Source organism: Amia ocellicauda, chromosome 1 (assembly GCF_036373705.1).
Source record: "Amia ocellicauda isolate fAmiCal2 chromosome 1, fAmiCal2.hap1, whole genome shotgun sequence".
Classification (NCBI taxonomy): domain Eukaryota; kingdom Metazoa; phylum Chordata; class Actinopteri; order Amiiformes; family Amiidae; genus Amia; species Amia ocellicauda.
The window spans coordinates 14,740,117-15,028,474 of NC_089850.1; the positions used below are offsets into that span (position 1 = coordinate 14,740,117).

The 288,358-nt window shown below is 39.6% G+C and overlaps 7 protein-coding genes across 11 annotated transcripts; 3 read left to right on the top strand and 4 right to left on the bottom strand.

Moving 5' to 3' along the window:
• Positions 1-12,682: 12,682 nt before the first annotated feature.
• Positions 12,683-19,244, top strand: LOC136713995 (oocyte zinc finger protein XlCOF22). Its single transcript, XM_066691300.1, has 2 exons — positions 12,683-13,227; positions 17,113-19,244. The coding sequence occupies exons 1-2, from the start codon at positions 12,927-12,929 to the stop codon at positions 18,453-18,455; spliced, it is 1,644 nt and encodes a 547-aa protein (XP_066547397.1). The 5' UTR covers positions 12,683-12,926; the 3' UTR covers positions 18,456-19,244.
• A 16,155-nt stretch (positions 19,245-35,399) lies between these two features.
• On the bottom strand, positions 35,400-36,618 carry lyrm2 (LYR motif containing 2). The gene is made up of 3 exons (XM_066691406.1): positions 36,501-36,618; positions 35,927-36,067; positions 35,400-35,733 (listed from the first exon to the last, which is right to left on the bottom strand). Exons 1-3 carry the CDS (start codon positions 36,543-36,545, stop codon positions 35,653-35,655), a joined length of 267 nt encoding a protein of 88 aa, XP_066547503.1. The 5' UTR covers positions 36,546-36,618; the 3' UTR covers positions 35,400-35,652.
• A 1,454-nt stretch (positions 36,619-38,072) lies between these two features.
• On the bottom strand, positions 38,073-89,919 carry mdn1 (midasin AAA ATPase 1). 2 transcript variants are annotated; one of them, XM_066691595.1, is made up of 102 exons: positions 89,149-89,919; positions 88,406-88,632; positions 88,058-88,282; positions 87,621-87,728; positions 87,178-87,370; positions 86,384-86,593; positions 85,958-86,089; positions 85,662-85,765; positions 85,227-85,341; positions 84,514-84,713; positions 83,940-84,021; positions 83,261-83,356; positions 83,041-83,153; positions 82,252-82,400; positions 81,879-81,939; positions 81,539-81,750; positions 81,103-81,206; positions 80,589-80,733; positions 79,547-79,643; positions 79,247-79,360; positions 78,999-79,146; positions 78,383-78,490; positions 78,141-78,292; positions 76,170-76,348; positions 75,793-76,001; positions 75,429-75,575; positions 75,184-75,325; positions 74,941-75,075; positions 74,674-74,812; positions 74,268-74,406; positions 73,738-73,865; positions 73,141-73,279; positions 72,648-72,777; positions 71,957-72,196; positions 71,595-71,792; positions 71,269-71,477; positions 71,060-71,182; positions 70,456-70,653; positions 70,054-70,161; positions 69,236-69,424; positions 69,027-69,116; positions 68,035-68,298; positions 67,555-67,810; positions 66,933-67,092; positions 66,465-66,581; positions 66,109-66,317; positions 65,704-65,852; positions 65,179-65,381; positions 64,775-64,989; positions 64,175-64,288; positions 63,676-63,805; positions 63,242-63,363; positions 62,978-63,111; positions 62,248-62,408; positions 61,905-62,025; positions 61,493-61,706; positions 61,121-61,364; positions 60,748-60,871; positions 60,353-60,520; positions 59,906-60,120; positions 59,196-59,586; positions 58,625-58,737; positions 57,853-58,522; positions 57,505-57,663; positions 56,897-57,173; positions 56,484-56,719; positions 56,040-56,135; positions 55,860-55,954; positions 55,585-55,709; positions 55,210-55,365; positions 54,639-54,748; positions 54,470-54,543; positions 54,094-54,277; positions 53,559-53,712; positions 53,257-53,403; positions 53,010-53,136; positions 52,541-52,646; positions 52,033-52,148; positions 51,306-51,719; positions 50,723-50,955; positions 50,276-50,419; positions 49,816-49,991; positions 49,219-49,380; positions 48,516-48,653; positions 47,923-48,061; positions 47,351-47,526; positions 46,919-47,059; positions 46,304-46,445; positions 45,640-45,983; positions 45,218-45,373; positions 44,626-44,727; positions 43,998-44,196; positions 43,480-43,647; positions 43,210-43,367; positions 42,847-42,936; positions 42,438-42,553; positions 41,992-42,166; positions 41,497-41,570; positions 41,262-41,376; positions 41,026-41,092; positions 40,325-40,467; positions 38,073-39,838 (listed from the first exon to the last, which is right to left on the bottom strand). In XM_066691595.1, the coding sequence occupies exons 1-102, from the start codon at positions 89,242-89,244 to the stop codon at positions 39,653-39,655; spliced, it is 16,647 nt and encodes a 5,548-aa protein (XP_066547692.1). In that variant the 5' UTR covers positions 89,245-89,919; the 3' UTR covers positions 38,073-39,652. The 2 variants fall into 2 exon arrangements, with proteins under 2 accessions (XP_066547692.1, XP_066547607.1); XM_066691510.1 differs by having other exon boundaries at positions 45,640-45,986.
• Positions 89,920-90,088: 169 nt separating this feature from the next.
• On the top strand, positions 90,089-104,408 carry casp8ap2 (caspase 8 associated protein 2). Its single transcript, XM_066691707.1, has 10 exons — positions 90,089-90,261; positions 91,434-91,533; positions 91,724-91,810; positions 91,918-92,024; positions 93,859-93,933; positions 95,679-95,794; positions 96,193-98,804; positions 99,301-101,851; positions 102,269-102,368; positions 102,747-104,408. The coding sequence occupies exons 2-10, from the start codon at positions 91,479-91,481 to the stop codon at positions 102,807-102,809; spliced, it is 5,766 nt and encodes a 1,921-aa protein (XP_066547804.1). The 5' UTR covers positions 90,089-90,261; positions 91,434-91,478; the 3' UTR covers positions 102,810-104,408.
• A 940-nt stretch (positions 104,409-105,348) lies between these two features.
• On the top strand, positions 105,349-109,384 carry gja10b (gap junction protein alpha 10 b). The gene is made up of 3 exons (XM_066691951.1): positions 105,349-105,708; positions 105,972-107,485; positions 108,300-109,384. Exons 2-3 carry the CDS (start codon positions 105,995-105,997, stop codon positions 108,336-108,338), a joined length of 1,530 nt encoding a protein of 509 aa, XP_066548048.1. The 5' UTR covers positions 105,349-105,708; positions 105,972-105,994; the 3' UTR covers positions 108,339-109,384.
• Positions 109,385-109,848: 464 nt separating this feature from the next.
• Positions 109,849-204,682, bottom strand: bach2b (BACH transcriptional regulator 2b). The gene is made up of 5 exons (XM_066691831.1): positions 204,575-204,682; positions 136,394-136,648; positions 122,764-124,326; positions 116,564-116,770; positions 109,849-115,528 (listed from the first exon to the last, which is right to left on the bottom strand). Exons 2-5 carry the CDS (start codon positions 136,634-136,636, stop codon positions 114,998-115,000), a joined length of 2,544 nt encoding a protein of 847 aa, XP_066547928.1. The 5' UTR covers positions 136,637-136,648; positions 204,575-204,682; the 3' UTR covers positions 109,849-114,997.
• A 12,632-nt stretch (positions 204,683-217,314) lies between these two features.
• On the bottom strand, positions 217,315-244,908 carry map3k7 (mitogen-activated protein kinase kinase kinase 7). Of its 4 annotated transcripts, XM_066692067.1 has the most exons (17): positions 244,169-244,906; positions 242,592-242,702; positions 242,059-242,124; positions 241,653-241,698; positions 241,179-241,317; positions 238,184-238,312; positions 235,972-236,096; positions 232,378-232,508; positions 231,919-232,000; positions 231,559-231,689; positions 231,003-231,165; positions 229,314-229,394; positions 225,327-225,394; positions 224,024-224,126; positions 222,726-222,787; positions 222,095-222,210; positions 217,315-220,612 (listed from the first exon to the last, which is right to left on the bottom strand). In XM_066692067.1, the coding sequence occupies exons 1-17, from the start codon at positions 244,253-244,255 to the stop codon at positions 220,432-220,434; spliced, it is 1,821 nt and encodes a 606-aa protein (XP_066548164.1). In that variant the 5' UTR covers positions 244,256-244,906; the 3' UTR covers positions 217,315-220,431. The 4 variants fall into 4 exon arrangements, with proteins under 4 accessions (XP_066548164.1, XP_066548238.1, XP_066548320.1 ...); XM_066692141.1 differs by lacking the exon at positions 229,314-229,394 and having other exon boundaries at positions 244,169-244,905; XM_066692223.1 differs by lacking the exons at positions 217,315-220,612; positions 222,095-222,210; positions 222,726-222,787; positions 224,024-224,126 and adding an exon at positions 224,705-224,988 and having other exon boundaries at positions 244,169-244,908.
• Between the last annotated feature and the right edge of the window lie 43,450 nt (positions 244,909-288,358).

Here is a 288,358-nt window from a genome sequence, read left to right on the forward strand (position 1 = left end):
CACACAGCTCTGCTCTGGGGGTAGACACAGATCTGTTTTCAGAGCAGAGATATACATACATATGGTTATTCTTGGAGTAATGTAAATTAATACATACAAAGTTACTCGTGATGTTAGGGAGAAAGACAAGACAAGAATCAGGGTGTGTATGGAATGATTTTTTTGCCAGTATGAGGATATACACTCACCTAAAGGATTATTAGGAACACCTGTTCAATTTCTCATTAATGCAATTATCTAACCAACCAATCACATGGCAGTTGCTTCAATGCATTTAGGGGTGTGGTCCTGGTCAAGACAATCTCCTGAAGTCCAAACTGAATGTCTGAATGGGAAAGAAAGGTGATTTAAGCAATTTTGAGCGTGGCATGGTTGTTGGTGCCAGACGGGCCGGTCTGAGTATTTCACAATCTGCTCAGTTACTGGGATTTTCACGCACAACCATTTCTAGGGTTTACAAAGAATGGTGTGAAAAGGGAAAAACATCCAGTATGCGGCAGTCCTGTGGGCGAAAATGCCTTGTTGATGCTAGAGGTTAGAGGAGAATGGGCCGACTGATTCAAACTGATAGAAGAGCAACTTTGACTGAAATAACCACTCGTTACAACCGAGGTATGCAGCAAAGCATTTGTGAAGCCACAACACGTACAACCTTGAGGCGGATGGGCTACAACAGCAGAAGACCCCACCGGGTACCACTCATCTCCACTACAAATAGGAAAAAGAGGATACAATTTGCACAAGCTCACCAAAATTGGACAGTTGAAGACTGGAAAAATGTTGCCTGGTCTGATGAGTCTCGATTTCTGTTGAGACATTCAGATGGTAGAGTCAGAATTTGGCGTAAACGGAATGAGAACATGGATCCATCATGCCTTGTTACCACTGTGCAGGCTGGTGGTGGTGGTGTAATGGTGTGGGGGATGTTTTCTTGGCACACTTTAGGCCCCTTAGTGCCAATTGGGCATCGTTTAAATGCCACGGCCTACCTGAGCATTGTTTCTGACCATGTCCATCCCTTTATGACCACCATGTACTCATCCTCTGATGGCTACTTCCAGCAGGATAATGCACCATGTCACAAAGGTCGAATCATTTCAAATTGGTTTCTTGAACATGACAATGAGTTCACTGTACTAAACTGGCCCCCACAGTCACCAGATCTCAACCCAATAGAGCATCTTTGGGATGTGGTGGAACGGGAGCTTCGTGACCTGGATGTGCATTCCACAAATCTCCATCAACTGCAAGATGCTATCCTATCAATATGGGCCAACATTTCTAAAGAATGCTTTCAGCACCTTGTTGAATCAATGCCACGTAGAATTAAGGCAGTTCTGAAGGTGAAAGGGGGTCAAACACAGTATTAGTATGGTGTTCCTAATAATCCTTTAGGTGAGTGTATATATATATATATATATATAAATATATATACACACTCACCTAAAGGATTATTAGGAACACCATACTAATACTGTGTTTGACCCCCTTTCGCCTTCAGAACTGCCTTAATTCTACGTGGCATTGATTCAACAAGGTGCTGAAAGCATTCTTTAGAAATGTTGGCCCATATTGATAGGATAGCATCTTGCAGTTGATGGAGATTTGTGGGATGCACTTCCAGGGCACGAAGCTCCCGTTCCACCACATCCCAAAGATGCTCTATTGGGTTGAGATCTGGTGACTGTGGGGGCCAGTTTAGTACAGTGAACTCATTGTCATGTTCAAGAAACCAATTTGAAATGATTCGACCTTTGTGACATGGTGCATTATCCTGCTGGAAGTAGCCATCAGAGGATGGGTACATGGTGGTCATAAAGGGATGGACATGGTCAGAAACAATGCTCAGGTAGGCCGTGGCATTTAATCGATGCCCAGTTGGCACTAAGGGGCCTAAAGTGTGCCAAGAAAACATCCCCCACACCATTACACCACCACCACCAGCCTGCACAGTGGTAACAAGGCATGATGGATCCATGTTCTCATTCTGTTTACGCCAAATTCTGACTCTACCATCTGAATGTCTCAACAGAAATCGAGACTCATCAGACCAGGCAACATTTTTCCAGTCGGCCCATTCTCCTCTGACCTCTAGCATCAACAAGGCATTTTCGCCCACAGGACTGCCGCATACTGGATGTTTTTCCCTTTTCACACCATTCTTTGTAAACCCTAGAAATGGTTGTGCGTGAAAATCCCAGTAACTGAGCAGATTGTGAAATACTCAGAGCGGCCCGTCTGGCACCAACAACCATGCCACGCTCAAAATTGCTTAAATCACCTTTCTTTCCCATTCAGACATTCAGTTTGGAGTTCAGGAGATTGTCTTGACCAGGACCACACCCCTAAATGCATTGAAGCAACTGCCATGTGATTGGTTGGTTAGATAATTGCATTACTGAGAAATTGAACAGGTGTTCCTAATAATCCTTTAGATGAGTGTATATATATATATATATATATATATATATATATATATATATATATATATCCTCAAATAGCAATGTTAGCTACATATTGATATGCATTTCTAAAAATATATTTAACAAACTACATATATTAAAATACTTTATCCCATGTACCAGCAAAGGTGCCTGGTCCTATTTTATGTTATGTACAGTTCAGGCTTAAACATGTATGTTAAAGCTAGGGTCTGCAATCCTGAGAGGCCAGCAGTCAGCAGCTTGTTTAGAAAGCATAGAGCCGCCCTCGCTTCAGAGCGTCTCCAAAGCCACGCCCCCTCCATCACACATGCACACACAGAGCGGAGTCTCAGCGCCAGCAGGAGAGACGTGCGGGTGGAATCGATCGCAACAGTTTCAGAACCGCCTGTCTCATTCAAGGTCAGACATTACAATAATAACCAACGTAATGTTGCCTTTCTCACTTCTTCAGGGTCTGGCTCCTGTTTTTCCCGTTCCTCCGCAGGTTTGCCGTTCCTGTGCGGACGACCGCCCAGCGGATCCTTTATGGCCCTGCCAAAGGAATAACATCTCCCTCCCTGAGGTGCTGGTGGCGTGTCGTCTGCGCAGTGAAGCAGGCCCTGTGGGAGGGACGGAACATCTGCCTTTTTAATAAGCAGGAGCTGGACCCGATCGTCACCGCGCGGAGGGGCATGCTACTCATTCGTGAGTATGTCAATCTGGAGGTCCATCAGAGGGGCAAGGAGGAAGCCTACAAGATCTGGCACATAAGAGATCTGGGGGAGCTCAGGACCCCTTGATGGGACCCACCTCCGGGGACGACCATCCCCCCCTGCTGGAGCCCAAGCCAAGATTTTTTAATTCTTTTATGAAAGATTATATTTTAAAATGAATTTTAAAGTTTTTAAAGATTTAGTTGTTTTTAAAAACACTAGTTTGATTGTTTTTTTGGGTTGTTTTTGTTATATTTCTTTGTCAAATGCATTGGCCGTTTGGTTTTAATTTTAAATGAATTGGACTGTTTTGGTTTGTTTTTTATTTTTCTTGTTTTATTTTATTTTTTTGATTTGTCCGATTCATTTTCAGTTATTTTCAATGTATTTGACATTTTTTGTTGGTTAGCAGGTTTGCTTTTAGCACATTTGTTTTTCTTTTTATGCACATGTTCAGTTATTTTGAATTCAATCACTTTGAGATTTTAAATTTTTTTAAGTGATTTTAGTAATTGATTTAAAAAAAATTTAATCACAAGAATTAAAATTTTGAATGTTTTTATCAGTAAAATGTAAAATACGTTCACCTAATAAACAGTATTTCTCACTTCTGCTGCAATTAGAAAACCATAACTCAGATAGATAGTGGAATTTGTAGGCCTTCTCTTCAAAGAAGCCAAGGGCCAGAGAAGCTGAGTCCTACCCGGCTCGTCAGAATCCCTGGGGTAACACCTAAACATCAATTCAAACAATACAATTATGGCCAAAGAAAGGAGTATAAATCAGAAGTGGTATTTATTTAGTAACAATGTACAACTCAGTTGGGAGAAGAACATACAATGACATTGTGTACTGTTCCCGTTATTCCACAGTAAGAGGAGACATACATTTAAGTAAATAAAAACACCAAAAAAGGAAAATACTTTAATTGTGGCAAGAAACAAACAAAATAAAGAATGGAAGACCTATATTACGGGGATTACGGTAATTACTGTAGAGATTAAAAAAAGTGAAAAGTAGACCGTATCTTCGTGGGATTACGGTAGTGGTGGAACAAGAGGCGCCCCTGCTGCCAGGCTCCTGTCAATACACGTCACTGTCCTCTCGGCCCAGCAGGACGCGTGCATTACAGAAATATGCTAAACAGTTTTGGGGTTTCGATTAATAGAGAACTCAGACCTTCACGACGCAATATTCATCGACGCATCTACTAATGGGATAGATTAATTAGAAACAGCTCGTAATCACTTGTTTACAACGTGATAAATGAGAGAGAGCTCTCACCCCACCTGCACCCGAGCAGAGCCGGCAGCGCCCAGCGCGCGAACGAAAGCACGGACCAATCAGACTGCAGGACTGGGCGGGACCAGAGCAGCCCGACCCATCATTGGCAAACAACCTAGTCATTCTGTAGGTTAACAGAGGTAAAATAACACGTGACCATGTATAAAAATATATATATATCGATTTATACAACAGTAAACATCTTATTTACGGTTATTATGTTTTTAAAAATAGTAGCTGCGGCTCGCCTTCCATTCACGCGTTCGCTCTGCAGTCAAGGTTCCCGCGTTGATGACGTATTTTTGTCTGCGCGAACAAGTTGCGCGGCGGTATGCAAATATAGATTGACAGACAGGAAGGACATCCTATCATTACATTCGGACCGAATGCAATGATTGGTCGATCCGTTTTTTAGTCCTGTCCCTTCCACAGAAGATATATATATATATATTTACATTTATACCACTTACATTATTGATTGCTATCAGGATGTGAAGAGACTTTCAACCAGTATAACAAAATCTTGGACTCGGGTTTCCCTCCAATAGTGAGAGAAACCTTTGTCCAGCAGGGGGCATCGAACTGTATTTGACAGTCTTTTTCTTTTCCTTGCAGGGAGCTGATCCATCAGGCCAGACCAGACGAGACGGGGAGGTGCCGGTTGACAGAGCTGCAGAGTCCTGGGTCCTTGGAGCGGTCCGGAGGCCGAGGCGAGTGGAGATTGGGACGGACCGGGAGCGACAGGGGACCTAGCCAGAGGAGTCGGCGGACTCCTCACGGAGTGGGTCCCACCCAGAAGCCCGGCCGACCATCTACCCGGAGCCCGGCCTGACCAGGACTGCTCCCTGCTGACGTCACCAGCCAGGATCCAGGAGAGGCCTCGGATTCCAGGGACCGACCAGGCCGATCGGCAACGTCCCTGAGGGAGGCCTCCTGCAGCCAGGGCCCGGACTTCTCCCCGCAAGGCCCGCTCCCTGCAAGAGCCCCGGAGGTGGAAGCTGCTCCCCAGCCAGGTGGACTTGCCCCGACCTCCGGATTGAGAGCCTCTGGACCCTTCTCCCAGGTAGGAAAGCGCAGCATGGCCCAGCGAACCGCCGGTGTGAGACGCCATAATGCGGTGCGCTTCAGCCGTGAGGCTGGAGCCGAGACCGCGGCCCTCACCCGGCTGGAGTTCAGCAGGTCCGTGCTGCAGAGGGGCCTGGGCTTTGCCCCTTCTGAGCTGAACTGCGTGGTTAAACTGCCTGGACCTAGGGACGTGTTTGAGGTGAGTTTTAAGAACCCTCAAGTGCTGGAGAGTTTTTGGGATCTGTATAGAGAAAAAAAAGATAGTATGCCCCTGAGTGACTTTGTGGTCGATGCCCTGACAGATAGAGAGATAAAAATAGTAACTATTCAGTTCTATAATGAAGCAGTGGCAGAGTATGATGTAGAGGTGTGGCTGAGGAGACACTGCGAGATCCTGTCTGAAAGCAGGAGAGTTAATGATGAGGATGGGGTCTGGACCGGTGCTCGGCGGTGGCAGGTGCGCCTGCAGGTGGAAGTGGCCGCCATCGGCGGAGTACGCCATCTGCCGAGCACCGTGGTATTAGGAGCAAATAGGGGGCTTGTCTTCTACCATGGCATGCCCAAATTATGCAGGAACTGCGGGGCCCTGGGTCATTTAGCCGCAGCCTGCACTGTTGTTAAGTGCAAGGTCTGCGGCGGAGAACATCTGACCAGGGCCTGCAAGCAGGAGAGGGCCTGCAACCTGTGCGGTGGGGGAGGGCATCTCTTCAGGAATTGTCCCTCCTCCTATGCAAATAGGGCGCGGGCCCTCGGGGGTGGTGGAGAGAGAGAGAATCAAGTGGAGGCTCCTCCAAAGGTGATACCCCAAGATGGGGGTAGAGAGGAAACAGTCCTCAGGAGCCTCATAGGCTCCCTCTCTGACTCTGGGTCAGAAGTGGAGGCAGAGGGGGAGTGGACAGTGGTAGCGGGGAAGAGGAGGAGAGCAGAGAAGAGGAGCATGGGTAGGGGGGGTATGATGAATAAAAGGATCCACTCTGCAGATTCTCCCCCCCCTGCCAGCTCCTCCCCCGCTGCAGAGACCTCTCCCTCTAATTTCTACACACCCCACTCTGACTCCGGAGAGGAGAGTAGTGGGCCTTCTCCACTGCCCCGAGTGGGCAGCCTGGTGGATGAGAGGCCCCCTAGAAATAACATTCCTCCTGCCCCACAACTGAGACTCTCCCAGGGGAGGGGTCAGGTATGCCCTCCCGGCGGTAGTGGGAGAGCCGCAGGTCCTCAAGAGACGAGAGTCGGCGCCAGTGTCCTTTCCCATAAAGACCTTAGGGATGTAATGGCAAGGTCACTGGCGCTGGGGGAGGAGGCCTGCGGCGCCAGACAGCCGGGAAGGGAGAGACCACCCCCTCCCCCACCACTAGTTAAAAGAACAACTAGCGGGGTCTACACAGTTTTCTCCCCAGTTGTACACAAAGCCTCTGCCCTGCCATCTGCTCGTCGGGCCTCGGCCACAAAGGAACCAGGGAGAACCTCCAGCACCACGGGCCCTGAGCCCAGTGGAGTTTCGCCAGCCTTACCGGGTGGCGGGAGCCGAGCCCCCCCCATAGTCTTCCTAGAGGATCAAGTGGTGAGGCAAATGATTGAAATGATGGGTGCTAGCGCTAAGCTAGGTGAGGGAGAAGAGAGGAGTGGGGAAGAGAAAGGTTTCTTTACATGATTGTTACGGAGCGGGTAATTGCCCTCACAGCCATCATGGCATTAATTATTATTTCAATAAATGTGAGGAGCATTGCTGAGGTGAAAAAGAGGACCGATGTTTTAAACTCTCTGGCTGGAATGAAGGCGGACATTATTTGTTTGCAGGAGTGCGGCATCCCGTTCCAAAAAGAATATAAAGATCTCCGGGACACTTGGACCCTAGGAGAATCTTTCTGGTCGGGGTCCAATGTGTCCCGAGCGGACGGGATTGCCGTACTCCTGAAAAACCCCTTCATAGTGGTAAAAACATTTAAGGTTATAGAGGCGGGCAGACTGGCCAGCCTCAATTTTAAATACAAGGGGGCTGTATTGAGGCTGGTCAATGTCTATGCCCCCACCAGCCAGAGAGAGAGAGTCCTCTTTCTCCCTCAGCTATGCCCGCTCCTGATCGGCACCATTTCAGGTGATTTCAACTGTGCTCTGAGGGATGTAGACCGGAGTAAGCCCCGCAACGACGCAGGTCGGGACCTGGTCCCCTTGTTCACCTGGGTGAGTTCTTCTGGCTCCTCCTTCTCCAGGATAGATCTCGTCCTCCTCAGTAAGCCACTGGAGAGGACCGCCATGTCTTCGGAGGCGGTCTTCTTTTCAGACCACAGGCTCCTGACGACAGAGGTGCTCATCCCGAGCACACGGGAGTCGGGGCCTGGGGTCTGGAAGCTCAACACCTCCCTGGTCGATGACCCTCGTGTTATTAAGACCTTTAGCAGACGCCTCGAGGAGTGGAGGACCCTGAAGGACCTTTTTGATTCTCCCATAGAGTGGTGGGAGATGGTGAAGAAAAGAACCAAGGGCTACTTCATTCAGCTGGGGAAACGGAAAGCTCGTGAGAGGCGGGCGAGATATTCCCATCTAAACGCCCGCCTCCAGCGCCTGAGTCTTTTACAGCTCAGAGGCTTCGACCTAGCTGAGGAGGTGGCTCGGGTCAAACTGAGTCTCTCCGCCCTCTATCGGGAGGAGCAAGAGAAGATCAAGGTCCTTTCCAGGGTCCGCATCATGGAGGACGATGAGAAATGCAGCCGCTTCTTCTTCAAGAAAACGAAGGAGAGGCGGCCTGCAATGTCCTCCATGATCGACTCCTCGGGGCAAGAGGTGGAGGGCAGAGAGGCTGTTGAGACAGTGGTGCGGGATTTCTACAGGGAGTTGTACGATCAGAAGGTGGTGGATCAAAATCTGATCCATCACTTTCTGTCCCTGTTGGAGTCCCGCAATGAGGGGGACGAGGAGGAGGAGGAGGATCCAGAGATCACCACCACTGAACTCTCCCAGGTGATAAAGAGTCTTAACTCTGGAAGGACACCGGGTCCCGACGGGATCCCTGCTGAGTTCTATAAGATCTTTTGGGAGGTGCTTAAAGAAGATCTGGCCCAGGTCTTGGGGTCGATGTACAGAGAGGGCAGATTGGCCCCTTCTATGAAGAAGAGTATCCTCTCCCTTCTTCACAAGAAGGGAGACCAAAAAGATCTGAGGAACTGGCGGCCGGTCAGCCTCCTGTGCACCGACTACAAGATACTGGCCAAAGCACTGACGCTCCGGCTGCAGCGGCCACTCCCTCAAGTCGTGGGTCCCGACCAGGTCTGTGGTGCCCGGGGGAGATCGGCGGCCGACAACGCCATGCTGCTCAGGGATGTCGTGGCCTACTCGAACGAGAGAGAGCTTCCCCTGGTCCTAATCAGCTTGGACCAGGAGAAAGCCTTCGACAGAGTGGGCCACGAATACCTGCAGCTCGTCATGGAGAGGATGGGTCTCGCTCTTGGCCTGTGGAAGTGGGTTAAGATCATCTACAGCGGTCTAAGCAGCAGGGTCCTTGTGAACCGCCACCTGACCGAACCATTTCCGGTCAGGTCGGGGGTCCGGCAGGGTTGTCCCCTGTCGGCCCTGCTGTACGTCCTCTGCTTGGAGCTGTTCATGCAGGCGATCCGCCGGGACGTCCGGGTGACAGGTTTCCATCTCCCGGGTACCGGCGGAGAGCAACTGAAGGCCCTGGCCTATATGGATGACGTGGCCGTGGTTTGCACGGACGCTCCGTCCGTGGCCAGGGTCGAGGAACTGCTGGACGGCTTCTGCAGGGCGACGGGGGCCGCTGTCAACAAGGCCAAGAGCGAGGTCTACCTCTCCAGGGCATGGCCTGTCGGCCGGGGCCCGCCGACCGTGTTCCCTGTGAAGCCGTCTATCAAGGTTCTGGGGATCACGATCGACGGGACCAACACGGGCACCCGGAGCTGGGAGGAGGCCATATCGAAGGTCCAAAGGAAGATCCACGGCTGGAGCACAAGGACCTTGACGATGGCTGGTAAGGTGCTGGTCGTAAAGGCCATCCTCTTCCCGATACTCCTCTACGTAGGAATGATCTTCCCCCCAGACAAGGTCATCGCAAAACTAGTGACCCGAATTATATTTCGGTTTGTCTGGGGGAGCAAAATGGAGAGGCTGAAAAGAGTGCAGATGGTGAAGGGTACCCTGGATGGAGGCAGGGGGGTCCCGGACGTTGTGCGGCTGATAAAGGCGCAGGGGCTGGCCTATGTGGTCAAGAACATCCAGGCTGCCAGCAGCCTGAGACCATTCGGCCTCTGCGCCATGGATAACACCAGGCCGCACTCGTGGGATCCCCCGCCGTTCTACAGGGCGCTCCGAGCCTTTGCGCTCGAAGTAGGCCTCCATAAAGTCGTGCTGGCCTCCTTATAAGACCATCTGTAGCCAGATGAGATCTACCCAGGAGACCAGCCGGATAGAAGATTTCCCTCCCGAAACCTGCCGGTTTATCTGGGCTAACGCTACGCACGTTTGCCTCACGAATACGCAGAAAGATGTCTCCTGGATGGCTGTGAGTCGGTGTCTCCCCACCCGAGTGTTCATGCACAGAAGGGGCATAGCTCCTTATGACACCTGCCCCTATAAGGGTTGCCTGGAGAAGGAGACGGAGGCTCACATCTTTAGTGAGTGCCCCTCCGCCCACAGGGTCTGGCTCCTGTTTTCTCCGTTCCTCCACAGGTTTGCCGTTCCTGCGCGGGCAACCGCCCAGCAGATCCTGTACGGTCCGGCCAGGGGATTATCATCATCCACCCTGAGGTGCTGGTGGCGTGTCGTCTGCGCAGTGAAGCAGGCACTGTGAGAGGGACGGAACATCTGTCTATTCAACAAGCAGGAGCTGGACCCGATCGTCATCGCGCGGAGGGGCATGGTGTTCGTAAGGGACTACGTCAATCTGGAGGTCCATCAGAGGGGCAAGGAGGAAGCCTATAAGAACTGGCACATACAAGATCTGGGGGAGCTCAGGATCCCATGATGGGACCCACCTCCGGGGACGGTCAGTTCCCCCTGCTGGAGCCCGAGTCCAAGATCCTTTAATTATTTTATGGATGATTGTTTTTAAAACGATTTTAAAAATGAATCTTAATTGTTTTTAAAGATTTAATTGTTTTTAAACCACTAATTGTTTAGGGGTTTTTTTGGTTTAGTTTTGTTATATTCTTTTGTCAAATACATTGACCGTTTTGGATTTAATTTTAAATGCATTGGACCTTTTTTGTTTGTTTTTTATTTTTACCTTTTTAATTGTTTCTTTATTTTGTCCAATGCATTTTCAGTTATTTTCAATGTATTTGACTTTTATGTTGGTGAGCAGTTTTGCTTTAATCACATTTGTTTTGTTGTTTTGGGCACGTTTATTTGAAGTTAATTGTTTTGTTTTTCGTTAAAATCACAAAGATTTTAAATTTTTTTAAGTGATTTTAAGAATTGATTTTAAAAGTTTTTAATCACAAGTATTAAAAATTTGAATTGTTTTTTTTATGAAAATGTAAAATACTACACCAAATAAAACAATAAAACAGTATAACAAAATGCACGGCGGGGCATGGTACTTACAAGGGACTATGTCAATCTGGAGGTCCATCAGAGGGGCAAGGAGGAAGCCTTTAAGAAGTGGCAGATACAAGATCTGGGGGAGCTCAGGACCCCGTGATGGGACCCACCTCCGGGGACGGCCATCCCCCCTGCTGGAGCCCGAGTCCAAGATCTTTTAACCCTTTTATGAATGATTGTTTTTTAAAATGACTTTTAAAAATGAATTTTAACTGTTTTTAAAGATTTAGTTGTTTTTAAAGCACTAGTTGTTTGGGTTTTTTGGTTAGTTTTGTTCAATTTTTTTGTCAAATACATTGACCGTTTGGATTTAATTTTAAATGCATCGGACTGTTTTGGTTTGTTTTTTATTTTTATTATTTTAATTGTTTTTTTTTTGTATTTGTCCGGTGCATTTTCAGTTATGTTCAATGTATTTGACTCTTGTTGGTAGCATTTTTTGCTTTAATCACGTTTGTTTTGTGCACTTGTTTATTTGAGTTCAAGTAATTGTTTACGTTAATCACTAAGATTTGATATTGATTTTAACAAATTTTAAATCATAAGTATTTAAATTTGTTTTGATTGTTTTTATTATTGAAATGTAAAATAATTTCCCAATAAAACAGTATAACAAAATGATCACTTCAAAATTATTAATTATTATTCTTATTAATCCCCGTATTAATTCTATGCAAAATGTAAATAGATAAAACGGTATATACTGTACTTACATTTCACGAGTAAGAATGCAGCCTGTTAGTGTAAAGTTCGCTAATTCCACTAATCTTCTTCTCCCGGGTTTTTACTTCGGAATAATTCCACCCCAGAGCTAGTCCCGCCTCCAAGACGGGTTACTGTGACGCACGCCAATAGGCTTCAAGTTTTCACTTCGAGTTGTACATTTGCTGGACACATGTAAAGACTACCAAATATGGATATTTTGGATGGATTTTGTTTTGTGAAAGTTACATCACGCTGGCGAATTATTTAATGCAGGCTTTACATTGCATTATGGAAAGAACCGTATTTATAAGACAAGGTTTATGTAGACACAGGGGAGACATGATCCATAAAGTGCGCGGTTTCGTTTGTTGTTATGCTAATATAGGTAGGGTGGTAAATATATAAAATAAAGTTAAAAAAGAATGAAGGGTAATTAATGATCGTAAACCATAGTTGTAATTTCAAGTACACTAACTGCAACTATATTAACAAGCTGTAAATTCAGACGATTAGAAGATTTACACTGCTCTGGTCTATAGCAGATCAGCACCAGTCTGTCCCTATGCCTGCCCCCTTCCTGGAGGCAGAAGAACAAACTCTTCACACACGTTTACACCAGTGACTTGAACTGGGGTTACAGGTGCGAACGACATACTCTTTGTACGGATTTGTATAGGCACCAGCTAAGTTATTATTGTAGAAAATCACAAAGGAATCCGCAATCTTTCTATCAATCAACTCACACAAGTTGGCTTCGCTACGAATCTTGTTGTGACGTCGCCTTCGGTGGCTCTCGGCTGTCTCCGTGAGCAGTGAGGCAGTATGGGAAATGTTCACCACAAAAGACCAGCGCAATGTCGCCGACGTAAGTGCGGAACGACGTAGACGAGGTGACGTAGGTTGGGGGTGGCAGTGTAGGTAAAACAGGAAGTGGATGACAGGAAGTGGAGGAGATATGAGAAGGAAACCACAGCAGCGCACGTGTGCAGTTTGATAACAGTGAGGTACCGCGACTCGTCTCCACCCGGCACAGGGCTGCTGCGAGAAGCGCCTCCGATACACAGCTTTATATATTTTTTATATTCTCCCGCATCTCATTGATTTGGTTTACTTTGGGAATTTATATGATCGCGGTCTGAGTGGTCTATGTTTTAACGGTGTGGACTGAACTGAACGCCGAACAATGTCTCTCGCTGAGCGGTTCAGAGAGCGCCTGTCCTCGGCTCAGACCGAGCTGATGAAAGGCGCCCTGTGTGAGGTGTGGAGGGCGCTGGGAGAGACGATGTCGGAGTACCGACTGGAAATCACCCGCAGGCAGCGAGAGAACGAGGCGCTGAGACGGAGGCTGCAGGAGCTCCGGGCGGCGAGGCGGTGCGAGTGGAGCCGGGGCTCTGGAGCGGACGGGCCGCCTGAGAAGAGCCGAGGAGACGGGAGACCAGAGCGGAGCTGCGGGCAGGAGAGAGAGGCCGGAGGAGCTGCTGCTGGTAACACTTATTTAATATTGTGCGTGTGTTAGGGGGGTGAATTTTGATTTATTTTCTTGTCAATGGGTTTATGTTAGTTAAAATTAGTCTTTGACGCAATGCTTCATTTGTGCTTACTCCTCTCTGAGGGGCACTAATTTCATTTATAAACCGCTATTGTCTCACAAACGGTTTAAAGGTTGTATGTTGGGGCACAGGTATTTGAGCACTTATAACAATGGCTTTGATAACATCTGCCCGAAGAACATGGACCAGCAGTACTCAACACATCGAACACTACTGTAATCTCAGGCATCTGTTAATTATACAGTGTTATTATTATGTATTTCTTCGCAGATGCCCTTTTCCAGGGCTACTTACAAAATATAAGAGGAATACAAAGTGCAAGAATACATGTATAACTAGGGCTGTGCGATATGACCAAAATCTCATATCCTGATACAGGTCCTTTCATATTCCGATAACGATACATATCACGATATAGCACATTTTCTGTAAAATGATTGGAAGTGTTTTCGGCTTGGCATTGTGTACCTTGGGTCGAGTGTTGACACCAACTCACGAAACTCCCGTTTCTCGACCGTGTAAATTGGGGCCATGTCTTTGCAGATGTAAGCAGATGCAAAGGCAGCCGTTATCTCCTTCCATCTTCGTGATTGCTATATGCTGTGCCGCTGACAAAGGCCTCTTGCAGCGTCGGAGTCTGGGGTTTGTTCTGAGCACTCGGCTGTACTCTGTGGTTTCATCCGTAGACTCCCTCCATGCTGTTTAGCATGATTCTTGCATAGGTGGGAAAAGAGGTGTTTGAACCTGTTGTACGGACTGGTCTGCAGCATATTTTGCAAAGTACGTTTTTTTTGTTCCGTGTCACACTTTTCGTACCCAAACCACATCCATGCGACAGAAGAAGCCCCTCTTTTAGGTACCAGCTGCTTGTTTTGTCTTGGCTGGTCGGAGTCCTCCTATTCAGAATTACCCCGTTCTGTGTCAGGTCTCTCTTCTCCATGTTTCTGATGCTCATTTCTTGCTGCATCTGGCATGTGTGGATAATCCGGGAAGTCCAAATTACGAAAAATACTGCCGTAAAGAGTGGGATTTGCAACACCACGAAATAAATGATAGATCATAATATGAAAAGATAGATGTTTTTCTATGGTCAAAACGACATATATCGTCATATCGCACAGCCCTATGTATAACCCTATTTGCACAATCGGGTTTTAACGATGTAGTCACTTCTGATAGATAACACTGCAACCGTTTATCTATCGCCAAAGATTTGTAAAGACTTCTGCAATTCACATCTTTCACCTTAAAGGAGAGCACATGTGTCCTGCCCCCCTGGATATCGTGAAGTCTCTAGCAATATCCTCCATCCCGCAGTTACGCAGACCGCTCTAGATTGATTTGGATCATGCACACATTTAATGAACTTAATCGGAGATCCTGTTTACACACTGTGCACTTCTGTTACACTGAAGTATGTACTGTACGCACGAATTACGTAATGTTGAACGTTCCCTTCAGGGTTCAATGACGACTTCCTGTAAACAAAAGACAATGGCCGCGTTCACGACACGCATGCTTTGCCGAGTCTGCGCAGACTTTTCGCAGACTTTTCGCAGACTCTGCGACGAAACTGTCCAAGGTAAATTACATTGCTACAACGTTGTGGGTTTTAGAAGGGGCAGGCGTTTCTTAAATTTACCGATTGTAGAAATAAATCACGAACTTTAAAAATGTTGATGATTCCAACACTAACATTAACAATTTTGTCAAGACGAGGCTTCTTTTCTTTTTTTTTTCTTTTTTTTTTTTTTAAAAGGAATCCCATACAAAATAAGTTGCCGCACACGATGCTATAGATTTGATTAATTTATTTAGCAAACACTTATTGTAATTAAGCTTATGTTAGAGATCGCAATCGCTTTAAAAAAGATAATCATATTAACCTTCGGGGTTGTGTATTATAAAGATGTTTCTACATTAAACGTTTTTAAAAAAATGCGCCCGATCCTTGCAAAGATTTTCTGTCAAAACACATGGTTTGGTTTGTCCCGCACGGTGGGAAGAGGCGCCCCGAGGGGCGGGGCTGCGGGTCACGTCCGTAAAGGCTGCGCAGCTGGGCAGGTCCGTGTGCTGCTGATGTCCGCAGATCTGCGCTTTTCCACCAATGGGTGGGATTCTGACTGAATAATGATTTGACCCGGCAGCAGTACTGTGTGGGGGTGGGTTAAGCCATGTGATTTGTGTAGATCAAGGGCCAAATCGCACACTTGCTCCCTCGTCCCCTTCCCTTGCGGGGTGGCGGCGCTCCAGCGTCCATTAAGCCTGTCTGTCCCTCAGGAGCGAGAGGAGGAGCCCCATGGAGCTGTTTGTGCTTCAGTGCTGCTCGGCGCAGGGAACAGAAGAGCGCCTGAAGACCCACAACTCTGTGCGTTAAAGGCGGAGACGCGTCAATGTCTAATGTAAAACCCTTGAAGAATATGGGCTAGCATTGATTAGGCAAACATTGATTATGAATGCAGCTTATTTTGTGTATGTGTTGTGCAGCATAGGGCAAATCAATAATCCATCTCAGGTGCTGTTAATGCCATTATGGTTTGATGGAAAATTCTACTTATTGAAGGCTGTGATCATGGTCCCAAATCACCACTGATGTATTGTTGCATTTTCCCTGTGGCCAGAAACCACAACATTGTCACCACCTTTCTCTCTGCTGATAGTGCCGCATTTCTGACCATTGCGGAAGAAACTGCATTTCTGACCAATCTATATTGTCACAATAACTTCTCATCACACCACTGTAACGCATCTTTCTTGTCACCAAAGATGGACTCAGTCGTCTTCTTATTGCTGCCTTCTCCCAACTCCTAACTAGTTAGGGGACCTCGTGAGGTCCTAAATATTTGTCGAATTAGTAGTACTTTTAATTCTAAAGAATCTTTATGAATAGCTTTTACTCCTAAGCATAAAAGTAGGACCAAATTGACCTCACTCAGATATCTCGGGGACTTAGGACTGATTTATCACTCTCGGATGCTTTATGAATACGGGCACTGGTCATCAATTTCACAAAGTATTCAAAATATATGTTCAGGGAAACCAGTAGGTTTGGAAGAGAACATCCTCCGCTGTTAATATCATAAATCTGAAGAAAGTCAACTGTGGTGACAAGTGGCAAAATTACATCACAGAAATAAAATTTGAATTCTTTCAGCAGAATACATAAGTGTGTTTAAGGAACAGATTACAAACCATATCACACTCTAGAAGGGACTTTTAAATATTGCTGATAAATCAATATAGTAAGTTATGAAGTTTGTAAGTTCTAGAGGTCTGTTTGCAAGTTGACAAAGTTCCTAAGTTGGATGTGTCATATATTCTTTCATCCATAATGAGGATGGCACTGCATCAGTTTTTTATGACAGATGTGAAGCAGCAATCTGAACATTTGTGCAGCTCATTTAGTTTTATCCTATGACATAAGACAGCATCATGCACAGGTGCACAATAACCTTTCATTATTTGCATCCTTTGCCTCAAATCAAGCTAGTGCTTTTTTCTACAAAACCAAAGCCTTTTGCCAGTTGATTGGTGCCAAATCTCTTCGGTTACCTTCTACAGTCTGCAACAGTCTTGCAACATACAGCTAACACTCACTTATTTAAGTCCACACATATCAACTAGGTTTTCCCAGAACAGATTAAAAAACACTAGCAGTTTGTTTGTGTCTTCAAAAGTCAGGGACCTACTGTACATAAGTAATTTAATTTGAATTTATTTTCTTGATGACTTTAGGGTTTATGAAATTATAATGTTAAAGGTGTCTGTCTTCAGAGCTGCTGCTCTCAGTGCTCTTCTTGTGTCTTGTCTCTCCACCAGGATCTGTAGAGGCCAGCGCTCTCCCTGACTCTGAGGAAAGGACTCCCACTGAGCAGCAGCACTGTGAGCAGAAGTGGGGCTCCAGTCTGAGGCAGGACACAGAGCCCACAGCTACTGAAGATAAACAGAGGCTAACTGAGCAGCACAGGAGCAGACGCAGTGAAGAGGAGCTCAGTGGACTGGAGTCTGGCCACAGGGCAGAGCCACAGACTGAGGGTTTACCACAGGGACCCAGGGCACTGGGATCTGAGTGTGGACTACTGTGTACTACTGGTACACAGCCTGAATTCAGTGTGGAGTCTGGTCACATTAAAACAGAGTCCAATGAATCAGAGTTGGACACTCGTATTCTTCTGAAAGATGGACTCTGTAATCTTGGACTGCAGAATATTACAGGAGGCCTCAGTGACCTGGACCCTGAGTTCAGTGTTCAGTGTAAAACAGAATCTGTTTCCTTGAGGACAGGGCTCAGTGGAGAGAGTGACAGTGCAGGGAGGGGTGAGAGCCCATCGACACAGTGCAGACAGCTGCGTCCCAGACCCTCCAGGTCCCACACTCCTCCCTCACAACAAACTCCGAAACATCAGGGCTGCCATAGCTGTCCCCATTGTAAGAAGACTTTCAGTAACTTTGGAAGTCTTGCAGAACACGTATGCATTCATACAGGAAAAAGACGGTACTGCTGCACCCAATGTGGGAAGAGTTTCAGTAAGTTAGGAAGCCTTAAATCTCACAAGCCCATTCATACAGGAGTGAAACCATATTGCTGCTCTCAGTGTGGGAAAAGCTTCAGTTGGTTAGGAAACCTTAAATCACATCAGCGCACTCACACTGGCGAGAAACCATATTGCTGCTCTCAGTGTGGGAAGAGTTTCAGTCGATTAGAACATTTAAAAAGTCATCAGCGCGTTCACACTGGAGAGAAGCCGTATTGCTGCTCACAGTGTGGGGAGTGCTTTTCTCACTACGCAAGCCTTAAATATCACCAGCGAAGTCGCACAGGAGAGAAGCCACACCACTGCACCCTTGGTGGGAAGAGCCTCAGTGTGTTGTCAGTCCTTCAACATCATCAGACAGTTCACACAGAAGAGAAACCACATTGCTGCTCTCAGTGTGGGAAGTGCTTCAGTCGATCACAACACTTAAAAATTCATCAGCGCGTTCATACTGGAGAGAAGCCATATTGCTGCTCACAGTGTGGGAAGAGCTTTAGTCAATCGCAACACTTAAAAAATCATCAGCGCATTCACACTGGAGAGAAGCCATATTGCTGCTCACAGTGTGGGATGTGCTTCACTCACTCTGTAAGCCTTAAATATCACCAGGACAAGTCACACAGATGAGAGAGAGCAGGAAGCGAACCTAGGAACACCAGCCAGAGTGTCATGAGGTTTTGAATTAGGGCCTGCATCCAACTCTTCATCTGAAAAGTTATCAGGGCCAGACTATCCGCTGGATGTATATGCCCTGGTTTTCCCACGTTTATCCTTCCTCCCATATCCAATCACTACACTACAAAAAAAGCATAGGATAGGAAATTCCGGATGAGCCCCCAAATGTCAGGCAGTGGTCTGTATGCATTCAGCCTGCCTTCTGAATTTGGCTGAATTAACTTGAGTAAAGACTAGCCTTGTACTTATCGGGGTGTAATGGGTACAAAGTTCTGCAGTTTACTGAACAATTTCAAAAATAATCAAAAAGTTAGCCCCAAAACCAAACAAATAAGCAGCCATAAACGGGGGTAACCAGAAAGTAGTATACGTGTGTTTTACCTATTTAACACCTTCCTTCCAACACAGACATTGTTAAGAAGTATATTTGTGAATTTACACTGTTTTCACTGCCTGTGTAACAGTGACGGCCTATTTTGTCACACAGGTTCCCAACCCTGGCCCTATGGACCCACTGTCCTACTGTTTCCAACCATCGAAACCTTAACCCTTTCATGTGTACCACTGGTGTGTCCACTGTTGAATCCTTTTTTTTTTTTTTTTTTTATGTAGTTTTAATTTCTCTTCTCATAAAGTGTAACATGATGCATGTTATAAATATGGGATTTGTATTTATATTAAAAAATATGGAACCTTAGAAAAGACTGCGGTTTATTGTTATTCTAATGGTTATACTGTTTTATTTGGATAAGTATTTTACATTTCAATAAATAAAAACATTTGAAATTTTAATACTTATGATTAAATTTTTTTCTTAAAATCGCTTAAAATTTTTTAAATCTAACGGTGATTAACAAAATACATGAACTCAAATAAACGTGCAATAAATCAAAATAAACTTGTGAATAAGGGCAATACTGCCAAATTTAAACAAATAAACAATATGGTCAAATACATTGAAATTGAAAATGCACCGGACAAAGCAATAAACAAATAAAATGAAAAAATAAAAAACAAACCAAAACAGTCCGATGCATTTAAAATTATAACCAAATGGCCGATGTATTTGACAAAAGAAAAAAAACGGAACAAAACCAACCAAAATACCCAAACAACTAGTGCTTTTAAAATCAACTAAATCTTTAAAAACTATTAAAATTCATTTTTAAAAGTCTGTTTTTTTTTTTTTTTTAAACAATCTTTTCATGAAAATTGTTAAAAGATCTTGGACTCGGGCTCCAGCAGGGGGAGATGGCCGTCCCCGGAGGTGGGTCCCATCACGGGATCCTGAGCTCCCCCAGATCTTGTATTTGCCAATTCTTAAAGGCTTCCTCCTTGCCCCTCTGATGGACCTCCAGATTGACATAGTCCCTAATTAGTACCATGCCCCGCCGTGCGATGACGATTGGGTCCAGCTCCTGCTGGTTGAATAAGCAGATATTCCGTCCCTCCCACAGGGCCTGTTTCACTGTGCAGACGACACACCACCAGCACCTCAGGGTAGAAGATGTCAGTCCCCTGGCTGGTCCATACAGGATCTGTTGGGCGGTCGCCCGCACAGGAACGGCAAACCTGTGGAGGAACGGAGAAAACAGGAGCCAGACCCTGCAGGCGGAGGGGCAATCCCTAAAGATATGAGCCTCCGTCTCCTTCCCCAGGCAACCCTTGTAGGGGCAGATGTCATAAGGGGCTAGGCCCCTTCTGTGCATGAACACTCGGGTGGGGAGACACCGACTCGCAGCCATCCAGGAGACATCTTTCTGCGTATTTGTGAGGCAAACGTGCGTAGCGTTAGCCCAGATAAACCGGCAGGTTTGGGGAGGGAAATCTTCTATCCGGCTGGTCTCCTGGGTAGATCTCATCTGGCTACAGATGGTCTTGTAATCCCAGGAGGCCAGCATGACTTTATGGAGGCCTACTTTGAGCGCAAAGGCTCGGAGCGCCCTGTAGATTGGCGGGGGATCCCACGAGTGCGGCCTGGTGTTATCCATGGCGCAGAGGCCGAATGGTCTCGGGCTGCTGGCAAAATTAGAGCGGTTCATAAAACTCACAGCAGCAGCCTGGATGTTCTTGACCACGTAGGCCAGCCCCTGCGCCTTCATCAGCCGCACAACGTCCGGGACCCCCCTGCCTCCATCCAGGGTACCCTTCACCATCTGCACTCTTTTCAGCCTCTCCATTTTGCTCCCCCAGACAAACCGAAATATAATTCTTGTCACTAGTTTTGCGATGACTTTGTCTGGGGGGAAGATCATACCTACGTAGAGAAGTATCGGGAAGAGGATGGCCTTTACGACCAGCACCTTACCAGCCATCGTCAAGGTCCTTGATCTCCAGCCGTGGATCTTCCTTTGGACCTTGGATAAGGCCTCCTCCCAGCTCCGGGTGCCTGTGTTGGTCCCATCGATCGTGATCCCCAGAATCTTGATGGACGGCTTCACAGGGAACACGGTCGGTGGGCCCCGGCTGACAGGCCATGCCCTGGAGTGGTAGACCTCGCTCTTGGCTTTATTGACAGCGGCCCCTGTCGCCCTGCAGAAGCCGTCCAGCAGTTCCTCAACCCTGGCCACGGACAGCGCGTCCGTGCAGACCACGGCCACGTCGTCCATATAGGCCAGGGCCTTCAGTTGCTCTCCGCCGGAACCCGGGAGATGGAAACCTGTCACCCGGATGTACAGAGGACAGAGGACGTACAGCAGGGCCGACGGGGGACAACCCTGTCGGACGCCCGACCTGACCGGAAATGGTGGCGGTTCACAAGGACCCTGCTGCTTAGGCCGCTGTAGATGATCTTCACCCACTTCCTCAGGCCAAGAGCGAGACCCATCCTCTCCATGACGAGCTGCATGTATTCGTGGCCTACTCTGTCGAAGGCTTTCTCCTGGTCCAGGCTGATTAGGATCAGGGGAAGCCCTCTCGTTCGAGTAGGCCACGACATCCCTGAGCAGCATGGCGTTGTCGGCCGCCGATCTCCCTCGGGAACCACAGACCTGGTCGGGACCCACGACTTGAGGGAGTGGCCGCTGCAGAGTCATGCCTCCTGCACCTTGTTTGCCACTTTTGAGATCTGAAATACCAGACCCCTGGTGGGGGGGGGTTTGCAAAATGTCCACCTAGATGGGGTGCTGGCAATTAGATGACGATGGGGGGAGGTTACACTGATAACATTTTTAACGACATATCCATTAGATTACAGTACATCTTCTGAAAATACTGGACAGAGGGTCAAAGTACATACATTACATGGCCAAAAGTATGTGGACACCTGCTCGTCATTCCAAAATCATGGGCATTAATATGGAGCTGGTCCCCCCTTTGATGCAATAACAGCCTCCACTCTTCTGGGAAGGCTTTCCACTAGATGTTGGAACATTGTTGAGGGGATTTCAGCTACAAGAGCATTAATGAGGTCGGACTCTGATGTTGGGCGATCAGGCCTGGCTCACAGTCGGCTTTTCCATTTTTCCCAAAGGTGGGATGGGGTTGAGGTCAGGGCTCTGTGCAGGCCAGTCAAGTTCTTCCAGACTAATCTCGACAAACTATTTCTGTATGGACCTCACATTGTGCATGGGTTGTCATGCTGAAACAAGAAAGGGCGTTCCCCAAACTGTTGACACAAATTTGGAAGTGAAAAATCACCTAGAATATCATTGTAGGTTGTAGCATTAAGATTTCCCTTCAGTGGGACAAAGGGGCCGAGCCCTGAGACCATTATTCCTCCTCCAAACTTGTTGCTTCCAGAGGCAGTTTTGGCACACGGAAGTGATTGTTGCAACCAACAAAAGACTATTTTTATGTGCTACGTACTTCAGCACTCAACAGTCCCATTCTGTGAGGTTCTGTGGCCGACCACTTCACGGCTGAGCTGTTATTGCTCCTAGATGTTTCCTCTTAACAATAACAGCACTTACAGCTCACCAGGGCAGCTCTAGCAGGGCTGAAATTTGATTAACTGACTTGTTGGAAAGGTAGCATCCTATGATGGTGCCACGTTGAAAGTCACTGAGCTCTTCAGTAAAGTCCTTTCTACTACCAATGCTTGTTTAAGGAGATTGCTGTGTGGCTTGATTTTACAGTGGCTCTCAAAACTATTTACCCCTCTTGGACTTTTCCACATGTCATTGTGTTACAACATGAAATCAGAATGGATTAAATCAGGAGTTTTTCCCACTGATCATCACAGAAAATTTCCATAATGTCAAAGTGAAAAATATAATCTGCAAATTGTCTAAATTAATTACAGACACAAAACAGAAAATAAGTGAATGCATAAGTAATCACCCCCCTCAGTCAATATTTGGTAGAGGCACCTTTGGCAGCAATTACAGCCATGAGTCTATGTGGATAAGTCTCTACCAGCTTTGCACATCTGGACACGGCAATTTTTGCCCATTCTCCTTTGCACAATTGCTCAAGCTCCATCAAGTTGGATGGGGACCTTTGGTCAACAGCAATTTTCAACTCTTTCCACATATTCTTAATTGGATATAGGTCCGGGCTTTGACTGGGCCACTCCAGGACATTGACCTTGTTGTTTTTAAGTCACTACAGTGTGGCTTTGGCTGTATGTTTGGGGTCAGTGCCCTGCTGGAAGATTAATCTTCAGCAGGTTTTCTTCCAGGATTTCTCTGTACTTTGCTGCATCCATTTTACATAATGCTGCCACCTCCATGCTTCACGGCAGGGATGGTGTTCTCAGGATGATGTGCGGTGTTAGGCTTGAGGCCAAAAAGCTCTATTTGGGTCTCACCAGACCATAGAATCTTCCTCTACTTGGTCTCAGAGTCTCCCACATGCCTTCTGGCAAACTCTGGCCAAGATTTGATGCGAGTTTGTATAAACAATGGCTTTTGTTTCACAACTCTCCCCAAAAAGCCACTTTTGTGAAGCACCGGGCTATTGTTGCAGTATGCAGATTCACAGTGGTGCCATATTCTCTCCATTTCTTAATAATGGACTTTACTGTGCTCTGGAGGATATTCAATGCCTTGGAAATGTTCTTATATCCTACCCCTGATTGGTGCTTTTGAAGAACCTTACTCCAGATTTGATTTTAATTTTCCTTCATCTTCATTATGTAGTTTTTGTTAGGAATTGTACTAACCAACTGTGGGACCTCCCAGAGACAGGTGTATTTATTATTAATTATTAATAAATAATATTTTAATAATTATTAATATTTTGGTTTTGTTAAACAGTTATTTACATTAAAAAAAAAAACAAAAAAAAAACATTATAAATAAATAAATAAATAAATATAACTGCTTGTAACCAGGAACTCAACAGGCTCTAACCTGTGGTCCTAACCACATGCAGGGTCTCTGTATGACTTAAAGCTTTATAAAGCTGTACAAGGCTTCCACGGTGGGGGAACAAGGTTCCTCGTTGGCCCCTCAGAAGGGGCTATTGCTAGACTAAATTTGTCCTGGCACTGGTCATGCAATGCAGGACATCTCCAAATACAAAAAAAGATACTACAGGAATTGAGGAATTCAGCTGTGATTTAAAGACTCTTACTGAAGAACCTTTTAAAGAAGTGGAGGAAGCTTTGAGGTACAGAAAATAGAATATTTATCACAAGCTTGACAGAATCATGTCTGGGGGCAATCCCGCGGTGAGACGTAAAGTTTATAAAAATGTTTACACCTTTTATAGATCAAATGACGTAGGGTACTGCAACTAGTATCACAAGCTTCCGAAAGCACAAGCTTGTGGAAGTGTGAGCTGTACATCTGTGGGGGTCACAGATGACACCCAGGTTTTTGTAAGTGTATGATGAACATTTAGATTTGTCCCCTAAAATTAGGACTTCTGTTTTATTAGAATTAAGCATAAGAAAATTAATTGTCATCTAAATTTTAATCTCAGACAGACAGCAGATTAGGGTTTCTATACTCAGCAAAAAAAGAAATGTCCTCTCACTTTCAACTGCTTTTATTTTCAGCAACTTAACGTGTAAATATTTGTATGAACATAAAAAGATTCAACATCTAAGACATAAACTGAACAAGTTTCACAGACATGTGACTAAGACAAATGGAATAATGTGTCCCTGAACAAAGGGGGGGTCAAAATCAAAAGTAACAGTCAGTATCTGGTGTGGCCCCCAGCTGCATTAAGTCCTGCAGTGCATCTCCTCCTCATGGACTGACCCAGATCTGCCAGTTCTTGCTATGAGATGTTACCCCACTCTTCCACCAAGGCACTTGCAAGTTCCCGGACATTTCTGGGGGAATGGCCCTAGCCCTCACCCTCCGATCCAACAGGTCCCAGACGTGGTCAATGGGATTGAGATCCGGGCTCTTCGCTGGCCACGGCAGAGCACTGACAGTCCTGTCTTGCAGGAAATCACGTCCAGCGAAGGTGGGTTTGTGCCCACAAGCGACGTTGTTGCCGGTGATGTCTGGTAAGGACCTGCCTTACAACAGGCCTACAAGCCCTCAGTCCAGCCTCTCTCAGCCTATTGTGGACAGTCTGAGCACTGATGGAGGGATTGTGTGTTCCTGGTGTAACTCGGGCAGTTGTTGTTGCATCCTGTAACTGTCCCGCAGGTGTGATATTCAGATGTACCGATCCTGTGCAGGTGTTGTTACACGTGGTCTGCCACTGCGAGGATGATCAGCTGTCCTTCCTGTCTCCCTGTAGCGCTGTCTTGGGTGTCTCACAGTACGGACATTGCAAATTATTGCCCTGGCCATCTGCAGTCCTCATGCCTCCTTGCATTATGCCTAAGGCACGTTCACACAGATGAGCAGGGACCCTGGGCATCTTCCTTTTGGTGTTTTTCAGAGTCAGTAGAAAGGTCTCTTTAGTGTCCTAAGTTTTTATAACTTTGACCTTAATTGCCTACCGTTTGTAAGCTGTTAGTGTCTTAACGACCGTTCATCGGGTGCATGTTCATTAATTGTTTATAAGCATGGAAAACATTGTTTAAACCCTTTACAATAAAGATCTGTCAAGTTATTTGGATTTTTACAAAATTATCTTTTTAAATACAGTGTCCTGAAAAAGGGATGTTTCTTTTTTTGCTGAGTTTATGTCTATGGTATTGTTTGGATTTACTGTTAGGTCGCCTGTGTAACTGTGAAAGTTTATATCGTGGCACTGAATGATATCACATAGAGGGAGCATGTACAATGAAAAAGTTTAGGTCTGAGGACTGAGCCCTGTGGTACTCTGTATTTAATCTGTTACATTTGAGTGGTTTTCATTAATCTGTAAATTATTATTATTATAACAATTTCCCTGAAACACCATCAACCTTAGATATGAAAGGGTAATATTAAATGTTAAGACACTTAACCCAGTCAACTGCCAGACAAATAAGGAACACCTCTTTTATTAAAGTATAGAAAAGAAAGGGAGAATCAAGGTAGTAACCAGATAGAAAAAGAAAAAAGGTAGTCAGAAATAATGAATAGCGACGTATGGCACTGCAAACATTCGTCCAAAAGATGAACAACAAAAACAATCCAAATAGAAAGCGCACACAATAAAGATAAATCAACATAAAAGTCTCGAAACAAAAAGACTCATTGTAATCCAAGGAAAAAAAACAAATTAAAGTCAGATGAGCGTATTCCATATAAAAAATAATGCAAAAAATCCCCCCCAAAAAAACAATCCCAGCCTGCACATCCAGTATATACAAAAAAAATTAAACAAAGTATTCTCACCCACCAGGGCCCTGTTTCAGAAAGCAGGTTTAACAAACTCTGAGTTGAAACCTGAACTCTGGGTTGACTAACTCTGAGCTGTCAAACTCAAGAGTTTTCATTTTCAGAACAGATGATAACAAGTAGTTCAATCAACTCTGAGTTGAGTTGAGTAAAGCACGTGCATGAGGAGATTAAAAGCCTCATCAATGGAAGGCAGAGAACATGATTCACCATGGCAACAGGAGAAAAAGGGCTTGAACCTCCTACTTTTCCCCAGTGGCGATAGACATATTAATGACTGTGTATGCAGAATATGAGTATATATTTAAGAAAAAGCAATACAGTAGCAGCAGCAAAAGAACGTGAGCTGACGTGGCAGAAAATTGATGACTGAGTCAATGCGTGAATATTAATGGAAAAAAAGAAAAGTTTTATCTCGAGTGTTCCACTTATTCAACATTTATATGTATATTATATATACATGTACATATATATATATATATATATATATATATATATATATATATATATATATATATATACACTCACCTAAAGGATTATTAGGAACACCATACTAATACTGTGTTTGACCCCCTTTCGCCTTCAGAACTGCCTTAATTTTACGTGGCATTGATTCAACAAGGTGCTGAAAGCATTCTTTAGAAATGTTGGCCCATATTGATAGGATAGCATCTTGCAGTTGATGGAGATTTGTGGGATGCACATCCAGGGCACGAAGCTCCCGTTCCACCACATCCCAAAGATGTTCTATTGTGTTGAGATCTGGTGACTGTGGGGGCCAGTTTAGTACAGTGAACTCATTGTCATGTTCAAGAAACCAATTTGAAATGATTTGACCTTTGTGACATGGTGCATTATCCTGCTGGAAGTAGCCATCAGAGGATGGGTACATGGTGGTCATAAAGGGATGGACATGGTCAGAAACAATGCTCAGGTAGGCCGTGGCATTTAAACGATGCCCAATTGGCACTAAGGGGCCTAAAGTGTGCCAAGAAAACATCCCCCACACCATTACACCACCACCACCAGCCTGCACAGTGGTAACAAGGCATGATGGATCCATGTTCTCATTCTGTTTACGCCACATTCTGACTCTACCATCTGAATGTCTCAACAGAAATCGAGACTCATCAGACCAGGCAACATTTTTCCAGTCTTCAACTGTCCAATTTTGGTGAGCTTGTGCAAATTGTAGCCTCTTTTTCCTATTTGTAGTGGAGATGAGTGGTACCCGGTGGGGTCTTCTGCTGTTGTAGCCCATCTGCCTCAAGGTTGTACGTGTTGTGGCTTCACAAATGCTTTGCTGCATACCTCGGTTGTAACGAGTGGTTATTTCAGTCAAAGTTGCTCTTCTATCAGCTTGAATCAGTCGACCCATTCTCCTCTGACCTCTAGCATCAACAAGGCATTTTCGCCCACAGGACTGCCGCATACTGGATGTTTTTCCCTTTTCACACCATTCTTTGTAAACCCTAGAAATGGTTGTGCGTGAAAATCCCAGTAACTGAGCAGATTGTGAAAAACTCAGACCGGCCCGTCTGGCACCAACAACCATGCCATGCTCAAAATTGCTTAAATCACCTTTCTTTCCCATTCAGACATTCAGTTTGGAGTTCAGGAGATTGTCTTGACCAGGACCACACCCCTAAATGCATTGAAGCAACTCCCATGTGATTGGTTGATTAGAAAATTGCATTAATGAGAAATTGAACAGGTGTTCCTAATAATCCTTTAGGTGAGTGTATGTGTGTGTGTGTGTGTGTGTGTGTGTGTGTGTGAAATAGAAAAATAGAAATACAACTACTGGAACATCAGTTAAAGGTGGGTGAGGTGCACACAGGTGGATGATTTTACTAACATAATTTTTTTTTACTACTGTACTGCATTGGTACTTGCAGGAAATTAAGAAGACTTCATAAACAGAAAGGCATATTATCTTTATTTGACACTGGGGAGGTGATGGGTCAAGCAGAAATTATGGGAGCATATTGTGTCTCTGACTGCTCTTCCATCTTGTGCGTCAGGGGGGGGGGTCAGGATCGTTATCAGGATCGTTCACTGTGTAGCGTAAGGTACACTTATAAATTTCAATTTAAGAAGTGAATTTATAGTATCACCTTATCACGAATCCTGGAATCTTGTAGAACTCAATTTCTGTAATAATTGGACACAGACACCAATTCCAAAGATATAAATTGTCAAATTTATTCAAAAACAAAGACTAAATGTAGCACTACACTAATTATACAAAAGGGAAAAACTAATTAAAATTCAACTCTAGATCAACAAATCAAAGACAAATCACTTCCATGACCAAATCAAAGACCATGGGATCGCATATGATAACACAAATCGTTAAACAAAAAAAGGTAATAAACACATTGACTACAATACCGGTTAGTAAGACGAAGGGGAGTCTCTCGTTAGTATTGTTAGTCAGACATTAAATAACTACGCAGGTTAGTCTTTATGTCAGGTAACTTCTCGTTATATATATATCAGTCTCATTCACGTTTAGGTGCCGAGAAAGATCCTATCATTACTTGTTACCACAATTTCCCTTAACTGATTATTATTCAATGATTAAGGATAGGCAGGGCCACCAATAATCTAATGTCTATTAACTTGTGTCAATTTCAGACTAAACAGTTAAACAGGAATGAGAAGATATTTCTCGGCGTTGACAGATTTTATTTCTAAAATTATCAACAAAACAGTTTAATGCAACACACATTTATATTTAAGAAAACTAAATGATATTACACATTCTAGAGTTATGAATCACAGATTAACATTTCTAATTGATTTCTCAAATGTCATGAATGATGAACTCCAAACTGTTAAACTTATCTGAACTTTGTCGCAGAGAGGCCTCTCTGTCTTCGGGCTCAGATAACAGCACACGGCACGAGGTCCGTGTGGTTTGGAACAAAGACAGTCCGGTTCGGCTTTGTCCAAGAACTTCCACTCAGTCGATGCACCTGGAAGTTGGGGTTTCGCGAATGTAGAGTCGTTTCCAAACAGATTTTCCACTGGTTTGAAGGCTCCAAGGTTGTGCACAAAATCTTCTTTGTAAGCAGGGTTTCCACCGGAGTTACTTGAAGACAAAGTCTTTGAAGAAAGCAGGGCCCTGTTCGTTCCAAGGGTCAAGTTTCTTAAGACTCGAATAGCTATTTAAATGACTGACACTTTCATATACAGTCGACTTAGTCAATTGTCCAGCTGTAAAACTCCACTGATCAGGTGGGCACAGGCGGGCAGCACAGTCTGTAAAGTTCTTTATTTAATAAAGTCCTTTAAAAGAATTCTTCGTACGGCTCAATCTCCTTCTCCCAGTTTAACTCTTCTGTTGCCGGCAAAGACTTAGTTGGTTTCTGGTTCCGGTTCTGGCAACAGAACTACAGGTTGAGCTGTGGCAGCGAGTTACTGGTTCAGGTGAGAGAGAGAGAGAGAAAGAGACTGTGCGCTGTTCTTTATAGTCTGTCAGATCAATAGGTGATTGGTTCTTGAGTTCTTGAGATTGGATTTCGGTTTCAGCCCCCAGTGTCCTATTGGAGGGGGATTGATTTATGACGGATGTCAATCCATGCCATCTTTTGGAAATGTCGGTTGGCCCGGGTTCGTACCTCTATGTCGGGATTTCGGCTCTCGTCCACTTCAAAGAGTTTTTTATTACCTACAGGCCCCTTTCTCCAGACATCTCATAGCAGGATTCCAAACTATTTGGCCTATTCTCGGTGCCATCCTCCCCAAAACTGTCATTTTGATGTAAACCAGTTCCAAGCTGATGAGTTAAGGAAATCTGATAACTTTGGGGGGGGGAGAGGTCTTCTTTAGATCAGTGCTTCAGCTCAGAGCTAAAATGCTCTTATCAAAATACACCCAACATAACGCTACAACTGGTTGAGTAGGACTGTTCTCCTCTAATTGTGAAAATGTTGTGGAGAATCACACATGCCACAATCATGTCACATGCCCTTTCTGGGGTGACCCTGAGCCTATGAAGGCACTGGAACTGGGCCTTGAGCATCCCAATGTTCATCTCTACCCTGGCTCGTGTCCTGCAGTGAGCCAAGTTATAACATTGCTGTGGGCCGGGCTCAGGATCAGGGGAAGGGGAAGGGGTCAGCAAATAGCGCTGGCAGGGGTACCCTCTGTCACTGAGCAGGTAACCATCAAACTCTCCTATATAATACGAGGTTACAGTTTAAATTTTCAATTGCAATAGGAGGAAACTAAATACTGATTATAATAGGATATAGCTATATATATATATATATATATATATATAAACTCACCACGGGCAGATCTGGCGCTCAGTATACACTCACTGTCATGCACAGACCCAGGCCACTTTGCTTCCACGTTGCTGATGATGTGGGCTGCATCACATATGATCTTCACAGTGCAGAACAGTAATCTGCTGCAGTAGCTGTATGGTGGAGTATCTTTCATCTGGAAAGCTAAAGGCTACTATTTAGGCATACCTGCACATTAATGCTGTGGAAAGACTTCCTATTCACACAATCTCCTTCATTTACTGAAGGAGCTGTGATAGGAATATGATTTCCATCTATGCAGCCAATCACACCTGGAAACCATAAAATATATAAAATTAACTGAATAGTGCTTCAAGTCTCAAAGCTTCATATGTAATAAATTAATTATTGCTTAGACTGATACCTGCTATTCTGTGGAATTCTTCTTTGATGAGTCTTGTGGGTCTGTGACTTGGGAAAACCATAAAAGTGTACAGTACACGTTTCAGTGCCAGAGTCACATTTCTGACAGCCCGACAGACGGCTGCCTTGGAAATATGCTCAGCGTCGCCGATGTTATATAGAAACTCCCGCTGGCAAAAAAACAAAGTGCAACACAAAGAATGTGTTCTGAACTGAGAGCATGTCCACGATGTGTCATATGAACGACATGAGGGCTGAGGATATTGTTCAGATGAATGATCGAATGTGCAGAAAAACGGTAACGCTCAAACACATAATCATCAGGGCATCATAAAACATCCAGGCGGGGTCTGATCACCCTCTCCCGACAGAGGTTTCTGCAGAGTATTTGTGCTTCAATATCAACTGACTCTTCAAGAAAAGGACACGCCCGGTCTGACCCCTCCTTTAGTCTGAAGGATGCAGCTAGAGAGGAGAAACTCCAGGTTAGTTGAAGAAAACCTGCCAGCGAGCAGGTCAGCTTCAGGAGTATGTTACCATAGCAAGTGACTCAAGAGTTGAGCTGAACTGGCTGTGAAACCGAAAACCCAGAGTTTCCCTCAACTCCAAGTCAACGAACTCTGAGTTTTCACTAAACCCGCTTTCTGAAACAGGCCCCAGGACGCACTTCATGCTTGTTATCAGTTTGGTTTTTCCAGGTCCAGTGTTGCCGAGTTCCCTTGAACTTGAAGTAGTGGGAAAATAACCAGGGTCCCAGCGTTCCACTTTCAAAGGCAACTCCAAACAAATGACGACCATGAAACCACACACGGCCATCCCAAACACCCGGGGACAGGAAGTATATATAGCCAGATGTTAGGCCATGTGACACCTTGCCTCCTGTCATTTCCTGTGTAGACTGTATTCCCCCTTAAAGAGACAACATCCCTTTACTGCAGCTAAGGAAAGTTTGTGTCAAAGGAAAGGAAAGATGTAACAATTATAGTGAAATGAAAGAATGGACTCCTGGCTACTGCAGCTTATTAAGTCTGCAGATGGGGAATTTAAGCCCCCACTTTATGTGGTGTAGTCACATTATTATTATTTTTATTTCTTGGCAGATGCCCTTATCCAGGGCGACTTATAACATAAGTAAAATACAAAGTGCAAGAATACAGTTAAGTACAAGGCATCAAACATTACAAATTCAAATTTACATTAAACAAAGCAATTCAATATATAATACATTTTACAAATTCCAATTTATACAGTTATATACAGTAAGTGAGGTCATACATCCTGGAAAGTAAAGCTAAGTGCCGTCAAGATCACACAGGTAGTCAAGCATTACAGGAAAGGGAGCAAGGAGGAAATTAATCAATAACGCAAGAAGCACGATAAAATGCTATGAAGTGCTATCTAACGGGGATTAAAAGGACTAATATTACAAGTACTGTCTGAAAAGATATGTCTTGAGTAAGCGCCGGAAGGAGGTAAAGGACTCTGCTGTTTTGACTTCGGTGGGAAGGTCGTTCCACCATTTAGGAGTCAGGGATGAGAAGGAGCAGCTCTGGAGGAAGCAGAGTGGAGAGGAGGCAGAGTTAGTCTTCTGGCACTGGAGGAGCAAAGTGGTCTGGAGGGGATGTATGGAGAAACGAGTGCCTGAAGGTAGCTTGGTGCAGTGTGGTCAAGACAGCGGTAGGTGAGGGTCTCGAACTGAATGCGTGCCGCTATCGGGAGCCAGTGGAGGGAGTGGAGCAGTGGAGTAGCGTGTGTGAATCGGGGCAGAGAGAATACCAGACGAGCCGCAGAGTTCTGGATGAGCTGGAGCGGCGGGTAGTAGATGCAGGCAGGCCGGTCAGGAGGGAGTTGCAGTAGTCCAGGCGGGAGAGGACCAGTGACTGGACGAGCAGCTGAGCCGAGTAGTCGGTGAGGAAGGGGCGAATCCGGCGTATGTTGCTCAGGAAGAATCTACAGGTGCGTGTCAGCGTGGTGATGTGCTGGGTGTAGGAGAGAGCAGGATCAAGGGTGACTCCTAGATTTTTAGTGGAAGAAGAAGGAGAGAGTGTGGTGGATTCCAAGGGGATTGAGATGGAGAGATCAGCAGAAGGTGAGGAAGAGTGGGGGAAAAACAGGAGATCCAATTTGGAGAGGTTGAGCTTGAGGTGGTGTGAGTACATCCAGGCGGATATGGCAGACAAACGGGAAGAGATGCGAGAGGGGATGAGAGGGTCAGAAGAGGGAAAACACAGGAAGATCTGGGCATCATCAGCATAGAAGTGGTAGGAGAAACCATGGGATGCGATGAGGGGGCCCAGGGAGCGAGTGTAGAGAGAGAACAGGAGGGGGCCCAGGACAGAGCCTTGGGGTACGCCTGTACATATTGGAGTCTGTTTGGCAGATATGATTTAAACCAGGATAGAACATTGTGAGATAGGCCAACAAGGTTTTCTAAGCGGTGTATCAATATTATGTGTCAAAAGCCACAATTCAGTCTAGAAAAATAATAACAGTGGAATGCCCTACGTCTGAAGACTGAAACATGTAATTTAATACTTTCAACAGGGCCGTTTCAGTACTGTGGTCAGACCAGAAACCTGATTGAAACTTTTCATAAATTTGATTAGTTGAAAAAGCTTGCAATTGGTTTGCAACTACTTTCTCTCAAACCTTAGAAAGGAAGGGAAGGTTTGAAATAGGTCGGTAATGATTAAGTGAATTAGAGTCAGCACTAGATTTCTTAAGAAGTGGTTTAATTACAGCTATTTTAAAGGATTCGAAAACAGATCCTGAGGATGAAGAGCCGTAATATTATTGTGTATTATGTGAATAATTAATGGAAGAGAATTTTTTAGCATTTTAGTGGGTATAGGGTGGGTGTGCAGGTTGTAGTTTTCATTTTAGTAATTAAGGGGACTAATTCTTGATGATTTACTGCATTAAATTAGTCTAAGGTAGGCAGGGCCAGTGAAGGACTGCATGCATCAGCTATAGTATTTGTGTATTTTTCCAATTCTATCTGATTTCTAATACTGTCGACTTTGCTATTGAAATTATCCATTAAAATAACTGCAGGTGATATTGGGAGGGATAACCTCTGAAGGCTTTACTGTGGTGTGGGGTGTGTGGCTGGCGAAACGCCTACCAAAGGGGGTTGCTGGCAATTTGACCACGATGGGCAAATGGAGGGCAAACTTTACACTAATAACATTTTTAATTACATATCCCATAGACATATATTTCAATTGAAGAATAAATAAACACAATGCCAAAGCACGAGTCAGCATATGTGCGCTAGTACCGCACCAGTACACCTGCTACATTCACAGTACATAGTGCTTTACATAACCGGACATCTTCCAAACAACGACAAAATACCAGACAGTCCAGTAAAATACTGGCCAGATGGCAACTCTAATTGCCAGACATCTTTATTGTACGATTTTCTTCTTTTTCATGTTTGAATGGTTAAACAAACATTTATGTTACTAATATTTTGGTTTTGTTAAAAGTTATTTACACAAAAAAAGTAAAAAAGAGTAAATAAAACTTTTATCGTCTCAGAAAATGTAGAGCAAAGCAACTTAAAACATAAATAATGATCCCATCCAAGTTTGTAGTTTTTGGTGGCACTGGAGCTGTTTAAAAGCAGCAGGCGCTGGAGCTGTTTGGAGCTGCACCGGAGCCGCTCGGGAGCTGGAGAGGGGCTGCTGGAGCCGGCCCGCAGCTGGAGCTGAAGCTCTGGAGCCAGAGCTAGCAAACCTGGCGCATTACCATCCCTACAGTCAGTGACAGTTACTTGTTACTTGTCTGTTTCAGCAGTCAAGTCAAGTCAACCTTTATTTATAGAGCACATTTAAAAACAACAAAAGTTGAGCCAAAGTGCTTTACAGATGAAACGAACAAAAAAACAGAGTAAAAATGTGGAATACAGCATCATAAAATGTATCCATTTCGAAATATTCAATAATCTATTCAGTAAAAATATGTTTTTAAAGAAGATTTAAAAATGGCTAATGATGCTGACCTCACATGGAAAGGGAGATTAGGATCTATCACAGAAAATGCACGATCGCCCTTAGATCTATAGCAACAATGAAAGACCTAAGCACTCTGACAGGGGAATAAGGATGTAAAAGATCACTGATATATTGGGGCGCAAGACCAGATAGTGCCTTGTAGACATAAATTACATTTTTTAAATAGTGAGAATGACTCCGACACCAGGCAGGCTTTCCAGTCCTTACTATTTGTGTACACCATATAAAGGTAGGCAGGGTGACATTAGAAATAGGCAGACAAGACTGCAATAATATTTGCAGAGGAAACAACTGAACAAAGATGAGACGTAGGTATGAGAAGAGGCCACTACAAAGATGAGACGTAGGTATGAGAAGAGGCCACTATTTTGTTCAGTGTTTAGGCATTGTTATGTATGTGGTACATTACAAACCTGTACCACCAAACAAAAACAGACTACAGAGCATCATAATAAAATTCCTCACCCACCCATCCACACACTTGACATGAATTTTGAAATGTATCATTCCAGGGTGTAAAGTCCAGGTCAGAAAGGGCCAGGCAATGTTTATTATGTTAAGGAGTCATTTTAATGTATTTAATAACTTACTTGAATGTATTGTAGAACTAGATTTAAAAAGCTAGATGCCATAAAATCCGCCACTGATATCAACTGGAAGGTCCGGGTAACAATTCCCACAGGCTGAGCTGCTGTGACGGTCTTGGCCATGCCGTAGTGCATGAGTCTGTGTCTCAGGGAGCTGCTGTATCAGGCGGCATGCTGCAGTACTAGCTGTTTGCCAGGGCCAGGGTTTTCTGAAGATCCTGAAGGTGCATGTTCGCCTGTGTAACCATCATACGAATCACATCCTGAGGAAACAGTAAACCAACGCTGTAAAAGACAGTAGCTCAGAAAAAGAAAAGTGCAACAATTTATGTATATGTTGGATTCTGTGCCATCTCCCTGTGGTGTGTGTTTAAACAAAGATTACAATTATAGTTAACCTTCATAAAGCCACACACACACACACACACACACTCTTAAAAGGAAACTACTCCTCACCTGGTCGGTGGCATCTTTATTCCTCTTGAACTCCTCTCTGGCCCAGCGCCTCAGGTACTGCCGGTCCGCATCGTTGGGCACCCGGGCGATGGTCCTCAACATGCTCCTGTACAGACCGAGGACCTTCTGCCGCTGCAAGAACTGCACACCAAACCGCACACATTACACATGCGCTCCAGCAGCGCAGATTCCCGCAGTCCTGCGCAGATCTGTAGAATCCCACTGATCCCATTGGTGGAGCCGCGCAGAACTACGGGAATCTGCGCAACACGAATGCCACCATAATATTGATCTGCGCGTCAACCTAATCGAGGCGGCTAAAAATACTCTCACGTCCTTGCCATATACTAGCAATAATACAACATCTCCCAGGCGTGTATATTCACCTGAATCTGTGACGAGTCTTTTTTCTGATTACATTCAAGCAGTTCAGCCAGAACATGTTTGACGTTGAGCAGATTACTGCTAGTGTAACTTTACTGTCTGCACATGAAATCGTCCCAGTTAATAAAAAAAAATAATAATTATATATATATATATATATATATATAATAGGATCACTGTCATTATCTACCTGTTTCAGACTCAGTGCTGTTGGAGGTATCATTGAAGCTGCCATTCGGAACAACGTGTTTATGTTCAAGTGTTAATCACCCTTAAACTCCTCTACACAGACACCACAGAGATCAGTTTCCCCTTTAACACAGAGAAGACAAACATCGAGTAGAGCGCAGCGCCTCCATGCGGAGCGGGGTGAAATCGACAAGATATTGCGAATATTTGTTTTCTTTAAATAAACTTCTTTTTGCTTCATATATATATATATATATATATATATATATTTGGAATATATATTTATATATATACACTCACCTAAAGGATTATTAGGAACACCTGTTCAATTTCTCATTAATGCAATTATCTAACCAACCAATCACATGGCAGTTGCTTCAATGCATTTAGGGGTGTGGTCCTGGTCAAGACAATCTCCTGAACTCCAAACTGAATGTCTGAATGGGAAAGAAAGGTGATTTAAGCAATTTTGAGCGTGGCATGGTTGTTGGTGCCAGACGGGCCGGTCTGAGTATTTCACAATCTGCTCAGTTACTGGGATTTTCACGCACAACCATTTCTAGGGTTTACAAAGAATGGTGTGAAAAGGGAAAAACATCCAGTATGCGGCAGTCCTGTGGGCGAAAATGCCTTGTTGATGCTAGAGGTCAGAGGAGAATGGGCCGACTGATTCAAGCTGATAGAAGAGCAACTTTGACTGAAATAACCACTCGTTACAACCGAGGTATGCAGCAAAGCATTTGTGAAGCCACAACACATACAGCCTTGAGGCGGATGGGCTACAACAGCAGAAGACCCCACCCGGTACCACTCATCTCCACTACAAATAGGAAAAAGAGGCTACAATTTGCACGAGCTCACCAAAATTGGACAGTTGAAGACTGGAAAAATGTTGCCTGGTCTGATGAGTCTCGATTTCTGTTGAGACATTCAGATGGTAGAGTCAGAATTTGGCGTAAACAGAATGAGAACATGGATCCATCATGCCTTGTTACCACTGTGCAGGCTGGTGGTGGTGGTGTAATGGTGTGGGGGATGTTTTCTTGGCACACTTTAGGCCCCTTAGTGCCAATTGGGCATCGTTTAAATGCCACGGCCTACCTGAGCATTGTTTCTGACCATGTCCATCCCTTTATGACCACCATGTACCCATCCTCTGATGGCTACTTCCAGCAGGATAATGCACCATGTCACAAAGGTCGAATCATTTCAAATTGGTTTCTTGAACATGACAATGAGTTCACTGTACTAAACTGGCCCCCACAGTCACCAGATCTCAACCCAATAGAGCATTTTTGGGATGAGGTGGAAGGGGAGCTTCGTGCCCTGGATGTGCATCCCACAAATCTCCATCAACTGCAAGATGCTATCCTATCAATATGGGCCAACATTTCTAAAGAATGCTTTCAGCACCTTGTTGAATCAATGCCACGTAGAATTAAGGCAGTTCTGAAGGCGAAAGGGAGTCAAACACAGTATTAGTATGGTCTTCCTAATAATCCTTTAGGTGAGTGTATATTATATATATAAATGAACAAGTTCAGTAAGTGAAGGGGAGTAATGGATGCAATGGAACAGTATATGTATTTGTTTTATTCACTCCGGCAAGCATTTACATTTTGTTAAAGTCTTTATTATTATTATTATTATTATTATTGTCATTTCCTGGCACAAATGCTATGAACAAAGGTTTTCTAAGAGTACATTAAAATAAACATGCAGATTCTGTGCACTTCATCATTCTGCATCCCTGAACTGGGTAATTTATAGATCGACAGACAATCCTGTTTCCACCATGGCTGAAAAAAGGAAAGCTTGCGATTTCTATACATGAAACAATTAGTAGAGGTTGAGTAATTTTTGTAACTCATAAGAATAAATGACAGAAAAAGTTTTCATTGAAGGCACATTGATTAGGATCACAGCTTGAATGAATTATGTAAACAGTAACATGATAGTTTCATCTAAAATGGAAGAGCAGCTTTAACACAGAATTCATTGTATAAAAATAAGGACTTGCTTCAAATTGTGTTAAACCAACAACTTCTCAAATACTCAAGGCTTTTCCTTGTGAGCGGTGAGGCAAATTGCATTTTCAAACATTTCAAGATAAATAGAAACTGTATGGAGGTACTTTTTATATTTTCAACAATTACATTACAGAATTTTTAAAGCTGACATACTGTGAACACACTGCAGTGATCACGATTAACTCCTTCACTACAGACGCTCTGCTCATGCTAGATTGTGACAGTTTCACACTGTTTTAAGATATTCATGCAATACAGAGAGTAGACAAAGAATTATACATTTTTTTTAAATGCAAGATAGAGAATGTTCACTGCAAGTGGGGACAATATTCCCGATATTGATAGCATCCTTCCATTACAGTTTGATAAGAGTGAAACCGTTTGGTAGAAATATAAATATAAGCTCTGGTCCTGTAGTGACAAACCTCCAGAGAGCCTGGGCTGCCCAGCTATGGGATGCATGTAAACCCTTACTTGCGGAGCCCTTTCCCTAATAGAAGAATGTGCTGTATTTTGGTGACATTTTCCATCATGGAGAACAATGTAACAAATCAAACAAAGCAAACCACAGCAGGTGACAGGAGATGCTATTGGAGACCCTGCCGTAATTGACAAGTTACGTTTCTTCACATATACCAAGTTGAAAGCCATTTGTGTTTTACTGAACTGCACTTGTTTTGAAATTGCGGGAAATAAGACACTTGTATGGCAACAAGGCACTCTATAGAACTACCCCATTCATAAATATCTAAGTGTAGAAGGAAATGTCACATTTTATCAGTGCAGAAAAAAACATAGCATCTCTATTGTCCTACAATCTAATGTTTTATGTTTTTGTGTGAAACAACTTAGCAGGACTCAAATACAAATGAAGCAGACCCTCCCTTTAACTGCCTTGTCTGATGGCTAAGTGGGCAAGAAAAATACATATGACTGGTGTTGGTAACCCAACAAGAAAAAAAAAAAAAAAAAACTCTGCAAGAATATGGAATAAAGGAAAAAGAAAATGTCAAAAGGCACGTTTGAGCAGCAGGTCCAGTGGCTCCTTGTTTGTGAAGGTTAGCAGCAGTGTCGAGATGGGACAGTTTGTTAAGAACTGCAGAGTCCTCCGCCTGGCTGCACTTTATTGATCGGTGGCGGTAACCAGTTCAAACCACTGGCGCAGAGCATCGCTCAGGGTCTCTGGGAGTGCGTTCACATCACGCAGGATGATGTAGAAAGGAAAAGGGAACTCGTCCATGTAGGAACGGATCTCGGGCATTTCTCCTGGCCCTCCGAAGATTGGCACTTTAATATCCAGTATAGAGTCCTGCGGGACACAAAGAGCACAGCGTTAAAGAGATGCATTGTGGAGTGTCATTAACCCTGCATCTTTTCAGGAAAAGTTGGAAATAAACCATATGGCAACACAAAAGCCACTAGTATGCAAACTCATTTTGTGAAGGCAAAATTAGTGATGCACTACTTGTGGTGACCTGAAGCAAGCTAGATGCCTTGATTCACATTATAAAATGAGAGCTAAAGCTTTCTAGAAGCATTCTTAAGCAGTATCTAGAGTAAAATAGTTTTCAGATCACAACCAGAAATGGGATTCATCAGAAGTAGTAGTCCAGTTTTCACCCCCCTTTAAAAGCAGTAATTAACAAAGATAGAGTGTTTTATTGCAACATAAGTTCAAAAATAAATGGTGGTCAACATTCAATTAAGAAAATAAATTTAAAAACCTACATTATAGATTTTAACAGCATGAACTTCTGTAGAAATAAAACATTTCACATCTGAACTGCTCTCTTACCCTGGAGTTCGGGTTGTCGAGAACCACGAAGATCACAAAGACGTTGGCGCTGCGAGCCGCTTGCACTGCAGCCGTCACTCGCTCCTTCCCCTCCAGGAACAGGCCTCTGCCGTCAGACACAATGAGCAGCAGCTGGGCCGTTTCTGAGGACAAAGACTCGGTTTAGGGACCAAGAACCACAACAGCCCTTCACTACTAAACTCAGGCCTTTCCTTAGTCTGCCCCCTACACTGAAAGCAAACTGTTATGGAGAATAATGATTACGTAACGAAGAGAAACTGCACTGCATGAGTGGTGGAGGAGAGAGGTGATGAAAATCTTGAGCAGTGGATTGTGGTTTTGAATGCAGGTGCCATCTTCCCTCTGGGTCAGAAAGCCCAAGAGAAGAAGGGGTGACTGTAATATTTACACTGTGAAGGCTTACTTAGAGCTTATTAGCTTTGTTGACATTTAAGGCCCTGTAGCAATGAATACAATACAATAACATCATCCTAAATGCCACTTCACTATCTCTCACAATAGTGCCTGCTGTGTATCAATGGATTGGCTGGACTTCATCAAACTGGGAGTGAACACTCTCTTAATGTTATTCCTTATTTATAGAATATATTAAAAGAGTTGCTCCTTGTTTTTGCCATTTTGTTTGAAGGTGGAGCCCTCAGAAACCCGCCTTGAAGGCACTTTGTAAAACATCCTCTCACCCGTGTTACTGCTGCTGTGGGACTGCTGCCGCTCCGACACAAACATGCTGGCAGAGGTTTCCAGAAACTAAACAAGAAATGACAATGAAAGTAAATTATATGCTGAAAACAGAAGAAAATACAATACATAAATAAACCCTCAACATTCCCTTTAGAAATGGATGCCCAATTATTATTCCTGTGGTAAGAACAAAACTATCAAATCTCTCCTGAAGGCGGGAGTGAGTTGTACTCACTTGGGCTATTCTGGTCTTCTTCTGTTGGAATTTGCACAGTCTGAGGATCCTGGCTCCAGACTGGTCATTGAACTGCTCACGGAACGGGTGTAGCAGCTGCACCGTCTCTCCAAAACTATAAAATACATTAATTTAACAAAGTTAATTGTAGTCTTTTAAAAAGGAAATTTGACCTGTTATTTGTGACACTAAGTTCAAACGTGGATAAACATGTGACAGTCCGGCACTCACTCACCTGCACACAGAGACCTGCCCGACTTCCAGAAGAGTCAGAGCATTCCCAATCACAGACAGAGACTCGAACGCCAACTGGAGACACGGGAGACAGCAAAGTGAGGTTCTCTATCCAAGTTTCTCTTTAGAATCCTTACTGGCATGTTTATTTGCGAATCATAAGCAAACATTATTCTTATGATGAAAATACACACGAACTACAAGTCCGACCACTTTCAAATTCGATTCAAGCAGGGATTTTTAGTGCTTTGTAAGCAGCGCTAAGACAAATTTCACTATGACTTAGTTGTTAAATCAAAAACACCTTTTCACCATTATCATACTAAGTTTAGTTTAAAAAGTATCAAGAGAAAATTAAAAGTTTGATCAAGTTAACAACAGTTACTCTGAAGACTGTTTTTACAATACCCCATCATACAATTATCCTGATCACTTAGACCACAATTTAAAGCAATGTAATTGTGCCAGTATCATTTCCCCCACCTACAACTCGTACCTGTTTTGAATGGTTATCTATCATACTTGAGGAGTCATCCACAGCCAGGCAAATCTGGTATTCCCGCTTGCTGGGCTTGGTTCTCCTCAGCCAGATCTTATCCTTTCGGAACTGACTGGCAATGTAGGGAATGACCTTGCGCATGTTCAGTCGTTTTCCAGTTCGGAAGTCTCCTCTGTGTTGAGCAAGAAGAGCAACACAGATGTAGCAACTCACACATGACACCTAAAGACATTTCTCAATACATTCAAAAAGTGAGTTCCTTTTCACATTTTAAACATGGAAGAATTCACACTCAAAACAAGTGATTTCTTTCAGGAATTAAGCATCCCAATGGAACGCTCACAAAACCAAGAGTGCTATAAGATCCAGTTCCAATTTTTAAAAAGTCTCTTAATTGAATGAATTCGCCCATTAAGACTCTAGATTTCAGAATCAGAGCTCACCTGAGTTTGGCGGCCTGTGTGGGCTCCAGAATGAGGCGCAGCTGCTCACACAGTTGCTGGGACAGGGCGGAGGTCAATACTTGATACTGGTGCCACATCTCTGCTGCAGCCCTCTCCTAAAGAAGAAAGATAAGGTGTGTGAGAGCTTGTGAGATATGGTATTCATTTGTTGAACTACACAGAGTGATGAAAACACACTGCATAGATCGTTGCAATGTTGTTCTAGAAAATAGTGCACAAATGCATAGTTCAGGAATGTGAAAATACGGTGAGGAAAGAAGTCATGTAATTACAAAATCGCTGCATTAACGAGACTCATTTGCCTTAGATGCTAAAATTGGCACTAACTGCAGAAAGTAGTTATTCACATTCATGTAAACCCTGTTCTCAGAAGCAACAGACACTTTACCTCTTCCAGAGTTCCAGGGGGCTGTTTCTGCCAGGCGTCCAGCTGTAGCTCCAACTCTCTCCTCAGGTCCTCTGGGTCTGTTACCATGGTCTAGAACAGCCAAGGATGTTACAGTCAATACTGAGGTCAATCAATTATGTGCATAAGATAAATACACATTAAATCAAAAATTCTAACATTAGCTGGATTCTTATATGCTTACTTTCTTCTTCATCTTATTTCTTTGGAACCAACAGCTTAAAAATGGAATCTCATGAAGATCTTGCCGAACAAATCTTTAGGGACGTTCAGTCAATACAATGCACCCAATTGACTGAAGTGGTGTGTGTGTGTGTTACAAGCTGAGGTACAGTGCGTGAATACCTGCGCCGTGTCCATCAGGAGATCTGGGACAGTGTGCACAGTGGACTCTGAGCTCCTATCAGTGAGGTCCACAGCTCCGTCTCGCTGAAGGTCCTCGCTCTTTTTGGACTCTTCCTCATTCTGCACGGGCTTCATCTCCAGCTCCCCACTCTCCACACCTGAAACACGAGGATCAATCAGACTCTACATACACGGGGGAATGACACAATTGATATTTGAGAAGACAATAAAAAGATAAACTGCTGTGAAGGCAATTCTGTATTAACACACCCTGTGGCCTGCTGGATGTGGAGCTCTTCTTCTCTGGTTTGAGTTCCTGGGCATCCACAGCTTGCAGCTCCTCCTCATCCTCCTGAGTCTGTGTATCCATCGCAACTTCGTTCTCCTCCTGCTCCTGGTTGGCTCCTGTTGGTTTCTGTTGTTCAGCACTGGCTACATCTAAGGAAACACAAGGGGAGCAACACGAGTACTTGAGTACTGTAAGCCTTAGGTCAACAAATACAGCTGGGTTTTACTTATTTTACAAAAATGGTCCCTACTCTGTATTAGAATTACAGGTTACAATGCTATGATCTTTAACCTTATTTATTTTCAACTTTTTTCCTGGAAGGCCACATTGCTTTCTGAGCTATCATATGTACTGCAAAGCCCTATACTAGATTACTGTAGTTCTTAGGACTTTCGTACAGCTACACTAGCAAACACATCTAGTCCTAGCTCCATTTCACATGAAACTTAGAACAAGATACAGGCCGTATTAGCTAACAAAGTACCCAGAAAATGCTTACCGTAGGTTTGTGCATCATAGGACTGCTCTCCATCTTTGATGTGCTCGTACACGTCGGCCTCCTCCTTGCCCTCACGCTGCGCTCTGTCCTCCCGTTTCTCCCCGCTGGCCTCCACCGTGCGCAGCCTCTTGTGGATTCGCTCGTTCAAGTCCCCGGTCGACCTCTCGTTGTCCGCCTGGCCTGGCTTCCTCTTAAAACTCTGAAACGGCCCAGCCATACAATCAATTCCTCCATTCCAGCCAATACCACGGGTTTGTCCAGACGCATTAAAAACACAGTTTCAAATACCCAAAGTCTGAAGCCACAAATGACATGCATTCTGGAATAATATTTAAAAAGAATCCAATCATATTTTTTTTTTTTTACCCAGAACATCAAGTCTTTCTCAAAGTATCTCTCTCGGAGTTGTACTTGTACTGGTACACCAGGCTAGAAATAGCTCTTTAAATGTACTAGAGCAATTATCACAAAGTAAGCTCTTAAAACAGCAAATGAAGCATAATGATGGTTTCTAAAGAAAGATCAGACAGGATTGACCTTTACTCCCACACCCAAAGAAGAAACCTCTTAAGAAAATTCAGAGTGAATACAAATATCCTTTATTTGGCAACCAGATAATGACACCTACCTGAGTCCTGCTCTGGCTCTGCTTCAGTGAGGAAACTCTGGCCATCATCTTGGATTCATGACCCTCTGACTGGCTGGCATCCGCAGCCCCACTGCCATGCTCCTGATTGTCACAAAGACGATGTGGAAAATTAAATGCAAATTTCATTGAACACTGTAGTGTTAAAGAACCTCTTGAACAAGCTTGCAGATGTACAGAGTTTAAAATGTGTTGAATAATTATTTCCCAATTTAACACAAAAGGGCTACAAGATATTTGTCAGTGTTTACCAATTCTGTAGATGTTGAAAGAAGCCAAGTTTTTACAGAACATCATCAATCTCTGACAGAAGGCAGGGTTAAACAACTGACAAAGCTTACATGTAATAAGAAAATGTAATTTAATGCACAGGACATTTTATTTAATGAAATAAAGAGATTTTCCTGCTTCTAACCAAGTTAAAAACTAAAGCCACTGCAATGATTGCCAGATAACTCGTTAGATTTGGAAAATGCTGCACCAAAAGCACACAGTATAACAGTCCATTGAAGGACACAAATACAAGCACAAAACTGTAATGTCTTGAGACCCAGGAAGTCCTAGGAATACTTGCCTCCTTGGCCTGGTCTCTCTCAGAAGCAGCCCCGGCCAACTCCACAGCACTGTCACACTGCACATTCTCCTCTCCGGTCTGCCCGTCGGCCTCGTGCTCCTTCCTCTCTGTGGACTCGGGAAGCTCTTTCTCCTCATCCTCCTCTTCCTCCTCCGCCTGTGAGAACAGTGGTCAAGAAGGTTAATCACGGCCTTGAGTCTACATTGTCTGAAGTAAACCCACATGTTGCTTCCAAAAATACAATTTTATCAATATTAGATGTTTTATTTAGTTCAAGACAATAGACTTTCGATCAGTGGCATAGTAAGCGGTAAATAAAGACAAATTGACAGGAATACTTCCAGAATGGTGGCTTTTTTCTCGGACAACGCACGAAAGAGATCTGTGTCTCTGACAGGAAACTAGAGGGAATATGGACAGACCTTGGGCTGTTGGCCTTGATCTGATGGGATTCCCTTTTCTTCCTCCTCTCTGGTGTCTTTGTCTTTTTCCTGTTCCTCCTCTCCCGCATGCTCCTCCTCATTCTCAATGGCTGCATCTGCTTCCGGTTCCTGGTCTTCATTGTTCTGTTCACCTCCCTCCTGCTCCTCCTCGTTGTCCTGCTTGTCCTCCTCGGCCCCCTTGTTGTCCTGCTCCTCTCCCTGGCCCTCCTCACCCTCTTGGGCATCTTCGGTCATCCCCTCAGGCCCCTCTTCCCCACCTTCCTCGTCAGGCGCCTCCTTTTCCTCCACCTCCATGGGCTTCTCCTCTATATCAAATGGATTGTCTGCTAAAACGGCAAACAGAAATATAATTACAACGATTATCGGCAAGTATAAATAGTTCTTATCGTCTCTTTGGTAATGGTCTTTAGTGTGGCCCAGTAATAGAATAACAACTTGCACAAGACAAACACACACCATACAGTCACGGATGGATTTCTGTACATACCTTGTTGAAATTCTCCTTTACAGAAATGGTAAAACAATAACTCCTTTTGTACCCCCAATTTCGTCTTAACTCCTTCCTGTACTCTCATCCTATTCCCTCTCTCTCCTTTCTGTTTATTCTCCTGCCTTAACACCCTCCTCCTGCTCCTCATCTCACCTTCGCCCTCCTCCTGTTCCTCTCCAGCTTTCTCCTCCTCTTGGTCTAGATTGAGGTCCTCGGGCAGGTCCAGGCCCTCAGTTTCTGGCTTCTTCTCCTGCTTGCCATGATACGGGTCCACCTCGTTCTCATCAAACTCCCGCTGTGCAGGACAAACACACGAGGATGGATTTCATGTTTATATTAAGCTCAGTGTTAAAATACGGGTTACATTTTGGTCCAGGCCAGGGTTAGGGTTCGAGCCCCCAGTAAGCTTAGGATTTTGTTATTGATAGATTTGTTTTCTACTGTGTTAACTGAATTGGGTGATGATTTGAAAGCATAGCCTGACATTTTGTTGGTGGCTAGGGTTGGGATTCAGGCTGTTTTTTGGACGTAAAACGAGGCAGATAGCCTAATGATCCAATACAATGGGTTATGCAGAAAAGCATCTCCTTTCTGCTGTAGCAATGCACTATCACAGTAAGATCCTAAATAAGATCCTAAAATATCCTAAATAGGTAATGGGCTAATTAATGACCATATCTATATTAACTGACAATTTCAATGTCTAAAAAAGAAAATCACAATAAACATCAAATACAATGCAAATTCCAAATTAGAAAGGTGAAATACCTCGTCAAGTTGCTCATGGATTTTCTCTTTTCCTTCAGCGTCATCAGCTTGTTCCTCTTCTTTGTCCTGTTTTCTCTTGTCATCTTTATTTGAGTTTCCTGCATCCAAGTTGTCATCCTTTGCCACAAGCTCCGACTCCCCCTGCGACAAGTTCAGGGAACATTATAAGCATTGGCATTATGACTTTCTCCTCCTTAAAAGTAACATTTTTAAAGTACTAGCAATGGAGGTAAGGTGTTCACTCAACATATAGACAGAAGGTAATACTAAACCTGTTAAATATTTTAGGAAGATTATACAACTTCTAATTTTTCTAAGTATTATTTATCATGAATTGTTGGTTCTGGCAGCCTACGCTCTGTGAAATTGAGCACAGCCTCAGCACTGATGTAATGTATCTCTACATCTAAATCCATTTTTTTTTTTTTTAACCTCATCCATTCCTGGTCCAGACTCCTCCTCTTTGTCACTGCCATCTTGGTCTTCATCATCATCATCTCCCCACAGTCTTTCATCCAGCTTGTCGGTCTCCCCATCGCCGAGGTCGCCCATTTGCTTATCTAGCTCCTCTTCGTTCTCCTTCTCTGACTCCTCTCCATCCTCCTCCCCTGTGATCATAACAGCTTGCATAAACTTCATACCCCCAAAGCGAGGTTCCAGGTTTATTGGGAAAACTATAAACATTTATACACATCCAAGTGGGAATCATCTACTGGCCTCAAGCCCACCCAACTCCAGTGAGGCCTGGTTAATTGCATGCAACCTCACGGGGTATCCTCTCTATAAAGAAACGACAAAGCCCAGATTCAGACCAGGAACATTGGAGAACAGGACTCCACATACTTTTAACCGAGCCCCATAACTGTTAAACAACAAACTGTTAAAATAACTTAGACAGGAAGAAGATGGGGAAAGAAATAACAGTTTAAAGAATGTGTGATCACAGTGAGGGAGTCATCATCAAGATATTTAAATCTTAACTGCCTCAAAAAGTATTCACAAACCTGGCTCTTTGCGGTCTCCATCATGTATTTTGCCATCAAAGTCCTCAGACATTTCAATGGCGTTGTCCTCTTCTTTGATATTTTTGTTGTCCTGGTCTTCCTCCTTCTTTTCCTGTCCTTCCTGGAAAGTGTCCTCCACCTGCGAGAGAGAGATGAGATAACCAGGATGACCAACACTCCATTACTGCGAGACCGTACAAGGTATGTTTCTCTATACATGATGGCATTATTTTTGGTCTTCCATAGAAATTACTTGAAGCTTAGATTTCCCTGATGTCTTTGTGTTTGATGCATGTGTCACAACACCATTAGAGAATAGCAGGCCTTATAATGCGTTAACTTTTTAAGGTTTTAATTTATTTGTGCTGTAGATTTGATTTCATGTTTTCCTTTTTGTCCTTCCTACTTCAAATAATGAAAGTTGGATTGCTATAAGATGGAAAACAATCTTAAGGAGATTCACTGCAGAAAATGTATTCTAAGTTTGTGGTGTTTTACGATTGTATTTTGGTATTGTTTTACACATTGAAATGTCTGAACACAGTACAGTGTTCCAGGGATTCATAAAAGTAGAACTCAGAAAGTATCCTCACCTGCTCTTCATTCTCGATCTTATCACTGACGTCCTTCACGCCCTCTCCCTGACCAATCCCACCACCCTCGTAGTCATGGAACTGGGTGGCCCCCTCCCCTGACCCATCGTCCATCAGGTCCTGAGGAAGGCAGAAGCCCTAACAGGAAAGAAAAGCCTTAGTAAATATGCATATACATTTTGTTTTAAGTCCTCTTTTGCTGGTGTTACCTGGGGACCAAATGAGACCAAGTGAACACTTTATTGTTCAGCCAGAAAAGGAATATTTAAATCAGAATCAGCACTTTATGAACCTGCGCAGGAGCTGTCCACACAATCAAACTTTCTCTTCTAAAAAACAAATTGACAGAATGCTTAATTTTCAATGCACTGGAAGTGTCTCAGTGTATTATCATGCGTTAAAGACGAACAAAGGGCTATCGATTATCCTTTCAGGCCAAAGGTAAGGGTAAGAATTGACCTGCTAGTACTCATTCGCAGGTTAACATATTGCTTTAGTTGGCATAGAAAATTAAAAATGTACTTTTTAATTGCTGCAGTTTTAGATAAATTAATGTTCTTGCACATGGCTTATCCTAAAATATACATACAATTCTGGAAATAACATTTTTTGTTTATCAATTTAAGATCCAAAACAAAAACAAAATATGATAAACATGAAAGGATATATAGAAAAATACAGAAAAAGTACCCAGCCATCATACCTTGAGTGCCAGCTCTGTGAAGACACTGGCGAGGACAGAGAGCAGTTTCCCTGTGCTCCTGTGAGCTCCCAGCGAGACGCTCAGGTAGTAGCGCACCAGCTCCGAGTAGAGGCCAAGCAGGGGCTGCACGCGCACCAGCAACCAGCAGGCCCGGCTCAGCTCCTGCAGGGACAATGCGCATTCTCCATCTAGTTTACCTAGGTGATTATTTCTGAACACACAGTCTAGCAATGATAATGACAGAAACAGATTAAAAAAAATCGGCCTACTGGACATTTTGGGGTAGGCACGTCATATTAAAACATTTTATTTTTGGAATTTGGGTTTTTAAATTCAAAAAGGATGCTGTTTATCAAAATCAAATCACACCGAAAAATCTGACATATTCAGCATGTATGAAAACTGACAGCCTGGATTGCTCTAAGCTGAATTTATGGGCACTATGTAATTAGCTGAGCCAAAGTGCTTACAACGCAGCTCCCTCCAGCAGACAGCTTTCCCAGCCATGTCTCAGTTAAATGCACTCAGAACTAATGTAATGAAAGTAATGAAACACAGCCCAGTGTGCTGGTATCTAGAGCAAGTAGGAAATCTCACCTGGTACTGTTCTGGGGGACACTTCTCACGGTGCATCTTCAGCATCAGCAGAAGCTGCTCCAGTGAGCCAGTGATCTTCTGTGTGGACAGGGACGAGACGTCTGCCGACAGCTCCTCCTCCAGCAGCTTCGTCAGGTGTCCCGTCTTGATCAAGTCCTCCGGTTGCTCCTCTTTCCCTAAAAAAAACAAGGGAAATAAAGAATGAGTCAATCTGACGGTGTTTCAGGCCAATTACAGTTTGACTTCACATACAGTCTTCACAGGTGTGTCAATTCAGATTTATTTAATCACTTTTATTGAATCTGGGTGCTTGGAAATGTTTATTTATCAATAGCCAATGAAACAGAAATCATTAAACTAAAAAAGGGAGCTAAAAGCAGATATTAACTGATATTAGATTACCGAGAGAATAACTTATTACTGAGCAAGAGCAGGAATGGGTGTGTTCTGTATTCCTTACCCAGTGTGGTCTCTTCCTGTTTTTGCAGCTCTCCTTCATCTTCCTCTCTCCTTCTCTTCACCAGACTCTGAACGGCACACAGCACAGAGTTAATGGTGCCTTCCAACTGCTCAGAAAAGTCCGATGTGAAGGACTTGGGACAATCTGTCGAGCAGAAAAAGACAAAATAAATATTACTGATCACAATAAATGACATTACTAACCGCAAGTTCAAAAGTTAAGGAACCCACAGGCACGTATTGATTCAGACATATATTTTTAATACAGCAGTTTTACATTAAAATGTGGATGTACATGAATACAATTCACAAATAAATATTTCAAAGAATGACAAAGGTTTTGTGCACTTTTGTACTCGCAACACACTAAACTATTGTAAGGTTAAGAGTCCAGAGGTCACAAACAAACAGTCTTCCATAATCATATGAAAGCAGCCTCGGCCCTTACCACTGCCAGATTGGCCCAGGCTGAGCAGCTGTGTCTTCCAGGTGGTGAACTCGGTCAGGCTGCTCTCCACCTCCTGCCTGATGTACCGCAGGCTTTGCGACAGGGCGGGCCGGGCCTGGCTGTCTCCTTCTCCCTCAGGGACCATGGGGTTGAAGAGTTTCTCTGCATCTGCCAGCTGAGCAGCCACAGTGCCAAGCCGCCCAAGTCCCGAGCAGCACAGCGCAAAATGACTCCTGCAGGCAAAACAACCGGGAGGAATGGGTTCATGGAAGTGGAAGAGCTGTGCTTGAAGATCCGCAGCAAGGGCACAGATTTCAATCCAGCAACAGAATAAAAATACCATAAGAGCTGAATGGAAATGACCTTTTCATGTGACTTTTACTTCTTGTCCTGGAGAGCCACCATTAGGTAAGTCACAGTTATAAATAAATATACTTGAAAAGTGATCATTTAGGCCAAATAAAAATCAACAACTGATAAAATTATATCATTAACAGCCTACGTTTTAAAATAACAAAAAACAGTATCCCTGCAGGAAAATCCCAATTTTACTAGATTTGGCAGTGGCAATGTTCTCTCTTACCATGTCTGCAGTATTCCCTCGGTGGAATGGTGCATCAGCCCATTGAGCTCGGTCTGCACTGCCTTCGTTTCAGACAACATCTCTTGAACTCCTGCAGTGAGCTGTGCCCAGGCCGGGTCTCCTCTCCTCATCAGACATCCAGGAGGCAAACAGTCCTCGGCCAGGGGAGTGGGGTACCGCAGGGCAGGGTCCCCCCCACCCACAGGCAGCTCAGGTCCAGAAACCTCCGACACCGTCTCTGGACAGCACTGGAGGATCCAGGAGAGCTGCTGCAAGACCATCATGCACTGCATGGCAAGGGTGTGCATCCGCCGAGTCCACTGGACAAGAGCGTCTTGAGGGGGGAGGGCACAGTCTCTCTCTCTGGGTTCAGTCACATATGATTGTAGATCCTGGACCTGGCTCAATAGCTTTCTGGTTTTGACATGGAAAGGGTGGATTACCATCAAATGCATGCATTTTGTCATTCCTGACAACTGAGATTTAAGTTTTTTCCAAACACAATAAGTCTACATGTCAGAATGAGGTATAAAGTTATGAGTCGTCTAGACATCCACAGATATATTTAATGTTTTAAGGTGCTAGAAAGACATCAGAAGGAATGACAGTCTTCCAGAAAGTATATTTTTTAGAAAATTACTTCGAACACCTAGAAGCTTCCACCCAGAGTGTTATTTAGAAGTGAATATTGCTACGCTGGTAGAGGAGACACTGAATGCAGCTTTACCTGAGCTGGACCCAGTGCTGTGTGAGTTCTGCCAGCCTCCTCCTCTGCCCGACCAGCAGCTTCAGCAAGTGAGACGAGAATCCCTTACAGCGCTCCACATTGCCCAGGCCCACTTCCTGCAACACACAGCCAATACTGACACAGACACAGGACCCAGTGCCTCCAATGCTAGACCACAACAACAACGATGTTGAAAACACAAAGGTAACCTCCGTTTAAATCTTCAATCTCTAAATACTGCCTTATAAAAACAATGCTTATTAAGCACATGAGAAGGCCGATACTCCACCGCATGTACTCTTCAGTATAAATTAATTGTATAATTGTATAAATGTGTTTAATACTAACCAGGAAATAGTATTCAACTAACAGTTGTGCTATGCTAGATATTTCTTTGTTAACAATTTAGGAATACCAGGAAGAAACAAACAATTTTGCTATACAGTCCACTTTTTTCCCCTCACTTCAGTATTCAATGAAGGACACTCATCTCCTGCTCCGGTCTTACCTTGGCAGGAGTTTGGAGAGCTGTCTGTAGTGTGGTGCGCCGAGCCAGGGACCTGTAGAAATACTTCTGACAGCCATCCCAAGCTGCAGAGATTTCACCAAACAACCTGCAAATTCACAACAAAAAAACATGCATTGGTTACCCTTGCATTTCAGCAACATTTCCTTCAAAAAACATACAATAAAGGAGAGTGTGATTCCTTGCAGTTCATTCCCCAAAATATATTGCAGCAGGAATTTATATTAATATTTGAATTCTAAGGCATTAAAAAGAATGGTACTCTAAAAACTGTAACCGATGAACTGTCAACCACACAAACGGCAACAATTATGATTAAGCAACTTATAGTTTATACAAATCTGAGGAGTATTGGTTTGAAAATATTCACAAATAAGGTGGTGTATTTTAGGATGACACCAGTTTACCCTAAAACCTGTATGTAGCATCCTGTATATGCCCAATGTCTTACATGCTTTCCTGCTCATCTGCTCCGGTCACCACCAACAACGCGTTCTTGAGCTCCAGGGGCGGCAGGGACAGACTCTCCTCGGGATCTGCTGCCCGGTTCCACGTCAGGCCTTTACGGTACGATAATCCTGCAGAAACACACAATTGCCTTAAACTTAAATCGCTCACCGATTTAGATAAAAGCACATGAGATTATTTGGGGTTTCAATTAGAGGCTAAGGAATTTACAAAACAGTAAAAACTCTTACCAATCTGAGCAAGCATTTTGAACAGATCCGAGAGGGCTCTCTGTTTCTGCTGGAGGATCTGTTTGACCTCTGACTTCTGCTTCTCTTTGTCTGCTGATTGGTCCACATCGAGTCTCTGCAGTTCATGCAGTGATGTAATGATTTCAGCTGTAATGCAAATCGCAGGTTAAAATGCATCAGAACACAGGCATACAGGCCCCACATATTACCATCTTTCTGTTGTAAGTGGAAGCCTTATGGAGCATTAAATGGAAACCATGCTCTCTGGTCTCTGCCTACCATTGTATATAAGCTCATCTTACCAGTAAACTGGTCCAAGTCTTCCGTTAGCACTGGCAACGGGCTCTTCTTCACAAGCTTCACGCACATCTTCTTCATCCTCCCTGTGAAGAAGGACAGGCGGCCCTGCAGGGACAAGGAGTCCAGGGGGACCGGCCCTTCTTCTGGGATCTCAGCCTGTCAGAGTAAATATGAAGTCACTGCCACTAACCCAGGAGCACTGGAACTGGAACTGCACTCCATATTCTGTTCCTGATCTCAGAATGATGTTCACCAAACATTTAATTTATAGTTTTACAAGCTTTTTACATCGTTTTTGACACTATTTAGGACTGGGCCGACTTGCAAAGTATATACAGGCATCAGGAATGTAGATTTAAAATCCCGTATCAGTTTCAAAAGAAGTATAAGCAACAACCTAAAGAGAATATAGGAGTTTATATTGATGCATCATTATCCTTTTAAAGACAATGCAACTACAATGAAACCCAAACAAGACCAGCTCTTAAATTGGCCCTCTCTTGTTGGTAATCTTTCTTGTATTCTTACTCGGGTTACCTGTGAAACGGGCCCCCTCCCAGGGAGAGCTTTCTTCAGCACGCGGTGGAGCCGGTGTATTGGGGTCTCCTCAGGCTGGCTGTCCACGCTGTCCAGACGTGCACTGCTGCCCTGCTCGATGAGCGCCAGGCGACACGGACCACTCAGAGCCGCCTCGAACTTCTTCACAAACTTGAAAAGGGTCCTAAGCAGAAAAAAGAAACAATTAAGTTTCAGTGATAGTCAACATGAATTCCACACAATGCAAGGGAAAGAAAAAAGTAACATGCCACATAATCACATGTATGTTTTCATAGCAACACACATCTTTCAGTATAACTCAGGGAAGTATATAATCTGATGGGGTTTACAAGAAGACCACATGGGAGAAACTCACCGGTGGGTTTTCTCAACAGACTGTTTGATTGACCAGAAACTCACATCATTCCATTTGGAGATCTTCACAAAGTCCTGTAGGGAAAGAGAAATGGGAAATGTTAAAATGAAAAGAAAACAAAAAGTCACATTCTCCTGTGATTAAAAAAAATATATATCTGTTTTTTTACCTTGAGTTCTTTTTCAATGGGTTGACGTAGTTCACTGATTTTTGATTGCACACTCTCTGAAAACTGCATGTAGTAGTTGTACAGGTTCCATAAGAGGCTGCACAGAGATTCTGTGGAAAAAATAAGTGTTTGAAGATGGATATTTAATAAATAAGCTTAACTGAAATCAACTCAATACAATACAGCAGTCACAGGTCACACAACACTGTAGGTACGTTTGGTTATCAACCAAAAAATCAAAACCAATCAAAAAAAAGGGGGGAGAAGAGGAAAGCATGATTTTTTCTTTAAAAGCTCTTAAAAGCGAGTATTTTTTGCAAGAAGAGAGTGCTGTGGGTTTGTTGTATGAGAAGTGAATAGTCACAGAGTGCACATTTCACAGAATGCATCTGTCGTGTCTGTAATCTCTGCCCTCCTGGTCCTCGGGCTGCAGAGGCCTGGGGCTGCCCATTCCACAGTAGAGGATGGGTTTAAAAATAGAGATACTTTCAGATATGTTAATGTATATACTTTACATTCAGCCGAGTGCTGTGCAGAGCTCTATGACCGTGAGGCGGAGAGGAAGACCCACCTTTGCCCTGTGGTTGGGGCGCCAGCAGCACATGGCAGTGGAAGGCCAGCAGCATGGCCAGGCGCGTGTGGAACTCCCCCAGGGAGGCTCCCTCGATGAAGGCCTGCAGGGTGGAGGACATCGAGGACAGGGATGACACCCCCTCCACATGTCCGTCTGCGAGAGACAGAAAGCAGAACAGTCACGATTTGTACACAGAGAGCCCACAGCCGCAGCCACGATTGTCACGCATCTAGCACTGCTACTGCAAATCTTATTAAAACAAAAACTCAAAAGCAGAGAAAAAAAAAAATGGTTTGGTCATCAGTGCACTAATATTTGTTAAATTAAATGCAAAAAAAACGCCACAAAACTCAAACAGTAAAGATTCATTGCCTGTCATGCAGCCCTCTCTTTGTTCCTGCAGGTGATTCTCAACCAGCTGGTAAATGGAGAACCAGTGCTTTGATGACTTTTCGGTGTGGCGCTTCAATGCGATGTCTAGGCTGTTGGACCAGCAGCTGTTGAAAAAGATGCACATCTGCTGTTAAAATGGGTGACTGGAAAGGACATTTCTGAAACATTACAAAGACAGATGCAATGACATCTCACACACACGTTGTTTTAATAAATCAGTAAAAGGTATCAACCCCAGACATGGCTGTATTTACTTCAGTTCCAGTTTGCGCCACTGTATGATGAGCTGAGTCACGGCCTCCAGTTCCTTCCTCAAGGACACCGAACGGCTGGCATTGTTCTCCCAGTCCTGCGGAGACGAAGAGAGGTGAATGCTAACCCATCTAAGCGGTGCCCTACTGGATACTGTGCTCTTTGAGAAACGCTTGCCTCACCTGTGCTTTACTGAGCAGGATCTCCAGACCATTGAGAAACTTGGCCAGAGGGCTGGAGAGGCTGAACCCCAGAATTCGCTCAATCACCACCGAGAGCTGGAAATCAACAGAATGTGACCACAACTGGATTAAATACCACGTTTTAAAATCCCACTCATGGACTTTCTCCCTCCACAGCAGTAAACAAGCTTTTGTTTAGAAAAGAAGACATACAAGGCCTAACATTACAAATCACCAAACCCCCTTTTAATTGACCATCTTTTCATGGTCTAAACTCAAAGTTTAAATGAATCATTTTTCTAACATACACAAGGTTTCAGACAGTTAAAACAAAAAACAGCCGAGAAGACCTCAAAACTAATCTATGATTTCAAAATACCTCTTTAACCGGCGCATCTCCTCACGCTCTTAAAATACAATTTCCTTCCCGCTTTTAATCCTCACCTGCATCAGTGCTGGGTGCTCAGGCCAGTCCTCCAGCCGTCTCCTCACTGCCTGGCACATTTCCTCTAGGACCGGCTGGCACTGCCGCGCCTCGGCCGTGTTGGCATGCTGGTAGAAGTCGTAGGGCCCCTCGGGCAGCAGGCGGAGCTCGGCTTGCCCCCCACCCTGCACGGTGTTCTGAAGCAGAGTGCTGAGCAGGAGCTGGCTGCCCATTAGCTGCCTGTTCATCTCAGAGTCTATAAGAGGAACGCAGGTCAACAGGATATCAAACTCGTGAGACAATAACCAAGATTCCGCTAAACAATAACCCGTATTCATTTTTAACTTCATGGTACATTTATTACCCTTTTACAAAAGGAAAAACCCACCCTAACACAGATTACTTATTAACAGAGAGCAAGGCTTATATGTACCAATCAAATGGTAGAATCGAGCCATCAAGGGAGCTGTGATCTGATAGGACGACACCAGAGCGCAGAGATGATCTTTGTCCTGATTGGATGGTGGGTTGTTCTTATACCACAGGGAGTGCGAGAAGCCCAGGCAGAGGCGCTGGTGGACCTGCACCACTGTGTGCATGCAGCTCAGGGAGACCGTGCTGCTCTGGGTCAGCTCGCTCTCAGCGTCCTCCTCTTCCACAGTGTCCACGGTCTGCTCAAGGCTGGGCTCTGCCGTGATATCTGCAAAATCCTGTGGATTTAGGTAGAGCGGAGTTAGTCAAGCTCTAAAGTAAGACTAAATTTGGCTACCTTGTGGAAATAAAATAATTCGGTCTAAAATTAAGTTTTCAAACTGGATTCCTACGAGAGTCCTACTAGCTTTTTCACACTCCGTTATCAATTATTGTCTTTTCTAGAACTTTTCCATTTGACAAACTTTATCCTTAAGCTCCAACTCAGAACAAATACAAGAACATTCAAATCAGCTGAATTTCACAGAGTGGCTTTTCTTTGCATTACACACAGTAAAACACATTGCACAGAGACAATCCTCTGGGGACTCCACAGTGTCTGCTCGTTACCTTGTACAGGGGGAAGCAGCGCCTGAAGTCTCTCTCCTCCTCCTCCTCCTCGCTCAGTCCTGAGCCATGAGTCCGGCCACGGCTACGATACAGACTGGCCTCCTCCTGCTCCCGCTCTCGCGCTCGCCTCTCCTGCTCGTCCCACTCGTTGACTATCGCCTGGAAACAATAGTCACATAAAAGACATGCCTTTTCCCGTGGCTTTGGATTCCTGCACTTGCTTTAAGGAATGTAAATACATCCTTTCATTATCATTAGTATCCAGACAAGTGTGCCAATAATTAAATATCCCAAGCAGTCCATTTCCCCTAACAGGAATAAAATGAGGCAATAAACCAATACACCCACCTGGCAGATGTGTCTGAACAGGCTCAAGGCTTCTCCTTCTAGCTGGCCTTCAGACAGTGTGTGACACTGCAGGTAGAGAAGAGCATTCATCAGCAGAATGGATGGTTCGGGGACGATCTTCTTCGGATCTTTCTGGGGAAGCAGCCTCCCCAGGCCCCTGAGGACATCCAGACTGGGCCTGGAACACAAGTAGTCTGCACGGGCCAGGTAAGAGGGAAGACTGGGAGAAAGGGAGGGGAAAGCCAGGAGGCAGGAAACAAGCTTTGGTAGGCCGGGCACAGAGGCGAGAGAGACTGACAACTCGGACGCCACAAGCCTCATCCCGTGCTGCAGCTGCTGAATGGCTGCCCGCAGTGGACCCACCACATCAGGGTACAGCGGGTAGTCCTCCGCCAGCCTCTTGGCGAAATGGTGCTGCGAGGCCTGCCAAGCAGCCTCCTCGTTTAACAGACTCTGGGCCCCTGCCCTGGATTTGCTTCCGGGCCCCTGGAGAGCCTGCAGCAGCCGGGAGAGCAGGCCCTGGACCCGGGACGGCTGGGCGATGCTGCCGATGTAGTGCTGCACCTCCTGGAACAGCCGCTCATACAGGGGCTCCTTGGGCCGGCAAGCCTGCTTCCTGGACAGCTCCGAAATCTGCTCCCTCAGCTGCTGCATTCTGGACCAAAGGAACCTGCAGCCACCAAAAGAAAAATGGTCATATTGATGGTATAAAAGACCGAAGAACACCTCTCCATGGTGTACCTGTGGATTGTGTGCTGCAGAAAGGACAGACCTGATGCGAGGGTGATGGTGGCTGTGGAAGGCATGCTCTTCGGTCAGCTCAGATCCTGAGAGCAGCTGCAAGGACAGGCTGCGGGTCCTCCACTCCCCCTGCAACGTGCTCAGCTGGAGCACAAACGCACACCACGGAACAGGTCAAGGGCACAGCAAATTAAGATATCAGTTATCTTCCCCACAGGCAGTGGAGAGAGTACAGAAGACTCAGAAGGCCCCAACTGTGATACTCAAAAGTGATAATGTTTTAATTATGATATTAAATTAGGTTAGTCATGATTAATGTGATTCTTAGCAAGAGATGAACAGAAGATGTCTGTAAAAGCTGAAGGACTAAGTGTTTGTAGAACAGTGAATTAGAAAGAACAACAACATGCTCCAGAGGAGAAATTAACATCACTCCCTTTTGATTTTACTTCCCTTTTTTCAGACAATTTAAAATATTGAAAAGCAAATTCTAGTCTGAATATAGAATTCATATATTGGTGGGGTTTAATTCAGCTCACTTTAAACTCTTGCCAGTGGCAGTTACTTGCCTGAATCAAAGGGTTTGTCTTCAGTTAACTCACCTCTTCTTGGGCATATTTCAACTTGTAGGCCCTTTTCACAGCTGGATCAAAGATGGTCTGTGGTGTCCACACCTGGACCAGCAACAGGCCCATATGGACCCAGAATACACCAGACTGGGCCAGCCGGGAGATGGATTTATCAGCCAGCTTGCTTGGGACAGAATGCAGCAGGCATGCCCCTAGGGTGGTAAAGAAGTCTTCTGGCAGCAAATCTGGAGGAAGGGCATCTCGGAGAGCAGCCTGCACCCCACACACAGCCGCCATGTTCTGCCTGTCTGAGAGGCACTGACAGCTCTGTAGGTAGCTTTCCTGAAGGTCTGGAGAGAGCAATGCTGACAGGGACTTCAGCAGCCTCTGTAGCATCAGTCCTTGCAGCCGGCAGTCAGTGGTGCTACACGGCAAACAAAATAAAATTACAAATATTAATATGAAAAAAAGAATTACATATATACAATTTCTTACACATAACAGCCATTGCGCCTTGGTTCAATCTTGACACAGCTCAACATTAGGCATCTTGAAAGTGATGGTAAAAGTGGTCATTGTAACAAAACATTAAAGACGACATTTTATTAACCTGGCACAAGTCCTAAAGTTATAAAGAGTTAAAAAGTTGAGAAGAGATCTCCATTATCTGTTTCCAGACTCAGGGCAGCCATTTGACTGTTAGTAGAAAGGCAGGATGAAAATTAACTTGACAAAGGCTGTACCTGAAGTCTGCCAAGGTGGGGAAGGCCATGTTTGTCCACAAGACCGAACTGATCTCCTGCAGCTGTCGAGTCCGCTCCCTCCACTCTCCCAGAGTCACGCGGGAGTAGGAGAGCACCTCCATACCACTGGAGTCCCAACGGCCTCCCGCCTCACAGCTGGTCAGGACCTCGAACAGACACTTGGACCACACCGCCCTGCTCACCATGCCAGGACCCTGTAGCACACATACAGACATGCCTGTCAGCAGCCTCACAGGCACTCCACAGGGGTGAACATAGATCTCAAATGGTCACCTGAATAGCAACTGATGTTGACTTCTGACTCACTGATTTCTGGGGCTGCGATTCATTAAACACAAAATAATCATCCAAATGTGGAAAATATTACAAAGACTCCAACTTTGAACAATTATTTGTGGATTGTTTAAACCAAGTGCAGGTACCCACCTTGTCTACTTTGTTTAGCAGGGTCTGTGGAGGCTTGTTCTCCTTTTCAGAACAGAGAGGGTCCCATGTCAGCCAGCGGTCGGGGTCAGAGGTCACACTGCTGTTCCAGAACCCTGCCAATGACTCCGACACCAGCTCACAGCACAGGAAATTAAGTTCTTCTGCCAGCTGCCAAGAGACCACAAAACAGCACAATGAGCAGACATACAGTGAAAACAACATCCCTTCACTCCCAAGCATAAGACCCATGATAAGTAGTTATGCAACATTTAAATTGAAATAAATATTCCCAAGCTAAATAGTGCAATTGGTATTACATTGACATTCATTGACAGCTGTGCCTTTCATTGCATCACTCTGGCATAGTAAAGGGTGGTGAGATTATATTTACAGACCTTTTCACTCTGGAGTAAGAACCACAGGGGTGTCAGCTGCTTCACATTCATAGGAGTGGACTGTAGGCAGAAGTTTATGTGCTGAGAAAGACTTGAGTTCAGACTGGCTTCAGTGTGATTCTCCCTGAGGAAAATGGGGCAGAAAAAGAGTAAAGCTTCCGACACCAATGTGTGTACTCTGTAGGAGCATAGGGTATCTTAAAATAAAACGACAACGATAATACTTATAAAACACATTGGAGATGCTTGAAGGCACTCCTGTGTTTTCAAGTCTGCTTATGTCATACCAAGAAGGACTAAACTTTCACTGACAAAATAAATAATTTGGGATAAACTGGGTCAACGCCCACTGGATGGAAGTGAAGTCTCGTACCCGCATTGTGCCAAGCGCTGCAGGAGGCTGGCAGTGAGTCTGTACTGACTAAGGATGGCCAGGTACTCCATCAGAGGCCACAGCTGTGTCCGGCGACAGAGCTTCCTGAGGGAGGCGCCACTGGGCTGACCAGGCTCCCTCATTTCTGGATCATAGTCCGGTCTGTTGAGAGGGATCAGCAGGCCCCCTGACATCATCTCAGCTTGCCTGAGCTCGAGAGAAGATCTCAGCAACTCTGGGATTCCTGTCAAAATACGCACATTGAACAGAAATGGAAGGAAGGAAGTTAATAGTGTACTGAAGGAAGTTATGTAGGCATCTCATTCAATGTGCGCCTTTTAAAACAGCAATGAAATGGATAGAAGCTATTACCAGAGTCGTCTGGCTCTAGCTGATGGTTGCCTTGCAGGACCAGACCCCAGGCCTCCAGGAGACCTTTCTTGGTGCTCAGGCCTTCAGCTACTCCTTCCAGTCTGTGGATCTGTTGGCTCCATTGCGATCCTGAGGTCTCTGGTCTGGCAGCACACACATCCAGTGCATCACTCAGGACCCTCAACTGAGACGCACAATCCGCCACAGACTCCACCTTAAGGGAGCAGAAAATTGAACATTTTTCCATCAGTGGCACTAGTCACTAGTTTAGGACTCCAAAAAGGTCTCAAACACCCCCTGATACTTGGAAAAAACACATTATAATGATGTTCCCCTGAACAGACAGACACTAGATTAAATCTTGTGAATGGAAGACCGTGTACATCCTTTGTAACCCAGACATTCAGAATACCTTAAATGGCAGAGGTTTTCCCAGACCCTTCTGTATCCTCTTGAGCACACCGGATCCAGCAGTGGGACTGGAGAGCAAACTCTGAATATTTGTCCATACTGACTTAACCTCCTGTTGACCACTATGGGAAAACAAAACCAAAGCCAAATAAAATAGAGACAAAAATCAGACAAATGATCATTAAAAGGAAAAGTCGTTCATCTTTTGAAACCCAAGACGGGTCAAAATCAACCCACTTGCTGGATTCGCTGGATAATGAATATTCAAGTTTTCTCAATCAAGTCAGAGATGCACATGCTACCAAACTCATACTCCTATGGACCTGCAGAAAGAGGCCACTTACTCATACTCTACATCGCCCATCAGCAACCAGGGCACTCTGTGGAGGATGTGCTTGTGCACCCAGTGCCAGTGCAGGGACAGCAGAGCGATGCCCGGAGCATCAGCTGCAACGGAGCTGGACACCTCCCAGAACCGGTCACGCCACGGCAGCAGCTGCAGGACCTGCAAACCCACAGATGGCTATGAATCCGAATACCCCATGAGTCATTCTGATGAGGAGGACTCAGCCCTTCACTTGGGGGTCTAGATTTCTTCAGGGCAATCTGTTCATTGCTTGTGTGAACTGGGTTTCTAAAGTAGCAGGCAGGGGATAAGCCAATACAAATATTTTTTTGACTGTTTGGTGTGTGAATTATATTATCATTTACTCCTATACATAGATTGGGATAAGTTTATTATTGTGTATTTTCCCCTTTTGAAGATCTCCACATGACCTTTTCTTCAGCTTGAACTAGCCTAGGTTTTGGTTTTCCTGCTTTTCACATGATTCCCAAGGTGCCCTGAAGGAAGGGATCGTTTAAGGTTTTACCCCTTTTTAATCAGTAGAGACTTCTATAATGAGCAGCTGAAGTAGTAAATTTAGGTTCTGAACCAAGTAAACTTTGGAATAGCTAAACCTACTGTGTGCTATGTGTTTGCAATGCGTGTGCTTATTCTACCAAAACTAATGAGGCATAAATAAATTCAATAAACGGAAAAAGGTCCAGTCCACAATGAAACCTTGCACAAACCTCAAACAGCACTTCATCTGGGACTTTGGACAGTCCATCGTGTATACACTGCAGCACAGCCGAGTCCCACAGCTCGAAGAAAGAGCGCAGATGGGCCAGCACTGGATGAGGCAGGTGACTGAAGTCGATCATGCCTTTAGCAGGAAAAAAATCATAAGAAACATGTCATTTGTTTTTGTATTCCTTAATAAATGTAATGTATGAAACATAGTTAATCAAGGTTTTCAACACATCTGACCAGAGGGGTTTGGCATTTTGGTTTACCTTTAGAGAAAGCCGTGGACAGTCTCAGGACAGTGTTCGGAGTGGGTTTCTTGGTAGTGGTGCTTCCCAGAAAGGCTTGTTCTCTGTGTGCCTGCTCCTCTCTGCCCATTAGCAGAGTTATCCTGGAACATGGACATAAACATGATTCAGGCACTGACTGTCAAAGGAAGACCCAATTTCATTGCAAGCTCTCATCACACACTATTACCGATGTTTGTAAACTGATGGGCTAAACCTCATCAGATAAAGGAATGTGATCAGTTTTACACAACCGTCTTTCAAGATGACTTGGCTAGCAGGGTTTTAATAACAACTTTGGAATATTTGTAGAGGTTGTCAAAATGAGTTGAACCATGCAATTAATTAAATGTCAATGTGAAATTGCAGATCATGAGTCCCTTTGTTCATGAGGATACACAGATTGAGATACATACCGGTTTGCTAATGAATTCAAAACATCCAGGTATTGCACACAGTTTTCCGTGGATTTGAAGGTGAAAGAGTTTAATAAAATATCCAAGTATTGTTTATTCCACCGCATATCCAACAAAACCCTGTAGTCATCTAAGAGTCACAAAAAAAAAAAAAATACAATAAACAATGAGCCATACAGCATTTACAGTGTGTGTGTATCTGTCATATTGGCACTAATACAAGTTAATCATGAAGCAAATGTGTACAATAAAACAGGGATTATGGCTTATATTAGAGCTTTAGTGTAAAAGTAACAGAATAGTTCTGTAATTTGCTAATTGTAATATCAGTCTTTCAGTCTGGTCAGCAGAAGTGAGGGATTTATTTTCCCCACAGAAAATTATATAAATATATGCAATTCAGTTTTGAATGGTGGAGAGGTCTTTTAGCATGGACAATATTTCAAAGGTTTTTGTATGACATTCCCAACACGAGGGAACAGTTTGATTAACGAATTACCTTTAGCGTGACGGTGCAGAGGCTCAATTAAAATCTTGCCGTTGCTGCCCAGTTTGCTGGAGAACACTGCTTTCAGAGCTCTGGAGCCGGCCTCCAGGTGGACATGTGCCAGATCTGCAGGAGACAACACACTTCACCTGAGCAACAAGAACGTCTGAACTAGTGTAGTAAGGAGCCAGTCTGATCCATGGAGTCTAAACACGTTTAACACATACTAGCTATGAACACAGTGTTGAGAGGATTCCAAATATAATGCTGTGTATTAGAAGAAGGATCTTGAAATGGTTTACTTCAGTTAATATATTGTATTCATTTAATCACACAGTACATCAGTAAATGTAAGACTAATGTATGGATTACCGACATTTTAAAATACATTCCATATATTTTAAATATAAAAAAGTAGGCCAATTTAGAAGAATATAAGGATCACACATTTCTACTAGATTTTAAAAATACATTTTTGTTCCCTTTGCCTTTGAGGTGTTCACACCACCACAAAAAAAATTCAGAAGAAATATTTATGAAACATTTAATGTATTCCTAATTGATGAGAAGAGGGTTAAATGTACATTCACAATGGGGAGGTCAGAAGCCAACCTGGGGTGTGTTTGTAGCTCTTGGAGAGGTGAGAGAGCCAGTTAGCCCTGAGCATCCAGTCAATTTGCGATGCCCTCTCTGTGACCAGCCTCACTGCCACAGGGAGTAACTGGAGACCTTCACTGGCGGGGTCCTTGGCTCCCACAAACACTGGGCTCTCCGTGGTACTGCACTGCAGGGCTCTCTGCAGGTCACTCAGGCTCAGAGGATAGCTCCTGGAGACACACAGGCGAACATTTGTCAAAAGTGGAAGTATAAACATTTTTGTATGCGTCATCCTGACTGTAGCTGCCCCTTGTGTGCACGTTCACGTGATGTCAGACACCCAGCCGCCAGCGTGAGTCTCTGCCAAGATATTATTCTGAGCCAACATCTCCCAGGGCCGGGGACGATCGCGCACTCACCTCTTGCCCGCCAGACTTAGGGAGTTCAGGCAGAAGGACAGGACCTGTCCGTCTCTCTGGACTGTGGCGAAACAGGAGTCCTCGGCAGACCAAAACGCTGATGGAAGCCCGTTTGGCCACACGCCCGCACACAGCAGAGTGCATCCCGAGGCCTCATCACAGGCCTGTGCCGCCAGCTGCTTCTCGATGATCTCTTTTGCGTGCTGAAACAGGACAAAGCGGGGTTACTCAAAATCAGTATTGTGATCAACAAAGCAAAATAGCATTGTGAATAGCGTAAATAAATGTGAGCGACCAATCTCAAACCAGACAGTAGAAATGCTCTCCTTAATAAATCGGTTACATTTTAAAACACCTATAGCACACAAAATAGTTGTGTCAACAGTTATGTTCAAGAGCAATAGTGAGGCTGGATATTTACACCAGTATCTGGCTTATTGGAATGTTGCTTTGACAAAACTCTACAATGGGAATGACAAAGAGAAGACAACAGTGAGACGTGTGGGTTTAACGGGTGTCCCCTACCATCTGGATGGATGGCGTTCGCTGGGACAGGGCGTACACTTCACCACAGGCCTGCCGGAGTGCACCGGCCAGGTCCCTTCCTCTCTGCAGTTGGCCAGTCAGCAGGGCCGCAGCGTGGAGCAGAGAGGAGATGGAGGAGGCTGGAGAACCTGTAAAAAAGGCATCCAAGTTAAAATATACTGCATCAGGACCAGCTTTAATCATGACATAGCAATGCACTTGGGTACCTCCCCAACAGCTTTAGTCCAGTACCAAGTTTGTCACACTTTATCAATTTTCATTAAAGGTATATACAAAAGAGAGCAAAGCACAGTTCTAAAAATAAAAAACTTTTTAATTAATAGGAGAGAAAAGATTGAAGCTCTGAAGTCTAGGGTTCTGGCGCAGCGAGTTCCATCAACTTACCCACAATAGTGTTTTTGATCTCCGTGTGCACAGCCATCAGCAGGTTACACACAAAGTCTCCGGTCACACCTGCAGCATGCAGCACTGTCTTCAGATCCTGTGGATTCCAGCAGGTCCCCTCAGTCTCCCCATGGACATAGATCTCAATTCCTCGATTCCTCATGGCACGAGAGATCTCTCCGTGGATGGGATCCATTGTGAGAAACAGTCTGAAGAGATTTGAACAGACTGAATTAGTTCTTATCTTAGAAGATGCTGGAGTTCCATTGAGGAACAGTCTGAAGATCTCTATCAGGATCCTATTCTGCATTATAAAAAGTATATGAGACAACATTTGTATAAATCAATCCCCATACCTGAAGTTTGGATGAGGGGCGATGCTGGGAGTGGTTCCATCAATCACTCCTCGTTCGCTGATGGTTAGTTCCCCATTTGGTTCCAGTAAAGCATTTAATCGGTCCAGCACTGACGGGCTTCAAAATTGTATGTATAAGAAAAGTAATTAGGTATCATTTACACTTCCATAATGAATTAGGAAAACCATTATGAAATAGATGAAAAACACAACATTTCTGTAAGTATCACTAACAAAAATAAAAGAACATTAAAAACTATTGAGCCCCGACGACAGAATGGGGTAAAACATTTATGCTGCTTCTAGTACCACTGACAATTGTATACATGAAAATAGTGCAATGATGGTCTTTTCTGGTGACATTAGTAAAGTCAGCAAATAACTATGTATATCCAAATTACAAATACATTTTTTGGGGTAGTATTTAACATCATCAGACATTAACTTTGAATTAGGACTTCCTCCCCACCTGCAGAAGTTGACATTGTCCATGAGCAACCAGTCTCCATCCTGCAGGGCCTGAACAAGCATCCCATCAATCCACTCAAAGGTGCCCTGGCTGTTGCCTCCAGCGATCCGTCTGTGCTGCTGTTTGAAACATCTGAAGTCGGCCACAAGCTTGGACATATCTACGAATACAAAACGTGTGGAGTGAGAGGTTTACCGCAGTGACATTAATAATAAGTTAATAATAATGAGAAACAACAAAATTAACCGTTAACACCAACAATTATTTTTGGTCTTATCCAAAGAATTCAAAGACGACAGCAGGAGAGGAAAACTATTGCGGTATTGATACTAAACAAATACTACTACTGATACTAAAAAAGCAGGAGTTCCAAACGGGGAATTCATGTATTTATTGACTTATTTTACTTTATCATAACTTATTTTTACAGTGACATTTCAGTAGTATAAAGAATATTTGTGTCTTTTTTTAATAGACCTACATTGTTTCAGAATCACAAGGCTCGTTTCACATCCCTGCATGGCTTGAAATATTAACTAGTAACCGACACCTTCATTCGGTGTGAATGCAGAAACTTTTTTCACAGGTCTCAAAGGGAAGCATTTAAGAGCTTTATATTCACCTGTTAAAACCTTCAGTTTGGTGTTGAGTTTTTGCAGCAGTACGATTATGGCTTCCAGTTTGTTGAGGGCCTCAGCGCTGACTCCACTCTCCTGGCGTTTCTCTCTCAGGCTCCTGCGGAAAGAGCTCCAGGCCTTCAACAGGAACTCTGTGTCTTGGGTGGTGCCATCCATAGACAACAATCCTCTTCGGGTCACCATTGCGACAATGTAGTCCACACTCTCCAAAACTTGCTGCCACGGTCGCATTATATCGACCTAAAAGGGGGAGAAGGAGCAAAGGAAAACTACTACTCGTACAACATTAACAAGGCAATCTGAGCCCCATACCTTATTGGCAATTCATAAAGTTTTAGACTAATCTATATTCAAGTGGTCAGTCTGTCCAGAAAGGCCTTTATTTACAGATCAACTCACTAGGGTAACAACGGTGATAAGGATTGAATGGAGTCTTTTTTTTTTTTTTTTGCCCAAAAATGTACCTGCTCAAATCCGCCCAGGAGCTCTGTGGTGTCCATTGCACTGTTCATAGCCATGACTCTTAGTTGGCGACCAGCCAACAGAGAGAGAAGATGGACCAGGCTGGTCTTGCCACTGGCTGCTGGGCCCACCAGGATGGCCATCCAGCTCATCTCCACACACTTCATCAGGGACTCCAGTGGCTGAAGGCTGTGGTGCAGGATAGACAGGGGAGGATCCAGGGCTGGGGGCATACCACCACTACGAGGGAGAACAGAGTAACCAACCTGGATAGCGGAAAAGAGGGGAAAAACGAAATACAAAAAAACAGTCATTGGATAGCTTACAAGTTGCTACACTTTGTTTGATATGTGTTCAAATAAATACATTAATAAAAAGAAGCCATACATACACGCATTGAATACATTGAAAGGAGTATTGTACAGTCAGTTTTACAGGGCTTGAGATTATATATTTTTTTAATTCTGAAATTCACACAGCACAGTGGATATTTGTTTTACTATACCCCTTTGCAGACTTGGCAGGGATTGATACTGAATTGCTGAGCAAAGAGATGCAGAAACATTACAAAATAGACTGAAGCAGGACAGTGCCCTGTCTAGATGCCAAAAATATTATATTTGCACCATTGTTGCAGCAAGATTGTGTAGCCCTCGTCTGAATTTCAGCTTTGTGTGTATTGCTTGGGAGAGGCCAGGTGCAGTAGTTCTGTGTAGCTGAGTTTTAGAAAAAACATGTTCAAGGCCAGAGAGAGAACCGGAGACAGAGGAGACGTGTGAGATAAAGTTTGGGGTGCCTCACTGATGTCATGTAGTTACCCAGCAACCAAATGGAGTCATCTTCTATATGATAGTATGTTCTGTAAAAAGCATGTCCTAACTGTCCATCTCCAGAGCATTTGTTTAGAGCTGAATAAACTATTTTTGTGGTATTCTGAGTATTCCTTGTCTGCCTATCTACTGAGGGAGTACATTTCTCCCTATCATAGACCAACCTGAAAATTGAGAGGCGTGATGTGAAACTGCCGAGATCCAGTGTAAGGGGTCCAGTTCACACCGAAAACCTTCTTAAACACGGACAGAACCTGAAACAGATTGTTAAAATTCTTAAATCACCGAACAATGTTATACCTAAGCGGCTTCTGATAACCACCACCTTTAAATAAATGAATGGAGATTTGCTGCGACTCTGGCTTGGCATTACCTGAGCTTTGTCCGTCTCCGTTCTCATCCTGTCGGCGTACACCAGGCTGACGTGCTGGCCTGGGTCAAAGAACCCTGGGGACTGGTCTGTCTGCATCAGCTGACACCAGCGGAACAAGTCACGCAGGTTGAACTCCCAGGGACTTCCTTTCTGCCCCCATTTCCTTTCCACCGTTACTTCTTGGACAAGCTGGACAGAGAAATAAAATGCAGACGTTAATGTGATCCTTTAAATGAGAAAAGCCTTGTACCTATTAATGTTGTCATCAGGTTCTTTTTTTTGTTTTTTTTTTCCCCCAGTGTAAAACTAGCTGGTTGCTGGATGGCACTTCTTGGCAATACGGTGTGTACTATATTAGCATCTCATATTCCACAGGCTTGTTAAAAATGGATATGCCAGTGTCAGCCCGTGGGGAAGACTAGGCTCACACCGAAACCAGTTCTGCTCCTCCACACTGATGTACTCTTTTGAAAATCAGTAAGGTTACCAACTCTTTGGGAGACTTTAAAATGCGAGAACTCCAAATGTATCTGTTTTGGGTAGATTGTGGATTTATAGTGAGCTAAGAGCATAACTCGTGTGCAAAAAGCCTGTACTCATCCGACTCCACAAAGTGGGATCAATATAACACAGAAGGGGAAGGGAAAACCATATTCTGAACCGCAGCGTTCTCGACCAAAACTGGATGACAGATGAGCAACAGAAATCATACAATTTGTCAGCCAATTACTTTTTACTCTCTCACATGGTCACAATTTAATCTACACAGCAAAACACAGACATTTAAAAACAGACTTTTTCCTCAAATATCTTCCTACCTGGTTGTTGAACTGCACCATTTTAGAGATAATGTGGTCATCTATGCCAGGAAAGATAGACCTGCCGATGAATTCCATGTCTTCCTTCGAAAGCTGGTCAACATAAACCTAGACAAAGGCACAACTGCACATTATTTACCGAAATTTAGAGACTGTTTTGATACCGATTTAAAAATTACCCCCAATTAAGGTAAGCACTTAAAAGGCCCTGCCTCAATCAATGCAAATAGTCTGCTGAAGAGAGTCTACCCTCTCCTCATTTCAGTGAACTAGAACTGAACACATAAGATCTGACAAACAAAGACTTTACTCCAAATGAGAATACATTGTAATTATTATATTATGCAGATGGCTGAAATACTGTAGCAGGAACCTGGGCTCTTCAGAAGCGATCCTACCAACCTGTGTGAATCTGTTGAGGAATGACTTTGGTAGGCCTTTCCTTCCCCCGCCTTGTGTGAACGGGTTCTGACAGCCAAAGATCTTGGTCTTGTCGTGCTGCACCTGAAAACTCATGCCCAGCTCAGGGACATAGATCTCAGCCCGATGGTCAAAACAGGCGTTCAGGCCTTCTAGCACGGACTGAGAGGCCAGATTGAGCTGCATGGGGGAAAAACACACAAACAAACAAAACCAGAATTAATCTCAGTCCCCTAAATGTCTTTACAAAACGAAGCAAAGAAACACAAATGGAATAATAATTGTCGCGATCAATCGTAGTGCAAGATGACGCAGGAGTGTTTCCATATCTGTTGTGTGTGTGTGTGTGTGTGTCACAAAAAGAGGCGGGGAACCTTGGCATTTCCCTTCCAATCCATGGGAGGCATTTGATCTAACCAGCACTGTACCCTTAAATGACCCTGGTCGCTATTGAAGGACTAGCTGGAGCAAAGATGCATAATGGAGTGGAACGGAAGCACCAAGGTTGCCTGCCGCTGCGGAGGATGATCAATATTAATGGTAGGCTGAGAGCAACGATGCCTTTTATTTATATTTCTTTGAGTACCTCATCGAGTACTATCCAGTGGCCAGCCTTCAGTCCTGCCAGTAGAGGGCCATCACGCCAAGCAAACTGGCCTCCCTTCCCCCCTTCCACAGGCAAGTCTGTCCCAAACAGGTCCGTCACATCCTGAAGAAGAGAAACTGCAGTCAGCTCAACACTTTATTGATTTGGATTGATCTTCATTGATTGCAGCTCAGGAAACAGTCACTTACGGTTTGCTCTGAAAGGTTGATTCGAACTAGATGGTTGCCAGACGCCTTTGCCAGAGCCGCTACTAAACTGGTTTTGCCAACGCCTGGGGACCCCTCCAGTAAGATAGGCCGGTTGAGCTTCAGTGCTCTCAAAATTCGCTGTGCATTCACTGCAGTCGTCCCTGCAGCGAGGGCATAATCGGACAGTAACCTGGTTTCATGGAGTGGACCTGGTAGAAGGCGGAACAACGAAAAAAAACACAAGATGCGTTACCACAAGGTATTTACTATGCACTTTTGTTACTACCACAAAATGTGTTTTGGATTCTTTTAAATAAGAATTTTACCATTCACTATATAAAACGGATGAATCCCAAAGTAATTTTCTTCCCACAATGGCTTCCTGGCCAAACTTGTGTCATAAATTCTGAGCGCTCGTATCCTCTCTTCATCCAGAGTGGTGATTCTGCAGAGTTTCTTGCAAAGGAAATCCAGACAGGTCCTGCGAACTTTCAGAGCATTTTCCGCAGCAGAAAATGTGGTGCCTGCAAGGGAATACGGGCAGGAATGAATGGGCTGGCAAGAGAGGACAATCGCCTTCAAAAGCTCAAGAAAAGGCTTAAGGAAATGTAGGGATAAAGGTTCAGTCAGTTGCTTGTTCGCCAACTTTACAATGCTTGCGTTTTCACCTTAAGATTCTTTCACTCACCCGAGCCAATGCCGTCAATGTATACCAGACAGGCCGCATGGACAAATGCAGTCACCGGATCCACCTTCAGGTCCCAGTCTGCACTGGTTGGCATGAGCTGCACCCCATTGCTCTCGCACACCAGGTTCATGAAGTTCACCCACGAAAGGATGTCACGCACACTCAGGATACAGCGCCGCCCAAACTCCTGATTGGTCAGCCAGTCGATGAAGTCAAGCATGAGCTCAGCAATGTCTCTCCCTGGATCACAGACAAAATACACCCTAGTCATCAACTGATTTAACCTCATCTTTTTTTTTTTTTTTTAATCAAGAAAGAGTATTGAAAATGGGACCCTTGGAAAAAATACCTTTATATTAACAATCAAATGAAAGATCAAAGCTGCTCTTCAGATTAAGGTGTACGAGAACTAAAAGTTTTTCCTACAAATGTATTAATAAAGCACAAGGAGGTAATATTCAATTATACATTTCAAAATGTGTTTGTGCAAATGTGCTATGGTTAATAAAAGGTCAAAACGGTCTTGTATAACTAATAGAGATGGTTTCTGACCATCACACTTGAGAGATGATCTAGAATCCTGATCATTCAGTATGAGAAACCCGAGGACAAGATTGTCCAAATACCCCAAATCCTTGTAACACTTCAGTTGTTATTATTTCTCGGCCGTGGTATTAAGAGAGTCACCAACCTTGATGGGCGAGGTCATCCAAGGACAGCCCAGGCCTCAAGTTGTGTTGAATGATCTGAACCAAATCACTGCGACTGTTGCTCTGTGGACACCAGATCTCTGTGAACCGGTTCCTCAGGGCTGGAGAGAGCTGGAGAAATGCAACACAGACTAGTCATTCAGCTCCTTTGATCAACAAAGTCCAACTATGACAAACTTTGGGGATTAAAGCACTACATTTGTGGAATCATCTGCTCAATAACATTTAAAGGAGGAAAAGCATAATCATTGGACTACACTAGATGGAATTTGAAGCATCTGTAGCAGTTGTGTGTAATCTGCTACAGCAGTGTCTTTAACTTTGAAAGCCTTTATTCAGCCACAGGAGTCAGCTCACACAACAAAAGGCACTGTGTAACACATACTTCCTTAATAGATTGTGCTGTCCCTGGGTATATTTCAACCCGAGTACAGGATGCCAGTTTGTCTTTAAAAGCACAGAAATCCCTCTTACCTCCTTTTTCCCAAAATCTCCCCCAGGGTTCATGGTGGCCAGGAGACGGAATTGCTGTCCTGCAGTGATCAGCTCAACATCGTCATCATCTCCGCTGCCTTTCTCTGCCAGAACCAGGGACTTTTCAGTCTCCAGCACGCTGCACAAGATCCAGGCACAAAGTGAATCAGGTGTCCAAAATCATACACTGCCAAGCAACTTTGTTCATAAGGTTTGGGGTGTGTAGCTGCTGAAGTCGATTTTGTGTTTGAAAGATTAAAAACAATTACATCGGACAAGTAAACATAGTTTCAGTGTAATTTTTTATGCTCATGAAACATAAAAATTAAGCATTCATATTCTCTACAAAACATCTGAACCCGAACAACAGGATTTTAATTCAGTGACTACATTAAATTAGAAAATTTCGTAAATTACATTTAAAAGGTTTGAGGAAGATTCGTTTTTTTCCACCAACAAACTACAAAAAATATCAATTACTATTTTGAGGAAGACAGTTTGATTATTGGTTTACATCAAAACACAACAAAAAAAAAAAGACTGAACTTCATTATGATTTACTAATAATGGTGTCTGAAATGTTTTTCTGTAGCTCACCTGTTGAGTCTCTCCAGTACAGAGTCATCTGCCAGGGAAATTTCATCCATGAGAAACACACCTTCCTCCTTCATGGCGAGAACTAGGGGCCCATCATGCCACTCAAACAGCCGAGTGTCTTCATCGTTCTACAGCACACAATCAAGGGAAGTGAGAAAAACAGAGGTATAAACATTCATGCAGTGAATATGTAAACTGTATCAAATGCTAACCGATTCTGAATTACTAGACTAGAGTAAACTGTAGACATGATGAATTTGAGATCATTGCGGATTCCAGTTATTAGACCTAATATTAATATTAGACCAGGCTTAGATGATTAACACGTTCGGGGAGTTAATCAAGCCTTATACGCATGTGGACATTTTACATTGTGCAAAATAATTTTTTTTGGAAATAAGTTTTAAGTAGAAAATTAACAATCTCAAATGTTAACAAAGAGGATAAATATTATAAACTAATAAATTAGACTGTATATGCAGCTTAATACAATGTTGGTTTAATGAAAGGCACAATTGCTGGACAGCTACCTCTTCTTTGCTTGTGTGTCTCACAGGTCTGAGACCCCCGAGGAAGTCTGATGTCTCCATGTGCAGATGACAATTCAAGGTGAAAAACTTCTGTTCTGCCAAAGCTGCAAACAGCTGGCAAATGGTGGTTTTGCCACAGCTGTAATAAGAAAACCACACAACAGGCATTAACAGCAGTCTACATTTTTTTTGGTTGAACACAATAAATCACACACAAAAGCTCAAAGACAGGTAAACTGCTTATCTCTAGTATTGAGTCAGTGGTCTTACTTACCCTTTACCTCATCTGGAAGATAATCCCAGTACAAACCATTTGCAGTGCTTATAATGCAGAGTGACACAATATGCACATTCATTGCTAGAATAAGCAGTCATGGCATAGCAGGGAGAGTCACTAGGATCTTACCCAGTGTCTCCAACCAGTAGGACTGGCTCCCCAAATCTCAGGGCTCGTCCCACCAGAACCGCCAGCCTGCGCATCCCCTCAGTCCAAACGATGTGGCGGAATTCCTCAGGCAGGTAGGCCTCGGACAGCACGGTGCTGCCTGACAAAGACACACTCAAGTCAGTCCCCGAGGTCACAAGAAGCCCTAACTAACCTGCCCCTAGCAGAAAGGGTATTGGACAAGGACAGTGGGCATCTCTTCTGTCCCCTTTCTGACGGTTTACTCACTGAATTGCTTTGCAACATTCTCCTCTGAAAAGAGAGCTTGGGGGTTCAGTTTCCTTTTGAAGTGCTTCTCCAGGATGCTCTGAATGGTTCTGACTTCTTCAGGCTTCCTCACTCGGCCTGCCAGCAGCATAAAACCTGACGAAAGAGAATTTATCTTTTAAATGTATAACCACAGCTTTATTTATTCAATAACAAGGATGCTTAGACCAAAACACATAATTGCTGGATGAAATAACATAGTACCATCATCAGCCAAGTGCTGGAGCCAGTCACGGGAACTCTCAGTCTGGTCCTCCAGCCTGTATCGTTCTGCCCACCTGAACAGATCTCGCAGGGTGATGAATCCGTGCTTCCCAGCAAACACCGTGGAGCCCCTGCGGAGAGACTGGTAGAGGAACGCGGCCCTTTCAGATAGATCGGAAATGAAGAGGCACTGAAATGTGATTGCTGGCGCAAGTGCCAGTCAAGGTCCTGACAAGAGGACTGACCTGTAGCTCCAGCATGACTTTGACCAGCTTGGTGCAGTAGGAAGGGGGCAAGCTGCACCTCTTGTGAAGAATGATCTCCAGCTCAGCACTGGGAAGCTCGTCGAAGTGCAGCTCAACGAAGCGATTTCTGAAGGCCCTTGACAACACCTGGAAACAGCAGGTAACCCAGTGTGAGTCCAGACAAACACTGTACCTACAGCCACTTAGAACATTATACCTTTACTCTGGGTCACCAGTCATTAAATAAGTTACCAAGAGGTGAGATGTATTGCTATACAGCTTTACCACACACATTATAATTCCTACATCTTAAAAGGGCAGAAACATAAGACCATATTAAAATTGTTGACAATATACAGGATACCTTTCTGCCTCCATAGAGTCCAGGCGGGTTCTGAGTGGCGAACAGCATGAACCGGGGATGGGCTTTAATGACTTCCTGTGTCTCCGCAATAAACAGCTCCCTGTTGTCATCCAGCAGTCTGTTCAAGGCTTCCAGGACATCAGTAGGAGCCAGATTGAGCTCATCCAGGATAATCCAATAGCCTTTCCTCATGGCATCAATCAGAACCCCTGCAATTGTGGTATTTACTCTTTAATATCCAGCATTTTAACAACTTAAGTACCATTAAGTAGTGCCTTGGAAACACTGGAATTACACTGATGTTCATAAGTTAACTGGGTCTCCGAAGAGTTGCCAGCCAAAAAAACACCCCAACAGACAATGATCAGAATGCGTACCCTCTTTAAAGACCAGCTTTCCCCTGGTGTCAGAGGAGTAGCAGCCGATATACTCCTGTATGTCTGTGTGCTCATGGTTGTTGATTCTCACACATTGGTTTCCGGTAGCAGCTGCCAGCCATTTGATCAGACTGGTTTTACCCACTGAAGTCTCTCCTTGGATTAGAACTGGATGTGTCCTACAAGCAAAAGAAAGATTACTTCATAACAAATCGAGGACTTCTGGTTGAATTGAAAAGAAAACATAGTTCAGTTTCTCTGGCTCCATTTGGAAGCAGTATTGATCATAACATTTTTATTAACATACACACTAAAAAAAAAGTTTCGTTGTGAATTACCACAGAGACAAATCAAACAAAAATCTTGAATAAATAAGTGGAGGAACATAACGAATGGAGATGCCTCCAATGAGGTGTACTGCATGATACAATTAAGCAAGTAACATCCTATCATGCTCTGTGGCATGTATAAAAATGCTGAGCAGGCCCAGCTGACCTCGATTTTGGATCAAGATGGCAAGAGGAAAGGATCTAAGTGACTTTGGAAGAGGGGTCATTATTGGGGCATGAATGGCAGGAGCTTCAGTCACAAAGACGCTCAACTGGCTCGTGTTCTGGACAAGTGGGCGAGTGCATGTGTGGGACACCAAGAGAACAGTGCAGGCCTGACTGCTGGACCCCTACAGTGAGGGGGTCCGGAGGCTCTGTTATGCTGTGGGGGGCATTTTCCTGGCATGGTTTGGGTCCACTTGTCCCCTTAGAGGGAAGGGTCACTGCAAATCATTACAGAGTGATCACCTTTATCCTATGGTGACACATTTCTATCCTGATGGGAGTGGTCTCTTCCAGGATGACAATGCCCCCATCCACAGCGCACGAGGTCTCACTGAATGGTTTGTGGAGTATGAAAATTATGTGAATCATATGCTATGGCCTTCACAGTCATCAGATTTGAACCCAGTTGAACACCTATGGGAGATTTTGGACTGACGTGTTAGACAGTGCTCTCCACCACCAAATGAGGGAATATCTTTTGGAAGAATGGTGTTCATCCCTGCAGTAGAGTTCAGAGACTCGTAGAATCTGTGCCAAGAGCATTGAAGCTGTTCTGGCAGCTCGTGGTGCCCAACACCTCACTGAGACACTATGTTGGTTTTCATTTAATTTGTCACCCGTCTGTATGTGATCCATTACAAGTGATAGATAAATACATAAAATCAATGGAACGCAGAGTTGCTAACAACTAGTTTTTTGCAGCCAGAGAGACCATTTCAATGTCGACACTCTCACAATTAATCATGTCTGCAGGCCAGTGATGTGAATCCAATGCCAAAACATAAATAATGATCTAATTGCTGTGATACGAAGGGCGTCACAGCCAACTTCTTCTGAAAAGTGCAGCTACAGCAGGAAACGCACTGGGTTATTCAGAGGACAATCTGAATATTCAATCAGATGCTGTACATGCCTAGTTGTTGCTGTGGTTGTGTATAAGCATGAGGAAAACCACCCAACCTTTTTGAATCTGACTCATTGAAGCAGTTAAACAAACAAAAAAAGCTTTGCACGTAACTTCTCTCAAAGTTCTTTCTAAAGTGTGACTTTCAAACTCCCTGACCTTGCTTTGTTTCCATAAGAAAATGAAACTGTAGGTGGCACAGTAGCACAGATATATTATATTACATGTTGTACTTCAGTGCTTTGAATTTGTTCAAAGTTCAAAGGCTGTGAAAGTTCTCAAATAATCAGAGGGGGAAAAAAAAGAAAAACAAAGTAAAGCTGAAATGCCCATGGTTATCCAGAAGTTTATATTGTTGTAGAAATGCTTATTCATGTTACTGGGGAAATATACCAAAACAACTGAAGTAATGATAAAGACAAGTGCTGAAAATGCTCAGCCCTAAACGGCACAAAATTCGAAAAAAAAAAAAAAGTGCCATTAGCAAAATGTTAGTCAAAATGAGCTTCCTACCCAGCAGACACGACTCTGGCCAGGTCCCTGAGGTTCAGCTTCACAGACTTGGTGAGGGTGTAGCTGCCGTCAATCATGGGCTCCATCTCTCCTTTAGAAACCCAATAGCCTTCCAGTTGGACACACTCTCGGTTGCGGGGCTCTGGAATGGGCTGAACCAAACAAAAACAACAGCAGCTCATTAAACGATAATCACTTATGAAAACACAGTATTTGTAATGGTTTGCTTCACTTCCCCTTACCTGTTTAAGACACTTGGTGTTCCCTGCAAGTATGTGCTGACAGACCAGTTTCTGGACAAGAGGGTGGGAGGCTCTGTCCAGCTGGGTGAGAAAACTCAAACAAAATCCCTGGAAGGATAATAAGGGGCAGTGAGGTTCCAGATGGTCATTTATTTCCAAGAACGAACACACAATCTGTACAACTCCTCTTAAAAGTTGATACTAGGACCACAATTTACAATAATGTTTTGATTATATTGAATGCATTTAAACAATTCTTAATTTTCACGGACACACATTCAACCAGCATTTGTAGTATTTGTAGCACAAGGTGTAGGAATTAGTTTTATAATTCAAATAAACAAACCATTTGTTTTCCATCTTCTTAAGAACTGTAATGGAAAATGACAGCTACGGTTTCATTGGGGATTATACGGCAGAAACGTCCCTATCGGACTAATTCAACGTTATTTGTTGCCTACAGTAACTGTCCATGGTCCAACTGTCCAAAACCATCCATAGCATTTTATCTTTCTAAGGACAACAAAGAATGTATTAACAAAATTGGGTGGGACATGAATCCCTAGATTACAACCAACAGAGTACAAGGCAAAAGTGAACAAAGTCTTCCACAAACCTCATAGAGCGAGCGCTGAACGCTGTGGCAGGGGTTGCCAGCTGCGTACTTCAGAGCCCTGCACAGAGTCCGCAGGCTGTAATGAGGCCGGTGTCCAGTTCCATCCACCAGTTTAGAGGTTGCCTCTTTGCGTACAGTCAAATAAAATCTGATTCAAAAGGAACAGAACAGCAGATTAGATAGATTAGAAGATTAGATTAGAAGCACAAAAAGTATTACCATAGTCTGGAGAAAGCGCAGAATCTCACCCTATGATCCCATTGATGGTGGTCTTGTTCACGTTCAAACCTTTCAGGTAATCAGAAACAAGGATTCGCAGATCACCTTCGTTTTCTAGTTCTTCCACAAAAAGCTCTGTGAACCTGTTGGAGGAATGAAGTATACCATTTTCCATCTGTAATCTGGCTGTCTGTACAATAAAGTGGACCAGATTTTTTCTTAAATGGACTCTTTTTATTTGTTTTTACTCTGCATCTATACAAAAGCGAAGGCATCAAGACTGTTTAGAACAAGGTTTTGATTATTATGATTGTAATTGTTGTACAAACCTGTTCCTTATACCTGGAGGCAGGTTTCTTTTCCCAACATCAGTTGCTGGGTTCATGCAGGCAAACAGTCGGAAGTCCGGATGACGAACAAGGGGATCTGAATGAGCAACAACGTCAGGAGATGAGCACACCTCTCACCACAAAGACACAATGCTTACCAGATCTTTCCACTACACATACAGAGTGGACCATTTATATCTGACACGTAAGTAGACCATGTCTATGATGTATAGTGAAATAGACCTGTTATAGTGTGACAATTTTACAAACCCAAACAATTGTCCATTGCATTAACAGAATAAAAACATTAATCAGTTCTATTTTATTACACAAATAACTCTCATATATAAAATAGCCAACCCTGTACAAAGAAGTCTGAATCAAATGCAAGATTTATTTTACCGTGTACGTCTTCCCGACACTGATAAACAATAATATCGAAGAATATATAATGACAAAGATATTTCTTCAATTTGTAACAGTTATAAGAGGAAGTTTTTAGAATTATAAGGCTGTTGCAAGTGGACACATTAATAACAATTCATTCAATAGTTCTGATGCGTATGTGTACTGCTGAAACAAACAAAGGGATATTAATGCAAGGGACAGTCCAATTTAGTAAGCTCCTGTTTATTACATAAGTAGGGAGCTCATTTGAATACCCATTTGGTCAGTAACGTGTGCATAACCACAATAAACCGATATTTTTCAAAGCAGGGGAATAAAAAGCCATGCGATTTGCATGAAATCAGGTTATTCATGCACACTGATCAAAGCAGCGCTATAATATACATTCTGACCTAGGGCTCAGTGCTGTGGATCTTTAATTTAATTACCACTATTCAAACCAGAGTCCCCCATTATGATGTAACCTTTTATGCAGAGACAATCTCACAACAATAATATTCAATTGACTGACTAAAAGAAATATCTATAACAAAGAGGGGCATGTAAAAATATACCTCTGGTTAAAATAAAAGTGACAAATGGCCAAAGGACGAATGGCACACAGCAGAGGCAGCGGTGAAGAGTGCAGGCCTACCTGTGTCGCCTCGGTCCTGCAACACGAGCGATCCAGCGCTGCCTTCCAGCAGACCGCTCAGACACTCCAGGGTCTCGGCCGCCGCTAAATTGATCTCATCCAGCAGGATCCACTCTCCTTTCTTAACAGCACGTGCTAATGTACCCTGATAAAAACATAAACAAGATGGAAAGGAAATGAAAATTAGATCGCATTTGTTTTGTTTTCTTTGTTTTATTTGGTGTTGTTATGTAAGAACTAGGTCATATTGCTTACATCTTTTAGGAAGTGCTAGGGGTGCTGCTTTCTACACAATCAATTCACGGAGACTTTGTTGACCTTTTCTCAAACAAAACCACTCTTCTCCTGGTGAGATATCTGCACTGATGACACTTTTCCAAGTCACACTTAAAACGAGCCCGTAGCTATCGGTTTCAGTGGAAAACATGGCAAAATGTACCCCATAGAAAACAGTATTTTACGAAGCATTGAGAAGAATGAACAATCCAGCGAAAGTAGCATTAAATAGAATCACCTCAACAAAGGCAAAGACGAGCGCGGATTCAGACAATTTGATCTGTTGCTGGGCCTGGTTTAACCGCAGAGTCAGGGATTCCCACTGTTCCTTCAGAAAGGTGGCTAAAAACAAACAAAGCACCCAGCAGGTTAAACTAACAAATCAACACATCCACAAATTAAAAAAAACAAAACCTCTCTAATCTAAAATAATGATTGTATTTGTTGTGAAATCGATAACATCAGGTTTATACTGCTTTGTATATTCCCTTTCATGTTTTACAACATATGTAATTAAAATATATATATTGGGTTTAATTCTAATTACAATTACAGCAGCAGTGAGATTGAATGATATTTATAACCAATCCCAGGTCAGGTAGGGTTACGCATTACCATATGTCCTTTACCAATACATATACAACGTTTTTTGAAGGAGGCTCTACGGCTCATACCGTTCTTTTTCTTGTGCAGATCTTTGCCCGCTGCAGATTTACACACGTGGTCCATGAGCTTCAGCAGTTCATGCCAGCGCTTGGTTCTGAAGCAGGTCTGGACGTGGCCCAGGAAGGTCAGGTTCTGCTTCCTGGAAAAGGTCTGGGAAAACAAATCCTCAAAGGCCTCCCGTAGGGGCAGGAGGATGAGTTTGTGGTCCACGGGTTTGTACCTAGAGCCCAAAAATGGAACAACACATGAAAAAAAAAGATTCACACTAAAAGAACATTTAAAAGATCTTGGCACCTACAGAGCTCTTAAGCACAGACACGTGAGCGGGAGTGCAGTTCTTTTACTCACCCTCCTAAAAGATCGGCTGTGTCGCTCTGCTGGTTCATATTCACCACCCGTAGCCTGTGCCCTGTAACGAGAGAACATTCACACCTTATTGCATGAGAAAGACAGGGTCTGGAGTGATACACCAAAATACACAAACCATAAGGCAATGACACACAGAAACACGACAAAATATTATTGATCATGTTTAAAAGTGTAAAGTAAATAAATCATAGGAATAAGACAGTGTTGAGGCTAAGGGTTAACTTTAGAAAAGGATGTGTAGTTTATAGAAAACTCCGGAATAAGAGAAAAGTTTAAATCAGCAAAGCACTGAGATTTCAAGGGACAGAAAACTGTCACAGTACAGGTTACAACTGTAATAACAGACAGTTACCTGTGATGCCGGCGAGATACTGGACAGTGGATGTCTTTCCTGTTCCCGTCTCCCCTACCAGCAGAATGGGTTCACCTTTATTCACACACACAGAGAGCTGCTCTAGAAGAACAGAGGAAGGCCGTGTCGCTGCAAATGTCTGCATCTCTCTGAAAACAATCACAATAGAATTAGGAAAGCAGGGCCCAAAATATATTATTTTGTTTCCTGGAAAAAAACAAACCAAAAACATTTACAATTTAACTCAACAGAGAAGGTTTTGCTTCTGAAGGGATCTTAATAAAAGTGTCACAATCCATGCTCAGGACTACAGTACTATAGATGTAATAAGAAGCTTTACTCGCTCTAAATATCTGGATAAACATTCTTGACTAGAAACATGTTCAATTCAGTAACGGAGAGCTAAAAAAAAAAAAAAAAAAAACTTAACATTTTAGATATCTGAATGTTTTTCAGAAAAACAAGTTTTATCCATCAGATCTGAAACGTTTTATAATAAGCATATCTGATGTGGTTCACCTTTACCCTCACTTTACAGGAGAAGGTGGCCGGTAAATGTTTTTGAAAAAAACAGAAACATGGTTAATAAGGGTGTGTTTTTGTTTGTATTTATTGGGCAGTTTTCATTTTTTTTTAAATTCATTACAGGACTGGGATTGGGAATCAATTCAATGTTTATTCAATTTGCCAACAGCGAGCTTCTCTCTCTGCAAGCACTTGCTGGCCATGTCACCAGAGCACATGCTGTATAAATGCCACAGGACTGAACGCAAACGCTGCCCAGCTTACACAGGGAGACTGACTGCTTCTTTCTGTCTGCGGGCGACTGTGGCTCGGCCCACTGTAACATCCATCTCCGTCAGGGTAATCCCTGGTTTGTACATGTGGCAGAAGTGTTCGGCCTGTGGAAAGAGCAACACAGCGTAAAGTTTTCAACCGGTTTGCTCCAGGTCAATGAAAAAGCTGGAAATTGCCGGTTATGTTATTATTAGCCCATCTTAACCAATACCTTTTCTTTTGATATGTTCAGCTTGCTCCCAATGATTTCTGCCATCCTCTGTCTGCTCTCAGGTTTAGATAGCATGGCTGTAAAACAATCCAGTGCCTGACAAAAAGGGAGTTTATTAAAAGGTTAACATTTTAACTGCAATAAGAAGCAAACATGTATATGAAGACAGAATACATGTTCATCGATACCTTTTTCCATTATTTGGTATATACCATGTAGTAGATATTAAAAGAGATTCTTGTCTTTCAACGGTTATATTTCCTCTTGTTGGGATAATGGCTTACAACAATCCTAGGGTGACCTTAGTATGATATAAAAGCTTTGTGGCAATCTTTGTGGACCCTGCACAAATGCACTTAATGGATTTTGTGTTGCAATGACATTTTGATTTAGATTGCAACATCAGCAATACTGAAATAAATGTTTTTTTTTTTAACATATTGGTCATTGAGGGTTATACAACTTTTTTTTTGGAGTTTACAGTATTTTAAGGACAAAAGGAAAACAAAACTACCAAATAACCTTGTTTAAATAACCTCATCTCCTATAAATACACTAAGATGCAAAATGTACCAGATTGATCCCAGGGGCAATGGATTTTGCATTAAAATGGCTCTAGGTGATCTCATATTGCAGATGAACCAATAACTGAAATGGACACTAGCGTCCAAGGACTTACCTCCAGAAATATGTTTAATGCAGTGGAAGATGAAGTGCTGTCAAAGTTATTGAGAATCCTCTCACACCACTTCAGTAAGTCCCTGTAACAATTTATAACAAAAACGAAAAACAGGAATAAATAAAAACACAAATGGGAGGAGAGAGACCTACAGATAGTCTGGTATATATATAAAACCTGTTATCTAATAAGTCTGCCCTTAAATGACGTTTCTGCCCTCTGTAGCCCAGCTGGTCCTCCACAGAGGAAAATCAAATCAATTTCCCATCGAGCAAGTTAGCACCCAGTGGAAAGCTAATTAAAAGCCAGAGGGCTGACTGGTTATTTGATGTGAAATGCAAAGTGAACTTACTACAATGCTTCCGGCACTGGGACTCTTGCACTGGGTGGTAACAAGTCACTGAATGTCCTTAAATGTTCCCTCATTAGGCTTCAATAGTTGTCTAACATTTTGGATTTGTTTACTTCCTACATTTCACTTTGACAATACAGGTATATAGACATATTGTTTCAGTCAAACATGCCATTCACAGTAAAGGCCTGTAAGAAAGGTGTGAAATCCATAAACTCCTACCTTAATGATAAGCCTCTCCCCTCAAGGCCTGTTCCTTTGTCCTCCATTTTGGATTGAATAACATCAAGAGAGGTTTGGCTTCCTTGGTTACCAAGACCGATCTTCTCAGTAGCCGGATGTTTGTCTCCAGTCAGTTGGCAATAGATGTCCAAAAGACGCTCTACCACAATGGTGAGAGCTGGATATCTCTTAAGCACAACCTGTTGAAGTAAAACAGTGGTTTATATTCAATAACTGTATACACGTATGTTTGGAATTCCATCATTATTGCGTTATTGTCCAGCTATCCGTTTACTTCCTTTAACTTTTCCGTGTACTGTTCACACGTTTGTAAAAGAACACTAAGCCAAAAGAAAAATAAATGAATCGAGTGTACTTAAGCAGGAATCCAGAGAATGTACCACGTAATTTTAAATGTCAAACTAAATAAAAAACACATACATGTCCTTGTAGGGAGACATTGTAAAGGTCTTCTGATGGGATGCCATGTACTTTTTCTCCACCTTCAACATTACTAATAAATATCTGCATAACTTAATTATCTTTACAGGTAAAACTATTTAATATGTACTGCTTAAGGTCCCCAGCAAATCAACTTAATCTTCAACAAATTTGGAAGAGATGTCAGATTGTCCTCAGAACGGCAATTGTCAACAGAGGTGTGTGCGAGTTATCCACCGTTTTAGTAGGATATGAAGATTGTATTCACAAACCTCCTTCAGTTCCTCTCTGCTCATGTTCCCAAGCTGTATTTTAGTCCAATGTTTATCAAGAAGAGCTGCATGGGTATTCTGTGGCCGGTACCAACCCCCACCACTGCTAAACAACCTTCAAAACACACAAAGTTATTAACACAAATCATGTTTTAGCCATAACAGATTCCTCCCCCCAACATTCTGATTAATGTATCTGTGTGAATTCCTTTCAATAGTACAGTGTGGGCTTTAACAATCTTGTGATCAGCTCCGGTCAGTACTATAGGTTGATTGTCCAAACCACACCTGATAATAACTGCTGAAGTTTAAAGCTTGAAAACCATTGGTGTGTGTAAAATAAAAAGGAGATTAACAATAATGTAAATATCGGTTCATAGATAACTATTTTGTTATCCAGACATCATCTGCATTATCACCACCATGACTACTCACCTTCTTGTAGCAAAGAACTGAAACCCAGGAGCCACTTCGATGCAGTCCCCACGTCCCGGGATCATGAGCTTCCTGCTTTCCATCAGTGGGATCAGCATAGAGATCTGCAGGAAAAAGCAAACAAAAAAACGTATTCGGACAATATCTCATTGATTCTTGAATTAATTGCCTTATAATTGATCTTATTCACTACAGAGCACCGATACAAATTTATTTACTTATAATCTTCAGCTATTAATAGCTGTATAACCTGGTTTAAGCCTGAGCCTCCCATTTGTGTGTGTGACAACACTTACCACATCTAAAGGAGCATGATCGATGTCTTCCAGCAGAATCCACTGGCCATTGGCGACGGCTTGTGTCAGAGTACCGGGCTGCCATACAAACTTCCCTGGAATATCTGTACAGCGATACATTCCCAGCAACATCTGCAGTAAAACACAAATTAAATGCCATTGGTCATCATTTGAAAAACTTATAACATTTTGTTTGGAGTGACTGCCATCTAGAAAACAAATATTCTGCTTGTTCAAATTGTAATGAGAAACACTAATAATCAATGTGGCAAAAAATGACTGCAAAGCAGCCAATACATTAGCAAACAGTTTAACAGTGATCATTATTTACAGGCATTTGTAACTAAATCCTGTCTATATAAAAGTTACACCAATGTCAAAAAGAGCAGAACTATGAATGAAGAATTATAATAAGATTGCATTTACCTTGCTGTCAGTTTGGTCTCCAAGTTGCACCTTAAAAATCTCTGGAGGTTTTACATGCCCAGTCATAACAGCCAGATATTCCACAAGAGCCGTTTTGCCACATCCGATCGGCCCTTCCAGTAGCACGGCCTTCTGGGAGGCGACAGCCATTGCAAGTCGTTGAAGGCTCTGGCACGTAGAATCCACTAATACGAGGTGCTCTGTAATACCCTGTGTAGGATCAAATAAGTAATTAATGGTTTCATTCTACATCTCAAAATGTCTAAAATCAAAACTTAGACTGATATTTGAATTTCACTGTTTGGTTAAATTAAAATAATTTGTCATCTGTGTTTTCCCATTTCATTTCTTACTTGATGTGCAATATTTTTTTATCATAGGTATTTTGCACGATTCTTTCCTGGCTTTTTTACTTAATGTATATTTTAAATACAATATAGAAGGAAACTGACCCCTCTAAAAGACTAGAACAAATTACTAGAAAGTGAAACAGGGAAGACCATCCATTCACAATTTCAATTATATATCCCCGTTCCCCTGTAACACTAATACTCCTACAAACTATACTTCATCTTCTGCCTTGAGGTAACATTAAAGATCCACTTTTCCTGCATTACTTAACTGAGTGACCACAACAATATATAAAAATGGAGAATCACCTTGAACACACATCAAGGGATGATAAAAATGGGCTTATGATGGAAAACAATAATAAAAAGACATGCAAACAAAACAGAGATGAAAATAAATATATAGATTAAAATATTCCCTTCCAGAACATCCCCAAAACATACCAGCTCTTGCTGCTTGAGTCTCTTTCTTGGCAACACAACTCCGCAGACAGCAACCACATTCCTCGACAAGTCTTCAGACACTACCTGGCCCTGGGTGAATCTGACCTCCTTCTCCCGCCGCCACAGTGTGGTGCCTGGGTTGGCCAAAATCAGGGCTCTTTCAAAAGCCAACTGCTGCACTTCATCCATTGACCTGACCAATCAAAGTGTAACATACGTTCATAAGTAATTGAGGTTTCTCTGGATATATACATCATGGGATAGAACAGAAATGTAGATAATAAATAGATTCTGCGGGTATGGAAAAACAACACAGGATTATTTAATACGAGTATGCTACAAGAAGTAGGCCTAACTTGTACTAGCCTACATAGAACAACACATAAGGCTACAATCTGCTATCTATTTTAAAATTGGGTCATTCCAATGGCCATTGCACTTACTTTATTTTAAGATGCAGAATTTCTTCATTTGTGAAGATCTTACGCAAGAAGATCGCCTTCTGGTTATCCGTCATATGTGACACCATTGCCAGGCAGTATGCTGTGTACCTGGGAAAACCAAGGGCAAGAACAATTACAACTTGTATTCATACAGCAAGTTGGTCAGTACTTCGTCTAGCGATCATAATAACTTTGCCCAACAAATTAATTGTAGTCTCTGGATGTTGCATACTTGATGCTGTAACCAGATTCATTCTACAAACTAACCTTTGAGCTTATATTCACCAAACCACGGGAATTAATTATGTGCATTCTCTTACAGGTATCACAGAAAATCACCACTGTAAAGCAGAAATGACATTACATAAAATCTGAAGCACTTTTCAGATATCTACAAAACAAAGAAATAAGTGAATATATGTTAAATAGAAACACACCATCGCACCAAGACATCACTGGTTCGCAGATGAGATACACAGACACTCCAGTCCCACAGGTCTCTGAACTTGACACAGTCACTTTGTAAAAACTTGAGGGTGGCTCCCATTAAGTCTCGCAGTTTCATCCGTTTGGGACCATACTGTATTGACGCAGATTCTGCACTGGTAAAAAATAGCCTCTGGAATACTGGTGGGGCATTTTCAAAGTACCTTGCAGCAAATCTGGAAAAAAATAAAGACATACATATGTCTTGTGGTTTTTTTGATTAATACATTTAGGTCCCTTTCACAAAAAAATAATAATATCTATTGGCTTTCCAGCATTCCAGAAGACGACACACTTACGGCAATGCATCAGGGCTAATATGCAGGAGCTTGCTCAGCGCCACACACAGCCTTTCATGAAGATCGTGGTTTATTCGACCATCTGCTTTTATTTTCTCTGCATTTCTCTCCAACAAGTCCAGAATCAGAGGCCTCAGGTGGCGTCCAATCAGCAGAGTGTAGTCTTTGTCCAGTAATAACTGGGCAAGACAGTTGAGGATACATTCACGGTCCTGTTGGCTCCAGATCTTTCACAAAAAGGAACAAAGTCAAATCAGTGTCATTTGTATTTATTACTGCAGCAGACAGCTTTAGCTACTATGCAATACTATATTAGACAATGGGTGAAAAGCACAGTTCACACACAAATTATCTCCTTTAAAGATTTCTTAAGATCTCCGTTATCTTTCAGAATCAATAACACAGGCCAACTAATTGTTATCAGCCCGCACATAAAACAAATAAAAGTAAGTCATTACATCTTAAAATGATGTTGTTTGCTGATGATGCTGTTTTTAACATAAAAGTTCAATAGGTTTTCTATTAGTGGCATTGTTTACAAAAGCAAGAATTAAATTAGACTTAAAGTCCAGAAAAACCTTATAACCACAGCTTTCTTAATACATCTTTTGAGAAACTAGGTTTGATTTAGGTTGACAGTGAAGTAAAGGCTTAATCTTAAATAGCTTTTTGTGTAAGTGCAATCAGTTAAGTGTTGTACAATTCAAATACAGTTTCTTTAATAGGCAGTAATGACACCTTACCTGCTTAGCCAAGTATTTGCTGAGTTCGTTGCGGCTTTTTTCAACATGTTTACAGACCAGACCCAGTGATGACAGGCTCAGCTGTAGATTTTCCATTTGATCATCCGTTTCTTTTGTTTTAATATATGTTTTGCTTTGTTTCTTGAAAGCTTTCAATTTCAATTCAGCTTTCAATTGTATGTGTGTATGGTTTTTACGGTAACATAAGTAGCTGTTTCATCCCCAGATCACAAGAGCAGCATGTCCCCGTGTGAGATACCAGCGCGTCCACATGTGCGTCTGTGCGCAACACATCCGGGTCAAATAGCTGCAGGGTCAGCCAATCATAAACGAGCAGCATGACAGCACGCTTCTGCTCTCTTATCGTGAGTGAATGTTCGTGCATTTTGAATAAATCTAACACTTTTCTTTCAAGTTTAGTAATCTCATTGCCAGATTTTACATTGTGTTTATATTCTCTCTTCACTTGGTACAAGAATAATACATTATTTATTTATTTATTTATTTACTTCTTAGCAGACGCCCTTGTCCAGGGAAACTTACAAAATATAAGCGCAATACAACGTGCAATAATACAAAGCAATCCAACGCATAATACATTTTACAAAAATATGCATATTTTGTATTGTGTGTGTACATTACTATCCCTGTAGCTGCATCTTCACTATTGTGGGGGATAAAATCTTTAGTGCTGTCAATTTTGTTTGTTTGTTTTGTGTGTATGTGTGTGGTTGTGTTAAATAAAATAAAACGCCAAGCAAAACAAACGATCTCGTTTAATAATAAACTTCACTGTTTAGCCAAATTACCCTGGATTATGTTGGCATACACCATGGCCTCCAAAGTGTCAGACATCGTTTTTTCGTTTTTCTGACACCGTGTTTGATACAATTGAAGTCAGAATCTGATCCACTGATCCGGTTCGTCCTTCCCATTCTTTACACAAGCATTGTGAACGGCAGCCCGTCACCGGAAGAGGTAAGTGTAATTTTCTGAGGCAGACCGCGGGAAAATGTCGTCACTTCCTGTTTGGTAAAGGTAGCTGGCTTGGCGCGATTGGAGTGGAAAGCACGGGCAAAACAACGCTGCCAGCGGAGCAAGCACTTTATTTCGGTAAGGTGGGTTATTATTTGTATAAGCAAATGTTGACTGCCAAAAGCACAGTGGAGACATTGTAAATTGGTTACAGTACACTAGGTAAGATTTTCGAGGCCTTTTTATAGAGTGCTCGGTCCATAACTTCCGACAATAAATGTGTCGGAGACCATGTACCACCCCGGGAAACTTGTAGCGACCCTTTGAAATCATACATGATGTATCAAGTCCAATACATAGATGTATACATTTTCATGATTGAATTATTGTTGCATGACTATTCGTGAGCGGTAATCAGATGGACTTCACGAAAGTTTTCGATTCAAAGTGTAATCATTAAAACAGCATGACACAAGGCAGTATTTTGTAGTGTCTTTACTACATGTATTAATCTCTCTATCTTCAACAATTTACGAACATCCGCCAAACTGACAGCTAGTTAGCACAACAAGCAATCCTCTCACAGACCGTAGATAATCATATTATTAGTGCACGTAAGCACATGTTTATTAATCACAACGTTGACACAGATCTGTGTCCTCAGTTTGCTTAGCTTTACAGACATTAAACTATGAACCTTAAATTATGACGTTATTTGTATTTATTTATTTCTAGGGCTACTGTCTGGTATTCATATGTATTATGCACGACTGTATGCTTCAGTGCCTGCTTTGAATATCATATATTCAGCTGACAAACTTCCCTTGAAACACCCCCTGTAAAATGTGCAAATGGATCTGGCAGGAAGTATGCAGGGACAGCTCTAATGCAGCACAAAGCCACCAAGTCCTCTGGAGACCATTATGATATTTAGCTGGCTTGTGCAATCCAAGTGTACTGACTTGACAGTAGTAAATGTTTCACTTTATTACATTGTTTGGGGTTGCAAAAGTAATGAAACGCATTCTTATGGCTATGTTATGAAACAAGCAAAAACATATTTCATGACATGGGTCTACATATGAATACATATGATATCATCAAATACCTTCTCCAGTTACACATGTAAAGCTAGAGAAAGCCTGATGTTGTACTTAATACTTTTGAGCTCTAGTTCTATACAACAAAAAGTGGACACTGTTTTAATATTTCTTGTTGTAAAATGGGTGATCCATAATGGTTCAGGATAGTTGGCATGCATTCTTGTCTTACCCCTCCTTTATTAAATATAAGTTTTTGTTTCATTTTAGCACCCCAAGTGCACTTAAATGGCGATTTGGTAGGCGACAAACAACATGGAAGGTAATTACCTTGATGAAATGTATGGTGACTTCAATCGGGGTCCTTCTGGTAAGTGAAGTTATTATTATTATTATTATTATTATTATTATTATTATTATGTTTTGTTAAACACCTGAAGGGGAGGGAAGTTTGGATATTTCCCAATTCTGTAATGTTTTTTTGTTTCGGTAGTTATGTTGATGTAAATGTGTTACTTGCTGAAACACATTTATGTATTTATTTTGTTTGTTGGTTATAGACTCGCCTTTAGCCAGTGATGACAATTCAGTGGATATTTATTCGGGGCTTGACAATGAGAACAGTCCACATCCCAGTGGCGGCACAGGTAGGTTTAGAAAAAAGCACTTAAACCAATCGGAATATACATTATAATCTTCAAAACACAGTCATGTAAACTGGTTTTAATTCATATTGTTTGCTGTGTTTCTCCAGAGAAATCGAGGGCGTTGTTTTCACCAAAAAGGCTTAAGGACTCTCTAGACTTGTATGAAGAAATCCTCACTGAAGAGCAGAAGGAACGGGAAGCCACCTACAATGACGTACGATATTCCAAAATAATAATGTTGTGTGTGTCATTGTAGTGCATACATTGTAAATGGCAAGCAGTGAGATTACCTAAATATGGTATTATAAATCTCCACATTTTGCAAATTCTAAGTAATGTCTGTTTGTACAGGGAACATGAAAATGTGTACTTCTTATATTGGAAATCATACCCCGTTTTCACTGGCCACGTTCAGCTGCCCCTCAGCGTGGCCAGGCCGTATCTGTGCACCTAAACTACACCGGTAGCGTTTCCACTCAGTGTCGTGGGTCCAGCTGCCCTAGGAAGCGACTGTGAGACACGAGGTCAAACCGCATCTGGGCCGCTCGGCATTCTGGGATTGAGTGTTTTAAACTGGAGGCTGAAATACCGCTAACATTACAGTGCAATATACTTTGGGCTGAAATGTTTTTACTTCAATGGGATTCATTTAAAAAACACCTTTGACACCGTATTGAATGGATCAGTTGTATTAATCGCAAAGTTTTGTAAGGTTGTAGGGTTTGTATTTCTGCAGTCGTTAAAGCGTCTATATTTGGATTACCATTAACATATAGTTATAGCGATAACGAGGGATAAAATATACGATTCTTCATGCGATTGATCACATACAAATTAGCCTATGTTTTAAACATTTTAATAGTTTTAAGATAGTGTAAACGAGGAAGCTAAAAACCGTGGCATTTAAATAATTTTGATATAATTTACAAGACATCGGGACATTTAATTTAAATCCAGGACGAATATTTCATGTTTGTGGGTATTTAAAACAAAAAAAGCAATGTATTGGTCAGGGCACATTGTATTCAGTGCGATGCAGTCCTTTCTCCGGCAGGATTTCCACGATCTTTTCAAACACTCTTATGTCTTTCTGTGCCAAGCAATTAACCCTGTGTGTCACTTTTCCACGTTTCCAAGTTAAACACACACTGTCCTTCTTGTGAAAAGTTTCTATTGCATCTCTCGCATCGAGAGCAGCCGCCATTACTGTAGTTACACTGTCAGAGTGCAGACACGCTGCGTCATGACGTCACAGCACTCACCGAACCAGTTTGGGACTCAGCCGGTACGATGAACTGTGCTCCTGAAACTAGTCCAGCACAGGCGGAGGTGCAGCTGAGCCCTAGTGGAAACCCCCCGGCACGGCACGGCCACGCCGAGGTGAAGCTAAACGTGGCTAGTGGAAACGGGGCATTAGTCAGTCAGTAAATCTAAATAACTTCGTTTCATTGATGAATACATTTTCATGTTTTTAAAATGCTTTTACCATTTCACCTCCATTTGGTTGCTACGGTTTAGGCTATGGTGATTCCTCATCCTCGTTAAAATGTGTTTAATTAAACCTATCCTCGTGCGGATTTCTTGCATTATGCGCTCATTTAAAGCCCTTATCAGCTGATCAAAAACCCCTTGTTTCTATAATCCCAAGGGGGAGATGTGTTTGATAACTGAGCATATGTAGTCATGCTTACTGTACCGCTACATATAACCCCTCTAGTGTGCAGGGGAAGTCAGGAGTGCAATACTTAGTTGTATTTAAAAGTATTCAGGCTGTTAATTTGAAACTGTTACCTGGTGATCTTATTGTTAATTTCAATACTCATTTACTCATTTATCAGTTATATATTTTATATATTTTTTTTACCACTGATCAGTTCAAACTAAAGATTCTAATTGACTGAGTTAAGCTGGGATTGCATAAACCTCCACTCCATACAAATTAATATAACTTTCTATCAATGCAGAATATAATATGTCAGTGTTTGTACAACCGTGTACTGTAAGTTGCCTTGCATGCATATTCTTATGTTTTATTTTTTGTACTGCAGCTGAAAACCAAATTGGATGAAACACAGAACCAGCTCAAAGAATTACTTCAGAAGCTACAGCAAATGCAGACTCAGGTTTGTTTTTATTTAATTATATTTTGATATATGACATATGTAGAGAGATTTTTATTTTTATTACCATCCATTTCATAAATGCAATTGAAATAATGAAACCATTCTAAAATGTATGAACTTCCCAAACTGCAGGCCCATAGCCAGCCTAGTGGAGGGGGAGTTCTTTTTTTCAAGAAAGTGGACCTTTTTGCAGTTTTTCCCCTCATTTTGTATTTAATTATGAGGTTCAAATACTTAATTTTGGTGACTTTTTATGCCCTAATTTGTGCTGGATTAGCTTGTCTGCTGGTATCTTAACGAGCACGCTTTTTGATGCACCACAAATATTTACTACAATGTTGTCAAATTGCTTACCAAGATCATGTACCACTTTTTTCAGTCCAAACACACACACACACACACACACACACACACACACACACACACACACACACACACACACACACACGTGAATGGAGCGCTGACACAGAGGAACACACATCACACATATTCAGGGTAAAAACCTTCTGAATCGGTCACTGTAGCTAGTTAGTTCCACTGGACAGATAATGGTCAGAATTTACTATGTTCTTCCTTGACCCATGCTACACCACTCCACTGAGTTTTGTGAAAATCGGTCTTGTAGTTTTTGCGTAATCCTGACAGACACAGACACACGAGTGAAAACATTAGCTGCCTTCTGCTCCTGTGGGGTTGACGACTGTTAGCTAGCACGTAGCTAGTGTTGGCTATCTCAACTGTTAGGTTAGGTAGTAAATATAATAACCTTACCCTGTTTGGTAGTCTTTTTGAACATATGTTCAATATTCTGTGACAATGACGCTGCTGCCTGCTTTCTCTTCCGTCTCTCCTGCTCTTTTCGCCCCATACTCATTATCCAGCTGGAGGTCGTTGGCCTCACAGATTTTGCTATGAGTGCATAACGTCAGTTGCTGCGCATGTAATACTGCTGTAAAGCATGATATTAATTAATACAAAAAAACGGACTTAAATTCTGGACCATTGGCAGTGAGGGGGAGGTCGTTCGAACTACCCGAACCCCCCCTATCTACGGGCATGAACTGTAATGCTCAACTTGAAAAACATATTTTCAGCACTGCGGTATATTTTAATGGTAGTGTTCTTTACATCCAGTCTTCAAGGGCATAATCCAGCCGGTTTTGTGTTTCTCTAAAGCAGGAGTTCTTATTCTGTGGGATCCATGGAGTAGGTCCAGGGCATCCGTGGAGGGTCATTGGAAGATTTAATATATATTTAAAGGTAGCTCCTGAATGGTGTGATTTATCATCACAGATCCAGGTGTTCCAAAGGTTCTGATAACTGGGAGCTCACATGGAAAATCCCAATTTCTTTCAGAATGTGAGGTACTTGTTTACTCCTGTGATGATCACTCCTGAGAGGCAATCGATGATTCAAAGTTGCCTGCCATCGAAGTCAAGAACCAAAACTGGTTGGATGCAGCCAGTGATCTGCCCCTCAGTTTTCTGTCCTGGCTTCTATCCTTAAAATAACTATCTTGAGTCCTTATTTTTTCTGTAATATTTACTGGAGTCTTTTGAAAATCTATTACATAAATTGAGTGGCGAGTCCATGGGTCATATCTGGGAGGGGCCCCTATACACACACAGTTTAAGAACCCCTGCTTTAAAGCGGCACCTGTATCAGAAGCAACAAGGGATTACTAACACAAATGTGTATAGGTGATGCTATAATGGCTTTCTATTTATCTCTCTATCTCTCTAAAGAACTTACATTTACATAATGAAAACACACATCTAAAGAAGAACATATGTGCTCTCATTAAAACGGCTCGGATGGAGATTGTCCGCAAGGATGATGAAATCAACAGACTTAATCAAAGGTAAATGTATCACTGTTCATTGTGAAGCTTATGCTTAATGCGAAATAAAATAACACCCACATTGTATTCCATTTAAGTGGATGTGGCTGAAGTTCAATATGTATAGCCTTACAGGCAGTTTTTGATTGTGGAACTGTTTCAGTATTAATTAACTTAATGTGTAAACGCCTTGTGAGAGTGATTACAAATTGGAACACTCTGAATACAAAAATTCTCTTTTTGAGTTTAAAAACCATGTTTTAATAAGTGATGCTTCTTAGGACAAAACTTGACTTTTCATTGAAAACCGTTTCTCTGAGCATTACCATATAGTAGATTACTTCTAGAATACTTCTATCCTTATTTGTTAAGCCATTTCCTTTCTATTACTTTATATGAATACTATTTTTTTTTCCTAGATCTGTCCGAGGTGGATTTGGTCAGTCTTTCCCTAGACCACTGTTCAGCCAGCAGAGGAATTGCATCACTAGGCCGAGCACAGATACTACTGGGACAGCTAGCACAGCTGAAGTTCGTGAACCCAGGGTTAACTGTGCTACGAGAGACGGAAATCAACAATCGCTAAAGGACAGACATGGTTTTGTTCAAACATGTGGAACTTCAGTTGTAGATGCCTCAAATCCAGGTCCTGGCTCTCATAAAAACATACAACTTCCTACTGACTCTTTGACATCCAATAATCAGTGTAGTCCTGCTGGTACTAACTGTAAAAAAGATTCCAGGAGCCTGGAGCCTCTATCCAGAGAAGAACCTGGTCAGAACAGCAAATCCTGCTTGGAAAATATTGAAAGACGACAAAATGTTACCCAGAAACGTTCAACAGAGCCCCAAGAAATCAGAGACGCAAAACACAGACACCACGAGGAAAGAAGTCGCAGGACCCGGGCTGATGGTGACTGTAACAAAGAAGGTAAAACGAGAGAGAGGGAAAAAACTGCCAGAGAGCATAAAGAGTCTGAAAAAGATGGCACGAAATCCAATCGAAGGAGAAATCAGTACCTGGAGAGAGATTTGGAGCCTCCTAGGAGGTCTGGGAGAGGGAAAAGCCCTACCCTAGATTGTTCACAGCGTACAACTACCAGTTTGCACAGTTCAAAGAATCGGGCCAGAGACAGTGAGGTACAGATGAGAAGTAATAGTCAAGATCAGGAAAGGTGTGACAAGAGGGTCCATGAATCCAGTGGCAAAGAAGGAAAGCGCACAACTAGCTCTCACCAAAGTCGCCACAGAGACAAATGTTTAAGTGCCTCCTCCAGTCGGAGAGGAGACCGAAGTCCCTTGAGAGAGGACCACAGGAAAGAAGAGAGGAGGCGAGATGAAGAGAAGAAGGGCAGACAGGAGAAAAGCAAGGAGCAAGACCGAACAAGCGAGAAGACAAAAGACAGAAGTGAAAGCAAAAATGACGAAGAGAAAAAGCAATCTGAATCCCATGTTAAATCTAGTAGCCACAAGAATGTCTCTGTGCCTGGCAAGCTGACCAATCCAGATAATACTGCCGCCAGAAAAACAGCTGCAGAGAAGAAAATCCCACCTGCCGAGAAAGACAGTCCGGAGAAGTGTTTTTCAGAGTCGGATATCGTCAGTGTCAGTGAAGGGAATCCTGTAAAAAGAGCCGAAGAAACTAGTTCGGTTAGGAAATTAAGTTTCATGGAAACTCTAAATCTTACTCTTTCACCTGTGAAGAAACCAAAACAGTCATCTGAAAACCAAGATGAGGGTATCGGCCATTTAGAAGAGGGTCCTTTGGAGGGTCAGGAGAAAGAATCTAGTCTGTTTGATTTAGAAGAAAATTATTGTGTTATAGATGAGGTTGAAACAAGCTGTGAGTCTGTAGAACATAGCAACGAGGTCTTGGCTGTTCCGGGTGAAAGCTCTGTGTCTGTAAGTCCCATTGAGGAATCTCTACACAGCGATCCTGTGAATGATGGAAAGGAACCTTTGACATCTGCTGAAAGCGGTCCAGTTCAGACTCGGACAATAGAGTCTGAAGATGGAGGTCAATTGGATCAGGGGATAGTAACAATGAGTGTGGAAATGGAAGTACCTACTGAAACTGTAGAGCTTGAGGCTAAAGGTACTGGATTAGAGAGTACCCTCAGTCCTAAAGGTTCTGACACAACCCCAGAAACTGAGGCCCCTGAAATTCTTTCACACCTGCCCAACGAGTCTGTTAATGCTGATGCCCCAAATAATGGATCTGATACTGTAAATAAAGTTGCAGATCAAGTTAAGGAGTGTACTTCAATCGCAGAAATTGACAAACCTTCGGTTACCGAGACCAGGGATGTAGAAGCCAATGATACCGTAGCTGAAATTACTCAAAATCTGTCGGATGTCACTCTGGAGAATCCTGATGAGCATGATAATGGTGTTCAGATGAGTATAACAGCTGTCCAGAATCAGACAGGTTTATTAAATAATGCATCCAGTGCTACTACCGGTCCTCAGGATAATCTAACAAATCGAGAAGATTGTGATATGTCCACAGATACAGTGTCCAGTACTGTTTGCATAGAAACAGAACCCCAAAGTGTAAATATTGAAGCAGTTTCAGATAACCTAGGAACTGTTGTTTCAAGTCTAGATCCTGAAAAAGCAGGAGAAAAAGACGAGTGTGACACAAACTTCAGCCCCCGAACAACAGAGATATCGAAAGTGAGCAGCACGTTGGGTAGTGAGATTGTGTCCGCTGATCAGGGTCCCGGCAGCTCCCCGAAGGCACAGGAATCTAACCAAACCCCGGCAGAGACGGAGAAGACCTGCTGTAATTCAGAGCCAGACTCTACGGAAGCAGAGAAGATGACTGTCGAGCCGTCGCCATCCAAGTCGCTTCCAGGCCGGACAATAGAGCTCGAACTTCACGATGAGGATTCCATGATGGTTTCCCTGAAAAGCATCCGGCACATATCTGAAGTCATCAGCCCTCTCACGAGTCCCATTCGTCCTATGAGGAAAAGCCCCAAGCATGTCTCTGCTGTCAAACTGCCTTATGTCAAGAGCCTGAGCAAAGGTATGTGTGCAGGTTTGGATTTTATCTGCAATTTCTTAATATATCTATGTAATGGTTTTAGTTATATCATTATTTGGTTATGGATACATGATATGAAACGTGCAAGCATGACACGCAGAATACAATTAATTCTAAGCAAGTTTAAGTTATTTAAATAATGGATTTCTTGTCAGATTAAACATTTTCTTTCATAGTTTTTATTTAGTGATATAAAATGTTCTTTATTTTGACAAAGTATGAACAACCCGTGATAAATCACAAATTTTGTATTATTTTGTTCCAGGTTATTTAACTATTTACTTAAAAGATATGTTTAGATTTATCACATCTGGGAAGATTTTTAATTTCTGTATAAAGACTGTTACGCATAAGTGTACAGATCATTTCTGGGTTTATAATGCAAATTTGATATTTGACTCAAGTTATGCATGTAACTTTCAGGAGTCATATTTCCTCTTTTCTTCAATTATGATTTTTTCCCACTCTCCTGTTGCAGATCTCTCCAGTGTGACTGAGGACTTCAGTTTAAATTCAACAATGATGGGAGTGAACAAGGAGAATCAGAAACCAGAATTCAGCTCCACAGAATGTGCCAAAAAGGACTCTGACAAACTCCCATCCTCTTCTGAAGAGGAGGAGGAGGAGGAGGAGGAGGAGGAGGAGGATGAAATAGAGGAAGGAGAAATCATTAGTGACAGCGAAGGTGAGGAGCTGCCAGTCATCATCAGTCCTCCGCACAAGAATGCGAGTCCAGGCAACAATGTAAGAAAGGTACCGAGTCCGAAAGCTGACACGCTAGGCAAGAGGCAACATAACAAGTCATCTGTTACTCAGGGCAGCTCTGGAAAGAAAAGTAAAGTGACCTCTCCTCCAGTTAACAGTTCGCCTTCAAACAAAAGACGCTTTCGAACTGTCTTGCCATTTTTGCCCAAAACAGACCCATCCAGTATCCAAGATGTCATGGACATGTTAAAATTTATACGCAAACAGATCCGGAAAAAGTACATGAAGCTTCAGAAGAGCTTTCCAGTTAAAACCTTCTACAGCATCATTGACATGTCTCTTTGGGAGTTTACTGACTTTGTCAATAATCTGAACTGTACCAAATTGTGTAATTCTGAGAACATTTTAAAACCAAAGCTGTGCAAAATCATCTCAGCCACTCTGAAGAAGATTTCTAACAATGGCATCGTCAACCGCATCTTTGAACAGCAATCTCCCAACCTGAAGAAAAAGCTGTGGATGTTTGTTGAAGATCAGTTTGACTTCTTATTTAAAGAACTGCAGACAAATCTAATTTCCATGTGCAAATCTGGTGACCTGGTAGAATCATCAGAGGAAGGAGGAAAGCAAGAAGCAAAGAAAGAAAAGGACAGGAAAAGGAAAGCGCACACACGTCCAGTTGAATCGCTGCAGCCCCCAGTCAACATTGCCAAAAGAAATGTAGTGGAGTTGACATCAAAGGACGCACCTGAAATGCCTGCTAAAATTAAGTCCCCAACCAAAATCTCTCTGAAAACTGGTTTAGGGAGCAGGGGCAAAAACCTCAGATTGGCCATGGAGACTGATTCTCACAAGCCAGAGGCACAATTAAATGGTTGTCCTGAGCAAAACCAAGACCTCCCAGGTCTTGGCAAACCCTCTACTGTTACTCCATCGAAAAATGTTTCTTTAATAGGAAGCTCAGCACCAAGCATCGGCCATGCTTCAGTACATGATAAATCAGACTTTGAAATCCTCACTGAGCAGCAGGCATCTAGCCTGACTTTCAATCTTGTCACAGACTCGCAGATGGGTGAAATCTTTAAGTGTTTGCTTCAAGGCTCGGACCTTTTGGAGCAAAGTGTTCCTGGAGGAGATAACCACGGCTGGCCGATTGGTACACCTCGAAAAGAAGCACCTTGTGAGGAGAGTTTGCAGGGGCCATCAACTCCACACAGGGCTTTAATGGCATTGAGAACTCCAACAGGTGTCCCTTGGTCAACCGTTACACCAGAGAAATTCTCATCTTTTAGCACTAGAATAGGTGTTCCCTTGAACCCAGCTGCACTGGACGAGAGCTGCATGTTAGAAGTCCCTTCCAATGTGCCCTTTCATAAAATGGTGCCGTCCACTCACATTATCCAGAGACCTTATTCACTTTTGGCTGAAGATCTGGCAGTCTCTCTCACCATCCCCTCCCCCCTCAAATCGGATGGCCACTTGAGCTTTTTGCACCCTGTAAACGGAGAGATGTCATCAGCACCACAGAGCATCCTGAGAGCTCACTACAGCGAGGATGCCTTGCTTGATGGAGAAGATGCAACTGAGCAGGATATCCACTTGGCGTTGGACTCGGATAACTCGAGCAGCAGATCAGGTAGTGGTGGGAGCTGGCAGGATGTCCCACCCGTTTTCCAGTTTAAACCCCATTTGCCCATGCAGGCCGTGGTGATGGAAAAATCCAACGACCACTTTGTTGTAAGAATCAGACACACATCCACTGAGCCTGATCAGAGTGACTCTGTTAAACCCCCAGAAATACAACCAGCCACAGATGCAGTAACTTGTTCTACTGGAACCCCCACAGCACCATCAAATGATGAAACTAATGTACTGCTTGCAGAGGAAGACCCATCAAAACTGTTAGTTCTGGACAACAGCGTCCCTGATCCAGATCCAGATGTTAACTGTATGGCTTTGGCAAAGGAGCCATCTATAGCGCCATCAGACTCTGAGGGGGAACGATCCACTGGGCCAGCTGAGAAATCTAGTCTTCCCACCGAGGAGCCCAGTGTGCCTGATCAGCCCAGCAGTGCACATTCTGCTGGCAAGAAGCGAAAGAGACACCACTCGGAGCGGGTGGCAAAGAAAGCGAAAACGGAGGTGACCCAAAAGGGCCAGAAGAAACAGAAAAAGAAAAAGAAGTCCAAAGACAATCCAGAGAAAGGCACCAAGTCTCCCAAAATGAAGACTAAAACCGCACCCCCTCCCGCATCATCACCTAACAGTCTATCTGCCAAGAATGTAATCAAGAAGAAAGGAGAAGTTGTCGTGGCATGGACCAGGTAAATAATGTTTCCCTCTCTTATCAACTCTGGTGTTAGTTTGTGAACTACTGATAACCCTGAAGGTTAGGCTCGTTTGTTTTTTTGGTGCAGATGTAATCTTCATTATTTGAGTGTCTGGTCTATTAATGTCTATTAATGTCTGGTAGGTGGTGTGAAATTGACAGTTTCTTTCAGTATTGCCTATATTATTTCAAGCCTTAAAAGATTCTGCAAAGGTGGTTGTAGAGGCAGTTAGAAACATTTCACTTGTCCTGGCAGACACCTTTGCAGAGACTGCTCTGCGGGGTCAAATAATAAACAACCTCCAACCCTATCTCCTACTAGTTGCATATATCCACATGTATCCATGTATTTACCTATTGAATTTCTGATGTTGTTATTCCTAAACATAATGTCTCTGCTTCTTTACTACAGGGATGACGACCGAACTATCCTAGTGGAACTCAAGAAGAAAGGGGCTTCTGAAAAAACATTCTCTTCTCTGTCTAGGAAATTAAATAAGCTGCCAGCTCAGGTACTTACTGGTCACCTACACCTGCCAATATGCAATATCTTAAGGATGGACAAGTTGAAGTATTTGTGTAGTGGTTTCACATTTTGCTGTGGATATGTATGCTTTTTCTTATTATTTTGCACAGAATTCCAAACCACATCTTGCTCTGCTGCTTTGTTCAATTATCAGAGTTTACCAGTGATCTAACATGCCCCCCCACCCAGTGTGCTGATGTTTTTGAATACATTTTGTTTAGCTCCAGTGCTTCTGTCTCCCGACCCACTCAATTCAGCAGATCAACCACTAAAAGGAGTATTTATTTAGAGGACTTTTATACATAACTCAAGTGTTTTTTGTTTTGGTTCTTTCACAAATTAAAAAATCCATTGTTCCCTGCAGATTGCAGAGAGGTTTTGCCAGCTGATGAAGCTCTTCAAGAAGAAAGAACGGATGGACAGCTGATCTCCATGGACTGGGATGCCAGTTTAAGCATCGTGGGGGAGAAAAAGAAAGAAAAAGCAAGTCTGGAAACATTAACAAGTGTCCACAGTATGCAGTGTGATGTATCCACTGTCATTGTTGTGTGTAGGTCAGACTGCAGACACTGGACTCCCTGGGCATGTACATCCCCCTCTGAGTGAGGGTCTCACTCTGGGTCCAGAACAGCCGTGCCTATAGCAAAGGCAAAGCCATCTACGAGTGAGAAGCAAGCACTTGTCCTTATTTTGGAACTTTTATGTCCTGTATTGATGATGCTGGGAAGGGAAAAAAACGTATTTTCACCCTACTCTCAAAGTAATGCCTTAAGTACCACAACCACACTGCATAAAATGAGGGTTAATCGCCAGGATGATGAAACATTATCCTTTTTTGCTGTTTTCATCACGGAGACCGAAAGCAAAATAATCCTGTACTTGGACATCACTTTCTCAAGCAAGTTGAATCTGAAATCTGTTACATTACAGTGGTCGAAACGAGGAGCTAATTTGGAAGGCAATTCAAAATGTAGGGTATTTCATACCTTACACAAACTTCCTGGTATACATTGCTAAATGTTAAAAATGACCTCTATCAGGTACTGTTTATCAAAATAAACCTACATGTTAGTTTCATTTTAATTTTAACATTTGTGGTTGGTGAAGTGCACTAAGAACCTAATAAATCAATTTTTTCCTCTTGAGGTTACTGTATATTGAGAGCAAATGTGCTGAAGTGATATATATATATATATATTTTTTTTTTGTTTGTTTTTGTTTTCATTTTAATTGAAAGTTCTACCTCATTTTGACAACCACCTCTATAGCCTCTGTGATGTGCTCAATGGAATGATCTTATTTGAAAAGCAGTCAATGGAATATAAACGTTTTGTTTTGGTTCTTTAGATAATCCAACTTTTTAAAGCAATACACACATACACGGATATATATATATATATATAATTGTTAGTCTATATGATTTTGCTTATTGGTTGATTTACTTTACTCTTAAAGAAAAACAAACCACGTTTAACGACAAACAAACCGAAAATTTGAAAAATCAAAACTTTAGGTTAATTGTATTCAATATCTGTTTATTTAAATTATTCATTATTTTACTGATCTGATACCTGGATATACAGGATTTGGTCATTATCTAAAACTTCTTCAAATATAAAAACATGATGGTGGAAATGAAGTCTGCTTTTTAAATGGGATATTTTCACATATTTGAATACAGATGCAAATGTGAAAAATGACCTTGTAATTTTCTCTTCAGCCATTTCAGTATTCCATTTGACTAGTACAATTCTTGTTCACTTTTCTTAAATTTAAGATTTTAAATTAATCAAAAATGGCAATTATGACCAGTGTTGTCATTATGGATGTAGCTGATGCCCATATGTAAATAGTTGTATATAAAATGAATGGAAGTTGTTCTGTGTACAGTTTTTTTTTTTGGCTTTTCCATTACACATTTCTGTACTTATTAATATAGGTGAATGTTTATTGTAATGAAACATGCACTGTGAATGTTGTAAATATTTGTAATGTGTTTTAAAATAAATATAATTTATTTCTCCTGGCAGAGTTATTTCTTTGCATATTAAAAATAATTTCAGTACAGCAGTTCTTTTTAAGTTTAGTTTGTCTGGAATTTATTGCAGGGAAAACATGTAATGGTGCAGGTGAATATTATAGTGTGAGCCATGGAAAATGTAAACTACAGTTATCTTTCATTTAACTCAGAGGTTAATGTACCCATTGATCATGATTCATAGTGGGTAGGAGATGATTGAGGTGTTAGATGAGTTCAAGAATAATAGATTTTTGTATCTAATACTTTGTGGAAACAAATCTAGTATGTTCTGAGTTTTAATGTAAAAGAAATGGTACAACATGATGCATTTATTCCTCTGTAATTCTAAAATATCTTCATATTACTCCAGTATGCCAGTTGCCTATATTTAAAAATGATTCTGATCTTTAAAAATAGAAAACTTCTATGTTGAAATTGTTTTATTTCTGTTAGAGGCGGGAGTCCATATTGTGTAAACATATTTAGAGGTGACTTGACTCCTGCCTGTTTTCTGAGACGGATGGATATTAAGTGTTTGATATCTTCGGTTAGGTGACATGCCTTCCAAACAACCCATAAAGCACTGCAGTCATTTGAGGGGGACAAGTACATCTAAGGTTCTGTATTAAACAGGTTTGTATTTGGGGGGCGGTTTCATTCATATGAGTGCCCGATAAGGAGCGGCCTTAAAATAGAACGCCATGCAGTTGACTATGAAATCGGACATGACTCATTGATCCCTGTGTCTGGCTGTGCAGTGCAGTATGGATTAGGCATTAGATTAATCAAAAGTCTGTAGGGGCTGTATATATTTATGTAATTCTGCCGGTTTTGGAAAGTAAATATTTTGCTGTGTTCCGTGTTTTTGTGGAGGTCTGCTATGAAATCTGCAGTGAAAGCCCATGGAAATGCAAGGAAAACACGCTCAATTTGGACACCTTCAATAATGTTTTATTGATGGCACCAATAAGTACGCATTACGCCCGGGGGCTAGCAGCATTGTTTTTAACAGCTATGTGGTGCGCTTTGCTACAATTGCTGGTAAATCTTGCTTGGAGGCATTGTCCAGTCAACTAAATATTGATTTCTATATATTCTGAATTCTGCTTCCCAGGAGCAATGAGAAGCATTTGGTACAGCGATGTGCAGAACAGAGATCTCTGCTGGGAGTTTGGTGGGTAAAATAAAGGCTTAAACTGTGACATGACATTTTACACAGAAAATGCTGTTTTTCTTTTCGTGCATCATGGTGACTTGCTTATTCTGGGATAATCTGGGAAAAGAGATCTACACAACATTTTGAAATGTAAGAATGTCTCTTGGTCATATTTAAATGTATGTACAGTTTGATTTATCTATTGAAAATGACAGACTGTGACACTTTTTTACCTAGGCTACTAAAACAGAGTACTTGAAAACACAAACATGCTTAATCACTAAGGCAGCACACAGTTTCTATTAAATTATACTTTGTATGTTTTTCATTCGTAATTAATCTATATGTTTTAACATTGTACAATGTATTTCTTCTGGTTACTGACATGACAGGCTGTCCTGATTCTTTTGCAGTGTAAGGAAATGTGGCACTGAAAATGGGGGACTGGAACTTGCTCGGGAGTATCTTGGAAGAGGTCCACATTCACTCTACTATCGTGGGGAAAATCTGGCTCACCATCCTGTTCATTTTCCGCATGCTGGTTCTTGGAGTAGCAGCTGAAGATGTCTGGGATGACGAGCAAAGCGAGTTCATCTGCAACACAGACCAACCTGGGTGCAAGACAGTCTGCTACGACAAGGCTTTCCCCATTTCCTTGATCCGCTATTGGGTGCTGCAGATCATTTTCGTCTCTTCCCCATCTCTGGTGTACATGGGGCATGCGCTTTACCGGCTGAGGGCTCTGGAGAAGGAAAGGCAGAAGAAGAAATCCCATCTGAGGGCTGAACTGGAGGAAATTGAACCTCTCCTGGAAGAGCACAAGAGGCTGGAGAGGGAGCTGAGAAAGTTGGAAGAACAGAAGAAGGTCAACAAGGCTCCACTGCGGGGCTCTTTATTACGGACATATGTTTTCCATATCTTAACCAGGTCAGTGGTGGAAGTTGGTTTCATGGTGGGGCAGTACATCTTGTATGGAATTCAGTTGGATCCGTTGTATAAATGCGAAAGGATGCCGTGCCCAAACATCGTGGACTGTTTTGTTTCCAGGCCGACTGAAAAAACTGTTTTCATGGTCTTTATGTTTTGCATCGCCTGCGTCTCGTTGTCCTTGAACCTCCTTGAAATCTCCCACTTGGGAGTTAAAAAAATCAAACAGAGCCTGTCCGGTAGCAACAGAAAACAGGGCATGGATGAAGACAGTGTGTGCAAATCCAAGAAGAACTCCATGGTCCAGCAAGTCTGCATCCTATCGAACTCTTCACCGCACAAAATCCTCCCATTGACTCAGACGACCTATAAAATCCTGCCAGAGGGGCAGATGGACCCCCTTCCCGTTTACATGCCTTCTGCTGGGTTTAAGACGTTCCAGGGACCCGGTGACACCAATGACGATGCTCTGAGACACAGCCATAACATTGGGGGCCACTATCAGTCTGACATGCCCAATCAGAATCATCAACAGCCGAGTCAAGGGGAGCTCCATGCCCAGCGGCCAGAGAAGCGGTCGGAGCTGCGCAACACTTTCGAAAACCGCGATCATTCGTGCAGCAGCGATGATTCCACCAGTAGACCCCATCATAATAACAAAAACAACAACTACTCAAAGCCTGGCGCCCTCCCTCCTAAGGCTGCATTCCAGTCCAGCCAAATGGAAATCCCAGCCGCGGTGCGCAACGCTCTTCGCAAGCAGAGCCGGGTGAGCTGCTGCAAAGACTACAGCGAGGACCGCAGCGACTCTCCAGACAGTGGCCACTACCCCTCCACCAGGAAGGCTAGCTTCATGTCCAGGGTGGTGTCTGAGAGCAAACTAGCCAGTCGATCTGCAAGTCCAGATTCGAGGAGCGGCTCTGGGTCAGAATCCAAACGCCTGGGGAACGGAGAAAGCCCCCCAATGACCCCTCCTCCATCTGGAAGGAGAATGTCAATGGCAAGTAGAGCCAAAAGACGAGCACCTTCTGATCTCATCATATAGGACATACATGGTGTAAAAGCTTAAAAAAACAACAGCAGCAACAACAACAGCCACTTAGACATCAGTTAAGCAGTCTGGTAATTGTTTTGGAGCTAGATTTCTGTTTGAATGTTCAAAAATGTTAAAAATACAGGTGATCTTCATTCACCAGCCCAAACATGTTTCTTGGAACCTAAAAAAAGGAATAATTCAAACACGGCACTCACATAAACAGTAATATTTATTGTAAGTTAAGCCTTTACTTTTAAAGTTTGCAAGAACGTTATATAAGGGACAAATATAACTAACTTATTGAGAGAAATTCCTAAATGTCAGTCAGTAAAACGAAAACAGTAATACCTGATAACTTTACCATTACCACTACTACTACTATATCAATGTATGCAGTGTAAAATCCTCTGTCTATTTTACGTTTTTGTGAGCAGCACTTCATTATTAAGAATACAAATATAAAGAGAAATATATCTTTTTGTATTATAGTAATTCAGTTCTACATGTGTGAATTAGTCATCAGAATTAGATGAAAAATGAAAAAGTTCTATCAGGTTAGATCATGGACAATAGATCATATCTTGGGAAAATAACTGCTATGTATAAATATATACTATCATGTTAGTTTTATAGCATATGCAGTAAACCCTTGTACTTCCTTTATGTAAAGTTTCATATTACAACATTCAACTAAATGAAGTAAATGTGAAGGGGAATGTAAGAGGAACTATTATGTATATTTAATAAACAATCTCCCTTTTGTTTTTTGATTTTTCAGAGTATGATCCTGGAGCTTTCTTCAATCATGAAGAAATGAAAAATGGGGGGGAGGTAATATCCAAAGACATAACATAAGATTAGAGGTGCCAAAGAAGTCTCGTCTGGAGCGCACCTTTAAACACCTTGCTCTGCTTACATTTCCAGTTACTACATCATATTCGCTTTTTGCTGGCAGTAAAAGAAAGAGCTGTACTGTGGAGAAAAAAAATTGGAAAGCATATTTACTACTAATAATGGCTGTTTTTTATAAATTAGTTTTTTTTTCTCTTACATAGTATTATTTAAATGCACTTTAAAATGACTACCTTTGTTGTAATAAAGTTGTTTGGATTGCATTTCTGATAGTCTTTTACCCTTGAGGGGCCGGTGGGGTGGGTTTGGGTATCAGATATAAGATGCTGGGATCACTACTCTTCACACAAGTAAAAAATGCCTTTGTTTTTAGTTTTTTTTTTTTGGTCACAGGAAGGAATTAGAAGTAGAAAAAAAAATACAAAAAGACAAACTATACAGTTTTTATTTTTGTTAATGGACATATTAATAGATTTTGTGCCTGCAGTTTATTACCTCAGAAAACATTTGTGATGAGTCTGTATTGAAGAACAGTTTGAGAGACAGATAGGGACAGGCTGGGAACAGTGCAGGTAATTCCTGAAGACTACAGTAATAAGATGTGCAGTATTTGTAATAAAGTTTATTGTCAAAGATTTATAATGAGGTTTAAGGGCTTTTGAAATGTTAACTTTTTTTGTTTTGCTTTTGAAACAATCTGCATTTGGATGTGACGTCTCTTAGATCAGTCATACAGCAGATGCACGTTTATTATGGGGTGGATTTTTTTCGTTCTAATTAATCTTCAAATGATTATGAGGGCTAAATTGATTTCCTTCAGAAAAGGACTGAAAAAGGGAAATCTCTCATGAAATGCATAAATGTCTCTTATAACACCGAACACTTAGATATGAATACATGGAAATGTTATTTTCCAAATTTTGAGGTAACTGACAACACCTTCAAGTGTTGAAATAATAGATTTTTTTTAATGATAAAACATGAATGTCCATTCAATTACATCAATTTATACAATTTATTTTCTCTTTCTAAAGTATATAGTATGTGTAACTTGAACAGCTGTGCATGGATTAGTTACCCATAATTCAGTTGAAGATGTAATTAAAGTACATATTCTGAAATATCTACAGTAACTACAGTATCTTCTTTGAAATTGTGTGGTACACTGATCATTTAACACCATAACAAGTGTCCTGGGTGTCAAAGTGGACTTTGTTGCCATCCAGCTAATGTGCAAATATGTGCCAACATTTAATGTGTCTCAGGTGTTTATTAGACACTGAATGACTCTATACAGTTTCCTTTACCAGCTTCAGGAGTCTTTATATAAGACCTATAAAATGCCTATTTGTTTTTTTGTTAATAGATGGTAACCTATGTAATTCCAGGAATTTTTGAAAATCAATGGCAAACACTCAATTGTGCTGGTGCCGGGCACAACAGAGACTATGAAAACAAATCTAGAAACAAACATATTATACATGATATGTTCTTTATTTCATTAACAGAAATGGTGTCTAGACAAAAGAAATCAGTAATTTTATAACACTAGCAATTCAAATGAATGAAAAGGGGATTTTTTTTTTTTTTTTGCACAATACTGTATTTACAATGGGTAAAGGAGGTCATTAAATTCATTAGGGTCATGTAGCATTTTAAAATAAAAAGGTAAAAATTCTTAGTAACAGAATAAGCAAATAACAGCTATCTCAAATTGACGATATTAACACAAAAACACAATCCTATATATAAAAAAAAAAATAAAAAAAATCAAACAGGAAAAAACTGAAACAAATAAAACCTGGAGACTACAAGCTTAAGAACCAGTACATTAAAAAATGATGCACCAAATCTACTAATACAATTATCCCATAGAATCTGTGTAAAAAGCATGTAGAAAAACACCTGATGCAGTTTGTTGATACAGTCATTGACCAGTTATGAGAGGTATGAAGGATTTTACAGGTAGATAAGTGTGAGAAAGTCCATACTGTTGACTTGGGGAAGGGGGTGTGGACCCCTGCATACACTCACTTCACTCTGGTGTGAATATGGCCTCTGGAAATTGTAAGGCAGAAATTGGAGGTGCACTTGTATCCATATCATTCTGAAACAAACTGTCTGATGTACAGACGAGCTCTCAAACGCATAGTAAGTACCGGGCTTTGTCATTTAACATATGAGACTATCAATAAGTTCTGGCAATTTTATGTACATGGCAAATTCCTCAAAACAAGAATCTAACACATTTTGTAAACATTTTGTGTGGCGTTTGTATGTTTAGCTTTTTTTTGTTCCTTTAAATGAATCTCAGACTTTGTATTTGGTGAGGATACCAGTGATTATAAAGTTTAGCAAATTTTGTATTCACGTTGTATTCACTATGAAACAGTACTGTCTCTAGAAAACCAGTGTTAAAATGATTGGGATAAGCAGCACAGGATAACAGGACACTCAAATCTAGCAAACAATAACATCATGTCTGTAAATCAGTAAAACTGGCTTTTCAACTCAAACCTTTACATTATAAAACAAGACTGGAAAATCTCGAAATCAGCCCATCGTATGCAGCATAGACAATAAATTATTGGATCACCGCGCCACTCTGAGATGTTATTTGGTTCTTAGAAGATATGGAGAAGTCTGTCTGCTGTTCTATAAATTAGACCCAGTCTTCCAGGCTCATTTTGCAGTGTTGATGTAGCCCTTATTGGGATTTCTTCTATTTGTGCAAATCTAATTTCGCAGCTTTTATTTCGGGTAAGAAATCAGTTTTGATTATGCAATTTGAGGGTTGGGGCAGCCTATGTGTGAAAATGAGATGACCTACTAGAGGAAGTACAAAAGAACTGTTCCAGAACCATGCATGGATGAAGAAAAATCTTATACTTATGGCACCCTGAGACAATATACAAGAGCATCTGCACTACACAGATTAATACTGGCTATAAAACCAGCCGCATCTATATATGATTGAGGTGACAGCACAAGCTTAATATTAAGGGAAACCAGTAGGTCTTAGGACCAGTGAATCAACCCTTTCTTTTCCCAGTTGCGTAGACATCAGATTGTGCCACCGTGCTACAAACAGTAGAATACTCTTGAGCTCTACCTGATAGCAGTGATAAATAACAATCCAGTTCTAAACAGTTTGTCTGCCAGGCTGCTAAAGGACAGAAAGGAGTCGCTGTGAAATGGGAAAAGGATGATCTACTTTGAGATGATTTCAGCCCACATGCTACCACTCTTCCACCAGCTCTCCATTTCTCTGGGTGCGATTTCAGAGAATCACAGCAGTGGAAAGTATATTGAGAAAGACCAGATACAATATGGAAAGTGCTATGCAATCCTATCCCAATAACAACAACAGTAAGAACAGAATAATAACAAAATAAAAAAAAACAACAACGTATAGCTTATAATTTTCTATGCAGGGACCTTCAAAGTCTTCTGAAAATCATGGTCATGTAAAAGGTAGATAGTTCTCAACGTGTGCTTTTCTACCAGTAGGTTATGTCTAAAATGCTTTCCATATTATCTGAAGAATAACTAAGAAAAAGCAAAATGATAGGGATGACCTGCATATATGTGTACTGCCATTTAACTCACCCTTTCATTTCTAGTCTCCCTTTTATTACCTGATAACATTTTTTTTAATTGCAACAGTATAGCGATAGCATATGCGCAACATCAACCGAAAAAAAAAAAAAAAAAAAAAAAACTAACAATCATACAGAATTATAACAATAACTGTAATTAGCTTCAAATCCAGAATATTACGAAGACACAACCTATATGAGCAGTGGTTCAGAAAAGTTCACATTTCCTTTTTGCGGAAACTTAACCAGTGTCATCTGGTGTTTACCACTGCCAGATTCACATACGTTATAGCTGCAGTAAAAAATAGGAGTTATTGTGGTTCAACAACCGTTGGAATGAGGTCAACATCAACAATTGAGATTTGTTTTTTTAAAACAGAATGGAGTCTTTCAGTTTCTTTTTTTTTTCTATTTTTTTTGCAGAATTATGTAAAAGGGTGACACGTTGTTCTTCAATACCACCATAATCTGGATGACATTCATTTATCTATCTTTCTATATATATATATGTATATCCATATATAGATATATATAGGTCATGTATTTATATATAATCATCATTATTTTTCAAATCTTTAAACCAGATTTATCTTTTTATAATCAAACTATAGGTATAAAGCTTTGTTTTTGTTTTTTGTTTTTTTAAATAACATTTTATGGCTCTTAGTTCTGAAAAATGTATTTAGCTACAATCTGGCCACACAGGTTTTACAGGACTGAACGTTTCCAACAATTCCAGCTCATTTCCCAAAGCTATGTTTAAGTGAAAACTATAACAAGAACAAAAAACATATTTCTTGCTATAATTCTGCTTTTGAATTTAATAACTTTTAGAAAACAGGGAGAAATTAGTGCCCTGCTAACACTGTGTACTTCTATTTTTGTTTTAAATTTTAAACATTAAGATGAGAATATGATCAAATATCACTGCGCTGACAATGAATTCATTGAAAATCTGTGAACTAACACATAAGTAGGTTAAATATTTTCAATGTAGTCTAAAAAATGGATGAAATCGTGTTACAAATGTGATACTGGTAACAATAATACATCATTCCACATGATAGAAATGCATGTTCTCAACAAACTTTACATTTAGGGCAGGTGTTCAGTTTATGACCATTTCATGGCAATGTGTCCTTTTTAAAGGATAATCTACCTAAATCATTGATAAATGATACACTATCCAATTACACTCAACTTATTTGCTTCCTGCCTTCAAAACGTTTTTTTTTTTTTAATCTAACTTTTTCTTATACTGGAAATGTCCAATGCTTTTAAAATATTCCCAAATTAGTTTCCAGTTTATTTTACAGAAAGATAAAGCACAATAAATTCAGATAGATTTTAGTTCTTATTAATCATAACAATAAGAAAATTCAATATTATATTAAGTGCCAAATTAAGTGCTTTATTTTCAAATTGTCTAGGGTTTGTAGCGACAATACACCCTTTATGAAGTGCTAACTTGCGTTGCGAGTGCTTGGTGCATTTTGTAAACAAATAAACAAAACTAAAAAAAAAAAAAAAAAAAAAAAAGTGCCAAATATATTGACATGAAATACAAAAGTAAACAGGAAGAAAATAACATTATAGGGGAAAGCAAGTTTTCAAAATAGCATATCTTGAATTTTTTCGTTTCATCCTATAGCTTCCAATGATTTCCACTGTTTAGTGAAAATGGAAAAGATACAAACAAAATAACACTGAAAAATTTCACAAAGATGAGAGATCTGAAATCTCACCACATATTTATATTTTTTTAAAATACTGATTATCTAAAAAAAAAAAACACCTTTGAAACAAAACCCCTACACAAGCAGAGAACTGATTTCACATTTATAGAGGTGTCACCCGATCCTCACGATATTCCCCCTGCTTGTGACCACTGGTTAATAATACACCTTACTTAGACCTGTTTCCTGGTTAAGTGGTTAAGTCTTCTTGTTTTAACACCCAATTAACATGCAAGAGGCCATTATATGTTTAACAAGGCTGATAACCTGAGTTGGGGAATAGTTTACCATATGAAGAAAATTGCTAAGGACAGGAAACAGCTAAGAAATGACAGGAACAGTATCCTCCTGCAGAAGGTGCATGATGTAATTGCAGTGTGTATGAAACTTTACTGTAATCTTTACAGTAATCTTTACTGTACAATTTTCACTTTATTTTTTGTTATGACCAAAGTCACCATGCTCAAATGGTACTCCATGACAGTGCCACAAATATATACATCAAACCTTCTGCCAAACAAGCTTTTAAATATATATAATAAAAAAGTACAGAGAATGATATTGCTGATGTGTGGGGACCTAGCTATGTAACTGCTAATCAAACCCATTTCTTTCATTCTTTCTTCCTTTAACGCTGTAAAAGGCAGAAGAGGAATGTTTCAAATACAAACTTCTGTACAATACACATTAAGGGTTCCAGTATAGAAAAGCTAAAAATGAGCGATGCAGAAGAAATTTTTGCATATGAACGCATACAGTCTAGCTGCTGTAAAAACCTCTCAATGCACAGAAACTGTCTTATATTTTATGAACAAATATTGAACATTCAGAAGAATTCCTGAGTTTGAATTGCCGTGACAAGGGCCACTGAGAGAGAGAGAGAGAGGGAGGGAGAGGGAGAGGGAGAGAGAAAGAGAGAGAACAAAACAGAGCTGCTGTTAGGTCCATAGAGGTTTAAAATCTGAGATGTTGTCTGCCCATCCTTGTTGTGAATGAACTTTAATACATAAAAACAGCATTCCTACTGTTGAGATCCCTGCTGGAGCAAGGAATAGCACCATTATGAGAGTTATAATTCCCATTTGTTATGGTTAGAATAGAATACCTGGAGAACAGTATTGCTGCTGTTAAGACAACTGTAGTGTCAACCTTTTTCTTGTAAGAAAAAAAAAACAACAACCACAACAACAACAAATAGTTCTAAAGAACACTGGCAGAAGCTGACCAACCCAACACCCCCTAGGAAGAGGCGTTACAAAAAAGAATAAAAGAAAAAGGAAAGCCCATCATTACTGGGTACAGTCTTTTCTGGGCTGTTCGTCAGTTGTACATTTATCAGTCATTTCCTGGCAAAAATCCACCGTGACTGTCTGGTTGCACTGTTCAAACGGGGCCCCTGCCTCAAGATAAGTGCTAGGGTCGTGCTCTCCTATCGTGACCCCTGCTAAGCTTTGGGCCCCATTGCCCGGCACCCACTGCGCTCCCAGCTGAGCCGCGCCGGGGTCAGTGCAGCACTGCATGCTTTCCCCGGCACACAGAGACTTGAAGTTTTGTTCCGTCCCAGCTGGCGTGGCGGAGGAGGAGGAGGAGGAAGAGGAGGAGGTGAGGTTGATGCTGGTGGTGGTGTTGGAGGCGGCAGTGGCAGCTTGATCCACAGGCCGGAGGACAGGACAGTACCTGTGCAGGGACTGGATCTGCTCTGGGCTGAGCTGAACATCCCGGCACACCTCCTGGGACAGACAGGAGAAGTTCTCCCACAGTTCCCCCATGCAGGCCTTCAGCTGGTTCCTCTCGGTCAGCAGTTTCTCCTTCTCGCAGACCTGCCGGTTGAAGAGAGAGGCAAGAGTTAGAGAACATGGGCAGGACAAACGAACGGCACCGACGCCTTACTCCGACGGGAGCCGCCGACAGATTCATTAATGACAAGATAATCACAGACCTTTTATTAGGTATCTGAATATGAGCCGTGACAGGTTTTAACCACAGAAGATTAAGGGTTTGCACGATTCCTACTAATCATCAACTAACTGATCACTTATTTGGAGGATTCTGAAGATTCTTCTTGCCCATTAGTGAGCAGAAGTACGGCATACTCTTAAACACAGGAAAATCAAACTCTGTGGAAATGAAAGTCAATCCAAACTGCAGGGGCTCCATCAATAAACTAAAACCTAAGAAACAAGATTGATTGAAATTGTTAATAAAATCATATTATATACAAAAAGATACAGATAGATATATACACAGGCGGATAAAGATATAGATGAACAAAACTGCATCAAAACTAAATGTGTGGAAATATATGAAAAAATAAGGTAATTTTTAGTGGTGTTTCTGCATCAATAATGCCAAATATCGAAGGCCGAGGCAAGGCTTCCACAGTTGTGTCCTGTCACGGAAACATCTTGCATCCCCACGCAGGCCTCGCCCCCGCCGCTGCCGTGGAAGGAAACCCGTGGGCGCGCTGTGGGGGAGATGGGTGGCTTTCACAGCTCGGCGTCGGTTAGACCTGACGCTTAGAAATGCTGCACTGTTGACCTAAATAAGACGCTCGCTGCGGAGTTCTCTGGCTAAAGATCAGCTGTAACTGTGTAGGATCTCCTTCCATCTCGACAGCCCACCACGGAAGCTTTCATAAACTGTGACAAAACTGGAAGTTCAGGATGTCATTTCAGACCGTCTCAGACGTTCAGAAAGCAGTCCTGGGCCTGAAACCAACTCAGGAGAGAGAGAAATCAGTGCTACAGCAACTGCGAGAACTAATGCTCACTTTGTGGGTGGAGACTGAGATATATGTTCTACTTTATATATGCATTTATAAATGTGTATGCCTGTGTGTGTGTTGTCATGCGTACCAGTTTGCGAATCTCACACTCCAGGTTCTGAATGCAGTCCAGTTTCCGTTTGCGACAGCGCTGCGCGGCAATGCGGTTCTTGCTCCTTCGCCGCACATCGTGAATAAACTCTAGTTGCTCTGAGGTTAGTTTGTGCATTTTAATCATCATTTGGAAGTCATTCCGTGGAAGATCTGTGATTTGATCGACAGGGAAAGGAAGTTTGACCTGAAAGGAAATAAAAACAGATTGAGGCATTCATATATTTTGTCTTTATTCATGAAGTGTGTAGTCCATACAATGTCAGAAAAAAAGACTAATATCGTACAATTAAATATAATAAACAGTTGTAACATTATACTACTCAGAGGCTCAAGTCTGAGTTTTCCTCACAATCACAGCAGTACAAGTAATGACACAAATACAGTTGTGTAATATCTCCCACTGCCACAAGATGGCATCATCACTATACTGGAAAACACATGAGACTGACTGCAAGCAGAAGATGAGACTTGCACCTCAACAATAGCTTCAGCATTTGAACTAGGACAAATCCACTTACACAACAGTTTGGGAAATCAAAACAAACAATGACCTAAGACTCTCCTCTTTTCCTTATGGAATATTTCCACCGGCACGGAAGAAACTGCAAACATACCAGCACCTGCCCCTAACTAATACTCGGAAATCAAATAGCATGCCACATTTAATTAAGCCAGCACAGTCTCACTAGCTGCCCTATTTAATATAACATGTCACTTGATTACTCCGGGGCATGTATATGGAAATAATTTGTGTCAACCAGTTTTCAGGGAGAAGACAGAACATGTAGAAGAGAAGGAGATCTGCTGTCACTCCACTGGGAACCAAAGCTCAGTCCAGGTTTTGGGAACTGTATTACTCACTATACTGTGACAGCCCTGTCAAGAGCTGTAATTGCCAAGTAAGTCATGCACCACATTAGAAAAACCTATCTGCAAAAAACAAAAGAAGGGAGTAATAATAATAATAATAATAATAATAATAATAATAATAATAATAATAATAATAATAATAATAATCCAGGACTGATTTGTTTGCTGTCCACATTAATTAAATATTATGTGAAAATGGAAAAACTATATATTTTAGCCAATTATTTTTAGAAGCTATAACATGCCAATCTAACTAGAATTTTGTAAAAACAATGCCCCCCGTTTTCTTAATGATAAGGTAGAAGTATCTTTAAGAAGGAGCCAGGAGACAGGTAACAAAGGACAATGGAAGATGGTCCAGGAATGTGCTATGGAGGCTGCGATGAGCAGAACACTTGGACAGGCACTACTTGCTGAACTGGAGCTGCTGTCATCCCCGGAGAGAATAAACCCCCCAAACTACATCCGTCATCACAGCCAGAGCAAATATTTTACAGCGTGGAGAAGAGGGGAGCTAGGCGATCTCCTTTATTATTACCAACTAGGCAAGTACACAATTAACAAATGCACAAAATAAATGACTCTGACTGTCTCTCCCGGTGACATCACACCAAAAATGTTTTGGGAGGCAGTTATCTCAATATCGGGAGATCATTTATCCCAGGAGTTCAAGATTTCAAACTTGCTATCTCGAGATCTCAAGATGGTGGCTTGTAATACACAGATATCGAGTGTTATCACCTGATGACGAGATAACAGAATGGTAATATTGAGATCCTGAAACAAAATGATCTTGTGCTCACAAAATAGCTTTTTTAAAACTTGTATTTGGGCATGGCTTCAGAGAGATGTTCTTCTCTAATTGTGGGGTGTTAGACATAGTTCTGGAGGCAAACGTATCAATCAGACGAGACAGAAAAGGGGTAATGTTATAGTACTTCATGCTACACTGGGTGATGTATTGGCATGTCTTTTATTTGGGTCTTAACTGAATACACAGGACATACGACTTGAGACCAGCCAGTCCCAGTACAGCCTCTTCACTAAGGTTTCAGTACCAAGCTAAAGATACCGCACACTCTCCTTCAAGTCATTTAAAATCCAATGCCCTCTAATGCAACAAGGTCGATTGGAAACAGAAAAACAAACCATGCATTTCAATTTAAGCTTGAACATTTGAGAGTTTTTTTTCCAAACGTTTGACCTTGGATATTGAAAGATATTGGTGCTTTCAGATATTTTCCAAAAAGGAAAGCTCATGGAAGACATGGCTAAGAATTAAACACCCCCTAAAAATACATGCCACCTTCCTGCTCTATAATTCCTTCACAGACGAATAGTTAATCTTCATCCACTGACTGCAGCAAACTGCATCCCTGCATAATGGCTGCACGGCCCTATTGATTTGATGATGTAACACCCCAGAATGTCTCCCCTATTCTAAAGCAGAATGAGACCGCTGTTTAATTGCATGGTCCAAATCAAAAAGAGAAGTGGAAGGACCAAATTCGGATCAGAACGTATTTTTACAGCAGGAACTTTAGCCGTTCCCTGTTTGCCAGACACTCAGACACAAGCCCCAGGTGTGATTCAGCAAATTAATATGTTCAAGTTTCATTCATTTAGAAGCAGCCTGCAGTTAACAAGCACAGCTGGTTTGTAATTCACAGGGATAGGGCCCAGATCAAAGGTTTTAATTAGTGAAAATCAACAGCAGCCTTTGTCTCACAATTTACGACATGAGAGAGGCCTGCAGTGCTTTTTTCTGATTAATACTGCAATCCGTGTGTGAGGCCTACTATTAAAGCATGAAAAAAAAAAAGAAATTACTGAAATCCACGATGCCTTTACATAAGATATGAAAAGGCTGAAAGTAGCAGTGGGGATGGATTAGACTTGTTTTATTCAGGTTCATTTACTGTCCATTTGGAAGGCTATAAGAGGCCGCCTCAAGCAAAATTATCAAATCTTTAAATTAGCGTGTTCATGTGCCAAATGCTTTTAACTCCTGTGGGTGTGAGGCTGTGTAAATAGTCCACACTACAAAAAAAAAAAAATCTTCAAGAAAATTATATCAAAATCATCATCATTATCATTATCATCTTTCTCCTTTGGTGATTCGCTGCTGGAAGATGTTCTCCCCTCATAACTGTTTATATAAACATTAGTACACACTGTAAAATTACATTCAAGATGGATTCATGAAGTAAAGAACACAATAAACTTCCGATTTCCAAAGACTTCTGCTGCTGGGGAAAATTCTTTCTTCCAGGTTTGACCTTGTAAGGTTCTTTTCAGCTGTGAAGAAACACCTATATTTAGTAACCCCACTAGGAAAACTAGTCCAGTAATAAGGTTAAGATGACAAAGTGAGCTTCCAGCAACAATCATAAATTCAAACTCTCCTGGCCTGTTTCTTGCGGTTTCTTTTATTTTTGTCTGTGCATCTGCTCGTCATTTTAAAAGGGAATATAAGAAAATACAGGGTTAGGTCAGCTGTTGAACACTGTTCGACATCAAGCACAGCACTGCAGGTGAAAATGAAACAGGTTTGCGTGTGACTATGGAGTATCCCAACTAGGCCAGCAGAACCTAGAGTTGGAATATATATCATTAGGATCAAGTTGTTCAACTGCAACACTCTGGCTCCTAAGCAATGCTGTGATGTGAGACTATTGCGTGTGGTGTGTCAGCACACTCGAATCAGCCCTACGCACCACAGGGAAACAATCTGGGTTGTGTACACAGACACACAGACACCGCCAGTGACCTCAGTGACTCAGTGATGTGGACCTGTTTGAGCATTGCTGATTAATGGTACAAAGCCTATTTGATTTAGCTCTCATACCCTTTAAAATGTAAACACAAACTAAGCCCTGCACATGGTAATTGGCTGACAAACTGCTGCTGTTTAGCATCTGGGTATTTCAGCTCAGACCTTTGCAGCTTACCGGCGAACATCCAGGTTTGGCAAAGTGAAAAGCACGACTCTCATTACGTTTGAATGTGCCCACATCATTATAATTATTATTAAACGTCTCTATAATGAATGGAAATCAAACCGTGAATAGAAAACAGACAAACACAGACCCTAAAAAGCAACTACAATTAGAATACTAAAATGATTTCATGTGGTTTTCAGGTTTTACCAAAAGAGCTTCTGCCTAATAATATTTAGACCACAATTGATCATATCGAGAGTACTGAATGCATACAGAGATAGTGACGGAGCGGAACTGGTGTTTCGGGCATTTTATTTCCTGTGTGAGTAACACGTTCACTCTCAAGTGAATAGCTGGCATTTTACCAAATAATACCATGTAGCCAACATACGCAAGGAAGGACGCGAAGGCTGTAGCGCCATTTACATGAGCGTCATTTTACTTTTGCAAATTGCCCCTTGCACGTCATACTGAGAGATATTAAAATTCCCCATGTAGTGTTATGAGAAAAATATTAGAATACAGCTCACACACTTGGTGACAACTGGACTGGAATGGGACATCTTGGCACAAGTCCTACCTAACACCATTTGGGAAAGTTGAAAACTACAGGCTTATCACAGGTTTATATTGTTTTAGGGTTACTTAAAAGCATCCTAGTTAAAAAGTGGTACCTGGTATCACTAAAATCAATCAATAAATACAAATAAAACAGGTATCTCTCATTTTGTTACACATGTTTTCAAATACTCTGTTACTGTACTCTAACTGTGGGCACCGAGCAGCTGAAAAACCCTGTGTGACCAGTTACACCTTGAATGACGATTGCCTTTCTGAGATAAGCCTCCAGTTTAACAACTTCCTTCCTTGGCAGAATTCATTGTTTCCAGTCTCACTTGTTTCTATTTTAAGGCAGGACTTTTACAGCAAGCCTGACATTTTATCTGCTTCTAGTGGCCCTGTAAACACCATTCCCAGGATTGTTTATTTGCACAGTCCACTCTGAAAACCCCCCGGAAAACACAAATGCGCAGTTTATTGATTAGGTTTTACTGAAAGCACTAGACTGCTATAATTACGATAGCACTTCACTTCCACTGTTATTAGGTTTAAAATCCACATTAAGGAGTCAGAATACTTTAGGTACTCAAACTACACTATATTCATAGAGAGCAAAGAGATCTGATTTATATATACATATATATTATAATTACTAATTAATTCAATCCAACAGAACAGACAAGGTTGATAGTTAAGCAGTACGAGTACAGAAATTAAACTGCACTACACCTATTTCTTCAACCTTAGTGCTGACCCACATTTATGTTAAATCAAAATCCTAGACCTCAAATCCAAAGTCAATTGGTCAATAAACAAGCGATAGCAGAAATGTAAGTGATATTAACATATTCTGAGGGAGTTCAGGTGTAGTTTGTGCAGGACAGTAGGATTTACAGATAGACAAATTATTTCCACAGTTCCAGAGACAACTGTGCTACAATGTTGTCATGTTTGTCAAACCAGCAAACAAGAACTGTTAAAAAGGATGATCACCATAGCAACATAGCAGTTTCCTTTATGAAAAAGAAGTTTCACTCAGCAATGTGCAATAATTATTCCTGGGCTGAGAATCTACTTCTCCATTGTGAATAATGCCACTTGATTTTCAAGGGGGTGTATCCCTTGTTATGTTTGCATCAATTGGCCATATAAAAATAGTTAGGCACTAATTAGTCAAGAAGCGGTCCTTTTTTTCTAGATTGAATGTTTCAACAAAAGGAAGCGCAATGATTGTCCAGATTTGTTTATAAGTTCAATCATGTCTATTTATAGATATTTAGGTTTTAAAGCGCATGTACCTTGTAATGTACCTTGAGAATAGTACAAATTAATTTAGTTATTTTACAAGGGGATGAAACTAGTCTGTTAAAAACTGTAACAAAATTTCTTGGATTTCCTGCAGGACAGAAACACAAGGAACATGGCTTCATGCCTTTACTTGAAGGTAATCAGGATTTTAATGTGTTACTGTGGACAGTCAGTTACTGATACATCCATGTAAGATGACCAGAAATAATGCTGGAAATCTAATGATGTTCAGTTCAGTATTTCAGTTTTGTTCTTATTATCTTAGGTTTCTTAAATATGTATATATCCACAGTGGAAATAAACAACATATCTGTTCTTGAAAACGAATGAATGAATGTGTAAAAAAGGAAATTTTACATATACATTCAATGGAACCATCTCTTTAAATATGCATACCTACATAGTAGTTACTTCTTTCAACTATAAAAACTATAAAATCTATATGGTGGGGTAAAAGAAGTAAAGGCAGCAGAAACATTTAGAAAAATAAACTTACCTCTGGCCCTCTTTCTTGGACATGGCAAGACTCGCTGTCTCCTTCTGAGAAAGACCCAGACTCGTCGCTGGAGTTGGTGCCATAAGACTGCTCGCATTTAATCTTGGGTCGGGCCTGGTTGTACATGGCATCCCCCACCATCCCCTGCTCTTGTTGTTCGACAGTCAGGCATCGCGTCACATTGGAACACGGAGAGGAGGAGAACTCGAACTGTGGTAAACTACAGGGGGAACCCCCACTCCCATCTTCAGCGTAGGAGTAGGAGGAGCAGGAACTTGAAGTCCTGGTCCTCGTTTCCGAGGGTGGAGAGCGGGGGCACACCTTGATTGGCACTGGGCAGCTGGTGTTAGGGCGTGACCTACACTGCAGCATGGGCTCTGAGGGCAGTCCACTGGGGGAGTAGGTCTGGGAACAGGGAAGGGACTGGCTAGCACCAGCCCACAGGCTCTTTGGCATGTGCTCTATGAGTTCTTTATCCAAAGAGTTCCCACCAGGGTAGGAATGCGCTGGAGTTCCCAGTCGGTCGCACGATCCTGAGGAAAAAATCACACTCCTGCGGTCGAGCTCTGACTCCTGTTTGCAGACCCCGTCACAAGAGGCGGTCTTTAACGATAATCCTACTTGGAAACCTTCAACCTCCTTAGGAGATGCTACAGGTAGCCCCAACTCCCCAGTAAAAGGCCCATAGTTCTTTTTGTGGTCACCCTGAGTTACTCCTTTATCTTGGGGACTGGCTATTCTGTTGGTAAAAAGTTGCTGTGATGTATTTGGCAGGCTCACCAGTTCAATACTCTTTTTCAAGAAGGACCTTAAACATGTGGGAGACTTGCTCTTAGGTCTGTCCACATACATGGGGCTGTGCTGCTTCCCATCCATCTCCATCTCTGTCATGCCGTCTTTCTCTTTCATGTCTTGCTCGTCTCCCGACAGGCACAGCGAGATGGTCTCGTCCTCTGTGCGCGGCTCGTTTTTGATCTGTCCCACCGCCAGCCTCCCCTGCCCAAGGGTGTCGCTGCTGTCGCTGCCGCCGATGGAGCTGCTTTCCTTGAATGTGCTTGGAAAACCTGAGGTACTGGTGTGTGAGGATGTGTCATTATTGTGCTTGGTGCAGGCCCACTGGTATTTCCTGTATTTTGGGCAGCGAGGAAGGTCGGACGCCCCTTGCTTATCAAAGTCTTGGCCATCCTGGAAACCACCGGGTACCGGCACGGCCAGCCTGTCATCATCCAGCAGCCTGGATGACTTGTTGAAGTCCAGGGCCTCTGCGCACATCCGAGCCCTAGGAGACGTGACCTTGGTAGTCTCTGACTGCATGCTCTCATCCTCGGCCTCCGAGTTGTCATCTTCCTGGGACTGCGGGTAGGGTGCCACTTTGCTGCACAGGAGCAGGCCGTCTTCCTCGCTCAGGAGCTGGGCTTCCAGGAAGCGAAAGCAGGAGTCCTCCAGGTTGTGCATGCGCAGGAACTCCGCACAGCGGATGACCTCTTGGATGTTTTCTCTGCTGAGTAACAGCTTAGCGGTGTAGGCAAACTGCAACAAAGGGCCGAATCCCCTGGCAGTGACCTGCAAAAAAACAGGGAAATTGCCAGCATTACCATCAGCAGTGCTATTGTTTCGAACCCTTCGAGTGTGGTGAGATAACCTGACAGGTCTAATGTCCATAAACAAACAGTGTAAAGTACCAGTTAATCTTTTATCAGGTCAGCAGAGAACATTCTGCAGGCGAGTAAATAAAACCTAATGCAGCACAGTGCTGGCAGGTTGAGCGCAATCTATTTTCAACATAATAACCATTGTGGCATTTCTCTTACTAACAGATTTGGACATTTTTAAATATTTGCAGTTCCTCCCTTCCTTTATCTGCAATAAAAACCCCATTCATGTTCTGGAACTGTTTGCTATCTCAGATTCTACGTCACTAAGAGGCATACAGTAAAATACTTCTGAAACCCTTCCTATTTCTTTCCAGAAAAGCTTCAGACATAAAACATCCTTTGTTGATTGTGACCAACAATATCGAGTTGTGTAATGGTGTGCCTTGATGGTGTTGACTGAAAATGTTATTTAACCTGGCGCATTCAGAACTGACAGCACCATAGCAAAATAATGATATCTCATTAGGAAAAAACACTAAGGTCTCACAGCGTTATGGGCATCATTGCATTGTGTCATTTCACAGTACATAAGCATGAATTACTGGTACTTACAAAGTGCAAGGAATGAAAGGAATAAGATATTTTAAATGTGGAAAGACAGTTCTGTATTCACTAATGTCTCTTTCTTTTGTTCAGTTAGAAGAGAATTTCTCTCTTTGTAATAATTTTCTAAGCCACACAGTGGCAACATTGCATGGAATCAATAGCAAAACCCTACTTGTAAAATGGAGATAAAAAAACAAAACAAACAGACAAAACCACAGTCTTCTGTTTGTAGTTTTTCGTCCTGAAGATAAGTACCAGTTGGTCAATAGAAACACCCACAATATAATCAAGAAGAACAAGCATTTTCATGTTTAGTGTTTTTAATAATACTATTCAAGGAATCCATATAACTGCAGGGGAAATCAGTTGTGTTTTAAATGTGAAAAGTCTTTATTTTATTAGGCACAATATGGAACAGCTCTTTGTGTTATTTACTGATTTACTTACCATTACAATCCATTAAAATAAATATGGAAGAAAGTAACATTTGGCAGGTGTGGGTATGCCATTATGTGTAACAGAAATTCTGGGTGTTGAACCTTTGGATTTGTTGAATTTAGGAGAACCTTCACACGTGTAAAATGGATCTGTTTTGTTCCTATTACACAGAAACCCTGCTGCACAGGTCAAGATGTGACAGACAATTCAAATCTGTAATCTGTCCTTAGTCAAATCTCTTTGTCTGGGATTGGTAGCTTGATCAATTTCAGGGAAGAATGCAATTCACAAAAAATATAAATATAGAAAAAAGAAAACAGGAAACTTTTTTCCAGGGTGTATTGTGTATTAATGGTCATGAGCTTGGCGGAGAAGAGTGAGGGTGACTTCCATAATAATATAACACACCATCTTCAGCAGAAGAAATTCCCTAACAAAATCCCTGCCTAGAGCTGCAGTAATTCAGGAACACAATGAAGTGTGCCCGCCAAGTCTACTGTATCTGTTTAACTAATCTATATCTGATCCTTATCCTCAAAGATCCGTCGACACGTACTGTGTTTTCAGTCCCCCATTTCTATTTACACCACAAAGGAAAAATACAAATCATTGACTTTCCCAAGCCCTGCATGTAACTGTATTGTTATGAAGGTGTAAGCGGTTATCTCTCCACAAAGAGGACCCCTGATGGTAAGAGTTTCATGGGGCATTACACCTCTCATGAGCACAGCAGTCCAGTACAACTGTATTACTCAGTACATGCATCAAATCCCAATGGGACTGCCGTGATTGGGATGAAATCCAGTAATAAAGAAAAAAGTGACAATTGGATATTCTATTGGTATTACCACACACACAAAAAAAAGGGGGCGGGGGGAGAAATGTGGCGTGCTGAACAAAACTACGCTGGTTCATAATGCGATTGAACGTGCTCACATCAATCAGCTCAGGACAGCAATGACACAAAAGCCTGCACGCTGTCACTGAAGGTGAAAGTCATCTTGTTTAAATAAGGCTGCAAGTTTGCCGAAGCCGAGAATGTTACTAATAAATAGAAGATCTTGGGGAAAAGTGCTGAGCATACGCTGGATCTATTTTCAGCTTGCATCAGCAGCTGCTGCCCGTGGGATCACATCTTTATGTGTAACCTACACCATATGTGATTACTCTAGTGTTACAACCAGCAAACTAATGAAGGAGTGTGCAGGAGGAAGGGAGAGAGAGAGAGAGAGAAAAACGACAGCAACCAAATTCATACTGGGAAAGAATACTAAATGAAAGAGGAACACCGAAAGTACCAAATAAACCACGATTTCAAGTCATTAGAGCAGAGACTTCAACATATGAAGTGTTTCAGACGTTAATAGCACTTATTGTATAGAGTGGAGACAAAGAGACAAATTAATCAAAGTGACAGATCTGGGACATTTTATGCTAATGTAAGCTTCTGGGCTTTAGATTGCATGGCTCTGTGTCTGGCAAAGCGCTACCATTACAGAGCAGGAAATTGTATGAATAACACATCACAGACCCTTCAAATTCACACAGCATTTTCAGGAATGCTGCCAAAGCTCCCAATGAACAGGCACATAATGTTACCCTCTCCCAAGACATCCTGCGCTCCTACATCGGCCTTTGCTTCTGTACTAGAAACAGCTAATTTATGTAAATGTGCTCAAGCGTATTCCTACATGCTATGCATGCTAATGAGGGAGCAGGCTGTAACAGTTGAGCTATTTCCTTTTAAAATACATGGTGGAGTTCACAAAAGGAATTGCAAGAGTAATTTTGCTGACTAACATTAATCTCTGAATTTAAATATTGATAGTGGCAGCCTGTTATTTGTTAAACAGCATGTTAATAACAAATACAAAAAGTGCAAATTATTATGATTATGATTAATTATGATTAATAACATTTTTATTGTTATAGCTTCACAGATAATTTATTATGAAAAACAAGTAACGTATGCCAACACAGTTGTTTTTCACACTTAAATTTAAACTTTTTTTGTTTAAATTCAAAGCCAGTTTACATGGGATTTTATAAAAAGAACCAGCATTTGGAAAAATTGGATGAATACCATAAAAAAGTGTGAAAGAACACATGCAAGAAAACAAATACATAAAACAATACTGCAACAAATAAACAAAAGAGAAAATCCCACCTATTCTAACGCTGAATATTTTTTCCCCTTTCAGAACTCTTACACCATTTCTTGACATTTCCATGGTAAACAATCATTGTGCAAAATCTCACTTTCAGGTGCATATTCATTACTATCACACGAGGAAGCAACCATTACCTTTGTCTCTTTTAACAACATTGTATCTTTGTATCCTTGTTTTCATTCATTTTAATGAGGAAAACTCTTGATACATATAGTGTTCCCCCTCACAGAGCTGGACGCTAAGATGGGTCTTTTGGACCTCTTTAATAACCCACCCCAATAGATGTTTATATTATTGCCACTATATACAGTATATATATCCTAATTTGATAAAAGACAAAGAAAAACTGATGGGGAATATCATTCATTCAGAGGCCTTCTTCATGTCCAAAAAGAAAAAAGAAAAGAAAAGCAGACCTGTGTGTGTAGCGGAGATGTGGACTCTACAGCCCAGCAAGAGCACACAATACACATGCTGCAGCAGGTCACTTTGCAGAAACATGCTGAGCTACCGGGGTCCCTCCGAGAGGCAATACATGTGATCTAATTAAGCGCTGCCTGGGACACAGATGAAAGCGCTATGTGGTCAGCCTCAGCATGAAGAATGGTTCACAGCCTCGTGTACGCTCATCACAGCTGAGACCCCCATCTACAGTAAGTACAGTAGTACCAGGGCATACGGTTAGTCCCCTATTCTTTATCAAACCCCCCAGTGAGGGTATGTTAGCTACGGCATATTGCTGGGGGATGCCATCTGTCTAATAAGCTGAAGAATTGCAATCCAATCTGCTTGGTGGGCGTTAAAATCCCCCCACTGCTAGTTACGGCAAGGATGGGTTCTGATTGTGCACGGTGCCCGGTCTTAGGTACTGTGTATTGTTCAGCTCTCTGAACTTTTTCTTGAGAGGAGAGAAAACAAAACAAACAAGAAAGGACCAAGCTTCACAGAATACAATTTGAAAACAAAGAGGCGAATAAAATTTAGAAAGCTACCCCAAGAAGTATGCCATGTTTTCCCTATAATACATCCCATGGTTGCGGATTGACATTACATGTTTCATTGATCTTGATTTTATATTTTAATTAATTCCTGCATATTCTGGGGAGTAGGCTACCAAAATGTACTGCTTTGTTAAATGTCAAGACTACTTTTGTTTTGGATCAACACTGGAACATCAAGGTGCTTAATGAATACTTGAAATGCCCCGAAATGCTTAATAAAACTGTAGTGAACAGTTGCACGATACAACCCTTCATTAGCACAAGCTGTGGAAAAAGAGAACTGCAGCATTAAGTAGGTCACCCTTCTTCTGAAACAGTCAGTGTCAGGGAAACATTACTCACAGTTTCATCATATTCGAACGAGCAGTTTTCCTCACGTCGCATATTGGCACCTCCGTTATTCCAGATTGCCGTGTTTAAGTCCCCCAGGTGGAATTGTAAATTCTTTTTCATAGCCTCATTAATAAGACTGATTTTCAGTGGAAACATTTTTACTGCTTCCTTTAAATTATGCTCTCAAATAAGTATTTTTCACAAAAGTGCATATTCGTCATAGACATCTTGTTAAAGAACAAAATCTTTTTTATCAGTAAAATTATTTCAGAGAACTTTAACATAATACAGCTAAAACTCTTTATCAGCTGACTAACAGAACCCCCGCCCCCCTAAAGAATACATTTATATACAGTGAGGGAAAAAAGTATTTGATCCCCTGCTGATGATGATCAGTCTATAATTTTAATGGTAGGTGTACACTCACCTAAAGGATTATTAGGAACACCTGTTCAATTTCTCATTAATGCAATCATCTAACCAACCAATCACATGGCAGTTGCTTCAATGCATTTAGGGGTGTGGTCCTGTTCAAGACAATCTCCTGAACTCCAAACTGAATGTCTGAATGGGAAAGAAAGGTGATTTAAGCAATTTTGAGCGTGGCATGGTTGTTGGTGCCAGACGGGCTGGTCTGAGTATTTCACAATCTGCTCAGTTACTGGGATTTTCACGCACAACCATTTCTAGGGTTTACAAAGAATGGTGTGAAAAGGGAAAAACATCCAGTATGCGGCAGTCCTGTGGGCGAAAATGCCTTGTTGATGCTAGAGGTCAGAGGAGAATGGGCCGACTGATTCAAGCTGATAGAAGAGCAACTTTGACTGAAATAACCACTCGTTACAACCGAGGTATGCAGCAAAGCATTTGTGAAGCCACAACACGTACAACCTTGAGGCGGATGGGCTACAACAGCAGAAGACCCCACCGGGGACCACTCATCTCCACTACAAATAGGACAAAGAGGCTACAATTTGCACAAGCTCACCAAAATTGGACAGTTGAAGACTGGAAAAATGTTGCCTGGTCTGATGAGTCTCGATTTCTGTTGAGACATTCAGATGGTAGAGTCAGAATTTGGCGTAAACAGAATGAGAACATGGATCCATCATGCCTTGTTACCACTGTGCAGGCTGGTGGTGGTGGTGTAATGGTGTGGGGGATGTTTTCTTGGCACACTTTAGGCCCCTTAGTGCCAATTGGGCATCGTTTAAATGCCACGGCCTACCTGAGCATTGTTTCTGACCATGTCCATCCCTTTATGACCACCATGTACCCATCCTCTGATGGCTACTTCCAGCAGGATAATGCACCATGTCACAAAGGTCGAATCATTTCAAATTGGTTTCTTGAACATGACAATGAGTTCACTGTACTAAACTGGCCCCCACAGTCACCAGATCTCAACCCAATAGAGCATCTTTGGGATGTAGTGGAACGGGAGCTTCGTGCCCTGGATGTGCATCCCACAAATCTCCATTAACTGCAAGATGCTATCCTATCAATATGGGCCAACATTTCTAAAGAATGCTTTCAGCACCTTGTTGAATCAATGCCACGTAGAATTAAGGCAGTTCTGAGGGCAAAAGGTACACAGTATTAGTATGGTGTTCCTAATAATCCTTTAGGTGAGTGTATTTTAACAGTGAGAGACAGAATAACAACAAAAAAATCCAGAAAAACGCATTTCAAAAAAGTTATAAATTGATTTGCATGTTAATGAGGGAAATAAGTATTTGATCCCCTATCAATCAGCAAGATTTCTGGCTCCCAGGTGTCTTTTATACAGGTAACGAGCTGAGATTAGGAGCACTCTCTTAAAGGGACTGCTCCTAATCTCAGCTCGTTACCTGTATAAAAGACACCTGTCCACAGAAGCAATCAATCACTCAGATTCCAAACTCTCCACCATGGCCAAGACCAAAGAGCTGTCCAAGGATGTCAGGGACAAGATTGTAGACCTACACAAGGCTGGAATGGGCTACAAGACCATCGCCAAGCAGCTTGGTGAGAAGGTGACAATAGTTGGTGCGATTATTCGCAAATGGAAGAAACACAAAATAACTGTCAGTCTTCCTCGGTCTGGGGCTCCATGCAAGATCTCACCTCATAGAGTTTCAATGATCATGAGAATGGTGAGGAATCAGCCCAGAACTACATGGGAGGATCTTGTTAATGATCTCAAGGCAGCTGGGACCATAGTCACCAAGAAAACAATTGGTAACACACTACGCCGTGAAGGACTGAAATCCTGCAGCGCCCGCAAGGTCCCCCTGCTCAAGAAAGCACATGTACAGGCCCGTCTGAAGTTTGCCAATGAACATCTGAATGATTCAGAGGAGAACTGGGTGAAAGTGTTGTGGTCAGATGAGACCAAAATCGAGCTCTTGGCATCAACTCAACTCGCCGTGTTTGGAGGAGGAGGAATGACCCCAAGAACACCATCGCCACCGTCAAACATGGAGGTGGAAACATTATGCTTTGGGGGTGTTTTTCTGCTAAGGGGACAGGACAACTGCACCGCATCAAAGGGACGATGGACGGGGCCAAGTACTGTCAAATCTTGGGTAAGAACCTCCTTCCCTCAGCCAGGGCATTGAAAATGGGTCGTGGATGGGTATTCCAGCATGACAATGACCCAAAACACACAGCCAAGGCAACAAAGGAGTGGCTCAAGAAGAAGCACATTAAGGTCCTGGAGTGGCCTAGCCAGTCTCCAGACCTTAATCCCATAGAAAATTTGTGGAGGGAGCTGAAGGTTCGAGTTGCCAAACGTCAGCCTTGAAACCTTAATGACTTGGAGAGGATCTGCAAAGAGGAGTGGGACAAAATCCCTCCTGAGATGTGCAAACCTGGTGGCAAACTAAAAGAAATGTCTGACCTCTGTGATTGCCAACAAGGGTTTGGCCACCAAGTACTAAGTTGAAGGGGTCAAATACTTATTTCCCTCATTAACATCCAAATCAATTTATAACTTTTGAAATGCGTTTTTCTGGATTTTTTTGTTGTTATTCTGTCTCTCACTGTTAAAATACACCTACCATTAAAATTATAGACTGATCATTTCTTTGTCAGTGGGCAAATGTACAAAATCAGCAGGGGATCAAATACTTTTTTCCCTCACTGTACAATCCATGTAAAAGCATGCACATATCATACTAATCAATTATGAGAAATCATTTTGTGGTGTCTTCTTTGTGTCCAATCAGATATCGGAGCAAAAACTAAATGAGAAACAAAAGACAGACACTCCTTTCAAAAGTCAACCATTATGAAAGCAAAAGAAAGGGCGATTTTATTCCCAACAGTGACTGGATTAATAGGATCCCTTGGCAGCGGACATGTCAAACATAAATGATGTCACTAACCCTTTTCAGTCCCCGGGACTTGAGATAATCATGGTCAAAAAGGAAATGCTGCTTTGTTTCACATTCAGTTCCTGAGAATCACAGATACCTGTGTCTGGGAGACTTGAATCCATAAACGTAGTGTGCCGTTCTGCTGCTAGATCCTTGTTACCCAGTCTTATAAAAAGGTGACAATTCTCCACAAGCCACACTGACCAGACAGCCGCACTGAAGCCAGACGCTCCTCGCTCTGAACGGCCCTCACACACTTAATGAGGTCTTGGGAGGGAGTGACCTGCTGCCTCTCCGCTCTGACATGAGGTCAGGTCGGCCCGCCTGGGACTTGCTTTTCCATTAAAGGCACTCTGCTCACAAGGAGAACGGCCCTGGCAACAGCACAGCTGTAGCAAACGTGAGCGATATCAGATTATTAATGCCATGGCGAAGATATGACTAAAGAGGAGAAAGTGACAGGGCACCTAACAACTTGAGCAACGATGTAATTAAATTATATTCCTCCTTGCTGCGAGATGACACTTCTCGCCGGCACAAGAGTAATTTAATCATAGCACCAGCACAGTACCCTAAATACTGTTTTCTATGAATTTGCCACAGCTTCAGTGCTCTACTTTGTAGCTTAATATATTAGCTATGCCCGAGTGATGGAAGAATGTATTGTTGCTCCTTTATCCAGTATTCATCAATTCACACATGGGTTGATGGAACAAAAATATTTTATTCACATTGCATAGAAATTATTATACATCTTTTTTGTGTGTTTTGTTTCTATTCACACACTGCAGAAAGTGAATTTACAGCAAAGAGCTCCCAAAAACCTAAGAATACCTTTGTTAAATAGGATGATGTTTCTCTCACTGAGTCAAACCACATAATCCTTAAATTTTCCAGTGCCGCCGCAGCCCACACAGGTTCACAATTGTGCGCAAAGCCGAGACACACTTCGGCTGATTAATGATTTGTGTTTGAAAGATTAAAATGAGAGTGCGAAACGGCGGGCCTCTGGGTGTTGCTTTTCCCATGATCCTCTGGGCAAAGAGGAGACAGATGTGGAAATCGGTCTTGTATTGGCAAGGCTAGCTAGTTTATGTTTCAATCAGTAGATCCTCATCAGAGATTCCAGAAAATCAAATATTTACAGAAGTTAAATAGCAGAACTTATTGAAAAGCTTCCTGTGTCCCCTATGACTGGTACAGCCCATGGCAGGGTTAGACAGGAGTTGATCTTGGAGAATCTTGAGGCATCTGTCAAAAGCCTTTTTTTTTGCAGACCATTAAGTACAAGAATGCAACTTTATAATTATGCTGTATTTGTGATTAATTCAATTGAAATGTGTGATGCAAGAGTAGCAAAATGAGAACAATCTTCATTCTTTCCTGTGTTATTGTTATGTCTAGTGTGTTGTAATGCGGCTTTGCACTTTCTTTCCCCGTGTGTGTTGTTCATTTATTGCACATCATCAGACTTTAAATCACATTTCCCTACACATCTACAAAGATAAATTGAGATTTGTGCTGAATCTGAATTTCAGCAGATAGAAAACAACAACAAACTATTAGCTAGGGTAGTGGAATGAGAATAAGATGGTACACAAATGAACCTCACACTATATCTTGTCAGTGTCTCCAGAGCTCCATTTTCACATGCTGGGCTTTAATTGAATTTATTTTGCTTCTGTTAATACATCATTCTAAATATACATGTGTTATAGATTTGCTCCTTGTATGATGCACAGTTTGGACCTGCAATCCACACATGTTGGATGAAGATCAATTATGTCCTCTGATCTCTCATTCTGGCCAGAACCCTTTCTACCTTAAACACGGAAGAGCCTCCATACTCCATATTCATACTGGTCTGTTGTGACGAACCATCCTAAGCATTCTCTTCCTCACTACGCTGTGGAAAAATCAATTTGCAATTCTTCTATTATGTACACTGTGTGGCCAGGACTCAAAGCTGTTTCCCCTGTTAGATATAAGGGCCTTCCTCCAATATTTATGGCTGTTATCCACCATAAACTCATGTTATTCAGCACACTTTGATTAACAAAATCAAAGTGAGATAATTGCATTTCAGTTGCCAAGTGTTTGTAATTTGTATTGGTTTATATATATATATATATATATATATGTTGTGTTTTTTAACAAGACAATAGGAATGTGAAACATGTCTGGTGAGAACTGCAGGGAATGAAAGGGTTTTCAGGTGTGTAATGAAAGAGACTGCATCAGTCATTGAAAGAAGTGCTGCTTAGCTTTATTGTAGAAGAGGTGTTAATTGGCGATTGTAACAGTGCCAGCTGTACTGTTGTTACTGGCAAAGTTTCACCTGCTATATTTTGCTCTTTGCCATTAGACTTCTTATCGTAAAATTAAACATTTCATTAAAACCTCTTCTAAAAAAGAGGAAGTGAAATGCAGCAATGAATTTTGGTGCTCTGCTGTTTCATTGTTAAAAGGGGAACAAAATATCTGAGCAATGTCTTGTGTAAATACAGGATATATATTTTTAGTGCCTCCCATAGTCTCTTACATTGGATGCCAAAATGTCACCAATGCATGGAGTTTCAAATCATCACATCACAAAAGACAGTGCTAAAAGATTGCCCATGTCATTCTGTAGTGTACAATTTAATAATCTAATAATTTTGGCATCATGCAAAATCATATTGAAATAATATTGAGTTCATAAAAATATATGAATGGGTAAGTGAAATATGAAGTGGAATTTCATTTAAAAGAAAATGGCTTATTAAAGTTTGTCATAAAAAGCCACACTATAATCATATATATTATTCCAGCTGGAGTTCTTCAGAGGTAACAGAAGATTGTTAGCAACCTATAGGTAAGGCATGAGCAATCACATACCAACACAAGTATTACCAGTGACTTCACTTGACAGCTGGAGCAATATAGGTATTAAAAATGGTATTCTGTGACACACTCTTTTACATCAATCTCGGTCAGAAGGTATTATGAGGGAACAGGCCACTATGACTTACATGTATTGTTGGAAGGTGTGAATTACTGTAAGCCATGCTGAGGGAGCTAAAGACCCAGGAATAAATGCGGAGTTCCCATTGCTATTTGAATATCAAATTGATGGCAAAACAAGTTGCTCAGGTCTATGTGTTTACAGCAAGAGCCACACCTTACTACACAACAGAATGATCTAAAGCACTAAGGAGCAGATAGAGGCCTGTTCGTTCAACCTTGCATGAATATGTTTTTAGTGTTCCTCAATATTATTTGCCTCTTATTACTATTTCAATTGCAAACTATCTATTCCAGCAAATGGGCCTGGCACAGAGTTGTGAGTATGGGAATGTGATTTCAGAGCAACAGATTCAACATTCTCAGCCTCTAAAGCAGGGGTTCCCAAAGTACGGCCCGGGGGCCAAATGCGTCCCTTGAAGATGTTTGGTGCAGCCCCCCAAAGCCAACCTTCAACCACCCCTTTTCTAAACCTTTACTATGTTTTTACACTTTATGAACATTTTCTGTTACAAATTTAAATTTAAATTTAAATTTAAAACAACAATTAAAGTTCATAAATGTTCCCTATCAGAAATGTATAGGAAATAAAAAGGTATGATTTGGGAAATCCCATGCAACCTCCGGAAAGTGGCCCTCCATCACCAGACATTGGGAACCCCTGCTCTAAAGCGATACGTGAGATATAATTTACACTTTGTTTTTAGTTTTTTTTTAATAATAATAATAATAATAATAATAATAATAATAATAATAATAATAATAATAATAATAATAATAATAAATGTGACTTTAGAGAGAACAAATGCAAGGGGTATTACTGAGACCACATATCCACGCAAATAAACAGTGTGCTATTTAATCGTCTCTCCCATAATTTGATGCATTCTAAATCTCCTCTTTGGGGAACTGCAGTGTTATTGCTTTTTTATTTCCTAGGTAAAACAGAGAAGTAATTTTCTTGCTCCCCCCCACCCCCTCCATTATAATTATAATTGAATAAGCCGACGTGCAGATTTTCGGAACACTTTTTAAGTGATGGCAAGATTCCCACAGGAAGGGAAAGTGTCTGGTTCAGGATTAGAGGGGGAAGTTATCCCTAAACGTAGGCCGACTTGACATACCTCCTCGGGCAAGCTGATAACCAGCTCATATTCGGTCTGTCCCACCAGGACCTGCAAGAAGTACTCGCTGCAGGCGGCCAGGACAGCCCGGTGAGCTCGGAACTCCTTCCCCTCCACTATGATGGTCACATCGCAGAGGATGTCCTGCTTCCGCTGGTCATTGAGGCACAGGAGGATGTTGGTGCAGTGAACTGTGGACTCATACACATACATGGGGGATTCAGGCTTCTCATCCACAGACATGCCGCTCACACCCTGAGAGAGAGAGAGAGGAAGACAGAGGAGATCGCATTACAGCCGGCACATACCAACGGGCTGACATCACCAAGGCTGGCTCGCTCGCTCTGCCCGGCACAGCTTCTCCGAGTCCAGACGGCAGAATGGACGATGATTCAACAATTCAATCAATTTTTTTTTTTTTTTTACTCCGAGGCCCCTTAATCGCACATGAAAACACAGTCACTGTGGAATGGGTGTCGGTTCACATAAATGCCCTGATTCACTGTAACAGAAAATAAAGTGTCCAGCGGCTAGGAGGAGGACGAATGAGCATGAAGCATTCATTGAAAAGACTGGGCGGCCATTCATGCATATACAATCTGAGGGAATTATGAAAGAAACTGAAAGAAACATACGCAAGAGAATTTGCTATTAATAAAAAGATAGATATTTTGTATTAGTATTTTTACATAATAAGTTGTGGAGATTGTACTGGATGGGAAAATGACCTATGCTATTCATGGGAGGAAAAAAAACATAAAACATGCTTTTGGCTATGCTGCTTTTGACATATACAGTGCCACCCACACACTTGCATAAATTTATTCCACATCCATAAGCATCAGATATCACTTCAACATATAATCTTGATTTAATTAGTCTTATTTGTTGTACATTCACATATGTACAGAGTATATAATTTGAATGGCTAGCTCCCTGTATCATTTCTTACTATTATCATCACAAATGTATTTTAATACTGGATGTGTAACTAGAAAATTAACCGCTGCAGAGAAGAGAACGTGATGTCTAATTTAAACGGGGAGGTAACAATGTTTCTGGCACTTTACACAGTCTCCATGAAGAAAGAAACATTAATTTTATGCATATATTTGCCAAAAAGACAACACCTGCTATTTCTTTTCTTGCTCTCACTGTTCTTCCACACACATGTTTTGTAATGCCACTGCATAACTCATTACATTTGTATTTGAATATAAATAGGTTATATCTTTCGGTACTGTTTTGAAATCTGCCACTTAAGCAAACTAAAGCAGGTGAAGTATCATTCTTGACTACTCCACCTCAGGCAAATCCCTGCTTTGCAGAACTGTAATACAATATTTCCATTTCTTTTTTTTTATTTTATTATTTAAAGATGGCTTGTTACTACTCAAGTGTGAAAATGGAAACTTTTCTTATGTAAATGGAAATTACTTGATTTTCCTAAGGTGCACAAACAATTCCCACACAGCCTGTCACGAGCCCAACTATTGCCCCCAAACCATAAGTCAGAGGCAACACGAAACGGAAGATTTGTAGCTGTCATCAGAAAAAGCAAAGCACATTAATTGCATCAAGAAAGGATGCTGTTACATTCTCCCTGTCAAAATGATTGCAGCTGTGACTTATTGTGCACATGCTTTTTTGCTGAGTACTGAACTTCAAACCTTTTATAAACTAAGTTTTTTTCCCATATCTGCATAGAACATAACAAATACAAAAATACACTCATATACATATATCTATATATGTGTGCGTTTGCTATAATATATGTTTTAAGAATATACATACATACTAACATATATTCCTCTCTTCTGCCTGGTAATGATAGTAAAGACCACATTTTCTGACCATTTCTTTGTTCTTGCAGGACATGGCACAATTCATCCCAGACTTTCACAGTGGCTGTCTAGGAAGCTCGGTCCATTACCGTTACATTTTTTCTTTTTCTCTGGCTTGCATGGGATAATGACTAGTCTTCCAAGAATAACGTTTCCAGATGTGGTTGCAAGGTTCATAACAATCAAAACATGGTATTTCTGCATCCGTGTTGACTTGTCTACGCTTTGCTTTAAAAAAAGAGCTGAATTGCAATCTAAGGAGTGGTGCAGGAGAATAATCATGTGGAACAATTTCTGTTCCGTTTTAATTAGGATTTGCTGAGGGGGGGAAAGGGAATATTTTTCTTTTTTATTGCAGGCATTTTAACTCTTGCTACCCATTAGAAAAAACATAAGCGCTACAGCTAACAGGCTTTCAGAATAAAACTCCTACACAGATCAAGAGCTTGGAATCTCAGGGCATTTCTGACATCCATCTTCAACACTACAAATATCTGGCTCCAGGGCCTTCCATTGCTTTCCTTAAGCATGGATTGGATCTGAAGGTTTTGGATTAAAATTAATATGTTCCAGTGTATGAGAAGGAGGAATCAGCCTTATGGAGACAAAATTTACTGTCCTAGAGGTGTGATTCTTCTCTGAGGTTGCTCGCTCTTACTGGCTTAAATGTGTATGCTTTGAAAACGGTTTCATTTGGAGTACTCTGCCAATACATGTATGTAACAGTATAATCATTGCACACGCTTAATACGCAATCTCTTCAGCTAATGGAGCTAAGACAAATACTGAAGCACTTTCCTCAGTTGTAATGCACCATGCAGTCACCAAACAATCATAAAACAACAGGCCACAGTACAATTCACCCTGGATGGCATACAAACATTACACTTCACTTGAATCACAGCCGTGGAAAAATACAATTAGCACATTAACATAATTAAGCTTCAAAAATCTGTACAATTAGTGAGAAACTGGTGTAGTGGGACATTTTAGTAAATACTTGATCACTGATTTAAAGTATTTTCTAAATTATATTTTTTTCCAAAACCTACATACGTCTGTAAATTATCCTCATCCTTAACTGTCTAACAACAAAGCATGTGTTCAAATATCAGATGACTTCATATTTATTGGAAGCTTGTATTATAGCATTCAAGACACCAAACCACTATCCAACGGTTTCCAACTGATTCCAAAATGTCTGTCGATGCCAATTCTATTTATTAAAGCCCACGTTAGTCATTTCATGCATTACAATTATCAGTCTCTTGAATTTATGCCTTTTGGTACTGCATTATCATTGCAAACTGTCTTTATTAAAATTACATAAGTTACCTCTGAGGCATACAGTGGCAAATCTTTACAGGGGATCCCATGATTAAATATTTAATAAAAGGGATTTTCCCCCCCCCCCCCCCAGCTGTATACCTTATTTGTTTTCAAATGGATACATTATAAATAAACAGCTGTTAGTACAAGAACTTACAAATACATTTTCCAAAGACGTTTCTGTATCATTTAAAGCTGCTTATTCAAGTGGACCTTTTGTTTTCTCGAAGCTGTCAGGGAGACGAAATCTATTTCTAAACGGGGGGGAGAAAAAGGCATCAGCTGTAAAGGTTCTGAATACACAGAAAGCATGATGTTAAATATGCATCCTTGCATCTAAATGAAGGTGACATTACGCCTTTAAGCAGAGAAACAATAGTATAATAGAAATTTACTTTCAGAGTTATTCCTTTCTAGTGTAATAAACAGACAACATATTTACCCTGAATGTTTCTATAATATAAAAATTATACAAATAATGTTTATTTCCCCCCCTCAAAATATAGAACTAGATCTTTCAGCAGTCTGGAAAGGCAGACAACAAATAAATGTGCCCGCGGTGCCAGGAGTAGCCTTATTGTTGTAATTTTATTAGTGCATGTCTCACTTGAGCTAATGCAAGAAGAAACTGCTGAAAAGCAAACACATTTTTAATCATTTACTGGTTCAGTTGTGACACTGACTCATCTCCATAAGGAACAAAGCGGAGACCGTCGCCAGTCAGACCAGCTACAAACAAAGCGTAAACCCGTACACATGCAGCCCCCTACACAAACATTAACTCTACAATCCTGACATTTGTTTTTTTAGGGTGATACAGCGCACTGCCATATCAAAATGAGCATCCACTACTTACAGAGGATACAATTGTGACCAGTGGAGCAAACAAAACATGTCTGGACCTCGGCCTTGGGTGTCAACAAGACACTTTTGGGGGAGATGTGAACTTTTCACATTTTTCTGTTCTCAGCAGTGGGTTCTGCCACATCAGATCAGTTTTTGAATGGGTATCTACCCCATCTCCTAAGACACGACCAGCTTGGAGGAATGGAGATCAGCAGTGATTTTTCATGTATCAAGCGTATTTCTATCTATATGTTGATCCTGGTCTGTGCTTTCCTTGCAGCTTCCCCCTTTCTGTACTGCATGTGAAGGGTTGCTATGAATATATGATCACCATGATCTATCTCTGTCCTTGAAGTCATAAATAATTACTTTACATTGTCATGCAGTGCTCTCTTTCCTTAGAATCAGTAGCTTGTGTTGTCTGTACAACTTACAACTTACAACCTGGATTTACCATGTGCCCACACAATTCTGACTAGTGTGTAAGTATGCATTTTATTTTATATTGTGAGTATCTAGTGCATAATGAGTGCCAACAATACTCCTCTGACTTGTAGTAAGAGTTCCCCTTTAACCTCCATGACATGAAAACTGGTTCAGTGGCTCATTAAGTACTGCACACAATCTCTTGAGGGAATTAATAATAGGTACTATGACTAATCCTGTTGTTCCACAGACCCACTAATAAAATGTACTTTAGTCTGAAAAGAAATATAATTACATGGTTTATCCATACAAAGCAATCAAAACTCTTCAAAGTCATATTAAGAATGAATAATCGCAAACATTTGGCCTCTCCCAAAAATATGTATTTTGAAATGATTATACTGGAGCTGCAGTATTATTACATCGAGGGCCTGCGCAAGTATTTGTAGGACACAATATATAATTTTTATATAAAAATATAAATAACAATTGAAATACCCCGGCCCCCCCACCCTCAAAAAACGTATATTTAATGTTTGTTTTTAATTATATTATTTATTTAATGTTTAATGAGTCAAATAGAACAATGCTACTGTTCAATGTCAGAAAATAGATGAAAATAGGTGAAACGTGCTGATCAAATCAATATATTATATATTCAATGACACGAGAGCAGTTTCCTGGCTACCGACCAACACTGGACTGCGAAACACTCTTGGGTGCAGTGAGGCAAGTGTAATTTGACTAATACAGTATGCTTACATTAATTAAATTTGCTAGGACGGGTACATTCCTTTTCATTACAAACCTATCTCTGACATTCACAGATCTGTAGCAGAGAAATAAGGTGCTTTTAAACATCTCCAAGAACCCTGCTTTAATTTCCTGGCTGCTGTGATCAGGGTGGTAAAAACCACCAGGCAGAAAATCCACCTTTTCCTTTTCTGGTGATTGGAATCCTGTTCCCCTCAATTATAAGGTTGGGAGTTCTGGAATTTGTGTTCAAGATGACTGAGCCCTAATAATAAGGGTGGCCTCCAGGGATGACACATAATGTGCTCAAAACAAGGAGAGCTGTTCTGTCTGGAACTCAGTGAGAAAAATCCCACTTAAAATGAAAGGACAGGCCTTGTTAATTAAAATTATTATTATTATTATTATTATTATTATTATTATTAGTTCCCTGACCTTTTTATGTCTGAAATCCGGTTCTAAAAAGATGGCTTCCGGGAGAGCTTCGGGATGGTAAATTTTAGTTAGTCAAAGCAGACTTTTATGTGTAGGAACACGGCATTTGTGCTGGTGATGAATGTGCGGCGAACGAACGAGGCACAATAGAAGTGATGGACATTAATTAATCTCAATCACTGCGCCTTCATTAATGATTTATTCAACTCGGAAGTTGAAAGGGAAGAAATAATAATTAAATATTTAGCAGCTCCTAAAGCTACAACTTCTGTCCGCCATGCAAATTACCAAGATTACAATAACATCGAGTACGGCGCTGCCATTCCTGCGAGATGCATAAATTGCCCTGTACATATTAAAGCTGCCACTGAGCTAAGTGTATAATTAGAATCAAATGTATACCATAGGTATTTTTATTTTCATGTTTGTTTGTATATTCATTTCATTTGACTTAATCTGTGCCATGTCAGACACTGATTTGTTGATAAGATCTCCATCGCATGTCTAAAGACAAGGAAAAACTGCAGATATGAACAACTTAGCTCAAGTAAAGAATGGTAGAATATGAATTTATTCAATCAAATACATATTTAAAAGGACTATTTTTATTAAAGGTTACCCTAGAAACTCAAATTTTATTCCATAAGGATAAATCATTCCCCAGTGTGATTTTCAGAAGTTAGGATCTTTATATTACATTACAACTATCTAAAATATTTAGGTTTAAGTATGCATTAATGCATTAAGTATCCACTATTGGACTATAAACTATAAAAGTCTTTGTGATCAACTTCTAATTTGGTCTATCGCTGTAAATGTACAATTAGTGTTTGACCCTAGGGTTGATATCAATCTTTCTCATATGAACCAGGGCACACAATAGTGTTGCTGACAAACCTCTACCCCATGATTTTTACACAGACAGGGAAAATAACAGCTTTCATCACTGTGAGCAACTCCATCTCTAATATGTTGTGCTTAGAGCAGAATATGGAGATATTCAAGACATTTTATGGCTCAGATGATTTTTCAATTCTGTCAATTAAGAATGTATTATTACATTTAATTTGCTTCTATTCATATCACAAGTTTCTTGTTTTTGATACCACAAATGTAACCTTTTCTTCTCAACAACTGGTGTGCTATATCTGCATTTTCAGTGTTTGCCTTATAACAAATCTCTACAAAATGACCTCAATTAAAAATCAGCTCTCACTGGCAGAATTCAACAACTGAATTGTAATGAACACGGTCAACGATCTACCCTCAAAAGCAGGGGATCTGTTTTTCAGTTGTGTTGTTTGTTGTTTTAAGTCATATCCTTCATAATAAAGATTTTAAAAAATGACAAACTAGCAAGCCAGTGAAGAAGAAGCAGGAATTCATGGTTTCTCAATTGAAGTATCCTTCTACTTTCAATAAGAGTTGAATTTAATATCCTTTATCACATGTGCTCGCCCTCCCGCCCCTCCCCCCTGCTTTCACTACATATTTGTCACTGGTAATGCTGTATCATGAGACTCGGGGGTTTTGTTACAGAGAGTAGTGTGGAAGCGGGAAAGACTCAACTCCACTGATTAAGTTGCTTTCAGAAAATGAGTGTGCAGTATTGTGCCCAGCCTGTGGCCACAGGAGGCACAAGGCAATGGTACTGTAATTACACAACACTGTGATTAGATCTGCGATTTTTGTAGAACATCAACATAATTAGTGGCTTAATGTGAAATTTCCGAACTTAGTGTTGGCACATCGAGTCAAATTATATGAATGAAGAGACTAAAAGACAAGAAAAGAAACCCTATTCATATATCCACAGTTCAAAGTGGGGCAATGCCTGCCTTTTTGAGGGTGTGTTGCTTTTGTTAGTTTTTTTAGTCTTCATTGCAACATCCAAAAGTCAGTTTCTGAATGAAAATAACTAAATATGAAGAACAATACTCTAATAAAACAATACATAGCCTTGCGGGTGTAGATAACACAGGCTTTTTATTCCTTAAACAAATACAAAGACAGGATTATTTAGTTGAAGTAATCTGCGCAATTATCTCCTAAGTCTTTCTGCAAATGCTTTTGTAAGCTAAGAGGACTAACACCTTGACTGCGGAGGGCACCCAAGGTACTGACCTGCAGCCACAACTGATTTAGATTCACTAATCCCTTATAACCTCTATATTTGGCACCATTTGTTTTTAAATACTATCAAGTCATAGCCTTTACATTTACAAACAGGTAATTAAAAAAATAAGAAAAAAGTGGTAGTTTAATGCTGGCAGAGAATTGCTACAAGGTTGTAAAGCAGGACTGTGATCTCATATTTTTCTTTAATTTGATGTGAATTTGGAAATGGAAAGCAGTCTTCCAGATTGTTTTTTTTTTTAATCTGTAGTCATCATAACCATGATAGCTTTGGCTCAGCACTTAAACTGCAGGGATCAGTAAACTGTGAATAATTTATTACAGATTGCGAGAATGAAGAAGTGATCTGCCGGCAGGAGGGGAAGAAGTATTAATTTAAAAAATCCAAGATATAAAGCATTTCACATATGGAGTGAAAAGACAATACAATGCCTTTGCCTTCCCTTTGACCTGACATTGCTCCATTATATCTGAGACCATGTCCAGGGAGTTACTGAATATTTTGCTGTGCTCTTCAAAGTCCTCTTGAGATAAAATGAAATGCATCTATGTCTTCCTGAAACTGTAATTTGTATTGTAGTACACCGAGTAACGGAGACCTTAAATCACAACAAATCCAAAGGAGTTCAGTTTGGCACAGCACAAAACTAAATTAGTTTGTTTCATCAGATTTGGGATGATGCTTGGATAGTCCCCTTCAATATTACTAATGGACGGCACATACTAACACGTTGCACTGAAAGCAGAGCAAAATTAATTGCCTAGAAAGAAAGCCTCTTTCAGATACAAAAAATATTGTAAATGCTTGGAATCAATCTGTTGAGAAGAAAACCTATGCGAGAATTTACTGGATACTATATGAAAGAACTGAGGGTTTAGTTTAACAGCTCCCTCTCAACTAGATACTTAAACAGGGGACCATGGCAACAAAAAACACTGCAGTCAATGTCCAAATTTGCCATGTTATGGGTCATCTCAGGTCTCAAGATTGACCTGAAAGGCCCTGGTATGTTATGGCACCATGGGCTCATTAAACTCCTTTGAGTCACACGTCCACATGCTCAGTCACATTTACACAGGTGGCCAACTCTGGTCCTTCAGGGCTGCAGTTCACCAACAAGGTCTCTTTAAATCATCACCCATTTAAGGCTTTGAAAAAAGCAGTAAGTGGGGTAAACTAAGCACATCATGGTCCCCCAGCCCCACACAATGTTATAGTTTATGCAGAATGGAAGACTTAAAAAAATAAACTGCACCAACTCGAGTGAAGCCATGATATTGATCTGCAATTTAAATTAAAATTTTAAAAAACAACACAAAGCTCACACCTTTTAAAATAATTACTGGCATATGACATGGACGTCAATGCAAAGTGTCAGTGTATTCTTCACACAGTATAGAAGCAACAAACAGCCATAATGGGGTAAAAAAAAAAAACATCTAAAAGAAGATCAAATTTGATTTCAGTAGATGTGTCATGCCAGTATGGAAAATGGCGCCTTATTTTCCAGAGGAGAAAACAAAAAAGGATAAAAATCACAACATTCTGTGAAATGGAGAGAAATATGTGCAGTCTCTACGGATTATTTCAAAGAACTCTGCTACTGTGGGGATTATGAAACAACAACACAAACACTTCATAGAGCATGTGCTTGAAATTCTGACAGATTATTTCATTTCCATGATGCATTGCTATCAGCCGGAGAGAGGAATTTCAAACACCAGTCTTCATGTCAGTGCGCACAGACGAAAATCCAAAAGTTCAAGGTAGCAGTGGGATGTCAGGCGCACTTTCAGGCACCTACTTAATGGCTGAATTCATTAAGCCAAATTCACTACCTGCAAATGGATTGCGCGCCCCTTTGCGAAGACAGAAATCGATAAGATTGTCTGCATAGAATCCTGAGGAAAAGCAAACGGCACGCCGTCTCGGGCCCTTTCTCTCGGAGCCGTTTAAATATTCATGCCTCGGTTTCTCCACGCTGCACATGTGACACATTCATAATTGAAAATGCACGGATGAAGCATGGCTTAGCAAGACATGTGGATGAAAGCATAGATTTCAAAGCCCGCAGCCACTTGCAATATCTTGAGCTCTGTGCTGACAGTCTTTATTCTCATTCAAACACAATTCCTCCAGGTCTGGCTGAGTAATGTAATTTACCAGAAAGAGGAATTCCCCTGATACCTGCTGCAGCACTCAATGGCAGGACCATTTATACAGCACACTTTCATGGCGTGACACTGATACATCGGCTTTCATCTTTCATTCGCATTGGAATGGGAAATTTCACCTTCCATACTGCCCTTCTGTTTCACGCTTGTACAAGTCTGCTCAGCTCTCCAATTAATGGCCTTGCTGTACACTAACAAGATTATCTTTGCGAGGGAGAGGATGCGCTCCTTGTTCCACAATAACGCTTAAAAAATATTTGATGGCATAATTGCTTTTGGAGGAAAAGTGTAATTTGGAGAAGACAGTCTCCTCCCTACAATTAATATAATTGTATGCAATAATGACTCCAAGTAGAACCAAGCAGCTTTGTGATAGAGAAGTGGAAAATAAATAAGAAAGAGTGGGTGGGGGGGGACATTGCACAGCATTCATTATGAAAAATAAAAATACATATATAATTACAAAGGAAATAAGGAAACCAGAAAAAAGCAACCAACAATTTTATTTGAGGTCCATATAAGCCTACCACAAAACAACATTAAAAAGTCATTACTAGATGTATGACACAATTAAAACAATGGCTGTAATTGTTATGGTGAAAGCAACAGGAGTTGTTTTTCTTGGTCATGGAACACAAAAGCACATCTATTGAACATTTTAATGAAAATATGATTTGTAGCCATTCATTTTATTATTATTATTATTATTATTATTATTATTATTATTATTATTATTCCTCTGTTGATGTTCCATACCCACCCAACTCACATGATATAACACAACCTAGCAACCCAACAAGACATGTTCTCCAAAAATACAAATATAATTCAATGCTGAGCACAAAATCTTTTTTTTTTAGTCATCCTCGGTATGAAAGGAAATATATATACGATTACTCATGAACCTTTTCCTCCAGGAATATCAATTCAGTACCCTGACTTCTGCTATCTTCTCCTTACTGCTCTCAACCCGCTCTCTATTATATAGCAGAAGCATGGTATCAAACATGAGATTTATAATACACTAATTGTCATGGTTGATTAAAGGTTCTTCAATCCCAGTAATTAACTCCTGCCATGTATTCCTCATAACAGCAAGTATACGATTTAATCCTCACTATATAAATCAATACTGAAAATACACCAGGGATACAACACTCTACTCATAGGATTAGGGAAAACACAGGCAGGCGCCATTTAAAATGGCAGAAGAGCCCCTATACCTGATGTTTGAATCCACATTATTCCTGAAGGTTACAATACAACAACAGCAAGTGCTCCAGTTGATAAAACACATGGCTATTCCTAAAGGAGGCTGACTAAGAGTGGGGTTATTTCTATAAAAGCCAACAGACAAAAAAAACAAAAAAACTAAAACTTTGCTCCCTGTTCTTGGCTTGCTTAATTTAAAATGCAAACAATTTCACAATCACTTTTTATCTTATTTGCAGCTACAGTGAGGGGAAAAAAGTATTTGATCCCCTGCTGATTTTGTACGTTTGCCCACTGACAAAGAAATGATAATATAATTTAATGGTAGGTGTATTTTAACAGTGAGAGACAGAATAACAACAAAAAAATCCAGAAAAACGCATTTCAAAAAAGTTATAAATTGATTTGCATGTTAATGAGGGAAATAAGTATTTGATCCCCTATCAATCAGCAAGATTTCTGGCTCCCAGGTGTCTTTTATACAGGTAACGAGCTGAGATTAGGAGCACTCTCTTAAAGGGAGTGCTCCTAATCTCAGATCGTTACCTGTATAAAAGATACCTGTCCACAGAAGCAATCAATCAATCAGATTCCAAACTCTCCACCATGGCCAAGACCAAAGAGCTGTCCAAGGATGTCAGGGACAAGATTGTAGACCTACACAAGGCTGGAATGGGCTACAAGACCATCGCCAAGCAGCTTGGTGAGAAGGTGACAACAGTTGGTGCGATTATTCGTAAATGGAAGAAACACAAAATAACTGTCAGTCTCCCTCGGTCTGGGGCTCCATGCAAGATCTCACCTCGTGGAGTTTCAATGATCATGAGAACGGTGAGGAATCAGCCCAGAACTACACGGGAGGATCTTGTTAATGATCTCAAGGCAGCTGGGACCATAGTCACCAAGAAAACTATTGGTAACACACTACGCCGTGAAGGACTGAAATCCTGCAGCGCCCGCAAGGTCCCCCTGCTCAAGAAAGCACATGTACAGGCCCGTCTGAAGTTTGCCAATGAACATCTGAATGGTTCAGAGGAGAACTGGGTGAAAGTGTTGTGGTCAGATGAGACCAAAATCAAGCTCTTTGGCATCAACTCAACTCGCTGTGTTTGGAGGAGGAGGAATGACCCCAAGAACACCATCCCCACCGTCAAACATGGAGGTGGAAACATTGTGCTTTGGGGGTGTTTTTCTGCTAAGGGGACAGGACAACTGCACCGCATCAAAGGGACGATGGACGGGGCCATGTACCGTCAAATCTTGGGTGAGAACCTCCTTCCCTCAGCCAGGGCATTGAAAATGGGTCGTGGATGGGTATTCCAGCATGACAATGACCCAAAACACACAGCCAAGGCAACAAAGGAGTGGCTCAAGAAGAAGCACATTAAGGTCCTGGAGTGGCCTAGCCAGTCTCCAGACCTTAATCCCATAGAAAATCTGTGGAGGGAGCTGAAGGTTCGAAGTGCCAAACGTCAGCCTCGAAACCTTAATGACTTGGAGAGGATCTGCAAAGAGGAGTGGGACAAAATCCCTCCTGAGATGTGTGCAAACCTGGTGGCCAACTACAAGAAACGTCTGACCTCTGTGATTGCCAACAAGGGTTTTGCCACCAAGTACTAAGTCGAAGGGGTCAAATACTTATTTCCCTCATTAACATCCAAATCAATTTATAACTTTTTTGAAATGCGTTTTTCTGGATTTTTTTGTTGTTATTCTGTCTCTCACTGTTAAAATACACCTACCATTAAAATTATAGACTGATCATTTCTTTGTCAGTGGGCAAACGTACAAAATCAGCAGGTGATCAAATACTTTTTTCCCTCACTGTACATAACCTAATGACTCTCAGGTTTTCAACTATAGCCTCATATAACTGATTAACTGTATTCTAAAAAGTAAGGTTGAAAGATAAAGTCTAACAAGTCTAATAATCACAAAATAACACTGGCTGATATTTTGTCTCTTGCATATTTCTTCTGAAAAAGTATTTGTATCCTTTCCTACATCAGCAATGTGCTTAATATAACACAAAAGCAAGTAGTGTCATTGGTCAGAAAGGCAAAAATGTATCGATACTGTGCATGTGGGTTAAAACAAAGATTTTTCTTTTTTAATGCTTTAAATTTAGCACAAGAAAATGTGAAAAAGAAAATCCACCACCTGAATGCTAATTTCTTGAATGAGCGATTTCCCCTCTAAAGGATTACTCAGTTTGAAAGACCCACGGGGGTTAACTCAAGGTAAAGCTGGGCCACCTGTCATAACCTCAGAACAGAACCATCTCTGGTATGGTCGAGCACAGTCCTGAAAAATCTCCTCACGAGAGCTTCAGAGCCACACAAAGATTCTGGGACAGTTATGACAGCCATGCTCTACTGCTTAGCCGAAGAGATCATTTTATCTGATGAATCCATTGCGTAAGCAGGGGAAGGGGTTTAGCGTACCTGTTCAATTGGACTAGTCGTATCAGGGGTGCTTCACAGTTGCAAAAACTACAATCAGCATTGTGCAAGATAAAAACCATGGGGTGAATTTACCACATACATTAAAATACATGAAGGGGGAGAAGAAGAACATAACTGCAGTAGCTAACACCACTTCCTTTAAAAGATATGAGCTATGTAGACTATGCCTGAAATCTTCTTACAACATAAAACATAATATTACATACCATTAGTATGTCTCTGCAAGCCATTCATTTTTTTGCTGCTGCCTTCATCCATTTCAAACCAATGACCAAATTGCATTCCAGTGATGCTCAGCAAACAATGTCACCATTAAATGAACAAAGTTCTATTCCCAAAAAATTAGAACATGGCTCAATTCAGCTTGAGTGTTTTACCATGAAAAAGACATCAAGCGCGAATATTTTGGGCCCAGGATTATTAAATGCAACTGACATGAATCATTACTTCCCACAGTATGGGTCAGAAACCAAAGTGAGTCATAACGTGTTTTAATATGGTAACAGATAGACATGTGACAGAAACACCAAGTTATTTATAACATGAAAACATGATTGCTTACATCAAGAATGAGCTAAAATAAAAATAAAAACTAAGCTCATTATAAAAAAGGAACATAAATCATTCACTAGACTGTGTATGCCAATATTACTTATACTTCAGTGGAATGACATGACTGTTCACAGTGCTGCTGGTTTTGCTACTTGTCATGGTTTTCATTAATATTGCATAATATATTATGTATATTATTTTTCAGGAAAAAAGTAACAAACACACATACACATATATAATACACATACATACATACATACATACACATGTAGAAAACATGTATTAGAAAGTTAGTCTACACATAACGTACAAACTCCTTTAAGTTTCTTTCTATTTTCATGTCCTATGATTGAAAGTCAATATTTATATATATATATATATATATATATATATATATATATATTTATATATTTATAATTATAATTACAAATATAAAACTTTTAGTATGTGCATACATCATTATAAATAGCAATGTAAATTATTCACTGGGAGATGACTAAAATATTGATACAATGATTCAGTGTAGTTGTGAAGAATGGTGGCCCACTGGGAGAAATGATTCAGAAATTATTGTTACTACAGTCATATATATATATATATATATATATATACACACATATATATATATATAGCTAACACAAGCTTTTTTGGGTGTGTGTGGGGAGCTGTATTGTTTCTTCTTATTGTCTCATCCTACTTTCTTTTGAATATTACCCCAGAACAAAATCCTTGTAATCATTTTTTTCTGTACTCAAAAAGAAACAAGCTCCACAGGAACATGCCATTTGTTTTTGTGGTTGCGATACATGCCAGACAGGCATCACAGTTAAAAGAACACACAGACAAACGGTGATTTGTAATAATAATTATGACTCTACATAGAGTCTACTGTTAAAAATGGGAGTAAGTACACAAGAAGGAGAGATTTAATGGAATAGTCATTACTATACTGCAATATTAATCACAGCACACTTCTGAATCCCCTGAATTCGGTTTTATTGCCTGGTTTTAGTGGTATTTGAGTGGCTTTCCAGCAAGACCGAACATAAGGAGTTTCCAGTGAAAAAAAAAAAAAAAAATCTAATTAATGCCATGATTGATAAGCCAGTAATCAGCTAGGGATTGCTAGTGCTGTTGACAGGAGTCTATCTAAAGCAGGATTTCCATCGCTAATTCTTGTTCACTTAACTGTATTATTAATGGCAAACGATGACAGTGTTGTGGGACGTGAAATGCAAAGCATTAGATAAATGTTTACCTTACTTTGAGCTGAGAATCAGACCCAGAATCCATCCAAGGTAGCAAACAAATAACTCAAGAGCAACTCTTGGTGGCAGGAAATTTGCAACGCTGCTTTGCCGATATAAGAATATTAAAGAATACAGTTATAACGGTGTACATGGCAAATAAGCAGCAAATGGAAAATATTATCATAGGAAAGAGAAATCTTAGAACCACCTACATCACCTCCTACTAATGTAAGTGTGTGTGCGTGCGTGTGTATATTTGTTTGTGGGTGTGTGGGTGTGTCTGTTCAGATCATAATTTATATTAAAAAATTAATAAAACAATCCCATGATTATTTCTTAGGTGTGAATCTGTAAGCAATGGGAAATTAAATTCAAAGAGCGTATTCTAGCATCCAAATCCAAACAACCTTCTTAAAAAGCCATGGTAAAAAATCTTCTCTTATCTTGTTCTGCCACATTCATCCACATGCATAAGACAGACTGAAAAAAACAACAACAGCCAGGTATAAAATAGAAAAAACTAACGCAATATATGTATATTTTACTCCAATATGCGGGTTTGCAGAATGTGCACATCTTAACTGCACACTGTAGCTGACAAAAACATGACTAGGGTGCTTATCATTTTGTTTCTCTCTTGCATACCATAACCATACCATAAACACATATAATTTCACTTCTGCTTTACTTCTGTATTTTTCCAACTAACAAATTTGCTTGAGGAGGATGCACAATGGTGGTTCCTCCAAGCCCTTTAACACATTCGTAAACTCTGCACAGCGAGAACCTCGACTGAAGTATCCTGCTAGTGCACTGATTGCACCAATTACATTGTGATAGATAACAGATTCTCATCTACACTTTAGGAGCTTCATGTCTGTCTCGTTTAAAAGCCCTTTTCTTACGATTTAAATTTAATTGGTAAGTAAGTAAAGCTGTATTTGTGTCACTATAAAAACAAATCAAAAATACCCCACACTATATTAAATCTTCAATCTGAAAGTACTATAACATTTCCTTTAAACTATGCATTTCACTTCTAGGATTACGTAGGTAAGAATAATGTAAAGGTTTCTTACGATTCCTTTAGTCTGATCCCCTGGATGTCAGGCATGTGGCCATTACAAAAGCTACTCACAATTTCTGCTGAGACAATGACACATTTCAAATTTGTCTGTGACTCTTCAGTTTAACTCTGAACGGAAACCCTGTGTGGGAGGTAACTGGCGTTAAAATGTTATCTCTTAGATAAAACATCACTTCAGATATCTCAGCATATAAAAAGACAATTTAATGTAAGCTGGTAATGATTTCAGAACAGATGACATTTAGCACAATTATCTTTTGAATATTGACTCTAGTTATATCAAATACAATCTCTCAACTGGATAGGGTAAAAACAATAAATTAGGGCACCAGATGGGCTCTCCTAAGACTGAGCAACATGATGGAAAGATAAAGGTCCTAAACGCTGCTGTAATGTCATTGAGAGATTCCCCAGATAATTGCTATCTTTTTCAAGTGTCCGGGTAGGGTAAGATCAGTATTACATTGTTAAAAATGTCTCCAGTTTTGATTGGGTGGCAATGGAGTCATATTGGCTCTTCTTTTCACAAAGGGAAAGTCAGACCCTGCCCTGGGCAAGTGACCTCTGGAGAGAAACTGCTGAATCCACTAACCATGGGAAAAAAGGATCTGACTAGGTGGTGAGAGGGAAAGACACACCATGAGCTCCAGTCCACTTATGAAATTGTGGCTGAGAGAGGGAGTGGTACAGCAATGCTTAGCCAACAGGATTCAACACAACACTTGTTTTAACTTTTGCCAGTATACAAATAAGTATTTTTTCTTATATATAATGTCATATTCTTGTTTTTAGAGGTATGACCTTTACAAAACATGACAGACATACACTTCACAAATCTTTCAACATAAAATTATATATATATATATATATATATATATATATATATATATATATATATATATATATATATATATAATTATATTATATTATGAGATTAATGATTTGTGTGGTTAGCACATAGATATTCTGGTCATGTGTGAAATAATATGTTGTACAGTACCACCTATTGATGCAGGACTCCAGATGCAATGGAAACTATCTGTGGGAGGAAGGAATATCTGCCCCAGTGAGCGTACACTGCACAACGCAAAGAGTGCCGTGCAAACTGTGTGGACAACCTACACCAGACATTAGCCAAGCCCTGAACCCCACACACCAGATCCCCATGTGAGCAGGTCGTGCTGATCTAAAGACAAGAGTGAGGGAGAGAGAAGGATACCTAACAAAACAATGAGAGAAATTAAAATTAAAATGTGGGTCATGCAGCAATAACCTAAAACCACATACGCCCCCAACAGAGGCAGAATGACTCTTAGCACGGCAATAAAGGCAGGAATATTCAGCTCAGTGAAAGTAAAGCTTTGTTTTTTGTTTTTTTTTGTGGTAAAGTTAAAGTTTAGTTTTCACTCTCGTTGGTGGATACAAATTTTCAACGCTGTCTCGTTTTCACACAAAGCCTCATCAACCGAACCGGGGCTGTCCAAGAAGAGATGATTATTTTATTGGCCCTCGGCAGATCGTTACACATTCGTCTTGAGAAAGAAGCAGCCCCAAAAACTTGGAACACGGAAGGTGAATGAGGCGCAGTGAAAGTGATGAATCTGCGGGTAACTTTATATGTAGGAATGAGCTGGAACATCGCACTGAATGCACTATATATTTTGTGTCTTCAATGGTTAACCGTGAAAATAGTATGTGAGAAAATAACAGCAAAATATGTTAGCGGACGTTAAAAATGGCTGAAATGGATTCAATTTCAGTTATTCGAGGGAAGCCACTATTGATTTTAATTTCTAACAGTGCCTCTGACTGTACACTTGAAAATGTCCTCTGCTTAATGTAATGCTGTGACATTTGAATCATATCATGCATCACTTTTTACAACATCCTGAACAAGGGACTTGCAAGTTTGACCTTTTGTCAACCTACAGTCTTGCTTGCAAAATCTCACAATTAATAAGATTCATTTTTCCCCCTTTCAAATTTACATATACCATTTTAACAACACCACAACATGGTTTTCAGCAGGCAGGGGCCACGGCGTTGTAGGAGAAAAAAAAAAAGACTGTGACTCACTCCTGCCCCTCAGCAGAAAGATCAATACATATCTACAATACGAATATCAATTTGTCTTGATTAAAACAGAGAATCTAATCACGTTTCTTTTAATGGAACAGCCGTTCAATGGGAACCGTTGTGGACTAGGTAAATACTCATGAGACAAAAGTAAGAAATACAATGTGTGAGAACGTAAGCCTGTATTGTTGAAGGGGACAAAATTATAAATAATGTCCTCAGTTAGTTTTCAAAAGAGATATTCCATTGTGTCATTGGTGTTGTGGCTTTTTTGTTCTGTTGGGGTTGTATGACCAGGTGCTGCAGACCACACGCACATGCTAACAGGGTGCAATGACCAATTAATTTGACGCTGCTCAGTTGCTAAGGTAACCGCACAAATTTTAGTGAAGGCATTTGACGGGGGAGAGTGTATATCTGAACCTGTTATGGTGATGTCATCTCCTTAGACTTGGTAGACGTTCAGTCCTCACACACGAGGGGACCGGCCTTGTGGCGTAGCCTGTCTGTCGATGTTTGGGTCAGTGTGTATCAGGCACTGCGAGGTGCCCGGAATGGCAGTTTGAATCTGACAGGGCCAGACCACATACGTTACATCAGAAGGACTGAACAGAAAGGCAGGGGCAGATAGCAGTACTTGTAAACGTGACTGCAAATATTTTAGATATCCCAGTGGCATGCACAGGTGCACCATATTCTCCAAAGAACACTCTACAGTTTGAGCTACTCCACACCAGCTTCATCCCAAACATGGTTTTGTTATTTGCTTATATTGCAGATAACATTCAAATTCTATCGTTGTAATTAAACCCCCTCCCCAACATTAAAGTCATTCCTTGACTGAAAACAAAGCCTGTGATAGCATTAATGACAAGCTGGAATTTTCAGTGACTCAGTAATTCACTGCATACGGTTAAGTACTGCTTCCCATTCATTATTCTAATTATACTTCATGCAGCTTCTTTCATTTCTGGTTTATGCACAGGATTTGCATGTCTGTGCTCTACCATTATTTGTGTTATTAATACCTCTAAAAGATACACCATTACAAATAGAAATGTAAGGCGCTTCAGAATAACTATACACGTTGTATTTGAAGCTCTACAAATTAAGTTTGATTCAGGAAAATTAACATTCTTCTGAAGAACCACATATTTCCTGTTCGAAGTAACAAAGTGTGATGTTCTTAATAAAAGGCCTAAAACGTAAACATGTACAACATATTTGTTTTGCATCTGTCAGTTTCAGTTTATGTTTTGCTGATTTCTGGCTAAACAGAGAAATAAGGTAAACCGAATAACAAAAATGAGAGAAAAACAACTAAAAAGTAAAAAACGCTGCACCATGTCTGACTGGAAAGGGAGAAATGAGAAGTGAGACATTGAGCTCATTCCAATGGGCAGCCCCTCTCGATTACTAAGATTAAAGGTATCATAAACACAGCATTGTCCCAAATACAAAACCAGACAAGAGAAAAATCACGTTGGCTTGAACCATGACATTCTAGCTTTTGTAAGCAATGTTTGGCATTCCTGACAACTGATCTCGTGTTGCAAATAGCCCTAGTATTGCCACATGTTAATATGATCAACATTGTACTGTACATTAAAGCATGAATGGAAATTATCAAATCACTGTATCAGTGGCACATACAAGTAGAAGATAATATTCAAAATCTTGAATGGAATTAGTAGCTGAATATGGATCCTTTAGCACACATGCAGTGCCATTGACATAATTATTACAACATTACCAGCCTACTTGGTGGTTCCAAGGTATATACTTTAAGAAATTTATTCCACTGGTAGTTAGTTTGAGATGTATTGCCAATGCAGTTAAAGATAAGACCCCAACTTCTAAGATATTCCGTGAGATATAAAGAACTGACAATTTTCTTTCATAAACAACCAGCATTGGTGTAAAAGTCAGCGCATTTTCTCAGGTCTTGTCTCACTTGGCACAATATTGCCAGTTTGAAAAGAATGAAGAAAAATATTCTCTCCACAATCCACGGTAGTTACTAAAGACGTCTGAGGAAATGGATGAAGCCTGGCCAGATATCGGCCCCCAAGAACTTTAAATTTCTGTGTGGCAGAACAGGAACAACGTGTCTTTGTTACAGAGCAGTCTACCTTCCGTTCGGGATCTCGGAAGACAATGGCACAGAAAGCAGGTCAGTGTAGTGGAGCCTGCGGTATAACTAACTGGAACGAAGAAAGCCAGAGAAAGTAATTTGTCACACAGCGCACATAGCTGGCGTTCGGCTGGGTAATAAGGGCGACTGCATTTTTAATGAAAGAGAGGGAAAACTGGCAGGAGAAAAAACCAAGAAAACATCCGTCACAAGTGTGAATTAATACAACGTACTGGACATTCCTCCGCAAGGCTGGCTGGCGTGCCGTGGTGGAGGCGTCCAAGCAAAGTGAGCCCCCGGTGCACCATGAGAAAGGAAGAGGGATAATTGATGGCCGAATTCAGTGCAAAAAGACAGTTGAGCAAAAACAATGGCCGCAATCAAAGCTGGCCTTATTCAGAAAGGTGTTAGATAAAGAAAGGAATAAATCAGGGGCACTATTCTAGGAGGCTGTTCTATTTGCAGTACAAAGGGAAAGCTGGCTGAAATTACACATTAGGCGTCTGCACAGGAGCGGGTTCCTTTTACAGCACCGCTCAGTTCTTGGAAGGCATGATTGATGCTCACTGCTGGCAAGGCATGGTCCTGCATCCTAAGCATTTTATTCCCATCTGCAGTCTCCCACCAATCCCCAGATAGCACTACTACGAACTGGATGAGCCTTTTTAGCGGTTGATGGATCAGTCTCAAAATGATAGTGCTGTTTTTTGTTTCTTTGATTGGTATATTTGGTTTTCCAGGGCCAGGTCAAATGGCAAACAACCGATGGTGCCTCATGCAGGTCTTGGGTTTGTTGGTTTATGATCAATACAGAATACAAATTCTGATTGAATTCACTACATTTAAGGGCATAATGCATGAATAGACTCAAAACACATGTGCCTTTGAAGAGCTTTAAATAAATGATAAATATGAAAATAATACAATTAGTGCACAAACCCTGTTCTAGACACTGAATATAATGTGTGTCGAGATTTCGAGGAAAACTACTCCGTAGAAGTTAATGCTCTTTTGTAACAGCTGTCTGAAAAAGATTTAACCCATTTTGTAGATATCATAATGTCACTGAAGGGATTTTTTTTTTTTTTTTTTTTTTTTCAACATTCTCATTTATGGCTGCCACTAAACAAAGATGTTGATGACTGGAGCCATTGACCACATAAGACAGAAAGCAAGCCTTGTCTAGCTTCGGATAGCTATTTTGGTGCAAAGTAATTTCCTCTGCAAGTGTTCTGGAATAGGTTTTATTGAATAATCTTTTGCTAAAAATAGATCAAGTATGGTAGGACTATGATCAAATCATCATGCAAAAAATGACATGTGACAATAGTGGTCACCAATAAAACAGTTACACTGCACAGCTTAACAAAAAAAATCTGTAAACCAGTAACGGTGAAAAGCTGATATAGCTGACAGGTTCATCTCATGTTTTTTTTGATACACCGCACATTGTGCATTAAAGCGATTCAAATGATGACTTCATCAGAATAGTAAATGAGAAGCCCATGACACAAATGTTGCAGGGAAACTGAAGCAGGCGCCTTAAGAACTTTAATATCGGGGGATGTCTTTTAATGACATGGTATGTTGCCACTTTCCTGGAGTCCAAGGCTAAAAATAATTGAACCATCCTCCATAGTGGGTCTGTCTAAATTATACAGGTAACATTTTACACGTGTTGAACAATGACGGACGACATTTTACATTCCTGCTAAATGACATACGTTTAGCCTAGTGTACATGTTGGTCTGTGTGATGCCCGAGCCAATGTTATTATTCACAACATGAACCCAGAGCGAACATGCATATTGATTGAATCCTTTCAGATGTTGAAGATTTTACAGTTGCTTTCTTCCCTATCAGTGTGTAGACGAACCAGAGGTTATCTTGCGGATTGGTTGACACCGTGGTGCCATGATTTCCCCGTTGCATATGTATTTGTCAGAATTACACATGTAGCACAAATGTCAGATTTACGGTGACATGCCTTGTTTCAAATGCTGCAGACTTGTTTGATTTTTTTTACAATGACTCAATGATTAACAACCACCTAATTGATTAAGAACCGTTTTTTGCTTGCATTATACAGGTTTCTTTGGATTTGTGAATGGTTTTCTCCCAATCTCCCAACTGCAGCACCTTCACCTTATGTGTATACTATTAATTATGGTTACAAGCTATGACTGTGAGCTTCCCATGCATTGTTTAAGACTGATGATGGCATTATGTTGAGCTACAAAGTTGCACTTAACCCAGAGTGTTTTCCTCTTCTGAGGTTGTCAAACCCCCCACCACCAATACAGTAATTCCATTCAATTTACTGGAGCTAAATAAGGATCGTCATGACATTGGGAAACACATTTGTTTGATCCTGTTTTGACCCTATGTAGACCATAGTTTGCTCTTTCACTTTTTGTTTTCTACACTAAAATACTGGGCATGGTAGAAGAATTACACAGGCCTTTACTGAAAAAAACGATAAATGGAAACTAGGTTTGGGGACAGGGAGGGTTTAAATTCCACATAAAGATAGTCAAGGAGTAACAATTTGTTTCCCAAATGGCGAGCTATCAGGACAACTTTTAGGAATGCAACAAACGCAAACAATGAACTCCAAAGAACTTAGAAAAGCTACATGACATAGTTAACAAGGTTAGTATGAACATTTATTTATGCAGATGTGTGGTAGTGGTAGACTTATTATTAAACCTCAGTATGAATCATGGTGACTAAGGGTTATCTAAGGAGACTACTTCTTTCCCCCCCATGTATTTTAATGAAACACGGCTTTAAGCTACAATTAAAAATAAACCATGTTTTGCACTTTAACTTATTTGGCTTGAAATTAATCACACACCAGTTATTGTGTCTTTAAAGGTGTTGTGTTGTTGTTGTTTTTCCCTCTCCATTGAGCTCCTATGCCAACACCCTGTCTGACTGATTATACTGAAACAAGGCCTGTCAGATATTATAACAGCATGGGACTTCACCAGAGGCAGTGTAATCACAGACATGGAATTCCCTTTTTAATCCTAAAATGAAAGGTTCAGGATGACACTGAATCGGCTAATGATGTAACATTGTGGACCAAAGTCAGTGTTCAAAGGGAAGTTTTAAATGACGGCATAGAAGAAAGTGAAGATGAAATATACAGAGTAAATTGCAGCTGTTATTTCAGCGTTTACTTCTGAAACCTTGTACTTCCTGTCCTGTCCGGGCCACAGGTAGTTAAAATATCTCTGTCTGAGTCAGTATTTCACAGACGCAGCAGCAGATGACTCAGAAAATATTCCGCAAACGCCAATATTACACATTACTCAGTTGTAATGTACTCTTGGCATGGATGTTTTCATATGGATTCATCATTTTCTATTATATATACATATCTACATATCTCGCTGTATGTGTAGTGCATTGGTTCACATGCTATGCTTCAATAGTTTAGTTTCAGTCTAGCAATGTGTTCAGGGTTAAAACATGTCACCTTCCTGCAGGTACTGTAGAATGTTGAAGAATGAAATTATAATCTGGCTTTTTAGCCCAAATCTATGAACTACATAACATCCTGACAATCTTTTTTCCATTTTTTTCTCCACATACTGTTTGCTCTTGGAACTTAAAAGGATTCAGAAAATTATTTCATGTATCCATAACACTCGTCTTCAGTGTTCTCCTGAGCAGTCTTTATAGTTGTTCCATTTGTTTCCTGAGATATATTGTGTTTTGATGCAGAACTGAAAGCAGAAGCCAGCTGAATTCTGGTCATCAATCATCAATTTATCTGTTCTGTTTGTTCTATTTTTTTGCACCTCATCTATTTTTGTTTGCATACCTACCATTGTTTCTGTATATGTTGATTGAGGTTTGCACTCCAAGAAGTGAATTCATAGTCTGTGGTGTAATGAAGACACCACGGTCTTGTAATATGTTGTTTGAGTGTATTTTAATGGGATACCGAGTATTTTCATGTTTATTGAACCATCTGATTTTTGATTTTAGAAATATAATCAACTAATATAAGAGGTTTTTTTTTTTTTACTTAAAACGAGTTCTTAAATCAGTAATGAGCATTAACATAGCAACTATTTAAAAATCACTTTTTTATATGGAAATATATGTATATATATATATATATATTTTATTTTTTATTTTTTTCCTAAGATATTGATTCTATCTGAAAAAATAATAATTGCTTTCACAGGTGAAAGAGCAATGTAATTTAAAATGCTTATTACTGTATTTAGAAGTTCATACTGTGTACAACACATGCATGCTTATTCACTTATGATTTCCCCCCCTCTCACCATTAAAACAAATATTTTCATTTCTAAAAAATAACATGATTATGAACAACAATGATTATTAATTCAGTGACATTTCTTGAAACAGCTGTTCTCTAGGGAATTATTTTAATTTCCTATGAGTGAAAATACTTCACATTCATTACACATTTTCCACCAAAATGTACAGATTACTAAAATCAAAACTTTGACAACATTAAATAACAATTCCACTACTAGTTTCACATATAATCCTTCCTTGAATTAAAAGCCACTATCAGGTACAGTATATAATAGTTTGCATTGCGAATGGATGCTAAACCCTGTATTAGACTACGCATCTAATGAATCCATATTACAATTGCAACAATACATATATCCATCTATATGAGAATGTACATCTTAGCGGTCGGCTTAATGTGATACAGTGTAGACAGGATTACACAATTCATTCATGTTTTGTGTCCTAACGTGATTGTATAAACTGTAAAGTACATTCATGTGTGCAAGTTCAGGTGTAATTTTTTTATTTACGTTGAAACAATGTAATTTAATTGTATTGATGGTAACTGGATATAACAATTGTACAGTTAGATTAAGAAAATCGACGAGCAGTGAATACTGGTCAAAGATCTTAAAATCTTCGATACTGGTGGAACTAGGTAAGCATGGACGTGAAATCCATCATCATCCACCTAAACGCCATACATACTGTGTATACACCCGACCTGATGTCAACTGAATGGGACAAAATCAAGACGTTTTACACGCTGAAACGGTACGGTTTGGTCCCCATATAAGCCACACGTTTGATGATTATGAACACATTGAATCAGGTGTTCACAGCAACCGCACTGTATTTGATCAATGTATATATATATATATATATATATGTATGTATGTATCTAACATTTACATTTTATTATTGCTTTTATTACAACTTTTAATTTTCCAGTGTTTTCTTTTGTGATCGTGCTTTTTTTATTTTACTCTCTTATTATATCATTAATAATAATATATATTTTGAATCTCTCTAACTGAATTGTTTGTTACCAACTGCTGTGTTGCCAGGCAGAGCTTGTACATAATTGTTTGTCTATGTGTACATGCCTAGGGCAACATAAAGGTGGGGGAGGGGTGTAAGGGTGTGTATGGAGGATGGGTAGTTTGGGGATCTTAGTGTAATGTGTGTAGTGCAGTTGTATTGTGTTTTGGGACTGGGTTTGGATCGTTGTGGGGGGTAATTTAGGGGTTAATTAGGGTCCCTGCGATTGCGTCATCCCGTCTCCGGGGTGCGGTACATCCGGGGTGCGGTACATCCGGGCAGCGGTGAGGCACGGGGGGAGGGGTTATACGTCACACTCTGCGCGGGAAGAGTCAGTTAACTGTACACAGTAAATCTGTGTAACAAAATAAAAGTAACTGTTTTGTTTTTGAAGAATTGTGCTTTCTTTCCTTTTCTTTTAAAAGAAGTAATTACCACCCGGAGACCTTATAATACTTTTTTTTTTTTTTTTCCTGTAGGCCTAACAACAAAGGTAATAGCCTGTAGTGCACATGTTACTGTTCACCGTTAAAAAATAATGCTGAAGAATGTACATTGGAACAATGAAAACACAACTGAAATGCAATAAGTACCCTATGGTTGTTTATGCCAGTATTTTATGCAAAATGTAAATATGTAAAACGGTATATTTTACTGATATTTCACGACTTCGAACCAGATGGCAAATGCAGTCCTGCTTACGGTGTCAAAAAAACAAGGAAGGCTGAAGTAAACTACTGCCCGGCCTATCCTATAGGGGAAACAGTTGAGAGTCTGGCAGGTATGACAGTTGCCCTCCTCTCAGAAGTAAGGAAAGAGGGGGGTAGGTTTTGTTTTTTCATTATTGTATTATTTTGTTTTCTCCTCCTGTAAAATATTTGATTAAAAAAAGTCCTGGCCATAGACACCACCTTTTGTAACTCAGGTTGCTTGTGCTATTTCATTGCTAGGATTTCAGCTCTTGCAGGCCCTGGTTGAGTCTACTGTACTGTAGACTTAACGGTCACTACTTTCTTTATTTAAAAAGTAAGTTACATTCTCCCACACCTTTTATATACCTCCATGTCATCCCCCTTTCCATGTTTCCCATCATCTTGTATCTTGCATTATTTTAAAATACTTTTTGTCAGAACCACCAAACTTAATTGAGATTCATGTTGTCACAACTCAGTATGCTTTTGTTTTACATTAATCTGTGCGACCCCATTTTCAAATTTTTCAAAATTTTTCACTTTTCAATTTTTCAAATTTTCAAAAAAAAAGTTTAGAGAACCATGATCTAGGCCTGCGTGCATGTGACTTAGAAACAGAATTGCTGACATGTATTGGTTGTTTAAAAATTGCTGTTTGAAAACCTATTGATGCAAAACTTTTGTTGTTCCTTATACAAATTACTTTTTCTGTCTTATGTTATCTCCCAGTACCCCAGACATCTGATGTGTACACACACATAATCTTTGCTAAGATATAATTGAAACAAAATCCATTTATATTGGTTCTGCCTGAATGAATTGAGCAACTACACTGTCCACTATTCGTTTTAGTAAATTCAATTAAAGTAATTCCCCAAAAAACTGTTAATGTTGAGAAAAAGCATTTTATTTATATGGAACCACTGTCCATGATTGAATTAAGTTCATCTAAAGATTTTTTTTTTTGAGTTATGTATGCGACAACACGACAAAGAATGTGCGTGGATTACATGTGAAAGAACAGACGTGTCAGCGTTCTCAATCATGCAGTTCAAGTATTTTTTATTTGTATTAAACATTAAAAACTAGTTTATAGACTAAGGTGAAATTGTTTTACTGAAATGTGTCAGCTAAACCCAAAAAGAGGCCTATTAATATGCATGAAAAAAAGAGTCAAACTTGACCTCTCTATCTAGATCTTTTCATTTCGAACCAGAATGGCTGTTAGGTGTTACCGCTATCAGCACTGAAGCGTTTTCATAATGCTCAATAAGGGAATGTTCAAATAATACTTGCTGTCACAGAGCTGAACATACACAGTGTCGCTGGTCTTCATCTTTCATAAGGTCTGCCGAATTAAGTGTTTACATGATGTAAAACAAATCTATATATAATTAAAGCAATTGAAAAGGTGCCACTTTCAGTGTAAATCCCACCATTTGCACACAATTTTTTTTTTTTGAAGGGGTAACATTTTCCATGGAAAACACCAAACCCAGTGGATTTATAACAAGGCAATCCATCAGGAAATACCATAAAATATCTTCACTAATATAAACAGAAAGCCAATCCATGAAGCATGGGTAGAGTGCCTGAAATGTTGATCACCTCTCATGTGCTTATGTTGTCATTCTCCTATTAGTGATCATGCATAGATTTACTGACATCCTTTAGAAGCTTAACATGAGTAAAATACCACAAAACATCAAATCAAAACTGTAGAGAATACAACTGGAGAAAATATGCATTTGCTTCAGAATCTTCAAATTATTTCCCTTTCAGTAATAATATTTACAGTGTCCATCTCACCTTTGGGAAATGAAGTAGAGAGAAAATGCCTATTTAGTTGTTTTAATTATACAATGGTAAACACAGCTGCAGCACTAAAATACCCAACAGATAATCCCAATGTATACTGCAGATTAATTGAACAAATCCATGCACTAGGTGAAAGAGTGACCTGGTAGATGTTACCATTATGCACCACATTAGAGGTGGTTATATATTCTGGCACAAAATCATTTTAGAATAACTGAAGAACTAAACATTATTATTCAGTGGAAAACAAATGAGAAGAAAATATACATGGTCAGAATAATGGAAAACAGTATCATTGTCTTGCGGCTCATCTTCAAAAAACAACTCCCTGTATGTTTCCTCTGTGCAATTAAACCAATTCATGCCGAAACCACCATTCCAAGGGTTCTGTTGAGTCATACTATGAATGGCAGACAGGTAGTTGGTAAAAAATAAAAATAACACTGTTATTTCAGTTGTGAATTTGTGAAAAACAAATGGAAGGACTGTAGCAGTTGTTTATGAATATGTATATAAAAACGATTCACGTTTAGAAAAAATAATGGCAGAAGAGTTATTACACTTTCATTACAAATTAATTATTTTTCTATCACCAGTATCACATCTGATGTGTTTTTTTGTGTTTCTGGTAACATTATAAGGCGGTACCTACATCTGTATTGCATGCATCACTTTTTTTTTTTTTTAATCTTGCCAAATGGTACAGATTCTTCCCCAAAACGTCCCATGAAACAACACAGAACTTTCTTCGCTCCTAAACCTCACGTTTACTCCAAGTTAAATTAAGTAAATGTTTATTCATTGCTTTCACAATAAACAGCGCTGTGCAGTTGATCCGCAGTCAGTAGTGCCTTTCTTTTATAGTGAGTGCTGGTATTAACTCAGCAGTGAAGCCGAGAGGCAGGGACAATGAGAGCCTTGGTACTTCACAGCAGATATTGATGTCATACAACTCATCTAGACATTATCTGTACTATTGATTGGAATGAGCTCACCCTGCAGTGCAATTATACTAGATTACATCTCTCATCAGCCTGTAATTCATTTATGCCACTATAGTATGCCTTCTGCAACTATCTGAAGAAGGATTCTTCAATGCCTTTGCATTCATTCTCTAAATGCTTACTGTATTTACAGAGGCAATGCCCAGAAACGATTACAATTTTACATTCTCTAAAACGGATTTACGGGATTCTTGCATGTGCACTTGCGAGGGCTAGCTGTAGTTTCGACGACAAGAGGAGCATTAAAGTTTGAAAGTGAATGCCCTGGAGAAGTGCAGTTTTACAGCATTTTAATATACTGTGTGCCTGAATAATTACATTATTATGTGTCATTTGAAAAGCAGAGTGGTACCATGACGCAGTGGCTGGACTCTTGTCAAAAATGAAACCTACTGTAATAGCTCAACTCTACCTTGTGTTGAGCAAGTTTAATTTGCAACATGGCACCCCATTTCATGGCCATTCCTATACTGCTTGTCCTACCTGTCTTTATCCAGGTATTTCTATCAGAACTACAATATCCTTTGAAAGCAAGGCCTCAGAAAACAGAAAATCCCTTATTTTATTTCCATCTCGGAATAATGGCTCCTTTTCCCCGACAACAGGCCCTATTAAAACTCTAGTGCAATTGCCAGAGGATTTTCCATTGTTGCCAGTGCTGTCAGCATAATAAGACTATAAAGATTAAAGATGGTGTCACTCTACCTTGTTTTACAAATTAGTCACAGAAATATATGTACATCTTTTTGCCAAACGCATTTAATTTGGAAACTCTGATTTGCACAGAGAAACATTTTTTAAACAGTCAAAGTGGAAATGTGGGTTGTGCCATGCCTTCAATATTTCCATGGCTCAAAAGCTGCTAGATATTTACCATACTGACAACTGGCAGGATGATGAAAACTTGCCTGATTTTAGTGAGAAACCAACAACGTTATTTCTTACTTCGATACGTAACTGCACAAAATAGTGTAAACAAATAATACCTGGAAAATTTCTGGTTTGTGGTAGGATTAGCACTTTCTTATTACCGGTACTACATTTTACCAAGTGCTTATTCAGTAAGGATTATCACAGCAAGAGTGCAAGTGACAGGCAATGGCCCATGCAGTAAAGGATAAAACCTCAATTAATGAATTGCTTAAAAAAAATACAAATACATGTAGCCTTATTATCCTCCAAAGGGAGGTAGCTATGAAGCGGTGAGCTAATTTGAGCTTTTCAATCCCCCAAGTAACTTTATCATTCTTTGCATAGGACAATGGCATACAACGTATTGCTGATGTTACTAACAAAAAATGGTTAACTGATTTTGCAAGACGGTCTGCGTGTGCCAACATGCCTGAATAACCACATTGCAAGGTAATTGTAACAACTTTTTTCAACAGATGTCTACACAGTCATGGGATAATACAAAAGCCGTGTGCTTTTCACAATGAAAACAAAAACGAACAAAAAAAATGTACTGAACTTGTAATAGCATACATGTTATTATATGCCTATCTAATTATTCTAGTTATAATCCTTTTAATGAGATGCTTTTCTGATGTTCTTGACAGAGCTGTATGCTTTGTGTGACAAATGGGTCCTTAAGAAACACTATCCAATCATTTCAGCAAATCTAATACAGCCGTGAACCAGCAGAGTTCTGTGGGTAACTTTAAAACATGAGGAATACGAAGTCTTTAACAAATAACAGTGTACAAAACCCCAAAATCAGACAGCATGTGTACAGACAGCCTCACCATGACCTCAATTCAGAACGCCTTGGTCACATTCCCGAGAGATTACATGACCTATGAATTTTCCTGAAGCAGCTTCTGGTTCCCTCTCTCTGCAGGAGAAACCAAAGGAAATGATTGCCTATAATAAGACATTAAAGTTACTGCATTTAAAGGTGGGCCGGGGAACATTCAAGGTAAACTACTGTTCAAGGACCAAAAGCCTTAATTCTGCCCTACCTTTTGCCTCTTGCTGGCTCAAAGCCCAAGTTGTGTCATCTCCTGTGAGGCGTCTTTCCGTATTACTGACATCATGTCTTCCCTGGAGCACTTAACCCCTTTGTTTTTTTTTCCATCAACTCACCCATTCTGGGCTCATACAGTCAGGCACTGCTACTACATGGCCGGGCTTATCGACTCAGTGTCACACAATCTCTGGTTGCTACAGCATGAGCTCATGCTTTGAGAGAAAAGGTTTTTGTGGGAACTCAAAGAACTGCATGTTAGGTTTCGCCAAGAATGTGGATTTGAGAGAAGTGAAAGGAAGTGTGCATCATTCCCTTCCTGTATTTTCTCAGTGTATTGCTATATAACAATAAAGTGCTTTAAAGGACAGTTACTTACACATGTATACAGAAGACGTTTGGATAATTCAGCATAATCTCAGTTTAAGAATTATTAAAATGCTTTCCTAGGTTTAGCTCTGCAGCTTTTTAAAATAACAATTATTTAACTACAATATAGTAATACGCTTTAACAAAATGTATTTATTATATCTACTAAGATTTGTAGATCTGGTTATCAATATCAACAGGAAACGGTCTCACCTGATAATATCGATTATTGTTTTGCAATGTTGTTAGGCATCGACTGAAAAGATAAAAGCTTCCTGTTCACTGACAGGTTATACAGAGGTTCAACTAATTGCATATGTTTCTCATAGAGCACGGCACCACCTGCCTAGCGCCAGTGAAAAGACAGGTTTGTTCAGCTTAGTGGAAACAGATGTCAAGCAGGAACTCTGTGTTTACAATACGTGTGCAACAAGTTTCCTGGAGTCTGATATTGCTGCAAAGTTATTGGTTACTCTATAAACTGCTGCATCACACTTTTACTGAGGTCAGCTGATGACCTACTTTTTTCTATTTTTTTAAAGGTAGAAAGACTCATGTCAGACATATTCAGAGAAAGGGTGCCAGTATGCTTTAACCTGTAGAAACAATTTACCACACAGACAAAGCATAAATGGGCCACTTCTGTTTACATGTTTTCCATTTTACACACCATGTGAAAATCATTTTTGAAGCAGACTATCGGAGTGTTACCTTAAAGTGTAGAATGACACTGTAAACATATAGACATTGATGCATTCTTTCTTTCTTCCTTCCTTCTAAACTATTTTTGCACCATCTGTAATATCATAAATGTGTTAACACTGAAGTAGGTTTTTAATGACATCACGTCGCTTTTTATACTTGATTCATAAGAGAGATACACACAGTGCAACAGTTTCTCTTCTGTATTGTGCACGACTACAATCCTTCAGAATCAGTTTATAATGTACATATACTGCCATTAGAAACCCTAGATTTATGGCTGATTCAACACATCGTCAGTTACATTGCATGTTTACATAAACCACAAAGGCCTACTGACCTTAATGCACAGCAACACACTGCTTTTCTGTACAACCTCTCCCATACTAGAATTATTACCAGGTAACAGTTTGCTCATAAGCTCATACAGCGGCTGCATGTGCATGTAACTACTGAAGGTCCAAGACAAACAATAGTATGGCCACAAGGGTTAAACAACATACTTATTTACTATATAGGAAAGAACAAGGAGACTCTCTCTTTCTCTCTCTCATATATATATATATATATATATATATATATATATATACACTCACCTAAATGATTATTAGGAACACCTGTTCAATTTCTCATTAATGCAATTATCTAACCAACCAATCACATGGCAGTTGCTTCAATGCATTTAGGGGTGTGGTCCTGGTCAAGACAATCTCCTGAACTCCAAACTGAATGTCTGAATGGGAAAGAAAGGTGATTTAAGCAATTTTGAGCGTGGCATGGTTGTTGGTGCCAGACGGGCCGGTCTGAGTATTTCACAATCTGCTCAGTTACTGGGATTTTCACGCACAACCATTTCTAGGGTTTACAAAGAATGGTGTGAAAAGGGAAAAACATCCAGTATGCGGCAGTCCTGTGGGCGAAAATGCCTTGTTGATGCTAGAGGTCAGAGGAGAATGGGCCGACTGATTCAAGCTGATAGAAGAGCAACTTTGACTGAAATAACCACTCGTTACAACCGAGGTATGCAGCAAAGCATTTGTGAAGCCACAACACGTACAACCTTGAGGTGGATGGGCTACAACAGCAGAAGACCCAACCGGGTACCACTCATCTCCACTACAAATAGGAAAAAGAGGCTACAATTTGCACAAGCTCACCAAAATTGGACAGTTGAAGACTGGAAAAATGTTGCCTGGTCTGATGAGTCTCGATTTCTGTTGAGACATTCAGATGGTAGAGTCAGAATTTGGCGTAAACAGAATGAGAACATGGATCCATCATGCCTTGTTACCACTGTGCAGGCTGGTGGTGGTGGTGTAATGGTGTGGGGGATGTTTTCTTGGCACACTTTAGGCCCCTTAGTGCCAATTGGGCATCGTTTAAATGCCACGGCCTACCTGAGCATTGTTTCTGACCATGTCCATCCCTTTATGACCACCATGTACCCATCCTCTGATGGCTACTTCCAGCAGGATAATGCACCATGTCACAAAGGTCGAATCATTTCAAATTGGTTTCTTGAACATGACAATGAGTTCACTGTACTAAACTGGCCCCCACAGTCACCGGATCTCAACCCAATAGAGCATCTTTGGGATGTGGTGGAACGGGAGCTTCATGCCCTGGATGTGCATCCCACAAATCTCCATCAACTGCAAGATGCTATCCTATCAATATGGGCCAACATTTCTAAAGAATGCTTTCAGCACCTTGTTGAATCAATGCCACGTAGAATTAAGGCAGTTCTGAAGGCGAAAGGGGGTCAAACACAGTATTAGTATGGTGTTCCTAATAATCCTTTAGGTGAGTGTATATAGACAAATGGTAAATGAATTATTCACCTACTTGAGAGTGCACAAACTCTCTCTCTATATATATATATATATATATATATAAATATATATATATATATATATATATATATATAGAGAGAGAGAGAGTTTGTGCACTCTAAAGTAGGTGAATAATTCATTTACCATTTGTCGTGTCATTTATTCCAGTACGCCTGACGTTGTAGTACATACTATATGCTGTAACCAAGGGTTAACAGTCAAAAGATCTAGCAAAAACATCAGCCAAGCTATCTCCTTTACATTCAGTGGCTTCGAGTATTATTATTTTTTGGTCCCCTCACTAAATCGCACACCTTGGCAAACTCCGACGTGTAAATAAACATGACCCACGATGGTTAACAAGGAAACCCCAAGTTTGCAGCTACAAATGCCTCTGAAACCATAAACTGGAGCCAGCTATGCTAATTCGGCCAAAAATAAGAAATGCTGGCAATGATTAATCCAGAATAAACACACACATCTGCAGCACAAATCTACTGTAAAAATGTAGCTGACGCCCACCAGAGAACATATTTTCCACAAGCATCTATTAACCATGCATTCAATATCTACTGCTTTGTCAGCCTTTTTTATGTCTAGCTCAGAAAACAAGTCAATTTCCCCTTAGTCTACTGCCTTATCTAGCACAAAGAAAGCAGGCCCGGTCTGGATCCATTTACACAGTATTTTCAAGCTACACTACACAGTAATTTATTCCAACAGGATAAAGCTCTTGTGAGTCTTCAATGTTTCTCTCATATTGTACCAGCCCTGATTAACATTGAAATTGCACCATGGGCAGGTATGTGAAATCTCACTCTGCCTTGGATTATTACTACACTAGGATATAGGAAATACAGAATCATAAATTATAGTAGCACAGGAGAATAACACACAAGAATATGACGTGATGTTTTTACTGGGGAGTAATATTAATGAGTACATAAATAAATCAGTGAAATGTATCCTAAAATATACTTGGGTTGGAAAGGAAGAGCATGGGCAAAATAAAGTGAAAGCAAGTCAAGGACAAAGGGCTCTGAAGGCTGCAATTAAGTGTTAAATAAATGAGTCATCGGCAGTCCCTAGTTAATAAATACTGTTTTACATAAAGAGATTTCCTTTCAAACACACTCTCATTGGTTAGAAAAGCTGCAACCATTCAAAGTGGCCAGCCCTATTTGTGAGGCACTGTATAACGCAGAATACACAAATATAAAGGTCACATATATGATTCATGATCCTGCAGCAAAGGATGGATTTCATTTGCAAATCCCAAGAATTAACACACATCCATGAAAATGTAAATTGCTATATGAAAGGTCTGTCTGTTTCTAATAATATTTTATTAGTTATTAATAATAATAATAATAATAATAATAATAATAATAATAATAATAATATTATTATTATTATTATTATTATTCACCAGGTGAAGGGATGGAGTCACACAAGGACACCTGGAAGGAGTGGTCAAAGAAAGACATGGAGAACCAGGCAAGAGCAGAGCCTAAGATTCCCAAATCTGAGAGAGAGCGGGAGAAGAACAAAATTAATGAATAATGGTGTCAAAGGCAGCCGGGAGGTCATCCAGAAGGAAGACAGATGAGAGTTTAACTGTGGGAGCAGAAGGACAGTGACAGTTTCTGTAGAGTGACCAGGAAGATGTAGAAACATGCTGCTTATCAAAAACTATCGCTTTTGTTTTACTCGCTTTGGGATCTGAACAGCTGAAAAGGAAGTGTAAAATACACTAGCGCCAGCTTTTTAGATACACTAATAACACTCTGGTTATTAATTCTTAAACTGTACAAAAGTCTGCAAAACAGGAAAATATAGGTTTGTATATTTTTCTTTGTAAGCTGTTTGAATGTGTATGTGAAGTATTACTGTCTATATAAGTAGATACAGTTTTTATAATAATACAATTAAATTAAAAATTAAACACCCAAGTAAATAACAAACAATCAGGTATGCAGAAGTGTTGTTTTTAGCCACTTTACTGTAAAATAATTCAACCATTATTTTGTCAGTGAAATGAAATCTGTAGATTTGCCAAATGTTTTTTTTTTTTTTAACAAGACAAACATATGAAAACATTGCTGACAGGCTGTGCTAGAGAACAGAAAAATCAGAAAACAAGACAAAACATTTACTTGTGTTTAATTATTTCCCTCATTATGCAGTCTGCTCACAAAAAACAAAATGTATGTTTTCTTCAACTGTTCACCCTGAAGTGGGTATTTTGTAGCATGGGAGTCTCGTTCAGCACAAGATTGGTTATTAGGGGGATTTAACAGCAGCTGTTACAAGAAAATCATGTCTTTTTTTTATCCCAATATATCTTTTATCTTTCTGTTCGCTGCAATATCTTCCAAGACACTTTGCATTCATATCAATATTTTATTAGCCATCTCTAACATGTGTTCATCTTGACCCTGGCACCACAGCTAGGGGGCATGTGCAGTGGGGATTATGTATCACTCAAGAGCCTGGCCAATCGACCAGGAGTCTCATTGAACGAGCCCGTGGCTCCATTAGCTTCCTATGATTTAAAGTTGCTGACTCAGGCATCCTTGCCCACCAGGTTCAATGGGTTCAGCCAGTTAATGACCGATTGCTAGATTGCATTCCGAGACTCCGCATCACCCCCGTGCCGAGGTTCCTCTGGGGATTCCTGGGCTTTGCAAACCACTCTGAACTCCAATATGGTTCTCATCTTATTATCAAATTAGCTATGCATGTGCTGCTAATTCACTCCAGCATCTTCGCTAACAATAGGGGAAAGTACACTGCACAATCATGCTGCATACTTGTAAGAGTCGTGTGCGTTTTATGTAGGAATTTTGTTCTAGTGAATTTATATTTCACCATATACTATGCAAAATTCTGCAGAGCTAAACAAAACTAATCCATAGAATATGTAGATGAATACACCCCGCCCCCCACTCCAAAGAATCTGGTTGTGACACCATCTGCCTCAGCTTCTGCTAATCACCTCTGCCAGATGGGTTAGCAGATCTTTTGAAAGGTTGTTTTCAGCAGTGGTGGTGTGGCTGCACAATGCAGTGCGCAGAATGGCACAAACGCGTTGCTTTTTTGTTCTGCAGTTGTTGTTCAAGCAGGTGGATTTTTCCTTATGTCTCTATATACTTATATATAACTGAGATCTATAACTGTAGGCACATCACATTTGGGAAATGAAATCACATATGTAAAATAAGCCCTGGCCTATTTGGCATGCCGCTGAATTAAAAGTTAATTGGTGGCTACAAATTAACAGTTAAATTCTCATTATGAACCAGTGTGTGGAATGTAAAGCAACTGCAAATGCAATATTTATTTTGCTTTTGCTGATTTTGGCCAGATTATAGATTAAACCGAGCCTCTAGAGTCCACTTTACATTCAGTATAGATACCTGTCAAGGTACAGTGTGAATCAATCACTGCCAAATAAATCTAAAAGCCTACTGGTACTCAGTTCATGGCTCGATTTAAATCTGTTCTGATGAAATTATGATAGATTCTCACCACTCAGTGGAAAATGTATGTCATGCTTTGAACATGATTTTCCAGTAGTTGGTTTAACAATTGTGCACAGACAGACAATATGCACCAGCATATGTACACACAAACAAGTGCAACCAACTCCCGAAAACAACAGAGACATTAGTATCACGTTAGGAAAAGTTTCCTCACTTTTGCTGATGATCACACTTGCGTTTCTTGGGGTCAAACCCTTATCTTGGTAAAATCTCAAAACAATAGATGACATCATGCCTAACTTCAGATATACCTTAATCAGTTATGCAAATATAGTACATCACACAGGAATATTACACTAAACTGAAATTGACGTTGATGTTCTGCTTATTATTTTTCTTCCAATTAGTGGAAGTGCTGACACTGCTTCAACAGACAGCAATTGCATACATTTATTAGGGGAAAAAAGATTCAGAGGATTAATTCCCTGCAAGAAATTATAAGAAAAGAATGCTCTAGCAGTAAATAAAATTCAGTTTCAGCCACAGCAAAGTCAACTGGATTACACAGAGGGATAACTGTCACCCCACAAAACCCCACACTGCCTTTTTGAGATGAGATGTAAAAATTCAGTTAGGAAAATGTTAACTGTGTGTGTGTGTGTGTGTGTGTGTGTGTGTCTTCCATTATGGTCTGGAAAAATTGTGTTTTACTAAGCACTTTAAAGGATTCAAGAAAAACCTTCACCAGCGAAAAATTTAAAACATTTTTATGCATCACATTATTATTATTTCATTGGTAGGGTGGAGCTTCACCCCCCTTTTATCACTAATTTCAAATTCCCCCTGACTCATAATAGTTTTTTCAAAAACATGATTTAAATATAGGGGTTCTCCAAATGTCTGTCAACAATCAGTGAAATTTGTAAGAACATTTAGATCAAGCTGGTCATTGAGATTTGGCAGAGAATGAGTTGCTAAAGTCATCCTCTTTAGTTTTTACACCAGGGTGTAAAAAGAAATGCAGACAAGAGAGCTGATTGTGAGACTAAGAATATAAATACTTTTTAGTAATATAGGCAATTAACGTCCAGCACAGCTTTTGACCACTGTCCACAAAAGAGTAGCTTGTGACTGATGAAAAATTCACGAAAGATCAAAATTCGTTACTTTCACATAATTTAATGAACTTCAGTTGATGAAACACTCATAACAGCCATCAATCTGTCACATCATGATGACATTTCATTCGAGTATAGTTCATCAGCAAATCCATTAACCTTTAGAATGAAGAAAAAAACAACAACTCATGAATCTCAATATAAATGTTTCACTTTCGAACCAATGTACATTTTAGATTATATATTTGTATGTTGTCAAGGTATGAATGAATGGGCAGGGGAGGACATAAGACTACTTGTGTACAGTAACTTTACCCATTCCTTGTTTGTACAAGCTTAGTCACGAGCTGCAGGTAACAAGCTCAGCTGCATTCCTGCAAACACATGGCAAAACCTGGAACAGAACAAACTGCAACAAAACGTGACTCTTACTTCTATTTATGCACAGCTAAAAAAAATAAAATAAAATTGTTACAGTTGTTACGTTTACGTTTTTTTTTTTTTTTTACTTAACCCTTTACCTAATTTAGAAATTACAAATTGATGTGTGAAATGTTGAAGTGTGAATATGTGGTGTTGGAAATAAACAGTAAACCTTTGTAGGTATATCCAGTTGATTCAATTTTTAAAACCCCCATAAAGCTCTGTGCTTCCGGAGTTCATTTATTCTGCATTCATTCATTTCCAAACAAGCTCCCCTGTCCACTGGCCACTGCCCAGTTTCTGTAACTCAAACATTTAAAAGTGCCTGAAGGTTTCAAAAACATGTCCTGCAACAGCTCTTAGCTCTGAGCTGCTCCAAAAGAATTTGCATGCAGTAATAAATGTTTAAAATAAGTATTTAGCAGGAGAAGAGTAATACATTGAGCACATATATATATATATATATATATATATATATATATATATATATATACAGTATGTTCACTTTAGAAGTTAGTGATCCATAATACAGAGTTTTTAATGCCCAAGAAATGTTTCTATGGAGATGACAGGGCACACAAGACTGCATCTCCAGAGTCACAGGAAAATGAACAGCAACAAGCTGGCAGGCACTTTAGGAAATAATGTCCAAAGCAAGCAGAGTGAGTTTAAAGTAAACCTTATTTAAATATTAGTTTTATAATTCTGCCACTTGGGTTTAAGTCTAAACAAGAGAAAGCCATCCACAGCAATAACAGCTCCCACTGTTGCAATCTTTCAACAGGATACAAACATTATTTTACAGATGTTGATTCACGTCAGATTCAATTGAATTCGGGGATTAATTAAAAGAAATCACAACACATAAAATCTTGGAAGCCTTTATAAACTTTTTCTTCTATAACAGGAGAATATATTTTAGGGGCCACTACATTATGCATAAATCATTGACCAGAAAAGCATCTTTTTACCAGCAGAGAAATACAATTGTAAACACCAGATCTTAAAGTAAAGCTTCACAGCTGCTCCCAGAGAACTGGAGGCAGTGCTGTTGTTTTTGTTTTGTTCAGCCAATGCTAAGAATAACTTAACTGAATCTAACTCTAATTTTAACCAATTATACATGTGATAACCAAATACTTATGAAAAAACAGTAGAGGGCCACTGTTATTCATACCCGGCTCACCATAACATATTTTACGTATAATTAAAAGATTTTATTTTTTTATTTATTTACTCTCTTACCGATTTCATTTTAATTGTAGAGTCCAGTCAGATGTGCCTGGAACAATGATATATATATATACAGTGAGGGAAAAAGTATTTGATCCCCTGCTGATTTTGTACGTTTGCCCACTGAAAAAGAAATGATCAGTCTATAATTTTAATGGTAGGTGTATTTTAACAGTGAGAGACAGAATAACAACAAAAAAATCCAGAAAAACGCATTTCAAAAAAGTTATACATTGATTTGCATGTTAATGAGGGAAATAAGTATTTGATCCCCTATCAATCAGCAAGATTTCTGGCTCCCAGGTGTCTTTTATACAGGTAACGAGCTGAGATTAGGAGCACTCTCTTAAAGGGACTGCTCCTAATCTCAGCTCGTTACCTGTATAAAAGACACCTGTCCACAGAAGCAATCAATCAATCAGATTCCAAACTCTCCACCATGGCCAAGACCAAAGAGCTGTCCAAGGATGTCAGGGACAAGATTGTAGACCTACACAAGGCTGGAATGGGCTACAAGACCATCGCCAAGCAGCTTGGTGAGAAGGTGACAACAGTTGGTGCGATTATTCGCAAATGGAAGAAACACAAAATAACTGTCAGTCTCCCTCGGTCTGGGGCTCCATGCAAGATCTCACCTCGTGGAGTTTCAATGATCATGAGAACGGTGAGGAATCAGCCCAGAACTACACGGGAGGATCTTGTTAATGATCTCAAGGCAGCTGGGACCATAGTCACCAAGAAAACAATTGGTAACACACTACGCCGTGAAGGACTGAAATCCTGCAGCGCCCGCAAGGTCCCCCTGCTCAAGAAAGCACATGTACAGGCCCGTCTGAAGTTTGCCAATGAACATCTGAATGATTCAGAGGAGAACTGGGTGAAAGTGTTGTGGTCAGATGAGACCAAAATCGAGCTCTTTGTCATCAACTCAACTTGCAGTGTTTGGCGGAGGAGGAATGACCCCAAGAACACCATCCCTACCGTCAAACATGGAGGTGGAAACATTAAGCTTTGGGGGTGTTTTTCTGCTAAGGGGACAGGACAACTGCACCACATCAAAGGGACGATGGATGGGGCCATGTACCGTCAAATCTTGGGTGAGAACCTCCTTCCCTCAGCCAGGGCATTGGAAATGGGTAGTGGATGGATATTCCAACATGACAATGACCCAAAACACACAGCCAAGGCAACAAAGGAGTGGCTCAAGAAGAAGCACATTAAGGTCCTGGAGTGGCCTAGCCAGTCTCCAGACCTTAATCCCATAGAAAATCTGTGGAGGGAGCTGAAGGTTCGAGTTGCCAAACGTCAGCCTCGACACCTTAATGACTTAGAGAGGATCTGCAAAGAGGAGTGGGACAAAATCCCTCCTGAGATGTGTGCAAACCTGGTGGCCAACTAAGAAATGTCTGGTCTGTTAACTTGTTACAGGTGTGTATACACCTACAAATGGTACTGGATGCAAAAATGTCACTCTCAACCTCACTGGAAAAGGCAAACTGTTAAGACTAAGCAAATCAGACAGTGAAACTTTAAGTGAGTTTTTCAAATGTATGCTATGATGAGGTTGCAGATCAGGGAGGCGTAAAACAAGAATCTAAACGATGTCTTTGGAGTGTACAAACCTTTACCCATTTTCCACTTGCGATTACAGTCCTCCTGGCTAGCTTGTAACACAATCTTCTCATCAAGCATTCTGATTAAGATATTGTGAAATACTAGTGAAGAACATACACAAAAATATTGTATTTCTCCATAGAGAATCACAGATAAACTTGGAATAGTTCAATATTGATAGGTCTACCTATAAAGTACTACCTTTTCAGCTAAAATAAAGGCTGTATAAAATATTTTCCTGTGTGTGCTGCCAGGAGAAATTTAGTACTGCCCTTTCTCTCTGAGTCATAATAACTGAGATGTGTAGGAAATTATTCAACATTGATGGAGTTGATGCCTCTCACAGCTGGAAACTAATTGTGTCACTAGGTGAATATAAATACTTTTTAGAAAAGGCCAGGGAGGGGTGATCTTCTGCTACTCACTCTTTATTCATGCTAGAGGTGTCTATTTTCTAATTTTAAAATGGAACCGCACTCACCGCAATAATATATATTCAACAGGAGGTGTTCACAATAAAATACTAGGGATGTTGATCCCCCTCAGAAAAGAGAAGTAGAAAAAAATAACTGCTTGCACACAGGGGATTTAAAACAGGAAAACTGCCCAAATACATTAAGGTGCAGCCAAGGAGGGTTTTAACTGTGGAAAAAACTTGCTGATCAGCGGGCTCTCATTGTGGAGTGCACAGACCCCAATTTCAACAGCTTTGCAAGTCATACGCCGTGCACCTCTCCAACAACAACAAAAACAAAACCTTTCTTTCTGAAAATGGAAAGTTATATAAGCATTAGTCATTTGGTATTACTGACTGATCAAAACAGATCCGAATTCCCTTCCATAACCATTATTCTCCGGCACATTTCACACACACTGCATCCTCAGTTAATGGTCTCATGAGGCTGTTAGATCTTTCTCAGCTACAGCATGATACAGATATTGTTGGATACTGGTGGGGGGTGGGAGAAGCAGATCAACTGCATATTTTCTTTTTAAGAAGGACCCAACTTAAACAATATGACAAACATCAGTCTCATAGTTTTTATTCAAGTTCAATAGACAACAAAGCTGTATACAAATGCCCACACGTCCCAAAAACTTAAATGCAGAAAAATATACTCAGCACATTGGTGCATTCTGACAGCCTATGTTCAAAAAAAGATAACCGTGTTAAATTGTCAGCTGTAATGTTATGAACCAATTTAAAGCATTATAATCAGGCCAGTTCCAGGCATAAATCCTTATTGATGAACAAAATTATGTTCTATCCCTACCCTGCCACAAACCACTACCTAAACAAATCGCTCATGTACACTGCGGAATGGTTGGATTCCCATCAACCACTCGACTCAAATTTCACCCAACAGAATTTCCAGTTCATTATTTGTGTTCCCTTCATTTTCACATTTGCTGACACTCATATCTTTGTGGGAGTCAGCGAATACACCACACTAATGTAAACTCTGAGTTGCATTCAAATGTCGAAATTACCCCAACGCTGGCAACAGTTAATTGATTACCAATCCACTTCAAAGCAATTAGGCCCTCAATCAATACATCATACACGGCCACAATTGTTTTTAAATGGATTTTGAGAATTTAATAAACTTCGAAGCTGCAGAACAGGAACAATACTGCCGACCTCTGCTTGGTTACAGTTCTTTTGCAGTTTACTGCCAGCGTGGAATGACAACAGCAACAGTTTTTTTCTAATAACGTCTCCCAACTTTGGCTCAAACATGACTGTAATCCAGGGGCCTGCAATCAACAGGCAGCCTGCAGGACCCCTCCCCCCCACATCCCTCCTTTGACAGCAACGTGTTCAAAAAAATCCTTGCAGATGTCCCACCCCTAAGTGTTCGCTAGACATTACCTTATACAAAAGTGAGTCTAGTGCATTCCTATGTCTAGTTGCCTGTAACCAGATTTCCTCCACTCCCCCCTCTGCAGCCCCCTTTTCAGACTCACTGTGTTTTTGTGTACATGATCTCACATGACTCAACAAATCCATCTGCCTGGAGTAGGCTAAGTTCGGAGCCTTCCCAGGAGGGAGCAGAAGAATTACTTTGTGGAAGGGACCTGGAGCGATGCCCTTTCGCTGGCTCAAATTACCCGCTTGTCAGGCCTGATGGATTTGGCTAAAAATAAAAGAAAGCGGGCCATGAAAAGCAGATGAATGAGCTCAGCAGTTCCTTCGATAACACACGTCAGTGTTACCCAGACCCGACAAACAAAGATGTTTCAATGCTAGGCACGGTCAGAGCCCTGTGTCCAAAACAAACGCTCTTTTTGCCCCCGCCGTACAAAGAAACAAAAAAGGGAATGCGTAACGAATGCAAGCTGCAGAGAGAGTGGGAATTTCATTCCTACCATCGTGCATCTTGTTTTGTTTTTTTCCCTTTCTTTCTCCGCAGTAAACAGAAAGTACACCACTAGGCAGAACAAAAAAAAAAAAAAAGAAGCACAAAACCACAAAACAAACACAGAAAAACACCAAAAGCCATTAGCTTCTCCTTGGTTGCCAAGTTAGTGCTAAAGTCATTCCAATCAGTCAATGCTCAGCACCCTTTTGTGTGTAGTAAACACCGCTCTTGGCACTGATATACAAATTTGCGATGCACTGTAAATGCAATGAGCAATGCCTTGGCACTTAAGGTTCTTTTAAAAATATTTTTTAGCTGTTTACCATATGTTTTGCTCCTCAGAGGTCCATGCGGGTGTTCCAGTCTGCCATCTGGTTCCTATCTGTGCGCTTAAGTATAGTAGTAGTAGTTGTAGTAGTATCAGCAGTAGCAGCAGTTTTAGTAGAGCTATGGTAGCTGTCAGAGAGCCTCCTGCCAATGCAATAGGCCCCTCTTTAGCAACCAGTGGGTCCTCACTCTCATTCAACACTTTGGAACAAAACTGAACTTCATGTCTCCCAAAGCATTTACTATAATTATTCAGGAATGCAGCATGCTTTTGTGAAGCAGATGAGGGGAAGGGAGAGAATTGCCCACCTCACTGAGCTGGATTTCCATGCACATTCAAGCAAAACACCCTCCACACTCAACAAAAGATAAAAACAGCAAATGCTGATACATGATATTGTGAGGTTTATAAATAGTTATGCTCCTGACAGATACAGCAGATTTTTCTGGCCTCCTGGCTACTCAGTTTACACTCCAGTGAAGTAAGCCTGAAATAATTCAGTCCTGCTCTCAACACAGACAGCAGTGCAAGATTCTTACACATTGGATTTGGGAGAGATGTATTGCTCAGGCTTTTTCTACGTGACTGGCGAAAACAAATCTCGCTCTGATTATAAAATCAGCAAGTTACTTTAAGAGGAGCAGCAGGATAATAACACTATTCAGAGCACCAATGATTTCTGATTTACCCTTCCTGCTTTCCGCTTTGTAACTGAACCACATTATTTATTAAAGAATTAAGTTACCTTAGCAGTTTAATTCGACCGTTCCACCAAAAAAAAAAAGTATGTTTTCAGCCTTTCAACTCGATTAAATTTCACACTAGATTCAACAAAACTCTTTGACAGGGGTTCCTGAAATCTTAAGGTCAGCAGCACAATCCCTCCCACTCATTGTTGGAGTTCTCTCTTGCTCTAGCATGCAGTATTTCCACAAAATAATATTGATGACTAGCTGAAATAAATGTTACGGGCTTTAAATTAGCTCCTTTTATGGTCCAATCTTAAGGTAAGAAACTCTTATGAGCTTCGTCTCAGTTGTTAAAATACTGTTTTGAGTACTAATAAAGGGGAAACAAATATATGTATTTATGTCATAGCAAATTCCTTTTCTAAACTGTGTATGTGACAAATAAATATAGTATCTTCTCATGCAATACACTGTTTAAATGAAGATTCAATGCCAGGTGTGTTCATACAGCACCCAAGCAGAAACAGAAGTTTAGATCATGTTTTTTGGATCTTTACATAAATTCCTAACTAGTGGTTCACTGGTAAATAGCAGAGCAATGAAACTCAAATGCAGCCAAACAGTGAATGACTGACAGAAATCAAAGCAAAGAATCCCCTCCCCCTATTAGGATAGCTAGATTAGGCTACTACTTCTAGCACTGCTTTGAACTGTTTTGTTTTAGGCTTCATCAAAAAATTCAAAAACATTGAAAGAAAAAAAAAAAACAATGGTCTGCCTTGTCATAAAGTGTCATAAAGTGTCCCTCTTTTCACGATTAATTGTAACCATTATTCTGTGAAGCATGTGGTCATTCCCACAAAAATAAATACTCTCTTCCATCATAATCCTTTCAGGAGGACAGAGCTTTATGGTTCTCTCAGGGCTCTTACTCTTTAAAGTCAAAAGTGCTGCATTGCCAGTGACCAGACATGATCCAAACATAAGCAAATGTACAGAAAGCTTGATCATTATTTTAAGCTATGAGAGAATGTTTAGTCCAAATGACAGTCTAAACAAACTGACATACAACTGCACACTGACAAATAACTCTAGATAGGTAATCACATTTAGACCGACTTATTTCCACACCAGAGAAACATATCATAGAAATTATAGTTCATTGTTAAAGAAGTTGCAGTTATTAATTAATCATTAAAAATATTGTTTTATTAGATTTTTCACAGTCCTGCGCATACAATGTAAACTAAACGATCGATTTTCAGCTCACAGCTAGCTACTTCCTCTTAACACTGACATAATGTAGCGAGCTAAATAAAGTGCATGTAAGTCAGACACAATGATCTCTTTCACTATCTGTCTGATGAAATAGGCTGCAACGTCATGGCAGAGAGACAGAAAGTGTGCTTGTGCAGCGTATATAGGTGCTTATTGGTCCTCTGGAAATCGAATGACTTGCAGTGTCAATATGTAAAACTTAGTTACTTCAAGACATCTACCGTATCTGAAAATCACATGATTCCCTTATACTCTCAATGCTCAGTATCCATAGGTACTGAATTGATGATCTACATTAAGAAACAACGGCTTTCTTCAATATTTTATGAGTGTTTTCACATTGTAGAGCACATCTGCCCCACCATCCTCACAGCAAGCAATGTATTCTGTAGCCATTTCTTGGTTTGGACTCGATAAGACTCTTTATTTACTTCCTTACAGGTTATGATTATATAGTACCCCATGGATGGAGGAAATTAATGTTTCATTTTCCTCCAAAACTAAATATTTTAAACTTTAGCAATCAAATACGAACAGAGAATGGACAGATACTGAGGGAGACACACAATTCTTCCCTGCTTTGCCTCTAGAATAAGGTAAGCCGAACACCGATCTCGGTACAATAAGTTTGGGTGGATAAGTCTGTGGACAAATTACAACTGCAAGGGCTGGTACAGCTTTCAAAATCAACAGACACCACATCAAAACTATCAAGCTGTGTTGTCTAGAATCATATGTTAACCGTGAAATTTAAATGGAAGCGTTTCTCCCAAATGTTCATAACTTTGCGAGAAGAGGTGTGTCCACAGAGCCATTTCCCGTTGTTTATGCTAACTGAAAGACCGTGACTACAATATAAAGATGAGGCCTTTGGTTACTCTGATTTTAACAACACAACCCCAAACTTTAAGAATAGCATTGGTCTTCAATGTGTACTGTCTGTTGCTCCACAAAAAAACAGTATAATTCTTGGGCCGTGTACTGATAACATGGATGCTATGACAGATGGGAAAAGTCAAAAGCATCTGCCTCGCAGGCCATGGCTTAGTCCAACGTGTGAAAAGATTACAATCTTTTCCTTCCGTCCTTTATTTATATATTTTTGAGTCACTCAGTCTAGGACTCAACTGCAAGGCAAACAGAATCAGTTTAGTAAATACATTAATGATAGAATGCCTCAAAATGTATGCCGACCATGTGGGTGGGGCAGACGCTCTCCACAGAATTGGGGGGAAGCCATGTTAGTACTTGCACTTGCATATGTGCTCTGAACAGAAAGCAGCCTCTTGTGTTCAGACAGAACCAAGTTTGAAATATACTCCATGCTGGATAGGATAGTAAGAGACAGACAGTTCCAACAACACAGACCTACAGTTTTTTAAAGGAAAAAACACATGTTGGGAAGGATTCTGCCTCCTAATCCATAAAATAGTCAAACACAAATGTTATCAACACCAAAGAGGGCGGGAAAATAATTTCGGCTGGCCCACAGAATCTTGTTTCCATGAGAAGCAAGATATTAACTTGAATCAAACAGATGAAGCAGTGCTGGTATATCTGATTGAGGTGTGCATCTTCATTTGATGCTGTGTTTTATTTTGGGTCACGCATATTGATTCAACGAAAAGCTTAAATTGAGATTTTCTTCAAACAAATTTCAGAGTATAAATACAGATTAAAATGTGCGTTATTTATGCTGACACCTGCAAAGGAAATAACAAAGGAAGCATTATTTCCTTTGAGCAATTCAAACAGTCTTTAATGAAAGACCCCCATGCTTTATATTAAGAAACACACTTAAAAGTAATGACCATATGGCCTACTTCTCTTTTTCAAATACTATTATTTTCAAATATCAGAATTAATTAGTGCAATCACATTCTTATAAACTTGAGTCTGTGCTAGCTTGATTATTGTCCACATTAATAATCACATGAAATTAAGATTAAGGTGTTAATTGCACAAAGCTGTACTACATTCATATTAAACTGTGTGTATAATTGTCCAGCACAATGGCAAACACCACAAAACATATCTACGTGTGCATGTGCATGTGTGTGTGCGTGCGTGTGCATGTGTGCATGTGTGTGTGTGCGTGTGTGCGTGTGTGCGTGTGTGCGTGTGTGTGTGCGTAGTCCTTCAGTAATTCTTCCGTTCAAGGAGAGCTCACGTTGTTACCAATGGTAACCAAAGAGCTTACTTATTTAAGAAAGATCTTCTTGGGAGGATTGCCATAAAACAAGCTATAACATTAAATATTTATCTGAGAATTCTTAATTTTTCATGTTTCCTTCTAAATCTCCCCCTTAATAAAATAAAATACAATTTGAACTAATGTTAGATGAGATGACTGATTTTGCATTACAACAGAAACGTAGCATAAACCGGGAAAGGCTAGGCTTTAAGTTATGCACCCTGAGAAATGTATTTATCCTTTAGTAGTTTTTGTTTTTCTCTCCTCTGTGCCTAATGGGTGAAGCTCTTTGTGAGAACTTGTTGGGAAGGGTACCAGATTAAAATCAACAGATAATTTCATTTACGTAGGCAAATTATTGGGGGGCTAGTCAAAATACTATATATAGAATGGCCGGACTACCAGGTAAGACCAGAAAACCATGAACCTTCCTCTGGGAAGCAGGAATACTTCTCCTGCCCACCCTAGCCCCTGTTCTGAAAGCATGTACACTTCACGTTCATCAGGGTTGGTCATTGCACTCTAATTCCAATCCCCTTTTTCAAACACATTCCAAATTCCAATTCAATTTTTTTGTCACCATTGACATAATAGGCTCTACTGGAATTGGAACTGAATTGAAAAAGGAATGACATGTTCTCTATGCTGATACCACTGATCATAAAAGTCTTCTAGACAGGCCTGGTGACCACATTGGTTAAGCTGCTACAGGGCACATGAGGATGGATGCCTGCTGGTGAGGGCAGCTGGAATTTGCCTCAGATGCTGGGCAAAGGCCTGTGCAACCCCAAGTTGCGTGTGGTGTCCCAGAGGGTTCTGTTTTTGGACCTATATATATTTAGGTCTAAAAATATAAGACATGCTGTCACCTCAGACTCTGACTTCTGCAATGCTCTGTTAAGCAGCCTGTGGACGGATCAAACAGCACCAGCTACCATTCCAGCCAATGAGACAGAGCACAGACATATTACTACCTGGGCAACGTTCACTAGCAACCATTCAGTTCTGAGTCACATTCATGAAACGTCTCCTAATCTACCTAGCACTCGATAATATTTGTCTGGACCCCCTCTGAGATGCATTCCTGTTCTACAAACAACATTTCTGATTCAAGAAATGCTGTATTTTCTCTGCATAAGACAGCAACCTTGTTGTTAGAAAGACTCCTTCTCTCTCTTCATTCAAATCTCTGAACTAATACCTATAAGAATAGCTTGACAAAATGCATTTACTAGGTTGAAATTCTTGGTTCTACCTCCTGCTGTTCTCCAGGGTGCTTTATATAGGTCTACAATAACATCTTTGTTCAGATTTGGAGATGGTGAACAACAGACCATAAAAAGGGCTAGAAAATATATAGAAAAACACAGAACATCACATATTCAATACTTAGACACTTTGCAGATCTACAAACAATTCAACATCTCCAAATCTTTAATATACTTAGTTCTACAATAAAAATCAGAGAAGCCTAATAAAAATAAAATAATATACTTATATGCTTAGTATACTTATATCATATACTGTAAATAATAATACATCTACCTTTAAGTAGATAACACAAAAATAATACTATTACATTTGCAGTTTAAATCACTTAAAGTAGGCTAATACATTCACATTCAAATCTGCCAAAGAAATTCAGATGAATAAATTAATGTACTTACAGATCACGTCCTGCAATAAAACTAGAATGAGATGAGTCTGTGTCATGTACTTAGCTGTGTTCCACGGTGTGATTTTAATATGTAAATGCCACCTTCAATGTCCAGACATGACAGAAATCGCAGTGCATGCTCAGTAAGAGCAAGTGCACAAAGCACGAGGACATACCCACCACGCACTCTGAAGAGCAGTGGGCCTCTTAACGTACAGGAAACGAAGGTATCGTTGTCGTGCTACCCTCCTACTGTACTCTCCCAAGTCTCGTGTAGTGGAAAACATTTCATGTTGCCAGTACAACTCACCACCTCTCTCTTCACACATTGTGGTAAGAAGGTGGAAAAAAAGAAAGGACTAATTACTTACATTAACACCCAGACATGTATTTGTTCTGAATAACTCAAATCAAATGGAACTATATTCACACACAAACAAATATATATATATATATATATATATTCACTATAAATTCACACACACAATTATATGTGTATACACACAGATGCGCAAACATATATGTGCAGTAATTAATTTACAGTACTATGTCTCAATTATATTTTCTGTTAATTTTACAGTGACTCATCCTAGTGAGTAGCAGTAAATATTCAAATTAATTAAAATGAGTTAAGAAAATCTGCATATACATAGGTATCTAGTTAGAATATTAAAATACTTAATTGAGTGATTCTTACTGCATCCAGAAATATATGTTAAAAGCTATTTTTGCTGTGCACCTTTGAATTCCTTTATTTTCATATGAATTAAAGCAAAAAATAGACATAAAAAGTTGGGTGACTTATAACCTTAAAACCTTTTAACAAAACCAAAAAAAACAAGAAATGAAAATAACATTTTAGATTTGGCAGAAGCAACAGTGATCCTGTGAGTTTTAATAAAGCCTCCAATCAAAGTAATCTCTTAATAAGTTTAGAATGAAGTGGACTGTTTCCTTTCCTTCCCGTTTCACCAGATATTCTCAGATGAAAGGGAAACTGAAATACCTCTGAAATCATTAATGCAAACCAGTCTGAATGTCAAATCTTGAAATTCTTTAATGGGGTCAGGGTGATCTACGACTCTTTAAAAATATTTTCCAGGGGAATTGACACCGGCTTGTTAGTACTCACATGTTCTACGAGTGCATATTTTGTCTTACAAGGCATACAAGAGCAGAAGGAGATCCTCAAAGCATCCAGGCTTTCAAAATCAAAAGGGGGAAAGGAAGGTATGAATAGATTACAGTGTGCCTGAATTTGTAACCCACCTCTTCTTTGAGTGTGCCGACTGATTATCTGCTCAGGATATGTTCTAGGATCTACTTCAAACATGTCAGGTATCAGTGCTTTTTTGAGGCCTAGTTACAAACCTTATACTAAACCAGCAAGCCTTGACATCCAAGCAATATAGCTGCACTAAAAGGCTCACAACTGGGCAGGAAACAAGAAATCTGCAAGCCAAATCCTGTACATCATGTCCAACCTGATACAGATGGTCATTTATGCGGGAAAACTCTGGACATTTCCACTACGTTTGGGGCTGAATATGTTTAATATACTAGGTGTCGTATAAAATGCAACTGACAACATGTTCAGTGAAATTACATGAAGTCATTTTTTGACCTTGATGAGCAACCATCTTGTTTGTTCCCTGTACTATAGGTTGTAGATGATGATTGCCTTTTAAAAGAAATACCCCCTAACATTTCAAAGTCACATATAATTAATAAATATGAAAGTTTGCATTTTGAACTTTCTGTATCACAGTTTCTGTTCACTACATCAATATTGTATTAAAGAAACAGAGGCAAAATAAAGACAAACTGCAGCTTTGGGCTCTAAAAAACATGAGGTAATTCCACAGGTTCAGAAAAGAGTTCATCTTAAACAATTTGGGAAAGTTTTAAATGTTTTCATTGAAGCAATCCGAATTCCATAGTACAAGATCTTTTTAGTTGGCCGAGCTGAAATGTATTTAATGGTTTTATTATCTTGCAATTTTCTAACTCTATATTTAAGTGTTGTATAAATAAAAATATCTGACACTTTTTTAGGCAGTTAGGTTATAAGTGAACACATGTAATTTATTTTAAATACTAATAATAATTTAAAGAAATGCATTTATTTTGAAAACAAAGTATACATTTATGGAGTGAACACAAGATTCAAATGTAATTTGTTAGAACTTTAAAACCAGTGGTAGACGTTTAATACTAAAATCTGGCATCTGGCATTAAAAAGGCAATCATGTAGTTATTATCAGGAGAAATATGTTGCATTGAAAGGTGAAACATGCATTGAAAACAAATCAGCAAAGCACTTTCTTCAGAAATGTCAAATCTGGAATAAATTCTGATAGGTTTGGCCTCAAGCTAAATTTTAACACTCCATGTAAGCATACATTATTTATCTGGTGCTGGAAACGTATTGAAATGTATATCTATGTCTGATTAAAATAATGTAAAAATCTGCCATGGTTTTTTACAAATAATTAATGTTCACTTAAAAATGTAAAAATGTAAATTGTCAGCCATAGTTCCTCTCTAATCTTCTTGATTTTTCTAAAAGCATTTTGTAAAACAGAATATTTGATTAAAAGGTCTTTATCCTTATCTGACAACAGAGTTCAAGAAAAAAAAATAACAAAAAATGTCTCAGATGGAAATATATATTCACTTTATAGGGCAAAGCTGTAGAGACTCTACATTAAATAGATACTGCAGATAGGACAGATAAATGCAGTCAATGTACTGTATCTAGAAAATAAACCAAATAAGCAAATTAAAAATACATAAACACATTGTTGCCAAACACTTGCCACAGAATTGTGCAGCTGCCTGCATAAAAGTGTCTTGACATATTTTACATTTCCCCTGCCTGATAAACAAACTGTATGTATGGTTTGGCAAATACAACAGCTCGTCTAAAAATAAAATCACTATCATTCAATAGGAAAATAGAATGAATATTTGACAATATTAGTATTCCAGTGGTAGAAAGAATTTAATATGATCACAAGGTAGATTCTGGGTTTAATTATGTTTTTCAACTGGATGTGTCTGCACTGCAGTATTGACAATGGTTTAGTTCTTTGAAATTAAAGACACATTTCATCCCCGAGAACATGGGCTGAATCGAACAGGAACAATTCCTATTACGAACTTGTCTCCTTCCACAAGGGCATTTTCTTTGAAGTTTATCTACTAAACCCGAATTCATTAGGTGAAACGTGTTTCCAATGCACAGAATCTCCTGTGATTAACACCACATTTGAAAGAGAGATGGGACATATATTGAAGGCGAGAATTTTAAACACATCTCTTAACAAAATGACAAGTGCTTCAACAAAGGAACATGGCACAGTCAAAATGTGGTGCATTAAATAATCGTAGGCGTCCGTTTCCTTTTTTACCTCCACCTACTCTCCTTGTGGAAAATCTATTTTTGCGTGACATTAAACCTTTTACTAAATCACATCTTCTGTGCATGCTGGAATTTGGGGATCGTTACTCCCTGGTTATGTTGCACTTTAAAAAGTATCTCAGTTCATGGTAAATTATGCAATGTGAAGGGGAACTACCTCCTAGTGTACAAATGCAACGAATCTGCCAGTGTTCTAGTCTCACATGAAAAGAATGGGTTTAATTACAAGTTTGCAAAAAAAAAAAGTTTGACTGAGCGAAAGAAATAGAACTCTTCAGAATGCCACAGGAAATAGAAGCTCTAAACATATTTAGAAATACATGCAAGCTTATTTTAACTGATTTGCAAAACTCCAGGCATTTCCTTCCTTAGGCATGTACACCTTCCAGTAAATTAAAACACTCGAACATTTCAAACATGAACAATATGCAGAATATGAAATACTGGCTCTTCCAAATAAAAGAGTTTATATAAAGGAAAGTAAACAAAAGGAGAAAAGAGGCAAATTTAGAATGGCAAGAGAAAACAATCCAGTATTATTAGTAGTATATTAATGTAACAGATGTACTGTATTTACTGTACACCTACTGTTTGAAACATGATGTGGTTATTAAGTACTCTCTGTGCTTATATCTGATAATATGGTTAGTTACAACTGGCCCTGAACTAAAAACCTTGGTTATTAGCTTACAGCAACATTGCTGAAATCCATGCACTCAACAACCTTTTGAGCTCTCCTTACATTACTGATTAATCTGGAGGGAGAGGAAATCTCTGCTCATTATTCCACACAGGTTTCACTACTGAACCACACATTCTTCTTGTTGCGTGTTTCTAGACGTATTCATTGTTGTACAATGCACTGGGTAACTTTTTCCATAATGATGCACAAAAAGAAAAGATAACACAGAGTTTCTGCAAATGAACAAGAGTGTAATATTGACCTGCTATCAGATGGTGTCCTATATGACACAAGGTGTTACCTCCCGTGAAACAGTTCTTACTGTGCTTGTATAAATGCTTTTTTTTTTTTTTTACTTCAATGGAAATTATAGAGGCTGATGCTGGAAAATATTTAGAAACTGTTGCAAATGGCACGAATCTGAATCACAAACTCAATATTCCTAATGTCAACTTCGGCACACTTTTAAAATTATCATAATTATACTTAACATATTTTCCATTTCACTACAAAGAAATATTAAACACCTTCTTTCTGTTAAAAATACTTCTATATATATATTAATGCTTTATTGTGTCATCTGTGAGGGTTGTTGAACTTTTTTTGTGGCAGATAGCACACATAATGCGGGGATCTGACCTTTAATGAACAGTAAATAAGGGAGGGGGTTATGCTTGCATTAATGCATATAGATATACATATGGAAACTTTTAAAAGGTTGAATTGCTTAGTGCAGCGGTGCACAAAATGACATGCTATATACTGTACATTCACAAACTGGTGGACAAAGCCATGGAGCCATTGAAACACACTTACAGAAGGAAGACTCAAAAAAGGAAAACATTGATTCATATGACAATAACCTTCAAACTCTTAGAGAAAATGCAACAGAGCCTGTTTTTCTGGCATTCTAAAATAACATGATTCTGCATTTACTTTAGGCATTCTTTGTAAATACCTGAAGCAGTGAATCTCAGTGTGTGTGTGTTCATTCTGACAGAACAATTTTATTTTTGTTTCATTTATTTATTTGTCGGCATATGTTATTTTCTGTGCTTAGGTACTGTTTTTAGGTATCTAGTTATATACACTACATTAAAATAACTAAAACAAATTTTGTTTTGTTTTTGGTTACAGACCACCCTTGCATGTGAAATGTTATGGCTATAGACTGACCATGTATACTCTATAAATCAGTGGTCAGTATCAAAATAATGTAAGGCCTACTAGCAAAGTTTAATTAAATAGCCATTGGCTATGTTTTTTACACATTTCAAATGAAAATATGCATCTATGAACTATAACCCCTTGAAACAATGGGTAAATGTCCCACTCAGTCAGACAGCTGTGTACGGAGCTAAATAAGAGGAGAGCTATGGGGGTCAAGCCAGCATTTATTTTTTATTATTTATTAAGGGGAATCTAAAAGATGGCAGATGACTGTGCCAATTGAGTGAGTTACCGAGATCCAGGGACAGGGATCATTTATATATTGATCATATCCATAATTACTCTTCAGAAAAAGGGTATTCTGAGAGGCAAATTGCAAATAAAAGGACAGTGCAGGGCACAATCAAAATATAGAGGAAAAACTGTTAGGTATGCAAACTCATGTGACTGAAGCAGAAGAAAACAAGTCGGAAAAGAGAAACAGATTGTCTGAGGCTAATTATATCTTTAACCCTCACATAAAAAACAAAACACAAATACATAAGAAATAGTAATTATGACGAATATTAGAATGTCGCAGCTGCACGTCTCCAAGAAACTATGAAAAACAAATAGAAAAAGCACAAAACTATAATGATTGGTCAATAGAGCAGAAGAAGAAGAAGAAGATTAAACATAAAAACCATACATGAGAAAAACAACAGAACAGAAGGTTGTGGATTGGCCGTATTATTACCTTTAAGACCTGCATCTGTTTTTTCAGTGCACCAAACAAGATACATTCTATTATAATATAGGGTGCATTTGCAAAGGAAAAATATAATTTGGTTATTCAACAGCATGATATCTTGTCATAAAGAAAGATTTGTTTCAGAATGAAAATAGACATAAACTAACAGCCATATTCAACCCGAATTGCTTATACCACAAACAAAAAAAGTCTCCATAGAAAAGCATGTTTTCTAGGTTCAAGTGAAAGTAAATTCATAGTGCATGTGGTCATTCGTAATGTTTTCGAATGTGATCCCAAAAAACTGAGTACTAGTGCACAGGCACAAGCATACATACATCTATATCTATCTATATGCACACACATTTCTCTGAGAATAAACAATAAAAAGAAAACTCATAAAACTAAGCTCCATGAACCGCACGTTTTTTTCAATAAAGACAGTCAAATCAGTAACAGTGAAAAGTCACCACAAGCAAATCCTGTTGATCTTCGTGTCTGGTAATGGGCCAGTGGGTTACAGTACATCACAACGTACGACACAGGAAGTGGGTGCGACGCCCTAGTGCTGCCCCCCCCTCCTCCTCCCAACCACCTGTACAAGTCTCACAGGATGCAGACACCCCCCAGATCCTCCCCCTCCCCACCTTCACACACAAACACTCCATTTCCAGCTGCAATGAAGAAACCACAGATTGCGCATGTTTCACAAAGAAGAGAACTTTCTCACTTTGTTTGTGTGTGATGACTAATCTACCCTTTAAAAATATGTTTATTTCAACGTATTCACTCAAATGTAATGTATTCAAATGCACTGTCGGTGAACTCTCTAAATATTATACGTGATATTGTACAGTGCTTTTCTGTATTCTCAAAGCAGTCACACTGGTTTTAGGCTTGGGTGGAACTGTCAGAAATAGGAAAGTTTTGCGCAAAATAAATTCATATGTATTATTTAACATCAGCAAAAAACAAACGTAGAAACCATCACTGCATAGTTGATACTTAAATACTATATGCATTAGCTGTGAGCTGATATTGTTCTAACAGTAACCAAAGATTCCCTCTTCCACAAAACACAGAAATGCAATTAGCCTTACTTGTGCTGGCATTTTTGCCCCTAAAAATGTATTCTTGTTTTTGTTTTTGAAACTGGTAGTTAACTTACTGTTTCCAGTTTGGTCAAACATAAGAAACAACTGACAAAGGTGCAGCCTGTAAAAAATGTAATCCAAGAACAATAAACGATAACCACAAATAAGCCCTATACAGTGCAATATCAGTATGTCAAATAACAGATGTATATAAATGTAACAGTTCAGTAAAATCAATATGTAATACGTTTTAAAATAAAGTAGGTATATGTAAATATATCTATAACTATAACCTACATATACACAATCACACTTCATACATGACGGTGTGTATATATGCATACATATGTAGACAGACAGAGAGATATAGATTGGTTAATGATTAATATTTATTTTAGATGAGTGGCTGCAATGTATTGAGAAAGGAATATAAATCAGTCTACAAGGAATTGTGACCTTTGTCAAAATATTACCTCAGGAACTCCAAACTCCCAGAGTTCACCCTGTTCAATGAACAACTCTGGCAGCCAGACAATAACAACTCTGCTTCAGGGTCATCCTGGCAGATTTTTTTCTCTCTCTCTTGCATTTCATAACAATGATCTCACTCCCGTTACCAGGAATTTGCTGATTGTTTTAAATATCCTCCGCGCTGTCGTGTGCTTCAGTGAACACTGCTCCTTTCCCAACCGACTTAAACCTTTGACAAAAAGAGGGGAAGAAAATTGACCTTGGCAGGAAATGACAAGCTTTGAACCAGCCTTGAATTTTATTCACTCAAGCTTTTAACCAATATTGTTTTAAATTACAGGGGATAACTCAACAAAGCACTTGTAATTCAATAAGAGTCAGAGCAAATGGAAAAAAGCTCCAGCTTTTCAAATGAGTTATTGTTGGCATTAGTGTCAGGAATTTGATGATGAAAACTGTTGCCAATGTACAGGAAAACCCAGGATTTGCTGAACATCCACCTCACCGACACCAGAAGTAAAAGTGAAGGACTGACTGTGGCTGTGATTGTTCAGCAATGATTATCATGACCTAGCTATGTTACCAGTGCAGACCTGAAGAAATTAAGCTTTTAAAATAAGGTTTGTTGTGCATTTATTTTGCTTTACTTTTAGCACCCCGTTGATAACAAATGTAGGGAAATTAAGCTGTCCCACATTTGGAAAGAGTCAGTTTTTATTTAATCCTATGAAGTCAAATCATCAAGTCAATACAAAAAAAGATGCAAGGAATGCATGTGTTGTTGTTATTGTCGTTGTTGTTATTTTGGTTTGTGTCTTTTGGTTAAACGTTTCTGAAGACCTGAGACAGGAAATTCATAAAACCAGGTAATGAAAATACAGAGATTTAAGTGCTTGGAAGCAAAATCATTATTATTATTATTAATAAGAATTATAATAATTAGAAGAATAATAATATATGTATTTCATATAATCAATTTACAGATAGACCACAACAAAATGTGTCATATTTTCCAATTCTGGGGTAGATAAACCGTTTCAATAACCACAGACTCTGAAGGCTTTATTTATAGTACACACAATATTGACATGTTAGAAGTGAGTCATCTGTGCCGGCAAAAGTCAGTGACACCCATGTCCTCCCTCACACATTTCCTCAGTCTCTGCAATGTGGTTTTCAAAGGCTACATATGATGACAAACGTGCAAAGCAACCATCCTCAGCAATAGCCATCTCTTATTTGTGCCCTCCTGCCAGTTCTGACCCCAGATTAAGTAAGTAACCTCAGACATACACTTCACACTACATTCATCAATGACAGACACGCAGCCAAAACAAACAAACAGGTCATAGGGTCTCGTTTCTAACTTTTTTGTTTTGTTTTGTTTGCTAGTTTTCGTGTTTTGTTTGTGCAGGCAGTAGTAGATCTGTACAGAAACCAAATGGGTGTGAAATTTTGATTTACAGAGAGGATACACAAGGACAAAAATATATTTTGTAATGCTTTATACTAGTGTGGGTGAAATGCAAAACAAAAGGACAGCACGGAAACAGTGTATTGTGTGCTCAACGAAAGGAAACTTTGATTGTGTTCTTAAACAAAACACCAAAGAACACCAAAGAATAAAGTGGTCACTATGGTTATAATAGCTCTATCCCACATGTGACTCAGCAACAGCCATAGGAAAATGCTGACAGGTTGTAGCATTTCTAATCTTAACAAGAGCACACACCTACTTGTGAATACAAACCAAGTGCAAGCAGCGTGCACCAAGACAGACACTGCCAGAGAGTTCCTGTTTACAGAGGAATGCATTCAGAATAAACAAGTGATAAATGCACAAACAACATACTTGTGCCCCTGCGACAAAAATTAACCACCATGAAGAAAATTAAAACTGGAGTAAAACACACATACACACTTTGCCCGTGTGAACCCTCAATTAAGAAAAGCTTATGCATGGAGCTCTATCTTAAATGTATCTTTCTTGATCACCCGATTATTAATACATTTTTTTTGCCTTCTTTAAATCCCCAGTGATAGGATGTCTAAGCAAGCGTGACTGAAATAACCTTGGGCACAGCAATGCCTTTGAGGCAGAAAGTGCTGACAGTAATAAGGTGACATTAATAAAACTCATACCTTGAGAAAATATTCTGTTTTAGGTGTAGAAATAACAAGTTGCCCAAGCAAATTCAGTTGTCATGGAAACAGAACACCAGTTTCTCAGGTGGCTTTAAAGTGCATTACGTGAGACACTGTAAAATCCAATGTACATGAAGCCCCAGATGTAGTTCTAAAGCATTCATTATTATTATTATTATTATTACTAAAGAATTATGATTTAATTTAATCTCAGTCTGAAATAAAACTCCTTTCATAACTTTGAACTTCTCTGCCTGCAAAAAAGCATCTGTTTTCTTCTATTATCTTGCATTGTATAAGGATATTATGTGTATGTGTGTGTGTGTGTATATATATATATATATATATATATATATATATATATATATATATATAATCTGATGTGTGATTTAAGATCTGTTCCTCCACCTTTTGTTTGCCAAAAACCCCTGGGTATTTCACAGGTAATGTGTCTCCAGTGTTAAGCCAATACAGCTTCTGCTTTCACATCCATTGAAATATAATTAAATGTTAATCTGTGGTAAATGGGAATTTACCATTTAGATTGAAATTTGCATCTGATCAAAATAATAACCTTTCAATGTTCTAGTCTAATTTGTTCTCTCATACATTATGCGTCCTCTCAATCTGCAATGCTTATTTATTTTCCTAGGGGAAGGCTAGCATTGTCTACCCATAATGCCCTTGTCCCACTCACAGCCCCGGAAAGGTGACCTCACACATAATAACCTGCAACACATTTTATGAACCATATATTAGCAATTTTCCTTCTAAATGGAACAAAAGAAAGCTGGAGAAATGTATGACTTCTGAATCTGAGCTTCACTTTATTTTCATATGGTATGAGGATGCTAGAGCATGCACTAAAAACTGAAGCAGTATCCTGTACAATAACCTTTAATAAATACAGCTTCTAAAACTGGTGTAGAACTAGGAAAATTGTTTCCCTTAAATATATTCAAGTAAAAGTAAAAGTTCAATCAATCTGCCTATCAATCAATAACAAAATACTCTGTGATTATGTAAAAAAAAAAAACGACTTCAGTTTTTTCCCCATTTGCTCCACCAAAAAAAAAAAAAAAAAAAAAAATCACAATTGTTATGGAAAGCAGATTACCCAAGATCTGCCTGCAATGAATCCAGGCCTGTTCCATCGCCTCTATAATTGATACTTGAGGTAGAGCACAGTTTGCCTGACTCATTCGCATTCCAGGAGCTCGTCTGTGCTGCGTCTAAAGTGCTGCGGTCGAGTCCGGGTTCCAGCACTGGCTGCCTTTGTGAGAAGGGCTCACCGTGCCTAAATGGCAGCTGCATTGTGTTAAATACGGTCCTTCAGCAATGTGTGAAAGGCATGCTGCCACTTCCCCTGTTGTAGTTTCTTTTTCAGTCACTGAAAAGTGAAATACAGAGGGGGCTCCCTCTTGTTGCACTAGAAAACAAACCAAAAAAAGAAATCACAGAAACTGTCATAATAGCTAAGTCCCAGTGAGATCTAACTTGATAGATCCCGGTATCAATGTATTCTAAGATGTATTCTACTCTTTGACAGATGGGCAAGACGATGGGGTTTTTTGTGACATTATGGCACAAAGGCAAACCCACAGTTCTACTGCCAGGGTGAGAGTGTAGTTTTCTTTACAATGTTGAGCAATTTCCTTTACATAAATGTTTTAAAAGATTAAAATACAGTTTTTTCTTCAGTCTGTATTGATTTCATTCTCCTGAATAAAAAGTTCATGTGCCACTGGAGTTTACCAAGCTAAACCCTCAACAGTATGCCCTTTGGTATAAAGTTGCCTTCTTGTGCTTCTTTACTCTTGCTGCAATTATTATTTAAACCTTCTGTCAGCAGGAAAACCTGCTAAACGGTCCATAAGGATATTACACATGTATTATTCCCAAAGTACAGGATATTATTAACTTTCCTCTATCAAGAAGTTTGAACAGCTTAGTCATTGAAGTCAAGAAGAGACTTAGTCAAGCATTTTCAATAAGCATAATACACATTTACTCTATACCCCGTTTCATCATAATTCCTCTAAAATGATGTCAAATCTGTGGCTAGTTGCGGCATGTTGATCGTTTTGTTCTCATCTCATCTCACTAATCATACAGAATGGTATATGCCCTGAATGATGAACAGTGACAAATGCAAGCTATTCCACTGAAGTATAGAATTACATTTACGAAGTGAAGCCCTAAATTATAAATCTTGGTAGAGAACCAAAAAGCTGAATCACATCATCAAAAGTTTCAACAGCTGTCTTCGCTGCAAAAAGAGAGGTTACAAGCTGCAATTGGGTTCCTCGGTTATCTGTTCAGGACAAAGCACACAGTTGTTTTCTCCAGTGAGGTCAAAATAAATAATAATCATCATAGTTATTATAATACATTTGCCAGGGCAATAAATGTATTCGCACACAGGAATTCCCTCAAAGTTATCTTATCTGATGGTTATTACAAATCATCCCGCAGTCTGCGTTCATTCAGCTGTTATCTGTACAATCTGGTTATGGAGTCCTGTCTGTAGAATTTCTGCAAAAAGCTATTTTCTAATTTGATCTAGGTCTAGGTCCTTTAAAAGTGTTATTGGTTTTATTATTTATTATAGTTTTATTATGAACTTAAAAAAATGGGGGGAAAATATGTATTTATTTGAGGTCAGCATGAGTACTGAATCTAACGGGGTCATTTTTCCTTATTACTCAGAAAACATATATAAATGAACATCAAGTGTAGGTTGTAAAACCTCAATGCAGTTCTAAACATACATAATAAAGAGTTTTAACCAAAGGCATATGAAGTTTTTTATAGAAACAATAGTACACCACTGAGGCACCTAGAATCAAAACAAGATTTCCTGCTGCTTCGTCACATGCCAATTTTTTTCCATTCATAATACATATACATACATATACAGCAGCTTCCAATAAAAAATGGTTGAACAAAAACACAGCCTGTTCAAGTACTCTAAAATTAGACAGGGTTAGCTACAGTAATTGTACAAACAGTGCTTCTTACCCTGCACACAAAAACAGATGAAGTAGCTAGCCGTAAGTTTATCAAAAATAAATTACTGTAAGTGCTGTATACAAAACAGATCGTAGTGTACCAGTTATGGCCTTACAGTTATGATTTCAGATGATACAGCCGTATCATATTACAGTTGGCAGGCCTGCTGTGATGTTCCAATAGAAGACTTCCAGGAGTTACACAGTATCCCAAATAAACACTAGACATATGGACTATGAATCTAAAAAGTACATCTCTGTGCAAGGGACACTCTAGAGGGGGCTACCGTTTCATAGTATTCAATGTTCCCTCCGATATTTGGCTACAAATAACAGTGTGTTTATCCTGCCCAGAGCCAGGCCCAGATCCAACGAATCTCCTTTCCAACCAGATGCAAGGGAAAATAGTTGCTGATCATTCCTGATTGGCTGATATTGGCCAGCCTTCAATTGGTGATTAAGACTGTTAGGCACCACCTCCAGACTGAGTGACTATATAGTGTGAGTTGCGTTTGTGTTGGTGGTATGTTTGTGATGTCATGCTTAGCCAATGGGTTTCTACCTGCTCTGACTGCTTGTATAGGCATGTAGTATGACTTTTAAATAGGGCTAGCAAGGGACAACTTACAAATGCATAGATACATTGTGTTTTTATTTATAAACACACATGCTCCGCACCTCACAGGCTCTATACATATATTGTATACTTCATAACTTACCTTGTTGGTATAGCTGCCACCCTTTCCCCTTGTGATGTGGTGAACAGCTCTGTGAACCCACCACTCATAATTCACACTGTCGCCACACGCAAGCACCAGGCTGACCAATCACAGTAGCCGCTCAGCAGAAACCACATCCTACTCCCTCCTCCCAAGTGTATCTCTTCAGGGATTGGTGTCAGAAAAACAAGAATGTATCCAAAGACCAATCAGCTGGTGTTGGAATTGGCAGAAGAGCACTGAATGATGTCACCGATCTGTTTATGAAGAATGCAGCGGCGGGAAAGGACATGGCTGTGGTTTCAATGCAGGGACTGCTGTGATTGGTCGAGTTAGTGTCTATATCCATGATGTCTGCAAGTATAAAAACAAGATCAGGGTATCCAAGTATTTCTCATAGCAGGGAGCTGTCTACGGATTGTCTACCTGCTGTATGACAAATTCACCACCAGTGTGGTTTGTAGGAAACTTGATGTACTAATAATGAAGTCAGTGAATTGTGTAACAGCTTTCTCACATATATGCTTCATTCACACTAGCACACAAGCTTTGAGGGCTCCACGCCTTCATCGTACAGGTATATTTACACTAGCAAAACCCCAAGTCGAGCCAAAAGCAACCCATGAAACTCAAGTCCTGCAATTTGCCTGAAGCTGGCTCACAGCAGGAGAGAGGTGTGGCAGGGTTGTGATGACCTCACCATTAAGTGTTTATTCATCATCAACCAGCATTCAAAGAAGAAAGGAGGAATTGTAAAGTGGACCTCAAAGATATTGACAGACAACACAAAATGCAAGCCTAGGAGGCAAACCAAGATCAAGGACTGGCAGCTCTTTGGGGCGTTAGAAGTGTACGGGCAACATAGTTATGCCACAATTGTCATTCGCATTGAAGCATTTGGAATATAATAACTGAGTTCATAAGGAGTACTGGGAGAAAATTAAGGAATTATGTATAAAAAAATTGAGCTGATCTGAAAAGATTCAAATGCTAAGAAGTTATTGAAGTTCATTATGTGTGACATCAGTCGCTCGACTTTCCCATTAAATCATAATCATAAATGTAAGCCAATTGAGCCAATCCATGCTATTCTAGACAATAGACAGAATAGACAAGATTATGAACAAACTGCACACACTCCCTCTTAAAAATTAAATCTAAGAAAAAGATGAAGACAAGAGCCACCCTTAAAACTAGTGAGTAGATGACCTCTCCATCTGTGCTCCTGCCCAAGTCCTACCTTCTTAAGGACAACCAGAGGGTAGCAGGTAATTAAGGTGTGTAGTTCATGGCATCTGCCAGCCTCTAGGCTTCTATTATTATTTTCATCACCACTTCCACAAACAACACATAAAATAGTAGCAAAGGATCAGAGAAGTAAGGGAGTTTAAACGAAGCTTTAACCTGGCTTATTGCATTTACTATTGCCATTCTTCTATGACCACCAGGTCTCTTCAGGTGAAATAGCCTGTTATTAGAGAACTGTCTTCTAACAATGTGCTTTTCCCAGTGCTGGGCAATACAAGTCATTGAATGTGAAAGAAGACACACCTTTTAAGCTTCTTTATATTCTGGTTTATGACATTGCATAATAATGAAATTCTATCATGATGCAATTCTTGAGTTGAGAACCAAAACCTATGCAAATGTGGAAATGTTCAAAGATAGGCAATTCTGGGTGACTGCCCATTATATTCCCTATTTGTACTATGCATTTGGAAACACAGGTAATGCACTCATGCAATTGGGATTTCCATAACATGCGCAAAATGCTTCACCCAAGTTTGCATCTTTAAAAACAAGAAACAAATAAAACCGTGTTCAAATGAAAAGCACAAAGGCGTGAAGAACTGCTGCAGAGCACATAAGCATGTGCCATATAAATCACACCAAGAGCAAAGAAGAGCAGTATTGATTAAGGCGTAATTGTACCATGCTGCAACCTTGATGTCCTCTGTACAGAAATACCAACCAAAGACGCTCACCCCAAGTAGGAGCTTGTCATCCGATCCCAGTTTGCCCTGTTTTTTTTTTTCAATCAGGCTAAGAGCTTTCAATGACTTCTCTTATTTTTAGAAGCATGTCACTATAATTTAAAAATAGACGGGTGTGCAGAAGGAGAGGCCATGATTTCACACACAGCTCCTTGCATGACGGCTACGTCGTCTCCCTGATGAATCGCCATTCCTGGTTATAACAATGCTTTGTAGTTTCCCGCAAAACAAATATCTGCGGTTGCATTCCTTCAAAATATGTCGGATTCTGTAATCCAACAGTCTCATATGTATTTGCATCCCTGGCTGTAGGCAAAGGCGGTGATTGCATTTCACTGGCTTCAGTTTCAATGTCTGTTCATTTCTATAGTGTCACCTCATCCATCTATTTTTTGGAAACGTTACTGATTACGCATTTTTGTCTTTTTTTTTGGAACCCTTGTTTTGGTTTGTATGTAACGTCCGTGTGGGATCCCTCTGTAGTGTTACAGATCAAACTGCATTAGTCTATCAAGCACCGGCATTAAGAAATATATATATATATCAACTAAATAACCCGAGTGGCTGATTGAGACGGGGCTATAGCATCGCAAAGGCTGCTGCCTGGATTGGCTGCTGTGTAGCAGGAATGCTGAATCAAGGCAACATTTTCCAAAACGTTACAAGGCATCAGTGACCCACAATCCCACCACAAGTATCAGAAAGAAATACGGTATGCAGGAAAGCGGTGCACAAAGCAACTGCATGTCTTGGCTTTCAGCTTAATGCATACATGTGCATCAGTCATTAATTGACAAAATGCTTTTAAAAAAAAAAAAAAAAAAAAAAAAAACAACAACAACTTGAAAAAGCAACATCAAAAGCACGTTAAAAAAATCGCCTCTGGTTGCTGTAAGTGCTATCGTGCTGTTTGCATTGGCTGCTGAACCGAGTAAGGACAGCGATGCCTTACACAGCAAATATTGTGCTGATTTTATGCGGATTAATGGGGATTGTAATGTGAGGGCTAGCCGCTTTTCTGTTGCAATGTGGCTGAATACCGCACCAGGCGCCCCACATGCTCATTAACGTATCCGATACAAAGCGTTTTTGTATCATTATGGTTATACAAAAATAACATGTTCGTCTATTTCTGCAAACGGATATTGCTAGTGCCTAGCCTTATATATTCCACAATGCAAGAGCCCATCACCCTTTTAAATGACCACACATCTCCAAAAATATAACGATTGTAAAATAATTGCAATGCATGCTTTTTTTCTTTTCTTTTCTTTGAAAGCGTGGGAGAAAGTATGCTGAAATCCTCTTGCAAAAGCATGCAGCTATTTTTATGGCTGTATTTATTTCTTGATTTTCCGCTCCGATCCCATTGTGGCTGTGGGCGAGGGAGGGCGGGAATGCGGGACGGGGGCCGTCGCCTTGGCCACGGCCGTCTTGTCTGCTGGGTCAAGGCCTCTACAACTGACAGCTCCCTTTCTCTGGGCAAAAACAAGAGCCATGCCTGACCCCCGGACACTGCCGTGCGCTCTGCCCCTGCCCCTGCACAACACATTGCCGCTGACCGACTAAGCAACTGCACAACAGGATGTACAATCCTCAGATTTCACACCGGACTCCGTGGCTCTCGAAATGGAGCTGACGGCAACCCTGGCTAGCAAAACAGAGCAAGGCACGCTGCCCAGCAACACACACACACACACACACACACACACACACACACACACACACACACACATCCCCCTTTTCTCCAGCCCCGGACGCGGCTGCAACGCTGACTAACATTCAGATAAGACCACCCAATGCACAAGTTTTGGAAGCATACTAGCTACCCCTAATGCACATATACTGCTTAAATAACACACACATTGCACTCACACCAAATGCAAAATCACGGATCGGAACAAAGGAGTTAAAACGTTCATGCTGCTCACCTTTTCACTTTCGATTTTTTTTTTCTTGTAATCCAGCCTTTTTTGTCTGTTTACCAATTTAGGATTTTTTCACATGGTGACTTCCTTGCAGAGTTTCCTAAAGCCCCCCCCCTCCCCTCCCCTCCCCAGGCTGCAGGGAGATTGTGATTGAGATGTGAGGTTCAGATGTTGCTTTGCGCTCAAGGGAAGTTTGGTGGCGATTGTGGGTCGTGTGGTGCCGGGTCTTGTTCGGCCGGTGTCAGTGTGTGTTGATCCAGGGCAGCGTGCGGCTCCGTCTCTGCTGTTTGTTACTCTCTGACGCTACGCCTCCTCTCAGTCGCTACATTGTTGACATTCGAGCGCTGACGTCATCACATCCCTCATTCACAACAATACGCGCCACGGATTGCGTTAGCGCCCCGGGCGATCGGGCCCCTACGTTAGAAAATGGCCGCAGCTGGGCTTGGTGAATCGCCCCGGCGGTGACGCTTGGCGCGCAACCCCCCCCCCGATCTGCTCGAGAGCCTCACGCGGCAGAATCGTGGCTCTGAGCGGCCGGGCTCGCGCCATCGCTCGTGCAGCGTGAAGGGGCGACGAGGACAAAAACCCAGCGAGCTGCAAAGGTTTGTGGGACTTGTAGTCCTGAGGAATTGTTTCTTGCCCACCTCCGCCTGGTGCAGTCATAAAAGCCAGTGCACATGCTAAAGTATATAGGGATTTCACTTGGTTCATAGATGAAAGTCCAACTTGGGCACTGCAATGGGTTCCAGCTCTGTCTGTGGTCTGGTTTCTCAAGCTCAGGGCAGAGTCTTCCATCAGTGACTAAGCATCATGCAAATGGAGATTAGTCATGCTAATAGTCGGGATGCTTTTCTGTAAATAATTGCCAGCTCAGCTGGAAATGAATAGGAACAGACTGAAGCTTTCCAGTTCCAGTGTGGGAGACCTGCGTCGACTATCTTGAAGTGCGCTGGTGGCCGACAGCGTAGCTTGGCACCAGTTGGCATACTGAAAGAGAAACCAGGTTTTGTATGACCTCGGTAGACGTTATTAGAGCTGGTGTAATGTTCTAAACACTAACCATAAAAATCAGACAGTGGACTTTGTATGGCGTGGTGCAAGCTGGTTAATAACAGCTGAATTGTCCAAATTGGCACGTAGAACTTATTGTTATGGGCAAGTAGTGTTCAGAGAGCACGTGAAATGTGCTGGGGAGAAAGGCCTTCTGAACATGTTGAAGTGTTAGTGGAGAATAAGCGTGGAATGAAATACTTGCATCATGAATTTGTAATGCTTATAAACAGTAAGAGCGTATCTCTAGATATTTCAGTGTAAAGCAACACAAAACAAAACAACACAACTAGGATTCGAGCTTGGCAGAGAGGGGGTTGGTGGGGGGGTGGAGTTCAAAGTCAGTGAAATGTTTTGGTTTAGATATTTAGTTGTTGGGCTTAAGTGAGATAAAAACACATGTGCTTGTGAAATTTGTAGTTATTAATTGGATCCTTGGAGGATCCCATGGTCGCGTCTGTGTAAATAAATACAAAGAGAAATTAAGAGTATTTCTGTGCAACCACCAATGCGGCTCGAAGGCTACAATAAATATTCCATTGAAGTAGCTTAAATTTGACTAAATTAGGATAAAAGCAGCCTGGGGATCAGAAGTACAGGCCAGGGTCAATTGGAGTTCTGAGTGAACCAGTTATTTGATTATTTAATACTGAGCAGGTTGTGACTGAGCTGCTTCATTTTGTGGCTAAGCTACTTTTATTGATATTACTGAAAACTCATTTTCAATCACCCAGCAAGGTACGTGCACCCTGCAAACTATAGTTTCTGCTTATTTTTTCATCATTATATATTTATCTGTTTTGATTATCTGAGGTCTTCTGAGGTCTGAGATGATGGATAGTCAGCACAATGTGAAGTTACTTTTTATCAGACTGAAGAGGATTATAATCAATTGCCATTATCTTTGGATATAACCACACAGCAACAATAAAAAATTGTCAATGCATTTAATAGACATTTCACGTTATGGAATGTCTTATGAGAAAATATTGTTAGACTTAATTTACCTGTTTATATTAGTACATCAGTACACATGTATATTTTTTCCAAACAGACATTTTCATTGCATTCATTTGTAGACATACTGTATTCCATACCAGTGCTAATTTGTGTAATCATCATTAATTCATGAGTGTCAAACACAGACCTTGCTAAAGTTGCAAATGCCATGTAAATCCGACTTGCCGTGATCCGTTTCAGAAAGGGGTGAGCAAAATGCTGTGTAGTAAATCTAGAGGAAAGAACACAAGCCATGTAATTGATACACACTTTGTTCAGTGCCAGCCCACATACCATTTGTACAAAAGAGCTTTCCTCTGAATAATTTTAATTTCTAGAATGTAGAATTCTACCCTAAGGGAGTTTGCATTTAATTATAAATTATCAGGCCACCACAGATTTTATGTTTTAGAAGGCACATCTTTTTCATTCTACTAATCTGCTAAAATCGTCAGGCACATTCTCATTGTTAAGAAATACCACCTCCTCTACTCCCTAGACCTTGATATATCAGTGGTATAACACACACACACACACACACACACACATTAAGCAACAGGGAAAACAGCCTAAGTTAAATATTGTTTCACTGCTAATGAGATCTCGATCCACTCGTGGCATAACAGGGTTTTATCCAGGAAAGAACAAGAAAGGATGTCTTTATTGCAAGAAGGCAAAAAGGAGAAATAAACACATTCAATTTTAGTATGGAAATGGAGGTCTATTCTCCGATTTTCAGTGCGGTCATTTGGTAGCGTTATTTCTCTGGTTGCTCCAAAAATAGGCATTACACTTTGTAGTAAATATTCAGACTATACTGTTCTTTTGATAGTGAATCATATCGAAATCCAGTTTCTGAATACCAGCACAACAATGGTACTATCGTGTGTGTGTGTGGGTGAAGGGGCTTTATTTATGTCCATTTCCTTTACTGTTAATTGGGGGGCTATAGTCACCACGATCCAATTCCCCAGTGACACTGAAGGCACCATTTGTTTTAGGAACCAAAGTCGAGGTTACCTAGTTATTCCTTTAGCTGGACAGCGCTTTTTTTTTATGTGGATAAGCATCCAGTGACTCGACACCATGAGCATCCAAACATCATGGCAGGATTTGCATTCCATTCAAGTATCCAAGAACAGAAGCCTTGAGCAGGTTGAACAAGGATTAACCCAGAATGGCAACCTGGCTTTGGGGATCTTTCACTGGTTTGTATTACATCAGGGGTGTCAGATCTCAGTATTTAGGTCTCTGGATGGCACACATTTCAAAATGACAGAAGATCAATGCATTCATGTACCTGTGCAGCTATATATTATGAGAATATTCAGAAACAGCTTGATCATATATTTACTTCCAAATCACTGTTCATCTAAATAATATAGGTGCAATGTTGAAACCACATCAAAACAATACGGGGAATATGTTGCCTTAATTTTACTCCTAATATTTTAATGATGTGGGTTTTTGTTTTCAGATTGCCTTCTCAGGCAGCAAGCAAAGCAGGCAGAAATAAATTCCTAGAAAAATACTCACTCGTTATGCAAAACTAATCCAACAGATTAGTGAATTAATTCATATTCATTCATTTGTAAACCTTTAGGACATTGCAGTTTTCTAGCCAGGATATATGTTAGCAAGGCTTTGCTTTGTTTCAGCAGTGCTTCCGAAGAAAATCGAAGTTTCTGCCTAGAAAGCCTCTATGTGAGGAAAATTCCCAGAGGACCAAGTATAAAATAGTATTAATGCAAACAGCACTAGACACATTCCTCCACTGTGACCTTTTCTCTGTTATTTTTTACTTTTATTTTTTAGCTGATCACATTAAACACGAGGATAAGATTTATACAAATGGACTTCGGGTTGGTCCATGATGTGTATTTTTAATTTTTTGCCATAGTTCTGCAATCCAGCAATGATGTAGCTAATATCACACTCTTTCTTTGCAGAACAGAAGTTTTATGTCATTAAGTTTATTTAGTGCTGCTACAAACTACAAGTACAGCATTTCACATTAGGTATGTTGGTCTAATTTATGAAACTAAAATTGTAGTCTCTTTTTTGCTGCAGGGTAGTTGATAATACAAACCTAGTAAACTCCATGTAAACCCGATCACTACATATCATTTTATAAATGCTTGTACACGCAAATATTGGAGCTATTTTCATTCATGTACTCATTCAAAAATGTAATACAATTAAGAACTTACCTTGAGAAATTGCTTTTGATATATGTAATTATTTGTATAAATAAAACCATCACAAAACTCCAGACTGGCTTATTACAATGATTTTAAAAATTAGAATGTCCTTCTGTCACAGTATAATCAAGTTTGAATCTAACTGAATATAAGTTGACTTATTATAAAAGCATGTACTAAAGCAATTGAGTTAATAAGTTAAGGTATATTTTTAGATGCACTACTGGGACTATGCACTATGAATGCATTTTCTATGATAGTAATGGACTACTAACACTTGAATAATCTTCCTGTGCAAAAACATTCTAAATAAAATAGATTTAATTAGATGTTACAAATTCTGTATTCATTTGATCAATACTTGATTATCCAGTTGTTTATAATAATCAATTGAATTCTTAAAAATAGGGTGGAGACTAAATTGTTTTGCAGGAACGTGGAATAGAATTATAGCCAATTAGATTTGAGATGTAAAGTGATTGAGTTTGAGTATAACCACTGACAAATATATAGCCCACTAAATTATATTTCCCTCCACTAATGCAGAAAATCAATTGAATAAAAGCACCAAATGTTTTTCATAAAAGTGGTTCTCATTATGTTGTACTCAACAGAGAACAAATGCACAGTAATATATATGAATGAGATAAATTCTGTACCCTTTGGATAATATAGGCAATCTATAGGTGATCTACTGTCACTTCTTAATGTATTGCCACTTTCCACTATTTATAAAATCAAAACACGATATGGTGTAACTTTTGTGATTCAAAGTTTTTATTTAGTCTAGCCCTAGGTGTTAAAAGAACAGATACAATTACCATTTTTAAATCTATTGGCAACATTATGTATTTCATGAAATGAAAACTGAAAACAATCTCAGATTATTCTGTTTAGTAAACATAAGCTTAGTCAAACAAAAAGTGCTTCTGTGTTATTAAAGGGATCATATTGACTGGCTTTTCAGCTTTTTTGCAAGAGCTGATTAATCTACGTGAATCTCAGAGAATAAAACCACAGAATCCTGGCACTGCATTAAATTAAAATATTATTAACATTTTAGTCCATTTTTCATGACTCTCACCATTTTGACCCTCAGCCTTTTTCATGATGTAGAGACAAGCCTTATACATTTCTTTGACTGAATTCTATAAAAATATAATAATAATAGTAATAATAATAATAATAATAATAATAATAATAATAATAGTAGTAGTAGTAGTATAGTTGTAGTATTAGTAATAAAAATCATAAATACATACTACTACTAATACATTTTTAAAATGTATATGTGGGTGTTTTTGTCTATGTTTAAACAAAAAAAAAAAAAAACACATTAAGTAATCCCAATATAAGAAAGATATCCAATCAGAAAACATCTACATTATGTTATAAATGAAAATAACTATGTAACGAAGAGTAAAACCATCTCAATTCCTGCATTTATTGAGCCGATTATGACTCATAACCAGAATGCTTGGTGTAAAACCAAAACAAGCAATACTTCTGCATTGAACAAATGCACAGAGTTGGTCAAGGAATCTTATTTGAAAGGAGATGACTCATCTCGAAGTGATTCACAGGGTTTGCGGTCAATAAAACTCGGTGCCAGAACACATCCTAGAATATGCTGGCTCAGGATGTAGGCAAGCCCAGGCACTGATATTAAGACGTAAATGCACCCTTTTTGTTAGACAGCAGCCAGCACAGAAAAAACGTTAAATACCTTGATTACGTCAATTATTGCAGCACAAACCAAGCCTGGGGGATTATTCTAACTGCCATTCACAACCAGGCCGGTTTCTGACAGACTTCCCTGTGTCAGGTTTCCTCACATCCAGGTAATGCTTCTTACATAGAAAGAGGAACAGACAGTGAGTTACAGTAAACACAGAACTGGTAAGAGTAAGTGAAACACAAGACAAAATTCTCCCCTGACTAATCGCATGCCCTTTAATGTCATGCTTTGGAGTATTCAACCCAGACGAAAAGGGCAAAAAGCAACAGAAATTATAGAATAGAATAGAATTACATAATTGAGTTGTGTTCATTTGTGCCCGTCAGTCTGTGCGAGTGTTACGTGGAGGTGTAAAGTTATTTAGATACTGCTTTTTCGATTTTGAAATGACAGCAGCTTCCGTGGGTCTTGTGTTCAGATTGGGTCATGTATTTCTGAATAGATGGAAATTACTTTTAGTGGGGAATTGTGTGGTTGGTAAAATCTTGCAAGTACTTTGGAATTTGCTCCCTTTTGACTTTCTAAATAGAAAATAACCAAAAACGTGAGATTTTCTTTCACTTATAAAATCATGTTGCTTTTGTGACCTATCTTGACCCTGTAAAATAGATATACCGATCCACAAATGAAAGTAATGACCCAGACTCAGCAATGAACTGTAAACACCTGATTTCATTCTTGAGTCTCGATTGTAAATCTACTGGTTTGTGAGCTAAGGGCTTTTCGCTGTAACTTTACTCGGATTATAATTATTTCAGTGTTGCTTTTCTTTTTTTTTTTCACTGTAATCTGCAATTGCCCAAACAAACAAACAAACAAACTGACAAACAAGCTATGACCAATAAACTGTAAAATGAGTCATCACTTTTTCAGCTTTGCAGTATTGTGAGTCTGCTGCACATCCGGTTGTGCTAAACGCTCTCACCACAAACATACCTCAGCAATTACCTTGCACCCACACACTGTCAATCAGGGTTCTGGTAAGAACGGCATGTTTCACTCTCTCGCTACCCAACAAGAAGACAACACTGAGTTGAAAAAAGGATGACTAGAATTATAATTTGATCTTTTTTTTCTTTTTTCTTTCATGGTGAATGTGTCAGCTTTCAACCTGGGAACACAGAGATCTTGGCTGGAGAAGTGGAAGTGAGAAGGCACTCTGTAATTAAGTGTTACCAGCATAACTGGCTGCACAGATGACAGACTGCGGTGGTTCTGCCCACCCTGCCTGTGTGGGAGTATAAACCTAAGCTTCAGAATTACAGCTCTTCAACCTCTCTTTATTGACATTTCTGTGACATCTGGGGAAAAGATGTTGTGTGCTGCATACCTCTCTATACAGGGTGGCTCTTATTTTTATGCACCAAAGGTACTACATGATAGCATTTCAATAAAGGACATTTTCTTGTTAGTGCATTTGTAGTGCAATTAGTTCCACAGATGGGACTTTTTGTATATATATCTAGAATATCCGTATAAGGTTGACATTACTTAAGCAATTACCTACAGTGCCAAGCATACAATTTCTATACGAGTAGGAAAAGCACCGCGTATCTGGCCCAGATATCACTTCAGACTCATTTTGCAAATCATTATTTTGTGTATACCAATGGAAAGACTGCATTAGGGGCTCTCTGCTATTCACTTCTGTCTTTGTTTCTTTATCATCAGCCATTCAGTTTCATCCAGATCAGTGTAGTGTTTTTTCTCAGCATGGTATTTTCCCTTCAGAAATAGCCTGGCTGTTGACACAGAGGCCAGAGCTTTTGTGTGGTTTGTGGGAGATCTAGTTCCTGTGTTTATGATGATGCATGAGTGCCTGAGCTCCTTACAGATTTCCATAGTGAAATCTTCATGCCCATTCTTAGGTTGGATATTTTAAGACAATAGGTGTCCACGTTTACCAGAGAGTTGTAGAATAGATTCTTGCCATGACAATCTGAGTACTTGTTTCAGAGGATCCATTTACTATAGCAAGAGAAACATTTCTCATGGGCAGCTCAAAGCCTCCACCAAGTAGACCTAATTGCATGACACGGCACTGCCTTCGTTGGATAAAGCAATATGTTGACACTTCCTTAACACTGTATTTTTCTGATACAACGGCAAGATAAAATCATCAGGGCCAAGTAGCCTGGTTTTGAAACAAAGTGATATTTTAGTACCAAGAGCTTCCTGTTTGTTCGGGCACTTGCTCTTTATGAACACCAAGCTGACAGAAAGAGAAGGCAATCTCTGTGGTTAGACAGGACCAGCTCTCTTCACATCAATCTGCGGAGTGCTCACCTTTCACATTTTCCATCTGGAGATTCAGAGGCGTGAAAACTAAATATAAATCTTCGGTGACAGTTTTTGTATTTTTCTGTCTCAGGATTCCAACTGAAAATGAAAAAGGAAATTAACACCATAAAATAACAAAAAAAAACCATGTCTGGGATATATATTGAAAACAAAATAAACACAAAACAAACAAGAATGAGTCAGAAGTGTGACTCACAACACACCTGTGAAATGAAGAACTGACACTCGCACATCGTTTGTCTGTGCCTGCTGGCTTTTTTTATCCATCAGTACTGGGTTTTTATATTACTATTGTAGGGTACTGTTTTATATCATACTTTATAGTATTGCATTACAAAAGCCTATCATTGTAAGCATAGAGAAAAAGAAACGCACCACAAACAGCAACAACAAAGTGTAAGGGAAGAACATTTATGGCTGGAAAGGGGTTATGACATCACACGTATCAAAAGGAGAGAATAAGAGTCTTGTTAATAAGTGTGATACAGCTGGATTATAACTGAACATATTCATATGTAAAATCACTTCACAGGCCATTCTTCATTGAGTAATATCTTAAATGGATGTCATTCATCACACACTGTAAAAATGAAACTAACAAAATAAATGAAAATGAAAAAGAAAAACTCATTAAAAAACAAAGAAGAATGAAAGGAAGCACTGATGGTAATAATTGAACTCTTTAAAAGCATAATAAATAAATACATTGCACAATGCTGCCTGAAAACACAATTTAATAAACAACTACATATATACACACTCACCTAAAGGATTATTAGGAACACCATACTAATACTGTGTTTGACCCCCTTTTGCCTTCAGAACTGCCTTAATTCTACGTGGCATTGATTCAACAAGGTGCTGAAAGCATTCTTTAGAAATGTTGGCCCATATTGATAGGATAGCATCTTGCAGTTGATGGAGATTTGTGGGATGCACATCCAGGCCACGAAGCTCCCGTTCCACCACATCCCAAAGATGCTCTATTGGGTTGAGATCTGGTGACTGTGGGGGCCAGTTTAGTACAGTGAACTCATTGTCATGTTCAAGAAACCAATTTGAAATGATTCGACCTTTGTGACATGGTGCATTATCCTGCTGGAAGTAGCCATCTGAGGATGGGTACATGGTGGTCATAAAGGGATGGACATGGTCAGAAACAATGCTCAGGTAGGCCGTGGCATTTAAACGATGCCCAATTGGCACTAAGTGGCCTAAAGTGTGCCAAGAAAACATCCCCCACACCATTACACCACCACCACCAGCCTGCACAGTGGTAACAAGGCATGATGGATCCATGTTCTCATTCTGTTTACGCCAAATTCTGACTCTACCATCTGAATGTCTCAACAGAAATCGAGACTCATCAGACCAGGCAACATTTTTCCAGTCTTCAACTGTCCAATTTTGGTGAGCTTGTGCAAATTGTAGCCTCTTTCTCCTATTTGTAGTGGAGATGAGTGGTACCCGGTGGGGTCTTCTGCTGTTGTAGCCCATCCGCCTCAAGGTTGTACGTGTTGTGGCTTCACAAATGCTTTGCTGCATACCTCGGTTGTAACGAGTGGTTATTTCAGTCAAAGTTGCTCTTCTATCAGCTTGAATCAGTCGGCCCATTCTCCTCTGACCTCTAGCATCAACAAGGCATTTTCGCCCACAGGACTGCCGCATACTGGATGTTTTTCCCTTTTCACACCATTCTTTGTAAACCCTAGAAATGGTTGTGCGTGAAAATCCCAGTAACAGAGCAGATTGTGAAATACTCAGACCGGCCCGTCTGGCACCAACAACCATGCCACGCTCAAAATTGCTTAAATCACCTTTCTTTCCCATTCAGACATTCAGTTTGGAGTTCAGGAGATTGTCTTGACCAGGACCACACCCCTAAATGCATTGAAGCAACTGCCATGTGATTGGTTGGTTAGATAATTGCATTAATGAGAAATTGAACAGGTGTTCCTAATAATCCTTTAGGTGAGTGTATATATATATATTTTATTCGGTGTTTGTTTACAAGCTCAAGCAATTTGCCTTATTTGGAATTAGCATTTATATATCACATATAATAGCCCACAGCAGGTTGCCAAGCTAGTCGCTAATTCTGACAGATTCATAGGAGCTAAAACAGCAGATCAGTCTGGCACACAGCTCAATTTATAGACCAACAGAAAAATATTACGATCTAAATTATGAACACTGATTTCACTAACATTTTTTCCGTCTCTCCTGCTTTTGCTTCTGTAGATGTCTCTAGTTTCCATGGAAACCTACAGATATCTGCTTAAACAAAATCAAAGTTAACTTCTCCTTTTTCTTCGTCAGTGATTCCCGGACACATTTCTAAGATAGTGCACAGATTTCCATGAAGTAATGAATTCCTGTCTGTAATAGAGACATTTCTCTGAAGTTCTGCAGTTAAAAATTACCAGAATTACCAGAAATCAAACACGTGCTACACCATTTCATGAGGTTTTGTCATTAGAAGCACATTTGTTTTTAAATGATATCTGATTTGCAGATTTCCATGGAAATCTAATAACAGATTTTTCAGATCAAAAGTAAGAAAAGTAAAAATAGTAAATATGATATAATACATCTAAGGCTCCATATTATGGGTATTTTAGCCGTGTTACTCATATACTGTAATAATTGTATTAATGTATAAACTGTTAAAACCACTGACAATCAGGCTGCTCGTGTAATTCAAATGCTTTCCTTAAATTACAAGTAACTATTTAAACAGGTATTGAATGACACTTCTGAATGTAAATTGCAATACAAAAGAAATGTGACTGCAGTGGTTTACGATTGATTTTTGACATTCCAAACGCAGCAATCCATTTTCACTATCACTTTAATGCGCATGAAGCCACACAATTATACCGACACCCTAACAAGTAGCAGAAGCGAGGGAAAGCTTTCATTGTAGAAATCTTGTGTCTTAGAAGGAGAAGGAACTAAAACTGGATGGTTATGGGAACAATGGATTTCATATCTGCTATTTTGATACCACAAATAAGCATTCTCACAACCGAACCAAGATAAATAATAAAAAGAAAACCCACTGAGTATTAAGAGGAATTGCTGGTATTACAGGATTGAACCCTCAGAGATTAATTCATTCTTGTCACTTGTATGCCTCGAAACACATTCAGGGCCCCATCAGCAGTCCCAGCGGATATGTGGAGTGTCAGTGTTAACATTGGGAACATAGTAAAACAATTCACTCAGCGCTCATTATCTGGTCAGGTTTTGTCACATATGAATTCATTTCACAGTGTTGCCTGTTTTTATACATCAAATGTGCAGAAATTAGGAGTACCGAGTCCTCAGAGGATCACCAGCTAAACACTCCCAACTGTCATAGGCCTCCCAGATGTTCGTATAGCTGAAAAAAAACATGTTTTTATTTGAAAGATGAACTGCTGGTCTTCAGAGTTGACAAGCAGTGGGCGAAGTGATATTCAGCACTCTTTACACCCACCCTTGTCCACTTTCTTACCAGTTCATAAAATCATGTTTCCACAGAAATAGACCTACTTTTGTATATAATGGTATTAGTGAATCTAGTGTAGTGTGTGAAAAGATAAGATCATCACCCATTGCCTGTTGTGTTTTTTAACAGACATACAGCAGTGCGTGTGGTTTAAGCAAGGATGTATTTGAAGGCCCAGTTTCAACAGAACCCAGCCCACAAGCTACAAAAACAATCTCCCGGATTGATCTCTAATGGTTAAAACTAGTCAATTTTGATCATCAGACTGAATACCACCACTATCATGTACCTGAATGAGTCACAGAGAGGAAGGGTGAGGGCCTCCCAACTGCTTTAAAACTAACTTCATCCAACATCACACTGGTTTCCTGCTCAGGTCCACACAATGCATCTGTTGTGGTTTCTACAGGACTCCAGCACACTGGCTTTCAAGGGTATCTCTTGGCTAGATCAATGAAAACCTGCCCAATACAGTCTGGCCCTCTCAGTGTGCACAGCAGTTTAGGTTTAAGTTTAAGTTTAGGTTTTTAAGTACAATGTTTAACCCTTTTATTTCTCTTTATTAAGGTGTGAGCTCAGGCTTCCAGTCATACATTGAGAAAGGTCAGAAACATTTGACTGCCATCTAGTGGGAGAATCCTGCACAGCTTCTCCTTCCAACTAGAGAAACATCTGTCAAAAGTAAGTATATAATATGAAATCTAGATGCACAAACACAACTACTTTTTCATTTGAAAAGGTTAATAAATCATCATGTAAGTTAATACTGTATGCCAATTGTTCCTTTCTCATGTATTTCAGCAAAAACACCCAGGTGCCCCATAAATTGTGTCAGCAAGGCTACATATACGCATCACAGATAAATGCTAGACATACTGACAAAATCAAAGCCTGGATTTTAACCAATAATGAACACACAGCTTGAAGATTTGCACATCAAAGACTGAAAGGAAACCAGTTATTTCCATCTGTATTTTATTCCATGATGGTTCCTTTTCTGTACGTAGTTCATTCCAATCAATCAACATTTTATATACAGTACATGGTAAATAGATTCATACTTTTAACTTCATCAAAACCTAAAAAAAAAAAGGAGAAAAAAAAAAAAAAAAAGCATTTTGTGGGACAAACCACACCGCATATCATATATGAATACTTCAATCATGTAGTATTTGACATACTTATTTTGACATATCACTACCTGAACCAGAGTAGGCTTTCTCCTTTTTCAATTATTTTTCGAATAGACTTTACAGATCACTTATATCATAAATAAAATTATTTTGCGGACAAATGTCGTCCTGTTGTTCCAAACACCTGAATTGTGCACAATAGTACTACCTTAGTGTTTGCCAAAATATTTTCACTGCACAAATTAGAATAATGTGCTCAAATCCCCTACGTTGGTGTCTAGTGATCTTGACACTAGAGTCGCTGAGGAAGAGAATATTGTTCACTCTGATGATCACATCTTCACTACAGAAGTAGACGCACCGTTGAGGAATTGGTTCTCTCAGAGTGATGGTAGTTATGCCTTTTATTTTGAATGCTGTACATGTGGGGACATTAGGTTTCCAGGGCACTTCCACATTAAATATTTCTCAGAAAAGACAAAAATCCCATCTTTGTAACCTAATGCTGAGAAATAATATATAACTGTCATAAATGAGTGTCTAGTAATTCTGGCACTGGCAAAAAAGGTTGTATATGCATAACTGTTTTGCTCAGCAGCACTGTGAAAGAAAGGCAGATGAGCTTCAGGCTTTAAAGACTGTCCTTTAAAACTATGGATTATTTGACTATTTGTTCATATTTAATATGCAAGACTACACCAGCCCCAGTTTAACAGCTTTTCTGGTACAAGGTTATATCGGGGCTGCCATCACACTTCTGAGATTTCATCACAAATGCGTTCGATGTGGTTGACTTTATTTTGAACTTTTTTTTTAATCTATACATTTAATTTAAGATTAACATAAATTAAAGTTAACTGACCTGCTATGAGGGTGCTTATAATCCTAGAGGTGGTAATAAACTATAGCACAGCTATTGACTGAGACTGTAAATGTCATGGGATGTCAATTAAGAAAATTAATGAGAAAATAAAATCTCATGTGTGACATCCAGATCATTAGACAACAATATTTCTCTCATCCCCAGTCCCAATAAACATATTTGAGTGTAATGTGTATAGATAAATTCAACACAATACTTGTGGGGTCATTTGCAAAACAAATTATCATTTCCATTTGACAAGATTGGAAAATGAATTTTAGCCAACAAATCAGAGCACAACAATTCCTTCATTTGCATAAGAGATTTGAGATTTAGTGGAAACCGAAACTGCCAAGTTTTTTTTCCTTTTTTATTTTTTAATGTAACTGGGCATGCTGTGAAATTAACAGGTTTATGAGCAAATAATGAGAAATCCAGGTTTTAAAATACAAGCTATTTAAGGCAACTTGTGAAAAAATCTAATCAAAAGAAATAAATGGAACAGGAGGAAGCCTAGCCAAGATGTGGGGGCTGGAAATGAGCAAGCCAGACAAAATGGCCAGCCCAGAACTGTGTCCAGATTATAGTACAAAACCAACGCTGATTAAAAAAACAAAACGACACAGAAGGCATGATAACCACGCTCATTCAGAATCACAAGTGTAATTTCGTAGCGGTTGCTGTCAATAATGAACATGTATGGCTCCTGATGACGGACCAGTGGTGCCCTATGAAAACGGAATATAAAACAAACATTGCACCTCGAATGCGTTGCATACTGGTCGCCTGGTCACTCAGGTCTTACTACTTTATGACACTGCATGAACAGAAAAGGCATATTTCCTGCCTAAAACACCCCCTTCCCTCTTCCCCGCACCCCCCACATTAAAACCAATATCTACAAATACTTTTTGCAAGTGAGCAGTTCCTAAATGGCGCAGTGTAATACTGTGACCTATGTACAGAAGCGATGCTCGGGCCCAGCTCCATGATGGGGGTTTCCAACTGTGACCTACATGTTCCATAACCTTCGATGGTCTCAGATTCCAAAAAGCATAGGTAGAGATCGGTCATGACCCAAAAGTCATTTTACCCGTTTGCACATTTGCTTTTGCCGTGGAGAGAGTATACATCTCCCTCTGTTTGAGAAATGGCCATAACAGGATGACGGCAAGTTTACAGTTCTTGTCTCAACATCCACTCAATGTTAAACGGTGACAACGGTGAATTAGAAGTCATTCTTGTGCATCTTAATTGCATATTAATCTCAGAACACAACGGTCATCTTGTCCGAGTGGCCGATATTCCACAAGAGACTCTGGCAACCGACACCGACTCGCACTTATTGCACATGCTTTCAAAACCTTCCCATCTCCCTCCTGTGTTGATGCCGAGAGGACGCCAGCGTTACGAACAGTCTTTTGTGGAAATTTCCTCCTGTGCAATACATCGTTCTGAAAGGGGTAAACATGATGACAATGACTTATTTAGAAAGAAAAGTGGGTTACAGCCCTGTTTGTGAGATCTCCCAGATGATACTATATTAAATGAAAACCGACATCACCTGAACTATTTTATATGGGCCATCTTCACCGACCAAGTAACACGTAGCACAATCCCGATATCCCTCGCACTACGCACAGGGGAAAGGTGGTATCATTAATCTTAGTTTCTCTTGCCAATTTTTGAGAATCGATGCCGTTAAACAAAACCATAACGCATCCTAATGCCAAGTCCAGCACTGACACTCAGCCCAGACCCCTCCCCGGACCAATGGATGAATTGCAGCATGCTTAAACACAGTAGATCATAGGTCTCTTTACAGTGCAAGAAAAGCCACAACCAACTCTGTCATACTGACCCAGGATTAATAGTTTCACTAAGAGGGAGAAGACAAATAAAATAATATTTAAAAAAAAGGGAAGAAAACAGTTGCAGAGGATGTATAGGCTTCCACACCAAGATGCTAATCCTTAAAACAAGCCACCTGTAATGGCAGGAAAGATTACAACACGTGAGCAGTCCGTTCTTCTGCAGCATGGCGGGGGGGCAGGGGCAGGCGTAGGCGTCTGCAATGGCCTCAGGAAGTGCCCTGTCGCTTTTGTTGCTGGGCTCGGATGATTTCAAGTTGTTTTTTGCACTGCTGGAAATACGTGGAGAGACTCTTGTTCTCCTCCAGGAGTTTCTTGTGCTCCTGGACCAAGCGGGACGTGTTCTGCTGGTCCTTCTCGTCCTGGTCCAGCTCTGCGATCAGCTCGTTCCTTCGAAACAAAGACCAAGAACAATTGGAACTACAGTTTGAGACGAACAATTGCGTTACGTTTTTCGATCACCTACATTTTCAGCGTTCTTGAAATGGACCGAAGGACCTTTCTTTGGACACATGCTGGGTGAATTTCATATGCACAGCTATTTAGGAGTTAGTGGTTTAGGCCAATGTTTTGCAAAGTCTAAGCCACACCCACTTCATAAAATGTGGTAGCACAGCCCCTTCCACCTGCCCACGCCATTAACAAATTACCTAGTTTGTCCAGAAGCACAGCTCTGTAATTCTAGGAGGTGTTATGCATGTATTTAATGATATTTTTATTTTACAAAATTTTGCGGCGCACCCAAAATTATAAAAATGTACATGGTTAAGTTTTAATTAGGGCAGGTAACTTAATGATGCAATTCGATGGTGTATAGTTTAAGCCGCTCCTTTTCCACAATGTCCACAATGAGGACTCTGGATATTATTTAGATTACCTAGGCTAATCTGCATTAACTGAAGATCTGGCTGTATTAAAGAAAAACGTTACACCTTTTATTGAGTTAGGTTAGAGTCCCCAGTAAACTAAGGTTTTGTACACCAAAATGTAGCATCAATAGATCAACAAAGATTCTGAAAAATCCTCAGATGTTAGGTTAACTGTCATATTTATGTACTGAAGATTTGGATGTTCGGGGGGGAAAAATACATCTATAAAAAATAAAATAAAAATTCAATTCAATAGTTAAATTCAATTTATGGATGTTGATTACAGTACAAATAATTTTAAGATTACATTTCTGTTATTCATAGGGTATTTTTGGAGTTCACCAGCTAGTTTTGGCAGTAGACTTTATGAGATTATTAATTAGAAATGCTGACATTATTGTTTTACCCCAATATGAGTGCAAAATCGATAGGGACAAATTCATATCACCTTTTATAGTAAGAACAACAACAAAAAATATAAGGGAAAAAGTCAGATGAAAAATATGCCAAAAACTGATGATGTAGATATAAACTGCACTCATCAGCTATAAATACAAAAATGACTGCACATAATTAAAATATAGGCAAGGGTTCAGACACTTTGCTTTCACTGCTTAGGAGCATTGTTTTCCTTGGATTTGTTGCCTAAATTCAGTAATTGCCTTGGATGGATTTCTTCAGGACCTTTCAGAGGCTAAGTCCTTATTTTAAATATAGAGGTTTTAAAGCTGATAGTACTTTCTTTGGTATAGAACTCCTCATCAAGTCATGTCCTTCCATAATGGAGAACCACTGAGCTTGTCCATCACAACTGACAACTAGTTTCTCAGGGATGGCGTGCGACACACAGTGGAATAGATTGATTGATTAAAATCCTAGATTGTGGTATATTTTCCTGTTGACACCCAAGGAGACTCAGTGAAGTCAGTGATAAGGCACGAGATGGGGAAAACCAAAAACCATAACTGATCTTATGAATCATCTTTAAGGTTCCCTCACTTACTTTCGCTGTATCAGCAAAGCAATTTCGGTTTGGACTTTCAGGTATTCCTGGGCCATTTTGCAATGTTGTTCGAACACTGCCATGGATTCTTTGGAGTTTGGACAAGGAGCAAGTGGCTGAAAATAAACACACATGTTGCCATTAATTGATGCTGCAGCTTAGGACCTGCTAGACTGTAATGCACATTATATTTATACCAGCAATCAGAATCATCTAAGCTTTTAAAAATACCCTCCAAAATCAAAGTGTTAAAATGTCTCAACCGCTTTGCCAAAGTAGTCTTATATGTACATGCCACTTTTTATATAGCGTCATTTTCCCCATTTGCGACAAGTAGTAATCCATCTTAATTCAATTAATACGCTCAAATTTCAGTGTCCTTGAAATCATCTCTGCACAGTGAAATTCCAGCTGATCGGCTGGAAAAACTGGATTCACTTTTTCAAAGACATGCATGTAACTCCCTCGCGCAGGTTAACAGACAAGATGGAAATGGCAGGTCTTGAATGAAAATGGAAGTAATATATACGTATGAAATTTAAATGAAAATAAAAAACACAGCCAGCACGAATCTGAAACGCATCTAAAGTATATATGTATTTAAAAAATCTGTATAAAATATTGACAATACCTGTAACTGGTGATCCAGTGTAAGATAGGCCATGGGAATGGAATTATCTGAGCCGTTGGTGTCTGGGAGACAGAAAAACAGCATTTCTCTCAATCCAGAGGTCATTATTCAAGACTCAATTTAATCAAACACAATAAGGAATTGTTAGTAGCAAGCCTGCTAACAAAATGGGTGTTCATAAACTGATTTAGTATAAACCAGCAACAATGTAATCTAGACCTAATATATATATATTCCCTTTACCTTCCACTTCCATCTACTCTCTTAGGTCTGTAGTGTTGAACACAGAGAATGATATTCTTCAAAGGTTAATCCGATACACAAACAAAACTGCAGACATTTTCGTTAACAAAGACATTTTAACAGCTGGCCTTAAAACTCTACAGAATTAAAAATGAGTGCGCAAAAATAATTCACTTGTTGTGCGAGTCTCATTATTATGCAAGCAACAATTTTCCTGACGTTGTCACTACCTTTTCTGTTAATTACAATTTGAAATGAACTATGAAGGTTGTGACTAATTAAAAAAAAAAAAAAAGGACTACATGCTATTAAATATGGGTGTATCAGAGTTGATGTGTGCATATAAACTGAATATTTTGCAATTACAGCTGTAACCTGAGCAACACAAATGTTCTCTGTTTTTTTTATTCAATTATTAAATTTAATTTTCATTCAATAATAGTTTAGCAATGTGAGCTGTGATGCTAATGCCTTAAAATTAGTGTCCTTGTGGCAATGGTTTCAGGTCATAACAGTGACATACAAAATGTATTAGACTATCGATGTAGCTAATTTATCCTATCCACTTAACAAAACAATTTACTTTCCCACGTTTTAAATCCACACTCAACTAGACTACCAGTCTACAGTTCCAGTGAATAAAAAAAAAAGCCTATAGCCAGCTATTGCCTATGTATGCAGCTAGATTAATAAGAATTTCTTTGTTGCTCCTCTTTCCCCTTCTGTCATTGCTAGTGATGCAAGAGTGTTTGGCTTTTAGGTGGGATAACACTGTAGATGTGTGGTAGTTAAGGTGCACTGCACATATTTTATAAGTGTTTTATTTATTTATTTCAATGCAGAATTGTTCTGTGAGGAAGCCATTAGCCGAGGTACGTTCTAGTTTTGCCAATCACAGACAAATAACAAATCCCACCCTCCAGTCAATCGTATGATGGATTCACTTGTCGATAGGTGCCACGAATGGTCTACTATTCAGTCTCACCCCTACTTTTGGGTGGAATGTCATCTGATAGAAATTTACAATGTATGATGCAACGTGAGCCAAGTTTTACCTGTAGAATCATCCGGTGAGAAACCGTAATTCCTGGCTGGTTTTTCCGTGGAGGTGATCATCCTCAAACTGGGGCTGGACGACCGGCTGCTGTTCCGACTCCCCTGCAAAAGGTGAATTAGAACAGAGAGAGAGAGTCAAATTTACAGTTTAAAATAAAAAACAGAAAACAATTACAAAAATAAATAGTGTCTCAATTCTTAAAAATTAAGCACCCAACATTACAATGGTTTACTAAATTCCCAAATGGGGAAAAAAGGGAAAATATATACAGTCAACGTCTGGTTGAATGAACAGGCCCTCAGTGGTGGGGACTGATATCCCTGGTTGCTCGGCTCCGATGCCAGCTGGAGACTCAGGGCAGGGGAAGAGCCCCGGACAGCTCTGCCCTGCGAGGCGGTTTTAGCACCTTGGCCGAACGTGCTGTTAATGACATTTTGCAGAGTGAAATCTGGCAGTGGCGCAGGTAACCAATAGCACTCAAATGAGTGAGGCTCGTTTAAGAGCCTCTGCAGGCTGATGACATGTGAAAGACGCAGCAATTAAAATGATTTAGCACACTTGCAATAAGAAACACTTCAAAGCATCTGGGTTGGGCCACATCAATTCAAAACCATTTTTATATAGTTTTATTTATGCTGTCGATTAGGTTATTTTACTAAATGACAAATAGATGACATACCTTCTTTGTTTGACATTACCCAAGAGATTAGAAATAAATACAACTTTTGTTTTCGTTCCATTACTAAATTGTCAACTTGCTATGATCCCTGCTATGTTCTCATCATGACATAGACATGGTAAGCCGCAGCTCTGTTCGGAGCACTGTGGCACACCCAAAGCCAATAGGATGATGGAGAGTTTGAGGAATGCTATACATTTCATTTCAAGGGCTTTCTTATGCTTTGCTTTCTGGCAGGACCTCTTAATCCTCAAAGCTGCCACATATGCTGCTTTTCCCTGCCCCTGTAAATAGAAGTTGACAGATGTTGCATTCCAAGACATTTAAGCAACCTCTGACTGCGATAGGTGTTGTCACACTAAAAGGATTTCGCTTGTGTGATTCAACCTAGACAGGAGAAGAAAATAAATACAATAAAACTGCTGCTTGATAAAATTAAACCTCGGGGGAAAAAAAAAAATTCACCTCTTTATGTTTTTTGTAAGGCTGTAAGTGTAATGACGTTTTCAGAGATTGTAAGTCAAATGGCAGTTTTGAGCATTGCATGCCATGTTTTGCAATCTGGTGTTGGTCGTGATGTATATAGAAGAGGCCCTGCCGATGGTAGAGGGCTGTATCTTACCTGACTGGATTCTGTCCCTATCCCTTGAAGGTCCTGCACAGATCTGCGTCTTTGAGGCTCACTGTTTGCTAATTAAAGACAGGACACAGAATAGAACAGTAAGCACCACAGAGAACCACAACAAGGAGGCTGAGTCTGTTTCGGATGGGAGCTCTACAGATCCAGAGAGGGGAGGGAGGGAGGGAGGCAGGGAAAGTGCAGGAAGAAGGGAGAGTGCGGGGAGAGAGCTACAAAAAGACAGGAGGACAGCTGCAGAGATTTAACTCCAAAAACGCTGGCTTGTCAACATGCAGCATATCCCCATAGCAGGCTGACCACTCCTACCACATGAATAGCGGCCTCACTCCCTTCTCTGCCATGTTCGGTCACGTTCTTGGACAGATCTGTTGGCTTTGGGGGCCAGAGCTGGCGAGGGCAACTATTTACGGGACCTTACACTATTGGGGCTCACTGAGCAAGACCGGCAAATTGAGGTCTGCAGCCTGCTGGGCAGATCCAAGGCCTGCTCCTCTGTAGTCCTTTTCTGCCAAAGTAAATTTCGGTTTACGTAACCAGCAGGTCTGACATAAGTTGGATTGTTGCATCGCACAAAAGAAAACACTCATTCCATCCATCAGGCTTTAGGCATATAAATAGGCCTCTCTCTGCTGGGAAGTGAGTCCTAACAATGTGCTGAACGTCACGTCTTGCTATGAACTTATTAAAACAGGATACTGTAATCTGCGGAGCTGCACCTGCTTGCAATTATCAGACAATGTCAGCAAGACAATCTCTGCATTGGAGACCAGCATTGACTATTGTCTCACTCACAGGAAATTATGCATTCATTTCTACAATGTGCAATGAACTGCGATTCAGAAGAAAGGCCTGGAACCCCCGCTGTGCCATTTTTGTTTGGAGCACCAAAATATGCCTTTCAACCCAATCCATTCCCAGAACTGTGCACAACTTTACTGAAGTCATCCACCACCGAGGGACTGCGGAAAAAGATTGCTCTCCCAAACCAGTCCCTCGTCCCGAAAAGAAGTCGATAATAGATACTGTGCCATTCAAATCTACAAAACAATCATTCACGTGATGAATGTCATTAGGATGTGAATATGACCATGATTTAGCAATTTGGAAAGATTTTAGTGGATACCTACACAAAAGCGAGACACATGGAAACTGAAAATGATACAGAAATAACGCAAACTGAAAAATGTTCTGTGAAATGGAATGAATGCAAATAAAATTAAGAAACCCCACAATGCAATAAATTCTAATGGAACAAAATAGCTTTTGACATGCAACCACAAACCACTCCCTAAATGTCAAATGACACAATCAAATGTTTATTTCATTTAAAGGCAGTATGAATCAATACAACACGTTTTAATTACATCATGGGGTAGAATTTTTACGCGAACATCAAAACTTCTTTGAGCTTTGCATTACAAGAACCATGCCTTCACCAACCCCCCCCAAGAACAAAACTACATAAATGGGTTCAAAAATAAAGGTGTCATATTCCTTTGAAGAATATACAAGAGGCTACATTTTGTGAATAAGACGTTTTGTCCCATCATCTTTTCCCCCAGTTGCCACAGCATGAGGTAATGCTGTATCTACTTTGTGAAGATAACCTACAATGAAATTCCAAAGCATCGCATCATGATCATTTCCTGTGATTTTCAGCGCTTTGATTTAATGCCACAATAAATTAAGCTATTGGTCTGAAGAGCCGAGACCATAAAGTTGTAAGATGTTAGTATTCTGAAGGGTAAATTAGTGATATTAAATTTGCAATCTCAGTTACTATAGAAACCACTGCAAGCACTTTGTTGCCTGGTTTCCACTGACACTGCTCCACTACAGCGGTTATTACGGCTGGGTGGAGGTGCAGGGAAAACTTTTATTGCCAGTACTGAATCATGTGCATCTCACTGGATCTGGAGAGAGAGCTCATAGTTGATGCATCTCTAGGAGCATGCTTGAAAATACCTTCTTACAAGTCATGGACAGGAAAAGATTTTACCCTTTATTCATGAATGAGTTCTACATTGATTGTAACTAATAATTTCCAAAATCAGGGCCTTTTCATTATTTTAACAGTAGGGGTTTCAAGCGATTTATAAAATTGTATAAAGAAATTATCTTATTAAGGAAACAACTTGTATCAGTTGCATAATTTAAAAGTCAAACATAAGCAAATTATTTCTTCAATTAAGGTTCAATTAAGTTACTGAGAGCTCGGTTGGAACAAAAACCAGCATGATACGGGCCGCTCCAGAACCAGGGTTGAGAACCACTGAACTAAGCGAACCATGCTGTACACTATAAATACATGAATAATATATATTATATAAATATATATATCCAGATATAAAAAGATTATGTAAAATAAATGACCTATTTAACCCAACAGCACAGGTTTGGCCTAGTTGATTGTTATAAACTTGGCTGATACTGCATCTTTATGTTGTCAAGGTTTTGTAAATTAATAATAACATTTACTTATTGGAAAAGCATATACAATATTATTTCTAGGTGGAGAAAAGCTAGGCAGTGTCATGCAAAAAGTAAATCACAGCCCAGTCCTCTGCACAGCCGATGCACTAACTTACACAAGTGGGCTGGAGTCATTTACACATGCGTACACTGACACACACTGCATACATTAGAAGATGTGCTTTACATTTCACATGCTCAGCTTTACACAGTAGGTCTAGACCACATTTAATCAGTGTTTACAAGTTACAGTATATATTCCACAAAATGCAATACAAAAACACGTTTAAACTCATTACAGCATTAGCTGTTATCAGAGAGCAAATGTTTTTATTAATTTATTAATTGCCTTTTACTTTATATGTAATTTTTAAATCAACAAAATTCAATCAAATGACAACATATTTTGGAGTGGATGTCTTTTTTAAATCAAGCAATCATTAACTGAGATATACTATATACACAACATAAAGATATGATATGATATGATAAAGTAAGCATATTAAGTACTGTACTTGAGGCTTAATTTAGCTTGTCCTTCTCATCCTTCGGGGTAACTTTTCCCTGTGATTCATGCTATTGTATTTCTAATAGTTGCCACTAGAGGGCAGCATTGGATACAAATAAACCAATTCTGGAATTGCAGGCTAATCTCAAGCGCTGTCAACGTTTTTTCCCATAAACCTGAGATTGTTCAATTACAAAGAAAACAGCTTAGTTTAATTTAGTAGCTTTAAAAATGTAATGTTAAAAAAAAAGTATTAAGCTTCTTATTAATGTTGGATTAAAATCAAACAGTTGTGCATTAAACACAAAATAAAAAAAAATCTTAAAATAGTGCAACATCCTCAAATTCATGAAGACTGATAGACTGATTGTTCACTGCTTCTATTTCAACATGCCGCAAAGCAAAGCCAATAAGTTACACAATGCGAGTTGTTTAGGAACACAAAATGTGAAAAAGCCCAAAAACTGCATGTACATGTTGCTCCAGATATAAGAAATTACATTTTTATATATACAAATTGCCAACTACAGCAGTCCCAAAAGGGGTCTGAAAATCAAAAGCAACACTGACAGGGAAACAGCCCCATCACTGACCTCATCCAGCAGTTAAATACTGATGAAGAATGATGATGTCAAAACACTAATTGCAGGCAGGCCAATTTGTTCAACAGTGTGAAATGAAAATCTGGTGCTTTGTAGCAGAAGATGAGAAATTTAGGCACAAATAACCAGCTGTGATCTCTGTCTCTGAACTCAAAGCTGCTATGCTTTTTTGTTTATTTTGTATATGTAACAATGACTTTATTTACCCCCTTTTAGGGTATGCCATTTGTATACATTTTTGAAAAAAAAAACGTCTGTTAAAGCTCTATGAATTATGAGAAACTGGAGCAACAGGCACTAGAAAAATCACACTTCAGGACAAACCCTGGTGATTCAGGCAAGCCAGCTATCAAAGCCAATTTCGAGCCCAGTTGTCAGCACTGGTACCTGATATGAAGATCTTGGGAACATCCAGAATGGTGCCAAATGAAGCAGTTTTACGATGGCCTCTTTTAGACTGGGGGCGTGCTGCAAAAATACACATATATAGCTGCATACACATGCACAACTACAGAGAGTACCAAAGCATGTTAATAATGATATAAAAAGCATCTTCTCTCCAGACATCATGCAGAACGTGTACTACATGCATAAGCAACAAGCATGTTGTCGATGCCGACGCTCAGATGTTAATGCAGGGCTGCTGTAGGTAACGCTGCAACAAAGTGCACAGAGTGGGCTCGGACAAATAGAAACATCCACAGCAAGTAACAAACAATTAAAGCAGACAGCGCGTGCATGTGCAGCTCCACTTGCACATTCACTTGCATATATGCATCGTGAAATACTTCAGAGCGAAAACATCATTCCAAATGAATTACATTCAGCACACTTAATTCTAACACTTGGAAATCAATTACATGTGAAGAACATTTTGCAGCAAAGTGCTATAAATGTTTCCAGTTTGTTCCCCATGCATTTCATATCCTGAAAACATTGAATTATGGCTACAAACCTGTTTAACAGAAGATGTTGTGATGTACAATATTATGGGAAATAACATTTGATTAATCTTGTTAAGTCTGTTACACACCACTAGGAATATTTTTATTTTTATTAGGTTCCTCTCTTGTAGAACTAAGCTGTTAAAAACATTAAGATGCTGCAACTGACTGCTTTAATGTAAGCGTTATATAGCTGATAACCAAATATTCATGTGTTCTACTGACTGTACAGGAGTTATTGATTATAAAGTGATACTTAACCCTCTATTTAAAAGACAACAACCAAAAAACAACAATGGTAGTCACACTCATCACGGACTATGAGGGGGTGAAGTAATTTGCAAAAAAAGCAAGAAATGTCTCATTCTGTCACTGCTTTGTGCTCCCATCCCCACTTCTTTCCTACTCGAGAACCTTTGCCCTGGCTTAGCTTACCTATTAAAACATTTAAAAACAAAAACAAATTAGTAGGATTAGTCCCAATGATGGTTAGAGAGCCTTCTATTAGTTTCAGACGTTGCAGCCATTAGACAAATATGTTTATGTCTTTAATGATGAACTCATCTAAAGTGGAGGCAAAAGCTTGGGGATGTAATGAAATGAAACCACTTAGGGTGCTGGAAGTGCGAGCGAGTGGATAAGCCATGTAATGAAATGTACATGTGAAGGTGCGGATATGTGAGAATATGGGCCTCAGAGCCTTGTGTCCATCACAGATTGGCACAGTTGGTTCAGGTTATTTTACTGGCATTGCACAGAGGAACCAAAAGTATTTTTTTTGTCAAGATGAGCTAAACATATAGAGCATAGAGTCTCTTACCTGCAAAAAGGCAGAATGACAGTTAAACAAGACAATCTTTGCATAGCAATGATCCTACTTTCCCTGCCCTTCCTTACGATCTCTCTGTGACTTCAAGTGTCTAAATTCCATGGATGCATCTTGCTCAACTACAAAATTGGATGGTCGTTCCCCCCCCCCCCCCCCCGACATCTTGACCCCCAATATGGAGCTTTCCCCACCAATCTGTGTATTCTAAAGAACGTACTTTATTCTCAGATTTAAAAAAGCTGAACACTTTAAAAAAACACAAAACACACATCAGCATTCCATCTATTTCACTCCTCACGTTACCTCCTGGATTTACGAAGGTCACCCTAGGCTCCAGCTCAGACAGGTCTGCACTCATCCTCTTGTTGTCCACAGACACCACAGACTGTGGCCGTCCTCGCGACTCTGACAGGCTCTCCACGCTGCCCCCTCTGGACAGGGGCAGAGATGAGCGCATCCCTTCCACCTGAGAGAGAAATCACATCTTTAATTCCTGTGACTGCAGACCGACTCCTGCATATTCTCTAGTGAAAACTGCAGTAACAATCAATGAGAAAACTACCCAGAGAGCTGCACAAATTAAAAACAAATTGAAAAACTACTGTGCAGTTTAAAAAGTTGCTTGGATACTTTGTGCAATAGTCGGTTTACTTTTGAAGAATTAGCTGGACTTTAAAAGGACAACTGATTTCTTATCAATGGACTGGAGAACACTTCTCTGACCGCACGCACTTTACAACTTCTCTTTTCACACAAACCATAGATATCTGACAAGAAATAAATAATGATAATTGAGGAAGTTTTCCCCAGACAGATATGTGGTGAGCAAAGACCAGACTGTGGAAACTTGATTAAATACCTTGGGCTTGAATTGTGGTATAAATTTGGATTCATTCCTCTTTATAGTGTCGTTGACCTGGGAGTCTCCAGGTTCCATATTGATATCGCTTTTGTTACTTGTGTTGGTGGAGTTGTAGTCAATGTAGGATCCTAATTCAAACAAACACCATGTGCATTAAAACTCATTTTATTCACACAGCAAAGATGTGGTTCACGGTTACAAATTTAAAGACAATTTACATAAAAAAAAAGTTTACATAATGTACAATAGTGTAAAGTCAAGTATTTTGGTATTCAGGCAAGGGGACACTTTAGCAACACATAGAATAACTTCCAATAGCATGTTTTTTACAGCATCTATTTCAGAATGCGATTATACCTGTACTAGTGGCTGAATTGCTTTGTCCTTCATCAGAATACTGGCAGGGATACTGAAGTGGTTCATCAGATCCCGGGAAGTACTTGGAAAAGAGAAAGAAACGATAAACACTTCAATATTATTCTGAAGAAATCATTCAAAGCACAGGGCAATAAGACAAGGCAAGACAATATACTTTCATTAGAGTATGACGAGGCTTTCAAGGCCTATCTACCAAAGGGAGTTGTTTTGTTACACACTGATGAGGGACAAACAGGATGCTACGTTAACGTGAAAAACCTGAAAAACACATTTATTTATGTAATAAAACTTAATTAGAATTAACACTAATGCACTTGTAGCATGTCAAACTAATTGGCTGACCAATTACAAAGAGACAAATGCACCACTTTGAAGATGAATGTTTGTGCAATACAGTACATTAGGAAGGAAACAACACTACATCTGTAGAGAAATTACCCGCATGAGATGAGTCATAATCTTAACAATTTCCTCCATGGAAGGCCGCTGCGAAGGGTCCTTGGACCAGCAACGTGTCATTAAACTCTCTATGGGCTTGGGGAGGTTTTTAATCAAGGGCGGCCGAGTACCTGAAACAACACAACAATTGAAATACCTGAAATCTCAACAGATGAATACAATTAGGAACATTCATTCAAAAGAAATGTATTGCATTTGCAAAACATGTAAAACAATCTGTGTGCAATCAATCATCGATCTTGCTCAAAAACAAAACGTACTGGACAAAAATAAACATGCAAAGTAGGTCCCATGTTTCTTGAGCTGAATTTAAAGATCCCAGACATTTTCCATATGCACAACAAGCTTATTTCTCAAAAATGTTGTGCACAAATTTTACCGTTTTACTCATTTCTGTTACTGAGCATTTCTCATTTGCCAAGATCATTTATTAACCTGACAGGTGTGGCATATCAAGCAGCGGATTAAACAGCATGATTATTACGCAGGTCCACTTGTTCTGGGGACAATAAAAGGCCACTCTAAACGTGCAGTTTTGTCACACAACACAATGCCAGAGATGTTTCAAGTTTTGAGGGAATGTGCGATTAGCTGCTGACTTAACTGTTGCCTTTATATTTTTTTTTGTATAGGTTGATACTAGGGCTGGGCAATATGACTTAAAAATAATATCATTATTTTTAGAAGTTTGGGCGATACACAATATATATATCTTGATATTTATTGTTTTGATCAAATCAATTTACAAAATAAGAGCAAAGACATTCAAAACTACAAGTATTTCAATAATCATTAATTATGCAAAACTAACAAATACTACATGCAGGCTGTCATGATAAATATATGCAGAATGCAACACATTACAGTGTGTGATTACTATTACGTGTATTATGTTGTTATGGGATATATACACACACACACACACGCATATATATATACACAGTATGATTTAAAATACTATAGATTCAGGTAGATTTCCCACATCCGGGTTTATAGTGGTGCATTTAACATCTGCTGGACAGGGACATTTCTCCTCTGACTGTCGCGTCTCGATTCTACTTACCTGTACAGCACGTGTTAATACAAAATAGTTATAATATTACTAACTGTTGTACCACTTCACCATCTTAATAAAAAGAAAATGAAACTTTCTGCATCTGCTTGCATTGCTTTCAAATTTATTAAAATGCAAACAAACTTCATTATTCTTAAAATTTTATACAAATGATATACATCTATATTAGCGGGGGTGGGGGTGCTTGCAGATCGAGTTTAGCCCGGCAACGAAAGTGGGGTGCAACATGTGCGCTTGCGCATTAAAGTATCTTTTGGTTATTGTGGTTATTCTGTGTCAGTTCACTGTCCTCCATGTCCGTCTGTGTTTCTGAAGCTCATTTCTTGCTGCATCCGGCACGTGTGGACGATCCGGGAAGAACGCAAACCGTCCAAATGACTAAAAATACTACCATAAAGAGTAGGATTTGCAACACCACGAAATAAACGATAGTGCATTCAGTGAGGGAAAAAAGTATTTGATCCCCTGCTGATTTTGTACGTTTGCAAACTGACAAAGAAATGATCAGTCTATAATTTTAATGGTAGATGTATTTTAACAGTGAGAGACAGAATAACAACAAAAAAATCCAGAAAAACGCATTTCAAAAAAGTTATACATTGATTTGCATGTTAATGAGGGAAATAAGTATTTGACCCCTTCGACTTAGTACTTGGTGGCAAAACCCTTGTTGGCAATCACAGAGGTCAGACGTTTCTTCTAGTTGGCCACCAGGTTTGCACACATCTCAGGAGGGATTTTGTCTCACTCCTCTTTGCAGATCCTCTCCAAGTCATTAAGGTTTCGAGGCTGACGTTTGGCAACTCGAACCTTCAGCTCCCTCCACAGATTTTCTATGGGATTAAGGTCTGGAGACTGGCTAGGCCACTCCAGGACCTTAATGTGCTCCTTCTTGAGCCACTCCTTTGTTGCCTTGGCTGTGTGTTTTGGGTCATTGTCATGCTGGAATACCCATCCACGACCCATTTTCAATGCCCTGGCTGAGGGAAGGAGGTTTTTACCCAAGATTTGAGGGTACATGGTCCCGTCCATCGTCCCTTTGATGCGGTGCAGTTGTCCTGTCCCCTTAGCAGAAAAACACCCCCAAAGCATAATGTTTCCACCTCCATGTTTGACGGTGGGGATGGTGTTCTTGGGGTCATTCCTCCTCCTCCAAACACGGCGAGTTGAGTTGATGCCAAAGAGCTCGATTTTGGTCTCATCTGACCACAACACTTTCACCCAGTTCTCCTCTGAATCATTCAGATGTTCATTGGCAAACTTCAGACGGGCCTGTACATGTGCTTTCTTGAGCAGGGGGACCTTGCGGGCGCTGCAGGATTTCAGTCCTTCACGGCGTAGTGTGTTACCAATTGTTTTCTTGGTGACTATGGTCCCAGCTGCCTTGAGATCATTAACAAGATCCTCCCGTGTAGTTCTGGGCTGATTCCTCACCGTTCTCATGATCAATGAAACTCCACGAGGTGAGATCTTGCATGGAGCCCCAGACCGAGGGAGACTGACAGTTATTTTGTGTTTCTTCCATTTGCGAATAATCATACCAACTGTTGTCACCTTCTCAGCAAGCTGCTTGGCGATGGTCTTGTAGCCCATTCCAGCCTTGTGTAGGTCTACAATCTTGTCCCTGACATCCTTGGACAGCTCTTTGGTCTTGGCCATCGTGGAGAGTTTGGAATAAGATTGATTGCTTCTGTGGACAGGTGTCTTTTATACAGGTAACGAGCTGAGATTAGGAGCACTCCCTTTAAGAGAGTGCTCCTAATCTCAGCTCGTTACCTGTATAAAAGACAACTGGGAGCCAGAAATCTTGCTGATTGATAGGGGATCAAATACTTATTTCCCTCATTAACATGCAAATCAATTTATAACTTTTTTGAAATGTGATCTTCTGGATTTGTCCGTTTGTTATTCTGTCTCTCACTGTTAAAATACACCTACCATTAAAATTATAGACTGATCATTTCTTTGTCAGTGGGCAAATGTACAAAATCAGCTCTAGTTGATACCACTACAAAAAGTCAAAAGCAGTACTGCAGAGGAAAAAGTTGATATGGTGTTCCTCTCCCAATTATGTCATTACAATCCTTTTATGAATTTTTCATTGTTTGCAAATTTGTTTTGAGGTTTGAACTCATTCCAAGAAAGTCTGAATTCATCATATGAAATGCTACAAAATGGAGGCTTAAAAGGAAAAAACGATTTGGCAATTTGATTTAGATATTGAAAATCCTAAAAGGAATTTAGGAAGTTAACCCAAATACCTATCTCACCTTCAACAAGGAACCTAGAATCACAGAAGGCAAATAAGAGTAAGGTGTATTCAGAACAAACAACCTAAACACGTTACATTAAGATGTTAATTGCTGGTCACAAAGGCCAGCCATATTTGCTTCAAATTCAAATAAGTCATATTACACTGTTATCTGTGTTTCACTGAAAAGCAATGTTTGGAATGGGGCCCTGCAAAAAAGTCATGAATAAATCTCATCCTCACTCACCATTATGCACAGCCCACATGATTCGAAAGGCAGGTCCTCCGATTTCATCGAAAGGTTTTCTGCGGGTTATCACCTCCCAGAGAATAATCCCCCAGCTAAAAACATCACACTTTTCACTGTAATTGCTGCCTGTAACACAGAAGATTCAAAAAGTTAATCTAGTTTCCCAAGCTCTTGGAAGATCATTAAAACACTGCTTTAATATCACCGATTCTCACTAGTACATTTAACAGAAAATTTGCTCTGTGTACTAGAGGAGCCTTCATCTTGTCAGTGCCTTTGTGTAAATCGGTAATGCTAAAAAAACTGTAGCAATTTCAAATATACACCACAGGAGATAGTTCATTACTTTGCTAATCATCAAACACACATTACTTGTGTACTTTAAAGACATTACACGTGCCTTTTGTGATAATAGAGCCGTTTGTGGCTAATGGGAAACAGCGCAAAGGAGTATTTTAGGGGCAAAACTGAGAGGTTTAATTGCGTAAGGGTGTATTATTCTCATCACAAAACCCATTATAAACATGTTTAATATAAATGTATATACATAGCCCCTAGACATGACAATACCCATAGTGCCTGAGAGGTACCCAAGTAAGAAATAGTGTACTAGAAAGGTTAATATCCTAATTAGATTTTGTCATTTAACAGAGTTAATTAGAACAGATCTTCAGTACCCTTTACAGACATTGCTTTAGCAAAGTATTAGTGTTCCATTTGTTAGAGAAATATATATCCTACAGTTTAACCACTTTCTTAACTATACATACTACCAGTGCTGGGGTCACTTAATGCAAAAATTATACAGAAACTACGGACAACACAAGGAAGCAGGGAAAAGATATATGCCTGGATTAACAATAAGAGAAAAATAAATGAATGGATCCAAAAACAAACTAAAATGTGACATCACATCACTGAAAGAGTTAAAATGTTAAAATGGCAAAAGGTCTGGATACATTTGCAAGAAGAACAGAGCAAAGATGGGCAGAGGCAGCTATTGAAGGGATACCAAGATGTGAAAAAAAGACCTAGAAGAAGACTGCATAGAAGATGAAATGATAAACTGCAGGCCTGACATAGAAAAGAGAAGCTGTAGATCGAAGCAAGTGGAAACATCTTGGGGAGGCCTTCATCCAGCAGTGGACGATATGGGCTGATGGTGATGATATCCTACAGTTACAGTCAATGAGATACCACTGACGTTTTAACTAACAAAAATTGAAAAATACAATTAAGGTGTATTAAAGAGATCCATTTTTTAATTTATGTTATATCCTCAACTGATAAACACTAGCTACTTGTTATGTGAGCATATGCTGTATCATGGCTTAGTGTAGCATTCATTTGCTACACATCTATGACAATTAAAAATATTGCTGGATACAAAAATGGGATAACCTTTTTTCCACATAATTTAAAATGCAATCATAATATATTAGCTGCCTCTGTTTTTTTGTGTTAAATATATTTGTATGTATATCCTTAAGACATCTCTATCACACAGTTCATCACACACAAAACAAACATCCTTTGTGACTGAATTGCAACAATGGCTGCTGCCACCAGGATTAATTTATCCTCGCACTTTACTCAAAAATGAAGACATTCATTTGCCACACCAACACTTAATTGTTTCAATCACACACCATCATGAGTGAAGCCCGACGGAGAGCCCCATGACCGAAACACTGCTGTTAACTATGCAAACGCGTCACCACGGCCTGCATGAAACTGGAACTTCAACCAACTCGCTGCTCTCAAGTTACAAAGGCAGTGCTTGGTGCCAGGTTTCCATTTGGCATAAGCAAGAAGCCTGTGGCAAACAAAAAAGCTGCCAAGTACTGATTTTGTAATATGCAATTGGTGGGTTGGGTTGAGGTTTTGACGTAACCCAGGCCCACGTCTAATTACATTCCCAGCAAAGGTGGGTTTCAAAATGTACACAGAGATTAGGCTCAGCTTTTCTGTATATGAACTTTCAGTTACAGTATCTAAGGAAGGATTATTGCTTGACAGTACCCTTTGATTGATCAGATGAGAACCATTCCAATTATAGATGTCTGGTGTTTTTCTTTACCGAGACACCTTCATAGCACTGGATTTGGGTAAACTTTGTGCAGCCTCCAAAGTTAAACCCCAAGCTGAACACAAGTTAAAATAAACAAACAAAAACAAAAACAGACTAAAAGAATACATTTAATCATACTTGCCTTCAAACACCTCAGGGGCCATCCAGGCAGCACTTCCTTTATTATTGGTCATGTGTGTCTGAATGTCACAGGCTGTACCGAAGTCACATATCTTCAACACTGTTCCACCAGCTACAAGCAGCAGACTAATAAAACGGAGAAAGAGGACAAGATGCTTGCTTTACATTTATATTAAAAAACGAACAGGCTTGTATGTACAAATTGTGATTCTGTTTGTCACAATCACCATTTACTCACAGTTTGCAAAACCCAATACACTGCGTGCAAGAGGAGCTTGGTTTAAAAATGTGATCAATTAAATGAGGTGTGGGGTTCCCCAACAAATGGGGAAGTAGATTTGGCTGCACTGTAATAATACATTATGAATCAGCAACCCTCCAGGTTTGTAGTTAAATGACAGATCAGCCATTTCCCATCACAAGGATAAAGACCTGCTGGGGGATTTTGCAACGTTCACCCTCCGGAGACATTTAGAAGATAGATAATCAAAATAAGGCAAAGTACCTTATGCATTTTGGATTTCCCTAGTGGCACTTCAAGTTCTGTATCTTAAATTAAAATGTGTGACTGGAAACTTCATACATATCAATCCACTAAACTAAAGTCCACAGATGTGAAGATGTGTAATGTTTGCACAATGATGTATACAAATTCCTGAGCACTCAGAGCTGTGAGGGCTCTACACTATAGCGGTGTACCGAACCCCTCACACGATTACTCCATTACATAAAGTGCTCCCGCATGGAGACACAAACAATACGATTCACTGTAGTGCTCCAACATCAAAAGTTTAATTTGACGTTTATTACTTTACAGTGCAGAGAAAGCACTTTTGTTTCTTGCTCTTTGCTCAGCTAATGCAGTCCCACACTGTGAGGAGCAGTGGGAAGCATTACCTTGCCCCATCTGCTTTGAAACCCGATAACAAATTGGTGCGGACGGCTGTTGCGGACTGACACGGAAAAGGCAGAGCCAATTATATTTCCAACATGAAGAGAGTCGGCTGCATATTTAAAATCTTTACATAGGTATGATTCTGTGATCGAAATGACAGTCATACAAGAAGGATTACTTGTCTGTATAATAGAGTTTTGTATACTTGACATGTTAGTATTGTGTGTGTTTATAACTGTTGCTAAGGAGTGGTATTTGTGATGAAGGCTTTTCACACAGAGCTATTAATTGGATGGCCAACCGTGTCAATGCATAGTTTTCTCTGTGGTTCATGTCAACCAAGACTGCAGGATGTGACAGACCGCCGAGACACTGTCTAAGTTTACGTTCAGTGTCTTGTCAGACAATCATAATGAACAGACCACACAGAAAAGGGAAATATCCACGGCTACATTTTCAGATTATAATTTTTCGAGGTGGGCACATTCTGTATTATTTTTGTCATTTTGGGCACAAGTTCAACCTCTAATAAACACAACAAACTTTTAAATACATTTTGATAAACACTAATGCCATTTCTCCAAAGACTTGATCGCCAAGATGAGTTCTTACACATGTATATACACACACGTATATATATATATATATATTACACACACACTCACCTAAAGGATTATTAGGAACACCATACTAATACTGTGTTTGACCCCCTTTCGCCTTCAGAACTGCCTTAATTCTACGTGGCATTGATTCAACAAGGTGCTGAAAGCATTCTTTAGAAATGTTGGCCCATATTGATAGGATAGCATCTTGCAGTTGATGGAGATTTGTGGGATGCACATCCAGGGCACGAAGCTCCCGTTCCACCACATCCCAAAGATGCTCTATTGGGTTGAGATCTGGTGACTGTGGGGGCCAGTTTACTACAGTGAACTCATTGTCATGTTCAAGAAACCAATTTGAAATGATTCGACCTTTGTGACATGGTGCATTATCCTGCTGGAAGTAGCCATCAGAGGATGGGTACATGGTGGTCATAAAGGGATGGACATGGTCAGAAACAATGCTCAGGTAGGCCGTGGCATTTAAACGATGCCCAATTGGCACTAAGGGGCCTAAAGTGTGCCAAGAAAACATCCCCCACACCATTACACCACCACCACCAGCCTGCACAGTGGTAACAAGGCATGATGGATCCATGTTCTCATTCTGTTTACGCCAAATTCTGACTCTACCATCTGAATGTCTCAACAGAAATCGAGACTCATCAGACCAGGCAACATTTTTCCAGTCTTCAACTGTCCAATTTTGGTGAGCTTGTGCAAATTGTAGCCTCTTTTTCCTATTTGTAGTGGAGATGAGTGGTACCCGGTGGGGTCTTCTGCTGTTGTAGCCCATCCGCCTCAAGGTTGTACGTGTTGTGGCTTCACAAATGCTTTGCTGCATACCTCGGTTGTAACGAGTGGTTATTTCAGTCAAAGTTGCTCTTCTATCAGCTTGAATCAGTCGGCCCATTCTCCTCTGACCTCTAGCATCAACAAGGCATTTTCGCCCAAAGGACTGCCGCATACTGGATGTTTTTCCCTTTTCACACCATTCTTTGTAAACCCTAGAAATGGTTGTGCGTGAAAATCCCAGTAACTGAGCAGATTGTGAAATACTCAGAGCGGCCCGTCTGGCACCAACAACCATGCCACGCTCAAAATTGCATAATCACCTTTCTTTCCCATTCAGACATTCAGTTTGGAGTTCAGGAGATTGTCTTGACCAGGACCACACCCCTAAATGCATTGAAGCAACTGCCATGTGATTGGTTGGTTAGATAATTGCATTAATGAGAAATTGAACAGGTGTTCCTAATAATCCTTTAGGTGAGTGTATATATACACATACACACACAGACACATATAAACATGCAACGTGATCAATACTAAAGTGAGTGTTACACTCAATTCACTTCACGATCCTTCTAAAATATTGTCCACATGACGACAGCACAAAGGGAAAAACACAAAACAAAACCGCAATGCACGGAGTGAACACTTCACAGTTAACCAGAAAGAAAAGCAAACGTAACGAGTGTCGGAGAATGCATACTTTGGTGGTTTGAGGTCCCTGTGAATAAGAGCCTTTGGTTTCATGCCATGGAGATAGGACACTCCTTGGGAACATTGTAAACACCAGCTCATGGCATGGGAGGCTGTGTAATAGGGGAGGGGCTCGGCACCATGCAGCACTGTGGACAGAAAACACAGTCACTTGTACAGAGCCTGTCAAACAGCAGCTGTGCACATCAAGGTACAAATCTACACTTATACATACAATCAAATCAAAAGAGAAGGCAGGAACAGGGGGTTAAACAGAAGGAAGTTGGATTTCACTCTAACCTGAAAACATGCCTAGTTGCTGCACCAACAGAACTGCATCCACAGAATAACGGCTCGATCCAATTTAAATATATTAGGTAATGATTAAAGTGGCTTCAATAAAATGACAACGTATACAGACCTCACAAATACTTAATGCTGGGAAAAAATGACTTGAGACCGCAGCGCAGTCCTTAAAACTCACCATTGTATAAGGATCCTCCTTCGGCATACTCCATAACTAGGCAAACCTGGAAATAATGGTGATCATTACAACAAGGGCAGCTTAATGAGAGAGAGAGAACAGAACAGAAGACAGAAATGGTAAAATATGGTAAAGGCGGCACGGTATAATATTGTGTTTTAATTAGTTCACACAAATTCTACATTTTTATCACATTTAACGATGGTGAAGGGATTAAAACTCGTTTAAATTCAAGAGGTGTAGCACAACCATAGGCACGTTACAAGAGCAGAATACATATAGATAAGCCCGGACAAGACAAGATAAAGAGACTTATACTTCCTACAGGAGTTCTGATATTTACTAACTGTTCAATAATTCTGTACAGTGCATTTACATTTTCCTTACAAAGAATAAAGAGACCTACTGGATTACTACATGATCCATAGAGCTTCACAATGTTCGGGTGATTAACACGGGAGAGTTGTCGCAGCTAGGAAAAAAGAAAGAAAATACCCCAATCACCAAGATGACTTGATGACTATAGACTGTTTGAAATGTTGAACTTAAAAACTTCAGTGGAATTGATTAGTTTTGATTTTTCAACTTTGTGTTACCATTTTAAAGCCTACAAATAATTTATTTTATCAACAATGAAATATAGCTTATGCCACAGCCAGCACTGTGCTGAAGTTTGACCTCAAGTTATTACAACATCAGTGGTGCTCCTTACTCAAAATGGTGTGGTAGGAAAATCCAATAAAAAAAAAACAAGTGTAAATGTTAGTGAAATGCCATTGCAGCAACTGAAGGAATGACTGCTTTTAACTTTTGTTTTGGGTTAACACATAATTAAAGAGCAATTCTGTTGCTGCAGTTATTCAATCTGGCTTACTGTACAGTGGGCTACATCCAATAATTTATCCTTAAGAAAATAAAAGGAGAAAGCTGAAAGGATACCTCCACTATAAATGCTTTTCTTTCAGATTCACTTTCTATAGTTTTGATTGCCACATCTTTGCCTCGCCATTTAGCCTTGCAGACCACACCAAAAGCTCCTCTCCCGACAACCTGGAAGTAGAACAGGGAAGTGTAAAATGACATTGACCAAACGCGAGACTGAGCACTGTTCTTAAAACACAACAAACTAACATGCCTTTTACAGTACATTCACACAAGGTACATTCTTAAATTCATAAATCAACTACATTCAAACACTGCAGGAGATATTCTTGCTAAAGGGCTAAATAACAGAATACGAACTCCTCAGTCAAATGTAATTCACACAAAGCTTAAGATTGAGTGTCAGCTGTGATATTGCTAATTGCTTACAATTCAGCAATCAACCTAAATACTGCGACTTTAATCTTTCCATTGTTTGCTCTAGGATGTATACTAATGACTCAGTTTCTACTTAGAAGTGAAACCTTCAAAGACGAGCTAAGTAAATGCTGCCAAAAAAAGAAAAAGAAAAAGAAAAAAAAACACAGGAAAGATTTCAACTTTGCAAAAGCTGCACTCTTACTCCAAGCATAAAATCAAAATGTATATATAATATATAAAAAGGGGTTTCCAGTATCAGAGAAGAATTTGGCAAGATTACATTTAGCTCCTTGCATTCTGATTGTTGAACATGTTTGGAAAGAACAGCAGGGAGCAGCTCATTATTAAACTCTTAAAAAACGTCAGCTCTCCTGTGAGCAGTTATTTACTCAGGCTGACAAGATTACCTCCCTTCAATCTGCAGTCCTGAGATGAGTCTAGTGCTTCTTCTCTGCCCTTTCCCTATGACCTGGAGACCTGTGCTTAATTCTGCATTCCAGATGTGCTCTCACTACAGCACAACACACTATGCAATTAAAAAAAGATTAAATAATACATGTATTTAAATGAAATTAAAATACATCAATAAAAGCAGATGCACAGTAAGCTGACCAGGGTCAACAACATCATACTGATCATTAGTTAAAACTGTTCCTAACAACACCACCACCACATTGATTTGGAGACAATACAATACAATAATTTCAAATATTTTAAAAGTGTTACAATGGTTTTCTTGCCCAGGCACCGTCAGTCACTGGTAAAGGCCTGCCATAAGTTTTAAGGACAGCTGCATGCAACAAACACCTTGTCCGATATAGAAAAACACCGAATTATGATTTAAAATGTATGAAATGTACATACATACATATCTATCTCATATCTCAAATAATTAAATAGCCTCTATTAATCGGCATTGAGGTGAAGGCATATACTTTTATATTCAGGGACAGACACTGTACAATTATGTCTAGTACATGCACAATATTTATATTACATGCGTAATTATTTCATTCAATACTGACACATTAATTTTATATGGTATCAACACATACTGGTCTGCACCCTGCTGATATAGACCGGACTGTCTACGAGTTAAGCCTTGGCAAGGACTGTATTATACCTGATATGCAAATGGACAGCTTTAATATTGGATATAATGAATGTACAGGTCTGTATCAATAGTAAACCCCAGGCTTGTCATTCAGCCTTACCTCTTCCACCTCAATATCCGTGTATTCAATCTCCTCGAAGGGGTACCCAGGTGGCGTGTCGATCATTTCAGCGGATGGTGCAGACATGATGGTCGATCAAAAATAATAAACATCCGGATAATGTGGATACATTCAGATCACATTCATGGCAACACAGTAATATTACCGTATTGAATCAGAGCAGGACACTAATCCCGTAAACAACTGATCGGGCTGGAGCACGTCTCACTTTGAAAACTTATGTCAACAACTTCAAAAGCTGGAAAAAAAGCCCCCACTAGTTAGTAATATCGTTTGGTGCTACAGGAAAAAATGTGTAATTTAAAAACCGCACAAACAAATCCTCACGTAAACACAATGTACGCAGACACAGACTCGAAACTAATGTCCCTGTGCGAGGAGTTCCCACTGAGCGCCTAGGCCGCGGCTGGCCTGATTACAGCCTCGGGCTGGAGTGACTTCCCCTCTCCGCAGACCGAGCTCCCCACATCGGCGCAGCGCCTGGTCTTGAGCCCGGGTGCACGAAATGGACTGTAATTACATGCGCCTATACTCGGTGCAAATGAAGGGATCCAACACACAATAGAAGTACTTTGGACCCATTTGATTAAGCGGTATAACTTTAAAGTGCAGCTTTCATTGACTACGTTTTTTTTCCTTTTTTTCTATTTTTCCGCAGTTGCTGCAGCAGCTCCAGGAAGTGGGTGTTCCTTACAAAGATGCCCCTCCGGCTTTAGCTGCTTTCCTGATGGCCGCAATTCAACAAAACGTCCATAGAGGCGCTGTCGCTGACAGACAATCTGACAACAGATCCCAGGTCGCCTTCTTGTAGCGCAGATTTCCGCAGGTGTTCGCAGGTCTGCGCGACTCCACCAATGGGATCGTAGGAATTTTGCAGATCTGCGCAGAACTTCGGAAATCTGCGCTACAAGAAGGCGACTCTAGTGTCAGTAACGCAGGTGAGAGTCAATTGCTCTGCAAAAAATGTTGTTTTAAAGTGTCGTGATCATTATTTTATTTTATTTTATTTTATTCCAGCTAGATGAATACTTCCGATGAATAATACATGACACCGGCTGTTTTAAAATGCATACAATTAAATGATTCACCTTAGTCGTATGTGAAAATTGCTTCTACTAGGCTGACTCATTGCTATGTACATTTAAGGGGAAGTTCTGGCAACGTTTCATGCATTTAGCTACATTTTCACATCAGCATTTTAGGATTTGGTGAGGGTTGGAGCAATAATGATAACCATTAGCCTCTATTGAAAATGTATATAGTATTAAAATCAGCAACCCCCCTTTAACAATACTTTTTACAATGTATTCATGACAGACTTTCTGATGAGCCACTTGTTTCAACTGACCTCAAGTTAAGAACCACTGAGATCTTTAATTTAGATATTGTAGATGAATATACCACACAAAAGCAACTGAACACTTGACAATATTGAAATGTTTCTCTCTCGATAGTAGATCAACAAAAATGTCAAAAATGTGATTCTGTCTGATATTAACACAGTTGATCAAGGTTAATATTTAAGACACTAAAAATAGAATTAAACCTCAAAACAGTTTGAGACTCTCCCAGAAATCCAGTAGCAGAACATCATCATTTACAGGGGGATAAAATGCATGGACATGCCTATAAATATATATTCAGTGTCGGGTGAGTGCATTCCTTGCCTTGATCACAATAGTGTCTATCTAATCTGTCTATTATAGACTATAATTATTAAAAGTGATTCTCAATGGAGAGCTGTCAAACCGAAAAGGCATTATTCAGCATTTTAAGGTTTATTATAAGATGTATTATCTGTAACAGTATATAAACAAAAGTATTTAGGTTTCAAGCTTTGAAATATAATCAGTTTCTCAAAACCCCTTTCCTGGCTATAAATGCTGAGCAGTTAATGAAGCAGTCAGAACATGAATACATCGTTAGATTTGCAACCTTTATCACCAATTCAGGTGTGTACAGCTTCAGATTCAATTATAGTTTGGATAGGAGCTGATTACTAATAAGGGTGGTTTTTTTCCTTTAACAGAGCTAGGGAACATATTTACTATTTTCTATTACCAAGAAATATCCTGAAGGAAAACATCATTTTAGTGTGGTTAGCTATTGCGTACTGCTTTTCTTTGGAGTCTGTGATTTGGGAGGGTGCAAGATTAAGTGCTTTACACAGAATTCAGGTACATCAGTAAAATTATTACATCCTGTGATGACATGAGCCTTCTGTTTCCAAATATACTGTATTTCTCCATTCAATCAAATGACATCTGTATTATTCATTTTACCCTTAGTGGAGGCATCAGTATTATAACTTTTTTTGAAATAGGATTGGAACTTCAGACTTCATGGATGAGAAATAGCTGATGTCGGTTCTTTTTGCAACAAAATCACATCTGTTGTGAACATTGCTGACTCAGAGGTAAAACCAAGTTTACATTTAAGCAGTAACTCAATGTCTAGATCCATCTGGGAAGGGTGTGCCTTTTGGGTGACAGCCATAACAGCTCTGTGCAAACTATTTTGCAAAACTGATCTCAATGTTAATGCTTTAGCCATTCTCTCAGTTGGTTTATTGCTGTGAGGAATCTACATTTTGCAGGGACCTGAAACAACCACTTGAATGCAGATGAGGTTTTGAAATGATACAGCATCTGAGATGTCTCTTTGCACTATATTTATGAGAGACTGCACATCTCTTTCAGACCAACTGTTTGTGACGATTGAGAAAATGAAAAATATTTGAGAAAATGAACTTGAATGAGCTGAATAACTTCAGTTTGCATCTTAAACAGTTCACCTTTCAATCAATTATATATATATATATATATATATATATATATATATATTCAATTCACCTTTCAATCAATTATATATATATATATTCAATTCACCTTTCAATCAATTATATATATATATATTTATATAATTGATTGAAAGGTGAATTGTTTAAGATTTTTGTGCAATATGGAACTTTAAAAAATATATTGGATGCCAGTTGAAAAAGTTCTGCTATATACATACAACAGTCAACCCCTAGGAAATGTAAAGTTAATATTGCTAGTTGCCTCTAAGTATGTGTATAACCCTTTACACAGAACTGGTTTACAAAGTTAGACATTTATAGCCAATATTTTTCAAGCTAAACTGTTCAGAGGAGGTTTGAGTTATTTAAGGTCCTTAATTCTTGCTGGTTGAAGTGCATTTCTGTGCTTTCATCTGCAGATATCTGTGAGCAATGATCCATAACATTGAGTTGACCATGTCTGTGTTGTTAATGTAAATAAAAATGAAAGTGCTGTCCCATAATATATTATTATTATTATTATTATTATTATTATTATTATTATTATTATTATTAAACGAGGCTTTGGAAAGCTTATAAACACCAGATTGGAGAAAAGTAACATCATATTAGAAATCACAGGAACAAACACAAGTGGACAAGGTGATGGGGACTTTGCTTCAAACTGAGGGTTATATCCTTCAGCTGAGAGTTTTGATGTAAGCAGCAGATTTAAAGTTCTGTATGCTTTGCACATTTATTTGTAATGGCTTATCAGTGAGAACAATACTGAAGGTGATATTAAGGTTGATCTGCAGTCTTCCACCTGATGCTCCCTTTGGATTGTAAGGATCTTCAAAGTCTGAGAATCTGAACCTGCAGTCTACAAAATATGTGCAGGTATACAAGGTCAGGGAATTCACTTTGTTGAATGATGCAAGACTGACTGACTGTACAAAAACAGAAGAGAAGATAGGTTGGTATCATGTTTTCTGAATACAAACACTGAAACAATTACAGATTATTTTCCTTGATTGATATGCTTTAACATGATTTTATGCTTTACTATTACTCAATCGTTCATTCATGTGTGGTGGCAGAATTATGCTAAGATTCAAAATTGTGCTTTGTTCTCCTATCAGTATTGGATTATGAACACATATTCCAATGAAAATGGGCAAGTCTGTGCATGTTTGACAAACACCTAGTGGCAGTATGACTGGAACACATATTTTCTCCTGCCTCACATTACTGGTTCTTCATTCGCTCAAGCTTTATAGTCAAAAGAGCAAACATGGCTTATCTAATGGACATATATTAGTACCTGCTTTAACTGTGGTGTGCAAAACAATATAATGTAATTAGGTACAAGACAACTACAACCTGAGCTATGGAGACACCTTAATCATTCAGTTGCTCTTGTCCTTTGGTCAGAGCTTATGTACTAGTCCTTGTATCAGTGGCCAGGAGTGTGTGTATATATATATATATATATATATATATATATATATATATATATATATATATATATATATATATACACACATACAATAACACTTGAATAAACATCTTTGAAAATATATGTGCAGGTAGTTCAAATGAGATTGTTGTCATACATTAGATATCGTGTGTGTGTGTGTGTGTGTGTGTGTGATCCTCCTGCTTAGAAATAATAAGTTTAATCACAGGTTAAATATCTAATTATAATTTCATTTGTCAGGCCACTTACATACACTACAAACACAAACATATGGTGAGGGACTGTTGCAGCCTCATTTTTGTTTATTACACTTGAGAATGGTTACTGTTTACTGTTTACAGACTGCAGTCATTATATCTTCACTCAGAGTTCACCAGTTTCTAATTTAGCTAGTATAATATGTCCCTTGACATTATAAGAATTATGTTTGTGTATTAAATTCTAATTAGTAACAGTCATTACATGAGAACTATACATTAATACATGTTTGTTTGAACTGTAAGTAAAAACAAAACAACCTTTTGTACAAAAAGGGATTCTTATAAAAAAGATTCTCTTCACACTCTGAAAGTAAAGTCAGAATTCTTCTTAGAACGTTGCAGCTTTTTGAAGTCGCCTCTTTTATTGATGTGCCGTTTTCTCAAAAATTCCTTTGTAAATGGCTGAGCTGGAGCTTATACAGCCAGAGGTCAGGAGGCCAGGTTTGGACAGGCAAAGGTTTTTACAGAGAGATGTGTAAATTATTCTAGTATTCTTAGTCTTGAATCTCTAAAGGCAAATAAAAGGTAAACATCCAGGATCCTATTTTAACAACTGTTTTCTATGTTAATATAATTGTTTTGGGATTGTGACATTTAATCTACAGAAAGAAGCAAAATGGTTTGTTAGTTTTCTTGCCTTGATCATATTTTTGTTTGTTTATTTAATAATCCAGTTTGAATATGTGCCATCCTGTTCCTTTGGGACTAAATTAAAGGATAGTACAGATCTAAAGCTCTCAGGGTATCTTTCACTTAGCACATAAAAGTCAGTTATGGAACAAATATTTGGTAACATATTGCTTCAGCTTGTTTTTAGTAATCAAATAATCATATTCACAGTTACATAATTGTATATTCTACTATATGTTTCTGTTTTCATTTGTTAACTAACTTTTCTCAGCATTTGTATTCTTCCATCTATCTATCTATCTATCTATCTATCTATCTATCTATCTTATACATCTAGATTCTAGAAATATCCTAAATGTGTAATTTTCTCAGCTTCCACTAGGTGATGCTGGTGTATTATTAAAAACAATGATCCAGTATTTCTGCAACACACACCATGTTTTGCAGGTCATGGCGAACAAATAATACAATCTAAAATGTATTACAGCTATTTGTATTTTTGCATGACTTTCATTTAATTAACATACAATCTCTCCATTAATATCTCTGAGTCAAAATGAGCAATTTGTTTAATTCAGGCAATATTACTTTTCTATTAATAATTTGTGAAATTGATTACAGAACACCTTTACAGCTGAGTAACATTTATCTTTCGTTTACGGCTCTGAGTTTTAGACAGGCCATAATGAATCGCCCTCATCTTTGCCCTGAATAAGAATACCATTGTTTAATTAGACAGATGATTAGTGTTACTCAGTGGAAAGAACATAAACCACAAGTAGTCTGAGCATATATTCAAGTCTACACAAAACATTTCAGAGCAATTCCCAGCAAATAGGCCTACTCTGTCACTGAACTCTTAAAACATTGGACAACAGGGACATTTGCATAATCTTTCATTTCACTAATATTTCACTTTCTCTAATTGCTTTAAAGATACCTTTACATAGAGTTATATACATTACACAACATAAAGGCAATTAATAAGGTGTTTCTCACAAACCACCATGAATACATGAATGTATCTAACTATCTGTCTAGAATAAGGCATTTTGCATTAGGCTCAACATTTTCCATTCACATTTCCTGATAAATAAATACAGAAATAAATTGGTTTGCAAAGTTTGTTTGGTTTTGAAATAGACAGGACAGTCTGTCTGTCAGTGTGGGTCCTTCTGCAGATTATCATAGTTGCAAAGGCTAGTATTTTGAATTGTGGAATGGATATCAACAAGACAACTGGAAGCTTTACTACTGTTGATTTTAGGGGAAATCCACCAAAATGTATAAGAAACCACTGGACCACAAGCAAATACTAGGTAGGTTTCTTGTTTAGGACAAGTGGAATATCCTGTATACATTAGGAAACCTGTACAGTCTGCATTTTCTGAAATAATGTGGCCATGACTTACAAATAAAGAAAGAAACGCAAAATCAAACATGTTTTGTGCTCAAGTCACACTCCTGTATCGCCACAGAGATTCTGGCGGCACACAGACTAAATCAGAGACTGCGGCACACAGAGACCAACTGTGAATGACCTTTTGAGATTCTTCTTTTCCAGCTCTAAGACTGATAAGTAGTGCTGAGTGTGTGTGCAGAGAAACAGCAAAAATATCCATAAGAGCAACAAAGCTTTTCAAGACGTGCACAGTCTGGGAGACAAGACTCCATTGTTTGTTTGTTTTTGTGTTTGTGTGCCACCATCTCTTGGTTTAAAGCTTTCAACTCCTCACTTTCAACTTTGAAGTTCCTCGTGACAATGGTTTTTGCATTTCGCATTTGCTTTAATTGTTTTTCAGAAAGGTTGTTTCAGACACGCATCTAATTGTTTATAAGTTTTAAGTGTGGATGATGTACTGTTTATGACGGGTATCTAAAACAGTCATGGTTTTTCTGTGACCCTGCCTAAAGGAAACCCCCGAGAAGTTGCTGATAAATCTCGATTTCAGTTGTTGCAAATTAGAAATAATTTCACATTTAAAGTGACATAAATGTCACCGTGTAACATTTAAAGAGAAGAAAGATCACTTCGCAAGTTAAGACATTAAATTCCAATGTGCATATATCTAAGCAAGAGCTAAATAAATAAATAAATAAATAAATAACAAGACACACAAATGCACACACACATATACATATACAGTGTACAATAATGTACAGAGGATATTACATAATCAAATAAAAAATAAATAAGAAACAACATTGTGATTGAGGCAGGAAGGAAGGGGTTAATACTATATGTATACTATGTAGCCTATATACAGTACTGTGCAAAAGTTTTAGGAAAAAATGCTGTAAAGTAAGAATGCTTTCAAAAATAGACATGTTAATAGATTATATTTATCAATTATCTAAATGCAAAGTGAGTGAACAGAAGAAAAATCTACATCAAATCCGTATTTGGTGTGACCATCCTTTGCCTTCAAAACAGCATCAATTCTTCTAGGTACACTTGCACACAGTCAGGGATTTTGTAGGCATATAGTCAGGTGTATGATTAAACAATTATACCAAACCGGTGCTAATGATCATCAATTCAATATGTAGGTTGAAACACAATCATTAACTGAAACAGAAACAGCTGGAGGAATTAAACTGGGTGAGGAACAGCCAAACTCAGCTAACAAGGTGAGGCTGCTGAAAACAGTTTACTGTCAAAAGTCAAACACCATGACAAGACTGAACACAGCAACAAGACACAAAGTAGTTCTACTGCATCAGCAAGGTCTCTCCCAGGCAGACATTTCAAGGCAGACAGTGGGTTCCAGATGTGCTGTCCAAGTTCTTCTGAAGAAGCACAAAGAAACGGGCAACGCTGAGGAGTGTAGACGCAGTGGTTGCCCAAGGAGACTTACTGCAGCAGATGAAAGACACATCATGCTTACTTCCCTTCACAATTGGAAGATGTGGGAAACAGTGGGACCCTAGTAAACCCATCTACTGTCCGGAGAAGTCTGGTCAGAAGTGGCCTTCATGGAAGACTTGCGGCCAAAAAGCCATTCCTCCGACATGGAAACAAGGCCAAGCGACTCAACTATGCATGAAAACACAGGAACTGGGGTGCAGAAAAATGGCAGCAGGTGCTCTGGACTGATGAGTCAAAATGTGAAATATTTGGCTGTAGCAGAAGGCAGTTTGTTCACTGAAGGGCTGGAGAGCGGTACACGAATGAGTGTCTGCAGGCAACAGTGAGGCATGGTGGAGGTTCCTTGCAAGTTTGGGGCTGCATTTCTGCAAATGGAGTTGGGGATTTGCTCAGAATTAATGGTCTCCTCAATGCTGAGAAGTACAGGCAGATACTTATCCATCATTCGATACCATCGGGGTGGCATCTGATTGGTCCCAAATTTATTCTGCAGCATGACAACAACCCCAAACATACAGAGACAGTCATTAAGAACTATCTTCAACGTAAAGAAGAACAAGGAATCCTGGAAGTGATGGTATGGCCCCCCAGAGCCCTGATCTCAACATCATCGAGTCTGTCTGGGATTACATGAAGAGAGAGAAGCAACTGAGGCGCCTAAATCCACAGAAGAACTGTGGTTAGTTTGGGCCAACCTACCTGCCGAGTTCCTTCAAAAACTGTGTGCAAGTGTACCTAGAAGAATTGAGGCTGTTTTGAAGGCAAATGGTGGTCACACCAAATATTGATTTGATGTAGATTTTTCTTCTGTTCACTCACTTTGTATTTAGTTAATTGACAAATATAATCTATTAACATGTCTATTTTGAAAGCATTCTTACTTTACAGCATTTTTTCACACCTGCCTAAAACTTTTGCACAGTACTTTATGTTAGTGTGTAAAGAAACATGGACACCCTGTTGTGTTGTATTTTGTAAGTTTCTAAAACACTATCCATCTTGGCAAAATTCATTGAACTGAGTTCAGAAAGGGTGTGCCAATACTTATGCCAGCAACTAAACACCTAATTTGCATCTTTTTTTTTACATCTTTCATCTTGCAATCTTTGCATAATGAAAACATAACCCATAACCAGTAGTGTAAACACAGTCCAAGTCTAACCAATAAAAGTTTGTAACTAACCCAACCCTTAATGGAAAACCCAAATAGATGAACTGTAATTTTACCCCAGCAGTGAGGAAAATTGAATTACCCTTCCGCTCACCCTTGTCTGAACCATATCTTTCCTAGCTGTAATTGTCATAAACATATCCAAATATTGTCTCTAGCAACAAACATAACATAATTAATAATCACAACCCAACAGCTACTCTAAGACAACTTCTAACTGTAAACCTATCCCATAGCCAATGCTTAACACAAAGACCGGTCCAAGCGATTTCTCTCCCTGTCCACACATTTTATACACGGATGTTAACTGCCTACATCAGCATAACCTTATGTTTGCCTAATATAGTATAGTATAAAAGCTTGCACTAGATTTAAGTTTGTGCTGAAGTAATAAGGTTATGAACAGCTACACAGGAAACTTTTCAGTGATGTGATGTGGTGATCACAGTCTTCATGACAGGTAGAGTAAAAATCAATGATAGGTCAGCGCAGATTTGTATTGCTACTTCATTTATATATGATTTTGAAAGGAAACGATCGTATTTACAGTGATTTGTGTCGGCCATACGGATGGTTTCCACATGGGCTGGCTGCTAGCTCAAAATATCCCTATTGGTATGCATCTGGCAACATTTTCTCATTTTAGTTGTTCCCAGAGGACCAACTTGATTGTCTCAGGGGCTTCTCAGGTTATGTGTATCCATTTTATTTTGTGGCTGTCTGGAAGTATAGATTCAAAGTACAAATGACCTTAGTTCATGTCACAGCAATTGTGTAAATCCAGTGAACCTACCAATTAAAAGGTTAGTTTGTATTTTTATGGGGTGCATGGCATCACAAACTGGGACCAAAAAAATCATAATTAAGTTTTATAGTTACCTAGGGAGCCATTAGTTTCAAAGAAGCATAATTCAACAATATTGTATTGCGTTACATTTTTAACAGTATGAAAGTTGAAAAGTTTTAAATTATTCTTCAGTGTTAGAGATTAAGATTGCATTACATGAAACTGAAAACACAATTTCCATAATGGGGATTTTTAGCATATTTGCAGGATTAATTTATTTGCCAAGCATTTTCCCCTGTGGGTTGGACGGTAGCCAAGGTAACATATTTGAGGAGACTGCCTTTTTTCGAAGCAACTTCACCTAAGATTCATGCTGAAAGAATAACAACAAAAGAGACAATTTTATCACTAAATCTAATTTACAAGCTTCGAAAACAGCAAGCGGTTATTGGAAAAGTGCTTTTGTAGGTGAAACTAAACTTACCAACAAGCTGAACAAGCTCCCGAGAACAAAAGAAAGGTAAATTGAACATAGATGAAGAATTCAGGAAATAAAACAGAATACATTTATTTCCCCCCAGGCATTTCCCACTGTTAAAAAATGATTTTAAATTGCAAATAACTTCCACATAAAAGCGGCACAATAAAACAGTGTTAAGCTTGATGTAGAACAGGTTAAACAAAGATTTGTACTACACAGTATAGCCTCAAGTACTGTAACTGGAAGTACATGGACTGCATTTGCTTTATATAAGTAGGTTAGAGGTATATTTTCATCAAATCCCCTGTCCATATTGTTTCATATTTCTTCCTTCTCTCCTGAAAGCCTTAATAAGCCAATTAACGGGATCTGAGCTGCAATGCATAGGGGTGTCATGTGGGAATTAATCATTAAGAATACACTAATACACAAATTAACCTGTGGAAAGACATTTACCTAACTATACCAGAAATAGTTTCAGTAGTTGTTTTAAAAAAAAAAAAAAGTTTACTGGAGAAGCAGTATCCAACCACAAACCACACACAGAGCAAGGAGACAGAAAACAAGGTAGTTCAACTATTTTATTAATTGAAAAGTCAAAGGTTAACAATTCTCTCAATTACCATCTGGCTACAGGTTATTAATTTAACTGCAACAGCATGAGGCTGTGGAGGGAAAAGTTTCTCTCACCATCCCATACTCTGCTGAAGAAAACATCAATAGGACCCCTTCCCCAAGGTTTAAACTGGAATTTTAGACCAGAATAAATACCCTAGGCCAGGGGTTCTCAACCCTGGTCCTGGAGAAGCCCCTATCCTGCTGGTTTGTGTTCCAACTGAGCTCTCAATTACTTAATTGAACCTTAACTGAAGTAACAATCTGCTTAGATATGACTTTAAATTTGGTAATAAAAGAGTTTGTTCTTTAATAAGTTATTTAAACAATTCTATACTTAATTTTAAACCCCTACTGTTTAAAATAATGAAAAGACTCTGATTTAGGAAATTATTAGTTCAATTAAGGGTCAAATTAAGCAATTGAAAGCTCGGTTGGAACAAAAACCAGCAGGGTAGGGGCTTCTCCAGGACCAGAGCTGGAAACCCCTGCCCTAGGACAATGAGGAATAATAATAAGATGGGTTCCAGTCTGATAGTGATATATTAACATTTCACAACAAGAGGTAAAATGGCAAAACTCCTTTAAAGAATCAAAACACTAAAAAGAGTTTTGAAAAGTTCGGAGCGCCAGGAATCCAAACACAGTCCCCTAATTTAACTGTGGAAGAAGTTTTCAGCCAGACTAGAAAACCAAACACAACTCAACCTGCACAGCGAGAGAATCTGGGTCTTCTCCTAAACAATATTCACCCTGTGAATGCCTCGTCCTCTGTGGTTCTGTCCCCTGGGCTCTCCCATCTCTCCCCTCGTTGGTGCAGCTTCACTGTAGTTCAAATCAAATGCTTTGTCTCGCCTCAGAACATGCGGCTCCCTTGCTTCAGTGTTGCGTTCATCTCCTGCTCCTCACCTGTCTCAGCAGCACAACCCCGCTTATTTTGTGTGAATGATCGATCACTTCTAGCATCCGGCTGTCAAGGCACAACCAACCAACCTTTCCAGTAACTTAACTCCTATATGCTGTGGTTGACTGAAGTTTTCAATTTCTCAGCTTATTTAAGGAAAGACAGCAAAGAAAGCCCAACGCATGCCATTTAACACTTGTAGAAAAATGCATACTATATAAATAAGACATGAATATCATTATACAAATACATACAAAGAAAGCTCTAAAAAAGACAGAGTAGTAAACATAATAGATAACCAATGTGATTAAGCAAATTAGTTAAACATAAATAAACTAATATAATAATTCCTTTTGTCTTACCCTGCAACATCTGCTTCAAAGTATGGCAATCATTTCAAACCCAGAGCCCCAAGGTTACCATGTTATGTCGGAGATGCAATATAAAAGGAATTTCCTCAGCTTCAATATGCACATTGTATTCATTATTAAGTTATAACTAATAACACACCTACGTTCCATATAATTTTTTAAAACACTTTATCGCCACCTCTACTTAATACAAGGCTGGTCTGCTGTGACTGGTCTCGACTCCACATGTCGCTTTAATAGAGTCCCGAGTCAATCCTGAATATATATATCTAATGATACGGGACATAGTGGAAACATTTCTCAAGGCTTGTGAAATTCATTTTACACTAAAGTAACTCAATTGGTTGGGGAGCCAGGGAATATGCTGATCAGAGAAGATAAATTGAGTCTGCATTATTGAATTAAATCCTACCAAATACAAGTGATTTAAAAAAAAACTCAGACAATGGTGTCCAGTCCATCAGACCAAAGTTGCAGTATTACAAGGTAACATCGAAGTTGTGAAGTGCTGGGCATCATAAGAGAAGAGTTTCTGGATCAGTTTATAACAGGTGTCAGTAACTAAAATAATCTCAGGTGCATTTAAGAAAAAAAAAATTATAAACATAGTTACAAAGTAGTTACAATTGTGTACTTAAATATACCATTAATCATTTGTACACATTAACTACATTGTAATAATGCATAATTACACCATTCTTATGAGTAACTACAGTAAATACACTTTAACTGTGAGACTTATTGTAAAGTGTCACCAATTTATCAGACAGATGTAAACATTCTCTTATTGCCTACTCTCCATTTTTAAAGATATTGTTCTTTGAATCAAGTGTGTATTTTAAATAATCAAAATCAGATCTTGTTTTTGTAATAATTCCTCCATATTTCCAATTAAACAATTAAACCAATTGACCAAACTCAGATAAACTGCTGGTTGCACAGACCTTAATTAGCACTAGTCTTGGCCAACCTACAATAATACTGGACTAGTGTTAATCTGTGTCTGTGAAACCAGCCCTTAGTTTAAACAGAACCAGAAGACCACGTGGCCCATTAGGCCCATTTCTGCTTCCAAATGTAAAGTAATGAAGTTGGAAAGGGTTTCATCATATCAACATATCTGTGAATGTTTAGAAGCTGTATTAATATTGTAAATAGATATGGAACTTTTCTTTCTGTCAAAGAAGGATATAAAGTACTGCTTTAAAAATGTAATTTCTTGTTGCTCCGAAGTGACTTTCAAAGAAGCATGGCTTTCAAACTTCTTTATCATTGCATAACTAATGGAACATAACCAACATTATTGATTGTAACTTTAAGCATAACATATAGATTTGTTGTGGTGCAGATTAATATTGCTCCATTGTAGTGGAACTTTATATATTGAATTTGAGCGCAGTACACAATGTATAAATATGTACAAGTTATTTATGTGTCATATAGTATTTGTATGAATTCAAATCAAATAAACAAAAAATGAAGACAATGTAACTAAAAAATAAATAAATGCATATTTGTTAAAGAAATGGTGATGAGAATGATGCTTGTTATTAATACATTTATTTTCATCATGTGTAAATATGTAAATTATATATTACTGAAAAAAGCTCCTGGTATTGTTCAAGATTACCTAAATTACCTAAATAATTTATAATCAGGAGCTTGATCGAAAATTATTAATATTTGTAATTATTTGAGACTCCAAAGACTTTGGCTATATTACATTTGTTTATTAGAATGGGAAATATATGTGTTAATAACAAAGGAGCTACTGAGATTTTGAATCTCTACCGTCAGTAGTTATGTGGGAACAGTTTACTCTTGCGGCAGATGTTTTTCCCTCATCTTGCCACAGTTGATAAACTGTGAAGACTGACGTCTGAGCAGCCAATTAGAGAAACAATGTTTGATGAGAGAGCTGCCACAAGATGGACAACCAATATCATATCTCAGATGAAGTTGTTACATCCTACTAGCTCTCCCTTACCTGACTGTCCCATGAAAGGAATGATTTTTTAAGACAGTAGCTGTCACACCATAAAGCTATTTTAAGACCACCCGACAAAAGAGTACGGAAGCTGAAGGAAAAAATCATCTATATGAATAGTCCAGTGGATGCTCAGGTGTTCCTGAATAAATGTATCTCAAGTCTTTGAAACCGGATGATCAGGAATCTCTAAAAAGCATACAGAAATTATTGTACATATCATAGTTTGACAAGTGCATGTGTAATAATATAAATCTTTAACTTACTAACATAATACAGGTGCACCAAATAAATGCTCCTGTAAATACTGTAGAATATATATACAGCTCTGGAAAAATTAAGAGACCACTCCAAGTTCAGAAATCAATGTTAAGTGGGCTCTTAATATTTTGCAGTGCATGGGCCTGTGTCCTTCCAGGTTGCCCTGCCTTTTACAGTGCAGACGGCAGCTCCTCCCTCATGCAGTTCCCCCTATATATAAGGAGCTATGCCATTTATTTGATGTTGAAGTCCTCTCTGCCTATTTGTTAATGCTTCCAGTGTTCACATAAGAGAGTACACATGTATAAGAATGACAGTTTATTCTAAAATAATGAGATTTACTATGTTCATCTGATTGATTTTAATGCTTCTGTTCTAACCACGTTATTTTAATTAATGCTTTCCTGAGCTTGTGTAGGAACCTTAGAATTTTAGATTGCTATATGAGATATTTCAGTTTCCTGTATGGGCATATCATTAGCTGTAAATTATGACCTCAGCTGAATCTAGTGAAAAATATAATAAGTCATAATAGAACATTTAAGTAATTAAGTAAAGTCAGTGGCATGTATTCAGTTTTGGTTAATTGACAAACTGCATATAAGATTTTTTTTTTTTTAAGTAGCTTACTGTTTGAAATGTTTCTTATTTGAGAAGACATATTATATATATATATATATATATATATATTATAAACATATTATTCACATAAAACTCATAGTCCTGGGGAATGATACATTGTATTATGTATGCAACATTATAACATTTAAATGATTACAAAATGGGCCCATTTTCATCATATGTCAAATCAATTCACAATAATTTTCTTAACTAGATTTCAAATGTACAAATAACATATCTGACTCTAATATATAAATTATGTATGGAACCACTGAATTTATATGTAATCAAAAGCAGGGGAGGGCCATAACCTCACAGTGATATAGTACTGTACACTTTTGATGTTGAGAATTAGGGTTTTTGGGCGGGATGGGAGTTGTTGATTCCGGACAAGCCTTAACTGTTCACACAGGCTATCTAAATAATGATGTCTGTGAAAATGTCATACGGCAAACAGAGAAGATTGCATGGTCTACAATGCAAGGCAAGAACAGAGAAATGGCCTATCTATCTTCATAAACAAAACAGTCATTTCTCTTGCAAGGCCGGCTATATCTATGCATGAATGTAAAAGCACTGATGGAACATTTGAGTGAGCTGAGCCTAAGTGCCATGAGGGATCGTGGAAGGAACAAATTCAAAGTGACACAGTAAATTAATAAAGGAAATCGAGATTCATTTATACATGCCAGCATCAGCAGGCACATCTGCAAAACTGTCAAGCAAAGGTCACATTATGGGCACGACCAAGTAAACCTGGAGCCAAGTAAAAAAATACTCATTTTCCAACTTCCCTGAGGTGTATTACTCGGTGTATGGCCGCCACAGCTGTTTTTTTCATGCAAAAGCAATAAATCAGCTGATTTAAGAAGACCTGTCAGGCCTAGCTCTTATAGATTCTGCAAGAAAAGTCAATATGCTCCTGATAGAATTACAACTACCTGTCAAAACATGGAAAACATATCAGTGACAGTGGCAAAGAGCAAATCAATTGTACATGGTTTCTCTAGGAGTATTTGCAACTTCTGCCCCCACAATTGAACAATTTTAACATTATGCTGTAAGGAAATATGCCATAGAACTCTCAGGTTTTTATTTGAGTAACAAATCTTATGGCCCAGTTAACAAACCATGGGCAGTTTTTACCCATTATAATGTAGAAAATGTAGAAAAAGCTTTTGATATTTGTTCTTTACCAATTGAAATAAAGGAGGTTCTATATATATATATATATATATATATATATATATATATATTTTTTTTTTTTTCTAAATGTAGACTGACAGGAATAAAGACTATTTTGCACTACATTTCACTTAAAGGCCAAACTTAGGAGATATTATTATCAAACAATGTGCGCATTGTAGGAATACAGTGTCACTTCTATGCACAGGAACTGCGTGTAACACTGCCAAATAATGCTTAAGAGGGTGTAGTAACATAGTATATATCTCTAAAATGTACATTATTTTTCAGTTTTTGGTAATCTAGGTCTAGACCAAATCAAAACTATGACCTACCCATGAATTACAGAGTCCAAATCTGTACGCTATCACTGTTTAATTGGTGAAACTTTATACTATTTCTAAATTAAAATATGGTAAAACTAGGTAGGTGTAATTTTGTAGGTGGATCAATGTTTTGATTTGTAGCAGGTTCTGAGGATGGATTCCCATTTGCTTCCAAGAGTTGAAAAATGACCAAGAAGAAGACCACATAGAAGACGGGAAGAGGAGACCAAGAGTTGTGCTGAATGAACCTGGATTGGACCAACCTAGAAAAGATAGAGAAATGTATTCCCTTTTGTTCAATTGTTTTAATGTTATGCATGGAAGAAGACCTACAAATTGGAACACATAAATTGTGGATGCCATGATTTTAAACAATGAATTAAAGATGATTGGTTTCATGGAGAAATCTTTGTTGATATGCACTTGACTTAGTTGTGCTCCATTTGTGGTTGTCAACAGGAGTAGACTTTTGTATCTACAGTGGGGGAAAAAAGTATTTGATCCCCTGCTGATTTTGTACGTTTGCCCACTGACAAAGAAATGATCAGTCTATAATTTTAATGGTAGGTGTATTTTAATAGTGAGAGACAGAATAACAACAAAAAAATCCAGAAAAACGCATTTCAAAAAAGTTATACATTGATTTGCATGTTAATGAGGGAAATAAGTATTTGACCCCTTCGACTTAGTACTTGGTGGCAAAACCCTTGTTGGCAATCACAGAGGTCAGACGTTTCTTGTAGTTGGCCACCAGGTTTGCACACATCTCAGGAGGGATTTTGTCCCACTCCTCTTTGCAGATCCTCTCCAAGTCATTAAGGTTTCGAGGCTGACGTTTGGCAACTCGAACCTTCAGCTCCCTCCACAGATTTTCTATGGGATTAAGGTCTGGAGACTGGCTAGGCCACTCCAGGACCTTAATGTGCTTCTTCTTGAGCCACTCCTTTGTTGCCTTGGCTGTGTGTTTTGGGTCATTGTCATGCTGGAATACCCATCCACGACCCATTTTCAATGCCCTGGCTGAGGGAAGGAGGTTCTCACCCAAGATTTGACGGTACATGGCCCCGTCCATCGTCCCTTTGATGCGGTGCAGTTGTCCTGTCCCCTTAGCAGAAAAACACCCCCAAAGCATAATGTTTCCACCTCCATGTTTGACGGTGGGGATGGTGTTCTTGGGGTCATTCCTCCTCCTCCAAACACGGCGAGTTGAGTTGATGCCAAAGAGCTCGATTTTGGTCTCATCTGACCACAACACTTTCACCCAGTTCTCCTCTGAATCATTCAGATGTTCATTGGCAAACTTCAGACGGGCCTGTACATGTGCTTTCTTGAGCAGGGGGACCTTGCGGGTGCTGCAGGATTTCAGTCCTTCACGGCGTAGTGTGTTACCAATTGTTTTCTTGGTGACTATGGTCCTAGATGCCTTGAGATCATTAACAAGATCCTCCCCTGTAGTTCTGGGCTGATTCCTCACCATTCTCATGATCATTGAAACTCCACGAGGTGAGATCTTGCATGGAGCCCCAGACCGAGGGAGACTGATAGTTATTTTGTGTTTCTTCCATTTGCGAATAATCGCACCAACTGTTGTCACCTTCTCACCAAGCTGCTTGGCGATGGTCTTGTAGCCCATTCCAGCCTTGTGTAGGTCTACAGTCTTGTCCCTGACATCCTTGGACAGCTCTTTGGTCTTGGCCATGGTGGAGAGTTTGGAATCTGATTGATTGATTGCTTCTGTGGACAGGTGTCTTTTATACAGGTAACGAGCTGAGATTAGGAGCACTCCCTTTAAGAGAGTGCTCCTAATCTCAGCTCGTTACCTGTATAAAAGACACCTGGGAACCAGAAATCTTGCTGATTGATAGGGGATCAAATTCTCATTAACATGCAAATCAATTTATAACTTTTTTTAAATGCGTTTTTCTGTATTTTTTTGCTGTTATTCTGTCTCTCACAGTTAAAATACACCTACCATTAAAATTATAGACTGATCATTTCTTTGTCAGTGGGCAAACGTACAAAATCAGCAGGGGATCAAATACTTTTTTCCCTCACTGTAATTGTCCTGGGACAAGGCCCCTGGTGCTTAAAAAATTTTTACAAACACTTGTCATTGACATGTATGTATATAATATTTATGCAAGCATGCAAAATATGATCTGGTACCGAATAGAGGCACTGCCTCAGAGGGAATGATCTAAAAGATCTAAAAGAAACTCGTTCCTTTCCAATTTATTCATAAAAAATTCAATCAGCTTGAAATGTTCATTATGTAAAGATCTAATCATATTACTGAACCTGGTAGGCAATTAATTGACTTAGAAAATGCAGTCTGAGGAATACAGATACACAAGTAGTTCCTCTTGATTGTCTTGAGAATAAGGACACAGCAATTTGGTCAAATAGCCGCTATTCTATTAGATTTGGGCAATTAATCTGATTTTAAATGCAGAGTTGCAGAGCTCTGTTCCCCAGAGTCTAGTGTGTAAGTTCAACACACATTGACATATACACCAGGCAAACATTATCTCTGCACATTGCCTTCATCCATATGGACCTCCTTCAGTGCTTGCAGGCACCCTGCTGCTCAAATAAAATAAATGTCAATTATCTGAGATGGATTTTTGTCCAAAAACACATTGACTGTATTGTCAACTGGTACAGCATTAGCATCGGAGAACGTTGTTTGTTTAACCACATATCAGCGTTATCACTTAATGAAATGAGATTAAGTAGTGTGAATTCCATCCTTTCACAGTGACAATCAAATTACTCACTGAAGGCACTGAGCAAATAATAAAAAACGAAGTAAGAAAGGACAGTATAATTTAGATACAAGATACCGTGAGTTAGTAAATGCTAACAAATATACAGCATTGTAACTTTCAGGCAAAGGTTAATATTTTCTGAGGTGCTAAAGCCGACCAGCAATGTGATGGAACTTTCCTTTAAATTGATCTATTGGTCTCTTCCTATATTATTCAGTTTTTGACTCCACCATGGGATGATTCAAATAACTTTTTAGGACTGTCAGTTGTCATTTGTGATGCTCTTGCAAAAGGACAAGGAATCTGAAGTCCTTCAATGCATGACCCCCCAAAGCCCAGATCATAATATCAGTGATTCTGTGTGGGAATATTTGGACATGGAAAAGCTAAAAAAGAATCATGGAAACCTAGATATTTCAAAAGTCTTGGAAAAAAGTGTGGAACGCCCTGCCACAAGAGTTTATAACAACATTATTTGAAAGTGTCACTAGGGGAATTTCCATGGTTTTGAAGGAAAAAGGTTGGTGTACTCACTATTAGTTCATATTGAGGTTAATTGTGTATGCATAAACGTTTGCATGCATTGAACACAAATGTATAGATTGAGTAAAAAAATACAAAATGCCGAAGGCTTTTGCACAGCACTATATGTCCAAATGCATAATATGCAGTATAAAAAAGCTAAACCCATTTTCATTTAAGGGTAAGAAGATTTAAAATGAAAGAACATATCCATGTTATTGTCTTGGTTATTGCATTACCTGATGATTTTCTAAGACACAAAACTGTTCAATATCCAGCACTATCCAGCACAGAATTTCCCTGCGATTTAAACCAGCAGGAAAAAAACCCGATGTTGGGTGGAATCAAGTATCCGTCACTCAGAATTCCTCTAATTTAGATGGAACTTGTAGGAGTCTTGAAGTTGCAGCTGACAGAACCCAGTTATTTTCACTGGAGCCTGTCACAGCATGGCTGACACCCTCACTGCCTCTTCACTGCTTAATGTATGATATATATATATATATATACACAAACACACACACAGTGCCTTACAAAAGTACTCAGACCCCTGACCAATTCTCTCATATTACCGAATTACAAATGGTTAATTGAAATTTAGTTATATTTGATATTTTATTTTAAAACACTGAAACTCAAAATCAATTATTGTAAGGTGACATTGGCTTCATGTTGTGAAATCTTTGTAATAATTCTAAAAGTGTAATATGTTTCTTGCATAAGTATTTGACCCCTGTGCTGTGGAATCTCCCAGTTTACACAGATGAAATAAACTGCTCCAGCGAGGACACAATGACCTTAGCATTGGCCTCCACCTGCAAACCATTAAAGTTTTGTATGTGTACATAAACACACACACACACACACATATATATATATATATATATTTCCCATGCCATGAAGGAGCGTTCGTTGGGTTCGTTTGAAAAGGATTGTATCTCATTACTTCTGCAGCAAGCATGTTGAAACAACTGTTGTATTCTTTTTCTTTTTCTTTTTTGTTTTTTTACAATTGCAGCATGTCTTATTGATGAGACATGAGGAGCAGCACCTTAATTTCTTCAGAAAAGAATTATATATGGGACTAAACAAATACATCAATATACAGCTCTGGAAAAAATTAAGAGACCACTGCAAAATTATCAGTTTCTCTGGTTTTACTATTTATAGGTATGCGTTTGGGTAAAATGAACATTTTTCTTTTATTCTTTAAACTACTGACAACATTTCTCCAAAATTCCAAATAAAAATATTACCATTTAGAGCATTTATTTGCAGAAAATGACAACTGGTCAAAATAACAAAAAAGATGCAGTGTTGTCAGACCTCGAATAATGCAAAGAAAATAATTTAACATTCATTTTTAAATGACACAATAATAATTTTTTAACTTAGGAAGAGTTCACAAATCAATATTTGGTGGAATAACCCTGATTTTCAATCACAGCTTTCATGGGTCTTGGCATGCTCTCCACCAGTCTTTCACATTGATGTTGGATGACTTTATGCCACTCCTGGCGAAAAAAATCAAGCAACTCGGCTTTGTTTGATGCCTTGTGATCATCCATCTTCCTCTTGATCACATTCCAGAGGTTTTCAATGGGGTTCAGGTCTGGAGATTGGGCTGGCCGTGACAGGGTCTTGATCTGGTGGTCCTCCATCCACACCTTGATTGACCTGGCTGTGTGGCATGGAGCATTGTCCTGCTGGAAAAAACAATCCTCAGAGTTGGGGAACATTGTCAGAGCAGAAGAAAGCAAGTTTTCTTCCAGGACAACCTTGTACGTAGCTTGATTCATGCATCCTTCACAAAGAGAAATCTGCCCGTTTCTAGCCTTGCTGAAGCACCGCCAGATCATCACCGATCCTCCACCAAATTTCACAGTGGGTGCGAGACACTCTGGCTTGTAGGTCTCTCCAGGTCTCTGTCTAACCATTAGACAACCAGGTGTTGGGCAAAGCTGAAAATTGGACTCATCAGAGAAGATGACCTTACAGTCCTCTACGGTTCAATCCTTATGGTCTATTGCAAACCTCAGCCTGGCTCTTCTTTGCTTCTCATTGATGAAGGGCTTTTTTCTAGCTTTGCACAACTTCAGCCCTGGCCCTAGGAGCCTGTTTCGAACCGTCCTCGCCATGCACGTTTGCCATTCTTTTTGAAGGTCACTTGATGTCATCCTACAGTTGTTGAGTGACATTTGAATTGGTGGTCATTGGAGAGTCGTTTTCACCGTCTGTAGCTTTGTTGTCCCCAATGTCTGCTGCTTGACCTTGTTTTTATGAACCGCCGTCTTTGAAATTTTAAGGATGAAAGCAACCTGACGCTCACTGTATCCCTCTGCCAGTAAAGCCAGAATTGAACCCTTCTTGGGAAAGGCTGCCATACATGTAGTGATGCTGATTTAAGAAAAATTGCAGTGGTCTCTTATTTTTTTCTAGAGCTGTGTATATACATATATATACATATAGATTAATGAGGATATTAAATATGTGGGCAAATAAGAAAACAAAATAAAGCTTCTTTTCAATGAGTCCACTCCATATACACTAAGATTATTGATACATATTTATGGCTAAAATGTATCTTTTTAATGAAAATCTTTTGTAAAATGAAAAAAACACAGTTTCTGTTTTGTAAAGATATTAATCTGAAAAAATGTGTTCATAATGCAGTATTGTATGATAAGACCTTATTAGCAATTGCAATTTTATCCCCCCTTCCGCCCCCCTCCCCTGCATGTTACGGATATCTCAGTGGATCAAAGCTGCTAATGTTATATTAAAATTTGAAACAAATATGTAACATCTGACATTTCAGATTGATTCCTTTTAATATCACACTCTATTGGTGTAAGGCTGTCTGTGTGAGTGATGTACAGAACCTGAATTCATTTGGCATCCCATGGTAGTACAGTTTCCAACAAAGGGTTTCACATCATTCTGCCTTTTTTGTTTTGTTGTTTCATATATTATGCTCATATTATTGCCACTGAGGAAACGTGTATACGAATGCACTGCATTAGAAAATATTTCTCAGTACCTGATATATATGTACTCTCTCTCTTTCTCTCTCTCTATATGTATATGTACACACACACACACATATATTTATATCTATATATAATTATGTATATCAAAATATGATGCATGTATAATGTAGTTTCCTCATCAAAGCATTTCACTCATATTAGTTTATGCAGGTTCCTTCAGGGTGATGAGATCAGAAAACGTATGAACAGATATACTGATAATTAGATATAGGCGTAGACACTAGTTCAGCTTTTTAGGTCCTGGTGTTCCATATGAATTAAAGAGCTCAGGTAGATTGAAAGAGTCTATAAAATAAAGAAACTCAAACAAGGCTTAGATCAAACGAGGCTGAGAATACAGAGGCAGATTTAAAAAAAGTTAATCCTTTCTTTGTTTTCTCTCCAGACTAGCAGGGAGAGAGACAAAATGAGAGCCAGTTACTTTGTTTGTGTAACATCTCAAATTACAAGGCTTTTTCTAAGACAGTTTTCATTAGTTGGTAACAGAGAAAATGATCGAGAAACGGAGAGAAAAGGAGCCAGTCAGTCCACATCATGCTTTGCTTCAGGGGCATGAAAGGAATGTAATAACAGCAACGTATTCATCTGTGGAGTCGCACAGGGCAACCTGTGTATACCGAATAGAGTTAGATTTTAATGAGAATACACTGATTGCTGTCAAAATGTGAGAATGCCTGGAACAACTGACCTCAAGGACTGTTTGACACATTAAGGTGCATCCTTAAGAATCAAGAGACATTTTTAAGTAAACGGTGTAGTTCAGAGTGCAAAAATCCTCATGATTACAATTATACTGCTCTCTTCTTTGTATTCCCCACATATCCATTGATATTAAAGCCAAAGATGATGGAAGAAACTTTTGGTAAAAGACAAAGGCCCTGGAGTTCACTTCATGAAATATTAAACAATCTTTGAATTTTCACCAAGTGTCAGGTTCAGAAGCAGGTTTGTAGAAGAAATGGATTAAATAAGGTGAAAAAGGACTCACATCGTCAGAGACAGGGATATGAGTTTTGTTTAGTCCCATCTTTTCAGTTTCATCAAACAGTGTGTGGCACTTTTTTATCTAGCTTGTGTTTTAAGCTACACAGTAGTTTCATTATATCATTATATATATATATATATATATATATATATATATATATATATATATATATATATATATATATATATATATATATATACATACAGTACTGTGCAAAAGTTTTAGGCAGGTGTGAAACAAATGCTATAAAGTAAGAATGCTTTCAAAAATGAACATGCTAGTAGATTAAATTTATCAATTAACGAAATGCAAAGTGAGTGAACGGAAGAAAAATCTACATCAAATCAATATTCGTTGTGACCACCCTTTGCCTTCAAAACAGCATCAATTCTTCTAGGTACACTTGCACACAGTTTTTGAAGGAACTCGGCAGGTAGGTTGGCCCAAACATCTTGGAGAACTAACCACAGTTCTTCTGTGGATTTAGGCGCCTCAGTTGCGTCTCTCTCTTCATGTAATCCCAGACAGACTGGATGATGTTGAGATCAGGGCTCTGTGGGGGCCATACCATCACTTCCAGGACTCCTTGTTCTTCTTTACACTGAAGATAGTTCTTAATGACTGTCGCTGTATGTTTGGGGTCGTTGTAATGCTGCAGAATAGATTTGGGGCCAATCAGATGCCTCCCTGATGGTATTGCATGATGGATAAGTATCTGCCTGTACTTCTCAGCATTGAGGAGACCATTAATTCTGAGCAAATCCCCAACTCCATTTGCAGAAATACAGCCCCAAACTTGCAAGGAACCTCCACCAAGCCTCACTGTTGCCTGCAGACACTCATTCGTGTACCGCTTTCCAACCCTTCTGCTACAGCCAAAAATATAGTCAAATTTTGACTAATTAGTCCAGAACACCTGCTGCCATTTTTCTGCACCCCAGTTCCTGCGTTTTCATGCATAGTTGAGTCACTTGGCCTTGTTGCCACGTCGGAGGTAATACTTTTTGGCCACAAGTCTTCCATGAAGGCCACTTCTGACCAGACTTCTCCAGAAAGTAGATGGGTGTATCAGGGTCCCACTGTTTTCTGCCAATTCTGAGCTGATGGCACTGCTGGACATCTTCCGATTGCGAAGGGAAGTAAGCATGATGTGTCTTTCATCTGCTGCAGTAAGTTTGATTTAGATTTTTCTTCTGTTTACTCACTTTGCATTTAGTTAATTGATACATATAATCTATCAACATGTCTATTTTTGAAAGCAGTCTTACTTTACAGCATTTTTTCACACCTGCCTAAAACTTTTGCACAGTACTGTATATATGAAAATGGAACAGGGCAAGCTTCTAAAAACATAGGTGTGACAGCTGATTTGACTACAACAGTGATGGCTGGATCCCAGCAGGCTTCCAGTTCCTCCTTGAAAATGCTGCTAAATTTCTTCAAGATGGCTCCAGCAGACTGATGTTGGTCTTGGTGATCACCATTAACCTAATTGTAATTCCATGGGAATCAAATCAATCATGGCCTAGCAGATTTGTTGCATAGTCCATCAAGAGGGGTAGTTAAGTTTTTGGCTTCATTGTATTGAACATCTACACACATGCTAACTTGTACTTTGAGCGTTGCCCAGTGACACAGAGCAGTTATCCTGGCTCGGTTTTCCTGGTTTGGCAGCCCATAACTGGCCACATGTGCATCACTAATAATAAGAAAAATAAGAGGCATTTTTGCATTCTGAGGGTCACTCCATTTATTACTACTTCAGCCTGGAATGGTGGTCTTCTTTGTAGAATAGTGCCATCAATCAAACTGTGAATCACATACTCTTGCGTCTCGGCAGATTGACTGCATGAGGCTGGTTTAATTGATTTCAGCTTTGTCATACAGATGCAGGGAATGTGGCCTGTTTATTTATTTATTTAGAAAACTACAATCAGTATTCATAATGAGGCAATGAATAGTCTTATTGCTTCCCCCACAAGTTGTTTTGGCCACCCATTTCTTTTGAGATCTTAGAATTTTGTATTGCTCATATTTGAGGGACACAGACTCATTTACCCTGTGTTAAAATCACATCAAGAGAAACTCTTTGATAATAATGATAACAGTGACATATGCAGCATTTAATTAAGAACAATTGACTTGGCTCTGCTGTCTAATCATCATTATGATTGTCTATTAACACCAGTTACAAATGATTGGTAATTTTAACAGACAAATGAAATAATTAACATTTTCTTATAAGGTATTAATTACTATTTAATTTCTGATAATAAAATGTTAAATAGAGGCAGCATCTCTAAATTCCATAGGGGATTTATTCTTGGTAATTGATAATGCTTAGCAATCATCTGCTAATCACATGCTTAACAGACCATTCAGTATTATATAACTGATTCTACTGCCTGTGAAATGTTTAATATGTAATGTTAAAAGTACAGTTTCAAAGTAAGTTTCAATTGGCGTATATTTCTTATGCATCCTTCACACGATGTGGAAAAGACTGATACAAGACACTTGTAAGGTGGTAAAAAAGGAGTTGGGATTTTTATTGTCCTTTATGTCAGTGTCGTCCTTTTAACTGAGGGGCACTAATATTGCAGTGTCAACACAAAAAACAAAACAACTCAAATGTGCAAAATGAAATTCATAAGCAGACAAAATAGAAATACTATGAAGCCAAAAAATCCATCTTTGTTAGGATTTGACTTCCTCCCTTCAGTCTCTACTTCTCTGCAAAACACATACAGAGTTACAAAACAATTCTTCACCAACTCCCTCACCGCACCTCCTCCTTCCAAGGACCAAAACCGTAAATGAAATGGCATGTCCCCTATTATGTGCTGAGGAAAGCTCCACAATCAGCTGCATAAACAATCAGTGATCGGTATTGCAAAGTACAAGCTGATTGCAGCACATTCCACAGCCCATAGGTACCATTTGCCCACAACAAAGATTGTGCCCGTTCTAATCGGAGCTTCCACACAAAGATGGATTTCCTTGTGTGTTGAGTGTTGAGGCCCAACTGAGGCTTGCTTCAATAGATTGGAAGGCTCTCTGACACTCTGGTATTCCATTTCACCTTGTCTGATGCATTCTTTTTGGTGAGATCAGTGAGAGGAGTGGCGATGGTGGAATAGAGTCCTTAATAAACCTGCGGTAGTATCCTGCCAAACCCAACAGGGCTCTCATCTGGGCTTCTGTTATAGGAGCTGGCTGGTCCAATAAAGCCTGGACTTTAGAGACAAGCAGATTTACCTTCCCTTTGTCCATAACAAACCTTAGATATTTTGTTTCCTCTTTTCCAAAAGCACATTTTGCAATGTTTGCAGTGTGCCCCTAACTATGTCATTGATGTACACTGCAGCGTACACTCGATGTGGCAGTAACACCTTGTCCATCAATCTCTGAAAGATTGTGGGGGCACCATGAAGCCCAAACAGTATTGTGCAAAATTGGAAAAGATCGTGGGGGTTGACAAATGCCTTTTTCTCTTATGACTCCTCAGTCAGCAGAATTTGTAAATATCCTTTTGTCAGATACAGAGTTATACAGATACAGAGAATAAAGTGAGCCCGTCCCACACCCTCCAAGAGTTCGTGATCTGAGGCATGGGATATGCATCGATCTTGATGATAGGACACCTTTCAGAAGTCAATGGACAATTGGACTGCACCATTCACTCCGCAAAGGCTCTATCACCACAAGTTTGAGCATGTTCTCCACTTCAGCTCGGATGGCTTCTCTCTGTCACAAAGTTGGTGCCTGTTCTAATCGGAGATTGCGACCACAGATGGAGCTTCCTCATCATGCCTTGTTGTTGAAGACATTTAAGGTCAGTTCACAGCACCCTAGTGTCTGGGAGGGTGAATTACAACCAGCGCTCACTATCACACCATCTATCATTTAATAGTTTTTTATGTAGACGCATGTGTAACAGGGCTCATTGTGTACATGGTTTAAGCAGTATAGATGCTGCCAATAGACAGGGAATATTAAGTAGGCTGTCTGAAATTTGTTATTGAAATTATTAATACCTGGTTTGTTTGTGCTTAAAAAGGAGGCTGATGTTGCTGGTGAAGAAACAGTTACCGATTCCAAATGGCTTCAGAATAAGCACCCTATTATACAGTGTTAATGACCAACTTTAGTTTTACAGAAATCAGAATAAAATTTTATTCTGCTTTACAAGTACAGGGGTTCCTCGCAATTCGTCGACTCGTTCTTTGTCATTTCGTAGAGTCATAGCCAATGAAAATAAGATGTTTTTTTTCACTTGTCCTTGCAGAGTCATCATCGGCTTTCATTGCGACCAATTCAATTACACTCCCATCGTCCTGGAACGCAGACATGGCTATTCCCATTATTTCTTATGGATATTAATTCCTCTTAATTCATCGTTTCGTGATTCTTCAAGAACGCATCCCTGACAATTGTTGACGAATTACAAGTTGCTGGTCTCTATGGCATTCCACAATATTCTGTACCTTCCATTGAATTGATGTTGTCAATTTTTGATTCTGTTTATGTGGTTATCGTTTCAAATTTTTTAATATCTAGTATATTTTTCTTAGTTGCACCTAATGCACATTACAGTTTTCTTCAGGTCACACTCTTTGGAGTGCAACTGGAAGCTGATGTTAAACTTCATCTGTAGAAAAAGACAATTAGAAAAGGTTTTCAATGCAAGGACGGTTACAAAGTTTAATTTACACAAGTGCTCCAGAAAGAAATTAAGTCTAGTCATAACAGGTGCCATGGCTGTGAAAAGCATATAAGGATAAAAATATCTGTGGAGGAAAAATACAGAAATTCGGTGCTAGCCTTGACCCTGAATTAAAGGAAAACTACTTTAATATGACTGACACATTCAGGCAAACACTGAATATGTCTGAGTCTAGCTCTACTGTAGTACAGTAGGTTTCAAACATATTTTCACTTAGAAATGAAATGAACTAATGTTTGCAGTCCTAAAAATGCTTTTACATACATTGCATTTAACTGACATATTTCAATATAGTGTAAGATTTTCAATGACGCCAACAGATCAATTTAATTTGTTGATTGCTGCCAATATCAATAATTTGATCAATTCATAAAAGTAACAAGAAGGATCTGAATTGGATACAGAAATTATTTCCACAATGCACTTTTTAAGTAATAAAGTAACTGAAAAACAGTAAGCCCTTTATTTATTTCCTATTTTACATGTCTGTAGATGCTCAGTGTTCAACTGTGTAAATAATTATAATATACGCTAAAATCTGTGATACTGCAGATTCTATTTTTAGGTTTGATGGATAATGAATCTCTTTACATTGTTCTTCCCTTAACATTACTATGTAGTCAGTTGTAAATAGGTTCCAGGCACTCTTTTACCTACTTTGATAACATAGATAGTCAATATTCATTATGAAGTGGAATGCAAGTAATGCCTTCCACTAACTCTCAAGAGCTATGTGGTACTGGGGGAGCACTGTAATTCATTTTCTTTCTCTTGACCTCTGGGACTAGCCCAGAGTTTTATTTGTCAAGCATCTCGACGAGCCTGTCTAAGCTACAGGGATTGGTCTCAAATGTAGTTACTGGATACCTGGGATCTAATGCTCTAGTTTGCCATCTTGACCTTGAGTAAAGAGCTGTGAATAGAGTAATGAAGGAGTTTAATTGTAAAGGGGGTCTTTGGGATTTATTTAGAAGCTGTTATTGCACTTTCCTTATAAGGTCCTTAGTGTGTATACCCAATAACACAGATGCTGCATAGAGGGTACACTACAGGATTTCAGAATCAGCATCTGTTTCTATCCTGATTTATTTGTGTATAAAATATACTGAACTTTATTTTCCATATTCTTTTGAATTTGCTGCTTTTAAATACATTTGAGAGAGTGGAACAACTTTTCATACGATGTATACGAATGTTTGTAGATGTTTCTAGAGCTAAGGGAAGTTATTATGCATCTGTTAACTGTGATGTTAGTGTTGATTTTCTATATGGGCTGTGCATTACATTTATAATAATATTAATGAAAATAAATGATAATAATAATAATAATAATAATAATAATAATAATAATAATAATAATAATAATAATAATAATAATAATCCTCCTATGGTTCTGGGCCAATTAATATATTTCTCAATCTTAGCTCATAACACTACAAGCAAGAACATACAGGATTGTATTTATCGTATTGTACAGTATTCAGTAAAATAACCTTGAGCCAAAGCTACATAATGCCATATTCAATAACAGTGTCAATGAACAGAAAGAACAAAGGCATAAATAACTAACATTCATACACCTTAGGGTAAACAGAGCCTCTCACGCATGAAGGAGAGTAGGCAGCAAAGCCAGGCTGCTGGATTGAAAGTTTCGTCTTGGGGATTGCTGGTTCTCTGATGGGGTTTAAGCGCTGCATTTCATACTAACTGCAGATATTTCCTCTCTGGTGATCATACTGCTATTTTTGTGAAAAATAGAATGAGTCCCTACAAGAGAACCTAAGTTGTGGAGATGAAATCAACCTGCTCAACTTTCATGATCTCCTGCTGCATAATCTGCATCGGTCTACCTTACCTCCATCCATTCAGGGATGAACTGTTGAGATGAAGAAATGGAAAAGAGGCACAATCCCACCTAACCGATACACTCATGTGTGACAGCTTTCTAGAATTGTTGAATATATTACCTCCGTATGCTAATATAAGCCTGTTTGATGGTGGAAAGATGCACTTTGAATGTTTAGGAAAGGGTTAAGTCAGAAAAGATGTTTGTGTGCATTGCATTAATTTGCTGTATGTTCTAGCTGTGACTCCCAATGGACCTAATGATAGGCTTTACAATAGGCTCAACACCAATAACATTTTTTTTTTCTGTGTGTCAAACCTTTGTTTGTATATAGCACATAGGAGAGAAAGAAAGCACTGAGAAAGAAAAATCTCTGGGATGTTGGCACACCCAGGACTAAGAGATCTTGTATGTGGTGTGCATCTGATCTGTTTGTCACCAGCAGAAAGTACTGTAATGCCCTCTGCTGGTGGCATGGGGGTGTCCAGTGTCCCCTATTCCCTCCTGTCCCTCTATCCCACCCTGGCATGTTTAAAGGTGAATTGTCTTCATGTTTGTGTTTGCTGCAGCAGTGATTTGAAACTAACTTTGGTGGAGAACCCAAATCTGAATGGTTGTCCTGTGCATGCAACAGGCAAACAGAGGTTGCTGCTGATCACATGCAGTTCATTTTGGCCGCAAAACGCAAACGCATCATCACTTTGCATGTAAACAATCCCACATGGATCCTCCACCACTGAAGACTATGTGGAGATAGATGGGGCAGGAGTAAATTAAAACGACTGGCAGCCAGAGGACTCCTGGTAGACTGTGCGTGCTGGAGCAGTGGGTGACCTGGCCTGACCTTGTATTTGCCCATGGTAAAGCTGCAGTCTGAGTAAATATCTCGGGCTTTTTATGATGTGATTAGAGTCTTCTTAAATGATCGGTAATACATTTCCATGGAAACCAATGTTTGCCACCTGGCACTATAATTCAATAATAAAGCTTGTCATAGGTATTGTCAGGAGAACAAGCCAATTAAAGCCAAGGCATGACAAATGCAAAAGAATTGCTAACTATCTCACAAGTCATGTTATTGCAAACTATATTCTTTCTTAAAAAATGTATGTCTCACTTTTATCCCAGTGGAATCATCTTGTTAGAAAGATTCCATTCTCAGAAGGCAGGATTTTAGGCTAATCATTTTTGGATTCGTATGAACACACTTTCAGTTTTCCTATTATGTACAACTAAAACGATGAAGTTAATGCAGCTCTAAGCACTTGTTTCATTTAACTGTCAAAAGGTCAAAACCGGCCTACATTTTTATCAGTTCAGCTGTGGCTCTATAGATAGAAACAAAAGTTAAATATTTTCTCTTCCGCTATGTAAATGGCTCCTTTCAACTTCATTCTGTATAGTGTGATAGAAGTCATTCATTGTGGAGTAAAAGGGGATGGTACATCTGTAATGTGTTTCTTTTAGTGGCATTGGGGGAAAGCAAGAATGTCATTATGTGCCTTCCAGAGGTCCCTTGATAACTGAAACAGATGTTACTATTCTGAATACGAAATGCATGATTGTATGAGAAGAGCCATTGAGATACATCCTGGGAGACTGATTAAAGTTTCTCCATCTTACTTACAGAAATTCAGAGAAAGTAATTGAAGATTATGAGATGACAGTGCTTCTAGCAGCTTAGTCCCTTCTGATTTCGCCACACTTTCATTTTTGTTCAAATCAGTCAGCATGACATAAATCACAGATATTATAGAATCCAATTAAAAACGAGATGTATTTTTTGGGTGCAGATGTGACAAGACTCTGACTTTAACTGTGAAATGACCCTAGCTTCAGATAAACAATACACTCTTTGTCATATCTGTCCAACTGTTAGTCGACTCAATCAAATTTGACAGTTGACAGAAATGTAAAAAGTACAGTCCACCTCTATTAGACGTTTTTTCATTTTTTTTAAAATGTGTTTATACTACATCATAATTGAGAAGGAAAATAAAGTTGTTTACTTAACACTCCTTGACTGTGAAGCTTATTTTATATGTAAAGCAACACGCTAAAGTTACACTGTATCATATAAGTGTAAATTGTAGATATGTACAGAGCAGTTCCCCCGAGGGCTGTTTAATAAAGGTAAACATTTCTGCACATTTCACTGAAATCCTTCCTATTCCACAGTTAACTCATAAACTAAATGTATTCAGTCCATTGATTTATGTATTCATTCATTAGCATTTCAGTGAAATACATGTTTGTGTCATTAACTTCCTGAAAGGATTGTAAAGAAACTGCCATCAGAAAATTCTAAGCCGGTTATTTCAGATTATTTCAGAAGTGTCAGAAAAGCAGTTTCAAGTCATTATTTATTATTATTATTATTATTATTATTATTATTATTATTATTATTATTATTATTATTATTATTATTATTATTATTATTATTATTCCCTTTTACTTATTAAAATGTGTTTTACTGAATATAACTACTCATCTTTTAAAGAATTTTGTAAAAAGGCATTAATCTTATAATTTGTCTCTGTCTGGCATTGGGTTGGCAATACAGGCACATCTCATTACCAAAGTCAGTAGAACTGCTATGGTGGGAATAAGTAATTTGTGAATTCTAATGAGGTTTTTCTCTTCAATAAATAAGTGATGACGTTGACTAGGTAGGGCTGAAGGCATTTATTTACTAGTGTTGCAGACACTAGATTTAAATGCATAAAAATTCCCCACAATAGTGTAGCTGTAAATCATCTATTTGTTTATTCATAAACTCCAAGCTCTGTGCTCAGAGGTGTACCATTTGTTCATTTAACTGCTCATCACTGGAAATAAACATTAAGCACACAGATATGCAAAATCACCACTTTTTAATAATTTTGGGAATTTGATTAAATGGTTATATACAAAAACACACACAAAACACACTTGCTCTTGCATTTTATAGCCCAAACCTCCCTGATGGAAAATTTACTATCACAGTTTAGTACCACAACTCAGAAACAATTGTGGGTGAAATAATAAAGTTTCTTCTTCTACTTAATATTATGACACTTTTATTGAAAACAACTTACAAAGACCATGTGTCCTATGAACAGCTGTAAACAATAAAACATAAGGCTGTAAAACTTTTCAAATGAGATTACATTTCCGTGTAATTATACACACATTAATTATTGTTTCAGGGAACGAATCATCCAAACAGTTTTATAAGTCACATTAAAGACCCAGCCTCCCTTACACTCTTGTAAACCAAACTGCTTGATTTTAACTATATTTACATACTACAATCCTTATCAATGAAGCGCAGACAATCTTTTTCTACTGTCTGATGCTGTGTTAATCCATTATCCTATCTTAAATGCGAGACAGTGCTATAAACATAGGCTTTGTATTTCTGGAGAAAGCTATAATTTATCTAAAGTAAAATGTACCCAGCAGCAAGTTTCAATTTCTCTTTTTTATCACTACTGTATTTTTTCTTGCCTATTAAATCGCACTGAATGGTTTCTTGGTGACTCCCTTAGTTAACTGCATTATTTCAAAGTTTGCTTCACTCCCTTTAAAGGATAACAATAATCCATTTGGGAAAGATCTCTAACATCAGGCTTAGCATCAATGTGTAATTTAGTATGACCATATATTTCTTTGAAGTGAAAACCATTAATGCAGTTTCTGTACTTGTTTTTTGTAATGTGTCTGTCTTTGAGAACAGTTGAAAAGTTCAATTTCGATGCATATTTATTTTGTGATAAGTTTCTTAAGCTTTCAGGGGGAAAACAGAAATCTATCCATTGTGTTGTGCTTTGTTTAGACATAGACAGATGCCAGTTAAAAGACCAGCCTAAACGGTATCTAAAACTAAACTAAAATAATAAAAGAAGAAGGATGTGTGTGGGGTGTAACTTCATGGCGTGCAGCAGTGAGAGAGCACAGTGCTTCAGTAGAACGGAGACAGCTGGGATTTATATTTATTTATCATTACAATTAGAGCTCCAGAATGTAATTTAAGTGACATACACTACTTCCTCTGAATACTATTAAGGAAATAAAATGTTTTGTGATGATAATCATGTTTTCACAAAAAATACTATTCGTTTGACCTTTAAAGACCATTTGAAGGGTCTCTGAACAAGCCATGTTCAATGGGGAAAAAAATATATATCATTGACTGTTAATCACATCTCTTTATACAGCTCTTCCTTGACTGCACTTCAACAGAAAGTGCTTTCAATACTCTCTATAACTTTATTACATTGATAAGCATCTTGACAAAAATTGCCCAAGTGTATAATACCACTTAGGGCCAAGGAAATGTATTTTTTTCCATGACTTCAATGATTATATATTAAGTGTTTCCCCCCACCCCCACTTCTTCAAAATGTAAAATTCATCAATTGAACACCATCTAAAACGAACCTTTTTATTTGGTTGTTTTTCATATTTTGTGCTCTTGATGTTGTACAGACATGAACACCATGATTATATAATGTGTTACTAAAGGGAGAGTTAACTTGAAAGCATTGGAACCACTTCCCAGGTGCTGTGTAGCTAATTGGTGGACTTATTTCTGTTTTTGTAATTGGTGTAGGCTGGACTCAATAGAATAAATCCTTTAGAAAAAACACTCTGTACATGAAAAAGGCAATGTTTCAAAGTATGAAACAAATGATTTTCTTGTTACCCTGTGCCCAGGTAAGACATCAGAAAGAAGCATCGTGCCAAGACATTAGTTTCAGTGTCTTATAGGAAGTTAATAGCAACCATTTTAATCTTAACAACTAAGGTTCATGAATATAATGAAATCCATTTCATATCTAACACTGTTGTTGAAGCCAACCAATTTTTAATAAATGGGCCAAGCTTTAAAACATATAAATCCTTTATTAAAAGGTGATAATTTGACATTCAGATTACTTTATCACATTTACATGTCTTTGAATCAAAGGACCACAATTCCATTGCTTCATTCACTGAACTATTTATATCGAAGAATCTTAATAATGAAAAACTCACTCTCTCTTTAAATATCCACAAATGCTGGGACAGTGGTAATTTTAATTTGAGATCAGAACTATTTATAGAACTCAGTGTTAATAGAAAATTCGGCCTCTGTACAGTATTCTTTAGTTTCACCTATCATTAGCCCTTCTCAGTTAGGCTGTGAGGTCTGTTAGGATTCTCTTGTATATAGAAATGGCATAATCAGAAGATAAAGTTAGATAAACTAGTTACAGGTAGACAAATATTGATTTAGGTTACCAATAGGAATACATACATTAATTGTAAACATGTTGACGTTTAATGTATTTTTTTCTTTAAAGGAATTTGTATCAGAAGCAACTTTAAACAATACTGGTACCCCAGTCATCGTATACCCCTTCAAAACCACAATCTTGCAATATTTCACTCTCTAAAACAAGAAGCTCGAATGTAACACATTTTAATCTCTTCTCCCATATTAAAACACCAGCTTTGTTTGCATTTTTATATCAATGCTTCTCTTCATTTTTACCCAAAGGCAATGCTCCCTTTATCTACACTACCTTCAACCAAAACCTTAGATCAAAATCCTGTTTCAGGCTGCTGTATATCTAAATTCCCAGTTAACTAAAAGTATTCCTGTTGCCAACAGTGAAAGTGAAAATGACTCATTTATTTCACTCCAGTCTTTACCATACATTGGATCCCAACATCTCTTTCAATGGAGAATTAGGCTCAAGTTCTGCCCACCTTCCATGCAAATAAAACACACACTTTTTAATAGCAGGTTTGCATTATGTAGAAGAAAGCATCAAACAAAATGCTGGCATTAAGTGTTGGATGTCAAATTTGTGATTGGACTATGCTTGAGCTAAAGTTTCAATTGTTCCCTGATTTTAGATACCAAACTTGACTAAACACTTCTTATTTTTGGCACAAAAAAGGTAAGATCCAAACAGTTATCACTTTCTGAATATATTCAATGTTTGTTCCTTGTACACTCCCTAGAATAAGTAACAGTTCAACTTCATGTTTTCAGGATTCAATATAAAAATGTATATAAAAACACATTTGATGAATCAGTTTAATTTCTATTCTGCTTCACCCCTTTTCCAGCTATTGATACAAACTGCATTTACTGCTTTAATTTCTGTACTCCTTTTTACTTTCACTTACAAAACGTGTTTAAAATGGAAAGAAACATTATATAAGTTAGCTTTACTTTATCAATAAAGATGCAATAACAAAAGGGGAAGGGTCTGAGTCTACTGTGTTGTGAATAGAAAAGCTGTTAATAGGAGCTAGTTAATTAAATATTGAGTTGTTTTGGTCTGATGTCCATGCTGGTGACCCATACTGCAAGCAGTGCTAATTACACATTTTTGTTCCATTAGGGGATTTTTCCCTTTAAAACAAATTCCTTTTGCTTACAGCATTGGTCATTTGATTTCCCTTCCAAGTGGTGAACTGAATTACGTTACATTAACAATAACATTTTTCTCTTAAACAAAAACAGATATTTTGATATGCTTCCAATAAATAACCTTTAAGCCATTTGAATTTCAAAACATTTTCAGTTTCTGTCAAGCAAAACAACAACTTTTCTTTTGTGCCAAAAAAATGGTCCGGACACATTGCGAGAAGAACAGATCAAAGATGGACAAAGGAAGGTATGGTATGGATCTCAAGAGATGAAAAAACACGTAAAAAACTAGAAGATGGGAAAATGAAACAATAAACTTTGCAGTTCTGACATGGGAAAGAGAAGCTGTAGATCGAAGTGAAAACATCTAGAGGAGGTCTTCATCCAGCAGTGGATCTATATAGGGTGGTTAAAAAGTGAGAAAAAATATGAATATCAGACACCAAATATAACAACGACTGCAGTGGCCTGAATGTGAGGCTGTGAGGCTGATTAAGCGTGTCAGGACTCTGAGGGCTTTAGATTTGTGCTGCAGTGAATGATGACTATGTTCCCAACCAGAGGGAAAACAGGGCTAGTACCCCCTTTTCACTACACAGAGAATCCATAAAGTTTAGGAATGATTCTGGTCATAGAAACGAATGACCACTGACCCTTGTTTGCCGCTACTGAGGCAGGCTAGAAATTCTTCTGAGACCAAAGGGGATCTCACAGCACCGCAATTGTCAATCCGAACAATCGATAGAGTCTCGTCGTGTTCTATTTATACCCTTTCTTAATACTTGGATAATTCTTGCTCTCCAAGGGTAGCTGTGCAGTGGTGTAATGAGAAGAAAATGACCTCCCATTGCACCCTGGGGGTGTGTGCGCTTCGGCTTCAACAGAGGATCTGGATTCATCATGTATGACCCATTTCACATGGATACAATACATTTGTTGTAAATATGAAATGCTAATGTTGATAAGTAACAGTTTATTTATAATTTAATACAAAAATAACACATTTGATTTGCCTGTCTCCCACTAATTCCAGTTACTGATTAAAATATAGCACAAACACACACATATTTATACACACACACAGTATCCTTACATTTGAGAAAATTAATCATGATATTGTCAGCTTGTTTGAACAGGCTATGTTACTGCCCCAATGAGAATTTATTTTTCCAATCAAGAAAAGTTGCAGCTGGAAAAGTAGAAGTATTAATAGCAGCAATTACACCCACGCTGTGTCAGGGGGTTCCAAGTTATTTTCTTCCTCTGCCCTCTACTTAGAGAAACAGGTTTTACATAATGCCTGAGAGCTGTTAGGAAAAAAAAAGTTTTTCATTATAAAAATTCAAGAGGAATAAACAACACATAGATCACATCAACATGTGAACCATTCCAAGGTGTTTCAGTCACTTAGTCTACGCTTGCGGCGGCAGGCAAAGGTCATATCAGGCATTTGAGCGAACGTATGAAATAGAGTTTCGGGACAACTAGACTGACTCGATTTCACAAGACAGTTCAACCAAAATATTTGAGTTGTTAAATTGCTTTTTTAAAGCCTAAATGAGATATAACAAAGTTTTTCTGTTACATTATTGAAAACTATTATTTTTTCCCCCCACAATATAGCCTTTATTTTCTCATTACAACAGCTGCAGAATGAAAGGTCTCACCTCAGCCATTACAGCTGCTTATGACTACAAAACATCCAGCCATCTGTTGTGGATTGATTGCTAAGCCATTATAACTGGAGCATGTGTGTGTGTTGATTGGTTGATTGTCAACAGGAACATGCTGCCATTTCAATTCCTGATTAATCCTTAAAATTGGAGAGAAACTTTGAAATGCAACGCTTGGGAGGAAGTGTGTTCTGTTGCAGAGACCAGTTCCCTTATGGACAACTAACGACTGCTTCTAAAGGTTTTGGTATGTGCCGCACCTTTTTCTCTTCCCAGATGTAACTGAAATATATCAACATTAGGCCCCTGCTTTTTGCATGACTGCAATAGATTTTAAACAGCAGAGGCATGCAAAAGACTGGGTCCTAATAATGCATCAGAACATACTAATTTGGAAACATGAGTGTTTTTAACTCATTGCTTGTGACTACATAAGCCCTATTGGAGACTGTATCTTTTCTATATTTTATTTTTGACCTTCTGCAAGACTAACTCAATTAGTTTAACTGAATACAAACCTCTCTTATGCAAGTATAATTTACATAATGTCCTGCAGTAAGGCAAGAATAATCTTCTGTTAATCTTTAATGTTTGTTTCGTTTAAATGTTTTTCTTTTCCTCTGTTTTATAAGTAAAACCCTGCAGATGTCCAACAATGTAAAGCAGAGCCTCACATTTATATTTCCAAGAATTATTTCACAGTAAACGAGGTTAAGCAGGATGATGAACGACCGAGGCTCAGATTAAATACATAAGTTAAGTTCCAAATGTATTCCTGACTTATACCTTTTGTGTTTGCTAGAAGCTCCTTGCATCTACCTAATCAAGCAGTGGGTTTGGTATTTGTGATTGGGTCAATATTTTCATTCAATCTGGACCACAGTGAGAATAAATATGCAAACAAATGACTCATGTGTAATCACTTAATACAGAAATCAGAAATAATTGGAATTTTAAAGCAATGACAAACAGCGGAGGAACACAACAAAACATCAAAGACTGAAGGGATCATTCCTTTTAGGTTATTCATGCATTTCTAGGCAGTGTATTCATTTAATATGTATATCAACATTAATAATGCCTTTATACATTCCTATTCATTAACTATTGATAGTATATAGACTGATTATTAATTGCTATTCATGTAAGCTAAATATATAGCCTTACTGACACAAGTCTCTCTCTTTCTCTCATTACTGTATTTTCTGTACCTCCTTCTACAGATGTTGTACACCTTCTTAGATATATACCAACAAATCTATCTGTGCAGCTTTGGGTTCCCATTTCAAGTGTGGAGAACTCTGAATGATTCCTATATAAACACTAATACAATCACATCGTGTTTGTACCATAGGAAGTTTTGATCAAATATACTTTCATACAATGTCTAGGTTGTTAGATTTGCCCATTCTTTATATCAGTTCCCTCATTCTGTAGTGTGGATACTCTGTATTTTTCCTCCTGCAATGTCTCAAAAGGACGGAAAGTTTCCCTACAGCGACATTAGTTCCATCTCACCCAGAAGAGAAGAAGTGCCTTCTTTAATACATTGAGTTATACCCTTACATTTTTTTTTCTCAACTCCATCTCTCGATTCATCTTGCTTTCAGACAAGATTTATTTTTTCTGATTCTGAACTAAACTAAAGTCCGCAGCTGATTTTTTTCCCTCTCTCTCCTGGCAGTACTCCACCACCCAGAGCAATGCTTCATCATGTGATGCTGAGGTTCACCAGAGTGTCAGTCTTGTTTAAAGTATAATGTGGTTATAGTTCCTTTGACTGAGAGCAGAAATCTGAACGGTTTTTCAGAAGAACAGAAAGGGGAAGACTTTACCGTCGCAGTGTCATGAGCAGCTGCAGAGATCGCAGCTTGCCAAAAGGAGTCCGTTCTATATTTGTATGTTGAAGATTTAGGTTTAATCCAGCAGATAGATACTGTTTCTTGATTTTGTTTTAATTAAATCCTTTTTTTCTTGGGGTGTGTATAGGTCTTCGTGTGATGATCAATTAGTCTGATTAGTCAATTCAGTCTAATCTATTGGCACACAAAATTACATGAGTTGATTTACATAACATTGGCTATTTCTCAAAGAAAAATCCTTTACAGTTCAGAGTGACTCACTGTATTTGAAATGCGGCAGAGCAGTCAATTACTGAAAAAGACATCTGATAAAATCTCTTTCCCAAGAAAATGTTACCATCACTGTTGTTGAAATCTACACTAGGGAAAAAATAAAACACTAAATATTATTGCAGGTACAGTTACCCAGTTGCATCCTAGCAACAAAATCCTAATCCATATAGCAAAAATTACTTCTAAAGAGAGTTTTTGTTTTGTCAACTGTAACTGTAACTGCACTTTAATATCTTGTATCAGTAGACACTTTACAACATATAAGCGCTTAAGTAAGTCATTTTACAATCGATATGTAGTTACAAGCCTGTATTTTTCAACAGTTACAGAAACTCATTGGGTAATGTTTAGATGAAGCGAAGTATTTGATTTGATTTCCTGGAAATCCTGGGATGCTATTACCGTGGGACAAATTAATAACGGCTCTAAGATTGACCTTGGCGAGTGTAAACATATTTTAAGACTAGATTAACAGTTGTCATGCTGTGCCTGTTACACAGGGGAGATCATTTATTTTCAGTTCACATACATTGAAGATTTTAAAAGCATTCGTAACGACATGCAGAGGCCTAGCCGCTAGGCTGCCAAACAATAATTAAGAAACAAACAAACAAACAAATCGGTACGCACATTCACACACACGCACACATAACCAGAAGGGCAATTCGTGCCTCTCTGTTTTAACATCCTTGTACGGGGTTTATGTGTATTCACCTTCATAGGATGACATGCCTTTGATTATGAAATGGGCTTCTGTGTTGTCTCCTGCAATTCTGCACATTATTCTATCTGCTGCTGCTGCTGAAAAAAACAGGAGCTGTAAGTATATTTTATTTAGCAGACCAAACTAGGACAACCACCCATCACACAGCAATGGCATATCTGAGTATATGATTGATATGTTGTGAATATCAACCATTAACATGTTTAGTTCACTTTAGATATGTTGTATTTTTCTGTGCAGTAAATGGTTCAATACATACTAAGTAATAATACATAAGAAGAAGAAGAAGAAAAAAAAGAAGAAGACACAAATCACACCATATAGTATGGAAATAGTATGTTTTAAGGTTAATGTGGTAGACAATTTCATTGAAATAATTTATATACATTTATTGTCCTTCCCCTCCATTCCCTTCCAAAGAGATATCCTTGTTTTTTTTTTTTTCTTATGATGAAAATTCTTTAAAAAACTCTTAAATGTCTTTTATTACAACTCTAAAAACATAATCTATAGATGCTATCATGTGGCCTTGATGTGCTTTTAGTGTTTTCATAAAAAGAATACCATAATCATACTCCACAGTTTGGTTTTAATGTGTGATCCAAAACTAAATTAAAGAAAATGTAGTGTTTTCCCTGAAACTGGATACGTTTTCCACTCATCTACCCTTAATATATTTTAAAAGAAAGACCCATAAACTGTGAGACAGTTCAGATTTCTTCAAACAAACACAGATATTGCTCAATGTAAAAATAAATCTCTTGCATGTGAAACATTCACATAGGAAAATTATTAAAATATAGTACTACAGTTAAATATTTTAAATATATTGGCTACATAAGTAGAAATACCAGATATTAATGTTGAAACATTTGCTAACAATTATCGTAATATTTTTTTTGCTCCAAAAGGATATTTATATGAACTGCTTTTTGCCTTTTGTAAACTATTCTTCATTAACTTCATTAACTTTATAAGGTAACTTTTGGAGATATAGGAAACCCAGTATTTTAATAGTAGCAACGGCATGTAAAAAAGAGGGACAGAAACAGAATCCGTCTCAAAAATATAATACAAAAACAAAACAACATACTTTCTATCATGATAGATGACTGCCCATGATCTTGATAATTTAAACTGAGGTTTAAAATACATGTTATAAGATATAGTTTTGTGAAATAAAACCTCCACCATTTGATTGACTTAGATTCTTTCAATGGTAAACTTACAGTGCATAGGGGCTTCGTTGAAGTTTGCTAACTAGGAGAACTAGGCCTCAGAATACATATATATATATATATATATATATTGGGAATTATTCTGCAAACGTCAACAACAAAACAGACTGGTCACATCACTGATAATAGCTAAAAAAGTGATATATAGGAAACTTAATTGGAAGTCTGTCAAAATATTTTTTATAGCATGCTGTTGAAATATAAAGTGAAGCCACAAAAACAATGACAGCAAATTTAATAGACCTGGTGCAGACATAAAGATGATGCTCCAATTGACTAAGGCATCAAGTAGAAGTAACAGCAATTACACATATGTGTCAGTTTCTATATTCTTGTCTCCTGGGGTGGCTTGTACATTTCTTTCAGGGCATTTCTCGTTATTTCCACAAGCCCCTCTCCGCTGGAAATCAAGCCCCTTACAGGAAAGTACTCAGTTGCTTGACTGAGGCTTGAGTTTTTTAATAATGTGAAAAAATAGCCTCTAGCCTAATTAATTTTGCTAATTGTGTTCTTTGCAAATTCAACAGAGCATGAATTATAAAACAAAATGGAAACTTTTTTATGTTATAATTTTAAATGCATCCAAACCACTGATATACCTTTTACAAGTTAAGTTTTCAATGTATATATTTTTTTCTGACTAGGGGCCAGTCAGAAATTATTAAATTAAAACTTTGACCACTCCCACTAATTCTATTAAACTACAAACCTGCACTTCATAGCAATTATAATTACAAACAGAAGAAATAAGTATCTGAACGAAATTAGATTTATTCAAGGGTACAACAAAGTAGTGTTTGATATCTCATTGTCTTAAGAAATACCAAATGCAACATTGTATGTATTCTCAAAGAATCACATCTGACAGTCTGTACTGTAGCCCTTCCAAAGTCAAACAGATATGAACTATGTGGAGGTTGTAATGCGTGAAGTGAACTCTAGGTGGCACACTTTGTACAAGTTACTAAAAGAATACCTCTTAGCATCTTCAGCCTACATTCATCCACATTTTCATTTATAATTCAAAGAGGTATTTTCATTCGGACTCACCTCTGTCTCCATCAGATTTACTGGTGGTGTCAGAGATCAAGAAACAGAACAAGTAAATAAAAGATATCAATCATGCACCCCTGACCGGACCACGTCCCATTAAATAATTTGTCATGGGTGGCAAAATGGACGGTACTCTGCAGCTAATGACCCTGTTCAATTCAGGGCTGTCGGTGGACACTTATTCTGCACTGCAGTATGGCAGAGGGGGGGAAGTGATCTATGATTGATTTTTTTTAAAGAAAGATGAATTCAGGCCATGCTTATAAATGTGCCTGTAACAATCCGGCAATATAAATAAATAATCTAGTGCCTG

Coding starts and splice junctions, on each gene's coding strand:
- lyrm2 (XM_066691406.1), bottom strand. CDS start 36,545: ATGGCAGCTTCAATGATACCTCCAACAGCACTGAGTCTGAAACAG. Junction 36,068..36,500: donor CAGCACTGAGTCTGAAACAG/GTAGATAATGAC, acceptor TTTGGTGTGCAG/TTCTTGCAGCGGCAGAAGGT. Junction 35,734..35,926: donor ATAAAGATGCCACCGACCAG/GTGAGGAGTAGT, acceptor CTGTTTCCTCAG/GATGTGATTCGTATGATGGT.
- map3k7 (XM_066692067.1), bottom strand. CDS start 244,255: ATGTCTGCACCATCCGCTGAAATGATCGACACGCCACCTGGGTACCCC. Junction 242,703..244,168: donor CGGATATTGAGGTGGAAGAG/GTAAGGCTGAAT, acceptor TTCTACTTCCAG/GTTGTCGGGAGAGGAGCTTT. Junction 236,097..238,183: donor CCTGAGGTGTTTGAAGGCAA/GTATGATTAAAT, acceptor TGTTACAGGCAG/CAATTACAGTGAAAAGTGTG.
- mdn1 (XM_066691510.1), bottom strand. CDS start 89,244: ATGGAAAATCTACAGCTGAGCCTGTCATCACTGGGTCTGGTCTGTAAA. Junction 74,407..74,673: donor CTACTGGTTGGAGACACTGG/GTAAGATCCTAG, acceptor TTCTTATTACAG/CTGTGGCAAAACCACCATTT. Junction 45,987..46,303: donor GGAACAGGAGGAGGGCGAAG/GTGAGATGAGGA, acceptor TTGCCGTTTTAG/CAGACAATCCATTTGATATA.
- gja10b (XM_066691951.1), top strand. CDS start 105,995: ATGGGGGACTGGAACTTGCTCGGGAGTATCTTGGAAGAGGTCCACATT. Junction 107,486..108,299: donor CTGGAAGGAGAATGTCAATG/GCAAGTAGAGCC, acceptor TTGATTTTTCAG/AGTATGATCCTGGAGCTTTC.
- casp8ap2 (XM_066691707.1), top strand. CDS start 91,479: ATGGAAGGTAATTACCTTGATGAAATGTATGGTGACTTCAATCGGGGT. Junction 92,025..93,858: donor GGGAAGCCACCTACAATGAC/GTACGATATTCC, acceptor TTTGTACTGCAG/CTGAAAACCAAATTGGATGA. Junction 95,795..96,192: donor ATCAACAGACTTAATCAAAG/GTAAATGTATCA, acceptor TTTTTTTCCTAG/ATCTGTCCGAGGTGGATTTG.
- bach2b (XM_066691831.1), bottom strand. CDS start 136,636: ATGTCTGTGGATGAGAAGCCTGAATCCCCCATGTATGTGTATGAGTCC. Junction 124,327..136,393: donor TTATCAGCTTGCCCGAGGAG/GTATGTCAAGTC, acceptor GTTTTTTTGCAG/GTCACTGCCAGGGGATTCGG. Junction 116,771..122,763: donor TCCAAGAAAGAGGGCCAGAG/GTAAGTTTATTT, acceptor ATTTCCTTTCAG/GTCAAACTTCCTTTCCCTGT.
- LOC136713995 (XM_066691300.1), top strand. CDS start 12,927: ATGTCTCTCGCTGAGCGGTTCAGAGAGCGCCTGTCCTCGGCTCAGACC. Junction 13,228..17,112: donor GGCCGGAGGAGCTGCTGCTG/GTAACACTTATT, acceptor TCTCTCCACCAG/GATCTGTAGAGGCCAGCGCT.